Source organism: Strix aluco, chromosome 19, assembly GCF_031877795.1.
Source record: "Strix aluco isolate bStrAlu1 chromosome 19, bStrAlu1.hap1, whole genome shotgun sequence".
Classification (NCBI taxonomy): Eukaryota; Metazoa; Chordata; class Aves; order Strigiformes; family Strigidae; genus Strix; species Strix aluco.
In genome coordinates, this window is record NC_133949.1 from 3,694,595 (window position 1) to 3,943,374 (window position 248,780).

General features: G+C 56.7%; 14 protein-coding genes across 24 annotated transcripts; 4 read left to right on the plus strand and 10 right to left on the minus strand.

Moving 5' to 3' along the window:
* Positions 1–2,300: 2,300 nt before the first annotated feature.
* Positions 2,301–3,795, plus strand: LOC141932312 (T-cell activation Rho GTPase-activating protein-like). Its single transcript, XM_074845710.1, has 5 exons — positions 2,301–2,740; positions 2,825–2,934; positions 3,090–3,285; positions 3,509–3,626; positions 3,791–3,795. The coding sequence occupies exons 1-5, from the start codon at positions 2,699–2,701 to the stop codon at positions 3,793–3,795; spliced, it is 471 nt and encodes a 156-aa protein (XP_074701811.1). The 5' UTR covers positions 2,301–2,698.
* A 3,637-nt stretch (positions 3,796–7,432) lies between these two features.
* On the minus strand, positions 7,433–11,491 carry LOC141932150 (acrosin-like). Its single transcript, XM_074845289.1, has 5 exons — positions 11,287–11,491; positions 10,773–10,973; positions 10,171–10,436; positions 9,762–9,907; positions 7,433–9,281 (listed from the first exon to the last, which is right to left on the minus strand). The coding sequence occupies exons 1-5, from the start codon at positions 11,370–11,372 to the stop codon at positions 8,865–8,867; spliced, it is 1,116 nt and encodes a 371-aa protein (XP_074701390.1). The 5' UTR covers positions 11,373–11,491; the 3' UTR covers positions 7,433–8,864.
* An 11,846-nt stretch (positions 11,492–23,337) lies between these two features.
* LOC141931958 (fibrinogen-like protein 1-like protein) lies at positions 23,338–42,392 on the minus strand. Its single transcript, XM_074844787.1, has 3 exons — positions 42,261–42,392; positions 25,077–25,181; positions 23,338–24,123 (listed from the first exon to the last, which is right to left on the minus strand). Exons 1-3 carry the CDS (start codon positions 42,358–42,360, stop codon positions 23,489–23,491), a joined length of 840 nt encoding a protein of 279 aa, XP_074700888.1. The 5' UTR covers positions 42,361–42,392; the 3' UTR covers positions 23,338–23,488.
* LOC141932140 (fibrinogen-like protein 1-like protein) lies at positions 31,947–38,351 on the plus strand. The gene is made up of 4 exons (XM_074845266.1): positions 31,947–32,121; positions 32,274–32,447; positions 34,516–34,578; positions 35,676–38,351. Exons 1-4 carry the CDS (start codon positions 31,947–31,949, stop codon positions 36,302–36,304), a joined length of 1,041 nt encoding a protein of 346 aa, XP_074701367.1. The 3' UTR covers positions 36,305–38,351.
* Positions 42,264–45,136, minus strand: DNAJC30 (DnaJ heat shock protein family (Hsp40) member C30). Its single transcript, XM_074845719.1, has one exon. The coding sequence runs from the start codon at positions 45,134–45,136 to the stop codon at positions 44,450–44,452; it is 687 nt and encodes a 228-aa protein (XP_074701820.1). The 3' UTR covers positions 42,264–44,449.
* BUD23 (BUD23 rRNA methyltransferase and ribosome maturation factor) lies at positions 45,115–51,008 on the plus strand. The gene is made up of 12 exons (XM_074844915.1): positions 45,115–45,182; positions 45,266–45,303; positions 45,822–45,917; positions 46,094–46,176; positions 46,270–46,366; positions 47,133–47,229; positions 47,673–47,723; positions 48,305–48,390; positions 48,585–48,630; positions 49,103–49,164; positions 50,148–50,237; positions 50,380–51,008. Exons 1-12 carry the CDS (start codon positions 45,135–45,137, stop codon positions 50,432–50,434), a joined length of 849 nt encoding a protein of 282 aa, XP_074701016.1. The 5' UTR covers positions 45,115–45,134; the 3' UTR covers positions 50,435–51,008.
* Positions 50,960–144,043, minus strand: STX1A (syntaxin 1A). 3 transcript variants are annotated; one of them, XM_074844912.1, is made up of 10 exons: positions 143,973–144,043; positions 126,689–126,766; positions 125,384–125,483; positions 81,390–81,464; positions 78,008–78,081; positions 64,647–64,755; positions 56,699–56,772; positions 56,259–56,396; positions 54,445–54,555; positions 50,960–53,792 (listed from the first exon to the last, which is right to left on the minus strand). In XM_074844912.1, exons 1-10 carry the CDS (start codon positions 144,000–144,002, stop codon positions 53,715–53,717), a joined length of 867 nt encoding a protein of 288 aa, XP_074701013.1. In that variant the 5' UTR covers positions 144,003–144,043; the 3' UTR covers positions 50,960–53,714. The 3 variants fall into 3 exon arrangements, with proteins under 3 accessions (XP_074701013.1, XP_074701015.1, XP_074701014.1); XM_074844914.1 differs by lacking the exons at positions 56,259–56,396; positions 56,699–56,772; positions 64,647–64,755; ... (3 more) ...; positions 126,689–126,766; positions 143,973–144,043 and adding an exon at positions 55,797–56,249 and having other exon boundaries at positions 54,445–54,632; XM_074844913.1 differs by lacking the exons at positions 56,259–56,396; positions 56,699–56,772; positions 64,647–64,755; ... (3 more) ...; positions 126,689–126,766; positions 143,973–144,043 and adding an exon at positions 55,704–56,249 and having other exon boundaries at positions 54,445–54,632.
* Positions 144,044–150,270: 6,227 nt separating this feature from the next.
* On the minus strand, positions 150,271–163,640 carry MKS1 (MKS transition zone complex subunit 1). 6 transcript variants are annotated; one of them, XR_012625720.1, is made up of 18 exons: positions 163,567–163,640; positions 163,272–163,491; positions 162,539–162,694; positions 162,015–162,112; positions 161,676–161,804; positions 161,267–161,371; positions 160,729–160,837; positions 159,785–159,841; positions 158,861–158,903; positions 158,274–158,336; positions 157,419–157,489; positions 156,551–156,620; positions 155,363–155,470; positions 154,664–154,797; positions 153,854–153,936; positions 153,674–153,771; positions 152,443–152,725; positions 150,271–151,012 (listed from the first exon to the last, which is right to left on the minus strand). XR_012625720.1 is itself a non-coding variant. In XM_074844788.1 (17 exons), exons 1-17 carry the CDS (start codon positions 163,638–163,640, stop codon positions 152,619–152,621), a joined length of 1,725 nt encoding a protein of 574 aa, XP_074700889.1. In that variant the 3' UTR covers positions 151,539–152,618. The 6 variants fall into 6 exon arrangements, 3 of the variants coding, with proteins under 3 accessions (XP_074700889.1, XP_074700890.1, XP_074700891.1); XR_012625722.1 differs by lacking the exon at positions 150,271–151,012 and adding an exon at positions 154,374–154,462 and having other exon boundaries at positions 152,620–152,725; XM_074844788.1 differs by lacking the exon at positions 150,271–151,012 and having other exon boundaries at positions 151,539–152,725.
* A 1,335-nt stretch (positions 163,641–164,975) lies between these two features.
* LOC141932318 (schlafen family member 13-like) lies at positions 164,976–175,142 on the minus strand. The gene is given in 15 exon segments (XM_074845721.1): positions 164,976–167,406; positions 167,495–167,501; positions 167,666–167,851; positions 168,887–169,103; positions 169,106–169,628; positions 169,932–170,007; positions 170,817–171,108; positions 171,419–171,450; positions 171,561–171,688; positions 172,102–172,289; positions 173,136–173,232; positions 174,123–174,280; positions 174,283–174,490; positions 174,567–174,947; positions 174,949–175,142. Coding segments are annotated over 15 exon segments (2,946 nt in total). The 5' UTR covers positions 175,036–175,142; the 3' UTR covers positions 164,976–167,040.
* Positions 175,143–175,711: 569 nt separating this feature from the next.
* BCL7B (BAF chromatin remodeling complex subunit BCL7B) lies at positions 175,712–179,952 on the minus strand. Of its 2 annotated transcripts, none has more exons than XM_074845189.1 (6): positions 179,788–179,952; positions 179,343–179,418; positions 178,670–178,766; positions 177,405–177,575; positions 177,106–177,185; positions 175,712–176,726 (listed from the first exon to the last, which is right to left on the minus strand). In XM_074845189.1, exons 1-6 carry the CDS (start codon positions 179,877–179,879, stop codon positions 176,634–176,636), a joined length of 609 nt encoding a protein of 202 aa, XP_074701290.1. In that variant the 5' UTR covers positions 179,880–179,952; the 3' UTR covers positions 175,712–176,633. The 2 variants fall into 2 exon arrangements, with proteins under 2 accessions (XP_074701290.1, XP_074701289.1); XM_074845188.1 differs by having other exon boundaries at positions 177,405–177,590.
* Positions 179,953–180,535: 583 nt separating this feature from the next.
* On the minus strand, positions 180,536–185,232 carry TBL2 (transducin beta like 2). Its single transcript, XM_074845166.1, has 7 exons — positions 185,059–185,232; positions 184,853–184,980; positions 184,584–184,768; positions 183,696–183,847; positions 182,431–182,557; positions 181,477–181,629; positions 180,536–181,112 (listed from the first exon to the last, which is right to left on the minus strand). Exons 1-7 carry the CDS (start codon positions 185,183–185,185, stop codon positions 180,656–180,658), a joined length of 1,329 nt encoding a protein of 442 aa, XP_074701267.1. The 5' UTR covers positions 185,186–185,232; the 3' UTR covers positions 180,536–180,655.
* Positions 185,233–185,822: 590 nt separating this feature from the next.
* Positions 185,823–207,679, minus strand: MLXIPL (MLX interacting protein like). Of its 3 annotated transcripts, none has more exons than XM_074845187.1 (17): positions 207,211–207,679; positions 199,124–199,230; positions 198,890–198,972; positions 198,593–198,682; positions 197,789–197,833; positions 197,286–197,484; positions 196,483–196,560; positions 191,974–192,146; positions 191,298–191,895; positions 190,601–190,674; positions 189,959–190,133; positions 189,162–189,274; positions 188,856–188,975; positions 188,454–188,581; positions 188,005–188,128; positions 186,730–186,859; positions 185,823–186,237 (listed from the first exon to the last, which is right to left on the minus strand). In XM_074845187.1, exons 1-17 carry the CDS (start codon positions 207,504–207,506, stop codon positions 186,116–186,118), a joined length of 2,655 nt encoding a protein of 884 aa, XP_074701288.1. In that variant the 5' UTR covers positions 207,507–207,679; the 3' UTR covers positions 185,823–186,115. The 3 variants fall into 3 exon arrangements, with proteins under 3 accessions (XP_074701288.1, XP_074701287.1, XP_074701286.1); XM_074845186.1 differs by having other exon boundaries at positions 189,959–190,136; XM_074845185.1 differs by having other exon boundaries at positions 191,298–192,146.
* Positions 207,680–225,315: 17,636 nt separating this feature from the next.
* On the plus strand, positions 225,316–226,636 carry LOC141932321 (fibrinogen-like protein 1-like protein). The gene is made up of 3 exons (XM_074845727.1): positions 225,316–225,343; positions 225,565–225,660; positions 226,002–226,636. Exons 1-3 carry the CDS (start codon positions 225,316–225,318, stop codon positions 226,634–226,636), a joined length of 759 nt encoding a protein of 252 aa, XP_074701828.1.
* A 3,008-nt stretch (positions 226,637–229,644) lies between these two features.
* On the minus strand, positions 229,645–230,924 carry LOC141932322 (fibrinogen-like protein 1-like protein). The gene is made up of 3 exons (XM_074845728.1): positions 230,870–230,924; positions 230,425–230,733; positions 229,645–230,273 (listed from the first exon to the last, which is right to left on the minus strand). The coding sequence occupies exons 1-3, from the start codon at positions 230,922–230,924 to the stop codon at positions 229,645–229,647; spliced, it is 993 nt and encodes a 330-aa protein (XP_074701829.1).
* Between the last annotated feature and the right edge of the window lie 17,856 nt (positions 230,925–248,780).

Genomic DNA, 248,780 nt, shown 5'->3' on the forward strand with positions numbered 1-248,780 from the left:
TCTCTGAACCCCTGAAGATGCCTCCCCAGCACCAAAAACGCAAGAGGGCTGACGGGAGCAGCAGCAGCTGTGGCAGGTCAGTCGAACCCATGGAGGTTGACCTGCCACAGTGGGGCCATGAGCCCATGGAGGTGGATCCACCTTGAGAGGTGGAGGAGGAGCCCATGGAGGTGGATCCTCCTGGTGATATGGAGGAGCCCATGGAGGTGGATCCACCTCAAGAAGAGGAGGAGCCGATGGAGGTGGATCCATCTCCTGTGGGGCTGATGGGGCTCTGCAGCACCATGGCCGGGTGCCCAAAGCGCCGCAGAGCCCCAGGGGGCTCTCAGACGGCCTCCCAGTAGCCCCCTCCCAACAAGCGGCGCTAGCCCCGAGGGGACCAGCCACTCCGACACCCAGTAAGCTCATCATGTCAAGCCACAGATGAGCCCAGCTTTCCCACCCCCACCCCCTCCCCTCATGACAGGGGCCATCTCCTCTGCCCTGAGGCCAAAGAGGTGAGGAGAGGGGCTGCCATTTTCTGTCTGGCAGTGCCATAGCACCGGGAGGAGTCCCCTGGAGCCTGCTGAAGCTTGCCAAGGACCAAAGGAGTGCCAGAGACCCCTGAGGACCACTGAGGACTGCCAGGGCCCACTGAGGACCACCGAGGACCACCGAAGACTGATGGAGAACCCCAAGGACCACTGAGGATGCCAAGGAACACTGAGGACCGCCGGAGACCCCTGAGGACTACTGAGTACCACTGGAGGCTGTTGGACTCCCCTGGAGGCCATCGAGGTAACTGGGGCCTAGAGGTGGCAGTTTTTCAGTCTGAGGATGAGGAAGCCCGTGGGGGGTGGCTGTCCTCACCCAGCTCTCACTTCAGCTCCCCAGCGGGCGCGTGAAGGGGAAGCCAGACCCACCCTGGCAGTGCGCAGAGAAGAGCAGCCGAGCACCAAAGGCGGCAGATGCCTGTGCTGGTTCTGGCTGGGACAGAGTTAGTTTTCTTCCTAGGAGCTGGTCCAGTGCTGTATTTTGAATTTAGTACGAGAATGATGCTGATAACATGCTGATGCTGTAGTTGGTGCTAAGTAGTGCTCGTCCTAAGTCAAGGATTTTTCATTTTCCCAGGCTCTACCCGTGAGCACAAGAAGCCGGGAGGGTGCAGGGCTGCTGGGAGAGCTGACCCCAGCTGATCACGGGGACACTCCGTACAGTACAAGGTCATGCTCGGCACAGGAATCTGGGGGATGGAGAAGGAACAGTGAGGACGGTCGCAGTGGTGACAGCACCATGGTTGCCCAGCTTTCTCTGCCAAGGCAGCTTGGGGCTCACCCAGCTCTCTCCCTGTCCCTTCCCAGTGCACAGGACACCTGAAGGAGTCAAGAAACCCTGAGTGACCCTCGTCCCGTCACTGCAACTCCCGGAGAAGGAGCTGAGCTGCCGCCATGCCGTGAGTGTTTCTGTGACCCGGGTGCTGTCCCCAGCACTGCTCCTCCAGCCCAGCAGCACAGGCATCGCTGCTCACCTTCTGCCACTGCTTCTCTCTTGCCCAGTGGAGGCCGTTCAGCACCAGCAGCCTGGAGAGGCTGGTGGAGGGCAAGGCAGAGGGGAGAACGGCTGCCTTTGCCCTCGGGCTGTGCCAGGGTGCAGGGATGGGCGTGCAATGGGGTGAGCTTGTGCGGGAGGGAGGGAGGGAGAGAGGGAGACAGGGTCCCTTGGTGCAATCTGGGGAGTGAGGAGCGTTGAGGAGCCACCAGGAATGTTGGCATATCCTCGCTGGCACTGGGAGGAAACCTGCCGCACAGGGCAGAAAGCCTGGGAGGGCAGAGGGTCCCCACTCCACCACGCTCAGGCTGCTGGTGCCGGGTTCTTGCAGGCTGATCTCAAGCAAGGGCCTCCGATGGTCCCATCGAGCAGCGAAGGGGGACTTTGCCGCTCACCAGGTGAGTTTGGGAAAGAAAGGCCCCTCCTGCAAGCAGCTGAACTGTACTCACCTGTCCCTTGAGCGTCCCCGTGCAGGTTGGGCAGCCCAAGGGAGGATGTCAGCCGGAGGAGGAAGCACAGCGCTGGGCAGTGGCCAATGGACGTGGTTCTGCGGGGACACGCAGCCTCTGCTGCTGCCCACAGCCTGGAGGAGGACAGGGCCAGGGCTGGGCCAGGCTGTCCCGGGGACACGCCGGCTCTCAGGAGCCCCCGAGCCGGAGCTGTTGAGCCGGAGCTGCGGTTCCAGCTGCCGGCCCCTGCCCGTCCTGCCGCACTGCTCAGCACCACGCTGCAGGCAGGGCAGGGCAGGGCAGAGCAGGGCAGGCTCTGGGAGCGCTGGCCTGGCGGCATCCACTGACGGGCTCTTGCTCTCTTTTCCTTTGCAGCAGGAGGGATCAGCAGCAGCAGCAGCAGGAGGAGGCAGGCGGGCTCTGGCTGCAGCAGGGCGCTCTTTGGGCAGCCCCTGGCAGCCCTCTGCGGGGAGGATGGCTCCGGAGATGGGGCACTGGGCTCTTCACCCCCAGCACAGAGCCAGCTCTGGGGCAGTGCTCTGGCCACCGCTGCTGGAAGGCGCCTCCTCGGCCATGCAACTGTCCTCCTGCCTCTCCCGCAGGAGCTGCTGGCTGTGCTACAGCAGGAAGGGCCATCAACGGAGGGGATATTCCGCAGAGCCGCCAGCGGGACAGCACTTTGGGAGCTGCGGGAGGCCCTGGACTGCGGCGCAGACGTCGACATGGGAAGCCAGCCTGTGCTGCTTCTGGCTGCCATCCTGAAGGTGAGCGCTTCTGCCCTGCGGCTGGAGGAGCTCCTGGCTGGCCTCGAGTGTGCAAAGGCTCACCTGGAGCCCTGGGCCTTGCAGGACTTCCTCCGGAGCATCCCCTGCAAGCTCCTCGTGTCCGACCTCTACGAGGGCTGTATGGCAGCGATGCAGAAGGCCAGCATGGAGGAGAGGATCTCAGAGCTGAGAGCGTAAGTGTGGGCATCAGCCTGTCTGTTGAGCAGGAGCCCTGACCGCTGGCCCAGAGCACCTGGAAAGCTGCGCTGGCTTCCACCGGCGTCGGGCAAGTCTGGGGGATGCTGTGGGCAACATCTGCTTTATTAGCACCGTGTTCCTGTTCCCCCAGGGTGGCCGAGAAGTTGCCTGTGGCCAACCTCCTCCTCCTGAAGCGGCTGCTGTCCCTCCTCCGGCACATCGGCCACCACGCAGCCACCAGCAGGATGGGCTGCAGCAACCTGGCCGTCTGCATTGGGCCGAACCTGCTGAGCCCAGCCCACGCGGACCTGCTCCCGCTGGAGGCCATGCTGGAGGTGACCCACAAGGTACGCGTCCCGAACCACTGGGGCAGCCTTCCCGCCCACCAGCACTTGGCTGCGCAGAGGGCTCTGCAGGCCTCCTCCTGCCAGCAAATGCTGTCGGGGTGGCTGCCTGGAGGAGCAGCCCCACAGCCACAGCCTCTGGGCAGGAGCAGGGGGCAGGGGTGGGAAAGGCTGCTTGGTCCCTTGTCAGGCAGCGGGGTCGAGACCAACGGTTTGATGTGTGCAGGTGAATGTGCTGGTGGAGTTTCTGATGGAGAACTGCAGGGAGCTCTTTGAGGAGGAAGCGGACAGCCTTTCCAGCCCAGCAGACAAGGAGCTGCCAGCCTCCCTGGAGAGATTCAGAGGTGAGAGGGGGGACAGAGGGTTGGCACCGGCTGGGGCTTGGGACACCAGAAACCTCCGTGTTGCTTCTGACAGGGCTGGGCATCGAGTGTTGTCCTCTCAGCGCCACTTGTCCTGTGGCCTCTCTTTGGCCACTGCTCTCCAAACATGAAGTTTTCCTCTGCAGGATGAGCTCAAACCTGCAGACAGGGCATTGGAGGGCTGACCACAGAAGTGTAGGACTTTGGGTGGGTGTTGCTTTAGCTCTGTTTGCTTCCAAGAAGTCACCACGTTGCACATGCTTTTGCTTTCTAGACCTGAGTTTGGAAGAGAAAAGTGTCCCTGCAAGCAGAGAAGACACAGAGCACCAGGAAAAAGCCTTTCTGGATGCATCCCCCTCTCCACTGGATGTCCTCAGACAAGCTGGGGGAGACACGGAGCTGCAGTCTGAAATGGGAGAGGTACGTCAGCTCCCCAAACACGGTGACAGCGTGTCTGGTGTAGGAGGGGAGTTTCCGATGAGGCCAAGTCGCTGCTGTGCCTCTGCCTGGCAGTAGAGCTGGTGTGGGTTTGGGTTATTCCTCCACCCCTTGGGATGATACATAGCAAGGGAAATCAGCAAGGTTGTGTCTCAAATGCACTCGGCAGGTGTTTGATCAGCCAAAGGTCCACAAAAAGACTGGGGGGAGCAGCTGTCAACTTCAGAGAGGCTTTGCTCAGGCCTTACTTCATCAGAGCTTCCTCAGGTCTATTTGGGGGTCAGCAGGGGGACTGTGTGAACTGTGGCTGATGCAAACCAGCCCAAGACATCTCCTCTGGAGAGCTCAGGTACCAATTTAGCAAACAGTTGCTTACCACCCCAGGTCACCCCTTGCCACATGCCAGCTGTGACATTTCTGGTTTAGGCACCGCCAGCTTTGCCTCCAGCCACCCCCCGAGAGCACAGCAGAGTCCCTGGGGCGCCCTGAACAACTGGCCAGGCTTTCAGAGGAAAGAAGGTAAAATGAGCTCGCTTTGGTTAAAATCAGAACTGACTCCAGTGGGTCATGGCTTTCCCTATCTAATCCCACTGTGGGATGGAAAGGTTTGCAGGCTCTGCCCAGGACAAGGAGAAGAAGAGAAGCCAGAATGGAAGAGAGGCCTGGGGAGAGGAGAGCGAAAGCTGCACGGAAAAGAAGAGGAGGAAGAGAGAAGGTGGTTCTGGGGGCGGACCAGCGCAAAGACGCCGGCAGGTGCAGCAGGTCGGGCAGCCCAGGTGCGTGCCGGGCTCTCTGCCCATCTTTCACACCTCTCCACACTCCTCTCCATCAGCCCAATGCGCTGGCGAGGGACAGCAAGGGACGGTGCTGTGCGGGATCTGGAAATAACTCCCTGGCAGGGCCCAGGGGCTCCCGGCCGAGCCCTGCGACGTGGCACAGGGGCACTGCGCGTCTCTGTGCGCGTTCGGGGCTCAAAGGGCATTGCCCGGGGGATGAGGCGCCAGAGCCACCCCATAGCTCTGGCGAATGGGAACGATTACATCTTCCATCTGCACAAGTGCCAGTGCCAGCCAGGCCCCCACATGGGCAAGTACCATGGAGACAGGTGGCCCACTGTGTCACATCACTGTGCAGTGGGCTGTGACGTCAGCGAGTGATGGAATGTGACCTCACGTCCCTCTCTGCAGGCTCTGCCTGCGCCTGGCCCAGTCTGGCTCCTGCCTGGACTCCTGCCAAGCGTGTCTGCGAGGTCTGGAGGGTCGAGCGAGGCTGCTCCGGGTGCTGGGTGGTGCTTTGGAGGCTGCCGTTGGCAGCTCTCAGTGCCCGTCCCCGAGCCATCCCTTGTGTTTCCCCGGCCCTGCCTGGGTCAGGCAGGCGGGCACCGACGGGTGTGCTTGCGGCAGCGGAGGTGAGCTGTGCGGGGAAGCGTCCCCCCGGGGCGGGCTAAGGGGCTCGGGGAGCCGGAGGGTGTCCTTCGCCGGGGACCTGGTCATTTCTTCCTCCCCTCCCCTCGCTGGGACAGCAAGTGACCGGGGCCTTTCTTCATTTTGCAGTGTGTGACGCCAGCAAGGGGGAGCAGCTCCTCATCCTCAGCTCTCCCCAGCGTGCCACAACAAGCCAACATGGCTGCAGGGAGTGAGTGGAGCTGCCCCATCTGCAGCGAGACCCAAGATGGCGCCGCTTATGTGACCCCCTGTCTGCACCAGTTCTGCCTGGGCTGCATTGTGCGGTGGGCCGAGAGGAAAGCGTCGTGCCCCCTTTGCAGGCAGACTGTCCAGTCCATCATCTACTCTGTGCGGTCAGAGGAAGATTTTCTGGAGATGACTTCCCAGCGGCGCCCCTCCCGTCCATCAGTTGCTGGCCACCAGGATGAGCAGCGGGCTGCGGAGCCAGTGCCCGTGGGTGGCTTTCTGCCCTGTGTCTGGGCGGGCCTTTTCCGGGACTGCATGGAGATCCTGGAGCCCCTGATGCCCTGGCTGAGGCAGCAGCTCCTGGAGATGTACAGGGGGGACTGGTGGGCGGTGGATGTGGCACAGGCCACCATCATCGCACATCTGTGCCACTATGGGCCGGATGAGGAGGCCTTGGTGCGGGAGCTGCAGCCCTTCCTGCAGCACCGGACGGTGACGTTTGTGCGCCGGCTGGTCGCCTTTGTCGCAGAGCGCTGCAGGGAGCACTTCATGCAGCTGATGGAGCTCCTGGACCCCCAGGCTGCCGAGGAGCAGGAGCACAGCCCCGCGGCCACCCCTGGCCCCGCCGTCGCCCTGGGGGACACTCCTGCCCCCGACCCCAGAGCACAGGAGGAGCCCCATGAGGAGCTGGGGCAGGCGGTGGCAGGTCCCTCCGCTGCTGTCCAGGGCAGGGACTGCTCACCCGGGGGCCCCCGGCGCCGCCCCAAGAGGAGGGCCAGCTGCTCCCAGGACCCTTCAGCCCACAAGAGGCCACGCCGCCGGCAACGCTAGGGTGGCCAGAAGCTGGCGAAACCAGGGCCGGGCCAGCAGCTGGGGTGCGTGCCAGCCCCCAAGGGGACTGGGAGGCGCTTGTTAGAGCCTCATCATGAAAGAAGGAAAATAAAACGATGAAAACTGCATGAGAAGTCTCAGTCTCTCCTTACACGCAGGGCGGCTGGCATTGCTGTTGTCGCCACCCGTGATGCTTTCTCCTCCTCCTCCTGGTGCTGTGCTCACCTTCCCCCTCATGAGTCTGCTGCAACTTCCACAGTGTCTACCACAGCTTGTCCTGAAGCCCTGATTCATCAGTCAGAGAGTTATTTCTCAGAGGTTCTTCAAGAGATTAGACTGGTTTAACTATTGCCATCTCAAGTCTTACTTCCAACAGGTCTCAGGTTATTATCAAATCAGTGAATTCCAGGCAAACAGAATTTTCCATTTCTCTGCCATTTAAATTTAACTTAAAAAAAAAAACCAACAAATAGATGTGCTAGCCCATTTCCTGCTCTCTGTGCCTACAGCAGTCTCCATGTCTGTGGCTGTACATGGATCTCATGGATGTTGACGCTCTCGGTGTTCCGTGTGTGAGTGGACACTGCTCCAAGAGAGTCCTCTGCCTCTGCCTTGCCTTCGTTTGCTGTATTCCACCCGGACTAGGAAATGAACAGGCCCAGTCTGCAGAACAGTTGATCCAGCTTCCCACAAAGAGGTAGGGAGCAGCTGCCCAGGCAGGGCTCGCTAGCAAATGTTTGGAGTCTGGAGTACTTCAGCTGTGGCTTCTGTGGGAACAGGCAGATCATCTGGAGAGCAGGAAATGGGCTAGTACATCTGTTGGGCTACTTGTGAGGTTCGGGTCAATATAAGTAGTTGCAGAGGTATGTTGTTTTTTTTTTTCTTGGGGTGTGGGAACAGTTTCCATATGTTACAGAAACCCAGTGCACCTTGCTTAGAGTGACAGTCTGTCGGGTGAAGAGGAGCTGCCCTGAAGAGAAGCCCCCGTCTGCCTCAGCCCTGCACCCTGGGACTGTTCTTCCCTCTGCTCTGGATCTCGGGGGCTACTCAGAGCTGCCCTTGGCAGAGTGAATCTTCTCAGGCCCCGAGAGCTCTGGGGATGTCGTTACTGCAGGTTTCTTCAAGGCAAAGCTGGCCAGGAGAGAGAAGCCCTGTTTGGACCTGCAGGGCAGGGTTCTGCCAAGATGCTATAATGGTACCTACTGAGGAAACAGTCACTAAATAGCTTTTTGTATAAAGCTTTGAGCTCGCATCCTGCTGCCCTTCTGTCAGCAGGCAGCCCAGTTACTGTCCAGTGCCAGCCCAGCTGCCAGCCCTCGCCATCGCCTTCACAGCCAGCGCTGCCTCTGCCCATCGTGATCTCTGCTGCAGAGTTTCTCTGGGTTTCCTTCCCCGTTCTGTCAGGGAGCAGCCAGGGCACCGCTGAGCACGGGGGATTTCTCCTTTCAGTCCCACTAGAGCTGAATCTGGGGGACTCACCCCCAGGAGGATTCTCCTGTCACAGCCTCATGGATGTGGCTGCTGCTGTCCCCATGTGTGTGTTCCAAAGACTGATGCTGCATCCCAAAGGGCAGATACACAAACACACACACAGACTCACACGCTTGATGTGAAGGGCAGAACAGACTGACACAGACAGGCCAAGGCCTTTACCAGCACCCCTGGGTTCGTAACCAGCCCGTGCATAGCCAGGAGCACAGGCCGGTCCTTCTCTGCCTTTCCCGATGGGCAGGAGTGGGTGTTTACTAGTGAAACACAAACACCCTTCGCTCCCTGGATTCACCAGCACAGCACATGCAGAGATTGCTCAGCTGACAGCAGGGACAGCAAGTGCCCGGGATATCGGTGGTGGGATGTCCAGCTCCTCACCCCAGCATCGGGGCACAGCTTGGCTCTGTCCAGAGCCGTGTCTGCCGGGTCACGAGAGTCCAGTTTCAAGTTCACTGGTGCACTGTACACACGCACACCGGGGTCCCACCAGCAGCCGCCCTGAGACACTCTGTGTTCCAGCTGCTGTCCCCAAGACCTCTGGCCCCCTGTGACCAGGGGTCCCTTCTCCCACTGCACCCTCCCCCTCCCCTCCAACCAGGCTCGGGGTCACCCCTCGGAGTGACTCTTTCCCTTTGTGCCCAACTTGGCTGCCTGCAGCCTCATTTTGCAGGGGCCGGGCATGGAATCCTTGCCTTGCCCGGGAGACAGAATAGAACAGAAGCACGGTGAGCTGTGAAACTTGGGAACTTTATTCAATGACAAACTCTTTTTGCAGTCAGAGGGTGTGGGCAGGACCGAGCAGGCCTTTGACCCTGAGGGTGCCATTGGCTCAGCAGGCAGAGCCCCTGCAGGAGACGGTCATGGTGCACTGCAGCCTGCACTGGACCCTGTCCATCCTGCTGCTCAGGCCATCCCTCAGGTTCTGCAGGAGCTCCTGCAACCAAGTAAAGAGTTCCACCATCTTCTGGAGTAGAAGGCGGCAGGAGCTGAACCGGCCTGGTTCTGTTGATGTTGGCCTTGGCGTCTGAAGGGGGGTTGAGGGGAAGGCTGGCCGTGGCGTTGGAGCAGCCGTTCCTGCTGGGCTCAGCCCCATCTGTAGCAGGATCCAGCTGTAAAAGTGCTGAGTGGAGGTGTAGATTCCGGGCCGTTTTGCTCTCGCACAGCCTGTCCCCCAGCTGGTCACCCCAACAAGCCAGAAATACTCAGCACTGTTGTCTTTGCAGATAAGAGGACCACCGCTGTCACCCTGCAGTGGAGGAATGAGGGTCACGGTGGTGTCAGGTGGCCACTGTCCCTGCCCCTGGGCTGGCTGCTTCTCTCTGCCAGCACCCCCCAGAGCTGTATCCGCGGCACAGAGGGTCTGCTCAGGTGCTGGGGCCGACAGGACCTTGTCTGGGAGGGGGTGGTGGGCCCGTGGGGTAGGGCTCGCGCTCATCTCTGCACAGCGATGCTGGCTGGGTGCAAGAGGGATGTTCCAGGGCTGGGAGCTGGACCTTGGGGCTGCCAGGAGCGCTGGATGGGCTTTCTGGACAGAGTCCCAGGCCTCTGGGGCAAGTGAGGCCCTGGGGAAGGAGCTGCAGCTGGGGAAGGGGAGGGGAGCCCTGCCAGCGGTGGGGACCCAGCGGTGGGAAGGTGACTGGCCAGGCAAGGCCCACGCTGGCTGTGTCTGTGCGGCTGTGCCGGGGCTGCCTGTGCCGCTGGGCGCTGCCTTGTCGCAGGCTCCTACCTGGCAGGTGTCGATGCCGCCCTGCGGGTAGCCAGCGCACAGGTTGTGGGGGTGGACGGCCCCTCGGTACCACCCTCTGCTGTTGCAGACATTGAGGTCGATGAGGTGGACCTTGGCCTCCTGCAGAACATCTGTTGGTCCTGCGGCTGCAAGCACAGAAAGGAATTAACGCCCGGCAGGTCGTTGCCAGGTCTCCTGCCCTGTCTGGGTGAGCCCCTTCCCTGGGGCTTGGCTTTGTACCGGCGTTGCCCTTCTGTCTTGCCGTGGGCCCTGGGCCAGGCCCATCTCTCCATGGGCACACGTCCCCACAGCTGGGCTCTGACTCTTGCCTCTGCTGTCAGGAAGCCCAGCCCGCCTCCCCCGTGTGCCGAGCTCACACTCGGGACGCGAGCGCTCTTTGGGAACTCACCTCTCGCCGTTCTGTACCCCCAGCCACTGACGTAGCAGGTCGTCAGCTCTGAAACTTTGAGCGAGGTGTCGGGCACGCAGGCAAGCTGTATGGAGTTGCTGCACTGGACAGGCCGGTCCAACTCCAGCAGCGCAATGTCATTCCTCTGCGAGATGTTGCTATAATCTTCGTGAACCAGCAGCTGCTTAACAGTGCGCACTTGGGCCTCCGGGCCCGGCTGAGTCAAGCGGGTGGTCCCGACCACCACGCGCCACATGGTGATGTGCCTGGAAGGCAGATGGGGAGAGGGCTCAGAGGGAGTGGAGCCATGTGCTGCAACAGCCCAGCAGTTCCCTGCTCTCTGCTTCACACGGGGGAGAGGAAAGCAGCGCTACAGAGGCTGCGACTGCCCCTGCATGCCTTGGGCTCCAAGCGTGTCGAGCTGGAGGCTGCTAGGAAGCCGTGGCAGGAGCCCAGCCCTCTCCTGAGCAGCCTCTCAGCCGCGCTCTGCAGTGCCCAGGCACTGGACATACCGCAAGGAAAGGGGCTGGGAGTAGCTCTTGGTGCTGTGGACGGGGCACCCGCAAGTGCAAGGGGATATCCCTGTTCCTGGCCCTCCTTACCTGGCCTTGGTGAAGCAGTGGGCTGCTGTGAGGACCCACTGTGGGCTGATGAGCGACCCTCCGCACACATGCCTCGTGCCTCTTCTCCAGGGTTTCTGGATGCTCACGATCCAGGGCCAGGCCCCTGGCTGGGCATCTGTGCCCCCCACCACGCGCGAGGTGCCGTCATCAGCAGCCATGGGTCGGAGCCCGCAGGTCCCTCTGCAACCAGAAACTTGTCACTGTCCTTCTCGACGGCTCGCTGCTGTCCTGGCTGAAGGACAGCCCTCTGCCCTCCCCACGGGGCGCTGCATGGACAGCGAGGCCAGGGAGCCCCGTGGGGCAGGCGGGCGGGCGCCCCCGCTTCTGCTGTAGCCCCGCAGGCGAGTTGTGCCAGCAGCCCGGGTGCTGCATGGTGCCGAGGCTCCTGCGTGGGGCTGGGGAAGCCGTGGTGTGGCCACGGGGGACCAGCGGGCACCCTCCAGGGAACCCCATCAGGGTGCCCAAGCTCCCTCCCAGAGCCTCGGCCACTTACCCACAGCTGTCCCAGATGCCGTGCGCAGGCCAGCACAGGGCCAGCACGACGAGGAGACGCAGCAGATACATCGCTGCCAGCGGCATGTGCCAGCTGCCAGAACCGAGGGCTTGTCACCACCAGTGCTGCAGCCGACGCAGTGCCCGCAGGGCTCGCGGTGCCCGTGGTGCCCTTGGCAACGATGCTGATGTCACAGCGTTGCTGGTTCCGGGGGCTGGGCACGGTGGTCTCTAGGGGCGGGGGGGGACAACACGGGGGTTTCCAAGCAGGAGGGGAGGCAGAAGCTGGGATCGGACACCCCCGACAGACCCCGCTGAATGCTCTGCTTGCGGGATGGGGTGTGCAGGCCCTGTGGCAGGCAGCAGCGCCCAGCCCCCAGCACTGCCTGCCAACGGCCAGCAGGAAGAACCCAGCGTGGCACCACAGCCTCTTGGGGGAGTTCACTGCCCCCCTGCTCTCCGCAGCCCTCTGCCACCAGGTCCTTCCCAAAACTCGTACACCGGAGAACAGAACTGCTACAGGCAGCAGCACCCGTGTGGGTGTGGCAGAGCCCATCTGGTTCCAGCCGCGCAGGCACGCAGGGATGTGCAGCCACCTCAGCCCAGCAGAGCCGAGCAGTGTCACCCTTCCCGCACACAGCATGGGGCAGCACAGAGGCAGCACCGGCCGCGTCAGCCCCAGCAACACCCTCTGGCAGGCACCATGTCCTCGCTCTCTAGGAGTTGTCTGGCTGATCGGGGCCAACACGGACAAGGGCGGTTGTGGCCCCTGGTGTGCGTGGCCAAGGACAGGCAGCTGTAAGCTCCAGGCAGAGAAGGCTGCTCCTGCTCTCAGCTCCACGTGCCATTCTCCAAAGTGTTGGGAAATGCTGCAGCAGCCTCAGCTCCTCGGTCTGTCTCCTACAGCCGTCGGCGGAGCCGTGCTCACATGCGGGGTGCAGGGCAGTCCCGGCAGAGAAGCAGGAGGCAGCCGCCTCCCCTGCATTTGCTGAGCAGGGCCGGTCCCTGGAGGGGCGAGAGCAGTGGCCTGAAGAACGGCAGCCTCAAAGCTCATGAAAGGCGCGGGAGCTCCCTGCTGTCATCCTGGCTTGTGTGGACAGACGTCAGGCACACAGCTGAGGGCCCAGCCTGGGCCCGAGGTTGCCAGGGCAGGCTCTCTCTGAAAGCAGAATAGCTGCTCTCAAGGCCCCTGAGGCTGCCGAGGCACCAGTGGTGCCTGTAGCTGGTGCCTGCCAGCAGTTGGTGCTCATTGCTGTAAGGCGCCTCAGACAAGAATGCACCCAAAGACATAATTTTTGCAGCTGTGATGGTACATCCTGGGGAGGGCAGAGAAACCAACAGACACCACCTGTGGCAGTCAAAGATAAGAAAGCTGAGAAACTTTAGAGACAGAGCAATGAGCCAAGACAAGGCCATATATGAAAAAAACCTCAGAGTTCATGGAAAGGACACTAAGACACCTCTTCAGCAACCACTAGAGACCACCACAGACCACCGAAAGCCCTGTGGAAGCCCCTCAGAAACCCTTCCCCAGATTTTAGTACGCTTGCACAATGTATTAACGTAGGCATTAGAACCCCTGGAAATAGGTGTGTACTTTTTGGGAATTACATAAATATTCATTTCTTTTATTGTATATAATAAGTGTGCGTTTGTCTTTCGACATGCACATCAGGTGGAAGGATCCCCACTGCCTCCAGCGCTGCAGTAAAGAATGCCTACCTTCTAAAAACTTCAAACTAAGCATTAGAGGGTTCTTTTGAAACCGAATTTACAGTAACACCACGGCTGGGCCCCAGAGAAACAGGACTCGAGGCCACCTTCACTTAACCTGAAGAGAAACACACACAAATTACATGTCTTTGTTAAAGAGCCTACAGTGGTGCCAGTGCTCAGTGCTTGGATGTTGCCAAGGATCTGGGCTCCTTTTCATTTTTCCCCACAACTTGATGTCCAGAGGTGATTTCCTCCAGAAGGGACACAAGGTTATGTCCCTGATGTCCAATACATTATTTCCCCATTCAAAGAAAGAGGAGGTGCCCATTTCCCATCACTACTAATCCAGATTGTGTCCCAAGGATGAAATTGTTTGAGTGTCACAATTCAAGTCCTCCCAGGTTTTGTTATTTGCCACAGGTGACCACATACCATTGAGGCGAGTAGTATAATTCCAACACATACACCCCAATCATAAAGCTTGAGCACCCAGCATTATTCTCTGTAGTTTGGTATCCACACTGCTACAGCTGTAAAATTTGTGCAATTCCGATGTTTGCCTTTCAATTTTTCCACAGTTCAAGAATAATTTAAGGCAGGGTATTTGAAACCTGCAGCAGCAGGCCGGAGTGGTTACTACCAGATTTACTCATTTGAGATCTTCTAGCTGTTTGACATTACAGAGGATTTTGCTTTAGCAGCCTGATACAGCAGTACACGGAAGTTACAACACAAGCGCTGTGTAGCGACTGCAATGTCCAGGCGAATCCCAGCACAACCCAGTACTGCTGCTCGCCCACCACTCCAGTTGTGAAGAAGGTACTGGGGAAGCCCTTGGCACTGTGCAAGCTGCCTAGTTGGCAGAGGAGAAAGCGCAGAGGTCTGAGCACTACTTAGAATAATTCCTCTTTCAAGGAAAATACTGATTCAGCTTTCTGCAAAGACGCACGTGCTCTCTCATGGCATGTAATGCCCAGAGAACAGCGTCTCCTACTCAGGAGGGGGGACTAGGGGGACTTGGGGAGCACTACGTGGCCTGTCAGGGCCCCATCCTTGAGGCTGTGAAACATTCGCATCTTACCAGCTTTGGGCTCTGAAATGGAGGACAAAGTGACAGTTTCCCTCGGGCAGAGCCTGAGAAGAGAGCTCCTGACTGAGAAGAGAGCTCCTGACTGAGAAGAGAGCTCCTGGCTGAGAAGAGAGCTCCTGCCATGGTTCCTCACACACACCCCGCAGGCACAAATTGCATCAAGTTTGGCTGCCACAATGCCCCATCGGGGCTTGTACCTCCAAACACCCGTCTGCTACACTGGAGCAACTGTCAGTGTCAGACGGACACAACCCTCTTGTTAGTTCAGCTATTGCGTACAGAAGGTGGCCGCACTCAGAATAACCACGGCTGGTGGCTGCAGGGCTGTGCCAAGGAGATCCAGGACAAGCAGGTTTTGGTGTTCCTGCAGCCTGTCTGCTCCAGAGGGTGCCAAGCCCCAGCAAACGGGGACAGTGGGCCCCGAGGCCAGGATTTTGTCAGTATTTGGTACAGAGAAGAAGGACAGCCTCCCCCAGCGCTCATCCACCAGGAGTGAGGAGGGCACAGGGTGAATCTGCCCCGCTCCGTCACACTCTCTGCAGCCAGGAGCCCGGGGTGCAGCCCTGGACGCAGCTTCAGCGACCCACTGTTGTGGCGCTGAGCAGCACCGCGACGGGCCGCGCGCGGCATCACACCACCTCGTAAAGCCCAAGCCCGTTGCACAGGCATTTGGGGGGAGATGGACTGAAACAGTCAGTGTCAAGGGTCAGGGCGGAATCCCCAGCCTCACCGGGTTTGGCACCTTCTGGGAATTGCCCTGCTGCTTTGGGTGAGGATCGCTGGTTTCCAGGCAAAACGCCATGCTGTGCAGGAGGACTCCCGACTCAGCAGGGCTGGAGGGGACAGTGCTAACATGCTTGGGCTTCTGGTTTTTTAAGTGTTTTAGATGGAGGTGGTGTTTGAACATAACACAACACAAGTTTGGAGCCCTTTCATTTAGCTGAGCAGTGCATACTTTTCTTGAAATATTTTAATGCTGACTCTTTAGTGTAGTGGCTGGGATTTCTGTTCCGTTACTGGAAACATTAGAAATAAACATTAAACATCACAAAATGCAGGAAATTACACTTGGTGTTTCATAATTGGCTCAGGAACTCTCTTGTTAATGTTCACTCTTCGTTTTTGTTGGGATGGACCAGCCTGTTGAAACCACAACAAAACAAAACAAACCACACCAGCGACCCAAGAGGCTGCAGGGCCAAGATGTGAGGCACCTCGACGCAGTGACCAAATAAAACCCCGGAATCCCCAGCTCTGCCCAGCATTCTGTAGCCAACAGGTCACACACAGATATTTTGCTCTTCTTGCTTCTCTGGTTTGTAGTTTTTTTGCTGTGATCCCATCTCGGGGCTGTTCTCAGCAGAGGGCAGCTTTGTCAAACCCACATGCGAACCATCAGGCAAAGTGTATTTTGTGTTTTCCTGGCTGCTGGTCCGTGACCCGCGTGGGTGATGTCCCACGGAAAGGCAGGAATTACCTGTGGGGCCACTGCTGATGCTGATACGGCCGGTCCCCGGGCAGGTCCAGGTTTGTGAGGGGAATTATTACTGTAGGAAAATAAAGCAGTTGTTCCAGGAAAATAGAGTTTGAATTTTAGATGTGGCTTTTTGGGAAAGGAAAAAAACAGAAAACCATTTTCAAAGATATTCTAGTCCTTCGTGTTGGTGATCTCCACTTTTTGTACAAATGGAGAGGGTTCGTAGTTACATACAAGTGTTTGGTGCTGAGCTCGCACCAGCAGTCACACATCCACGAGACACGCTTCTCCCTCCTGAACATCCTCTTAAAGCTCGCAGGCAGACCTCCCCATGTTTCTGTGCTGGATCACATGTCTGAGGATAGTTATTTTATGGTATAATAACATTTCTCATTTGCATTTTCACATTAAATTGCCATTTAGCATCATTTTTCAGACATCAGGACAAGCTTTTCTCCATTTTTCAGTCTTAGCTGTAATTGTTGAACTGTTCTGCCTATTTGTTTTGAATGCATAGTAAAAATACAGGGCAGATGCTTAATAGGCATAAATTGTCCTTTGAAATCAGTGGATTTACAGCAAATTACACCAGGTTAGGATCAAAATATTTAACTGAATTAAACCAACTTGTCTGTTAAACTAAGCAAGTGAAGGGACTATCTGCCATGAAATATTCAGCAGCAATTCTCATAGTCAAACCACACACTGCTTATCTTGGCAAAAACACCTCTGAGATTCTCAGTAAAAGCAGTTTTCTTTCATCTTTATCAAGATCTGTTTGCATTTCACCTTATTCACATAAATGATTTCTAAATCTGTCTTAAAACCAGACTGTCCTGCCATGACAAAGCCAGCAAACAGGACCAGACTGAAGGGTGAACCATGTCACTGGTTTGCAGCACAGGGGCTTGGCACCAGCTTTTCCTGACACAGAAGTTCCTCATAGATGCTCGTGTTGACAAAAGGTCAGGAGAACTTCTGGAAAAACTTAAAGGAAGAGATGGGAGGAGAGGCACACAAAGCTATGATTTTCATTAATGCCTGTAATTTTGAGGGGTATTACTGTCACCAAAATCGAGGATGAACCTCTTAACCCCAATGCAGCATTAAGAGCGGGCATTTCTGTATTTGGCTCCGGGTGCACGGGGGATCATTCCTCCTAACATGCACACATCAAAACAAAACTTCACCCTTTATATACCTTAAAGACATGAATATTCATACATTTTTTGAGAAGTCTCCACCTTTCCACCTATCTACTACGTTTACAGATGGAAGCCGGGTGTGGTGGCTGCTGGAATGAAGAGATGCCTGGTCATTCAGGGATAGGACCAGGAAAGCCAGGGCTGTCTGGAGGTGAATCTGGCAAGGGATGGGAGGGGGACAAAGGGAGATTCCTACAAGTACATGAACAAAAAGAACACCAGGGAAAGTGTGGGTCTGCTGCTGAACACCCCTTCAGGGCCCTGGTGACACAGGACATGGAAAAGGCCACAGTGCTCAGCGAGCTCTTCACATCTGTCTTCACTGGGAAGATCAACCTTCAGGAACCCCCAGCCCAAGAGATCAGGGGGAGACGGTCAGGTCGGGGGGTACTGAAGCAAACTGGACATGCAGAGGTTCATGGGCCCCGATGGAACAGATGTGCAGGTGCTGGGGGAGCTGGCCGGTGTCATCGCAAGGCCACTCAATAATCCCTGGTTGATCCTGGCAACTGGGAAAAGTGCCTCAAGGATGGAGGGAAGTAACTGTCACTCCTGTCTTCAAGAGCCAGATGGAGGACCCAGGGAACCACAGACTGGCCAACCACACCTCAATCCCAGGGATGGTGATGGAGCAGCCGGTCCTTGAAACCATTTCCAGGCACATGAACAACAGGCAGGTGATCTGAAGTAGTTAGTGCGGATTTACAAAGGGGAAATAGTGTTTAAGTAACTCAATAGCCTTCTCCAGTGAGGGACAGGGGGAGAGCCATGGATATTGTCCACTGCTATTTTGTTAAGTTTTTGACACTCTTCCAAAGCATCCTCACAGACAAAATGGCAAAATACAGGTTCTATAACTGAATAGGGAGGTGGACTGAAACCAGCTGGGCGGATGGGCCCATAGAGCGCTGACCAGTGACACAAAGTCCAGCTGGACACCAGTGACCAGTGGTGCACTCCGTGAGTCAATCCTGGGGTCACCCAGCTGCACGGTGGGCCTATGAAAATGGCCAAGGACAGCCCAGGGTGGGCAACACGGTGGCCATCAGCCAGCGGTGCCTGGTCATGGCGGGGAATGGCAACAGCATCCGGGGCTGTGTTCGAAGGGGTGTTATCAGCAGGTTGAGCAGGTGACCCTCTACCTTTATTCAGCACAAGTGAGGCCACTTCTGGAGTCCAGTTCTGGGTTCTTCAGGGTGAGAGAGATATGGATGTGCTCAACTGTGTCCATCAAAGGGCCAGGAAGGTGATGGAGGGAATAGAGCATCTCTCCTGCAAGGAGAGGCCGGGAGAGCTGGGACTGCTCAGCCTAGAGAAGGCTCAGGGGGATCCCATCGATGTGTGTCAATACCTGAAGGGGCAGAATGAAGAAGTGGGAGCCAGGCTCTTCCCAGTGGTGCCCCATGCCTGGACAAGAGGCAACGGGCACAAATCGACACACAAGGAAACACTTTTTCACCGTTAGGGTGACCAAACACTGGCACAGGCTCCCCAGGGAGGGAGTCTCCATCCTTGCAGATATTCCAAACCCAACAGGACACTTTCCTGAGCAGTCGGCTGCAGCTGACCTTTCCTGAGGAGGGAATTGGGCCAGGTGATCTTGAGAGGTCCTTTCACATCTTGCCACCACATTCCAGTGGGGTGGCGAGAGAAGCTGTCACATTGTCACCTGCCTCTGCAAATCCATTTCCCCAGAGCCAGAAAACCTCTTACCTCAATGCCAGCAAAGGGCCCAGCCAGACCACACTTATCAAGGCACCACATCACACCCCCCCATCCTCACCCTCCTGGGTGGACGCACCCCCCAAAACAATCATCTCCTTCAATCAAGGGCCTCCCGTGTGTTTGTGGCCTCTGAAATTGCCCAGAGCACCCAGACCCTTCCCCAGCCCTCGCCAAACGTCATCACTGTCACAGATGGGAGAAGAACACACGGTGGGGCTGTAGCCCGAGAGACCTCAGCAGATGTAGGACACGGGAATGCGCTGCAGTGAAAATGGAGGGCTCTGGGTGGCACCAGAAGGCAAAAGGAGGAGCTGAGGTGTACGGCAGGGAAACCAGAGGCATCCAAACGTGCACTCCTGGGTGCACCAAAAGGTAAATGCTTCACTCTTAGAGGTTGGGATGGCCAAATAGAAGCTTCGGCATTGCACCTGAAGGCAAAAGAAGGCCCCTGGGGAGCATTGGGGGGCCCATCAGAACCATTCATGCAGTTCTGGGTGCATTCAGATCCCCTCCATGACCCTCCACGACCCTCCACGTGTTCTCTGTTGCCCCCGATGCCACTGTGGTCCCTTCCATTCCTCTGTGTGTGTGTTCAGGCTCCCCTCATTCCTCTCTGTGGAGCCTCAAGTCACCCCCTGTTAGCTTCTGGGTTCTTGTAGCTCCTCTCTGCTCCCCTGACTGTGCCCTAGAGCCCTGCATTCCCACCCAAGAATGCTCAGATCTCCTCCACTCCCCTCTGTGCATCCCTCAGTCCCTACCAACCTTTCTGGGTGCCTTACATCCAAGCCATGCCCCTTCCACATGCTTTCAAACTCCTTTTGTTCCCTTCTGGGTGCCTCTAGATCCCCCTGGACTCATTCTGTTCACTCCCAAGTGCTCTCAGATGTTCTCCATTCCTATCCAGCTGCTTCTATGTCCTCTCTGTTCCTCTCACTGTGCTCTCTTGGGCCCCTCTGCTGTCCTTGCACAAGCAGATCCCTGCCTTCCCCTCCTGATATGCTCAAGTGTCCTCCCTCCATCTCCCTCTGCATGCACCCAGATCTCCTCTGCCCCCCTCCTCCAGTACTCAGATCTCCTCTGTTCCTCTCAGTGTCTGCTTAGTTCCAACTCCTCCCCTCTGTGCATGCTCACATACCTCTTTTCCACAAGTGCCTGTGGATTCCCACTGTACCCTTCATCAACATTCAGACCCCACCCGTCCCATCTGGTGCTGCTCTTTTCCTGCAAGTTCCCCTGTCAGATCCCCTCCATCCTCTCTGCATCCTCCATTCCCCTCCATTCTCCCCAACACATACCCAGATCCCTCCATTCCCTCTCTGTGCACAAGGCCAGACCCTCTGCTCTCCCCTTGGCGCATGCTCAGACCCCTCTGTTCCCCTCTGTGCCTGCTCAGATCCCTGTTGCTGCCCGATTCCACTCCGTTCCTGGGTAGACTCTCGCTTTCCCCTGTGCCATCCACCCTGCATGGCCAGTCTCTCAAAGGCCATGCCCCGGAGCCCACAACTGCCCTACAGAAACCTTTCAGCAGGCCTGTTCAGCTGCCTCCTTGCAATCTGGAGGATATAAGCTCAAAAGAAATATCAGGTACTTTCAGCGTCTCCTTGCCTGGGATTCAATAACCACCTCTGTCTCCTGCCCCAGGCTGGCCCAAGGACTGCAGTGAGGTCCCTGCTGGCAGCCCCAGCGGCATCTACGTCATCCAGCCCACAGGACTCCACCCCATCGTGGTGTCCTGCGAAATGAATGTGACAGACGGGGGCTGGACGGTCATCCAGAGGAACCAGCAGAGCACGGAGATCACCTGGGCCGAGTCCTGGAGCACCTACAAGTACGGCTTTGGGAACGTGCACAGCGACTACTGGCTGGGCACCGAGTACATCCACCGGATCTCCCAGCAGAAGGTCTATCAGGTCAGGTTTGTCATCTGGGATGCCACAAACAACATCAAGTTTGCAGACTACAACCTCTTCAGTGTGGAAGATGAGTCCCACGGCTACCGGCTGAGGCTGGGAGCATACTCGGGGACAGCAGGGGATGCCATGACCTCAGACAATCCTGGGAATGTGCACAACAACAAAGTTCTCTGCAAAGGATCTGGATCAGGACACTTCGAGCGGGAACTGTGCCTCCAGCTCTGGGGGCGGGTGGTGGTACTCGGCGTGTTATTCTGTACAGCTGAACGTCAAGGGGGCCATAGCGTGGGGCAGCCTCTGCAACGGGAACTGCAAAGCTTCTGCCGTCCTCATCAAACCAGCCCCATACCATTAGGGACCTTTCCCCCTCCTGCCCAAGCTGGTCACCTGCCCAGACCAGTGCCCTGCTGGGCTGTTTTGCTGGGGGGAAACTAGGGGTGAATCGCATTGGTCCTGCATATCAAGAGCCTTTTCTTTTCCTATTCTCTTGAAAAGTAGCAAAGCTCCCTGCTTTGCCTCTGGCCTTTCACCTCTGGTAGGTTTTTAGGGACCATTATTAGAACAAGTCTCCCTAAACACTGCAGTTTCCAAGCTTGTTCCTTCTGGGGAGAAAACTGTGATCAAAAACCTGAAACCCTCCTGATCCAGCAAGGCCTTGTTCTCTCTTTGTTTTGCAGGTATAGATGATTTCAGCAGAAAAATATCAGTCATCACTAGTTAACCTGATCCAAGCTGCTCTGGGCCCAGGCAGGCCACGTGCACACCATATGCCTGCTGGAGTCCATGTTCGTCCTGCAGAATAAAATTGCTTTCAGAACCTGCACGAACATGCACAAATGTTCTTCATTTGTTTAGGAACTTCTCTCAACTGCTGCCAGTTTCTTGCCAGGAGCAGACCTGAGGCTCCTGGTGCAGTAAGAAAAGACTTTCAAGGGAAAAATTTTTCATAAGGCTCAAACAAGGAATTAAAGACAAAACTTTCATTTCAATAAGAGAGTTGGGTTTCAAGGTGGGGACCTTCCAAAAAGGCAATGGTGTACCTCATCGCCAAGAGTGAGCACTGTGGGTCAGACAGAAGTTTCAGCTCAGTTCAGCCCTACCAGCCATGACCCGAGCTGACCCAGGGCGGCAAGCCAGGCCAGCGTCATCCTGCCTTGTTAAACTGCGAATGCAGGCCCAGGCCTTGGGAGCGTGGACAGGGGAGAAGTGGACAGCACCACTGCTGGGCCACACAGCACCAGCTGATCGGGGTATCTGGATCAGGCCCAGGAGCTGAGACAGCCTCACATGGCTGGATCCCAGGATTCCAGAGGCCTGGGGCCACATGGGCTTGCTCCAGCATGGCGACATCTCTCTGTGCTGGACACGGTGCCGGTGACGTGCTCCCCAGCGCTGGGCAGGGATGTCTGGCCGGTGCAGCCCAGGGCACAGCTCTCTCCCCACGCCGTCGGGTGTGTTCCCAGCTCCTGGGTGAGTTGTGGTCTGCCAGGAGCCCCAGGCCCTTTCCTGCCTTGCCACTCCCCTCGCTTAGGTTGCACACCCAGACCTGGGTGCAAGTGAGTTTTTAAGCCCGCAGACAAACCTCAATCCAGAGATGCTGCTCTCAGGTCAGCTCAGACTGGGAGGCCGTTCTCAAGCAGCAGCACCCTCCTGCCTTCCTCTGCTCACAGGTCAGGGCTGCTGGCCTGCAGGTGCCTGGGCACCGAGGCTGCCTGCCTGGCCTCCTGGGGAGCAGGGCACTGCCAGGGCTCTGCAGGGCACCCGGGGCCTCAGCCCCAGGCTGTTTGGGACCGACAGCCACAAGCCTTCCCTGAGCTCAGCGTTTCTTTCAAAGATAGAAGAGAGGAGCAGCGGCTTCTTTCAAGCCCTCAGTTCTGCCTTCCCCCACCATCGCAAGGCAGATCCTGGGCCACATTCCCACTCCACAGCAGAGTGCTGTGGGAGAGAGGTGCCCACACCTCGCGTGTCCTCAGGGACCCCCTGCCCCGCCGTGCTCCAGGTCGTGGTGGCTTCATCCCTCTCCCAGCACAGAGCAATCACGCAGCCCTGGGCAAGAGCAAACTAGGAGCGAGGGCTGTGCAGGATGCTGGCCCTGTTGGCTAATCATAGCCTTGCAGCAACCATTCAGTGCTCAGCGGATGGAACAAGCCACTGGAAGCCTTGCTGCATCCAGAGACCTGCGAACCAGCCACAGACAGTTAGGAGTGACCACTGTACTCAGTTGTGCACAGCAACTGGGAGAAGAGCTCATGTTACCAGCTGATGCTGGGAACAGGCAGCAGCAGGGACAGTCGATGTCAGGCTTTCACTGTAGAACACTGAAATATTACAGAAAAAAAAAATAAGCATGAACCACCTGCGTGCCACACCAGTTCTGCACCAGATCAGCCTGGGAGCAGAATCAGCTCTACAGCAGACCTGGCCCAGCACTGCCTGAGCAAATCATCCCAAAATCAGCAGTGTCCGGGGGGGTGAGCTCTGCATGTCCCAGGAGATCCCGTGTCCCTTGGCAGGGGCATCTCCCCACCTGGGAGAGGACCTGCCTCTACACTGACTTTCCCCAGCATCCTCCACCACCTCAGGACCTCGACTGCTCCCACGTGTGTGTGCAGTGTTGCGGCAGAAGGTAGACACAAGGCAGCAAAGTCTGGCTCCAGGGTTTATTGCGGCTGATTTCTCCCACCATGGGTAGCAGAGCTGTGGGGCGTTTGGGGCCCAGGGAGGGAGCAGGGCCTGAGCAAAGCAGGGATACACCGATTGCACAGGGAAGGGAACTTGCACTGCCTCCCCCTCCCCAGGGCAGGAGTGGGTCCACCCACCCCAAACTAGTGCCCGCGTCCCAGTGCCGGCCAGCACCGCGGCACTGGGTGAAGCTGCCCACGTGCCCGGGGCTCCAGGCAATTGCTCCTGAGCCCCAGAGCTGCTGTGTTTCCGCTGGTGATGCTGCGGGATCTGCAGGCAACTCAGGACGTGCCCCAGGGTTGGCACAGGGCTGTTGGCAGGCACGGGAACGGGGCACTGAGCTGGGGAGGGTGGCACTTCCCCAAACCCCCAGGAGGCTGGGCGCTGTGGCACGGTCAGCACACGTCTGTGGGTTTGACCAGGATGAGGGAGGATGCGCAGTCGCCGTTATCACAGAATCCCGGCCAGAGGATGTGTTTTTTGGCATTGAGCAGGACGTTCTGACACCTGTCGTACCACCAGCCCCCGTAGCTGTTGGCACAGTTCCCGCTGTACTGGTCCTGGTCTCTGTCAGTTGTGCTGAACTTCATGTTGTCATGAATGCCCCCCTTCTTGGGGTGATAGCTGGTCAGATAGTCATCCCCATCACCAGAAAACCGGCCCAGCCTCAGCGGGTACCCACTGGCCTCGCTCTCCACCCTGAAGATGTCGTACTCGGCGTAATGGGTGACGTTGGCTTTATTCCGTACGATGAAGCGGACCTTGTAGGTGCCCTGCTGTGTCAGCAGGTGCAGGTACTCAGTGCCCAGCCAGTGATCGCCCTGCACGTTCCCGAAGCCGTACTTGTAGGTGGTCCAGGACTGCTTCCACATGAGCTCGGTGTCGTGAGAGTTTCTCTGGACAACAGTCCAGCCCTTGCCTTCGGTGTCCATGTCACACCACACCACGCGCGGGGGTGATGCTGCCGGCTGGATGACGTACACCCCGCTGGGGCTGTTCTTGTGGAGGTGGCTGCAGTCTGCAGGGAACCCTGTGACAAAAAGGACAAAAAGGGCTGGTTTTATCTGTGGTTGGCTCCACAGTGCAGAGTGGCTTTTCCAGTGGCTCATCCACAGGACAGCCGAAGGTCTCTAAGAGAGCGGCCCTGGACAGGGCCCGAGAATCTATTTCTCATTACTTGCATTTTGCTTTGGAGCCTTCTAATGCATCCGGCCAAGAAAAGGGGAAAAAAGTCTCCCAGATGCCAGTGATGCCCTCCAAGTACGTCTGGCCCTCACACAAGGCCCTTGATATATTGATCTGCAGCTCTTGCAATGATTGGAAGTGTCCAGAATGCTCCCCTGGATGAGGATGTGTAATGAAAATTCAGGCTTTCCCTGGGGGTCGTGGCATTGCAAGAGAATGCTCAGTTCTACCTCAATCTCACAGGGGTCTCTCCCCACAGCTTGTCGCAGTTTATCTGTTAGCAGGACTGACCTGTCATGACTTACTTACCAAACTAATTTGCTGTCTAATTTGTCTTTCTTGTTTTGTGCCTGATGAGGAACAATTTCCTGTGGGTAATTCTAATTCAGCCCATGAAATTGTTTTTCTCAGGCATACAGGTCTTGCAGGGAGTGTAACCTCCCTTGCAGGTAGGAATGGAATACTCCTAATCCAACAAGAGCTAAAAAAGAAATAAAATTGCTGGGAGGATCTTTCCTAGAACTGAGGTGTAAAAAGCCACAAGTACTGCAGAGCAATCCCGCCAAATGATGGTGCTTGGGCAGAAACCCCTCGGTTTCAGCATGGAGCCACCAAGGGGGTGAGGGTGGCTTGACTGGTGTCAGGCTGCTTATTGTACAGGTGATGGCCCAGGGCTTGGAGGGGTTCCTGTGCCGTGCACCAGCCAGGTGCACACCTGGGAGCTGGTGCTGAGTGGGGGAGACGTGTTCCTGCTCCCGCACCCAGTGCCCAGCCAGTGCCCCCGTCCTCCGCACTCACCACTCCGGGAGCCAGCGGTGGGTGCTGCTGGACCAGCACTCACGCAGAGGAGAAGCATCGCCACCACGGCGGGCAGGAGGACGAGGTGTGTCCCAGCCTGGAGCCCTGGGGAGAAAAGTGCCCATTGCCATCAGGATCCGGGGGCAGCCCCCTGGCCCCCAGGGAGCTCAGGCCAGGGAACACAGAGCCGCAGGGTGCAGGCAGGAGCAGGGGGCTCCCGGGGCGATGGGAGCTGCAGCTTCACTGCAGGCTCTGCCCCCGCAGGGCTGAAACTGGGTGAGAAATGGCTTTTGCCACCCTCCTGATCAGCCCCTTCCCTGCACCAGGCAGCAATCTGCCTGCAGATCTGTCCTCAGAACCTACAGCCCAAGAGTAGCTATGAGAGATAGCTAAGTAGTAGTAAGTAAGCTACTCAAGAGTAGCTAAGAGTAGATGCAGTGAGATCTGGGGAGATCAGTTTGCCAGGAGGAGGGATCGCAAGAAACATTTCTTTTTGAAGTGATCGTGCCTACGCTTTTTATATGAGCCAGCCCAATGACAGTTGGTGGGACACCAGACCCAAAGCGTGGGCCCTACCCCCACAGGCGCAGGCTCCCGAGTAGGCAGGAGGATTCCTCCTGCGGCTGCACCATGACACCAGCCTGAGCCTTCTGTGCTGCCCACCAGCACGGCCCCCACGCTGCACTGCCTCTGTTATGGGGGAGATGCCATCACCCCTGGGCAAGGATGGACCCCTGTGCAGCCACATGCCACATGCACAGGTCGGGAAGGGAAAGGACCGAGCTGGAATCCAGGTCACCACATTAACGTGCCTTCGGGACGTGGGAACACGGGCACAGGCAGCCCAGGAAAGCCTGGGCTGGCACCCAGCGTGTGTGTCACTGGGTGCCTGGGTCTTGCATCCCCTCTGCTGCCAGGGAGCCTGGCAGCATCCATCACCCAGGCAGGGTCATGACCACTGTCCTGCTACTCACCCCGTGCCTCTGATACACCCCCCCAGTCAGGCCTTGTTTGAGCTCAGCACCACCCATGGGACGGTAACTCACCCATCACAACAGCACAGCTGCGCAGGGAGCAGGAACCCACTGGTGCACCCTCCCACGCCGAGCTTTCTGCAGTGGCTTTATAGGCACTGCACACACCCACTTATGCTCACGCTCGCTCTTTGGAGAGGCACAAGGAGGCACTTGCGGTTTGTGACTGGGGCAGTTTTCAGATCCCACGAGAGCACGACTAAACCCCCTGAGGGGAGAGGGGTGTGCCCTTCCAGCCAGGGAAGTACCAAATAATCCCCTCCGCGATGAGGGATTTCAATTATTGACTCTCCCAGCCACACAAACACTACATGTGGATTGCCCACTTGTGGCAAATCTGGAAAGTCGTGATCAAGCTGAAGTGGAGACACTCAGCTCCTTAAGGACATACACACAGAAACTAGCAGAGGAGGGGAGATTAGGTCTCCTTTGTGCCCAGTCCCAAAGGTGACCTGGGAAATACAAGGACAGGTCCTCAAGAGCTGGGCCTGCTCCCTAACTCTCCACTGGCAGGTTTCAGGGTCAGCAACTTCTATCACTGGGTTGGAACCAGTGTCCAGCACCAGAAGTGACCGTATGCACCATGTCCCCTGCACCCCACACACTGGCCCTGCACAGAGGGCTGTGGGGAGCACAGAGGTGCCTGTGGGTCAGTCCCTTTGCCACTCTCCTCCCCGGTCCCTGTCTCTGACCTGCTGAGCACCCTGCACATCCCCCCAGCCCCAGAAACGGCAACCAGGGGTTGCTCCCTCTCACAGGAGCAGAATGGTCTCAGGAACATTTGTGAGGTCTTTGCTTCACGCCAGATGGCTCCGCCGCTTTCTCAAGCCAATTTTAAGAGGAGAAAGATGTGGCCCTTCTACTTTCTTGTCCTGTGTTTGTTTCGGTAGCCTGCTGACCAGGTGTCTCCTTCACGGCACAGCTTCAAACCCGGGCTCTCAGCAAGCCAGTGTCCAGCTGAGGCTCCCACCAAACATTCTGTGCCGCAGGAGTCCACATCAAGCAGCGCAGCGTGCAGGTCTGGGTGGACAGTGGCGTCCAGACCCCTCCAAGGTCAGGGATCACTGGATCGACTTCTGTCTGAACCCTTCGATCTCAGCCCTGTCTGCTGGGTGAGAGGGTGGGACCCTGGTCTGCAGCCTCATTTAGTTTGGGAGAGTCACAGAAGCAGCACTGCCAGGTCTGCAGACAGAGAAGGGCCTGAGCTGCCTGGGAAGAAGGACCCTCGGCAGAGAGGCCATGTCCCCTTCCTGAGGGGGTAGGGGGGTGGGTGACTTAGGGGCTGTAGCACCTGTGGTGTGCGGGGCTGCTGCTGGCGGGCCACCAGATGCAGCAGGAACACAGACTCCATAGGTCAGGGAGAGCAAGTTCTCCCCTGCCCCTGTGCGCGTGGGGCTCCACCGGGCTGCTCCAAATAGACACAAAGAACATTTCCTTCACAGAAACGGCGTGTCCATGGGACAGCCCACCCACAGTCCAGCAGAGACCCCAGGTTTGACTTCAGCTCAAGCATTCTACTGGATGATGCACTCAAAGTTATAAAACAAAGGTTTTCTAAATCACGCTGACATGGGACCTCTTCCTAAGAAGACAGCTGCAAGAGAAGCTGTGAGCAGATGCAGGTGGGAAGCAGAGCTGAGGATAACAACCAGCGGCTGCACTCTGAAGGCAGCGTGGGGACACCATGTAGGGCTTGAGGAGGGGGAGCACAGGCATGAGCTAGCATTCTGGGAGCAGCAAAGGCTCCCCATGGAGAAGCCAGGAGTGGGACCTGCACAGGCTTTGCCCATGTTGGCTCTGAGCACAGTGGGCAGAGTCAAGCATTGGCCACAGCTCCAGCCCAGCCAAGCCATCAGCTGGGTCCAAGATGCTGGACAAAAGGGCACAGTGCAAATGGCAGAGCTGGAAATGAGCAGCTCCCACACGGACCTGAGTGGTCCCTCCAGGAAACAACCTATTTACAACGTGGGTCTAGGGTCCACCCAGAAAACGAGGCCAGAGAGGGGACTGGCAGCCAGTACTCACAGAGTGCAGCTCAGGTTTGGGCTGAGGGCCCAGGGCTGAGCTGAGACAGGCCTTGGGCTCAGGCAAGGGTCTCAGGCAGGACAGGGCACCAGCCATGAAGGCCAGCTGGTGCCCTCAGGGCTGTGACACCAGCAGTTAATCCTGAGAGAGCAAGTCAGAGAGGCCCAGCTGGCTGTGCAGGTCTCTCAGGATTTTGTCAAGGCTCTTTGGGCTGACAAAGGGGCTTCTCAAGGCATGTTCTGCTGCGGGCAGCTCTGCATCTTGCACCATGACTGTGTTCCTGCAGAAACACATAGCACAAGAGCTGGGGAGGGGGCTCTTCAAAGAACCGGAGGAGCATGGGGTGACCTCCAAATGGCACTGGGCTACTGCCGAGGCCAAAGCAGGGACAACTCAGAATGAGTTGCTAAGAGTCATGTCTGGGTCAGCTGTGAGTATGTCAAGGAACAGAGGTCCCACAACTTCTCTTTATTTTCTTTTCAGTCTTTGAACACCCTCAGGCTGAAATTGTTTTTATCTAATTCTCATTTCTCTCCCTTCCCTTATGTCCGTTGTCTCTCATCCTACCCCTGTGCACCTCCAAGGAGAGACATAGAATTGGGGTGATAGAATAATTTATGTCGGGAGGGACACCTGGTGACATCTAGTCCAATCCCTGCTCAAACAGAGCTAAAAAACCAGGTCCTTGTCCAGTCAAGTCTTGAACACCTCCAAGGACAGAAATCCCACAGCCTCCCCTTGAGCACCTGTTCCAGTATTTGACCAACCTCGTGTTATAAAAAGTCCCTATTTCTAACTGAAATATCCATGTTCCACCTTCGGTCCATTGTTTCTCATCCCACCACCATGCAGCTCCTTGGACTGTCTGGCTCCATGTCCTTCTGTATCCTCCCATAGAGCAGCTGTAGGCAGCGATGAGACCTCCCCATTGCCTGCTCTTCTCCAGGGGAAGCAAGCCCCATTCTCTCAGACTCTCCTGACACGTCCTGAGCTCCAGGTCCTGGCAGAACTTACTCCCATCTGTCAATACATTTCTTGTAATGGGAGGTCCAAAACTCAAAAAATTAGGAGTCTGACTCCATTCACTGTCCACCCTCCCACCAGGTAGGTGAAGGCAGAAACCAGGTCCCATCTCAGCCCTTCTTTCTGCGGGCTGAGCAGACCCATCTCGCAGAGCAGACCCATCTTCTCGTCCTGCTCACACAGGCCATGTGCTCCTGCACATGGCTGCCAGACTCCTGGAGTTCCAGTCACCGTTGTCATGGAGGAAGCCCCCACAGGCCACAGCACTCCAGCTGTCACCTCACATGTGGATGTGAATGATCTCTTCCCTCACCCTTCTGGTGTCATTTTTCCAGATGAAGACCAGGATGCAGCAATAAACAGATCTGTGCCACGACTGCGGCTCTTTCAATATCAAACACGTACTGGGCAGGTGCTGGGTTGGAGGACATGCTGGGGTTTCAGAGAAGTCTCCTCTATGGCCTCCCCTGCCTGCTTTGTGCATCTTGACCCAAACACCGGCCACAGCCCCCTGGAAAAGCTGGCCAAGGACTGGAAGCTGTGGGCCAAGCTCTGCTGTGGGTTGCTGCCTGCCTCTGCCTGCATCTGCCGCTGAGCAGAGCGTCAGCACAGCAGGGCATGAACAGGAGCCCCAGGGCCAGGTGGCCACGCTGCCATCAAACAGCCCATGAGCAAAGCCCAGCCTGCTCCTCCGCAGGCTCTGGCCAGCACAAGGTGAATGCTGGGGTACCAGAGTCCTCATAACCAAGAGTACGGTGGGTATCAACCCCCAGGGAAAGGTGGGTCTGTCATTTTCTGCAAGCAATCCACGGTGTAAGCACTCCTAGTAGCAGAGTGGAGCTTGAAGTGAGACCGTTTGACGTCAGTGTCATGTCAGAACTCCCAGAGCTCCCTCATGAGCACTGCAAAGGGCCGCAGTGCCAGGGGCAACCGCAGCACACGTTGTGCAAGAGGCAGCGTGGTGGCGGCTCCTGGAGTGGCACTGGCACAGTGTTCAGGGCACAGTTCGCCAGGAACACTAGAGCAGCTCTTCCCTGAAGGGTCTGCTGGGGTCCCCATGGCTGCTGGGCTTGGTGCCCACTCTGGAGAGCAATTGACAGCCGACGTTTGATCGCCATCCAGGAGGGGAATGTCAGCTGGGTGTTTACTTACACGTTTAAATGTTCAGGAGTGCCCAGAGGATGCTGTTCCCTGGGGAAACCCTGCTGGGGCAGGAGGGCAGGCACTGTAAATCACGGTTGGTTTAAGGCAATCGCTTATGGGCACCAAATTATTTGCTTTTCCTCTGAAGAGACTCTTCACCTTTGTGAGACACAGCCTTCATTGTCCAAGGGCATATCACTTCATGAGGAAGAGCAAATAAGCCGTAAACCACTGGTCCTGCTGCCAACCAGAGGACGAGTGCCTCAGTTGGGGTCTCGTGCCTCCACCCCCGACCTGATGAGCCCTATAAATTCCCGGCCAGACACCCCCCTGTCAGGCCAGAGCCGCTCGGCTTCCGCTGCGCAGGGTCCCCGCAGAGACAGCAATGGGTGAGTGGGGGGGGGGGAGGGACAGCAGCACTGCTGGTGACTGCAGGACATGGGGCATCCCGGTGCTTTGTCTTGGGCAGGGCTCCCTTCTCCCCACACCCTGGTCCTCCCAGCGCCAAGCCCCTTCCCTGGGCTGGGCTCTGCCCTGGGCTGGCACCTGGGGCAGGAGGCTGCCTGTTCTGTCATTTCCAGGCTGTGTCAGTGCAGCCCTGCAGTGCCAGACACCCCGTTTTACAAACCTTCTGTTTACCAAACGTCCTTTGTGATTTTCAGTTCTACAAGGAAAGTAGAGAATAGAACAGAGAGTAGAAGCCTAGAACAGAAAAAGTATTTTTAAGATATTCTTGCCTAAGGAGCAATATTGAACAGGTATTAAAGTCTGGAAGTTAGATGCTCAAAAGCACACTCTGCCCCCCAAGGAACACCCGGGAGAGGCAGATCCTCTCCCTGCACCTCCTTCCCCCCCAGACCTTCCCCGACCGTCCACGTGCACGGGGGAATGGGCCAGCAGTGGAGGGAGCACTGCTGCTCTGGCGGCCTAAAGAGGAGACATCTTTAGACATGCCTCAAAACAGAAGTGTACCGAGGCACTCAATGTTATGTAGGAGCTGAGAAGAAATCAGTTGGACTGGAGGGTGTTTAAAAGCCCTTTGCTGTAAAACTGACACAAGGGACTGGGAGAGCTCTGAGCCCTCAGAACAGGGTGCTTGTCTCTGCAGTGGCCGCAGTCACACACAGCGGTGCCGGGTGGCATCCCTCATCATCTTCCTTCTCTGTGGGCCCAGGGAATGGTGCCAAACCCAGGTGTCCCAGGGCAGGGCTGTAAGTTTGGCTCTGCCCCTTTTCAAACAGGGGAGGGATCACACCGGTCATCTGCCAGGGTGAGCTATCGTGTGAACAGATCCCCACAAGCAGGTGTCTCTGCAATGTCCTGCTCTCTAGGAATCATGATGAGCTTTCTATTAATTTATTTAGATTTCTTATTGCAAAAAGTGTGCTGGTTTTCCTGGCTACTCTGAGCAAGAACAAGCTGGAGCAGCTGGCTACATATGGAAATTCTGAAGTGGCCATACAACCATAAAAAGGATATAATTTGCACCAGCCAGGCAGTATTTCCTGGGAGTTCATGCTGCCCCTCCCAGTGACGCTGCCTTCAGGCTGAGCAGAGGAACGTGCACGGCCCTGCCTGGGGCTTGCTCCCCCCCAGACATCGGGGCTCCCAGTGCCCACAAACCCCTTCCCGGCACAGGGGAGCGATGGGAGCGGGGAGGGAGGGGGTTCCTCCTTCCAGGCCCACTCTGCTCATGATCTCCAGTCCCCAGAGCCAGGTTTTACAAGGATTCCTGGTTACAGTCACTCTGCATTTGGACAACGTTTCGCACTTCTCCTGTCTCAAAGACCAGGGGGTGCCACCACTAATGACGCCCACCAGTGAGTCTGTGACAGCTCATCCAAATGAGTGGATTGGGCTCATAGCTCCAAGAGGGAGCTCTACATGGAAAGGGTTTTATTTCCCTATTTCACTCTGCAAGTAAAGGAGTCCAAAGGGATTTGTGGCTCTCTAATGGAAGAGTTATGATCCTTCTTCTTTATCCAATCTCTTCTCATTTCAGCTACCCAGTGCCTTCGCCTCCTGCTTTTCACCTGCCTGCTGGCCCTGGCAGCATCTCTTCCTGCCTTGGACATAACAAACTTGCATCTCCTCAATGGCACACTGGATGGAGTCATGAATGTTCCCCCCGAGTCCTCCCAGCTCGGTAAGTTCACCACTACAACAAGAGGAAACAAGGTCAGGATCAGTCAGGCCCCGCGCAGAGCCCCTCGCCATCCCAGCTGCACCCCCGTAACACAGAAGGACTAAACACATCTCTGAGCAGGCAATGCCAGTGCAGGGTCAGCTCTCTCACTGAATCACCTCAGTGTCCTCCTCTCCTTGCTGCCTGTCTCTCTTCCCATCTGGCATTAATTTCTTCTGTCCATAAGCAAGTCTCATAGTCCAAAGCCCAGAGTCCACAGGATCCCAGGAGAAGGGACGGGCTCAGTCTCACTGGCAGCAATGCCAAGCCAGGGATGCTGCGGGCCCTGGGCTCCTCCTCAGAGAAGCGGTGTTAAAGAGGTTGAGACAAATGATCACGGTGTGTTTTGAGGAGACAGAGAACAGCAGTCACCTCTGGAAATCACCAGGTCAGTGGGGAACTGAATTCAAGAGAGAAATGAGTACAAAGAGGAAGTGAATGAAGTCAGTACAAAGAGTACGCAGTGGCACTGGCACAGAGCAGTCAGTCAGATGCTGGCATGGAGTAACCTACAAATGTCAGGGTGTATTGGAGCAGCGAGGAACCCTCCAGGAAACCTCCTGGAACAAAACTGGGGGCTGCGGGTGGGACATGGCACGACAGAAAGGGCTGCTTCACCCCTAAGGGAGGAGGAGGAGGAGGACCTCTTGGCAGAAGAGCTCAAGGTCCAAGTGTTTAGTGCTGGTTTCACATCAGCCTTCACCGCAGAGGTCTGCTGCCAGGAAACTGCCAGCATAGAGCACCCACAACTGGGACAAGAGCCTGGGCTCACCAAGAACCCCAGCTCCGAGTAGAGAGAGAGGGGTTGCGCTCTGGGCTTCACACTCATCCCACCCAAACCTCTGGTCGGGTGCTCTGAAAACAAGAGCAGCATGGATGCAGGGCTGGGAGGTGGGGAGGCATGCCAGAGAGGACAGGCTCCAAAGTCTTCGAAAGTCTTCACTTTGCAGAGTGCTTCCAAAGGGGTGGGAAGTGAAGGCAGAAGGAGCAGGGGCAGACCACAGCTTACAAAATAAACATGAGTGAACACCTTCATATGGCTGTAGTAAAAGTAAACACCATGGTAGGAAAATCCTTCAGACCACGTTATGTGAGTGTTTCCCTCTCCACATGGGCTCAGGCCAACCACCATGTTCACTGCTAGGTTTTGAGACACATTTGGAGAGAGGCAGAAGGAAAGGGGTCAAGAACCTGGGAGGCAGACTGTGTCAGGGAAGGCTGAAAAACCAAATGGTTTAGCCCCAAAATCAGAAGACCACGGAGGAGGAAGGGATGGCAATATTACAGTCTGTCTGCAGGAAGAAGCGTACTCTGTGTGTGGTAGGAGAAGGTGTGGGCTTGTACACAGTGCAAGAGGCTTAAGGAAAACACCTCGCAAGGGAGGGGATGGGAAAGCACCAGCTGAGAGTGAAAGCGGGGAGAGATATTTAGGGGTGCTGGAGAGCAGCAGCAGCTTCTGTTTCAGAGGAGGGACAGGAATGGCTTTTGTGATTCCACAAGCCTGAGATTCATTCTCTGTTTTACAGCCACCAGTGGATACGCAGGAGATGCCCTTGCAAAAGAATTGCATTAACTCACTCTAAGCCATCCTCTCTTCCAGCAACATCCCCCAAATTCCCTCCTGACCCAGCCGGGCAGAGCCCCTCTCCCGACTCCTGATGCCTACACCAGCTTTCCTGTGTCTGCTCCTGTTTCTTCCCTCTCTAACGCCTCCTCTTCCCAAGTCCCTTCCTCACTGCTTCCCCTGCACTTTTAACAATCATCGTTCTGGGGTTGCCACTGCCATTCAGGGTCTCCCACACACACTCTGCCCAAATTCCCCTCACCAGGGAAGCATCCGCCCCATCTTAGCACTGTCTAGATTCCCCAGAACTACCAACTGGCTGATACCTGCAACGGGAAAGTCCCTCTGGAATTAGGAGCAACACCAGAAAACCAGGAATCTGGAGAAGATGATGCTCTCCCAGCGGGCATTTGCAGTGTCTACCCTCAACACTCACTCCCATCTCCTCTGTTCTTGTTAATGCAGATAATGGCAGCACACACGTTCGACAGGTCAGAGATGTTGCCCCCCACCCACTGGTGGGCCACGGTAAGTCCGTTCTCGGGGAACACCTCTGCTCACGGGGTCTCACCCTTGCTGGGCTTGTGAAGAGCTCCCAGCCGCCTTAGCCCATGTCCTGCACATGCTCTGCCTCCTCCCAGGAAAAACATCGACAGGCTGCGGAGGTGCCACAGCCCGTAACCTCGGGGGGACCCTGTTACCAGCCGTGTCCTGGGCCTGGCAGTTGATGAGGATCTTTATGAGGATCTCTAGTGTGGGGAAATTCCACCCAAAGATCCAAACTGGAAAGGGATGATTCATTCTTGGCCCCTGGGAAGTGGCGACTGGTTATCTTCCTGTTGTCACAGCACAGTTGACAAGAAGACTGGGTAAGAGAGGGACTGACTGCGTTACTGTGCTGACAGAGTCAGCATTAGCCCACAGGACCACAAGACAGGTCCCATCGCAGTGGGAATAACCAGTGACAGAGGTGCTAGGAGAGGAGCAAGTCCCTTTCCAGGAGCATGTAGCTCCAGCTGTTTGTCATGTAAGGTGCTGACACTCTGGAGCATGGAAGGGCCATAATCAAACAAGTCAGGAAGTCTCTAAAGCACTACATGGATAAACCCAGAGAAAGCCGATGGATTTGTCCTATTGTGATCACGAGGGCTGATGTAATTATTAGCAATATGGATGACTTGATCACTGTCTCTCCAGTTTCTGGGATTACTCTAAAGTTCTAAAGCCCACGTGCTGTGACAGCAAAGGGCTTTGTAACCCAGATTTGCATTGGTCTGTGTGGTGGTACATCGCCTGCATACTACAGGCAAGCCACCACAGCACGGCAAGACCGAACCCAGCCTGGGCTGGGGTGCGTCGTGTGCTGGGTGAAGGCAATGTCGGGCTCAGTCTCACCAGGCCGACACACTTTGACAGTGTCCTGATCAGTTTGAATCCTGTCTTGGAAAGATATGAGGCCCAACTCTCTTGCTGCATTTCCAGATTTTAATTTCTTCCTGTGAGCACATGACAGGAATACAGCCTAAGAATGTGTGTGCCAAAGGATATAGGCTCAAAAGAAATATCAGGTACTTTCAGCATCTCCTTGCCTGGGATTTAATAACCATCTCTGTCTCCTGACCCAGGCTGGCCCAAGGACTGCAGCGAGATCCCCACCAGTAGCCGCAGCGGCGTCTACATCATCCAGCCCAAAGGGCTCCACCCCATCGTGGTGTCCTGTGAAATGAACGTGACCAACGGGGGCTGGACGGTCATCCAGAGGAACCAGAGAGACACAGCAGTCACCTGGGCCGAGTCCTGGAGCACCTACAAGTACGGCTTTGGGAGTGTGCACAGCGAGTACTGGCTGGGCACCGAGTACATCCACCAGATCTCCCAGCAGAAGGTCTATCAGGTCAGGTTCGTCATCCAGGACTCCACAGGCAAGATCAATTTCTCAGACTACAACCTCTTCAGTGTGGAAGATGAGTCCCACGGCTACCGGCTGAGGCTGGGCGCGTACTCGGGGACGGCGGGGGATGCCATGACCTCAGACAACCCCACCACCATGCACGACAACATGAAGTTCTCCACAAAGGATCGGGATCAGGACACTTACAGTAAGAACTGTGCCTACAGCTACGAGGGCGGGTGGTGGTACTCAGCATGTTATTCTGTACGACTGAATTTCAAGGGTGGCATGACCTGGGGCAGCCTCTGCAAAGGGAACTGCAAATCCTCCCTTATCCTCATCAAACCAGCCCCGTACTGTTAGTGCCCCTTCACCCTCCTGTCCACACCGGACGCTCTGTGAAGGCTCTGCATGGCCAAAGAACCCGAGCCTTTCTGGAGCAGAAAGAGGGGCCCAGTGGTTGCAGTGAAATGCCACTTTCCGATTCCACTCTCTGAGTGCAGGCTCCCCCCTGCTCAGCTCTTTTCCCCTGTGCTTGCCAGTGATTCCTTGTTATCATGTTCATAATCGAGAATTAAAAAATTGCTTGTGAAATTTGTGGGTTACACATGTACCTTCCCTGCGGGAGGAAGACACTCAGCCCTGAGGGGAGTTTTCATCAGTTTCTCAGGTGCCTCCAGAGCTCACTCACAGCAAGCAGAAAAGCTACATGCCACAAATTTCCATATTCTCTCTGCCTCTCTGCAGTGCCTGGTAAAGCATCCCAATAAATTTGCTTCCCTGAGCTCATTTTCCATTAATGAACATCTATTTTGTACCTCTGAGGTGCTCCTGCACAGACCCAGGAAATCCCATGCTGGGTGGTGGGACTGGACTCCTGGGGCTTATGGGGGGAAAAGCCTTGAGCGGTTCTCACAGGAATGGATGCACGAAAATCCAGCCTAGTTACACTGAGAGAAAGGGCCTGTGACCTGCACGGGGAGGGTTCAGAAGAGGCCTGCCACATGGGAGAACTCTTCCCACATCCTCTCTCCGTTCACAGTCCAGGGTGGCAGCGTCCTGGCGTCATGGTCCTGCTGGTGCTGCGCTTTGTGCCCTGCCTGTCTGCGGTCATGCTTTGATCCTGCAGAAATCTGATTTCAAGGTCATTGGCAGCTCTGTCTGCTGTAAGCGAGAGGCACTGAGCTTACATGGAAGCAGAAGAGAAATAGGTCAGGTGTTAGGAAGCTCTCGAGTTAGGAAACACTGATGGGGAAGAGCTCGTTACAGGTATGGGCTCACCGTGCCCCCATTTCCAAGCCCAGCTGAGATGGGCCTTTGCCAGGGAAAGCGCAGGCAGGACCAACACTCTGCGGCTGTAGGACAAGGCCCTGCAGCTCCTCCGCCCCGCGGCACCCGGGCACTGCCAGACCAGGCTGCGTGAGAGCGCTCCCACCGCCACAGCCCGTGCCTGCCCTTCTCCGGGGCAGCGCAGCTCCAGCAGCAAGATCCAGCTCCAGGACTGATGGCTGAGGGACAGCCCAGCCCACTACTCCGCTGCAGAGCCCAGTGCAGAGTCCGGTGCCCGCCGGCAGCCACCCAGAAAGGTTCAAGAAATTACAAAACACGGAAAGAAATGAGCAGCGGAGGATCCCCGAGCCAGAAAGTGCCTCGCACCGCTCCAGAAATCTGCCCTCGGCACTGTGGAGCGTGGGGGTCCGGGGGCTCAGGGCTGTCGCTCCCGGGAGCGGCTCTCGGCTGCGACATCCTGGGAGCCTCCAGCACCAGGCGTGAGTCCCCCAGAGCAGAGCACTGAGCATGGGGGGACCCCGAGTGCAGCCCATCCCTGCCCCGCAGCATGGGGAGGGGACACCAGGCAGCGCCATGGTGGGCACGGCGTGGGCTGGCAGAGGGTCTCCCGGCCCAGGGGCAGGGGACGGTGCCAGCGGGTGGGGGTGGCTGTCAGGAAGGTGCCTCCCCCTGCTCCGGTGCCCCCAGAGCGGGTTTGGCTTCACAAGTCCGCAGGTCAGTGACATCAGGCAGCACTGGGCAGGCTGTGAGGTGGCATTGTTGCTGCCCCGGGGCCTGTGGGGTCCCCAAGCGACCAACAGAACTGAGAGGTAGGGGTGGCCGGAGAGCACCCCAAAATATCTTCAGGGCACACCAGGGCCGGCCCAGCGCTGGGGGTCCCTGTGCTGCTGTCTGGTCCCTCCACCATGGGATGTCCCAGTGTACAGAGGGGTCCTCACCTCCCCCACCACAGCACCAGCCCCCCATGGCCCCATGCTCCCAGTGACCCATCCAAACACGTCCAAGCCCTGCTGAGCTCTTGGCCACCCAACAGCGGTGACCACCAGCCCCTGGCAGCCCCAGCAGGTTCCCTGCACCATGGAAATGTCCTGGCCAGGACAGGGCCATCCCCACTCCGGTGGCAACGTGTGGCTCACCCTCCAGCTGCGGTTTTCCATGAAGGTTTTCCATAGTGCTCCCTGAGAGTGACCCCCACCTCCCACAGGGCCCTAGCTGGCAGCTTTTCCTTAGTTCTCCAGCACATCTTTCACTGGGAGACCCAGCGGTAGCGGGGTGGGGGTGTCCCTGCTCCTGCAGGACACCCCAGCCAGGGAGCAGGGGGCGGCAGGGGTGGTCACAGTCCCGTGGGGCTGCAGTGCCCGGCGGGTGCATGCAGGGGCTGGGGGTGCTGGCTGGGGCTGGGGTGGGTGGGTGCTGTTTCCAGGCAGTGGGTCCTGCACTTGGGGAGCTGCCAGGGGGTCTCTGCACCCACAGCAAGAGGAACTTGGCGGGGGGCAGGGCCTGGCAGTACTGGGTACCACGGGCTTCACAAATAAAGGCTCTTGTGTGGCTCCTTGGCTCTGGCCATGAACAGAGGGGTGGGGCAGGCAGGGTGGTTGTGGGGCAGTACTAGCCAGGCTTGGGGGTCACTGGCAGTCAAGGGCAGATCCTCCAGCCTGGGGAGCCCCCAAGCACTACACTGGCACATGGCCGAGCCCATCAGCACCCCAGGGAAGGCGAGAGCCCCCACCAGAGCCCAGTGAGACTGCACTTCCCCCGAGGCAGGCGTGGGACCAGCTCAGCAGCTGGGCCCTGCTGAGACACCTCATGTGGGCAGGCAGCCCCCCACGGAGGGGTGAACCCCGCAGCTGGCTGGGCTTGAGCTGTTCCCAGCGGCCTGGGTGCAGCCCTGCTGCATTCTTCACACCCATTCCCCCCCCCACCCGCTCGCACCAGCCGCCACTGGAGAGGCAGCAGAGGCCTGAGCTCACCCTGGTTCATCCCAGGCCCCCCCCCCCTGTTGCTTTCCTTGGTTTCACGCAATGGAGCGTGGGACAGCGCTGGGGTGAGGGGAGCCCCGACTCCCCCAGCTGCAGCCCCTGGGGCTGCCACCACCCCGCCTCCGCCAAGGGCCTTTGGTCACTGGGGAGCTGCTGCACCCTGCGCAGAACAAAGCACTCTCTCCTCTCTAAACTGATCTTGGTTTTAAGAGCCTTTACTTCAGGTAACACCCCAGCCCAGGCAGCACCCCAAAGCCCTGCCAGGAGCCAGGCTCATTCCCAGAGAGCAGCCTGGCTCCTCGGGTGCCGGGGGGAACACGGAGTCCCTGTGCCTGCCCCGCCAGCAGCCCAGCACAGCCAGCTGTGGGGAACTGAAGGGGTTAATGCCTCAAAGTCATGACAAGGAAAGCCTCAAGGACAAATTGTGGCCTTTGTGGTTGGTCTAAGGAATGAATTATCTGCCAGGAAAGCACAGGGTGTAGGGAAGGGTGCAGGGCTCTGCTCCCTCACAGCTGTACAGCTACATTCCCCAGACAAGCCTCGAAGTGGGGAGATGCAGACTGAGTAAAACCACATGTTCAGGTTAAGGCCTACACCTTAATTTATGACTCTAGCCTTGAAGAAGAGCTAAAAGATTGATAAGAGAGATAAACAACCAACACCAGATGGAGCTATAATCGCCCAAGGAACAAAAACTAAGGTAAAGGGTTGGGGGGCTGACCAACTCAACTGGACAAAAGGGTTAATGCACCCCATCCCCCCACGCACACAGAACCCCTGCTCCACCTTTCCCACATCTCTCATGGAAATGAGTTTGTGGAATACCTGCCTCTCTTTGTCTAACATGCTAATCAGCTGATAAGATGAACTTAAAAGACAACAGAAAACGTTGCTGTGTGTGCACCCACCACCCAAGATTACTGGACCTGAGACAACGCTGGATCCAGGGGTGATGTCCAGAATTCTTTGACTCTTTCTCTCCTTCTTTTTCTTTTCTTTCCTTTCTTTTCTCTCTTATAGAGACCACATTGCTTATTATTCTTTTCTAAGTTTAAGTTGTTTTCTACCCCAAGTAAAACATTTTAACAGGTCATTTGGTGTCGTTTCACTTTAATTTAACCCAAGGGGATCACAGAACCGTTATGACTCCCCAGACTAGTCCGGGTCATGACACCAGCCTGTGCCTATGGGGACACCGGCCCTAGCCTGGCTGGGGTGTGCCAGGGGAAGGGGGTCTGCACTGAGCCTGCCGGCCTCGGGACCGGGGCTGTTGGCTTCATCCAGGCTTGTCTCAGCTGCCAAGCAGCCGTCAGCGTGTTGCTGTAGTTTCGCTGCCCTTTCACAGTGGCGCGGGGTGGGTGACGTCCGTTGTTGGTAATCCAAGAGTGGGACCTAATGGGGAGTTACAGAGGGTGACCTGGGGTGAAGGCGCAGGGTGGAGCAGCGCCAGCCTGGAGGGGTGGGCAATAGCTGGGGGCCCACCAGCAGCACAACCCCAGGCAGCTCCTTTTGGTGACACAAGTCACCTAAGAGGTGCCCAAAAGTGGTGCCCGGGGCTGGAGAGCCCCAGCAGCCAGCACGCAGGCGGCACGTCCCTCACGGTGAGGGCAGCCACAGCGTGGAGCCATGAAATGGGGCTGAGTCCCACTGGTCCCAGCACACTTGAGAGTGAGAGGATGAAATCCCCGCCACGAACACCACTCGGCAAAGGCCTCAGGATGCCGACAGCCCCCAGTGCCCCTCCCCAGCTGGAACTGCTCCCCTGACACGCTGCGGGCTCAGCCGGGGCAGCTGCGTCCCAGCTCTGACTGCGCGTCCGGCTGAGATCTGCTCTGCAGGAACCGCACACACCCGTGGAAGGAGGCGACGACTCAGCAGACCCCTGCTGCAGCCCCCACCCCACAGAAACCACCCCCTGCGGCTCAGTGCCCCCAGGAACCCCAGGGTCCCCGCGGGGTGAAGGCAGCCAAGGCCCCGGCCATTGCAACACCTCACCCTTGGCGCAGGGCTTGGGGCCAGCTGCTGGGGAAGGGGCTGGAGCCGTGCACAAGCCTGTGCCCCCCCTCAGCAAGTGGGGGGACAGCAAACCCCCCACAGCTCTCACTGCTCTGCCCAGCACTGCCCCCCCACTAGGACAGCTCGGGAGCACTGGATGTCACCCCCCCACGCAGGGGTGTGGCAGAGGCAGAACATGGGGTTCACACCCTGTGCTGCAAGCCTCGCGCACCCCCTCGGCCCCACTTGTGCCCCCTTTCCTCTCCTTTTCTGCTTGACCTCCCGATCCTGGCAGGCTCGCACCACTCGCCCGAGCCCTGCCCTCACACCTCCGCCGCCATGGCCAGGCCCTGCGGGGCTCCCCCGAGCAGTCGGTACCACGGGCACCCCACCACGACTGCACGCACCCACTGAAGGGAAACCACAGGAAATTCCAGTGCTCCCGGCACCTCTCCATAGGGGAAACAGCGAGGGAAAGACAAGAATGCAACAGCGGTATTGCTGCAGGAAGACGAGGGGTGAAGTCTGGCGCACGGGGAGCTGGCGGGCAGGTCCGTGCAACCGGAGGAGCTCTGGCCACCCACGCCCCGGCTCCTGAGATCCCCCCTGGAGCAGAGGAGCTTTCAGGCCCGACCAGGGCAAAGGGGACACTGGAGAGAAGCACACACCATACCACCCCAAAAGGGACAGCCCAGATGCCCCAAAGCGTCCCCCCACACCCTGTGTGCCACACTTCCCCTCCTCTGACCAAACCCAGCAGCTCAACTGAGCACTGAGAGCTCGTCAGAAGCGCGCAGCAACCCCCACGTGCCAGAGGGTCCCCAGCAGGCAGGAGGGAGGCCCAGGGAGCCCGCCCTGCCCGCTCCCCACCAACAGCAGGCAGCATCCCCACCCTGTCCAGCGCGACCTCGGGGAACAGCACCCCCCTTCCCGTCCCTTTCTCAGCCTGCTGCAGTCACCAGGCAAAAGTTCATCCCCTGCCCCCCGCTTTCGAGCCAGGACCAGGAATATTTACCACCCGAGCCCCCCAAAAGAAAGAAGTGCCCTTCTGTCACCCATCTGTTGCTGGGTATCTTTAATGGTCGAGATCCATTCTGGAGATCTGAGGAGGAACCAGTAACATGAACCGCTCGAACCACCCACGCAAAGGCACATGGATTAGCGGGGTTTTGGCGCCCGGGTCCTGCACCCCCCGGTTTCAGACAGAAGCGAGCAGGAGGCAGCACTGCAGCTTGCTGGGGCAGCTCCCCCGTCCCAGTGCGGGGGCAGAGTGATGCAGGCGCCCGTTCCTCCTGCTCCGCTGTCCTGCCTGCCTGCAGGGACAGCCCACAGCCTCAGGCTCCGGCACCGCACAGATTTAAGAAAGATCAAACCTGGCGTTTGTCAGCGCTGCCTTAAAACACTGCGAAGTGCCACACCAGGGACTCGAGGGGTGCTCCCCAGTACCCCCTGCTCCCCATGGACAGCCCCAGCTCTTCCAGGCATGTTTCCTGCCAGGCGCTGCCACTGAACCTGCCTCTGGTCTTCAAGTGAGTTGGTTTGCAGCATGAAAACACACCAGGACGTGACACAGAGCCACAGATCCAGAGACTTGCACTTGGTAACCAGTGCCCTGGGACACCAGGCTCCTGCTCGACACAGGTCGACACTTCCGGCACGATAATCCCGCTCGAAGGGGCAGACTGACTGACAACCAGTGGGGTCGCGGAAAGATCTGCAGGCTGAATTTGCTCCAGACAGTGTGACGCTTTCCAGAGAAGGCAGGGAGCCCTCCCATACGGCAGACGTCCTGTGCCAGTGGGCATTACACCCCGCCAGGCTGCTGCCTCAGGCTCAGGTTGGGATCACATAACCCCACAGCAGGAAAGCTCCAGGTATTGGCTTCTAACATTTTTGTGGTGAGAGGAAACAGAACACGGGGTCACTGGAGCAAGAGGCGAAGGCTCAGCTCCTGCACAGACCACTGCGCCAGGCCCTGCCGACCCAGCGCGAAGCAACACAGGCAAGGTCCCTGGCACAGCCCGAGTTCAGGAAACTTCGCTCACCCCACACGGCACCGGTGAATCCTTCACCCAGGGCAAGAGAGGAGCTCCGAGAGACACAATCTTTGGCTCTTAGAACACTTCAGTACTTCAGTGGGTAAATACTCTGATGTGCAAATGATGCTCAGATGATCAAATGATCAATTTGATCATCAAATGATGCTGGTGTAAAACACCAGGGATGCCCCTGAGCACCTGGCAGCGTGTCGCTGCCGACCCACACAGGCCGTGCGGAAGGGGCTGTGCGATGCTCCAGGCAGCCCCAGGCTGGACAGGCCGTTCTCAACACAGACATGTCTCTGGCAGCACCTCCCAGAGACATCACGTGCCGACCAGGATGTGGGCTGCCACAGGCCTGGGCTTTGTCCTTCCAGGCTGCTGAAGCCAAACCTTCCACACCCAGCACGCAGCGAGCTGAGACTGGAACTAGGACAGACCAGGGCAGTGACACAGCTTGGGGACCAACACTCCTAAAACTCCCCAAAGCTGCAGTGACAACAGGTGTGACAGCACAGGGGTGGCAGGGCTTGGATGAACAGAAACATGGCCCCGGTGAGAGCAGCCCCGCACACACCACTGGCAGCCATTTAACCTGCACTGTGGCTCAGAGCGGGCACGTGGCTCCACTGAGGTCACACAATGGCGCCAGAGTACAGCCTGCGCAGCCCGGGAGCCCTGTCCGGCTGTCTGGCACCATGTCCACATGTCACATCACCAAGGGGACACTGCAGCCAGGGGGGCCCCCACACCCCATCTGCAGGGTCCCGGAGACAGCAGGGTCACATTGCTGCCCGCAGAGCTGAGCGCAGCGTGGCATCCAGCGGTTACACACTGTCTGTCTGTCTGCCAGTCACATCGCAGCCACGTGCTGTGCCCGACAGCCGCACTCCAGGGCTGAAGGTCACAGCTGCGGAGGGCCCAGGCCCCACGCACAGTGCCTGCAGGTCATGTGCCATGTCTGAAGGTCACACAACGTGTCTGAGGGTCACGCACCATGTCTGAGGATCACGGCCACGGAAGGTCTCAGTCCTAGGAGCTGGCCCCACGCGCTGTGTCTGAAGGTCACACACCATGTCTGAGGGTCACGAACCGTGCTGGGCCTTCTGAGGGGACGCCCCAGCAGTCACCGGTCCCAGCAGTGAGGGTCTGTCCCGCTGCGGTTGTGGAGTCTGCCGGGAGCCCCGGGGCTGCCCAGTCCCGTGTCACTTGAGGCCGTGGAGGAGCGCGAAGCCGAGGAGTAAGAAGAGCCCAATCGCGAGGTTGGAGAGGGTCCGGGAGAACCCGTGGGCTGCCGCCTCCTCCCGCCGCAGGCGCAGCTGCTCCCGCCGCGCCCGCAGCAGCTGCTCCCGCTCCAACTGCTCCCCGTAGTGCGCCCGGTAGAAGGCGTCGAAGTCGAAGAGCGGCGGGCCGGGGCCAGGCCCGGTGCGGACGACAGGGCGGGCCGGGGGCCGCGGCGGGGCGGCGGCGGCAGCGGCGGGTGGGCGCCCCGGGGGGCGGGGGGCGCCGAGGAGGCCGCGGTCGTACTGGCGGCGGAGCGCGGCACTGCCCAGCACCCGGTAGGCCTCGCTGACGGCGGCGAAGCGGGCGGCGGCGGCGGCGCTGCCGGCGTTGCGGTCGGGGTGGTAGCGGAAGGACTGCTCGTAGTACGCCGTCTTGATCTGCGCCGCCGTGGCCGTGGCCGGCACCCCCAGCACCTCGTACAGGTCGCGGCGCGCCCGCGCAGCCCCGCCGCCGCCGCCGCCCGCCCGCCGCCGCGGGGGGCCGGGCAGGAGGCGCCGCAGGCGGCCCAGCGCCGCCCGCTCCATCACGCCGCGGCACCGCCACCGCCCGCCGCCATCTTGAGCGCGCCGGGGCGCTGCGGCGCGGGGCAGTGACGTCACTGGTGGCATGGCGGGCAGCGGGCGCCGGCCCGAGCACCGGGGGCCGCCCGAGCTGGTGCGCGGCGGGGAGGGGGAGCGGGGCCCTGCCGGGGGTCCCGGCCCTTCCTCCCCCTCACCGCCCCGCCGCTCTCGTTGCAGTTCTACGATGAGGCCGAGGCGCGGAAGTACACGCAGAAGTGCGGCGGCGCGATCGCTCCGGGACTGCGGGACGCGCGGGCGGGGGCGCGGGGGCGGCGAGGGGGGTCCCGTCACGGGGCGGATGCCGGGGGGGGTCCCATCGGGGGGGGGTAACCCCGGCATGTGGCGGCGCGAGGGCTTAGATCTTGCCATGGGGGGGGGCCGGTGGGGGGGGTTGGCTCCTCCCGTGGGGCGAGGGGGGGTCCCATCGGGGGGGGGGTATATCCCTCCGTGAGGCGGTGGGGGGGGTTGCCGTGGGGGAGGGGGGTTATATCCCGTCGTGGGGCGGCGCGGGGGGCCCTATCGGAGGGGGGGGTTGATCCCGCCGTGGGGTGGTGGCGAGGGGGTCCCATGGCGGGTGGTAATCCCGCATTTGACGAGGGGGGACACACTTAGGTCCCTCCGTGGGGCAGTGGGGGGGTCCCACCGTGGGGGGGAGGAGTTGATCCCACTGTGGGGCGGAGGGGGGGTCCCGCGGAGCTGTTTGCTGTAGCCCGGGCCGGGCCGTGCCTCGCAGCTCCCGCGTGGTGGGGGTCCAGTCGCAGATGTCGGAGCGGGCCGTGGAGCTGCTGGGGCTGCCCGGGGACCAGCCGTGCCTCCTCCTGGACGTGGGGTGAGTGGGGGCCCAGCCCCGAGTGGGGCCCGCGGGGTGTCCGGGCTCCAGCCGGCTGTGCCTGTGGGCAAGGGGCGTCCAACCCCCAACACCGGCCACAGGACGGGCCCCGGAGCCCGCCTGGCGTCACCCCAGAGCCAGCCCCCGATCCCCACACCCCCGCTTCCTCCCTGCAGCTGCGGCTCCGGGCTGAGCGGGGATCACATCTCGGGCGAGGGCCACTGCTGGATCGGCGTGGACATCAGCCCCGCCATGCTGGGTGAGCCGGCCCTGCCCCACCACCCTCCCCACGCCCCGGCGCTGGGCCCCGGCACGGGGAGTGGGTGCCTGAGCTCTGCCCCACTCCCTGCAGATGTGGCGCTGGAGAGGGAGGTGGAGGGAGACCTTCTCCTCGCAGACATGGGTCACGGTGTTCCCTTCAGGCCCGGCATGTTTGACGGCTGTATCAGGTGGGTGTGCGTGCCCCAGTGAGCTCCCTTGCTGCTCCACACGCCTGCACCACCTGCACACCACATGTGCTCTGCCTGTGCACATCTCAGCCAAGCACAACCGTCCCTGACAGCTGCTCTCATGGCTCCACGCAGCCTGACCCTGCTGAGATCCTGCGTGCTAGAACCAGCTTCCAACAGCTGTTGCCCAGGGGACACTTGTCTTTTTTTGTGCTGGCGAGCTAGGAAGTTTATTGAATTAAATAAGATAAAATTCAGGATATTGTCAGGAGGGTTGAGACCAGCTCTGAGGAGGAAACCAGAAAATCTGTACCATTGCTGAGCTGCAGGATCAGTCCCTGGATCAAAGGTTGGATGGTTGGTGTGGGGATGAAGGGCAGAAACACTCTGCTTAGAGGCATCTCGGGAAGGTGCTGGGAAGAAGCAGGGACTGTCCGTTGCTGATGTGAACGCTCGTGGGCAAAACCTGTGCGGCCATGCAAGGGCCACAGCTGAGCACTTGAATTATTGGAGTGCCTGGCCCAAAGGGGAGCTTGGTGATTCTCTTGTGCTTGAACAACTGCTGCGCCTTGTTGGGTTTTGCACAGTGAGTCTCCACGGGGGTTGGTGTGACTGCAGAACAGAATGCAAAGCTACGCAGAGAAAATGGAACTGTCTTCCTGAAGCCTGGCACGTGCCTGGTGCTGGAAGGCAGCTCAAAGGGAGGTGACAGGCTCTCGGAAGAGTCAATGGCTCAGTGTCCTGGGGGTCTTGTTTTCTTTCTCAGTATTTCCGCAGTGCAGTGGCTTTGTAACGCTGATAAGAAATCACACAGCCCTCCAAAACGCCTTTATCGATTCTTCTCAACTCTTTATACTGCCTTGGTAAGTGTCATGCTCTCCCAGGCAGGCCCCTGCCTCTGTACATCCTTGCCAGTGCATGTCAGCGAGACATTTTCAGTCAGGTATCTTATGCAAACGCTTGCTCTGAAACTCTCTGTAGTCAGTGTGAGGTTAATGGTTGGACAAGATGATCTTCAAGGTCTTTTCCAACCGAGATGATTCTGTGAAACAGAGGACTGGCAGGAGCTCCCATTTCCCATCTCTGTGCCTGCCTGCACGGTGCCTCGTGCCTCTCTGACAGCCACTGTACCTGCCCGCACAGAGCTGGGGGGGCCGGCTCTGCCGTTGGCTGCTCCCCCGGAGGGGGCTCCCCCAGAGGGGGCTCCGGGAGGCTCTGGGGAGGTGGGTGCTGCTGTCCGGGCTGGGAGTTGGGGTCTGGAGGGATTCCCTGACCTGAGACACATTTGTGACTTTGTTTCCTGTAGGCCCGAGGGTCCCGAGCCGTCCTGCAGCTGTACCCCGAGAACTCAGAACAGGTACAGGACACGGGGCAGCGGGGGGAGGTAGAGGCAGAGCCAGGCAGGGAAGCCGTGTGCTGTCTGGGGCCCTGAACGCCTCATGTTTCTACATGTTGGGTCTGTGTCTCTGTGCTTCCCGCCACCTGTAAAGCTTGTCAAGAGACCAAAAAAACCTGTAGGGAGAGCGGCCCATGTGGCTTCACAGATTGTCTTGGGCTGAGCCTTAGGATCAAAGAAACGGGTGGGACGGGATGTGAATCTGCTGTCCTGGATTTTCTGCTTTGTAACGGGCCTGGCCTGCAGGCACCAGTGTGGGGCTGTAACTCCCCAGGGCTGGAATGTCCAGCCCAGTACCCCCCGCTGAGAGACTCTGCTGTGCCAGTTAACCCGTGTGAGACTGAGGAGCAGGGAGGACCCAGTAAAGCAGCAGACTGGTGTTGGGGTGGTGCCACAGAACCCGGAGCTTGGTACAGGCTTTAACAGGAGGAGGCACAACCCGTTTTGGGCACGCACCTGTAGCTATGGTTGAGCCCAGAGGTCTCCTGGGCACTGCTGGGGTGTGACTGCTAAATAACTTGGGCACATGCTGCTTTTTCCAGCTGGAGCTCATCACTGCCCAAGCCATGAGAGCTGGCTTCACCGGGGGAATGGTGGTAGACTACCCCAACAGCGCCAAAGCTAAGAAGTGAGTCCTGTGCCTTTGTGTGTTTGGGCTGGGGCCTGGGTTTAGCAGTGGTTTGTTTTTCCCAGGCTGTTCTCTCTCCTGTGGTACAGCCCTGGACAGAGGTTACAGCTTAGACCTGACTATTGTGCCTTGCTTGGGCATTGGGAATCACATGCTGAATCCCAGCTTCATGCTCCTTGTTCTTGTTCTTTCAGGTTCTTCCTTTGTCTCTTTGTGGGGACATCTGGCACGTTACCGAAGGTGAGAGGGGTTCTGCGGGGCGGCAGAGCTGCCTCCCTGCTGCTGGGAGCTGGAGGGGAGCTGGGGAGGGTGAGGGCAGGAGCCAGGCAGCCATGCACCTGCGGATAGGAGTTCAGTTGTACATTCGCTGTCAGCCTCACTGACCCCCACTCCCTGAGATCGTTTTATTTGCCACAACTTCTGGAAAATGAATAGAGAATCATTCAGGTTGGAAAAGACCCTTTGGATCATCGAGTCCAACCCTCAGCCCGACTCTACAAAGTTCTCCCCTACCCCACATCCCCCAACATCTCATCTAAATGACCCTTAAACACACCCAGGGATGGTGACTCCACCCCCTCCCTGGAAATGAGTTTGTTCCTGCTCCAGTCCTTCCCCTCACAGAGCCCTGGGATCCCCTTTGTTTAGACAGCGTGGCTGTTAGCTCTGTCTGCGCCAGAGGAGAGTGAAACTTCCCAGTTTTGCTTTTCAGGGCCTTGGTACTGAGTGTGCTGAGGGAGAAGAGATGCGCCAGGCAAAGTTCACCAACGAGAGGTACTGTGTAGGGGTGAAGCTGCAGGTTCTCTCCGGACAAGGAGCACGGGGGACAGGGGCTGGGATTTGCTGGCTGAGGGCCAAAGCGCTGCCGTGTGAGAAGCAACTGAAGGGAAGGGATCACGGGGGTGATCCTTGGCCGCCCAGGTGGGCACCACTTTATCCCACCGAACAGCCCCCGACAGAAGGAACAGAACGGAACGGGGGGGGTTGGAGAGCTTTGTGCGGGGCCGCTGCTGCTAAGCGTTGGGCTGGAGGAGTGCTGGCTGTCGGCACTCCAGCTCAGCACTGCGGCACAGGCCAGTGGTGATGGGAGGGGGGGTTATGGTGGTGGCACAGAGCATGACTTTTTTTGTTGGGGAGGCAGGCTGCTGTGCCTGAGGCCTGGTGTTCCCTTTCTCCTGCTGTTGGATTCTTTGCTTAGCTGGGGCCTGGTGGGGCTTCTCTGCTGGCCAGGTCTCCTCCCTCAGTGGTGGTGCAGGGAGGAGCCCCTCCTGCAGCCAGTGGGAGAGACAGACAACAAAAACCAGAGGAAACTTGTCGTGGCTGCCAGGAGCTTGTGGCTGCCATGTTTTCCTGCCTCTTACACTGCTGTTCTCTGCTTACACAGCCCTGGTCTGGGAGGGCAGTAGCAGAACTGGCAGCTTGTTCAGGAGCCAGAGGCTTCGTCTGCGTTGTTTGGAGCAGAACAGATGGGGGGGCATGATGGTTGTGCTTGAGTCTGTGTTCCCCTGGGACCCCAGGGCCCGGCCGCTGCTGTGTCCGAGGTGGCACAGCGGAGCGCTGGCCCATGGAGCGTGGGTGTCCCTCAGCTCAGAGGGAGTTGGGCTGTGGGGCCACCTGCCCTGCCGCTGCCTGGTCCCCCATCATCCTGGGGCGGTGGGGAACCACTGGTTTTGGGGGGCTAAGGGCACGCCCAGGTCTGGGGGGCAATCCTCCCTGCGCCTCAGTTCCCCTCCAGCTGCTGTCCTCTTTCTTTGTAGGACACGGTTCAGGAACATCAAGGGCAAGTCTGTGAAGAAGAGCCGGGACTGGATCCTTGAGAAGAAGGAGCGCAGGCGACGGCAGGGCAAGTGAGTGCAGCTGGGTCCTGCCCCAGGGAGCTGACACTGCTGCTCTGGCCTGTTGCCACCCCTGCCAACCCCCAACCCGCCTCCCCTCCCGCCCCAGCGCGGCTGTGGGGTGTGCTCAGCTGCTCTCTGCTTTTCTCCCCAGGGAGGTGCGGGCGGACACGAAATACACAGGTCGAAAGCGTCGCCCTCGCTTCTGAATTGCTCTGGACGCTGCTGGCACCGGAGGAGGCGGCGTGTGGGTCCCACTGGGCAGCCTCCTCTGGGGGCACCCACGGGTGTGCCAGACCCAGGACCTGCTGGGTCACTGCGGCTCCCCGAGGTGTGACCTGGCTCAGGGGGCACCCAGCAGCCAACTGCAAAGCTTCAGCCCTGCTCTCCTGGGGCAGAGAGGGCGGCAGGCAGTGCTGGGGCCGCCCGGTGCCCGCTGTACCCTCCCTTCTCTCCCTGAGTGCGCCGGGAGCCCTCGAGCTCCCGCTGAGCCCCAGCGCTCTGTCCGGCCTCACTGAACACTCACCGAGGCAGAAGTGTCACCCGTCTCCTGTGTGGGAACACAGCGCCGCGCTCCCGCAGCTGCCGGGCAGCGTGAGGCCGCCTGTCCCCCCGCAAGAGCTCTTCTTCCCGGCAGGAGCGTCACCCCTGTGGCAATCGCTCCTCCGGGCGCTTCGCCTCGGCCCTCGCCCCCATCGCCGCCCTCCCCCTGAAACAGAGGCGCCAGCCAGAGCTTTACAGTTACAAATGTTTATTCTACATAAAAATTCCACAAAATGGGAAGCTGTGTTGCACCCAAAGCTCTGGGAGAAGGAAGGGAGGCTAGCGGGGAGGGGCGGGTGAAGGAGGGGAGGCGACGTACAGTGTCATCCAGGCGGTGAGACAGAGCAAGCCAGGGTCGAGATCACATAGAAAACAAGGACACTTAGCTCACAGTACAGCAACGGTACAACTCCACGGGGGGCTCGGGAAGCCTTCAAGTACATTAATTACGAAAAAAACCAATCCCCAGTTCGAGTGCAAGCTGTGCGTGCCCCACGCTGCTCAGTGAATACTGCGTGGCCACGCTCCCCCTGTGGGGAGGGCAGAGGGGCCGTGGCCTGGGGGACGAGTAGCCTGGGGCTGGGGACTGGAAAGAAAATGTGAAACGTCCCCCCAAGCACAACTTCGGTGTCGGTGATCGGGTCTGTGCATGCGACGGCGGGTGGGTGAAGAGGATCAGAACGGGGCTTCCCGTTGACGGGGCAATTATTGCACCAGAACCCCTCCTCGGGCGAGGATGGTGGGAGCCTGCCTGTGGGCAGCCCACTCCTGCCCCCCTCGGCCCGCAGCAGGCCCCTTGGCTCCTGCTGCTGGGGGGCTGCTGGCAGGGTGGCAAGTGCCAGAGCCCCCCCCGGGCTGTTCCTGGCTCCTGCCTTGGCAGGGGGGCCCAGCCCTGCTGTGCTGGGAGCCTGGGCTGCAAGAGCCGCTGCTCAGGGAGAAAAGTGACCTTGTGCTCGCGGGGGGCAAGGGCCCGGGGGGGGGGCTTTGCCCGCCAGGAAGCAGCCCTGCAACAGCGTTATTGCTTCCCGGAGGAGGGGCCCCAGCGCACAGACCCTGTTGGCACCGGGGCAGGAGCAGCAGTGTCCCTGGCCCCTGTAGCCAGACAAGGCCCAGAGGGGGGTCCCAGCCAGCTGCCCCTGCTCGCGGGGGCCCCGGTGCCCCCCAGCCCTCTGCGCACGGTGCTTGGCTCACGTCGGTTGTTGGGGGGCTGCGAGAGGAGGGGGCTCTACTCTGGACGGTCCCACTGGGGGCTTGGGCCAGGCAGGGGCTGGGCTGGACACGCTTCCCCGGGGGTCGCGCCATGGGATCCCGGTACCGGGGGCAGGGGAAGAGCCGCGGCTGGGGGTGGCGGGCAGGGCTGCGCCGGGGAAGACAGTGCTGGGCCGGGGTCTGGCATCCCACCGTGGGGGGAGCAGCCCTGCCCGCTGCCCAGCCAGAGCAGGACCACTGGACCACCAGCCACCAAGGGCCCCTCTTCTGCCCCTGGCCTCTGGGCCTGGACCCAGCCCCTGTCCTGGCTGCGAGCGTGGCCCCAGGCTCCTGCCCTGCGCTGGGCCCCCCCGAGGGGCTTTGGCTGGAGCCCTGGACTCCGGAGGAACGCGAGCGCAGAGCCCTGCCCTGGCCCCAGGAGAAGGAACTGTGGCAACGCCGGGTCCCTCTTTGCCGCCAGCAGGCTCAGGCCACTCTACAGCGGCTGCGTCCCTGTGGTGGGCACGGTGGAGGGCCTGGGGCACCTGGGGGTCCCGCAGCTCCCCACCCAGCATGGGTGCCACAGCCATGGCCCGCGGGCTGGGCAGGCAGGAGGACAGGGCTGGGAGAAGGTGGCAGGGGCAGGCAGATGCCCAGATGTGGCAGAGATGGAAGGGGCCATCGGGCATCACCCTGCTCAGGAGCGGGAGGGATGGAGGAGGAGGAGGAGGAGGAAGGCTGCTGCTCCTCGCTTGCTGGGGCATGGATGCAACAAGGGCCTCTCCCAAGACCGTGACAGGAGGCTGCGGGCGTCAGAGCCGCCCCAAACCCTGACAGCCCGGGCCTGGGGGCAGTGGGAGCCGGGACCACCATGCACCAGGGCTGAGAATGGAGCAATGAGGCTTTGGTGCAGGGCGAGCGGCCAGGAGAAGGTGCTGGCCTGAACGTCCCTGCGCCCTCCCGCCCTGCCAGGCCAGCACCGGGGCGCAGCACAGGTCCCCACACGCCTGTCCCTGTCCCCAAGCAGCTGTGACGGCCCCAAGCAGCAGCTCCCCACCTCCCGCCAGCGGCAGCAGAGGCACATCCAGCCCCGCACCCGCAGACGGGGTGCCCTGCCCGGGAGGGGCTCCCCCACCACCGGCAGCGCGGCTGGACGGAGTGCTGCGGCCGAGCCCGGCCAGAGGATGGGCAGGGACGGGCAGGGACAGGCAGGGCAGGGCCCAGCAGAGCACACCCGGGGAAGGACCCGTGAGAGGAGCAGCCCAAGGAAAGGTGTTCACAAGTGCAGACATGGCCGACAGACACGAGAGCTCTGGCTGGAGGCGACGGGGAGGCTGGGGGAAGTTGACTGGGCACCGCGCTCCCGAGGGCGCCCAACACCCTTCGTCAGTCCCCCCTCATCCTCGGCTGTCCCTGACCCAGACTGCCCAGCACAGGCGGAGCAGCAGCGCCCAAGGGCACCTCTGTCCCTGCCTCGTCCCAGCCAGCCACGCAGGCTGGGGCAGTGATGAGACCTCGGGTTCCCCTCCCCCAGGGTCCCCCTGCACCCATCACTGTCCCCTGCACCCCGCCTGCGCCCCGGGGCTGGCGCTCCCTCCACACAGACGCACCGCACACACAGCGTCACAAACAACCATGCATTAGAAACTGAAATGCTGCTGGGAGGCTCCAGGGCTGCGCGGTTCGCTCCGGCACGGCTGCGGCCCCACGGCACGCGTGGCTCCGTCCATCACACACAAACAGTCCCGTGGGGTGAGTCTAGCCGAAAATGCCGCCGAAGGTGGAGGCAATGACGATACCCAGGATCACGCAGCAGATTATGATCATGATCTTCTTCTGCTCGGGTGTCCCAGCGCCGGCAGGGAGAGAGGGGAGAGGGCACCGTCAGTGCTGGGCGGGCGGGCCCCCAGCGCTGGGGGCTGCAGGCTGCCCCCTTCCTGTTTGCTCATGGGGCGAGGGGAGCTCCGGCAGCCCTGGGGCAGGGATGGGCACCCCAGCTCCCTCCTCAGCCCTGGGCTGGCAGAGCAGAGCCGGTGGCCTCCAGGGCCCCGAGCTGCCACGCTGATACGGGGCCAGGCATAGAGTGGGCCAGGCAGTTGGCACAACACTCAGGGCCAGAGCAGGACCGTGCCTTCCCTCTACTGCTTTTTGGCACAGGACACGGCTCTCGCACCAGGCCTGGCCCACGGGAGCCCCCCCGTCCCTTTTCCTCCCTCCAAGGAGCACCCCTGCCCCACGACTTGTCATCAGCCCTGACGCAGCCTGTTCCAGGGGCTCTGCCTCAGCTGGTGCCACCAGTGAGACCCGCACTGTGCCCAGTGCTGGGGGTGAAGCCATGCCTGGGCACCCGTGAGGCTGCGCCGTGCTGCCCACTCCTCTGCGCAGGCACTGGGGCAGGCAGCGGGGCAGGCAGGGGTGCCAGCCAGGGGACAGAGGAGCCAGCAGTGTAGGCAGGGGAGGATGATCGCCAGCCCGTGCTGTGACTCACCCGTCTGGCTTTGCTCTGGTACTTCACTGCTTTTTTGGTGTCAGACACAGCCCGTTCCACGTAGTCCACGGAGTGCTCCACGTTGTACTCAATGCGGTCGATCATCTCGCCCTGCAGAGTGGGGGCAGAGCCCATGCGCCCGCGCAGGCGTGAGCTCCTTCCTGCCCTGCTGCTGCCCGCCGGCAGCCCTGCACGGGAGAGAGGTGCTGTCAGCTGCCCGGGGGCAGCGGGTGCCCCGGGGGGGCTCGGGAGCACCAGCTCTGTCCCAAGGGGATGGGACCTCTCTGCGCACCCCATTAGGGAGGGAAGCAAGTGTGAGGGTCAGGGGGGTTTCCCAGCCCAGCTTTGGCCTGGTAGCCACCCCGTCTGGTATCTGAGGTGACATCAAGGCAACAACAGGATTGACACCAGCACCATGCTGCTGAAACCAGGGGCATGGCGGGGGAGCAAGGAACGCACCAGCAGCGCCGCAGGGGATGCTCGCAGACCGCACGCATGCAGGGATGATCGCTCTGATCTGCTCAAACGCCCTGCGAGGGCCAAGGGCCCTGGGGCAGGACTGGAGAGGCCTGGCTGCAGGGCCCCGTCCTCCCCCCTGGCTGCGGGGCTGGGCTGCGGGGGTGGGCTCCTGCAGACGGGGGGACACAGCCTGGGGCGAGCTCCCCCAGCCCATCCACCTCCTTTGTCCCCGGCCTGGCTGCAGCGGGACGCAGCCAGACCCTGCAGCAGCTGCAGACACAGTCTGAGAGTTCATGAGGGTTGGCAGGGGAGAGCAGCTCCAAGGCCAGTGCCCTCCTGCGTGGCATGGAGGGAAGCGGGGCTGGGGAGCCAGAGGCCAGAGCCAGCAGCTCTGCAACGCTCGTTTCTCAGCTTGACGCGGGGGAGCACAGGGAGGACCAGCCTCGCAATCCCAGGGGTCTCTGGCATTACGCACACTCCCCACTCCGAGCACTGACCCCCCCCCAGGCACCCCCCTGCCCCTGTCCCATGCCCGTGACATGCCAGCCTGGCTGCCTGGCCCAAAGCTGCAGCCCCTCCTTCCCACCTGTGCCACGCCTGGGGCAGAGCAGGCAGCTGCCAGCGCTGCCGCCAGCCCCGCACCTCTCTGCTCCTCTGAACCTCCCATCCCTCAGCACAACGCAGGGCGCTGGCACTGTCCAGCCCTCAGAGCGGGGCAGGGCGCCACGGACCCACATCTGTCCCCCGAGGCAGAGAGGACGGGGCACCCACACCACCACGCCACGGCCACCCTCGCCCACCTGCCCCGGGCAGGCCCCAGCGCCATGCGAGAGCCTCAGACATGCAGGGCAGGGCCATGCAGAGCAGAGCATGCAGCACCAGCGGGGCTTTACCTGCCACCGATGTCTCCTCAGGCCGCGGCAGCATGGCGGGCAAGAAGGGGGGTGAGCAGAGGCACCGTGGCACGGGCCTGGCTGAAGGGCCAGGCACCACGGGCTGGCGGCATGGCCAGGGCCAGACTGGCAGGACCACCGAGGCTGGCGACACCCCGAGCTCAGCCAGCAGGGCCTGCTGCTCCGCGGGAGATGGAGGATTCTCCGCCGGCGGGGCAGCCGCCCGCTGCCCTCCCAGAGCCCATGGCCGCACCGCCCTCCCCGGGAATGCAGCAACCCCCGGCTCTGGGGCGCAGGGCAGGTGTCTCCGGCCCCGGGGAGCCCAGCTCAGCCCAGTGGCAGTGGTGTTGGTCCCAGATGCAGTTTCTCCCCTCAACACCCCCCAAGGCAGGGACTGCTGGCAGCCCCATTGCCCCCAGCCTCCCCGGGCAAGCCGGCCAGCAGGCCCCATGGCCGCCCTACCTGGCTCTCCACCAGCATGGCCATGTCCATGAACATGTCGTGCAGCTCCCGGATGCTGTTCTCCAGTTTGATGATCTCGCTGTGCCGTGTCTCGATCTCATTCAGTGCTTGCTTGGTGATGTTTGAATCCATAATGATCTGCAAGAAGACAGGGCCGCTGAGCACCATGCTCAGCCCCACAGATGCTGGGATTAGGGGCACCAAGAGAGGGAAGCACAGGGGCCCCTGAACCCCTCCAGCTGCCCTGGAAAGGCCGTTTGGAGCAAACCCCCAGCCAGGACACGGCCCCTGATCAGGCCAGACCTGAGCACCCAGATCCCGTGTCCTGCGTGGGCCGTGATCATCACTGCAGGGCCAGGGCCTCTGCGGCAGCACGTCCACCCACTAACCCACCCCAGGGTGAGGGGGCTGGCTCGGCTCTCCCCTGTGCCAGTGCTTACCCCGGAGGAGAAGATGGCTGGGTTGCCGCTCTCCAGCATGTCCTCCAGCTCCTCGCTGGTGGTGGTCCTGCCAGCTGCAAGGGACACAGGATGGGTCAGCCACGAGCCCCGTCCCAGCCCCGGTCCCGCAGCCCTGCTGCAGGGCTCTGCTGGCTCCACGGCACCTCCTGAGAGGGGAGCAGGGCAGAGCTTCCAGCCCTGAGAGCTCATCGGGCAGTTCGAGGGGCTGCCACCCCGCAGCCCGGCTCTGTGCCAGCCCTGCGACCCCTCTTTTTGAGGGCATCAAGCTGCCAGCTTGGCCCAGCTCACCCAGAAGAGTCCGTCTGTTCCTTCTGGTCAAGATGCCCATTCCTGCAGGGCAGGGAGTGGGGCCAAAGGACCAGCAGCCACCAGCAGCCTGCTGGCGGACTGTGAGGGAGGAGGGATGGAGAGCAGCAAGTCAAGAGCAGGGATGCTCTTGGCGAACCCCATGCTGGGCCAGTTCGAGGACACTGGCTCAGCGGGGCTCGCTGGCCTGGCAGGCACTGCTGCAGCCACTGCTCTGCCTGCGTTCTAGCCCTGCAGCTGCCTAACAGAACCCAGGCTCTGTCCTTCCCCCCGACACAGCCCTCCTAGGGGCCGGGGTGGTGTCTCTGGCCCCACAGCTCCTCTGGGAACCACTCACCCATCACGCACGGCCGCTCTGTCCTCCCCACAGACACAGCCCGCACTGCTACCCACGGGCGGGTATTCCTCACTCTGTGGGGTGCACTGATCCTCCACCACTCACTGCAGCCTCTTCTGCAGCCAACAGCCAGCCAGGACTCTGAAATTCCAGTGCTGGGCAGAGACAAGGGTGCAGGGGGAGCGGAGAGGGGAGGGGGTGCAGGTCACTGTGGGTGTGCATGCTGGCTTACTGAACTTTCTGCCCACACTGACAATGGAAAAGTACAACCAGCACTCCGGTCAGAAGATTAACGATGTCTGAAAACAAGAAATAGTTACAAGAAGGCCAGAAGAAAAGAATGTGCTCGTTAAGAAAGAAACTTCTAAAGAAGGGACCTTTTGGAATTGCAAAAGCAGGAACTTATCTACTGGCTGTGTGCGGGTAGCAATGTTTGTGGAAAGTACCGAGGGGAGCTACTTTTAGAATGCACAACAATATATCAGGGCTTGCTGCTATTCTTAGAAGGCACAACAGTATATAAGGGCTTGCTTGCTACTAAAGCTTTGAGCTTGACTTCCAATCATATTGATTGTCTGTGGTCTTGTCTCCTGTGGCCTGCATGGGATTTCATCCCCACAGGTCACCGCTGCAAAGAGGGCAGGAGATGCCCCAGTGCCACCCCACGCAGGAGCGAACGGGGGCAGACGGGTGGGAGCAGCTGATGAAGCAACTTCACCAAACCCAACAAAGCCAAAGCCAGCAGAAGGGCAGGCAGGGCAGGGCTGGGCTCTGGTGCGGTGCCCCCTGCAACGCGGGCTCTGCCAGGGGCACAGAAAGGGACAGTAACATCATCCAGGATGTGTCCATGGCACCACGGAATGGGGGAATGGAGGGGGCAGCCCACAGGGCAGTGCTCCCTGCTCCCAGCACTGCCCCACCAGGGAGATGCCCAAAGCCTTGAACCTGGTCCAGACCTTCACCACAAATGAGTCAGTCACCACGGGGGTCTGTGCCCACCCAGCCATGCCCGGACACCACCCCACAGGCACAGTGCCTCCCACAAGGGCACCACCACACTGCGTTACACATCTCCTTCTGTGCCAGGTCCTGCTCCTGGGTCAGGGCAACCCCCAGAACCAGCACAGACTGGGGGAGGGAGGGAGGGAGGGAGGGAGGGAGGGAGGGAGGGAGAGCAGCCCCTCAGAGAAGGACCGGGGGATGCTGGGGGGTGACAAATGGGACATGAGCCGGCAATGTGCGCTCGCAGCCCAGAAAGCCAAGCGTCTCCTGGGCTGCGTCCCCAGCAGCGTGGCCAGCAGGCCGACGGAGGGGATGCTCCCCCTCTGCCCCGCTCTCCTCAGAGCCCTGGAGCACTGCGGCCAGCTCGGGGGTCCCCAGCACAGGGCAACGGTTCTAAACTGACCGAGGGTGGGGTTAGGCTGGACATAAGGAAGAAATGTTGTACACTGAGGGTGGGGAGACACTGGCACAGGTTGCCCAGAGAAGCTGTGGCTGTCCCCTCCCTCGAAGGGTTCAAGGCCACGTTGGATGGGGCTTTGGGCAACCTGGGCTAGTGGAAGGTGTCCCTGTCTGGTTCAGGGGGGTGGGATCGAATGGTCATTGAAGGTTCCTTCCTACCCAAACTACTCTGTGAGTCCATGGTCTTATGACATGACTACAACAACGATCCCAAATCCCAGGAGCAGAGCTGGACAGAAGCTATCCGGAACACAGAGCTGAGCCCACCCTGGGAGTGAGGCCAGAGTCAGGGCTGAAGACAGGTACCTCTGCAGCACAGCTCAGATACAGGCTGGGGCCCAGGCCCGATTGTGCGCAGCTCCTGGACCCACAGGCAGAGGCGGAGGTCCCGTGTGAGGCTGGTTGAGACGCACTGAGAAGCTGCTGCTTTGCAGCCAGAGAACAACCTGACCCGTCTGTGCCCAGCATGAGCTCACAGCTGCAGGCAGGGGCCGAGCTCTGCCGTCTGTGTGCGCACGCGTCTAAGGCGCTGCGTAACGCCAACATCCCCTTGGGCTGATCCCTCTGCCCACCTTCCTCGGCTCCGGGCAGGGTCCAGAGCCCACTTCCAGCCACCATTACATGTTTTGGGGTGACAGTATCACTCCCACCGAGGGCAACCCACCACACCCACTTGGCAGCTCTCCCTGCCTGCTGGCTCCTTGCTCTCAGCTGAAGCTGCCTTGGTTCCAGGAAGAGAGAACAGGGGCTCAGACAGCAAAGTTTACAAACCCTCCGTGCTCAACGCCGAGCCCTCACCAGCACAGTGACATGGAGGAGCGTGCCAGGCGTGGTGCAGCAAGGGCTACCTGCTCTGCCCAATTCAAGCCCTAGAGACAGCCCCAAGGTCAGCTCCAGGAGATGCCACGTCTCTTGCAGGCAAAGGTGGGATAGGATGCAGGCTGCATGTCCTCATCCTGGCTCTCAGCACCTCCTTGCTGCCCTGTTCCCCCGTTACAGAGCATTGGGCTGGTGAAAGCTGTGGAGAGGCGAAGGACAAGAGCAAAGACATCATATGGATGAAGAACCAGCAGCCAGCGCAGGCTTGGCCAAACGCCACAGCTGGTCAGGAAGAGCTTGCTTTAACACTGCGCCAAAGCACGAGGCCCGGAGGCTGCATCTCGCCCACGGCGCCCAGCACAACGCTTGCCAAAGTCATATAACCAACCTGCAGGACCCCAGAGGACTTCCCAGGGAGTCTACCGCCTTCTGGCTAGGCTTCCTTGGTTGGAAAGGCTGTCGTTAGCTCCTCAACGGCAATAAAATCAGATGAAAGTGTGCTAGATCCTTGGGTGATCTGCTGCCCACAGCACCACAGAGCTACCGCAGAGCTACCGCAGAGCTACCGCAGAGCCGCAAATGGGAATGAAAGGGCTGAGTCAATACAAGGTGCCCATGAAGGGAGAGGAGCCTGGGGGAAAACCCCCGCCCTGAAAATTGGAAAAACACTGGAAAATCATGAGAATTGGACCTCTGCCTCCCCAACGAGCTCCAGAGTACATCTGCCTCTTACTTGGCATCGCCAGAAATTAAAGTTTCCTGGAGAGCAGAAGCTCTGCCAGTGAGCAAAGCAGCACTGAGCATTGCTGGGAGCTGCAGCACAGAGGGAGAAGCAAACTCAGCCCTGAGCTGCTAAGGAGAGAACAGCGGGGGACGATGCAGAGGTCATGGTGCAGCACGGCCATCAGAAGCTCTGGGACAGGCAGAGCCACAACGCCACCGAGGAGACTTTCTACCTGAAGGCCAGTGCACAGCCCAGCTGCATGGAGCAACGGTCCCCACCGACCAGCCCCAGGGCTGGGGAGCAGCTCCATCGGGACGTGCGGGACCCCGGGGAAGCTCCCAGGGAGGCCCCTGGTGCTACAGCTCACACCCATCGCCCAGCTGATGCTGAACACCAGTTTGCCCAGTTCTGTGTGCCAGATGCTCTGTAGATAGGGAGGACTTCAGGCACCTCAGGGCTGCAGAATCCAAACGTGCCACGGCTGAGTTAACGGTAACGTCTGAGCCGTGCTCCTCCAGCTCGCAGCGTCCCCCCTCCCACGGCAGGGCCACACGAGCCCCCACAGCACCAGCTACAGCTCAGGCTGGAGACACCGAGGACAAGGCACCTTCCCAAGGCTGGGATCCTTCCCTGCCTTTCCAGCTCCCACTAGACACAAATCCACACAACTCGCGGGGAGATCGGTGACGCCGATGCATCCACCTGTGTGCGCAGGGGTAACGGGTCCGAGTGACCCGACACCCCTGGCCATCCCCCACCTCAGGCAGGTCCGGCACTGCCTGCGCTGCTGTTGGGACGAGCAGACTTCAGCTCGAAAAGCCTGCCCAGCATGCCACAAACTGCCACCCACCTCCCTGTTCCTCAGGACCCTTCTGCTCAGCTGGGGGCGGCTGCAGGGGCCAACTCCCAGCGCTGGGCAGGCATTTTCACCCAGTGAGACATTTTTAGCTCAGATAAATCCTGTGGTTATTCCTGAGATGAAAGTGTCACAGGAATCCTCAATAAGCCCATCTCAGCACCAGGGGCTCTGGGACCACCTGGGGCTGTCCAGAGGAGCCGCTGGGGCCGGAGCAGCCCCCAGACCCTCCTGGCTCAAGGGCAGCTTGGGATGCATCCACAGCTTCCTTTCTGTAAATCAATTAACCCAGTCTCGCGCAGTGGGGCAGCGGCTAATTAATTCTCGCGGTGTCTCTGGAGATGGCGGATGCTTTATTTTTGGCTCCTCGGTCTCACACATAACAAAACTGTTCTTAAAAACAAGCAGCATCTGTGCAGCACCTCCACGGCTTCAAAGCTGCACACCCACCACAGAAAGCTCCTCCAAGCTTCAAATCCAGTTTTTTGGGAGCAAAGCCTAATTAGATTTAAGATATCATTTCTCCTAATGGACAAAATGGAGAGGAGAAGGAGCAACGCCTCCCAGCACAGGCAGGGCAGAGCCCCGTGCCAGGGGAGCACAGCTCCCAGCAGCAGGGAGGGGACACAGCTGGGGGGGAGCAGGGTCCAGCCAGAGGACAGACACCCAGAATCTGCCCTGCTGCCACCAACCCCGGGACAGCCCAGGACACAGCACATCCTGCCACCCCTCCATGGCATCTGCGATCTGGGGCTGCATTTGGGGGAAGAGTGAGTGAGTGGGAGAGGGCAGAGGGCACCGACTGAGGAGAGGAGGGGAGAGGAGAGGAGAGGAGAGGAGAGGAGAGGAGAGGAGAGGAGAGGAGAGGAGAGGAGAGGAGAGGAGAGGAGAGGAGAGGAGAGGAGAGGAGAGGAGAGGAGAGGAGAGGAGAGGAGAGGAGAGGAGAGGAGAGGAGAGGAGAGGAGAGGAGAGGAGAGGAGAGGAGAGGAGAGGAGAGGAGAGAGGAGAGGAGAGGAGAGAGGAGAGAGGAGAGAGGAGAGAGGAGAGAGGAGAGAGGAGAGAGGAGAGAGGAGAGAGGAGAGAGGAGAGAGGAGAGAGGAGAGAGGAGGAGAGGAGGAGAGGAGGAGAGGAGGAGAGGAGAGGAGGAGAGGTGCTTTGTCACATCAGAGGCTCCCAGGACAGGCAGGGGTGACGAGGGTCACTGAGGCACAACCGCTGGCACACGCAGACATGGCAGTGCCTACACAGGGAGAAGGGGCAGATCCTGAGCGGGCTGGGCAGTGACTCTGCATCACCATTTCTTCTGCGACTGTCCTAGTTCCAGGGCAAGAAGCACACACAGTTAGGACAGAGAAGCCCACCGGATGCTAGGGAGCCTCCCCAGGGCAGCTGAGAAGCCCCTGCTCTGACACCTTCAGAACCCAAGTGATTGACAGGCTTTGCCATCAGAGCTCCCAGCACTTTCTATCTTTGGATTCATCAGCTGAAAACAAAGCGTGGGGGATTCTGTGGAGCTTTGTGCAGCCACCACCTCCCAGCTGAGCTCCATTCAGAAGAGCCTGCTGGAGAGCACCAGGAGCAGCAGGGCCTGGGGGTGCTGGCTGGGGCACCTCACGAAGCAGAGAGCCCTCTGCCCAGGAAGCACTCCCGGTAAAACCTCAGTAAGCTTGTGGCTTTTGGTGAGCCTTTTTGCCAGAAGAGATCTTCCACTGTCCTGACAGAGAAACCCTGTTTTGCACAGGATTATGCAGAGGACTGTGTTCCTTCCCAGCACAGACCCCGTCCTGCCTCTGCAGCCGCTTCACCCCTCCATGCCGACGGGAAGGCGGGTCCCTCACCATCACCAGCCAAGACTGCTCCTCTGCCCCAGCCCCCACAGGGAGTCCTGGGCAGCCTTCTCCTTGCACCCCATCAAAGCGCTGTCACACCCTGACAGCCCGCAGGATGGACAGAGCAAAGACAAGCTCAATTTAACGTACGTCCATAATTTAAGCAGAGCGGCAGAGCCCTTCCAAAATCCGGCAGTAGAAAAACAAGAGAAAAGTTTCTTTCAGGTCTGCAGACAATTAAGGACCTGGCTAAGTCCCTTCAAATCTTCTCCTCTCTTGGAAGGGGGGCACAGGGATACCTTAAATTCCTCTTTACCCTACAAACCACCCTAGTGTCTGGGCATCACCTACAGAATGACGCTGGCTGACGAATGAGTCAGTCAGCCGAAGCAGTGACACACCCGTCCTGCTTTACATTAAATGTCAAGCTCTTGTTGAGCCTCATGTCAGTCAACCTTCCCATTCCTCCAGTGTGAAATATTTCTATTATTATTATACATCATAAAGACTAATCTTAACAGAGGAGAGGCTTGCACAGCCAAGCGTCCTTCTAGCCCTCCACAGAAACCACCACACCCCAGTAGCACCCAGATTCCCAGGCATCTGCAGCTCGAAGAACATTCCCCCAGGTGACCGCAAGGACACCAGCCTGCCTCGGACCTCCTACCTTACTGTTCACACTCAGTTGTGAAAGGGAAGAAAAACCCATTTGTTTGCGGGACAAAAACCCTGACTAGGCTTACGACTCTTTCATTTTGAGCACAAAAACCCATGACGCCTCTCTAACAATGAGATGATTTGCAAAAATCTCTTTTAATCTCCGCACGCCCTGGCTTCTCCCTTGCTTGCTTATTCCCCTAATTACGGTGGTGACATGGTTCTTCTCTGCTGGGAGAAGACCACATTTCTCCAAAACTAATCCAGTATCACCAACTGCCCAGAATAACCACCAGGAGAGCGGGTTTTGTGGACAGGCAGGACCAGACTTCTCCCAAGCAACAGGCTCTGAATGACGCAGAGAGATCTTAGTGCCACGGCAGTGATGGCCTCAGAGGTGTCACCCGGGACCTGCCTTCGGTCAGAAGAGCCACCGGGGTCCTGGGAGATGCCAGGGGCAGGGACGGAGGCTCATGCTCCTCCCGCAGCGAGGGGAACTGCCGGGAGCAGCGAGTGCCCCCACCTCAAGAACTGACTTCTATGGTCTTATATTTAGTTCGGTTCACCCGTGGTGAAAAGCACCCGGAGGAAAGGCAAGGCAACACACGTGAGTCAGGAATTCCCACTAGCTCCTTTGAATTCAGATTTCAAACAAGGAAGAAATTTCTCCCCCAGTGCTGTCCACACTCTCTACGCAGCATTTAATAAAATCTGAGGGGAGTTTTTGTGCTTTGCCAGACACAGTTTGACTCTGAAATGCAAGGCACCACCACGTGCGCATCCCCCGGCAGGAGCGGTGTCCCGGCAGCCCCCACGCACCCCTGGGCTCACAGGGAGAGCTCAGCGCTGCTGCAGGAGCCGCTGATCTGGCGAGTACTGGTGCAGGATGTGGCCCCCTGGCACGCACAGCCCGGCTGCGGCCCCCCGGGTTTACTCACTGATCTCCAGCTGCCTCTGGATCCTGCCCTTGCAGCGCTCCCGGTAGTCGGTCTGCGTCGCGTTGTACTCGGACATCACCTCCACGAACTTGCGGGACAGCGTTGAGTGCTGCGGAGGGGAGAGGAAGAGAGAGCCAGAGTAAGGGTCCTGCGGGAGGGAGAGACCTGCTGCCCTGAGCTGGGGGAGGGCTCAGCCCCGAGCACCCCGACACCTCTATGTGCTGGGGCTGAGTGTGGCGGGGTTTGGTAGCAGGGGAGGGGGCTACAGCGGTGGCCCCTGTGAGAAGCTTCTTGAAGCTCCCCCGGCTCCAAGTCAGACCCGCCTCTGGCCAAGGCCGAGACAATCAGCGACAGTGGCTGCGCCTCTGTGATAACGTAGTTAGGAAGGGGAAGCTGAGAGGGAGTTGGGACTGGTGAGGAGGAGTTATGAGGAGTTCACCTCTGTGAACACCGAGGTCAGTGGAAGGAAGGAGGAGGAAGGGGGGGAGGTGCTGGTGCAGAGGCCCCCCTGACACCCATGGGGGTCACCAGAGGAGCAGAGATCCACCTGCAGCCTGGGAGGACCCCCAGGTCTCTCTGGGAAGGAGAAGCCCCCGCTGTTGTAGTTTGGCACTGGGAGGACTGGAACACATGGGGGTGACCCACGCCAGAGCACCTCGGGAAGAATGTAACCCGTGGGGAGGAGTCACGGTGAGAGAGTTCGTGGAGGACTGTCTCCAGTGAGAGGGACACCACGAGCACGGGAAGAATGCAGCAGAGTGCTTCCCCCTCTGCAGGAGAAGCTGCGGACTGACTGCACCCCCCATCCCCTGCCCCTGCACCTCTGGGAGAGGAGGTGGAGATATCGGAACGAAGCTGAGCTGGAAGAAGTGGGGGGTAGGGGGAAGGTGTTTTTAAGATGTGGTAACGCTTCTCACTGCCCCATTCTGTCTGTTAAGTGGTGGTGGTGTTAGTGTTTGAATTAAAGTGCTGTTCTTCTTTCTTCCCCTAATGAGCCTGTCTTCAGCCCATGACCATAATGGGTGAGCCACCCCTCTCTGTCCTTATCTCAGTTTCTGAGCCTTTTGCTTCATTTTCTCCCTCCCAGCCCTGGGCGGGGAGGGATGCGTGAACGGCTGTGTGGGGTTCAGTTGCTCTCTGGGCTCAAACCACGACACTCTAGCAGCCCAAAAAGCATTTCTAGCCCAAAAGCTGCTCTGAGGAGTGAGATGAAGCACAAGGGGTTGCAGGTGGCAGCAGGTGGACCAGACACACCCCTCACCCAAGCCCAGTGCAGGCACAGCCTTCAGCCCCCAAAGGACACCCCAGGATGGTGGCAGACGCCCGCGTCATGGCTGGCAGCACCCTCCTTGCACCACACCATAGCTTGTGCCCAAGCAGCCTGGAGCCGAGGCCAAAACGTGCCCCGGGTCGAGCCCTCTCTGCCTCCACAACGCTGCCGGGATGTGCCAGACCCAGCACAGGCACAGGATGGACCCGCAGCGGTCACTCTGTGGTCCTGGCACTGGGCAGGGTGAGCCCAGGGGGACCCCAAGCCCGGCTGGCAGGGTGAGCCTGGGGGCTGAGGCGCACAGCATGGGCCAGGGGGACAGGGCATGTGCGGGGGAATTGTCCTCGCTCTGAAAGCACGGGTCCCACTTTTGCTCCCCTCAGTGGAGGGCTCCCCAGAGCACCAGCCCCACAGGGATGTGGGGGACAACTGCCTGCCCCAAACTGAGCGGCTGCCTGCAGAGCTGCCAGCCCAGGGCGATGGTGGGGTAGGGCTGTCAGTCTCCACATGCAGAGCACGCTCACCTCACCAGGCTGCTTTCCATCCTCCAGGAAATGCGCCAGAAAATCCTGAAATTCCACCTGACCAGGGTCCTGCTGAACACGCTGACCCCCGCAGTGCTGGCTCTGCTCCTGGGGCAGAAGCTCACCCCTGCATGAGCACCCACCCTGGGCCCTGACTTGCTGTCTGACCCAGCTGCCAGGCTGAGCACAGCAAACAGCCCTGAAGCTGTTCCAGGAAGGTCAGGACAGAGCATCATGTGCATCGTTCATCCAAACACTTATCTCTCTCCAATGAGCCCTTTCCCCAGCATGCCAGAAACTGAGTTTCACAGAATCATGGACTCACAGAACAGTTTAGGTTAGAAGGGACCTTCAAATAGGATCCGTTCCAACCCCCTGCCACAGGCAGGGACACCTCCCACTAGCCCAGGTTGCCCAAAGCCCCATCCAACGTGGCCTTGAACCCTTCCAGGGAAGGGGCAGCCACAGCTTCTGTGGGCAACCTGTGCCAGTGTCTCCCCACCCTCAGTGTACAACATTTCTTCCTTATGTCCAGCCTAACCCCACCCTCGGTCAGTTTAGAACCGTTGCCTTGTGCTGGGGACCCCCGAGCTGGCCGCAGTGCTCCAGGGCTCTGAGGAGAGCGGGGCAGAGGGGGAGCATCCCCTCCGTCGGCCTGCTGGCCACGCTGCTGGGGACGCAGCCCAGGAGACGCTTGGCTTTCTGGGCTGCGAGCGCACATTGCCGGCTCATGTCCCATCTGTCACCCCCCAGGATCCCTCAATCTTCCACAGGGCTGAAGGCATCCCTTTCCAGAGAAGAAAAATCTGGTGCACGAGTCTCAAGCAAAACCAAATCCAATACCATGTCGAGGAAGAAACGCTCGTGCACTTCTTCCCGAACCAACAGCACGTGACTGATGGGACCAGCCACGTCTCACACACCCTGTCAGGGCACCCAGCATCACTCCTGCACGCACCACCCACCCACCCACAAGCTGGGCCCAGATGATGGTACTGCTGCAGGGGGAAGAAGGTTGTGGCACCCCAACCTCAGCCCATGGACTGCTCTGGCAGTCCAGCAGGGAGAGATGGAGAAATGGTGAAAGGTGAAAGGAGAGGAGGCGACGGAAAAGGGATAGGAAAAGGGACAGCGAGCGTGTCCAGAGAAGGGCAACGGAGCTGGTGCAGGGTCTGGAGCACAGGTCTGATGGGGAGCGGCTGAGGGAACTGGGGGGGTTTAGTCTGGAGAAGAGGAGGCTGAGGGGAGACCTCATGGCCCTCTCCAACTCCCTGAAAGGAGGGTGCAGAGAGGGGGGATGAGTCTCTTGAGCCAAGGAACCAGCGCCAGGACAAGAGGGAATGGCCTCAAGCTGCGCCAGGGCAGGGTCAGACTGGCTCTTAGGAAGGATTTCTTTGCAGAAGGGGTTGTTGGGCGTTGGAATGGGCTGCCCAGGGCAGGGGGGGAGTCCCCATCCCTGGAGGGGTTGAAGAGTCGGGTTGACCCAGCGCTGAGGGATCTGGTGGAGTTGGGAACGGTCAGGGTGAGGTTCATGGTGGGGCTGGAGGAGCTTCAAGGGCTTTTCCAACTGAGATGATTCTGGGATTCTGTGATTCTGTAAAAGAGGATACTCAGAACAAACCAAAAAGAAGATACTGAGAGATTGACACAATGAAGAAACTCCCAATGAGTGTTCCCTCTGGGACTTTGAGGGCTACCAGCAAGGCGTGAGCTCACCCTCACGGGAGTTACGGCTCACAGGGAGTTGAACCAAAGGGCTGTACCCAGCCCCGATGAGCTGAACCAGCTCTCAAAGCCTCTACACAGGGGGGGACTGGTGCAACGCAGCATCTCCGCAGGTGCCCCTGGCACTCAGACAGTCCTACGGGGTGGTGGTACAGCCAGAGCAGCCCCAGCCAACACACCCCCACCTCCAGGAGATGGCACTGGAGACATCTTGAAGATACACTTGTGTTTGCTACGCAGTTATTCTCAGCAAGCAGCAGCTCAGTATTTATGGCAGAGCCCCAGACTCCGCTCATCTCGTCCCACCTCTGCTGCCAAACCTCACGTGAAAACCCGCCGGCAGCTTCACCTGCCGCAGGCAGCCGCTGCTCAAGAGGTGCCTGGCCCAGAGCAAGGGCAGAGCAGCTCCCGAGCATCATGGCTGAAACCTGGCAAAGACACAATGTGCCATCCAAGCAACTCTTCTCCTGCCTCTTCAAAATTGTTTTCCTAAAATCCAGTTCATTCTCATTCAGCTGAAAAGTATCAACATATGTTGGTCTGCAGCCAAATATAGCCTGGGTGTTGAACGACACCCCTCTCTGATAATCAGCATACCACTCCGTACCTCTTTTACTTAAGAAGTTACTTAACTTAGTGTTTATTTTGTCAGATTGTTATTTTATGTTCCCACAGGCATCCCACATGTCTACAAAATGCATTTGATTTTTGAAGGAACACAGAGTTTCATGCAAAATGGGCTGGAAAAAGCATTTTAAATGGCTTTCAGTCATTAAATAAAACTACCTGAATACCCAGGGTAAATAAAAAGTATATCAAAATGTACCTTGCATTTGAAAGCAAATTATTAAACAGAAAGTATTAACTAAAGTTAGGAAATGGGGTTGCTTCACCTGGGGCCAGCAACTCTTCTCCCCAGACGTGGGGAAAGCAGCCCCGTTTGCTGAACGCCAAGCTGGATTTCCAAGGAGCTGGTACAGCTCTGGGTATGCACAGGGCACTTTGAAACCCCGGGAAGCACACACTGAAACCTGGGACCTTGGCCTTCGGGGTTTCTAATGAAGGGAAAGACACTTCTGAAGTGCTCATCCCGTGGGGGAGCCCAGGCGGTGCCAGCCTCCCTCTTGAGCCCATCTCGGGGGGAGCAGAGATCCCACCCCTGAGCTCCCACTGCTGGGTTTGTTTCAGGGTTTGAACATTTCCACCGCACTGGTAGATGAACCAAGCCCAAAGGCAACTAGAGCGAAAGCTGTTCTGAGTAACAGGGACGGAAAGTACTGACATTTGGAAGAATGTAAATAGCAGCTTCTGCTCTGTTATGAACTCAAAATTTGATACTTAAAGAAACATGGAAAATACTGCTGAGACATCTGGGAACCGGAATCACTGGCAACGATTTTGGGCTGGGGATGCCCTTGGGAGCTTCGACTCCAAAGCCCCTGTACCCTTCTGCTGCTGGTGAGCCGGCTGAGGCAGGGTGATTTATTCTAACTGCTGCTGGGAAGCGGGGACAAACAGAGTGGTTTTAATGTAATGGATTTAGAACATGAAAACAGCTTTTCCTCAGTGCAGAAGCAGCCGAGGAGCGAGGCTGCCCCTGGGACCAGTTTGCCATGGGCTCACGGAGCTTGGGACAGCCACGGAGGGACAGACTCGTGCTCCTGTGGAAGAGGCCAGCGCCATCGGCCGCCCCAGGAGCACGGCCGGAGGAGCAGCCCTGCCCGATGCGCTGGGGCACGTGCTCACACGAGCCCTCCTGCCTTGCTGGCGCCAACACAGGCGGCCAGCTGGCCCACATAAGACAAAGCCATTCCTATGAGAGCTCCAGGTCTGATGAGGCTCTTCTGGCTGGAGATGACAACAGCAAAGCCAGAATAACAGTCCATAATCTTAACGCTCAGTTACCCCTAATTTACAACATGTTAACTAGCCAGGCAATCGGCTCCTCATTCCTCCTTCTACTCAGTGATTTGCTCACAGCAAAGTCCATGCAAACTAGTGAAGCCCCTGTTGCAGAAATACCTACGCAAGGACCACGCTTAAAGTACCCGGCATATCTAAATCAGCTCTCCAGTTCAACCCACCCCAAATCCCACACGCAAATGTAGGAAGGAGGTGGGAGAGGGGATGGGCTCAGGGGGAACACAGACACATTGCCCAGGCACCCCGGGAAGAGCTGGGAGAGGCAGAGCTCAGCCTGAGTGGTGTGCGGGGTGTGCAGGGCAGCAGGATGGGCTGCCCCAACTACCAGAGAGCTTAAGGAAGGCTGAGGAAGCTGTGGTGCCACTGCTCAGTGGGCAGGGGCTCTAGTGACCAAGGACACGGCAAAGGCTAAGGTTTCCATTTCTTCTCTTGTCTTGGTGACCACTGGTAAGGTCTGTCCTTGGCCGCCCGGTGCCCTCAGAGCAGAGACCAGTGGCACAGAACACTCCATGGGAGGGACATGGGCTTTGGGCATGCTGAAGTCAACTGGAAATACCCAAGTCCATGGGACTGGGCAGGATGCATCCGAGCCTGTTGCTGGAGGTGGCCAATGCAAAGGGCCTCTCCATCAGCTTCCAAAGACAGCGGTGATGGTGGGTGGTTCCAGAAGACGGGCAAAAAACAGCAAACGCGAGACATCTTCTGGGAGGAGGATCTGGGGAACCCCTCAGCCCTCCCTCAGTCACTGGGAAGGTCATTGAGTAAATCCTTCCAGAAGGACAAGAAGGCAACTGGAAACAGCCAGCGTAGATCTACTGGTGCCAAATCGTGCTGTGCCATCCTAACAGCCTTCTCTGATGAGATGACCAGCCGTGCAGGTAAGGAGAGCAGGGAATGGTGATACCCTGCGTTTAAAGCCTTTGACACAGACTCCCACAGTATTCTTATAGCTATTTTGATTGGACACAGGTTGGATAAGGTTGGTGGAAAATTGTCTGGACTGCCAGGTTGGGATCAGCGATACAAAGTCCAACTGGTGGCCAGTTCCTAATGGTAACCCCTCAGTGAATGATGCTGGGTCTGAAAATACCATTAAACATCTTCATCAGTAACCTGGGATGGCGGAGTGGAATGAGCTTTCTGTGGGTTTGCAGAAGACACCAAACTGGGGAGCACTCGAAGACAGGCTGGCGTTCAGAGGGACCTCAACAGCCTGGAGAAAGGGGCTGACAGGAACCCCGTGAAGCTCAGAGGCAAACGCAGCGTCTGGTGTTGGGTGTGTGTTGCAGGATGGGCTGGGGGCCACCTCCCAGCATCCTCACGGGCACCAGGCTCCCCAGGAGTCAGCAGCAAAGGTAAAACTCAATCGTGGGCTGGGTGAGCAGGAGGACAGCCAGTGGGGTGAGGACAGGGATCGTTCACTTCCACCTCGTGCTTGGAGCACTGCGTTCTGCCTGGGGCTCCCGAAAACACCATGTGTGGGAGTGAAGCTAGATGAGGCCACCAAGGGGGTCTGGGCTGGAGCACAGGACAGATGAGGATGGGCAGGGTTTGGCCAGCTGAAGGTGACAAAGCTTAGGGGACCCCACTGCTGCCTGCAACAACCCAGCAGGGTAATGGAGAGAAGCTGAGGCCAGACCTCCTGGGTGCACAGGGGCAGGACAAGAGGTGACACACCAAGCTTGGACACAGGGAATTCCAGTTAAATATTAAGGGGGAAAAAGTCATCATAAGGGTGGTCAAACACGGGACCAGGGCCCAGAGGACCCATGGACCGATGCTCATGGCATCTCCATCCTTCCTCATACTGAGAACACACAAGGCCACGAGCACCCTGATGCAGCTAGCACTGCTCTGCGGCAGGGGCTGGCATCTCCTGTGCTCCCCTCTCACCCGTCTGCTGTGATCCCACGACAGGGAACAAACCCGGGTGCCAAATTTCTAGTTGGGCCACTGCTTGTCCCTGGATGGCTGGGAGTCCAAGGAGGACACCCGTGCCACAAGCACAGCCCATGCCAGCTGCAGTAGCTCTATTTCAATGTGGTGCCCCTGCCAAGGATCTGTTCCAAGGCACCAAACATTCAAAACCACACCAGCAGTGCACTGGGCACCGGGGCAAAACCAATGCAGGCCTGGGCCACAGACTTCTTCACACTAATGGTAGGTGCCAGACAGAAAACTACCTTAAGCTCACCCACCCTGTTCCCCAGGTGACAGCTACAACAGTCTCATCGGTACAGCTCAGCCGTCAGCCACACGCAGCCCAGCAGCACTGCCTGGCAGCCCTGCCAGAGCTGTCAGCTCCTCTTACCCGCTGCGCACAGTGACAGGCAATGCCGGCAGCACAACCCAGGGACAGCAGCGCCCTGCACCCAGCTCACCGCCACCCTGCACACGCGAGCTGGGCACAGGGTCCAGCATGGGAACCCAGAGCTGGAGACCAGTCTGGTCAGAAGCCGAAGCCCCGAAGCGGAGCAGCGTGCTACATGGCCCACCTCAGCCTCCCGATGCAGGGGCTCCAAGCTGCAGCCCCAGGGAGTTCCCCTCCCCGATTACCTGCAGAGCCTAGAGAAATGCTAAGAAGTGTCCAAATTACAGAAAATCTCCCACTTCCTTGACTGAGTGGTCCATGGCTGAGAGAGTTGGAGTTGTGCAGCCTGGAGAAGAGACAGCTCTGGGGAGACATGACAGCGGCTGCTCAGCATATAAAAGTGGCTTATAAGAAGAATACGACTTGACCAAGGCCTACAGTGACAGGAAAAGAGGCGATAGTTTTAAACTGAAAGAGAGTAGGTTCAGGTTGAACATCACAGGGAAGAAATATTTTATGATGAGGGTGGTGAGACAGTGGCACAGGTTGCCCGGAGAAGCTGTGGCTGCCCCCTCCCTGGAAGGGTTCAAGGCCACGTTGGACGGGGCTTTGGGCAACTTGGGCTAGTGGGAGGTGTCCCTGCCCATGGCAGGGGAGCTGGACTGGATGATCTCTGAAGGTCCCTTCCAACCCAAACCATTCCACTGCTCTATGGTGGATCAGAGCCCTGAATCCTGCTCTCCCATGTGCCAGGATGATGTCTGAACCCCAGCGCTTCAACAGGGAACAAATCTAAACCCCACTCAAATTCACAGCCCTGGGCTACACAGCACCAATTTGCGGCCACCTCTAGTTTCCCTGGACACTGCAGAAGTAATGCCTTTGCCTGGGAAACATGAGCACAGCCGACACCAGGGACAGCCTCCCTCGACTGCCAGCTCCCTGCTCTCCCCTTCCCTTCCACGGCCGCCCAGCACCTGCCTTGGGGATGGGGGGTGGCTCCCGAGGGCACAGCGCAGAGCAGCGCAGGGCAGGGAGCCCACCGGGGTTCCACAGCACTGCTGTCAGCACACAGCAGGGCCTCTGGAGTGGCAAAGGACGAGGCTTTTTCTGGGAAGAGTTCTGCTGACTCCCCGGGACTGCCCAGCTAGAGCAGAGCTCTGCCCATGCCAGGGTCCCTCCAGCAGGGACAGCAGAGCCGGCCTTGGGGGGCCTTGCTGCTGCCCTGCTCTGCTGCGTGCTGTTGCACCATCCTCTGCTTCAGCTTCGCTATGCCCCAGCAACTCTCCTTCCCACCTGCTCTAGAGACAAGACTTTCTCTCGCTCCAGTTCTGCAGAGGACTGTTCCCGCTGGCTCAGGCTCAGCCACAACAGCCCCTCGCCGCTCTGCAGGGCCGCAGGACGCTGGGCTCCGGGCTGGCAGCTGCCTCTGCGGAGGTGATCAGTTAACGTCACCGCTGTATTGATCTGGCGCTGGCTGCAGCACGGGAGAGCACACTATGCCACTGGTTTCCCAGACTGAAAAGGAGATAAACTATAAATGCCAAAACTCCTCTGGCTTCACTGCAGAGTGCTTAGAGAAAGTAGGATTTTAACTGAGCTGTATTTATGCATAAGCCCCCTGTGAGAGCGGCAGGTCCATGCCTGGATCCTCACCCCCAGGTGCTGAAGAGCAACGCTGGCAGCTCTCGTCGCCTTTATCAGTTTAATGGTTTGCTAAAACACAATCTTCACTGCTGAACAAGGCCTTGCTTCTCTGCTCTGAGACACCTCATTTCATCCACACCCTCCAGTGTGACCAGCAAGGACACGGCACTGCAGCTCGCCCTGCAGCAGTGCAGAGATGGATTCCACTGCTGGAGCAATGACCACACCTTGCTGGGTGCTCTCTCACCAATGGATCGCCACAAGATTGGCCAACCCACAGTAAAAACTACACAGCAACCCTGCATAGTGGAGCAGAAGGCAAAGCTTCGGCCCAGAGAAGGCTGATGTTAAGAGGCTGCGATGATGAGACACCTGTGACAGGCTCATAGCCCTGCACCAGCCATGCAGCCATCCCGCAGGACCCAGTGGGCGTGACCTCAGCACAGCCACCAGTGTGACCCCCGCCAGGGAAACGTCTCCAGCCTGGCTGAGCTCTCACCACACAAGGCCATGGCCGAGCTGGGACACACAAAGCTGCTCAAAGAATAGGCATGAACCAAAGAAGCTCATCACCAGAGTGCTGCAGCCGAGCCAGTAACGCTCAGCGTGAGGCTGCACTGAACAGGAAGGTGACTTATTCAATAAAAATCAATTTTAAATAAAGCTGGTTTCACTCCCTCCTGGATTCACTCATTTTCTTGTGTCCCAGACTCACATGTGCCACAAGACGTAGGGCCAGCAGTGCTTGTGTGTGACACATCCCACAGGTCCCCCTCATCTCCTGGGCCCTTTGTCACAGAGGGGTTTAGGATGCTCTTTCTATGCTCACCAGGAGCTGCCAGCAGCACTCACCTTCCAGCCCACTGACCTGTCCTGCCGCAGGGTCATTAGGCAGCTCAGCTGATTCACAATTATGGAATGATTTAAACTGCATGGGACCTTCAGAGGTCCTCTTGCCTCCTGTCCTGGAGTAAGCTGCCCAGTGCTTTTCCACCCTAAGCCTCTCAGAAGTTGCATTTATCCATGCTGGCATCTTGATGCCGTCAACCCATGCCAGTCTTGTATCCCTTCTTCTGCCATTCCCTCTGCTGCTTCCATGCGTACACTTCCCTTAGATTCATCTGACTCTCTCTTACCTCTCCTTACAGGAGACACACGGGACGGGATGCTGCCTGCTCATGAGCAGTGCTCCCCACACTCACCGCTTCTGCAGGACCGAGTGAGAGGACAAAGAAATGCTTGTGCCATTTCCCCAAGGCATAAACATTTCAACAAGACCTCTGCAGCAAGGACCAAGCAAATGAACACTGCAGAGCACAGAGGAGAGTCCAGAAAACCACAAACCATGTGTGGGAATTTGGAGACGAGGGGACCTGTGAGCTGAGCAGGCACCCGGGGTCACCTGAGAGTGATCCCCGCTCCCAGCAAGACCCCACCACAGCCTGACACACGGTGGTTTGCAGGAGAGAAGTGACTCTTTCAGCCAATACATGAGCTTTAGAGTCCAGGTAGTTGTGGAGGGGGCTAAAGCCAGACCCCGTGGCAGAGTGCAGCAGCACCCAGGAGTCGGCCATGGCTTGGGCACACAACTGTCCGTGGACCCTTGTACACCAGGGACAGGCTCACGTGCCCTCAGCGTGGGGTCTGCTGGAGCATCACCTGGTGCCCCCAAGGCAGCAGCACCCACCCCCATGTCACACCCCACGCTGGAGGCGGCTCCATGGGCCACCTCCCCACCGCCGCCACGGCCTGGGGCCACACCACAAAGCCGAGGCCCAGCAGACACAACGCCTCTTTAGAAAGGCCTTGGAGGGGGCTGCTCCATCGAGGGTGACACGCAAATGACGGGGAAGGTCTCGTCAAACAGCTCATGCAATCAAGCCTCTGACTTCCCTTCTGGCAAGTGGAGGATCTGAAGCTGTAAAACATGTTCTTTCTCCATCACTTCCCCATGAGAACTAACTCACATTTTCAGCCCCTTACTGAGTAGCATGGCCAAGTTTACCCCCTCTAAATGAAATACTTGTTTGCTGTGTAACACTTTTTCTGGAGATGAGTGATCTTCCCTGTCTAGAGCCACTTCATCAAGCTAAACTAGTTCAGCTTTAGCTCAGGCCATAGCTGACAATGGACAGACTGAGCAAAACAGTGCCACAGTCACAAAACACAAGATGCCAACCCAGCACAAATTCACCCTTTTGGATCCACTTTCCTCTAAAACTTGGAGTTAAGGACATGTTTGTGGGTGCAGTATCAGGTGTCGCCCACCCTCTGCGCACAGTGCGAGAAGAGTATGGCAGCTCCAGCCAGCACCAAGTCCTGCACATGTCCAAGACAACCGCATAGCTCTGACTTTGGAAAATCAGCAAAAGCACATTACTTAGGAATTCAAGCCCTGGTCTCAAAAGCAGCTGGAGACCACAGGTAACCTTGTCCCATGAGACCTCAGACCATCAGCAGTCAAATGCTTCTGGGTTAACCTAAAACCTGTGAAGATTCCCAGGCTGTATGAGGGGTGTACGAGGCTCAGTCATCTCCCCCGTCCTCAGCTCCCCTCAACATCCTTTCCCCCGGCACTCTGCACTGCCTTCCTGGGTCATGCCTGCTTCCCCAAGGAAGTTTTCTTTTGGCACTTTCTGCCAAGTTGTTGGCCTTGTCACAACCTCATTGACCACATTCTCTCTGTTGGTGTTCTCAAAGTCTTCCCACTAGCACCCACCACGGACGTCAGAGACCTGTCTGTGACCTGTCCTCCCTTTCCAGCTGCCGCAGGCTGGGACCCGAGCAGTGCCCAGCAGGGATGTCTGCAGCAATCAGACCTTCCCGCTGCAATCAGCTGTTCCTCAGAGAGAAAAGCCTCTCTACAAGACACTCCCAACACTTTTCCCATCAAATATTTCTAAGCTACTTCTTGACTTTGGGGGGATGGGAGGGGAGTTACTCAGAACTGTAGGGTAATTCAGGATGGAAAGGACTCCAGGAGGTCATGCAGCAGGTCTGGCTCAAGGCAGGGTCGGTGACCTCCAGTTTACAGCATGTGCTGTTGGATCCACGGACAAGCCCCATGTCCCCCAACCCACCTCTTGTAGAGCCAACACGCTCCACCCCACCTCGGCTGCAGACAGAAGCAGGAGCAGCACGACCCTTATCACAGCTGAGCCTAACGCAGCCTTGGGACCACCCAGGTAGAGGAGAGGGAGACACACCCCATCTCTGCCTCTACTCCTGGATAACCCTGCTAAGAAGCCCATCAAAAGAAGGTGCTAGGTATTGGTGGTTTCATGGGAACAAGAGGAAGAGTTGTGTCAGCCCTTCACAAGTTTAACGTTTCCTGGTCTGTGAAGCCGTATCAATGCCTGGTGGAGGGGCAACCACAGCCCCAACAGGGAGGAACATTTCCCGAAGGCTGCAGGCCTACACAGTGCTCTCTGAAATAACACCTGTCTTCTTCGATTAAGTGAAATGTGCGGTGAGTTGCGCAGCTGCATCAGTTAAGCCTTGTTCTCATTTATGAGCTGCTAAAGCATCCTTCCAGGCACTGCAGAAACACAGAGACTTCAGGTTTCTGAAGACACTGCAGGCAAACATTCTCCGCCCAAAGCTGGCACTTCAGAGGGTATTTTTGCTCCAGTCAGGATCACCTTTAGTGATGCCTGACATGGATGTACAGAAAACGACCGCCCTGTTCGTCCACGCAGACGCCCAGACCGGCACACGAGGACGAGGCCGACGCGCGCTGCCCTCCCCTCCGCAGCTCCCTCGGCTTCTACTGAGGTCACGGGTCCGTCACGCTGGCCCTTTTGCTGATCTCTTCAGAAATGTGGTGCATTCCTCTGCCCAGTATTTGCACACCAGAACTTGACTGCTCGAAGCCAAGCACAGCCCTCTCCTCCCATCACCCCCGGAACCCCTCCAGCCGCCTCCCGCCCTCCCCTTCCCAGCGCCACAGGCGGAGACTCACCTGAGTTTTCCTTATCCGCAGGTCAGCAGATGACCTGTTCAGTCCTTCCTCTTGCTCAATACTCTGCTCAATACCTGGTCAGGGTAGAAGGACACAGATTATTTAGAGAAGGAAAAAGGATTGTTTGACAAAGAGATGGTAAAAGACTGAAGCCTGTGAATCGAAGAGCATCTGGCACTGAGCAGTCCCCAGCTCCTGACTAGCCAGCAATTTAGCCTGGGCTGGCAGCAAAGCCCTGTTTCATTCCTGCAGAGCACTCAGTGCCTGGCCACCGGCCGAGACTTGGTGCTGTCGAGGGCAGCACCCGTCACCCCCAAGCTGGTAAGCGAGGATTTCAGTACAAAACTGATGCAGTGTTCAGGTCTGATCTCTGCGCTTTCCGATATTCAAACAAAATGGAGTGCTGCTCTCCCCTGCTTGGCAGGAGGAGGAAACCCAGAGTTAAAATGTCTCTGCAAAATACCAAAGCTCAAGACTCCTCCAGGGACCCTAAAAATAGTAGGTCTGCCAGCTGCCCGGCCTTGCACAGGGAGGACCCACCAGGCTGGCGAGAGCATGCTTCATCTTGCCGAACCACAGCAAAGCAGAGATTTGCTCTTTTAATTATGCCCAGTAGCGCGACTAAGTGAGATAAATTCCTCACTTGCCCAAAGACCATAAACCACAGCATGGGGGAGGGCTGCCCTGCTCAGCGTCCCACTGAGGTTTGGGCAGGGAGAGGGCATGGCGTTGCAGGGCAGGAGGTCTGGCACAGAGCAAGGCAGTGCAAATCTGCTCCTCAAAGCCAGCTCAGGACACGCTAGTTCAAAAACTTAAATTCAGGGACTTGTAAAGCCTGGAAGAAAGCTCCCATCGGCAGGCTGGCCCAGTGTGCTGTGACACCCATCTCCACGTGGACCAGGTGTGAGCTGGTGGCACCCCTCCAGTTTGGCTGAGGACCCCATCCCACACCCTCCACGCTGGAGCAGGCCCACGAGCCCAGCACGGGCAGGCTCCCCCTGCAGCAGGGGCTCCCCACTCCCTGGCGCTGCCCGGTGGCTCCCCATCCCCGCCCAGCGTGGCAGGGCAGAGCACAGGCCACCAGCACCACCGCGCTGGTCAGCCCGGGCACCCCCCTGTCCCACCCCGCGGAGAGCAGCAGTGCTGCAAGGAGGGCTGCAGGGCTGGGAGCCCTTCGCAGTGCTCGGAGGGGGCCCACAGCAGAGTGCTCTGGGGGAGCGCTGGGGGGCACCAGCACAAATTCTGCACTCCCGCCTATTCCCCCCAGAAACCAGCGTCTGGACCTAGAGCCCATCTGACAGGTCAGTCCCACACAGTCAGACAGCCACAGCCCTTCTCCTGTGCACCCCCCTGCCTGCGAACGCTCTGCCTGCTGCCTGCCCGACACATTTCAGCAGCCATTGGTCGTCCCGCACACTTGTCATAAGCTGTTCCCTGTTCCCAAGGAACAGTATTGGCAAACATTGTGCATTTACCATAATTAATAAAATCACATTTTCCCAAGAAGCTGGTAATTAGAATTAGCCACTGCATGAGCAATGTCTGTCCTAAAGAAGTCAATTCGTTGTCAGCAGATGGTGTTTTTGATCAGTGCTATCTGTTTTCTTTCATGGATCATGCTGGCCATGAGGCGATCTGGGACTAAGCACAAGGACTAATCATCTGTTGCTCCAGGTAAATGCAATACCAGTGAGTCTTTTCTGGAACAAGGAAACAGGAATTGGAAAATGTCCTGCAACCCTTCAGGCTCTCAAAGCCCCTTAAAAAACACAGAACAAAACACCTATGCAGAAAGATTTTTGTTCTGCACAGGCTAAACCCACCTGGACACCAGGGATCCATCCCAGTATGGCTGGGGGGGCTCTGGCCCGCGGGGAGGGATCCCCTGGTCTGTGGAACAGGCAAGCTGGCCCCCAGCTCTTCTCCCTGCATCCAGCTGAGATCACGTGCCAGGGGACAGAGGGCAGCAAGGGGACGGGGGTACACGTCTCCTTCTGGCATACACATGGGACATGGCCACGCCAGTGGTGACAAACACCTCCAGCCATACCAAAGTCCCCCAGGATTGTTGAGCTCCCACAGAACCCTGGGATAAGGGAGAACACTGCTGTTGTGGGGGTAACACCAGCTCCTCTCCACCCTTTCAGGCACAGCCAGGCCTTCTGCAACAATCTCAACCAAACCCCAGGCTGATGTCCAAGACCACAGCAGGCAACTCTGAGGTGACCTGCCTCCCACCTCAAGATGCTGCTGTCCTCACTGACCCCTGAATCACCTGGGGTCCCATCTTGGGCTTTTGGGCTCATCCAAGCACTCCAGCACAACCCCAGCCATCAGCAGGCTGACAGTCGTGTTGTTCTCACTCTCCAGTGGTGGAACTGACTCTTCCAGTGCTGGAAATGGTGGTCACGCTGGCCACGCTCTGTCCTGCGCTGCCCAAGGCAGAGGCATGCCACGACAACGGGGTGTGCCACGAGACAGGATGACCTTCCCCAATGGCCCCTTTCTTCCCCCCCACCCGCAGCGTGGGGGCAGTGGGCAGCACAAGCCCCGGTGCCAGCACACTGCCGGGAGCGGGCAGCACCACCCAGCCTGGCCGGAGCCACATGGGCAAGAGAGACCAGGGCTCTCCAGGGGGACCCCTTGGTGCTGCACCTGCCTAGGCTGCCCGTGCCAACCGGGCTTGCCCAGGAAAACCCAGCTCTGGAAGGCTCACAAGTCCCACCACAGCACCTCTTTAACTACTCAGCCCTGGCACCCCAACCTTTGGCCATGCTGCGGGTTTGCTCAGAGCCGGGGCTCGCCAGGGGAGCCCAAAGCCTGCGAGGGCTGGTGGCGTGGGACTTGCTCACAGCCCACGCAGTGCACGCGGCCCCGCTCCCTCACCTCCGTCCTGGGAACGGGGCACAAGGAGGCAAAGTCACAAAAGGCAAATAAAAGCAGCTAGAGGATGCTCAGGGGAGGGAAGGCGATGCCCATCCCCAGGTGATCCCTGCAAAGCAACAGCAGATGCCACTTCTGGCTGTCCCCTCCCTCAGCTCCACGACCCCTCCCTGTGCCAGCTCGGGCTGCCAGAGGACACAGATGGGGCCGGGCCGGGTGCCTGTGACATGCCCTTTCCCACCTAGAGCAAACCACCCCAGAACTGTCCGGACCTGAGCCAAACGCCAGCTGCTGCCAGCACAGGGTTGAGATGCTGGCCAGGGCCCCACAGCATTTCTGGTCACTGGGGATGAGTGGGAAGTGCTGAGCGTGGGGGCATGGGGCAGGACCCGGCTGCACCCCCAGCCCAGGGTGGGAGCCACGGTACCCGCTGTCTGGGGATTCAGGGCAGAAGCGCAGCGGGCAGAGCTCCACAGCAGCCTCACAGGCAAACACTCACTCTTTAGCTTGGAGCGCACTTTGTTCGCCGTCTTCTTTATGTCAGCCATCAGCTCTTCCAGCTCCTCCTTCGTTTCTGGGTAGAAAGAAAAGAGCAAACATGGATGCATCAGAGAGACACTGCTAACGTCTGCTGCCCAGCCCCACAGCATGTGGAGAGCGGAGCTGCGAGCACCCCCCGCTCCAGGGGGGAGCACCTGCACCCCCAGCACCCCGCTGGACAGTCCTCAGAGTCCTGAGCCTGGATGTAACCCTGCTGCTGGTCGCGCAAGCAGGGAGCTGGGGAGCTTTTCTGTGGGACCCCCTGCCTGCACAGCCCGAACCTGCCCCTACCCAGCGCTCTGCAGAAAGCAGGAGGGAAGGGATACACAGTCCACTGGATCCTGTGGTTAAGAGAAAACCACTGCTGGACACCAAAATCCTTCTGCTCTCTAAGGGCTGATCTCCCCGAGCCCCTGCCACACCGGCCAGCCCTGCCCAGGGCGTTATGGAAGGTCACGTCTTCCACTGGCACCCCCTCATTAACAGTCAGTGTGTGTGTTCACTCCCCAGCCTGAATTTGCTGCTTTTGGTAGAAAGCAGGGGCTGAAGTGGCCAGAAACCCACCCCCAGTCCCACAGCCCACAGCTCCGGAGTGACTGCGCAGCCCGGCAGTGGTGGGAGGGCGTAGAGCAGCCCTCGTGTTCCAACAGGCAGGGGCACGGGAGTTCCAAATAAAAGCAAGTACAATCAAGTCCCTTCCTCCCTGTCCCCACGGGCACCCCACGTGTGCCTGTGTGACCTGTGCATGGCTCGCACCAGGAGAAGAACCTGGCTGACACACAGCTCCCGTCGGTGAAGCTCAGCATCTCCCCAGGGCCGCCTCTCCAAGACTGCGAGGGCTTTCACAGGAGCCTCTCGGCCTGCCAGGACTATTGACTCGAGAGAGGAGGAGACTACAGCACATTCCACACTAGAGAGAAGTAAATCGGCTGGGGAAAGTCCAGGCCCTGCCTGACCGATGGGCTCTGGCCCAGGGCGATCTGCCCTTGATCCCAGCACAAAGCCAGGACCTGGCTCTGAGCTCACCACCACCGACAGCGCAACCACTGCACCATCTCCAGGCACTCGGGTCTTGTAGGACTGGTCTCTGCATTGCACCAGCATCTCCCAGCCACAAGCCGTGCTTGGCAAACCTGCATCGGAGCAGAGCTCCTTGAGCAGCCCTGCGGAGGAGGACTGGGGGATGCTGGTGGGTGACAAATGGGACATGAGCCGGCAATGTGCGCTCGCAGCCCAGAAAGCCAAGCGTCTCCTGGGCTGCGTCCCCAGCAGCGTGGCCAGCAGGCCGACGGAGGGGATGCTCCCCCTCTGCCCCGCTCTCCTCAGAGCCCTGGAGCACTGCGGCCAGCTCGGGGGTCCCCAGCACAAGGCAACGGTTCTAAACTGACCGAGGGTGGGGTTAGGCTGGACATAAGGAAGAAATGTTGTACACTGAGGGTGGGGAGACACTGGCACAGGTTGCCCACAGAAGCTGTGGCTGCCCCCTCCCTCGAAGGGTTCAAGGCCACGTTGGACGGGGCTTTGGGCAACCTGGGCTAGTGGGAGGTGTCCCTGCCTGTGGCAGGGGTTTGGAACGGATCCTATTTGAAGGTGCCTTCCAACCCAAACCATTCTGTGAGTCTGTGATCTCAAGCAGGTTCCTCTCCCAGAAACCAGTGTCCTCACAGGAGCTGAGACTGCAGGCGTGCCCCGTGCCACCCTGAGCTTCAGAAACTGCTGAACCCCACTGAGCTCAGCAGGAGGGCTAGAGTGGGGGGCAGAGCACCCGTGCCCAGCACAGAGGTACCCAGCTGTGCTCCGCCTGTGCAGCCCTTCAAGCTGCACACCTGCAAAAAGGCTGGCTGGTACGAAACACCCCGTGCTCACCCGTGGGCTTGTGGCAGCCCGGCTGGCCGGCCATGGACTTACCTGTGCCCCGACCGTGGGATCAGCCAACCCCAAAACCCAGCAGTGAGACCAGCACACTGCAGTATCTCAAGATCCAGATACTAAAGACAGTACGAACCACCTGCCTTTCAAATATGATTTCTTGGAAATGCTGCCACCCTAATGCTCCCTCTTGATTTTGATGAGATCAAGACTTACTTAATTAAATAAAACTTTGTTTAATAGACTCTAGGCACATTAACTGAGTCATTTCAATGGCTGCGGTAGCTGTGATGCTGTATGCTCCCAGCTGCCAGTCACAGGCATAATTAGGAAATCATGATGATGGGAATGTGCTGGGGGAAGGTCACATCCTATTGACAGTTGTACACGTTTGACTCAGAGCTGAGAACTTCAGCACTATTGGGAAAAGGGGAAAATGAACACGTCTGAGAATACCTTCACCTCAGGCTCCAGGTAGTTCTGAGCAAGCTGACACAGCGGCCTCACCAGGGGAAGGGGTACAGTTATGTATTTGCTAGAGAACAAGCACAAATGCTGGGAAAGGAAGAGGACATTTTAAGATTGAGTTCTCATTCAAGTGACTATTTATTTTTTCCCTATTCTTGAAAGAACTTGTATTTAATGAAGAAACAAACCAGTCTGGGCTGAGTAACAACCTGCACCCAGGCAGGCTGGGGCCAGCTGATGGAGAAGCAAAGAACCAGGAGTGTGGGGAGACAGCAGGCTGCCACGAGCACGGGGACAGGCTGGGAGCTGGGCTTCTTCGACTGGGAAGGGGAAAGCGAAGGGGGTTCCTACTGCTGCCTACAGCTACCCAGCAGGAGGGTGGAGAGGAGCTGGAGCCAGACCTGCTGGTCCTTGGAGGGGACCTTCAGCTTCCTGTTGAAGCTTGGAGTGCACAGGGACAGGACCAGCAGTGATGGACCAAGCTGGGACAAGCAAAATTCAAATTAGAAAACAAAATGTCATTATGAAGGCAGCCAAACACTGGACTTGGGGACGCTGTGAGATGTCCATCCTTACGGATATTCAGCACGTGGCTGGGTGAACACCTGAGCTAATGGACCTGCTGGAGGGTACTTGGACCAGGGACCTCGAAGGCCCCTTCCCACTCATCTCCACCTTCGATCTGACAAAACAATTTCACATAACTTTCTGCCATGTACTTCCCCTTCTCCCTGCAAATCTGGGCTGAGGGATATGCTGCAGTGATGTTATCACTGAGGACACACACGGCAAGCGGTGAGCACGGGTGAGCATCCCCCTGAGCTGGCTGCTCAGGAAGGGGACAGGACTACACGGATGGATGGAGGGACACGGCACACGGGCAGCCGGGCTGCCTTCCCTCAAAGTATTTCCAACTGAGCAGCAGGGAGAAAACACTCCTTCTGGCTGGCTTTGAGTCACAGGACGTGTGAGGATTACTTGGAGACCTGGCAGGCACAGGCTTCCCAGACAATTATTTTCACATCCATGGTGTCTATTTAAGTGACTCACTCAAATCTATTTATCCGTTCACGGTGAGTAATATTCAGCAACAGGAAGCTGAAGTACCACAACACCGCCACCGCTACGGCCGGCGTCACCCCGGCGAGCAGAGCAGTGCTGAGGGGCAAGGCACGGTGTTTGAGAGGCCAGGCCAGGCTCCCCCCATCCCGCAGCTGGCCCCAAGGGCAGCAGGGATGTCCCCATGGCCACCAGTCCCGTGGGGCTCTGTCCCCAGTCCCCACTGGGAGGGGAGAGGAGGCTTTGGCCTTGGGACGAGCCTTGTGCCCCTGAGAAGCCCCAGGGCCTGCTGTGACCTGCCCCTGGAGGGGACCCCAGGCAGCACCGGGGAGGCAGGGATGCAGGCAGGGATGCAGGCAGGGGTGCAGGCAGGGGTGCAGGCAGCAGCACGGGTAACCTGTGAGAGACAGACGAAAAGTTTTAAGGCAAGAAAGGTTTATTTTTAAACATTTCCTTGGAGGAATTGTGGTCAGGATCTTCTTTAATTGTTTATTGAAAGAGGTAACTCTTTGCCAAAAAGATCCTTCTTCCCAGCTCTGTCAGGTACCTCAGTTAGGACTTAGTTTGAAATTGTACTCGTCTTGATTACGTTGTTTGGTTGTTGTCAGTAAAGAACTGCAGGGCACAAAGAGGTGAAGGTGAAGGGAGCTCCCTCTGCCAGCAAATGGGGCACCTGCCCCGCAGAGGGCAAACGCCCAGCCCAGGCTGGTAACACCACTCAGCTCCAGCACAGCCTCAGCTCCTTGGGAAAGAGGAAAAATCAACTCCCTCGTGCTCCCCCTCCCCGCAGCCCTCCGAGTTCCCAAAAACATCCCCCATGCAACAGGGAAGGGGACACACACGAGGAACTGGCGCCCAGAGCTGCCACGTGGGATGCTCCTCAGGGCTGGGGGGACCCGCGGGCAGCCCAACGCTCGGCATTGCTGTTCCCCAGTACCAGGAAAGGAGGAGGGAAAAAGCCTCCGGACGGCCCAGGGCGAGCAGGGGGGCGGCGGCAGCAGCAGGCACCAGACCCCCACCCTTCCCAGGTAACTGCAGGCGACTGACACGCGCCCGCCGCAGCACCACGGTGACTGCACACACGGGTCGATTCTCAGCTGTCAAAGCTCCCTCACTCACTTATTATTTGGATTAATAGATCACCTCTTTGTGCCCTGCAGTTCTTTACTGACAACAACCAAACAACATAATCAAGACGAGTACAATTTCAAACTAAGTCCTAACTGAGGTACCTGACAGAGCTGGGAAGAAGGACCTTTCTGGCAAAGAGTTACCTCTTTCAATAAACAATTAAAGAAGATCCTGACCACAATTCCTCCAAGGAAATTTTTAAAAATAAACCTTTCTTGCCTTAGAACTTTTCTTCTGTCTCTCACAGGTTACCGGTGATGTGCCTGTTTATCTTGGCACTTACATTTACAAAATGTAGGGTATTTTTTAAAGGCAAATTCCAAGAGGAAGCACAGACCTGGCAGCCCCATGAACTATCTGGTCTCTGAGAGCAAACCGTAAGAAATCCTTCCTAGGGATCTACGGAGTTGGTGGAAACATTTTCCATAGTGTTTCATGGCCTTATAGTAATAAAAATGAAACTTATTTCAAAAAACACCAGGGAGGAGGTTAGCTCGAAAGGCTGTTCCAGCCCCAAGCTGGGAACTACTGGCCAGTCAGCCCCACCTCCACACCCAGTAAGATCATGGAGCAGATCCTCCTGGAAGACACGTCAAGACACATGGATGACGGGGGTGATGAGGGACAGCCAACGCGGCTTTACCAAGGGCAAATCGTGCCTGACTAAGCTGGTGGTCTTGAACGCGGGAGTGACTGCATCAGTGGACAAGGGAAGAGCTAAGGATGTCATCTGTCTGAGCTGCTGAAAGGCCTTTCATATGGTCCCCCACTACTTACTGCCTCTTACTTGGGAGAGACACAGACTTGATGGACAGACTATAGATGGACAAGGAATTGGCTGGATGACCATATCTGAACTGCTGCAGCCAACGGCCCAATGTGCAAGTGGAAACCAGTAACAAGTGGTGTCTCTCAAGGGTCCATACTGGGCCCAACACTATTTCATATCTTCATCAACGACACAGGCAGTGGGATCGAGAGCACCCTGTGTTGGGTCTGGGTTTGAGTGGCGGGGTTTTGGTAGCAGGGGAGGGGGTTACAGTGGTGGCTCCTGTGAGAAGCTTCTCGAAGCTCCCCCGGCTCCAAGTCGGACCCTCTGGCCAAGGCCAGGCCAGTTAGTGATGGTGGCTGCACCTCTGCGATAACGTATTTAAAAAAGGGAACCTGGGAGAGGGTTGGGACTGATGAGGACGATGTATGAGAAGGACACTTGTGTGAACAGACGACCTGTGGTCAGAGGAAGAAAGGAGGAGGAGGAGGGGGAAGTGCGCCAGTGCAGACTCCCCTCAGCCTGTGGGGAGAGGGCGGGCTGTGCCCTGCGCCCATGGAGGGCACGGGGGGAGCAGATGCCACCTGCAGCCTGTGGAGGACCCCACGGCGGAGCAGGGGCTGTGCCTGCAGAAGGCCGGGACTCTGTGGGAAGCCTGTGCTGGAGCAGTCTCTTGCTGGGGGGGCTGCACCCCGCAGCGGGGACCCACGCTGAAGCAGTTCTGGAAGAGCTGCAGCCCCTGGGAAGGACCCACGTGGGAGAGTTCGTGGAGGACTGTCTCTCATGAGAGGGACCCCACGCTGGAGCAGGGGAAGAGTGTGAGGAGTCCTCCCCCTGAGGAGGAAGGAGCAGCAGAAACAAGGGGTGATGAACTGACCACAAGCCCCATTCCCTGTCCCCCCATGCTGCTCAGGGGGAGGAGGGAGAGAAATCAGGAGCAATGCTGAGCCCGGGAAGAAGGGAGGGGTGGGGGGAAGGAGTCTTTATGATGTGGTTTTATTTCTCACCGTCCTACTCTGTTTGATTGGTAAATTAGTGGTGGTGGCGGCCAAATTAAATTGATGGGTTTTTTCTTCCCCAATTGAGTCTGTCTTTTACCTGTGACCATAATGGGTGAGTCACCCCTCTCTGCCCTTATCTCGATCCCTGAGCCTTTTGCTTTATTTTCTCCTTCCCATTCCTGAGAGGGAAGGGATGAGTGAGTGGCTGCCCAGTGCTCAGTTTCCCTCTGGGCTTAAATCAGGACACATTCTCAGCAAGTTTGCAGGTGACACCGAGCTGGGCGGTGCAGTCCATAGACTGGAGGGAAGGGATGGCATCCAGACGGGGGGAGGGAGGGAAGGAGGGAGGGAGGGAGAACAGCTCTGCAGAGAAGGACTTTCCAGCTGAAGCCCCATTTGCCAAAAGAGATTGGGGCATCAGTGATCTCCATGCAGTCCTTCAGTTCCCAAAGGCTGATGTTCCTTCTTGGAAATGGAGCTCAGAGTCTTACACTGCAACTTACTTACTCAAGCTAAGTAAAACAAGAAGAAAAAAAAAAAGACACCTGGTTTGCAAGAGACTGACTCAACCCTTTCCTAATTTTTTAGAGTTTTTTCAACTCTGACCAATACAACCATTTGCAGCAGGTATGACAGAATGGGGGGGTATGCAGAGGGGTGGGCAGGAGAGAGCGGCGTGACCACTGCCCCGAGCAGAGCTGGGATTGTCCCTTCCACACAGAAGCAACACAAGGAGCCCCAGGTGATGCCAAGAGGCAGAACGGGACCCAGCGATGCCGTCCATCTGCCTTCACCAGGAGTGAGGGCACAGGAGACGTCCCTACCATCATGAGGGGCTGGCAGCCCTGGGATTTTCAACTTCCAGTGCACCAGGAGGGACAAATCCTGCTTGAGATGCAGCAAGGAGAGATGCTGCTGGGATTCAACGTCAGTGCAAAATGTCACAAGACTTTTACACAGGAGCAGAACAGAGTCTCAAAAGCTCTTATGGATCCTCTGGCACTAAAGGTGCTCCCCAAAATGCCTCATGTGTGCCCTCCGGCTGTGTTTGGAGGTGATCTGCAACAGACTAAAATTGTAGCTTTTGACTTTTTAAGTCACTGAAAAAGGAAGCAGGAAAGATGTTTAACTGATGTTTCTATTACATATTTTTAGATAATTAAAAGTGGGTTACCAGTAGCATCAGTGGGACTGCGCTTATAAAATACTCTTTTCTATTAGTGGTGATGGATCATGTTTCACACATCCTGGAACCCCAGCACGCTCCTCGTAGGCTGCCGGTCCAGCCAAAGGCGCTGAGCCCTGGCCACCAAGCAGCGCAGAGTCCGAGTCCACTGGGAGTTTGGCACCAGCAGCTGGGCTTGCAGGGACGGAGCAGCCATGGGCAGCCTTGCACCCACGGGCCCAGCACGCAGAGCCCTTCGCAGCCCGTCGCTGAGCTACCCACCGGGTTGTTCTAATCCCACAGCCGTCCCCTGACTGCTCCTGCCGCTCCGGGCTGCTGTCAGAGCTGGAAAACCCCCCCGGGAGGCAAATCTCAGGATAAAGGGAGAGCTGTGCTGTGCATTAACTGCTTCTGCAGCCACGCTTGTTGGTTGCTATAATCCAGCAGCACAAACGATGGGTTCAAAGCTCACAACAAAGCATTTTGGTTTGGTGATGAACATGTGCAAAATGTGGAGGAGACAGAGACGGTGCAGCGCACTGCCTCGTTCTGGTTTCTCTTTTTTCAAAGAAAGTGTTGGGATTTCATTTTTTTCCAATTACTCACACTAAAACAACAGTTTGCAGATGGTGATGAAGAGCTAGGGATGAAGGGGAGCCACGTGAATGCTCTAACCCTGCCTGGACATTTGCGTGAACTCGGATTCAAATCATGCAGCGACATGACTCCCAAGATCTGCTGCCCACCCTGCCTGCAGCGGGCGCACGGCGCTGCCTGCCAGCACGGCCACGGAAGGAACAGTTTGCATTCAGCAGTAAACCCAGTGGGACCCACAGCTTGCCTCCAGCACCCCCACCCTGCCACATCCCATGCTGGTGCTTCAGCTACAGCTCCATCGGGGCTGCTGTTCGGAAAGTGGGAAGTATCAACAGCTCAAAAGAGGAGCCATTGGAGGAGCTGGGACTGTTCAGTGTGAGGAGGAGAAGGCTGAGGGGAGACCTCATCACTCTCTACAGCTCCCTGAAAGGACATTGTAGAGAGGTTGGTGCTGGTCTCTTCTCACAGGGAATTAGTGACAGAACAAGAGGGAACGGCTTTAAACTGCCACAGGGGAGGTTCAGACTGGACATGAGGAAAAAATGTTTCACAGCAAGAGTGGTCAGAGAGTGGAATAGGCTGCCCAGGGAGGGGGTGGAGTCACCATCCCTGGGTGTGTTTAAGGGTCGTTTGGATGAGCTGTGGGGGGATGTGGGGTAGGGGAGAACTTTGTAGAGTCGGGCTGAGGGTTGGACTCGATGATCCCGAGGGGCTTTTCCAACCTGAATGATTCTGTGATTCTGTGAATTTAGGAGAACTTTTAAACAATTTTTCAGCAACGTACCCTGAGCTACAATGCCAGCTGAAGAGCACAGTTCTGTTCGCACACCAGCGAGGTCCTGCTACAGTGCAGCTCAAAGGCACGCACATGGGTTTTGCACAGGACGGGTCCAGCAGACACTGCGCAGCCCAGGGCAGGCGGCTGCACCCGGTGGCCCTGGGGACTCACCCTGGCCCGCGACAGAGCCGCTGCCATGAGGGACACCCAACTGAGACAGCAAAATTTATGTGAATGAATGACTTTGGATGGCCGCTCCCACCAGCTGCAAATGTGCCCATTTGCCAAGATCTCCATCCCTGGCTGTTTCACAGCATCACCCGCGAGGTTTCAGGGTGCCCAGCTCTCCAGAAGCAATTAAACCACTCCTTCCCTTTCCACAGCCTCCCCCATTTTCTTGCCAGCGCCCTGTCCTCCCCGTGGCTCTCCTCCGAGCTTCTCAGTGCACCCCCCATCAGCTCCCTGGTGGCACTAAACACCACCAGGAGCCGCGCGGTGTGAGCACCCTGTCCCTTCACCGCGCCAGCGCCCTCGTCCCTTGGCTGCCCGCTCCCATCCCCTCGGGGCCACACGTGAACCCCGGGGGGTTCCAGGACGCAGTGCCAGGGCCCACGGGGAGCAAAGCTAACCCAGTCCTCCCGTGGGCACCCGGCAGGCAGAGCTACCAAGCAAAGATGGTCAGATCTATTTTTACAACACTGAAGCACATTAATTGTCTTACCCTCCTTTAATTCTCTCAGTTGAATTCCACTTCAAATACTCCATTATTTTGCCCAGAAGCAAGGTCAGGTTAATCAGTCAATAATTACAAGCTCATTCCCTCTCTCTTTCTTCAAAAAATCAACACTGTGCTACCTCCCGAGCTCCTGATGCCCATCAGACCTGCGGAAACTTATTGGAAATCAACACTAATGGCAGAGGCACCATCTTATTCAGCTCTTGGAAAACCTCCCGGTCGATAATTTCAGGTAGACTGGATCCAGCAGTGTCTATTTTTGGTACTGACTGTTTAGCAACAACCTGAACTACTGTTGGAACGTAAGAATTTAATCATCATAAGATACATTACGTGTTTTCTCAAACACTCAAGCGTTTTCCATACGCTTCTGTCCTTTCTGCATTGTGCTCCCATTTTCCTTTATTAATGCACCAAAACGGCTGAGAGGTTCCTGCTCTTCTTTAAGCACATCACAAAAACTTCAGACCATCCTTCAGGCTGCTGCTTGCTGGCCTCCTGCAACTCCCAGCTCCAGTTTCTGTGCCACTGGGAGAGGGTGGGAAAATATTCTCTTCCTCCCCACCACATATGGGAAAATGGAAACAAATGTAAATCAATGGCAAGTAAACCTCCGTCAGTAGGTGTTACAGAAAAGTGGTAAGAAACGCAAAAGGATGCAGTGACAATCCAGTGCTTTGAATTCATTCTGTGTGTACGTGATATAAAGGAGCAGCCCATGATCATCTGTATCAAAGCTTCTCACTTCCCATCTTGCCCTCGGTTCCCCTTTATCTGCTGAGACAAAACAAGGATCGAGGCTCTTGGGCACACGTATGCCACGTTCGCCTGATGGGAAGATTTGCTTCTCATTTCTACCAACCTCAAGGTCGTGCTGCTGACACCCAGCCCAGCCCGGCACCAAGACCTGAACACAAGCAGTGCTGCTGCACAGGGGGTCCTGCCCTGCGACAGGGATGTTGCACACTCCAGCACCACGAATCTTTCTTCTAGGTCAGAGTAACACAAACGAGGCTGAATTTGGGGTCACAAATGAGCAACTGTAATTCTCTGGTTTATTACTTGGTCTTGTAACAGAGATGTCTGGGGCAATTAAATAATTCTTTTTGTCCCATGCTTTAATCATAGGATCACAGACTCACAGAGTGGTTTGGGTTGGAAGGGACTTTAAAGATCATCTAGTTCCAGCCCTGCTGCCACGGGCAGGGACACCTTCCACTAGCCCAGGTTGCCCAAAGCCCCGTCCAACGTGGCCTTGAACCCTTCGAGGGAGGGGGCAGCCACAGCTTCTCTGGGCAACCTGTGCCAGTGTCTCCCCATCCTCAGTGTACAACATTTCCTCCTTATGTCCAGCCTAACCCCACCCTCGGTCAGTTTAGAACCGTTGCCCCTTGTCCTGTCACTGCAGGCCCTGGTCAAAAGTCTCTCTCCCTCTCTCCTATAAGCCCCCTTTAAGTACTGAGTGGCCACAGTCAGGTCTCCCCGGAGCCATCCCTTCTCCAGGCTGCACAACCCCAATGCTCTCAGCCTTTCTCCATAGCAGAGCTCTTCCAGCCCTCGGACCATTTTGGTGGCCGCCTCTGGACCAGGTTCCTGCCTGCCCTGTGCTGGAGACCCCCGAGCTGGCCGCAGTGCTCCAGGGCTCTGAGGAGAGCGGGGCAGAGGGGGAGCATCCCCTCCGTCGGCCTGCTGGCCACGCTGCTGGGGACGCAGCCCAGGAGACGCTTGGCTTTCTGGGCTGCGAGCGCACATTGCCGGCTCATGTCCCATCTGTCACCCACCAGCATCCCCCAGTCCTTCTCTGAGGGGCTGCTCTCCCTCCTCCCTCCCTCCCTCCCTCCCCCAGTCTGTGCTGGTACAGGGGGTTGCCCTGACCCATGTGCAGGTCCTTGCACTTGGCCTGGTTGAACTCCATGAGGTTCACATGCCTTCATAACTTTATTCGTAGTACTCTGGCTGTATACTAAAGCACTCTCACCCATCCTTCCCTTTTTACCCTCACCTCCTTCAGGAGGTCAGCCCTGAGCCACCCTCAGGCACGCTGCCTCCTGCAATGAGCAGTGACCCAGCCATGCCCCCACCACCCCAGCACTCCAGCCCACGCTGCTTTCTCCCCTGGCCAGGAACAGCACTCGTTCAGCTGATCCTTTTCTAGAAGGCTAAATGCAACGCCAGCTGAATCAGACTGAGTTAAAAAAATGTTTTGGACCTCTCCAAATCCCGGAGCCTAGAGCAGGAGACAGAGCTCTGGAGGGCCACCGGTCACCCCAGGCCCCGTCAGACGCCACTCTGCAGGATGGCATCACCACACATGCCAAAGCCTACATCAGGACCTACCCCGGACATGTGCCCTGGGCTGTCTGGTGCACCAGTCCCCTTGGGCAGGGGCAGGCACACCCCTGCTGGGAGCAGAGGGCTCCCACGGGGAAGGTCCTGCAGGTCCACCAGCGCAGCCTGCTTCGGCATGACCCACCATGGGCCCAGCAGTTATTTGACCCAGGACACACCACGGCTCTTCCCAAAAGCCATGTTGAAATTATTTGGGATGAGAGAGCAAATCCAAGCTAAAGAGTGCACCAGTGAGGGGCCCTGGACTGAAGGGCAGTGGAGAAGCAGGGCCTGATCAAGGGAGTGGGTCCACAGGAGGAGGGAAGTCCTTCACCCCATGCACAAGGTGATGCAGATGACATACATGACCCCATTTGGACAAAGAGAAACAGGGCTTCATGCAGAAAGGCAGCCAGCCAGGGAATTGAGGAAGGGTTATTTTTAGAGTTGCACATTTCCATGATAAAGAAAACTTTTTCCAGCACTGGTGGAAAAAAATGACCTGAGGTCCCACCACCTGGAGCTTCAGCTGCGAGAGAGACTCTTCAAGATGCTGTTATTCGGTACCCAAAGCAGCATGTACGAAATAAAGCCCCAGAAAGCACCCACTGAAGAGTTCAGACACCTCTGCTGCCCACCCAGCATTTTCTTGTTAAAAAAAATGGCCTGATTTATATTTTTAAACATGGCCTGAAGTGCAGAGGACTCTGTGTTCACTAAACTCCTGCTTGGGTGTTGGCTAACACACTGGGAGAGCACCATTAGGTCCAAGTGAGGCCAACACATAGGCAGGACACGGTGGGCAGAAAGGGCTAAAGGTCGTTCTGCAGCCGCCACTGTCTCCTGCAGCCATCACCCTTGCATGTTGGTTGTCTGGTGGCTTCTTCAGAACCCATGGAAATGGTGTAGACCAAACTTCCAAGCTGGAAGGTTTAACCATGTCAGTTTACCCAAAATGTTTTTTAAGTGTCTCCAACATCAGACGGACTGCTGAGGCTTTCCCGCTTCCCGGTGTGATACAGGGGACACCCACACCATGACGGGGGAGAAGGATGAGCATGCTCACCCTCTGCTAGGTAACTGTTCTCCTCATAGATGCATGAGTTACAAGTTGCAAGTTATGAGCTGCGAATTATGAATTTGGGAACTTTTGAGTTAGAAACCTCATGAATTAAGTGACAGGTTAGTGAATTCACGTCTTACACTAGTCTGTGCAAAGGGTATTGAGCCTTTGCTTGTCTTGTTTGGTTTTTTTTCTAATGAGCTCATAAAATAAAGTTTAATTTAGAGAGTATGGTGTCCTGCAAATTTGAGAGGTCCAAATGGACCATGACAACCTGCGTTGCTTGTGGCCCATTCCCGGGCAGGCTGGCTGGCTGTTCTGCAGCTGTGGGTCCCAGGGCCCCTCATCTGTGACTCTCCCCATTCCCCCCACCCTTGGCCCTGAGCAGGGCAGCGGCCACCTGACAGCTCCCAGCCTCAGTGGGAGCTCCACAAGAAGATATGGTAGGGCAACACCCCATCCAGATCAACCAGCCACAGCAACCTGCAGCTCTGCCGGGTGTCAGAGCAGATGGCTTTGGGCACAGGGAGGCCAGAAAGGTCCCTAAGAGCCACCCACTGCATGGCAGTCTGCAGCACCTCTGTAAACAGCAACCCATGAGCAACCACTGCAATGCATTTAATCAAAAAAGAGAAATGGGCTTTGGTCATCAGGAAGCTTTTGCAGCAGCCCAGGTCACAGGGTGTCGCTAAAGAGGCATTAGGAAAGGGATGGGAGATGTCAAACATGGGAAAAAATCCACCTCACAGGGCTGGGCACTTGCTCAATATCTTTTTCATAGAATCATGGACTCATGGAGTGGTTTGGGTTGGAAGGGACCTTAAGGATCATCTAGTCCTCACCTCCCTGCCCCAGGCAGGGACACCTCCCACTAGCCCAGGTTGCCCAAAGCCCTGTCCAACGTGGCCTTGAACCCTTCGAGGGAGGGGGCAGCCACAGCTTCTGTGGGCAACCTGTGCCAGTGTCTCCCCACCCTCAGTGTACAACATTTCTTCCTTATGTCCAGCCTAACCTTTGTGCTGGGCCAACTGGCAGGGACGGTGCTGGCACAGGCTGCAGAGCCCCCGCCGCTGCCCGCTCTGCCAAGCCCCCACTGAAGACCCTCCAGGGCAAAGGCAGCTTTCCCTGACCTGAGGAACTGCCCTCATTCACTAAGGCTGGGGTCACCCAGGCCCCCAGGGCCACGCCGGGGCAAGCAGGTGACCACAGCAGCAAGGCAAGGTTTGGTGCATTCATCTTCTGCACCCACGTCTCCAAATACAAAAGCAAGCCAGCGCTGTGCCTTCACGTGAGACGCACGTGCTGGGGCTGAGCCCTCTTCCAGGGTCCCCATTACAAGGCTGCCTCGTTCTTTGGTTTGTTAATTTACAGAAATCAGAAACAAATTGTTCCTGATCAGGAGCTTCCCCCCTGATCCAGCTCAGGCACACGGAAATGCACCCGCTGGGGCTGGAGACCTCCCTCCCCACACAGGGTCCAGCCCTCCCGGCCGCGTCCCCCGCTCGCCCCAGCATCTCCCCACCACCGGCCCCTGCGCCTCTCCGGGCGCTGTCACTGTTGAGCTCCTCCCGGCCTCCCCGCAGCCCCCCAGCCCCGCTGCCTGAGCCGGGCAGGACCCCGGCAGCCGCGGGCAGTGCTGGCAGCGGGGCGCGGTGGCAGCCAGCGCCGACGTGCTCCCCGGCACGCTCGCTTCAGCCTCCAACTCCTCCCCAGCACGGCATCAGCCGCCTGCATCACCAGCGTGTCACCAGCCACCCCTTCCACGGCGCCCATTGATCCATCCCAGGGGGAATCTCCCCTCCGACAGAGGAGGGATCAGGGAATCACAAAAGCAAGGGACCACCGAGACCAGCTCGCTTGCTCCCTGCTTCACCGCTCCGAACTTCCTGCACCGTCCTTGCTCAGGGCCACTCAGAGAAGGGCAGGTTGCCTCTGACTACTCTAAATAAAAACAGAAACTGGGAATGGTGGTAGGAAAGCAGAAAACCAACTTGTTAACAAGAAAGATGGAACAACACAGCTTGAACAAACAGAAAATAATGGAGACCCTAACAATTACTGGAAAACAATGCAAGGATGCGTTTGGGCTGTACAGAAAGGAAAGGGAAAATAGGATGGATGCAGGTCTGGGACTGCACAGACCAACTGCCAAGTACTCACTCACCCTCCTCAGCTCTTGCATAGGAAATATTTTTGTGTACTGCCTCATGGTGGCCCCCACGCTTCCTCCTCGGCACCAACTCACCCGTTCCCTCCTGGCCCTGCATCTCAGCAGCCTCCAAAGTCCTCCTCCCCGCTGCTACATTGGACTCATCTTGCTCCTGCCATCCATCTCCCTTAATTACGGCTTCCCCAGCCTGTTCCCTCTCCACACGCTGGAATTCACCCTCCCCTGCCACTTCACTCTCCAGATTCTTTCCTCTGCCAGGATTTGCCTTCCCCATTCGCAGTGCTGCTCACTCGTAGCTCATTCCCTTGCACACAGCGGGCTCTGCCCTGCCAGATCTCACACACTGCCCCAAGCATCTGCTGTTGGCAGCTGGCTGGCCAGTCACTGCTACCTGCCTAATCGTTTGCATACTTTAAAAATCTCTTTAAAATTTAACTACTGTGCAAGCAAAGCCATCTGCAGGCACCATAGCCCCCGCTGTGCCTCCCCGCTGCCACACGGCTGGGCAACCCCACGCGTTGGGCAGAGGAGGGTCCTCATGCAAGAGCACGGCCCAAAGCTCACCCTCCCTCCGCGGGACCTCAGCACCCCAGCATGGCCACGGGAGCCCTTCTCCTCCCCTATCTTTAGGGAGCAGGTTTTGTATTCCCCGGGGGGAATCCTTGGGGAAATCTCATACTGGGGTGTCTTCTAAACGTCTGTGGCCATGCCCAGGGCATCCTGGCTCATGAGACGTGGCTGTGTCCCCCACCCTGCACACTCAGTCATGGTGCATCCTGGTCCTCAACAAACCCTCACAGACGGAGGCTCTTCCCCATCAGCTGCCTTCTTTCAAGTTATCCTTCCCCACATTTCTAGCCCCTCGATCCAAACCCACAGCACTCACACGCAGGCACGGGGCTGCTCCACACACAAAACACACAGCCACTGCCCACACTTCACACCGAGATGTGCGTGCAGCTCTACAACAGCTCTCGGAGGGACGGCAACCATTTCCTTCAAGACCACAAAGCCCAACTCTACCTCTCAGCAAACAACAGTTTAACACACACAGGTGACGCTCAGCAAAGAAGCAGAAACCTCCGGCTGTTGCAGATGTGACCCCGCAGTGGGGCGGATCCAACGCAGCTCAGAGCAACACTCGGTTCAGGGTAGGTGAAGGTTTTAATCAAAGCAAAATGTGCAAGGAAGGAAAAGCAGCAAGGAGAGCACCTCTTTGGTTTTCCTGCAGTGTGTAGCAGCCAGGGGCTAGGCAGAGGCGTGCAGGCTGGACACAGGGACCAGATGATTAAAGATTCAGAGACAGATTGGGGAAAAATGATGAATGAGGCGGGGGTCACTCCTGGGTCAAGTTCAATTCAGTACTTTCATTAAGAGCTTGCAGGCTGGAGGAAAATCCACTCACCGGCTCGCAGAGGAGGCACAGAAGAGCTGTGCTTGCTTCAACTATGTGATTCAAAGACACACTCGATTAATGAAAAAAACAGGGTAAAAATCAATTACAGGGATACTGAAAAAGGACAAATCTCAGCTGGTTCCCATGGAGAGCAATAATCTAATGGCCAAATACAACTCCAGGACCTCATATCCACTGGTACAGTGGAAGAAGATTACATGAGAACCAGCAAGGAAGGCAGCAGCCAACGGCAGGATGATACATGAGGGGATCAGAGTAATTTTTTTCTTGGGAAACAGCAAATCTGAGCAGGACTCAGGTAGACAACTACCCCGCCGAGCTCAGCGTGGCACTGTGCTGAGGATGGGCGGTGCAGAGCGAAGGGGGCTATGATCCCACCTCTAAACACAACATTGACCTTGTGTCCCAACAGCGCTTCCACATTTCCTGGATGAGGATGTACCAGAAGAAAATCAAGTGCAACAGAGGCTAGAAAGTAGGATTTCACCCAAGGGAGGTCGGGAGATGCCGCCTGATCGCTGCGTGCGGGTGGTGGCCCATGGAAAAGCTTCCCCCACACACAGCAGTCTAAATGCTACCTAATCTCAGCAAAAGATCTAGTTAACCCAATTTTCTAGAAGTAGTTGGTGTCCACTAATGCTCGTCTTGCAGTCTGTGGATAGTTAATCCCCTGTTCCATCCTCTCCTTCTGGGGTGAAGGGATGATCAGGATTTCCCACAGCAGCCTCAGCCAGGCCACAGGCCGGCCAGCCTGGTGCTGGGACAGGGACTGCACTCAAATGCTCTGTTGCAGAAGATGCAACACCTGTGTGCAGTGGTCAGGGAGGGACAGGTTCTTCTTTTTTCCATCTCAGTAACTAAAAATGGTCTCCAAACTTCTCCTGAAGCCCAGACACTAGCCACCACTGGACATGGTCCACTTGATAATGAAGACCTGTGTCCTCACGAAGTCTCCTCTGATCCAAAGCTCACATGCTCTGGATGCAACCAAGCACCAAATCTGCACTTGGGTTGTCAGGTACCTCCACCGACTGGGCCCCCATCTCCTTCATGGAGGACACATCACCTGACCAACTCCTTTGGCATGGGAAAGTTTCAGTCTTTCCTGCTTTTGACCTACTACAGTCTCCAGAGGTGGAGCAGAGGTCCATGCCAATATCAACCAGCCGGTGGCTCTGTAAGGAGAGGGCTTTTACTGTGATGGTGACTGACCACAGGTCACCCAGAGACACTGTGGAGTCTCCATCCTTGGAGATATTCAAATACCATCTGGAGATGATCATGGGCAACCCGCTCTAGGTGACTTTGACCTGGTTGTTGGACCAGGTGACCTCCAGAGGTCCCTTCCCACCTCAAACATCTGTGATTCCTTGAAAATAAGGAGCTGCAGTGCCCTGTGATGGATCAGACCAGACAAGAGAAGCTGCCGTGCTGTGTGTTTCACAGAATCTGTGAAAAGCAGCCATGTCCCAGGACATTGCACGGCTGCAGAATATCACCTGCTCCCATGCAGCACCACTGCTGGGCTGGGGGGTAAGGGGCACAGCCTGCACCTTGCTGGACACGTGGAAGGGGAACTTCCTCATCCAGAGACTAGCTGAAGCAGGTGGGAGGAGACCCAGTAAAGCAAGGAGATGGCATTAACAGTAGAAATTGTTCAAGAATGAGAGAAAATGCCTTACAGGAGATTCCAGAGTCCAAGAGAAGTGTTTGTTACAGTCTGCTATCACCTTACAAGGAGGACATGCTGAAAACTGAAGAGCTGGTTCATCTTCACCATGACCTTGATCTTCTGGACCACCTCCTTTGTCAAACTCATTACCAAGTTCAGTGGAGGAAGAACCAGAACAAACACCATGACTCAGGGCATGTGGGTGCCCAGGCAGCACTGCAGTCCTGCCCGACCCCGCAGCGTTTGGTTAGAAAGCCCCATCAAACCCCCATCCAAGGCTGACCAAACCAACCGGCTGCCTTTTTCTCTGCAGGCCATATCTGGCTGTGTCCTGCAACACACAATGCTCTTCATCTCCTTCCCTGGACAGCCCACGCACCACAGGAGCGAGGGATAACTCGGAATATACAGCAGCTCAGTGAGGAGACAACATCCAAGGGCTGGAGCAGCGCTGCTGATCCCACAGCGCTCTGTGGCCAGACAGCTCCAGAAGTGTGAACCTCGGTGATGTTTTTTGGCAAAAAAATTCCAGCAGTTTCACACTCAAAACACCATCTAGAACAGTAACAGTTAAGGTTGGCACTGCCTTTCGGTATCGATTACACATGCAAACGCTGGCAACTAGCAGTTCCCCTTCTGGCACAGCCAGCATCTCATCTGGGACAAGCCCATTTCCTCTTATCATCAATTATTACAGAGTAGGAGCTTGAAAAATTTTAAGGCCTCATTCTAAAGCTCTTCCTAGTTGTTCCAGCATCTCCCTCCTACCAAGGCAAGGTGGGACCTTCCATCCCCAAACTGTGGAAGATGTTGTGCAGCAGATGAAGGCCCCAACCCCCCAAGATGGGCGCTCCAGCACCCCGACGGCATGGAGAGACGGGGGCCGGGACCCCTCCCCACCACTAATGCTTTCCCCGAACAGACACAGGTGTGAGGCTGGGCGCAGGAGACGGCTCACAGGGCAGCCCTGCCTCTGCCAGCAAGGGTGGGCAGCTCTGCAGCGGCTTTTACCCAGCCTCTCCTGCTCCAAGCCCTGCTCATCCCCGCCGGCAGCGGAGGGCAATCGCCCGACCGAGCACGCAGCAGCGGTCTGTCAGCTCTGGGACCGGGCTTTGCCTGCTCGCTCTTGACATTTCAGTACCTTCTGCAGGAGCTATTTTTGTCCACCTGCCGTGCGGTCTCTGCCGAGGGCAGGGCTCCTACACGGGCAGCGAGGGGAAGGGGGAGGCGAGGGCGGGTGCAGGAGTTGAACCCCCCGGATGGACGCTGGTGGCAGCAGCGGAGGACGCAGGGGAGCACCAGTGCTCATCCCACGGCTGCACCAGCCGCTCGAGATGAGGGCAGGTTCGCTTCCAGACTGCCCCAGGCTGGGGGTTTGGGAACCCCCACGGGGCTGTCCTGAAGGAGGACATGGAAACCAACCCCAGAATCACAGAATCATCTAGGTTGGAAGGGACCTTGAAGATCATCTAGTCCAACTGTTAACCCAGCACTGACAGATCCCAACTGCACCAGATCCCTCAGCGCTGGGTCAACCCGACTCTTCAACCCCTCCAGGGATGGGGACTCCCCCCCTGCCCTGGGCAGCCCATTCCAACGCCCAACAGCCCCTTCTGCAAAGAAATCCTTCCTAAGAGCCAGTCTGACCCTGCCCTGGCGCAGCTTGAGGCCATTCCCTCTTGTCCTGGTGCTGGTTCCTTGGTTCAAGAGACTCATCCCCCCTCTCTGCACCCTCCTTTCAGGGAGTTGGAGAGGGCGATGAGGTCTCCCCTCAGCCTCCTCTTCTCCAGACTAAACCCCCCCAGTTCCCTCAGCCGCTCCCCATCAGACCTGTGCTCCAGACCCTGCACCAGCTCCGTTGCCCTTCTCTGGACACACTCGAGTCATTCAATGGCCTTTTTGGAGTGAGGGGCCCAAAACTGAACCCACTCATCGAGGTGCAGCCTCACCAGTGCCGAGCCCAGGGACAAGATCACTTCCCTGTCCCTACTGGCCATGCTATTGCTGATACAACCCCACCAACACCCTCCCTACCGCTGCCAGCAGCAGCACCCACACATCCCTGTGCCCGAGCAGGAGCAGCTCGGCAGGGAGCCACGGAGCCTGCACCGCACGTACCACGGCTCGTACCTTTGGAGCATCAGGTTAGAGAGCAGATCGCTGCTGCACCACCAGGAACCGAGCCCAGAGGCAACAGCTCAGGGTGGGCAGCGAGCACCCAGCACCCGGCTGGCACGCTCTACCCCTTCTGGGCATGTTTTTGCCTGTATGCAAAGCGGAATGGGTTTTGTGTTTGCATTCATTCAGCAATGCTAATTATGACCCCCAGGCACATGTAATGAAGAAGAGGTTTCCAAGCCCCAGGTCCCACCAAGCCAGAATTGCTGCCTAAAACCCCAGGTCCCGCCTCAGACAAACTTGGACAGTTGAGAAGTTAGTGCCTTCATGCAACTTAATTTGGTCTCTTACTGAATTCAAAGTTGGGAAATAGGAAGAGGTTACTGCCTGAATACCAACCCCGAGAGCCAAGCACCATGGTCCTCATGCTAGAATGGAGCAAGACGGGCTCATGCCTCAGCACCAGCACTCCCCACTGCTGGGGCACCAAAGCAGCCATTTGCAAGGGGGGGTCACAAAAACCTGTTTCCATCACAAGAATCTGGATTTTTCACATAACAAATTACTTCAATCACAAAAATACGGATTTCTTCCTGTGGGTCACAAGCAGTGAGCTGATGGGATGCCATTCCCAGCCGCTCTACCCCTATCAGTCACCACCTTCCCACCAGCAGTGTGCTCAGACAAGGGCAGAGGCTGGTCCCAACGGGAAGCCTTTCAGCAGCGAAGTTTACTAGTTTCTCCACTTCAGGCTGCTGAAAAAAAGCAGCTCAGAGATTCTCTAGTGAGAGAGCAGGAGCTCCTCAGGGTTTGGATGCTGTGAGCAACACCCTGCTCAGAGCTGGTACAGAGATGGGCCCACGGTGGAAATGGAGCTATGACAGCATACACTAACGACTCCTTTCAGACAGCATTTTTTCACGTAAAACTGAACAACAGGACCAATAAAAAAGAATACGATTGAGGGTTTAGATACTGCTTCATTCTATTTGCAATTAAGAGCAAAAATTACGCATCCTTCCACAGCTAAATCTTGAAAGCAGCTTCAGTTGACGTGGCTCCACCACCACAGAAGTGGAACTGTTAAGCAGGATCTTCTTAAAACTCAGAGGAAAATAAGGTGGGTGATGTTCTGCTTACATTCTTCAAACCGCTTTCCCACGAGGCTGCTTTCCTGTAGCACCATAAGCTATTAAAAGCCCTTGAAGTACTCTGAAGGCACAGAATTATCTTCCAGATTGGGAGCTCCAGATTCCTTTTGGTCATGGTGCCATTACCCACTCTAAGCACCGTCTCTGCAAGAACCCAAATGGATGCCAAGAATAAGGCACTTCTTATAGCTGTAGCATTTTTTAGAGACATTAACATGCCTTGCATAAAAGTGTCCTAATTTCTGACTTGGGCTGAACACGCATGAGTCATTCAGCTGCATTCTTCTAGAAGCCTACACCTGTACAGAAAAATCCCAACTTCTCTCTCACATACCCGACCTGTGCAGCAAAAGGGGCATTATAAAGGCATACGGACATGCTAGTTTTTTCTTCATGATTCAAAACCTATAAGCTTTCAATGGAAAAAATGTTACTGCAGACATCGTTTCCAAACATGCAAAGGAGTGCAGAGAGCACTCCTCAGCTTAGGACGCCGCACGCACAGTGTCATCTTCCACCATCACCACGGGCGGGTGCTTTTACAGGTGACCTTGTGCTCAGGGGGACCTTGGCCCCAAAAACCTCAGAATCAGCATGAGGTTTGAATTGTCTTTCATCAAAACACAGTAGGTGGGGTGACAAGAAGCGACGCAGAGACTCCAGTGCTCCTTCCAAGATGTGCTCCACCACACGATGACAGGGCTTTCCAGCCTGCATGCGGAGAGCAGATTTAGCGTCTGGCTCTCTCCGCCGTTTCTCCCATAGAATGAAGCTGCTTTTCAAGTCTCAACATTGTCACCTCTTCTCAAAACCTTTTCACTATGCTAAAAAAAAAAAAAAAAACAAGAAAGGAAAGGACCGGTGGAGGTCGCACCAGCTACAGTTTCTCACCAGCAGCGTTGGCCCACTAACAGAACTTCGTAACTTCAGCCTTGTTTTTTCAATGAAAAAGCTTCAAAGAGAAGATCTGCCTGTCTGGGAACAGTGGGCCCCTGCAGCTGGGAAGGGCAAGGCAGCATCACAGGTTGTTCCAACAAGCCAAAGGCAAAGCTACCATAGAATAAACCTTCCAGAGAGTTTGCCCCTGCTCTGCTTTTGACCCAGAAACTTTTTAGAAGAAACTTGTGGTTTTCTATACACTAATTAATTGAAGTAACCACAGAAACAAACTGTGCTGTCTTCTCACCTTTGCTTCTTTGCTCTAGACAAACACTAGTGCACATGGAGCTGCCCCAACTGCTCTCAGGGCTCCAGAGACTCCTCGAGGGGTCAGCTCCTTCTCGAACCCAGGTGCTCTTTATCTGAGGTTGAGGACCTCTTTCTGCTGAGCCTTTTTATGATTACATCTTTTAAGGCAGCACTTAAGAGATTAAGGACCAATAATTGTTTGAAGTGGAAATTAAGATCTGAAGATAAAAACAGTGAACTTGAAACCCTTCAACACAACCTGTCCAGCTGTAATAGCCCAACTGTTTATTATAATTTTTGAAATATTAATGCAACTCTAAAGCTTTGCACGTTGCAGTAAAAAGCCAAGCAATATCCAAAGCATCAGCCACAGGCACGGGATGAGTGAAGGTTTCACGTCATGGCGCTAGAGAAAGGCTGGAACTGACACAGGCTCAAGTCTGCATGTGGACACGTCAGGATTTGATTATTTTCTGCTGAAACTTTCCCCAGGAGCTGTTCCCTTCGTGGCTGTGGTTAGACAGACAGAGGAAGAAGTTTCAACACTTGTACCCACCACTTTTGACCAGATCCAGGAGGGAAAGGCCTCCAGCAGGCTCAGACTGGGGCCAAGGAGGTGACAGCTACGAGAACGCCAACAAAGAAGCCTTTGGGCTGTAGCAAATGGCACACATGCCCTCCCACGCACACATGCACACTCTGCTTTGGAGGTGGTTTCCATCAAAACAGACTAAAAGAACACCAAGGGCGTTTAAACGAAGCTCTCTGACCTGACCCGTCCCAGTCGGGGTCAGTAAACAGGCAGGGTGCCCACGGGGTGGGCGCTCTGTGTGGGGACGGTGGCACGTTTTGCCAAGCATGCCAGTAACCCCCCCAAAACTCTGCTGCGTGGAATCCACCATGGGACAACCTTCCAGCGCTGGGTGGCGGGGAGGAGGGACAGGACAGCAGCCAGGTCTGGGCAGCAGCTGCTATAGGAACTTATCCGGGCGATGCATCTCCTGACGGCCTCCAGCTCTGGCTGCGGGGCACACGGAGAAAACAGGAAGGCTCTAAGGATGACTGGGCACATACAAAGCCCTCCACAAGCAGGCTACATGTGCACCTGCCCAAAAGAGGGAACACCCATATTTTAGCACAGGGACGTACGGTGCTTTTCTCTCAGGCAGAGACTGAATCGGGTACAGAGATACCTTGCTATAAAGAAAAAGTGGAATAACTGGAATTCTCACTCACCCTGCGCTCCTCCTTGCAGCTTTCAACCTTAACCAGGATAAAAGGTTTCACTTTGTCCTGGATAAAGGTTTCACCTCATCCTTGATGAGTCTTCTCATCCTTACTGACAAACACGGCTGGACTCAGTACCCAGGGTACCGAGCAACCCCTCAGCCAGCACTAACGGGAGCTCAAAACACAAGAGCAGAGATGCTTCCCCTGGGTGAAAGCCCTTTCCAACACGAGGTGCAATGTCTCAGTGCTGTTTTGTACCTCACTTCTGTGCTGCACAACTTCTCTTGCTGATGACCAAGTCGTACAACCATCAGCACCACAGACGTCTCACTCCCATTTCCACAGCCTGCCCCCGGGCACTGCCACCAGCACCCAACAGCACCCAGGTCTGGTCTCCTCTGTTCCTCAGTGCCACACTTGTAAAAGGGACAGGAGCTGTGCTTCCTTTCCTACACAGAGTTAGTTTAGGTTTACAGATCAAAATGCTACTACCTAAGTGCCACTACCAGCCATGACAACCTCTGGCAGTTAATCTGAGCAACGAATGATGGCTTGCTCTTCTTATTAAAAGTGCACAGAGAAGCAGCTCGCAAGGGGCTGGAGGCTAGTAATAAATAATATCTGCACAAGGCAGTCTTCAGCTGTGTGCACATCAGTATTTACAGATCAGAAGCCAAGTTCTGGCCTGTTGGATTCTACACCAGTTGATTAATTATTTACCTCAAAGCCGATTAATCATCCATTAACTCTTTGTGATCTCTTCTACCACTAGCGCACATGAAGTGACTCAATAAATGCTTCTAACATCTACAGCTTCATACGATTAAGAAGAAAAATCTTTCATGGGAGAGCCCCAGGCCAGAAATCAGAGGAGGCCACATCCCAGCTGCATTTTATCTTCCTTCCCTGACAATTATCTGGCCTTGCCTGATCCTCCATTATCCACCACGTGGTGCTCACAACAGAATGCTGCTCCAGACAGCACGCTTCTTACTTGCAACCAAAGCAGCTCTTTTATTTGCATTTTTGCTAATAATCTGATAACTTGATTAGGAAAATACAGTTCTGCTCCACCTCTGTGGGGCCTGGAAACTCATTAACAGTGCTAGGAGATTGAAAGAAGCTTAAACCTATTAGGCAGGCTCTGTTGGCATTAAAAGCAAGCTCAAGATCTATGCTGCCTATCCTCAGAAAGCATTTCTTTCCAGCAGACCCACAGAAACTGAGGCAGGGTTGGCAGGCAGGTCTCCAGGGCCATGGCAGGAGAAACGCCACTGCGAGGGAAGCATGAGGGCCACGCACAAGCCGTGTTCTTCTCCGAGAGCCTTCAAACCTAGTGCTGCCCGGCCGGAGCCTCCATCGCCATGCTGTCCGGAACAGCAATAGTTTTTCACATTTCCCCAACCAAATGCAAACAAAAGGCCTCCCAAACCCCAAAGGTCTCAGGTTTAGAGTGTTCCTGCTGCGATGCTGTTGCTCGTCACCACTTTGCTTCCCATGTGAAGTATCTGCATCAGCATCTGCCAGTAATGCACAGGCTCCCCACTGCTATTTGACTCCATTGATACTCGGGGTTTCTTTTGTCAGAGGAATTTTCCTTCTTGATTAATTTGAGGCTATAACTCAACAGATTTCCTGGATGGTAGAAAATGCCATAAGATGAAAAGTCTCCAATCACCAGTAACCCTGCACCAAGATCCTTCATCCTCCCGCCCCGCTGATGCTCTCGTTCTGCACAAGACTCCAGACACCCTTGTATCCCGCTCCCACGCCCAGGGTCTTTCCCACCCACCATTCACCTCAATCCGCTCATTAAACTGGGTCCTCAGACTGGGATTTTTAAGGGCATTTGGTGCCCTGCATGTGGCTGACAAGTCCCTGATTTGAGGTCCTTGCCTGCTTGCACTGTGGTGTAGTCACATGGGGCTCAGTCCCAGTCCCCCCAGTAACGTCACCTGCCTGTCCAGAGCCCAAACACTCATTTCAGGGTCCTCTGAGCAGCAGGAGGCAGGAGCTGGTCATCTGTTCATCTCCAGCTCTGCAGGCTCAGTGCTGGGCGTCCAATGTCCTAACACTGGGATCATAAGAAATAGATCCAAAAGAGACAGAGATGTCACCTGGCCGTCACCCCTCCACCACAGCAGTCCCACCACATGCCCGGCGGTTCTGCAGCTGCTCAAAGAGAAGCCTCCAAGCCAAGCCCCACGCAGGGCGACACCCAGGACACACACAACAGCCTTCCCGACATGGGCACAGCCATGGATCACCCACCAGTTTCCATCCCAAACACGGCTGCTGTCACCCCTGCTCTCTGGAGCACTTCCACCCAGCACCCTTCTCGTGGGGGCACAACCGGCATCGGCAACGAGATCTCACAATGTGCCCAGAGTCCTCATCAAATCACAGGCACCACGAGCCTGCTCAGGAAGCGGGGCATGAAGCCAAGACCTTCAGCACCCCCCAGACTCCGATGGGTACCCCTGTGAGAACCACGATTCCAACAGGCACGGGCTCACAGGGGATGACTTCAACACCAAACTGAAGCTTCCCTTGGTCACACACGTCTGGTTGCCACTCACTGGATCCCATCATCGGAAGTGTTCAAGGCCAGGCTGGACAGGGCTTTGAGCACCCTCACCCTGTGGCCAGGGGGTTGGACTGGGTGATCTCTGAAGGTCCTTTCCAACCCAAACCATGCTGTGAGTCCACGATTCTGTGGGGAAAGCCAAGCCACTACAGCCTCACCAGGTGGCAACTGTGCAGGCCAAGGGAGGACCTGCACCTACCATGGAGGTGACCACTGAGCTCCACCGCACCCTGGGCAGAGCCAAGGGCAAAAGCACCCAGGTACTGGCTCGAGGGGCAGAGGATGCTTCACCCAAAGCAACAAGACGGCTCCCATCTGCCCCTCGAGCACCGGGCTAACATCCTGGCTATGACACTGAGCTCACAGCATGGCATCACCTCCCCTCCCCACTCCCTCCCCTGCGTCCCACAGCCAGGAACTGCTCTTCTCCCCTTCTGCAGGGAGGACCCAGCTCATCCCCCCACCCGCTGCTCCACAGGCACCAGCTCCCTCCTCCCTGCAGGTGGCTCAGCTGAGCTGTACCCAGGGCAGCTCAGGGCCAACGGCTCTCAGCTTGCAGCATTCCGTGTGGAAGCTGGCTGTTTCATACCAGATATCGGAAGGGCTTACATCGACAAAACAGCTGCTTTTTCAACCATGTGGTTGAGCCCAGCTCTGTCTTCATCACACCCTCCCACCTGGTGTTTGTCCTGGTCACCACCATCAGCCCAGCAGCTCAGCCACTTTGCGATCCACCTCACTGCCCACGTTGTCAGAGGGGACCTCACGGGAGACACTGTCAAAAGTCCTGCTAAAGCCACGACAAACCACACCCAGTGCTCTCCTCGCACCTGCTGAGCCAGACGTCGCAGAAACTATCAGGTTGGTCAAGCACTATCTTCCCTTCGTAAACCTGTGCTCCAGATCACCTTGTCCTTCATGCGCCTGGAAATAGTTTCCAGGACTAGTTGCTCCTTCCCAGGTGCCACAGGGAGGTTGACTGGCACGGAGCTCCCCTGATCCTCCTCCTGAAGACAGGAGGGACACTTGCTTTCCTTCAGTCCTCAGGCAACTCCCTGATCACCATCAGCTTTCAATGATAATTACGAGTGGCCTTGCAATGACACCAGCCCTCCCCACCAGGCACCCCAGATCTGTGTACACCATGCTGAAATGTTCCCAAACCTGATCGTCTCCTACTGAGGGTCAGTCCTCGCTGTTCCAGACTTTCAAAGTGGTCTCAGGGGCCCTTCCTGACCTCCTGCAGTTTCGTTTAAAGCCCTCCAACAGGACTGAGTTCCTGCCCTGCCGACCTCCCCAAATGAGCAAGTACTTCTCATCAAAATCTTTTTTAAACACGAGCTAATGCCTTTACCATACCCAACGCCTCTTCCACTGCTCTTTCCATCACCAGAGCCAGACAGAATCATTACTGTCCAGCTGCTGGGAAGACACTTGGCAGCTTGTCGCTGCCCTGGTGCAGGCACCTACCCAGCATACATGACTTGTTTTCAGAAATATTTTCACTTGGCAAACAATAAATACAAGTCCCCTGTGTCAGTGACCACCGGCAGATACTTGCCCCCAGCTCCATCAGAGCATCCCCCCCTCAGGGGACAAGAACATATATTTTGAGGTCCACTTGATTAGTATAAGGTTTTTGCCCAAAAAATTAAAAAAGCAGGGAGGAAGAAAGGCAACTTTCCAAAATACAGCTCAGAAACCACCCGTGGCCCAGGCAGCAGTCACCCTTCTGCCAAGGGGCTGGCACTGTCCTAACACCCACCCACGCAGGACATCGACACCTCCCATGTCACCACGGGACGCGGCAGCCCACGGTCCAAGACATCACAAACTCAAATGCAGCCTTCACCTGAAAACCACTTTTAAGACCAGATGTCGGCAGGGGAATACGCAGAGGCAGCACAAGGGCAGCAGTGAACCTGGAGAGAACCTCAGCTCATGCAGCTCCACGGCTCTGGCAATAACCCCTGATGCTCCGCGGCACGGATGACTCCCAGAGGTGGGGAAAGCACAGGGCAGAGAGGGGAAAGCCTGGCCTTCCAGAAGTCATCAAGAACAACTCACTGGGAAAACAAACCAGTTCCAGGAGAGGGTTACTCATCCCCGTGGCCACCAGAAGCAATGTTGGACACCAAGCTCTGGTGCCTGTTGGCACAGAAGAGCCAAGAGGGAAGGACCTGCCAGCTGAGACCTGGACCAAAGCCCTCACCAGCACGGAAAAAATAGATAAAACTGAATGAAGGCCCCTAAAAAAAGAAAACCCTCCCAGAGGAAAGGGCCATGCAAGGCTTCTCTTATCTCTGCTTGCCAGGGATGACCAGCCAGCCACTGACCATCACTGTGCAGGCATTGCTAGTGGGGTGACAGATTGACAACTGATTTTTTTGTCCCTATCAGCCAGATCTGCAAGTGTCACTCAGGCTCCTGAGTCTGGAATATCAACCCAAACCCCATTTCTAATCTCGCAGTCACAAGCCAGGATTTATGGTAACGCCTCCCCAGCCCACGTGTCCTCATGCCACCATCTCCAGAGGAGACTGGTCCAAACATGGCACACCACTGCCAACAGGAAAGGAACCGGAGTGTCGTAACGACGTAAGTCCCTGACAGGACAGCCCAGCAATCTACTGATTGCATTAATTGCATCAATAAGCCACATTACGCAGAAAGTCTCAGGTGTGAGAAAAATTATCCAGCGGCACCACATCCCATGAAACCATCCCCAGCCACAGGGCAGGAATCAGCCCTTGGCGGTCACCGAAGGAGCAGCGGGGGTCCAGGGCGCAGACAGGACGGGGGTGCCTGCTCCCGTCTTCATCCCGCCCCGGGTACACAAAGCTGCAGGGTGTCTGCAGTGCGCACCAGCGAGCACCCACTTATTACAGGCAGCAGATCCAAGCCCTGATAATTAAGCAGCGAACTACACAGCCTGCAAGGCTAGGTCAGGAGAAACACCACTGGGGGCTGGTGCTTTCGGGGAGGATTTCGGGAGTGGGGGGGCAGCCACGCAGAAGACCCGATGCGTGCACAGCCCCTGCAGAGCCCAGAGCACACAGGGATGCAGGACCCAGCCACGCAGATGGTGGGTTTGCACCAGGACTTTATCTGCTGAGGATGATTTTTGGTTAAATCTTTGGCTGGACAACTGGGAGGCACCTGGCTGTCCCACGGGCGGGGGGAATGGCTCCTCTCCCGCACAGCTTCGCTGCAGATGTTCCACCTCTCAGCTTCCTGGAAGCTGGCTGCGTGCACCCCACTGGACTGTGAGCAGTTGCGTGGCCCCAGCACCATCCCTCTCCTCCCCGCACGGCGGGCAAGCCGGCGCTTGGTCACGCTGCTCCAGAAAACACACAAGCCCTTGCAGCCACCACTGCTAGCGAACAGGGGCTCGGCCATGACCTTGCAAGTTCAAAACCAGAAACAAGAGAGACACTGGAGTAAGCAAGATGGTTTCCAGCACAACTGGTGAATCACAGCTGAAATGAGCTGGCACTGAAGCAGAGCTCTCGCCAGAGGGAAAGCCAGGGGAACTTGGAGAAAATAGAAATAGAAAGATACGGGTTTGATGGATGGAGTATGGATGGATAGGGAATTGGCTGGATGGCCACATCCAAAGAGTTGCAGTCAACGGCTCAATGTCCAAGTGGAAACCTGTAACGAATGGTGTCCATGCTGGGACAAATACTACTTCATAGCTGCATCAACAACACAGGGACTGGGGCTGAGCACGCCCTCAGCAAGTTTGCAGGTGACACTGAGCTGAGCTGTGTCGATATGCTGGAGGGAAGGGATGGCAACCGGAGGGAGGGAGGGAGGGAGGAAGGGAGGGAGGGAGGGAGAGCAGCCCCTCAGAGAAGACTGGGGGATGCTGGTGGGTGACAAATGGGACATGAGCCGGCAATGTGCGCTCGCAGCCCAGAAAGCCAAGCATCTCCTGGGCTGCGTCCCCAGCAGCGTGGCCAGCAGGCCGACGGAGGGGATGCTCCCCCTCTGCCCCGCTCTCCTCAGAGCCCTGGAGCACTGCGGCCAGCTCGGGGGTCCCCAGCACAAGGCAACGGTTCTAAACTGACCGAGGGTGGGGTTAGGCTGGACATAAGGAAGAAATGTTGTACACTGAGGGTGGGGAGACACTGGCACAGGTTGCCCACAGAAGCTGTGGCTGCCCCCTCCCTCGAAGGGTTCAAGGCCACGTTGGACGGGGCTTTGGGCAACCTGGGCTAGTGGAAGGTGTCCCTGACTGTGGCAGGGGGTTGGAACTGGATGATCTTTAAAGTCCCTTCCAACCCAAACCATTCTGTGAGTCCATGATCCTATGAACTTTTACACCCAGGAGTACAGGGGTGCCAGTCTTGGCAGGGGTGCCCTCTGTGAGAAGGCACCAGGATCTGTCCCCTTGCTGGGAACAGGCAGCGCCAGCCGGCTCTGAGACAGACCCACTGCTGGCCAAAGCTGAGCCCATCAGTGACGGTGCCTCTGTGATGAAGTATTTAAGAAATGGTAAAACACACCGTGCAACAGCAGCTGGGAGAGGAGTGAGAAAATGTGAGAGAAACAACTCTGCAGACACCAAGGTCAGTGAAGAAGGAGGGGGAGGAGGTGCTCCAGGCACTGGAGCAGACACTCCTCTGCAGCCCCTGGAGAAGACTGTGATGATGCAGGCTGTCCCTGCGATGTAGCGGGTGGATGTGCCCCGAGGGAAGCTGTGACCCCGCGGAGAGCCGGCGCTGGAGCAGGCTTTGTCCCATCTGCAGACTGAAGCTGTAACTGTGGCCCTGACACCGATAGCCATCGCCCACCCACAAGCTAGCCAGCGCCTTGCCATCCCCAGACTTGCAAAGCAACCATAGTCTCTCCTATTCACCCCAAATTCCCTGAGAAAACAGCCTCAGCAGGACCTGGGATGAGCTGGAGAGTTCACCTCCATGGTGGGGGAAGATGCCAGGGGACATACTGACCCGGGCTTTGGAACACAAATGAAGCCAACCCCTCCATGCCAGGCCCGTAAGGCTTCCTCCCACTCCTGCCCCTCCTGCTCAGTTCCTAAAGCTGGGCAGAAGGGAGGTGGACACCAGATGCCTGGTATGGGCAACCTGGGGAGACGGCAAAGGCGCCTGACAAGGGGAAACAAAACTAAACCCCAAGTCCTAATCAAGCTTTTCACGGTTCCTGGCCACAAACCACGCCCAGCCTGGGAAATCAGAGGTCACCGTCAGACCCAGAAACGTCCCACGGATACCCGGGCTGCGTGCAGGTGGCAGGGCTGGTGAGCGCCAGTGCGGGTGCCCAGGCACACCCACGGGAGAGCTGGCAACACCCGCGCACAGCCCGGCCCAGGCGGGAGCAGGGCTGGGGAGCAGCAGCTCCCCGGGGCACGAGGAACATTCCGGATCCACCTGCGGGTGCTCCTGCCAGCACCTCCGACCCCCTGGTCAAACACCGGGGCACCTCTGGCACAGGGCAGGCGGCGGGGCTCTGCCTGCGCGGGCTGGAGCAGGCAGCTGCCGGAGCCGGGACCGCTCCAAAGTGGCACTTGCCAGGAGGCAGACCCCTGCCAGCCAGCTCTCTGCAGGGCCCCCAGTTAACGGCACATAGGCAGCAATACTCTCTGAGGCAATTAATCATCCTCCTGGGCTGCAGGGAAACCGTTATTCCCAACTACCCCCCCGCAGCTGCTGAGGCACCCACACACCAGCGCGGGAGGCTCAGCCCGGCAGCGCCCGGGAGCGGGCAGGCAGCACCCCCGGGATCAGCGAGCGGGTGCAGCAGGAGGGTGGCAGGCAGGGACCTGAGAGGGAGGGGGCTGGCGCGACGTGTCGGCAGAGTGGGCAGCAGGTCCATGCTGAGGGTGGGCGGTGTCGCCAGGCAATAAAATACAGGGATTTGGAGGGGGGAGCTCATGGGGAAATAGGAGATATTTTCTGTGTGAATATTTTCTCCTAAAATAAGCGCTGAAAAGATTTGGAATGACATTTAAACACTTGATTACTGCAGCAATTCGATCAAAAATACAGCAGCACTGTGTTAACTACCTTTTAAAAAAGGAACAGGATTATATGCCAAACCTTTCCCTAAGAATAATTTTTTTTTTCCTTACCACACTGCAATATTAGGCCACGCTTCTGTATGCTATTTTTGAGCACTGGGTAAAATATTGGTTTGGGTCTCTAAGCCAAGAGTGGAATTCCTCTCTATTTTCAGTATTCTCCTTCCTCTCCCGTTTCTGAAGCACAGTGGTTTCTGCCCCTCTGGGTGCGGATCCCTGTGCTGCACAGCTCTGCTGCCGTGCAAGGGGCCAGCACAGCCGGGCCTGACCAGCCGACGGTCCTGCTCGCGGTGTCTTTACTTCTTTACTCAGAAGTAAAAAGGTCATAGGTCTCTCCTGAACACTTCCAGCAGCACTGTCGGTGTTGCCTGAACTCTGAGCCACCCCAGTTTCGCCCCTGAAGGAGCGCAGCAAGCTCGGCAGCCAGCACCCAGGGCAGAGGGGCCGCGCAGGGCGCTGGGCAGCTCGGCAGGTGCTGCCCACACCGGCAGCACGCGCCCAGCAGCCGGCTCCTGCCATTTCCTGGCCTGACCCACTCGGACACCGGTTGCTGCTTCCTGAACTGGTTTCCTGAGGAGCTCTGCTCTCCGCTGTATCAGGGATGGGACAGGCACCCTTCCCAGCGGTGAGCCACCCACCCTGACACAAACCCGCTCCCCAGCCGGGCGCTGCCCAGCAGCGTCGGGGCTTTGCTCCCGGCAGGAGGGTCTCAGCTGGTCCGATCGCCGTCCAACCTGCTCTCCCCGCTCGCCCACCCAGCACCTCGGCTGTCACCTCTGGTCGCTCTCCCCGTTTCTCCCCAACACCTCTATCAGTCGACGCACGCTGCTCTCAAACCGTGGACAGCCAGACCGGCTGCAGCGCTTGTGCCCATTCTCTCCGGAGGGACTCCGCATTTCCAACCTGGACACGACACGACCCACCGGGTAAGAGGAGCCACTTCTACCAGACGCAGCCCTGTCTAGCACAGCCTCCCACGTTGCAGCCATGGTCTCAGTTCCTCGGCACATGAGCACCCACCAAATGGCACCCGCACACCCATGCCAGGGACCTGTCCCACCTTCTCCTCCAGCCCCAGCCCACGTGCGCTCCTCACTGTGCTCCTGTCTCTCCACGCTGTAAAAGCTCTCGGGGTCCTTCAGCACTCGCATTTCCTGCTCCATCTGCCTGCTTCCTCCCACCACTTGCCAAAAATCTCCATTCCAGTCGACTGTTTCTCCGCCCCCTCCTTCCACATGAAACACAACCACACACACCACCCCGCTGCACGTGGGTAAAGGTTACCCAGACACACGCACAACCGCTATTTCCCCAGCTGCCCAAAACCCCATGGGCTTTTACCAGTAATTCCTCCTCAAGCTGTTTCCAGCAGTTTCCAATTCACCACCCCTGCCTTCTCCGCCTCTCAATAAATTAGCAATAGCTTTGTAAAGCCAGTTCTTGGAACCCTCCTGCAGCAGGAACCCTTTGCTGCAACAGTGCTCGCAGCATGATCCCCAGGTGCGGACGATGCTGGGGACCCAGGAGATCACAGGACCTCTGGACACCCTCCTGCTCCTCCTGCCTGCACCCCTGCCCTTCTCCACTGGCCAGACCCAGGCTGCCCCCGCTCTCAGCACGCCTAGAAAGCACAAAGCCTTCCCTGCGCCGCAGCGGGCAGCAGCACCCAAGTAATCCTGGGAAAGCACAATAACAGGATTTACGGCTTGCTCATCTCAGCCCTCCTAAACTCATTTTCTGCAAATAACAGATTATCCCCCAGTGTCAACACTGAGACAATGGGGATTTACTGAGAGAAAGCTGAAATCCAGCTGCACCGTGTACATGGCTGGGTTTGGATGAGGTCTGCTGGAGAGCATCCTACTCCACGCCAGGGTCCCTGCCCCTCTCTGGCCCATGCAGCAGCACCCCAGCACCCATGGTGCGCCCGCCCTGAGGAGAGGGCCCACCGCTGTGCGCCGAGCTGCACGGCCGGGCGGCACGGCCGCTCAGACAGCGGGGACGTGGCCCCAGGGACCGTCAGTGCTGGAAAAGCCACGTGTACGCAGGCGTGCAGGGCAGGGCTTGCCGCACAGATGCCAGGCTGCAACCCCCTGGTCTTGCCATTTCTTTTTCCCAGCACTTCCTGCAGCAGCCCCATGTTTCTGCTCTCACCCTTTGGCCTGCAAGCCCCCCTTGCCTGCCTGCCCCGCCAACGCCAAGCCTGAGAGCTGAAAGCATTAGGAATCACAGTAATTTTCATGCCATGTGCAGCACAGAAGGGGATGGGGAGGGGATCCTGGTGCTGTAAGCAGATGAGAGAAGCTCAACCACAGGCTGAAGTCAAAAGCAAGCAACACCCAGGAGCGGTGCCACTGCAACACATGTCCCCAGGCCACCCAGCATCCCACCTGCCGGGGCCAGCACCACACCCCAGCTCACTGCCCACCGGCACAGGGCTCCTGGAAGCTGCAGAGGGGCCTCTGGCTCCTCTCCTCCCCTGGCATCCAGGGCCCAGCCAGCACCAACCGCTACGAATCCAGCAGGGAGAGGCAGCGAGAGCCGAGGATAGCCCGCGTGCCTCAGGCAGCCACCCAACCCACTGCCCCCATCGTGTGCTAGAAGAGCCCCAGCCTGGCCAGCCTGCTGGGCAAGACGGGCTAAATTCTTCTAGCCAGCACTGCACAGCGCACAGCTGCCACACCCCCATTCATTTTTGCTCCTTTTCCTTCTTCTTCCCTCTTTCCAACCTCCCTGTGCCAAACAACTCAGGCTGCGGGAGAGGGCAGGCAACCTCCCCATGCAGCTGGGACCACCAGCGTGGCCACCAGCGTGGCCCTGGCCGGGCTCGGCTCACCCACCCACCCGGACCGCAGCCATGGCCCCAGGACCAGCCACGGCTGGTAAGCGCAAGGGGAGCTGGCACAGGGTGGGGAGCGGGGCCAAATCTGCACACAGACAGGAGGAGTCGGTGGGGAAATACATGAGGGTGCAACCCACAGCAGGGCTCGGGGCAGGTCTCCTCTCAGCTGTTCACCTCCTGCCAGTCACTACATCCCAAACCACCCGGGATGCACCAAGAACAGGGGCTGTGGCACCGTCCCGGGCTACGCTGCTGCAAGACACACAAAGACAGGGAGCCACGGGGGCTCTCCTGCACCACGACAGGAGCAGCAATACCCCTGGCAGCAAGGACGGGCTTCTGCTCCGAAAGTCACCTCCTCATGGCCCATTGCACGATGGGGTCTGGGGTGCGCAGCCCAAAGGAGATAAAGCTTTTCAGCAGAAGCTGCACCTTGTGGCAGCGGTAACACATCTTCCAGGAGTGCAACTAAGCATTTGGTCTAAATTAAGCCCAAAATAATTACAGAGCAGCTGATTCTTATTCTTTTTTTTTTTTGTTGCCATGAATCAGACTACAGTTAATTGATATTTACTCTGCATTCGTCGGCGTCGCAATCACCCAGCGCTGTTCAGGATGACAGAGCAGACAACGGGTGCTGGCGATCACGGAGCTTGGGCGTGCTGGGGGGTGCGCAGCCACTGCACGCTAGAAGGGGATCTCACCTGGACTAACACGTGGCACGTCAAGGGGACACAGAAGAAAAAGCCACATGGGCACAAGGGAGAGAGGACAGAGATGTCCCAGGCACCCTCGCCGCGGCGTTGGGGTGATGCACAGGAACTCCACGTGTCCTGCTGCCGTGTGCAGCACCCGAGGGCTGGCAGCGGGTGCCACCGTGCCGGGCGTGACATGGCACGGGAGCCTCACACGGGTCCATGCTGAGCAGCGGCAGTGGCAAGGGAAGGTGAGGACCAGCATGGACATCCCTGCACCCACAGCATGAGCATCCCTGTGCCCACGTTCACCCCTGCTGCACCTGCTCCCCACGACACCCACCGAATCAGTGCCGGGAGGTGCTGGGCTGGTTTAGCACTGACGGGAGGTGTTTTGCCTGCTTGTTCCCCAGCTCCAGCGGGGATCCCCCAGAGACACCAGGGAGGGCTGGACTGTCCACTCCCTAGACAGCCATCTCCACAACCCGAGGTACAGCCCAGACTCCTGCTCACACACAGAGGAGCCACCCCTCACTCTGCCCATCCTCAAACGCTCATCGCCTGTGGGTGCCCAGGCCCAGCACCCGCCAGCCAAGCACGGGAAGCTCTGGCCCATCCCACACAGACAGACCCCAACTTCCACAGGGGTAGCAACATGACAAGGTAAGATCAGGGCAACCCACTGTGAAAAGCTCAAGAAAAGCTGACCAGCAGCCAGGGTCCCCCAAAAATCCTGGAGATCTCACACTGGGGGGTACCCCAGCCCTTGAAAACTAGAGCTGGGGCAGGTGACAGGCACAGGGAAGGCAGGGACCGCACAAAGCCCTGGCAAAATGACTGAGCTGCTGAGTAGACCCGATAGGATGAAACCTGAAGGGCAAACAGCTATTTAAGCTAAATATATTTGTTCTTGGGATGACATTGGTATGTAAATCGATCATAAACCGACTCAGGCAGGAAATGAGAAGATGGCTCGGCTCCTGACCACTGGAAGTTAAGTCCTAGAGTGGCCCTTCAACAAGAATTACCAGGAGAAGAAACAAAACTCATTCAGGATGGGGTTGAAGAAATGCGTGAAAGGGTGATCAAAAGCATCTCTGTGTGACACAGAGATAGGGTGCAGCCACCCAAGGCAGCCCCTGAGCACACTATGGCACTGTCATAACGACCACTGGCATCGTTAGCATAGCTCTCCTTGGGATGTCCAAGCCAAGCGAGATGTTGGAGCCGCTCTGCAGGAGCTCCTGGACCTCCTCGGTGGACAGAGGGACTCCTGTCCCTGTACTGAGCACCCCTTCCCCATCTCACACAAGCTTTGCTACATGAGGTAGCGCTGGCAGAGCCATGGGGCCGTCCATCCCCTGCTACGGCTGCAGCCAGCACAGGGTGCAAAGACAGCCTGAGAACACCTTCCCCTGAGGGACCTGCCCAGAGGAGGAAGAGGAGCAGGACACAGGGTGGCAGGATGCTGAGGGCCAGGGCAGCAGACAGCACCTCTTCCCCGCCGCCCCAGCGAGCACTGCACCCCCCCACGCACCCACTGCCAGCACAACAAAGCAAACCTTCCCACAACGCAGCTTCTCTCTGCGGCGTCAGCTCACCCGCCTCGAAGGCGAGGCAGGAGGAGGCAGACAGGCAGCAGCCCAGTGCTCCCAGGGCTGGAGGCAGCAGAGGCAGTTACAGGCAGGAAGACGGGGCTCCCCACGCCCTCTCCCAAGACAAGCAGACCCCAGCGAAGCGCGTGCTGCCTGCCACGCTGTGCCCTTCCAACCCCACCAAGGCTGAAGAACCACCTCTGCTGGTGGGGACCCTGCCCTCCCCCAGCTGCATCGGCATCCTCCCCATCCCCTCCCCGCTCTGGGAGGTGCAGGGAGCAACCAGATGCTGCCCAACCTCCCTGGGCCACCCATGAGGTTCTGTCCATCAAATCCACTCCACACCTTGAGGTCCAACCAGGCCAAGTGCAAGGTCCTGCACATGGGTCAGGGCAACCCCAGTACCAACACAGACTTTGGGGGGGGGAGGGAGGGAGGGAGGGAGGGAGAGCAGCCCCTCAGAGAAGGACCGGGCGATGCTGGTGGGTGACAAATGGGACATGAGCCGGCAATGTGCACTCGCAGCCCAGAAAGCCAAGCGTCTCCTGGGCTGCGTCCCCAGCAGCGTGGCCAGCAGGCCGACGGAGGGGATGCTCCCCCTCTGCCCCGCTCTCCTCAGAGCCCTGGAGCACTGCGGCCAGCTCGGGGGTCCCCAGCACAAGGCAACGGTTCTAAACTGACCGAGGGTGGGGTTAGGCTGGACATAAGGAAGAAATGTTGTACACTGAGGGTGGGGAGACACTGGCACAGGTTGCCCACAGAAGCTGTGGCTGCCCCCTCCCTCGAAGGGTTCAAGGCCACGTTGGACGGGGCTTTGGGCAACCTGGGCTAGTGGGAGGTGTCCCTGCCTGCAGCAGAGGTCCCTTCCAACCCAAACCACTCTCTGAGTCTACCCTGCTGGAGGCTGAGGAGCTGGAGCTGCCTTTGCCATGCCCCTGTATGGCACCAAGGACGAACCCTGCAGCCCTGCCTGCACCAAACACCTCACCTGGCCAGACCTCAGCAGGGCAGCGGCGGCACCGATGAGGCTGCAGATGGGGGGTGAGAGCAGCACACTGAATGGGGGGATAACGCTGCTTTGCTTTCTGTGCCCAGGACATGCCTGGCCACCCTTCGCCAGGTCCCTTGCTCCACTGGGGCCACGCTTGCTTCACCACAGCCCCAGCTCCTCTCGCCTCTGTCTTCAAGGTCTGCTGAAGTCTGGGCTGGCTCTGATTTCCCATCCCAAGAAAGCCAGGAGAAGCAGCACAGAGGGTAGAGGAGCAGAGGCCAGGAGAACAAAGCCAGGCTTCTCACCCCATTTGTCTGCTCACTGCACTCCTCCCCAAGAAGCACCACACAAGCCTGAGCCTGAAGCCTCCAACACAGCATGACTGCAACTCTTGGTCTTCAAGGAAACCTCCTCTCTGCCCTAGTGGGACCAGGCACCAGGGGGAATGTACCCCCAGAAAAACCACCGCACAGTGGGGAACAGAGCTCATAGTGCCCAAGGAGTGCAGCTCCAGCAAGAACCAGCTGCAGCCTCCCTTCCTCCCAGCAGTGCCCGAGCAGAAAAGCAGGCTTCCAGCTGTGACACCTACCAAGAGGACCTGCTGAGAAGCAAGGTTAGGCTTACACGGGAGCACAGAGCCTGCTCAGAGGCATCTGGCCAGAGCCTAGGCACCAAGACAACTCCAAATTGCCTTTTTGGCACCAGCCAGCGTTGCCTCAAATGCATTAGACAGAGGTGAACAGCTACGATTTGTCTCCTTGACCACCTAGAACATCTCTCTGCCAGGAGACGGGCTGCTAGGAAGGAGGGAGGCTGCTCTCTAAATAAGTCAAATCTTCTCCAGCAGACAGAGCGCCTGAACAAAGTCACCCAGGACATGCACCCCAGTGTCCGAAGCCACCACCTTGAGCCTGCACAGCTTAAATTATGAAACTGGAGGTCAAGTGTCCACGCAACTGAACTTCCCCTTCCACCCTGGTGCAGAGCTGTCATGGTCCTGCTTCCAGGTCTGAAATATTTATTGGGTCTTCCAAGGGCTGTGGAGATGGACTGAGGTGACAGGCTGAAAGACGTGATTTCAGATTTGAAGATTTACGTTCCCTGAGGCAATTCATTCAGTGAACAGCATCCATTACGTAACGCAGCGACGAGGAGCCGCAGAGCGCGGCCGTGGGGAGGGAGGCAGTGCATGGAGAAGACTAATGGCAGAAAGCCCTTCCCAGCTGCTCCAAAAAAACAACCAAACCATCATTTCATCCCTCTCAGGCTGGCGACTTGACACTCAAAGCCACTCCTCTGGGAAGCAGCCTGGCCCAAGGACGAACAGCCTGCTTCAAGCACCAGGAGCAACAACAGACGCAGCAGCTCACCGGGAAGGATTTTAGGAACAGGTTTACCAGGAGCTGTGACTGAAATCAGGAGTAGCAGCAGCAGTGGCTCCGACCTGAGGAGAAATACAGCCCCTCGGCCGCTCTGAGCCCACCCAAGCCCCAACATGACACTGCCCACCCTGCAGCATGGGGCCGCTCAGTGGGGAGACCCTCCCTGTCCCCCCACAACCGAGCGCGAGCCTGCCAGAGCTGCAAGGTGCAGGCAGGCAGACGAGGTGCTGCCACCTCGCTGGCACGATGGCAAAGCCAGCCAGCTGCCCACCCACCGGGCACCAAAATAAGCCCAGGCAGCAGCAGCAACACGATCCGAGAACAGTCTGTGCAGCCAGAAGAAGGATCAGTGGGAAGGGAGGGATGAGCCCTTCTGTGCGACACAGACCCAGCCCCACGCCGAGTGGGTGGGTAAATCCAGGTCTCACAAGCACCTGGACCTCACCTGCTTCTGCAACAGCAGAGCACACGCAGGAGAGCGTGAAGGGCTCGCGTCCACCTAAGCACACCACCACTTCAGAAACAGGTTCCAGCAGGACTGTACCCGTGGAGTCTCTCTCCTCTATCAGAGATCCCGAAAAAGCAGCACGTAATTCAGCCAGCAGACACCGTACATCCCTCCACCCCTCCCTCCACCCAGCGCTCCAACGGCAACCCCAACCACTATTCCTGTTTCCCAAATTACCAGCCCAGCTCTGCCCTGATCTTCTGGAGCCCCACTCTAAGGTCCAGCCTTCAGGTGGGACTTAAGGAGTTTGTATCTCTTGACAGAGGAGCTGCACCACGCTCCCAGCCGAGCCGTGCCACGCACAGCACATTTGCCTCCGGACAAAATGAGGAGCCTGCGGCTTTCCTCTGACACCCGGCAGATGACTTCCCATCACCTTGCACTGGAGGGTTCCCACGATGCTGAAGTGCTTAGAGATAACTAAGAAATAACTGCGGTAATGTTCCAGAGAGGACAAGCAGCACCCAAACGCCCAAGTTTGGCCCCTGCACAGAGCAACGTCTTGCCTCGCTTGCCACAACAGGTGTCACTTACTATTCCTATGGGAGAAGGGAAATGCCAGTGAGCACACATCAAGACCTTTCACCACCTACATTTTAGTGCGCTTTGGCTGCATCCCTCCCCTGTACCTCATGGAAGCCATGCTTTTTAATTTCCAAATTAATCTCAATAAATTCACCTCATTGGATTACAACAAGCCTTTGCATTAATTACCAGGTTCTCCACGGGCTCAGGAGCACGGGGAGGGGGGAGGGTGCTGCCAGCACCCACCATTCCCCACCACACTGCCTGCACCGCCATGGGCCTGCTCTGCCTCCACCCCACCGAGGCACAGGACTGAGCTCCAGCTAACGCGGAGGTTAACCCTGTCTTTGGCTGAACTTCTGCCACGCTTACACGCCTCACTGAGGTTGAAGGAGCAGACAGACACGGAGCAATGCTGCTGGGAAAAGCAAAAGCTATGAGCAGTACATCAGCAGTTAGCACAGAATGGTTTGGGGTGGAAGGGACCTTTAAAGACCATCTAGTCCAACCCTGAGTTATCCCAACAGCTGACCCACAGTGCTGTCAGGCAGCACATGGCCTGAGCTTACAAGGCCACATGAGTTTAATGCCTCTCTAGATCATCTACTCAGACCCCTGCAGCTATGTCCAAGGTTGTCTCCTGTCCTGAGGACACTGAGGACCATTTCCAACATCTCACCCCCAGCAACACAGAGAGATGATGGCACACGGGTGCTGCCCTGGGAACATGGCTCAGGTGACACCAGAGCCCCGTCTGGACACAGGGAAGAAATGTTGTACACTGAGGGTGGGGAGACACTGGCACAGGTTGCCCACAGAAGCTGTGGCTGCCCCCTCCCTCGAAGGGTTCAAGGCCACGTTGGACGGGGCTTTGGGCAACCTGGGCTAGTGGGAGGTGTCCCTGCCCAGGGCAGGGGGGCTGGACTCAGTGATCTTTGAAGGTCCCTCCAACCCAAACCACTCTGTGAGTCTGAGAGTCCATGTACCATTGAGCACCCGATCAGCCCCACTGCACTTCCTGGCCACACCACAATAGTACAAACCACTAATTTCTAAACAAGCTGTGGGCTCTTCTTTCGCTGCCCAAGCAGTTTTGGACATTATAATCTGAATTTTCTACAATACCAAGGGTAGGTAACACTGTAAAACGAAACCAGAAGCACTCCCAATGTCCTGGATGCTTCTGGAAGTCACATCAATGTCACCGTATCTTGTTCACTGCAGATCTCAGACTTTTAAATAGATTATTATGCTTTTAGGCCACAGGTGCCCTTTGCAGCCTGCGCTTGGCTCAGCCCCGAGCAGACACCGTGCAGATGAGCTGTATGAGCCCAGCAGCCAGAAGCAAAGCAATGACAGCTCTTCCCCAACAACACCCAAACAGAAACACTGCAAAATCTTACAGTGCAAGTGCAGACCAAAAGAGCCTGGAGGATGATTGAGCAACCGTTTGAGACACGTAAATTCCCTTGAGAAAATCCCTTGCTTCCAGGCTTGGCCAAGTCAATTTTAGCTGATGAGCAGCTGCCAGGAGAGGGGAGCATGAGACAATTTAGGAAGGGCCAGGTTCTTCCAAACAATTGGCAATATCTACTGATTTGACATCAGGCTGGACACAAGATGTGTGTACAATCTCCTGGGACCTCTAGAAACAATTCACAGAATTGCACTGGGCAAATGAAGAGAAGTGGATGGGAGAAGGGTGGATGGCAAGACAGAGACCTGGTCTCACCTTCCAGCTCCCTAATCACACCTTTGCGCCAGGGCCACTGCAGCCTGGAGGGCACGAGCTGTGTTCAGCAGTCGCCCACTGGCCCATGAAAGCAACAGCTTTGCTGACAACAAGGGCTACAGAACCATCCTGCACGGTCGGCCCTGCAGCAACCATCCACCCTGCGACCACCAGCACCATGAGGGAGGTGGGTGAAGGAGAGCCCAGAGGGGCTCACGGCAAGGCTGAAGGACAGGCTTGGGGCAGCAGAGACATTCAAACCATGTCCCCCAGCGGGTGAGCCTGTCCAGGGTCCAGCCCCGGACCCCTGGTCTAGCCCCACTGGTAAAAAGCCCCGCTCAGCTGTGCTCACCCCTGCTCTCCCTTGCACACCTCGGTCCCACCTGCTCCACAACGACGGGTGTGCAGACACCAGAGCCCAGCTGACCCCAGCAGCCCCAGGTGCTCTGCCAGCGCCAGCTCCTCTGGCTCCCCCGGGAGATGCACTGCTTGCACCTGGGCACAGGGGAACTCATCACCCACAGCTCCAACTCTGACAGGCCCCACAGACTCCCAAGTGTTGCCACCTCTCAGGCGCTGCGATCCTTAACTTCTGTTCTTGGCAACAAACCTCTTCTCAGGAACACAAGACCAGGGAAGAAACAGCAATGCATCAGCAAGGTCTGGAAGGGACAGACTTTGGCCAGACAGCAACAAAATGTCCTTCAGGACAGAGAGGGCAGGGGCACAAGTGCACACCGTCGGCTCAGAAAAGAGCTGCACCATTTCTGGGCCAAGCAGGCAATGCTCAGCCTGTTCTGCAAGTGCTGCCTCATCCACGTACCCTCCCCAGGCAGCCTGGGGCAAGACAATGGCCAAGCAGCACAAAAACAGCCATTTGCTCTTTTCAGCCTCGAGGTTGCCCCATCCTTCAGGAATTCCCCTCCAGCAGCACCTCTCAAGGTCAGAACGCCATCAGTCATCCCTCCACCTCCTTCCCACACAGGTCCCAGCCCTCCCTCACCCAGGCGGCTTGTGACTTTCCAGCCATGGCCACCTGAAGACAAGAGGACTTCTGCCTGACTCCGTCCACCCCACAAGTGGCCCAGCCCAGCAGAGCCACGCGCCCACGGGGATGCAAGCCGATCAGGGCTCACTCACTCTCGTCGGGGTTGGGCGAAGCAAGAATGGCACTGTGCTTCCTCTTCACTTCCTCCACATTCTCTGAAATTTTATCGATGAATCCTCGAATTTCTTCCACCTGTGAAGATGGACAACAAGACAGTCTCTTGTGAGATACCTGGACTTTTGGAAAGGGGAGGGATTAATAAGTCCTATTCCAAAGCAACCATGACACGTCTGAACCACAGCAAACATCCTGCTGGACCAGATTTTCCATCTGGATCCTCAAACTGTATGACCACTGTGAAATCAGACCTTCCACATCACAGCAGCCAGCTTTGCAGTCACAGCAATGTAACACAGACTCTACATCCTGTATCCTTCGTGATGCACTGAGAAACATTTGGGGTTTATTTAAATTAGCATCACATCTACGAGTCCCAGGCTCTGCACCTCCAGCATGGAGAACATTGCTGAGGCTGCACAAGCCAGGCTCAGTCCCAGCTCAGTCCCCCACGGCTCTGTGCTCCAGGGGCTGAGAAGCCCAGTTTGACCCTCACCCCACAGACCAGGGAGGCCACACTTGCCAGCAGATCCATGCTGGCCCCTTCCCCACCCTTCCATACTACAGGGAGACACGCCGGCATCGTCCAGAGGGGGAACCTCTGCTTGTGCCCTCTGCCTGCAGGGCTGCCACCCTCTAGCTCTGTCTTCTCATTTGACTCACACCACCACTTTGATCATCTCCCTCCATCTGCACATCAGATTATTTTCATTCCCCGCTCCATTGCCTGCACAGATACATTTTGACACCCCCTACACACATGCCATGCTAAGGGTGTGCTAAAAATCCGCGTGCAGATCTTACAGCCACCCACATGCCAGAAGACAACCTCTTGTTTGGTAACGAGAGGCACAGAATTAAATCAAAGCCGTGCAGAGACTGCTGCTCCGCAGAGGTGCTTCTGGGAGAGGTCTGAGAGCCGGCACGCTTCAGCAGCAGGCAGGGGGCAGGCAGGCTGCGAGGCTCACCTGGCCCCGCTGCCCCACTGGTTTCTGGAGGAGGAGGTGGCACAGCAAAGCATCCATAAGGCCAGGTAAGTCCACGACAGCCCCAGGTCTGCGTGGAGGCCTGGTTCCTGCTGATCAGTGCTCTGAGCACAATCCCCAAGGACCTCGACCATCAGCCCAGCAGCGTCAGCCAGGGCAGGACCCCCATCCCCACCCCAACCGCGGCTCCACGCCTGCGGCAGCAGCCCACGCCACAGCCCCGCAGCCTGCCCCTGCGCTAACAGAAAGGTCTGAACTGGCTTTAAAACTGCACCGGAGAAACAAACCACTCACCTGCTCAAAGAACTCGTCCATGAAGCGGTCCCGGTCTACACTGACGGTGACTTCATCATCGTCGTCACTGTCCTTCGCCTGCAACGACATGGAGAAAGGCATCTGCAAGTGCTTCCTGCAAAGTCTGCGGTTCCACTCAGGAGCTCCTCAGGGGCATCTTTCCCTTCTTCTTTGCTCACTTGCTCCCAGGAGCTGGGGCAAACGCCAGCCAGAGCGTGGGACACCCCGGACACTGCCGCACTACGGGCACCCAGAGAGCAGAGAACAGCCAGCTCCAGCAATAACAGCACGATGCAAAACACCACCGCAGCCAGCTGCCACACCGCCTGGCCTCCCGTGGCAAGGCAGAACAAGACCCACGACACCTGTGCATGTACAGAGAACTGGGGCGGAGGGACGTTATGAGCCGTCCTCAGCTACGTGTGAGCACAACGGCTCCGCAAACAGCAGCGATGGGGAACACGAGGGATGCTGTGGTGGGAAAATACAAGGGGTGCTACGGAGTGCAGATAAGGTGGGAGAGAACAGAAAATACAACAGAAGCCACAGCAGGCAAACGAGGGGCTGTCCTCGTCTGCAGAAGCGTGTGTGTCATTGTCACCAGAGATGAAAACACCTCCTATCCCAGCGAGGCAGAGGACGCAAGCTTGCAGGGGAAAGAAAAATTACAGTCCTCTGTATAAGGAGACATTTAAAAGATTATTATCCAAAGCAGATACATGATGGAGGGAAATGAAAAATTAATGGGGTGGAAAAGTTTCTTCTTACTCCATCTTCACTAGAGAGGAGCCAGTGGAATGGAGAAGATTTAAGAGAGACAACTGTCTTTGCTCATCTTATGATTGCCCCCATTTTGCAGACGGTTACATGTCACCCCGTGGCCTCTTCACACTTTGTGGAGAGCTAGCCAATATGGTCTTCAGAGAGATGCCTCTTTCCTTGAAATAAGTCAGATTAAATACCTATCCTTCCCTCTAAAATTGCCTTTTCAACCCAGGGTGACTGGTTTGGGTGGAGTCACCCAGAGGAGGCCTCAGCTTTCAGCCTTGCCCCAGCCCGTGGCACCCTTTGCTTTGGTGGCCGTTTCATGACACGCTTATCCAAAGACTGGAGAGCTACTGCGATTCAGGTGAAAGTCTCACACTGACAAGGAAAAGCAGGTGCGTGGCTGCCCTCACCCCACCACTCTGTGGGCACAGAAAAGAAACATCCCCTGAAGCCAGGAATTCAGACTTTGTCCATCTTGGCCACATCCCGGCCCCCACGCCAGGGCTGAGCAGGCTGGGACACGGCAGAGGCCTCCAGCCCGAAAACTGGTCGGTGCATTTGGATTTTGATGGAGCTGGGCAAGATCAACCTGAGGATGAGCACCTAGAGCCTTCTCCTGCTTTGACTTCAATCCCTCCCCCCCGTTGCTAAACACACACCATCATGCTGGGATACAGAGCGGGAGCGGGGCGATGGCCCTGCCTGCACGGGCATGCCGGTACCTGGCTGGCCTTGCAGAGAGCTCTGCACACCCCCCGCAGACGACAATGCCCTTGGCATCAGGACCCAGCTCTTCCCTGAAGTTTTCTGCTTTCAAAATTCAGCAGTTTGCTCTTGCACCAGGTCCACACCAGCCTCTCCCACTCCCTGCCAGTGATCACAGCCCAGCACCGAGAGCCAGAGCACGACTCAGGCTTAGCACAGAGCTGGATGCGCTGCCACGTCCAACACCACGTCCAGCACCACCCACAGAGCCCCGGGGCCAGGGGCAGGATTTGGCCAGGGGCTCTGTTACACCCCTCCTGAACCCCGATGCCACCAGACAGCCAGGCTGGAGGGACCCACACCCTCTCCTCCCCCCCAGTCCCTGCCATCACTGCTCCAGCCTCGCTCAAACCTGTCACAGCAAACTATCAAGTCCCAGCTCCGCTGCCGACCGCATCATCCATTCAGCCCCCGAGCGAGCCCCACTGCACCGGCACAGCCGCCACGGGCCGTAAGCAAAGGTCCATCTGGGGTCTACAAACAGACCCAGACCAACGCCAACACCCGCTCCACCGCTCCCAGAGCAGCACAGGCACCTCCCCAGCAACCCACAGCACGTGAGCAGGAGCGCTCACCATCGAGGCGGTTAAAAAGTGTCATCTCCTAAAGCTAGGAAGGATGTCTGTATGGATGGATGCTTGCTATGGGGATCCACGTTGCATTTCACCAGAAATCCCGCTTGGTTTGTGCCATGCTTGATTTGAAGCATCAACTGCCTTCGATTAAGACGGGTGGTACCCAGAGTCATCAGAGGGGCAGGTACAACACCTTTAACTCCTGCAGGGACTGAGGGATTTTCTGCCAGCACACACAAACACGCACGGTTTCTGCCTGCCTTGTGCCAGCGTTATCCCGAACAGCACGAGTGGTCACAAACTCCCACCTACACCCGCCCCCCGAGGATCTCAGAAATACATCATGCCAACAGATCCTGGGGACACACGCTGCGAGTGACAGAAGATGCACCCGCCAACGCAAACGCTGCCCCGGACACACGTGCCCCCGGGTCACGGCACCCTCCTCCCCACCACCCTGCCCAGCCTCTCCGTGTCAGCGCCAAGAAGGGCCCCGCCAGCCCCCACAGCCGCGGGGGATTTCAGCCCTGGCGTGTGCTCTGCGTGAGCTCAGCGCAACCATCCGGCTGCAGCGCGGTGGGCTGCTCGTTGGGGGGATTTCTCAGAGGAAACGGGGCTGTTATTCCAGCTGACCCCCTGCACCAGCTGTACCACTCCTCTTCTGTGCTCCTTCCAGCCCCGTACCTCGAAGCCTGTCCTTGGGCAGCAGCCCACCATCGACCCATCCCAGCACCCGCCACAGCCAGCCTGGCTCATCCCTGCCCCTCAGGGCCCCCAGCCCAGCACATCGTCCTGCCCAGGGGTTCACCCCACAGCACAGGGGCTGTGTGGGGCTGAGGGCCAGCACCGCAGCCCAGGCTGGGGGCAGACAGCCCACGGGGCTCTGCCTGCACAGCAGCTCTGCCTGGGGACACGTGTCCTGCCTGCAGCCCCGTGCCACCCTGCCACACACCCAACAGGATGGCCAGCTACAGGAAGGGGTCAAAAACAAGGGTGCTGAGAGCAGCCCCTCAGAGAAGGACTGGGGGATGCTGGTGGGTGACAGATGGGACATGAGCCGGCAATGTGCGCTCGCAGCCCAGAAAGCCAAGCGTCTCCTGGGCTGCGTCCCCAGCAGCGTGGCCAGCAGGCCGACGGAGGGGATGCTCCCCCTCTGCCCCGCTCTCCTCAGAGCCCTGGAGCACTGCGGCCAGCTCGGGGGTCCCCAGCACAAGGCAACGGTTCTAAACTGACCGAGGGTGGGGTTAGGCTGGACATAAGGAAGAAATGTTGTACACTGAGGGTGGGGAGACACTGGCACAGGTTGCCCACAGAAGCTGTGGCTGCCCCCTCCCTCGAAGGGTTCAAGGCCACGTTGGACGGGGCTTTGGGCAACCTGGGCTAGTGGGAGGTGTCCCTGCCCAGGGCAGGGGGGCTGGACTGGATGATCTTTGAAGCTCCTTTCCAACTCTGATCCTATGAAAGCCCTCTCCCAGGGCAAGCAGGATGGGAAGCACCAGCAAGCCTCTGCAGCCCTGCACAGGAAAACGCACCTCCATCACAACTTCCCCCAAGCCTATCCAGCTTTTCTTGCCTTCATTCTGGCAGGATCTTAATTTGCAGGAATTTTAGCCCCCCTCTTGAAGCTGGCGAGGAAAGCATTCCCCATTATTAAACACAGGCTTTTACCATGACCACGCAGGCCAGAGAGTACTGGCAGCAGAGGAAAGGCATGCTGCCAGTGAAGATGCCCATCTCCTTCCCCTCCCTTTCACCTCCGAAACGGTCCTGGTTCCTTGCACTGCTTAGTCCCATCCCTGCTGCCCACTGGACCCTGCCATTTACTAGAGCCAGAAATCCCAGAGGAAGGCAACCCACCGCCCAGGGAGAGGGTTTCTGCCAAAGCCACACACAGCCTTGTCGGAGGCATTTCTATTTTTCGAGGCAGCTCGCCCCCCGGGCACAGCAGAGCGCTGATGCACGGGCAGGGCGATGGTTATTTAGGGCAGGCACTGAACGCAGCGCTGCCCGGCTGTGCGTGGGGAGAGCGGCACAAAAGCCCAGCCGGGAGCCCTGTGAAGAGGAAATTACAAGGATGGAGCCTGCTGATCGGGAGGGCACGTGCCACTCCGGGCTGGAGGAGGGCACCATCTGTCAAACCCACGTCACTGGAGATACCCTCAGTGCCGTACCACCTCGACACACGGTGCTGGGCTGATCGTCTGGTCCCGCTGCCCCCAGCCCCGTACCCCGCACCGGGCAGGCAGCACCGGTGTGAGCTGCGGGGCTACCCAGGACTCGATGCCACCGGGCAGGCACAGCTCCCAGGGATAGATATTAGGAAGGATTTCTTTGCAGAAGGGGTTGTTGGGCGTTGGAATGGGCTGCCCAGGGCAGGGGGGGAGTCACCATCCCTGGAGGGGTTGAAGAGTCGGGTTGACCCAGCACTGAGGGATCTGGTGGAGTTGGGAACGGTCAGGGTGAGGTTCATGGTGGGGCTGGAGGAGCTTCAAGGGCTTTTCCAACACAGATGGTTCTGGGATTCTGATTCTGTGATGCAGGGTGCTGAAGGATCATCTGCTGCCAGCTTCTCCCTCAGTCCTGGGGCTCGGCCCAGGCACATTGTTGACCCTCACGGGCACTCACCCCAGGCTTGAAGTGTTTTTTCATACACTGCTGCCAAAGTAGAAACAAAACCAAAACACCTTTCCTAAGGAAACCTGAAGTCTCCACCCAGTCGACAGTGTTTTGGCTTCCTGCATCCCAGCTGTGAGCACCCCAGGTTTTCAAAGGCACACAGAAAGCTCCAACCTAGGTCAACGCTACCCGCTGGTGCTGCTCAACACAAGCAGCAAACAATTCACAGCCTTCGAAATCTCAGGCTTGCTTGCCAGTGACAGGCGAGGAGCATCCACTCCCAATGCCACGCAAGCACACCGGGCACACCATCCTCCCGGTGCTTCCCAGCTGCCGAAACAGCCGCCACCCATCCCTGCATCCGCCAGGTGTGCCTGACGCGTGGTAACCTCAGGCAGCAAAGGTGCCCAAGACTCCTTACGGGGACGGAGGAAACAGAGCGGCAGCAAAGTGCCTTAGGTGAGACTGGCTCTAAAACCAGCTTACAGCAGGCGACAAGCCCAAGTTAATTAACACAACCAGCCAGCAAGCAGCTCCACCGCCCCGCAGCCTTGGGGGGTTACTGGTGTTGCCCACTTCACAGGTACCGCGGCAGTGCGGATCGCTGCCTGCCTCCCTGGCGTGGGGAGCGGGTGCTCTGCCGCCGGCACGGCTGGAGCAGAAGAGCAGGAGGGCCCTCATCAACCTCCCTCAACACCCAGCCCTGCTTCGGGCACTTTCAGGCAGCACTGGGGACCCGGGGTCTCCTTCACAGGATCTTTTCTTTCTCCAGCCCGCTGGAGGCCCAGCAGAGTGCCGGCAGCAGGGGTGGCACCACTGCCTCCCTGCTGCCTCTGGTGCTGCTGAGCATGCGGAGAGGGATGGGAGGGCAGGTCAGCCAGAGCTCCTCCAGCGTCTTTCAGGCCTCGCAGGGTTAAACATGCCCCTCCACAAGGGCCAAAACCCCAAGAGGAGGCAGAGCTGAGCTGCAATAACCTCCCTGGCGAAGCAGAGCAGTGCTTGGAAAGATGGTCCAGAGGCCGGGAGCATCCCAGCGCTGTGGTTTTGCAACAAGCACACAGCTAATAAATTCATTATCGAGCAGATGACATCCCTCTGGTTCGAAAAAGCCCTGTTCCCTCCACAGGCGCTTTCTGGAAGATGGCAGAGGAGCACAAACCAACCTTGACTTGAAGCCTGCTCTCCTCCGAAAAGCAAGAGGCAGCAGGCAGGGCGAGCTGTGGCAGGGCATAATGAGGTCTCGATTATCTATCTCAGCGGTGGCTACGCGCAGGCTTTAGCTCCTGCCCTCTTCTGTTAGCGTTGCAGATTTATTTGACCATGTCCAGATGCATCTGTGGAGCCGGTACAAGCAGCAGAGCTGCACCAGGGCAGAGGAGCAATGGGCTTGGCCGGCGCTGGGCACCTCTCTGCATCCCAGGAGATCGTGCTGCCCCCGGCTCGTCCCCCTGCCAAGCCCTGCCAGCGGCACCCACAACCACAAAACCGACCCCTTCCTAGAGGACACCCGTGCACCCCAACAGGCAGCAGGCAGGCAGCCCCAGCTCTGCCTCCAGCCGCGGGGCTGCAGGGGCCAACGCCACACGCTGCCTCCCATCCCCACCAGGCATAAGGCAAGCTTCACAAAAGCACAACAAAAGGAAAAAGCCGCAACAGCTGCCACTCTCCTTTCAGGGACCAGTAAGTCAAGCAAAAAAATGGCCTCATCCCTAAGAGATGCAGGATGCTGCTCGCCGGCTTCGCTTTCAGGCTGAATCTGGGGTTTTTTTATTTACTGGACACCTCCACACTGATCTGCCCAGCCTGAGAAATTTCAGCCACCTAGGCTTGACTTTGCAAAGCGACCGCCCTTTCTGTATAAAACCAAAGCACCCTGGAGGATGCACAACAGAAGGCTGCTCAGTGGGGGGATGCTCTCTGAGCAGCAGAGGGTCGTGGCTGGGACCGTGTCCCTGCACAGAGCGGCACACGGGGGTCCAACACGGGTCATTTATTCCCCGCACCCCACGGCCAGGAGCCCAGGGCATCGCTGTCGTCCCGCGGCAGCTCGCTCGGCACAGCCCTGGCGTGCAGCTGCGCACGTTGCCGAGGAGAAGCACGAGGTCAGAATAACTCGGCAGCAAGCTGCACCAAGAGCTCTTCTCAGCCATCTTAAAAAGCCTACAGGACACATATTAAAGCATACGGATGCCCAGATCCCTGGAAACATCCCAGCCCAGCTCTGCAATGCTCAGCAGAAGAGCAGCTCACGGCAGCAATGCTGCTGAAGCTTCACATGAACAAGACCCACAGCACCCACGCGTGTCCCACCCGCCAAACTACCGCCACCCTCGTATCCTGGGAGGCTGCGCTGACCCTTCACACCTCAGGGTTCGCTTTAGCAGCCAAACCAACTCTCTCCTCAGGAGTCCAGAGGCAGAAGTCCTGCTCCAGAGGGTTTTCAGGGAGGTGGTGTCAAGGCTGAGGACCAGGACAGCCGGAGGGTCTGCTCCCAAGAGAGAGCCCTGGAGAGCTGAACCACCTGAGAGCATGGTTTAATTTACCTACAGTCTCAGCATTAGCATTTTTTGCAGACTACATATATAGTACAGCTATGCAGCATAATAAACTGGGTGTTTTATAGCACGCAGGCCTCAGCTCAGCTATGTCTAATTCCAGTATTCACCAAAACCAGCCCATACTTCCCACTAACAACTTTTTGACGGATAAAAGTTCAAGGTACAAATGACTTTAGCATTCAGCAACATCTGCATGAGTCAGTAGGAGTTTCCAATTTCCAACACTAGCAGTGCAAGGGAGAACAAGATTTCCAAGAGTTTTGTCCTTAGGTGTTGGCTTTCCTTGCTGCAGAATTACGTTACCGGCCTTTGGCACGAAGCCCAACCGCTTTATGAGAGACGTGGTCAACTCTTAAACTCAGTTTTAGAAGCAGGCATGTAAAATTCCACTTAACTATTAAGAACAAGCGTCAGGGGTGACAGAGGTGCCAACAGTGCTGCAGGGGGCAAGGCACTGAGCTCCCCAACCTCTCCTGTAGCTCTAGAACATGGACAGCATTGTGATCTACCGGAAAGGCATCGATATTCTACAGTCAATATATTACAAATTTGCAATCATGGCTAAAGAAAAATTTGGGCAAAAAACAGCAGACAGACTTAATTCATCTGAAATTCATTTCTTAACATCCTTCTAATGGTGGCACCATCCTTGTTATGGCTTCTGTGCAGCCCAGAGCTTTACACTGGCAGTAGGAGCACCTGCAGCCACAGCACTCGTCTCTCCTCTCCACCCCGTAGCATATTCACCAGGGTCAGCACTGGGAGAGGTTTGTGCCAGGATCGCCACGTGCTTTGGTATCTACCAAGTGCTCCACGATGGACACCAAGCCCTGGTGATACCCACCAGCGACCATGAGGTCTGTACTGGGAAGCTGCCGGAGAAAAGAGGAAAGCCTCAGGCAGAGGAGGTGATGCCAGCGGCACCACAGCTCCCACGGCCCGTGTCACCAGGAGAGGATCAACATGTGAAAATCAAGGCGGTCCACAAAAGTTATTCTTTAAATCAGACTGCATTGCCTACAGACACTCATGGAATGTGTTGGTTTGGAAGGGACCACCTTCAAAGATCCTCCAGTCCTACCCCCCCACCATGGGCAGGGATGTCTTGCACTAGACCAGGTTGCTCAAGTGGTCAAGAATGCTCAAACACGGGAATGACATTTCTTTGGTGCTCTTGCCTACACCATATAAAGGAACCTCAGCACCATCCAGGTGAGACACCAACCCTCCCAGAAAGCAAATGTCTTCTAGAAAACCAAACAGTCGTTTCATACACCACAAACCCTAAGTCTGACAGGACTTGATGGAAGATCTGAAAGCAATGGCAGATAAAATGGAAGACTTAATACTAGAAAATCCCCAGTGGACATCACAGCAGAAGCACTGCGTGACAGCAAGTGGCCACGGCTGGCACTGAGCTTCTGAAAACTCACAGGACATCGTGAGCAGATTACATTTTTAATTATTTTTCAGTGAGCTCCCATGAAAAGAAACCCAGGTCTGTAAGTATCCACTACTGCACTATTAACGGAAAGCTCAGTCCCATCTCGCAGCAGATTTTGACGCTACGCAGCCCAGGTTTGTCCCCTGCGCCTGGCGGTGAACGCTAGAGGAGCAGGCAGCAGGGAGGAGGGACCTTCTCCAGAGGAAGGAAAACAAATGAATGCAAATAATTTTGGGCAGGAGATTTGGAATTTTTCAATCCAGTCAGGACCATCTAGTGAAGATGACTCCACCCATGGCAATGGGGTTGGACTAGATGATCTCTGAAGGTCGTTTCCAGCGCAAACCATTCACCTATTTGATGACTGTGGTCCTGCAATGGCTGTCCAACGGCAGCAGGGACAAAAAACTTCTCTACAACAGGTCTCGACACGGTTGTGAAATGGGCCGAGGAGGTTGTGTGCCACAGCAAGGTGTCGAACACAGCTCTGGCTCAACGGGACCTGGAGAACCTCTCCCCATTGGCACCCCTGGGGAAGCTTTCCCTTAGCCTGACCTCTCCACACCTGCTACAGCACAAGGATTTCCCATTCTCCTCTGGATGTCCCCAAAGGCAGTTTTTGGCCAGCAGTCAGCAGATGTCCTGGGCTCCACTTACTACTTCCAAAGCTCCTGCAAAAGGTGATGGAGGAAGAGACCCTCCTGCCAGAGAAGAGTGGCTGTACAGGGGCATCTCCTGCACCTCCACTGGAAATACTCAGAGTACCACACCGAAGAAGGCTTCAGGACATCTCTCATGTGGGACCTGAGCAGTTAGGACCTGCTTGTGTTCAAGGCAGGTTAAAGAAAAGCAAATAAAACATCTATTTACAAAACTCAAACTAGACAACACAGATAGGTAGCTCAAGAAAAGGTGAGCAGCAAAAGTAAACTGGATTCACGGCGGGTCCCTTATCCCAGCCCACGTTCAAGGATGCCTGGTTAAGCCAGTCACCCGGAGCTGCCTGCACAGGACCAGCATCATCCTGCAGATTTGAGGTACTGAAGAAACTTTCTTCCTGATGTGACCTGTCGGCTTTCAGACACAGTAGTGTGGAGCAGGTACCGGAGAAGGGCAGTAGAGAAGGGCAGTAGAGAAGGGCAGTAGAGAAGGGCAGTAGAGAAGGGCCATGTCTATGGCCTTCTGCAGGAATGGCAGCAGGGTGCCTCTGGGTTCACACATCACCCCCCAAACAGCGCCGCACCCCACGCCAGCATCACATAAAGACACACGAGCTGCGTCCCCAGCAGCGTGGCCAGCAGGCCGACGGAGGGGATGCTCCCCCTCTGCCCTGCTCTCCTCAGAGCCCTGGAGCACTGCGGCCAGCTCGGGGGTCCCCAGCACAAGGCAACGGTTCTAAACTGACCGAGGGTGGGGTTAGGCTGGACATAAGGAAGAAATGTTGTACACTGAGGGTGGGGAGACACTGGCACAGGTTGCCCACAGAAGCTGTGGCTGCCCCCTCCCTCGAAGGGTTCAAGGCCACGTTGGACGGGGCTTTGGGCAACCTGGGCTAGTGGAAGGTGTCCCTGCCCAGGGCAGGGGGGTGGAACGAGACAATCTTTAAGGTCCCTTCCAACCCAAACCGTTCTGTGAGCCCATGACACACCACATGCCCCAGCCCGTCCTCTGCTCACAGCCATCAGTTTGCTCCCCTGTTTGGGGGGCGAGGCAGCGCCCACATTTCAGACACCAGCCCTGCTGCTGGCTGCCAAGGGCAGAGATGCAGGCAGCCCGTGGCACATCACCCCTGCCCTCTCCCCCTGCCTTCCAGCTCAGCAAAACTTTCTACTCCTTGTGCTTCCAGAGTTGCCTCATTTTATATTTTTTCTAAGATGGTCCTGCTGGCTTTATGCCTGGTCTGGTCCTGACACAGCATCACTGTTTCTGTTGCCCACACCCTTCCTCTCTGCTCGCCTTCCCCTCCCCATGCATCTCCTCCAAGGATAATCCTGCAGACGCCGCGGTCCAAGGACATTCAGCCGTCCTCTGCCGCGGGTTTGCTCAGGTCACCCTCCAGCCGCCTGGAGCCAGGATATTTCTGCACACTCCGTCTTCCCGGGTCTTCCACTTGGGCTCACTCTCCTCCTTTTTGCTAATATACGTAATTTTCTGGAAGTAGCAATTTATCACAGTACTTAGCTTAATGAGCCTTACTGTACATGTTCTGCCTGTAGTGATAATTTTGCATATTTCCTGAGAAATCTTGTTAACGGGGAGATACACAGCAAAACAAACATTTGTATAGCTTCCGAGCAGCTCGCACAAAGACACTTGCAATTAAAACAACAGGAACTAGTCTAAACCCCTTTGGCTCAAGCCCTTTTAGACATCCAGCCCGCAGCCAACGTACGTGGCTTGTGAACGCAACATCTCATGACTGTTCGGCACCAGGTTTCGGGAGGCAGAGAGTGTTCCTGCCCTCAGGGTGACTTAGTGGGACCAAGCCCCCACCACGCCAGACCCTGAGTGCCCCAGCAGACACCAAGGGACCCCGGGGCTCAGCGTCCCCCTCCAAGGCCAGTGGCCCCCCAAACCCCCATCCATCGCCCCGCTCCCCCCGGGGTGGGGACAGGGAACACCATCCAGAGCTGACCTGGAGGCTGGGCTTTGCACGCTGCTGTGTTTAAAGCACATCAAAGGCTCTTCCCAATTTTAAGTTTTCTTCAGCTCGCCCGGTGCGGGTGCGTGCCCACCGCTGCTAACGGCCCCCCCGCAGCACAGGGATGCCCAGGCCCCCACGACCGCTGGGGAGCAGAAGAACCTCTCGGACAGAGAGCGTGCAAGGCCAGCGCTGCGGGCGCACGCTACATCACCTCTGCCCGGCTGAGCGGCCCCGCAGATCCCTGGAGCGAGGGCTGCCCCATGTCTCACCCCCTCCCGCTCCCCAGGACCCCGAGGGAGCAGGCGAAGCATCTTCCCCCCCCGGAGACGCATCCTCGCGGCGGGGAGATGGTTGGGCCAGGCGTGGTCCAAGGGCAGCCGTGGTGCACAGCCTTCCCCAGCAGCTCTGCTCCTTCCAGCACCCAGAAAAATCAGCTTTTCGGCATCGCTACCCACCCCACTGACCGCAGCCGGAGCAGGCGGCTGTGCGGGCTGGGGAGCCACCAGCTGTCACCCACCACGTGACAGCCCCCAGTCCCCGACCAACGAGGGAAGAAGCGAAGCTGAATTATTTATATGACCCTTTTGGTTGAACAGAAGAGCTCAGAAGCACACCAGGCAACCAAGAGGGTTAAAAAAGGAATGAAAGGCAGCATTTAAATAAGCAAATATATCTATTTCCGGGGCCCACAGGGACTTCTGCATTGGGGGATGGCTCCGGAAAAGCCCCACTGCCCAGACGAGACCTGACTCCTGCTGCAAACAGCAACTTTGGTCGACTTCACATTTGTGCCCCCAAGAGACAAATCATCAGTGGGAGCAGCACAGAATTATTAATGAGAAGGGATGGAGCAAGGTCTGGCTGCAAGTCCTGGGGGGCCACACTGCAGACTTCAGCTGCCACAGGAGGGAAGAGGGTGGATCCGGGGAGCAGGACCTGGAGCCGACCTCGCTTTCTCTCTCCTTTTATTTTTAACACGCACCTCCCCGCAACTCCCACGGGCAGGAGGCAGCATCGAAACAGGGACGCGGCTGGCAGGCAGGCAGGCAGGCAGGAGCAGGGGGTTTCAGTCGGCTGGGGAGGACAGTGGCACGGCACAAACTCACAGATATTGCCAGAAAAAGGGACTTGAAAACAGCTGCTGGAGGAGTGAGGGCGCAGGAGGAAAAGGCAAAACCATTCTGACCATTTCTGCAAGCTGGAGACGTGCAAAAGCAGGTCTGGTTTGGCACCTGTGCCTCTCCCGTTGGCGTGGGTTGGGCAACAGCTCCTTACTCAAAAAACAAGGTATGATGAGAAAGAAAAGCTAGACATGAAATAAAGGGCGACTCTTCAAACCCCGGAGGCATTATTCCCAATTAACACTGATTTGAGCAAGGCAAGCCTTCAGACCCAGCGGGAAGGTCACCAGAAATGTGACCATCACCTCGTACACTCGCTTTGTTGCCAGCAACCATTGAGGCTTCGGTCCTGCAAACACCTCTGTGGCCACCCAGTCTTAGACGAACTGGTCCCACCACACAAGGTCTGTGCTGGGGGCAAACGGGGACCTCCAGCTCCGAACTGTCCTTCCCCTCCTGTCACCACTCTGGAGAAGACCCTTCTCATGCTGGGGGAGCTTCTGCCAGCACTGCAGCCTGCCAGGCCTGGACCCCATCCCGCACGCACGGAGGCCTTGCCAAACCTCTCCCCACAGCGCCCGAACCCACCATTTGGGCAGTGTCCACCCCAGCATCTCAAGGAACGCTTCCATCACGTAACTGCAAGATAAAGCATCAGGCAAGCACTGTCTGTAGGGAATGGGGAGAGGATCTGTCAACCAACAAATGGTCTTTCCCAGCCCAATTAGAACCCAGCGACTGCTACAGTCACCAAAAATCGATTACTATTGGAAATTCTGCTAATTGGCTGTATGAAATTTTGACAGCAGAGTCTCATCCTCCTGAAATCACCCAGCCACATGTTTCTTAATGGCTGGTAACGCCAAGTGCATGGAGTGACAGCAATCCTGACTGAACCATCTGGGTGCACCCAGCCACCGACCCCCGGCACCCCTCCAGCTGCTGGGTCCCCTCAAAACCCCTTCTCCCAGCCCGGGCAGGCATCTCACAGCAGCCCACAGCGCCCTGGCATGGTCTCACTGCTTCAGCAACAGGGAGCAACTGCAGGGAATTGAGCTGTGCTGGAAACAGGGCACCCCGGGACCAGGGACCAGGAACTGCCACATGCCACTTCCATGCCACTGCTCGACATCTGCAGTGACACAGAGAGTGGGATCAAGCGCACCCTCGGCAACTTCACCGGTGACACTGAGCTGAGCGGTGCAGCCATACGCTGGAGGGAAGGGGTGGCATCCAGAGGGACCTGAACAGGCTGGAGGAGGGGGACATGTGAACCTCATGGAGTTCAACCAGGCCAAGTGCAAGGTCCTGCACAGGGGGTGGGCAACCCCAGAACCAGCACAGACTGGGGGAGGGAGGGAGGGAGGGAGGGAGGGAGGGAGGGAGAGCAGCCCCTCAGAGAAGGACCGGGGGATGCTGGGGGGTGACAAATGGGACATGAGCCAGCAATGTGCGCTCGCAGCCCAGAAAGCCAAGCGTCTCCTGGGCTGCGTCCCCAGCAGCGTGGCCAGCAGGCCGACGGAGGGGATGCTCCCCCTCTGCCCCGCTCTCCTCAGAGCCCTGGAGCACTGCGGCCAGCTCGGGGGTCCCCAGCACAAGGCAACGGTTCTAAACTGACCAAGGGTGGGGTTAGGCTGGACATAAGGAAGAAATGTTGTACACTGAGGGTGGGGAGACACTGGCACAGGTTGCCCACAGAAGCTGTGGCTGCCCCCTCCCTCGAAGGGTTCAAGGCCACGTTGGACGGGGCTTTGGGCAACCTGGGCTAGTGGGAGGTGTCCCTGCCTGTGGCAGCAGGGCTGGAACTAGATGGGCTTTGAATGTCCCTTCCAACCCAAACCACTTTGTGATCCTACAACCCTTGCACAAGTCCCTCACCTCTTCCCGCTCTCTCTCAAAATATCATTCATAATTATTTTACCATTTGGACCTGTCTCACACTCTGGAAATCCTGACATCTCACCCAAACTGAGCTGTCCCCTTCCAGACAGGATGGAGTAGCATGGGACCCTCACAGTCCTGCACACACACATCACCTTGCCCCGGCCCCGTGGCACCCAGGGCCAGGACAGCTGAGCTCCACATGTCAAGCGGAGCCTCAGGCTCGTCCTCCACCTGCAGGAGCTGACGGCTTTTTATAACGCAGCACCCTCAGCACCAGCTCTCCTCAAGCTTTGGAGGACACAACACAGCAGAGCCTAAATAAAGACATTTTAGTAAGTGCCTGGAGCACAGGGAGAAGCAGCTCAGACACGGTCCCAAAAGCAAAATAAATTATTTTTCAGATCATTTTTGTCCCATCCCTGCTCTGTCCCCAACGCTGCAGAGGGACAACGGCAGCAGGAGGGGCAGCTTTTGGGGGTTTTGGGGAAGGGGACCGGCTCCAGCCCAGCTCCAGATGTGCAGGAAACACCATCCAGGCTAGAGCCGCAGCACCTACCCACGAGCAGCTGAGAGCAAAGCTCTGCTGGGCTCCTTCCAGGCATCCTTCACGGCCAGCCCTCGGCTGCTCTTCCTCCACCACAAGAGGACATTTTTCAGCTGTAAGCTAAATTTCCTGTCCTTGGTTCAGAGGAGGCCTGGGGGCACCCCCACCCCCAGGGCACTCAATAAGCTCAGGTGAGTTTGAACACAACTGGAGCACCAAGGTTCAGAAAAGACACAGGATTAGATTTTGAATTTCAAGTACCATTTTAAAAAGCCCATTAAGGCGTGAAGCTCTTGTTCTGCACAGCAGTGTAAGCCCTGCAGCCCCTCCTCAGCTCCAGTACCACCAGCTCTTTTTTTTTAATTCTTCTTTTTTATCATCCCTGGCAGAATTTAGACACTGTATTAAAATGGGAAAAAATCTGGCCCAGGCTATTAACGAGGCTGGCTACTCTCAGCACAGAAAAAACAAGCCCAACCATTCCCTATCCTCATCCACTGCAGCATCTCGCCCCTCCCAGATGACCGCCACCACCACGGCTGTAAATCCCCGTTTCCCGGGGGTGCTGCCCTGCTCCCCCCAGCCCTGCCAGCCCCTGCCCCAGCGCGGGCACCCACTCTGCTCCGCTCCGGCTATCCCAACGCTCCCCCCCAGCCCCGGGGGAGCAGGGACCCCCAGGGAGAGCTGCACCATGCTGAATAGGGACCAGCAGCACAGCGAAAATGCATTTGATTTTTCTCAAGACATATTGAAAGGAACAGAGAGATTTTAAAATACTCTACGGCATCACTTCTCAGCCAGCACAGGCTGCCAAGAGGACATTCACAGGCTGGTTTTTACTATTATTATTAAAAAGCCTATTTTCCAATCCTATTTCACAGCCTGCGCTGTTGGTGGAGAAAAGAGCCCCCTGTTTGGGTGCTTTCCAGGCACTCCGGCTGAGGGGGGGCGGTTGTTCTTTATAGAGCCCCCACCCCCCCAGCACCGACAGCCACCCCCGCGGCCCCTCGCTGGCGTCACCCCAGCTCCGTCCAGACCGAGCCAGGCCCCCGGGTGGGGGGTCTGTGGGGTCCCACCAGCCCGACATCGACAGTCGCCCCCGTTACCCGTCGCTCCACGGCGGGGTCGCCCCCTCCCCTCCCGTAGGTCACCCACCCGGGGTGCAGCACGGACCAGACCCCCGCTCGTCCCCCGCTCCACGCACCCCCCACTCGCCTCCCGGGCAGCTCGGCAGACCCCACCGTGAAGTCATTACCAAAAAACCCCCCAAAACCCCAAGAAAAAGCAGCAAAGCAAGCGCTGGTGTGCCGGCAGGAGGGGGGATGCCGGAGCAGCGCCCGGGGGTTTCAGGCTGTCGCCCCCCGGGACCCCCCGCGGCTCCCGCACGCCGCAGCGCCCGGCCCGTGGGCGGCAGCACCCCCCGCCCCACGGCAGAGGGGGGGCCCGGGGCACGCGGGGGCGCTGCCGCCGCAGCCCCCGGCAGGCAGGGGCGCAGGCAGGGGCGCAGGCAGGGGCGCAGGCAGCGGGGGGCAGCGGGGGGCAGCCTGCTCGCCTCCACCCACACCGCCGTGACCCGCGGGGGTCTCCGAGTGCCCCACCGGCGGGACAAGGTGCCCCGCTCACCGCTCACCACCCCCCACCCGTCACCCCCGCCACCGCGGCGGGAGCCCCGGGTCACGGCACCGCGCGCCAAGCGGCCCCGGGCAGCGGCGGCGGAGCTGCCGGGCCCGGGGGGCACCCGCGGGCACCGGGCGGCGGCGGGGGGCACCGGGGGACGCCCCCGCGGCGGGGCAGCACCGGAGGGGCGGCGCGGCCCCGGGCTCTTCCCCGGCAGGTGACATCAGCAGAGCCCGGAGGATGAAAAAGCAAAATGGGCGCAGCGCGGGCCGTTCCCGGTGCGCCCCGGCCCGGCCCTGCGGCCCGCAGAGCATCCCCCGCCGGGCGCTGCCCTCCCTCCGCCGGCTCAAAACAAACATTTGCATTTATTTTTTTTTTTCCGGCTGCGATCGCTTTCAGCCGGCTCTTCCCCCCCCCGGCAGTCGGTCACTCGGTGCCGGGGGAGGTGGGGTCCCCCGGGGCACCGCCCGCCCAGCGCCGGGGGGAACCGGAGCGGCCCGCGGGAAGGGGAGGCGCGACCCGGGGGACCCCGCTCCCGCCCCGAACACCCCGCGAAGACCGCGGGGCTCGGCCCCGTCCCCCCGGCCCCCGACCAGCCTCCCCCGGCGCCGCCGCTCGGGGCACGGCGGTCCCCGGTCCGGGCATGGCGGGGGGGGGGGGGGGGGGGGGCGAGGCGGTGCCGGGCGGTCCCCGGTGACGGGCAAAGGCGCTGCCCGCCCCCCCCCCGCGGCCGGCGCCCCCCACTCACGGCGCGCAGCTCCCCGGTCCGGTCCTTCATCCTGCCCGGCCGCCGCCGCCGCCGCCGCCGCTGGGTCCGGCCGCCGCGGGGGAGGGGCGGGCGCGGCACATGCGCGCGGGGCGGAGCCGGGCGGAGCGGGAGCGGCGGGGGGGGGGGCGGGGGGGTCCGGGCCGAGGGGCGCGACGGGGCAGGGCACTGCAGGGGGGGGCACCGGGGGACACCACACCGTGGGGTCACAGCCGCGGGGGGGTCAAAGTGGGGGGAGTCCCCGGGGGGGGCACAGTGCTGGGAATAACGTCAGGGGAGATCCCGGCTGAGGCTGACACTCGGGGCTCGGCTGGGGCCTCTCCCCTGGGGGGGTCACACCTGCGGGACATCGCATGGGGGGGGCACACGGCTGCGGGGTCACCCCTGGGGGTCCCGGCGGCAGCACCGCGGGGATCCGGCAGGCAGCGGCGGGAGGGGCTCGCACTGACCCCCAGCCCGGGGACAGGCCGGGGGGGGGGGGAGGGGGTGGTGTCCACCAACCCCGTGCTGGCAGGGAGCAGCGAGGGGCCAACGAGGCTCAAACCGGCGGGACGAGGCCCCACGCGAGGCCCGCGCCCCCCACCCGCGCCGCCGGTGCCCCCCCCCGCGCTGGGGCGCGGCGCCCCTTGCCGTGTCCCCGGCACCCGCCGGAGCGGAGCGGGGGGGGGGCACCTTTCCCGCTCCTCCGGGACACCCCCCCCGGGGACAACCCCCCGCGTTACCGCCAGGGTCGCCCTGTGGCTCCGGGGAGCCCCGCGTGTTCCCGTACTTTCCCGTGCTGGTTCTTCCCCGAACCACCCAGATCCGTCCCTTTCCCCACTTTCGCTTCCTTTCTTAAACATCCCATAATAAGTGCTGTGCAATCCCCTGCATCCCAAACGCGCCCCGTGCCCCCGGGCAGAAATCCTTCACTGCAGGGCCCAGGGGCCGGAGGGGCCGGACGGGGGATCCCCTCCTCTGAGCCCCTGATCTGGGCTCCCACCCACCCTCGTGCCTCCGTGGGGCTCCCATGGGCTGGTGGCTCCTGCGAGGGACCCGGAGGGGTGTTATTGGGGGTCCCCCCCCACCATCTCCCCGTGCTCCTTTGCAGGTGGGCGGAGGAGCTTCACTGCACATCCCACCGGCGGGGAGAGTTCCCGGCACCGGGAACGGGGCTTCATTTACTGACGTGACTAGAGCAGAGAGACGGGGCCCCCTCTGCCGTCACCCCCACGAGCCCTCCATTGGAGGCTGGTAGCCCACCTTCTCCCTGCTCTCTCTTCTCCTCCGTCCCCTCCTCCTGCGGAGTCTGGGCAGGCACGTGGAGGAGGTGTCCCTAACCCTAACCCGAGCCCACACCAGCACCCTCCTGCCCAGAAGGATCGGCTGCAGTGGGCGCAGACCAGCTGAAACCAGGCCTAGAGCCAGCACCTCAGTGCTCAGCCCCAGCACCTTCCCCAGCCACCCCGGGGATCCCCACGGACGGCGCTTGGCACAGCGCACGCTGCCAGGCCCCTGCCACAGGCTGCTGGTGGTTTCTCACATCACTCCAAGCCCGACGCCTCCAGGAGCAACCTCCTCCCCTCCCCTGGCAGCTCTGCTCATCTGCCTCATGCAGACATGGGCCCGGGTCACATGGAGACAGGACCTTCAGTGCCTTCTGTGGAGAGCTGGGGTCATCCGGGTCGAGGCTTGCTGCAGGGGAAGGGACCAGCTTTCTTCCCCAGGGATTTGAAGCTCCCATCACATACGCATTGGCTGAAAAAACAGCTCCTCACACATGAAGCAGCAGAACAGGCGTCTGGGTCTGTCTTTGGGCCACCACCATCCAGGTGTCACCTGGATGGTGGTGGCCCACGTGGGGGCACAGAAGACCTTGTTGCTGCAAATCACTCTAACGCCGAGGATGGTCTTACCCACAAAGGGACTTACAAAGCTGCCCGAGGACAGCCAGGAAAAGCCCGTGCCTGGTGTCCTCCCGCATCGCGGCAGCCCAGCTTTCCAGTGCCCACCGTGAGGCTTCACCTCTTTGCCTCCTGCCGAGGGAAGAGGCCTCTCCTTGGACAGCTGCACGTGCCCCGCGCTCCCTGTGCCCACCCCTGCCCAGGGCCGGTGAGGAGGATGAAGCCTTCCAGCCCCAGCTCCCCACCCTTGCCTCTCGACAGGGCCAGGACACCGTGCTCGGGCTGTCCCAGCCGAGACTGTGGGTGGCTCTGACCATGCCTTTGGCTGCGGTCGCACTGGAGGGCCCTCTCCCCTGCTAGAGCTGCACAGCTCATCCCGCCTGTCCCCTCACGGCCCCGCCGTGGCCCTGTGGCTCGGCTCCCGCTGCTCAGCACACGCCAGGCAGATCCCCAGCGCTCGGGCTGCCAGAGCCGGGACCCCGCCAGCAAGACAAGCCAGCACCTTCCTCCAGCCAGACACCGACAGGACCACCCCGCCCCCATCTGCAGCGCCCTTCTTAGCTAGATTCCATCAAGAGGCTCCCAAAGAAACATTTTTCTCCTCTCCTAAGCTCCAGAGTACCACGGAAGCCAGCATTCCCTCTTTGCAAACGTCCCTGCCTTCCCTACACAACAGCCTTTCCCATTTCCAGCCCCAACAGCTTCTCACCTCCCGTGAGGGCTGCAGGTCCCCTCTCCTTTCCAGCCAGCCCCCGTCCACGCACCCTCCCTCCAGTGCTGGGTGCCACCACCCATCCCATACAGGGCACTAGGGAGGGCGGCAGGAGCCGAGACAACGGGCAAAGCAGCCTCCGACCCCCAAACCTGAGACATGGCTACGGGAAGACCGGCCCCCCAAGAGCCCTGGAGATGCTGGGACTAGGTGGAGGAGGCTCAGACAGCTCTTCATTCATGCTGCAAGCACCAGGGACTGCAAAAAAAAAGAAGTCAGAGACACACTTCACTTTAACAGCCCCATGTCTGCAGAGCTGGATGTATTTACGAGCTTTCAGGTGAGTCAGGCAGCTGACAGCAACTGAAAATGCAGCACAGAAACCCGAGGAGTCACACGCTCCACTTACACACGAAAAATTACAAAGGTATTGTGAGCTGAGGCTGCAGACGGATGGCTGGTGAAGTCGGTGGCTGATCTAAGATCCATCCTGCTGTTCCTGAGGACCTGCCGCCACTGGGGGAGACTGGACCATGACTGCCGATGGAAGGAAGAGCTCAGACGTGCGCAAGGGGGTGCAGAATTAATCCTCACCAGAAAGGCAGAGAAAAGCCAGCCCTTGGCCCTGCGTGAGGCTGACAGTGCGGACACGACCAAAATCCGGAGCTCAGCCAGGCTCCACGTGACACAGGAGTGGGGGCTGCAAGACTTGCAGCTTGGCTGCGGCTCAGAAACCACCTGAGGCTGCTCACTCATTTTGCAGCCACTGCTGCCACTTCAGGGACGCTGTTTTCCATTTGGAGCACGGGACAGAGCTCCTGGAGCAGCTGCCAGAAGTAATACGTCGAGGAATAGACTGGAAAGCTGTTGGGGAGGGCAAAGACTGGAGGTGCTGAGCACAGCAGTACCCAGGGAGTCTTGCTCGGTGCCAAGAACACAGGCCAAGTCTTGTGGCATGAGAGAGACAGGATCTCCGAGGCAAGGCAGGGATGAGCTAATTAAGATGGGCTGCTCCACCCACCTCCCTGCATGGGGAGCTCCCCCCAGCACCCCGCTGCCAACGGGGAGATGCCGGGGAGGGGACAGACACGTGCGACCGGAGTCACAAGTGGATCCAGCTGACGAGCCGGAGGTTCCCTCTCCCTGTGCTACGGGAGCAGAGATGATGCCAACGGCGTTCACTCCAAATGCTTGTCTCCATGCCAACAGTCATTAAAAAGTTGCTTTTGAAAAGCTGATCTGGTCTCCAATCGCCTGTGCCCAAGCGACAGGAGGATGCGTTGCCATTGCTCTCCCGAGGACAGGACTCCGCACTGCCCGGGGGGCAGGAGTCCAGCCGAGCCCGCAGGAGCGGGTGATGTCAGCGAACAGATGACGTCAGGAGGGAAGGGAAACTGCCATGACTTGGCAGAGATTGAGGCAGGGCACCCAGGAAGGCATCCGGCTCTTCTGGAGCAAGGCAAGAGCTGTGCCCTGTGCGCGAGGGGCCTCTCCCAGGCGGCGGTTTTGGCCAGCCCGGGCTGATGGAGCACGCTGCACCCACAGCACCCAGCTGTCTGCACACCCCGCGCTGTCTCCGGGCGTCTCTGCTCAGCCCGGGGTGCCTGGGGGGGGCAGGAGCCCCGGAAGGGTAGGGATGGCCCAGGCTGGTGTGGTGGTGGCACTGCTCAGATCTGTTCTCCAGGGTGAGGGGCTGCGGGGAGCAGAGCGGCTGGTGTGCTAGTGAGGGGCAAGGGGCAGGGCTGGGTGCAGGAAGGAAGCGGGGCCAAAACCACCCCCAGGATCAAACCACAGAAAGCAATAAACACACAGATCTATATGCGTACAGAGGTCTGTGCGCGACATGCCCACAAAGAAGAAAAAGTCAAAATGTGACAGGAGAGGGGAAAAGAATGGAGAAGGAGAGGTGACCGAGGGGGGAGGGAGGGAATCCAGCCCTGGCAAGCACAACTGCGGTGGAAAACGTTGGGCACTGCAAGCAAAGCGTTGAGAAGCAAACTGGTGTTTCCAGCAGCAGCTTGAAAAGCCATTCCCTAGGGTCGACAGCTCGTCTGATCTCTCAGACTCCCGCCGCCATCTCCAGAGCATCCCAGCGCCCACGAGGACACCGGCAGCAGAGGACAAGGTATCACAGGCACTGCCAGTGTGGGGTGATGGCCTGGTTTCGGCTGGGATAGAGCTAATTTTCCTTCTTGTTAGCTAGAGTAATGCTGTGTTTTGGATTCAGTATGGGATTTGCTACGAGAAGAATGTTAATACACTGATGTTGTTAATTGTCACTAAGAAGCTGAGGCCTTTTCACCTTCCCCCATCCTGCCAGCGTGCAGGTGCACAACGAAGCTGGGAGGGAGCACAGCCAGAGCACCAGACCCAAACTGGCCAAGGGAATATTCCGTACATACATCATACACCGTCGTGCTCAGTGGAGGGTTGGCTGGGAAGTTCCAGCTCTTCCAGGATTGTGGTTTCAGGATTTTCCCTCCTCTGGGATCGCTAGCCAGGAACGGGGTGGGCACCGGTCAGCGGGTGGTGAGCAATCACATTGCACAGCACTCAGTTGTGTATTTTATTATCACTATTATTATTAGCATTATTATTTCAATTTTTATTTCAATTATTACAGCTTTTATCTCAACTTACAAGTCTCCCTACCTCTACCCCTCCAAATCTCTCCCCCACCCACTGCGAGGGGGAGGGCGAGCGAGCGGCTGTGATGTGCTGCTGGCTGGGTTTCAACCACGACAGACGGGAACCCCCCAGAGAAACAATAACCGCCTGGGAGGAATCACACGCTCCCTCCTCCTCATGCCTCCAACAGCAGCCTGACAACAGGCTTTGCTCAGCTCGTGCACAAGCTGCCACCGTCAGTTGCTCTGTACAAGAAAATTTGCTACAGCAAAAAAAAAACCCCAAACCCCTGGAAGGGATGACCTGTAGTCTCCATCTTCATGTCAAGAATAGGTTGAACAAACATCTCTTGGCTTTGATAAAGTCAGGGAGATGTTGACTGAACGAAGCAGTGGACTAGATCTTGACATCCAGCTTGAACTTTCTGGCTTTCTAAAGCCACATTAAGCCACAGGAAATCCACCTTTTCCACCCGCCCAAAGGGCCAATCCTCTCATCACACACCTCCAAGACAAGTTTCTTTCACACTTTGCAGAAATCCTCCCAACTGTTTTGAAAGTCAGATTATTTTTTTTTAAATATAAGAATTTGTGAATAAATCATAGAGAAGTCTGATCCTATCAGTCCTTTCTGAATTTTTGTGTTACTCTAGAAAAGTATCTTGACAGATGAGAAATGGAAGTACCTCCAGTCTACACGGCACTAGGATTCGCTTTAAAAACCTGCTCGAACCAAAGCAATGAGAGTAATCCAAGCAAACCAAAACAATCATTTCAGTGCAGGAAAAGGGGCACATGGTCACTTATTTTTTGACTGATCCAATGAAGTGTGATTTAGCTCGGGTCAGCTGTACTCTGCCTTGCATTCAAATACTGACATTAGCTTTAGAGAACGCAGGCTGCCCCTTGAGAAGACAATGAGCAAAATAAAAAGGCAGCTGAGGGTGAAAGGCAAAGCAGCCCACTCCTTCACTTCACTGCCAGGAGAGGGTCTGCAGGGAGCTTTCCTCTGATACTCCAACCCAGCGGCCAAAATTAAAATAGACTGAGCCAACAAGGAGCCTCCGGTAGTTGTATTAAACATCATTAAAATGACCACTCAAGCCCCGCAGTGCAGACAGAATACACCTCTCCCTCCGCACGCACCACGGCAGCGGCCAAATCTCCGCAGGACAGGGGCCGGCTGCGGCTCTGCTCCCCCAGCACCCGCAGCCCCACATCCTGCCCAGACGCAGCTCCCGGCGCGGCCGCTGGCTGCCGGGACGGAGGCGCGAAGCCGGGCAGCAGGGCCCACGCTCGCAGCCCAGCGCCGTGACCCCAGCTCAGCACCGGCGCTGGGCCGGGACCAACCCAAAGAGGCATTTGAGGTTTGCTGGCAAGGCTCTAGTTCAAAGTTATCACAGCCCAAATCTTCCTCGGCTGAGAGCAAAACCCGTTCCTGGGGTGTTCCTGGGGTCTGACTTCTTCGCTGTTCCCCCCAACCCCGTCAGTGACTCATCTCTAGTTTTTTTTTCCTGTTACATTCACACTGGAATTTCTAACCGCTGTTGATTTGCATCACACAAGCCCTGCCAACTGCCCACAGCCCCTTCGGCCACCAAGCCAACATTTCTGCAATTACCCTTTGCTTGCATAGTTTATTTAATGAGGCGCCCAGAAGGCCCCTGGGGACTTTCAGCGGGCTCCTGCCCCCACGCAGACCACATCCCCGGGAAGGTCGCAGGATTCAGCCTCAGACAGATGCCGGTTCAGCTGGAAGTTCTGCTGGCACTCCAAAAACCACCGCAGCTCCTGTCTGCCCTGAAGGAAGAAGCAGAGAAAGCTCAAGAGAAACCAGCTACGTTGCTGCAGCTGATGTAGCCAGAGCTGGGGGGCTGCTGGCCACGCACCAGGGACAGCACAGACCCCCCAGTCTCACTGCGAGGCCACTCTGGGCCCCCCAAGTCTGCAGCACTGTGCCCGCTGCGGGCTCCTCCTGCCCTCCAGCCCCCCCTCTCTGCCCCATCTTCCCTCCAGGCCCCCCCAGCCTGCCAGGCCCCCCCATCCAATTAACCAGCGCCCTCCCGGCCCAGGCTCTTGTGCACCCACAACTGCCCCTTCCTCTCCCTTCTCCGGTCACGTTTCCCCTCCGATACAAGCTCCTGCACAGCTCCAGGGGGACCCCTGCCCTCCCCTTCTGCCCGTCCCCCCTTTCATCTGCGTGGAGCTGGGGGAGGCAGGACCCCCACCCTGGCTGGCTGGGCTCCTTGGCAAGCTCAGGGCACAAGCCTTGCACCCAGGGCCAGTTTTGATTAAAAGATCAGTGACGTTTTCATACATGTACATGTATATGGAAATTTGCTAGTTTAATTTATAAAAGGGCATATTCAAAGAACATTTGCTGAAGGCTTTCTCCAAAACAGCTTTTACGAGCACCCTTTTGTTCTGTCAGGCCAAGGAGGCTGCAAGTCCGAAGGTGAAAAGCTAACAGTGTTTTACTTTGGAAGAATTGTTTCTTTCCTTATAATAACTTCTTATTTTTAAATTTCGCTCTCGTCTGCTGCAATCAGAGATGAAACAATGAACAAACAAACATCTTGAAGAGCTCAAAGTTCAGCTGCTGTGCAAATGTTATAATCTGCTCTCGCTGTCTGCAAACCATCCAGCCCCAGCCAGAGCTCTGCTATGAACTAAGGGGAACGAACCGGTGTTTTCTCTTGTGTTCTTGAACAAAGAATCCTCCTGCTCATCACTGCAGAGCCAGGAATGTTACGGGCACACACAGTGGAATACAGAATGTAACCCTTTCTTCCAGTTCTCATTCTGGCAAACACCATTCCTTTGCTTTGATTTCATGTATTACATGTGGCAGAGCTCTCTCTCTAGGAATGAATCAGTCTTAAGACACAGGTGAACAGATTCACTTAACTATTGACTGACCTTTAGCTACAAACACTAACAATTATCAGAACTTCTCGAGAAGTTATCTACGCTTTTCATTAAATCTCAAACAGCATTCATGCCTTGACCTTCATCACCCTCTTCTTTAACAAGAAAACTAAGTTTACCAAGTCACGTAGACTTGAAATTTTTTCTAATCTTTTACTATTCGATTCCTGAAAAGGTGTTAAAGGGTTCACAAGGCCCATGTCAGTATTTCAGGCTGCTCAGCAGAAATGTGAACAATTGGCTGTATTGTTAGGGCCTGGAAACAAAATGCCTTGAAAAAGTGGGGCTCCTTCCACAGCTACCTGTGGAAATGCAAAGATTCTGGGTCTGGATGTGTTACAGACTCCTTCCCCCATCCTGGGAAAACATCAAAGGAAGGGCTTCAAAGTCTCCCAGGCACCAGCCCCGCGTCCTGCTGAACCAAGGGACGTTGTGTGGAGAGAAGATGCCGAGCGCTCCCAGCAGCGGAGGCGGGGGGTCACGGTTCCTGCGGCGGGTGCACCGAGGAGGCAGAGGTGCTGATGAGGTCTTGAGGAAGGCTCTGACGTGCTTCCTGCATGCGGCGCCGTGCCCTCTGGAAAGCCTCTGCAACACAGCAGGTGACAGCAAGGCAGAACACATCAGCCAGCCTCCAGCAAGGGGAGGGACGAGTCACAGAATCACAGAATCGTCTGGGTTGGAAAAGCCCTTGAGGCTCCTCCAGTCCCACCATGAACCTCACCCTGACCGTTCCCAACTCCACCAGATCCCTCAGCGCTGGGTCAACCCGACTCTTCAACCCCTCCAGGGATGGGGACTCCCCCCCTGCCCTGGGCAGCCCATTCCAACGCCCAACAACCCCTTCTGCAAAGAAATCCTTCCTAAGAGCCAGTCTGACCCTGCCCTGGCGCAGCTTGAGGCCATTACCACTTGTCCTGGTGCTGGTTCCTTGGCTCAAGAGACTCATCCCCCCTCTCTGCACCCTCCTTTCAGGGAGTTGTAGAGGGCCATGAGGTCTCCCCTCAGCCTCCTCTTCTCCAGACTAAACCCCCCCAGTTCCCTCAGCCGCTCCCCATCAGACCTGTGCTCCAGACCCTGCACCAGCTTCATTGCCCAAGTCTGCCCAGAGAACATCACCTCTCCCAGAGCAGGAGTCTCACTTCCTATTACTAAATTCCACCAACAAAGCACCTGGGCCATGCTGCTCTCTCTTCTCTTCTTTCCAGCACTGTCTTTGCTCTGTGCGTAACGGGACCAGCGACAGAGCCTGTGCATCAGCACCACAAGCTGTGCTCAGTGCCAGGCCAGACTGGGTAGCCCAGCCTAGGCTTCACCCTCACAGAGCAGTCACCCCTCCTGCCTGCTCAGAGCTGATGCTGAAGTTTCCAGCTCAGATCACAACATTTAACCTCTGCAATGGACTCAGAGAGCTCATAGAGGTGGCCGTTATCCCCACAGTAATGGATTTCTCCTGAACTATCCTGCCCATTCTGTAAAAAAGGGGGCAAAAGTGAGCCAAAGGCTCGCCAGGGAGAATGACACTGAAAGCCCTACCCAGAACACCGTAGACAGAGCTCTGCTGACTGAAGCCTCCAAGCCGGTCCAGCACACTCTGCATGCGCTGCCGCAGCGCGCTGGTTTCCAGGAAGGCTCTGCACAGAAGTACAGGAGGAGGTCAGGGCTGCCAGAACACAGCCCACGAGACGGAGCTGGTACTCACGCTGCTGCACGCACTTAGACTGCTGCAGGCAGTAGAGCCGGAACGTGACGCTCCCGGTTGTCTCTGTGCGAAAACCGAAGCGGCTCAGACGCTCTCCCTGCGAAGATGGCACAAGTCAGAGCAACTGCAGGCTGCGACCTGCTGCAGCAGGCTGACCCCGGTGAAAACAAGCGCCGCACTCCTGCAGACACAGGCTCTCCCTGCCCCGCTGCACACAGACAGCGAGGTCAGAACGAGGGGCAGGCAGCTCCCGGCTGCACCGAGGGCAGGACCTGAACACTGGCACGCTGATAGTGCAGCGCTGGAGGAAGGCTTCAAAAACTGCATCAGGGCTCGTTCCCACACAAAGCTGCTGCTAAGATCAACTGGCTCACTACACCAGCAAGCACCTCTGTAGCTTTCGTAAGAACAGGAAATTTCTGCCTGCCTCACACCCATCAGCTTCATGCTTCGGGAAAGTGTTCCAGGTGCAGTACAGCCCAGATTCCTTACGAAAACACAGGGAGAAGTCTACAGCCAGTAACAAATGCTGACCTGACAGCCACTTTCGGGACCGGACCAGCACAGGCAGGGGTAAGGCAAGGCTTTGGTCCATGCTCCCCACTTCTCCAAGCTGCAGGCACCTTAGAAGGCACAGAGCTCTGCCTCAGCATTCACCCATTCCTCTGTTTGTGAGCACAAGTCTCACAGAGGACACATGTCTTTAGTCAGAGGGACAGGACCAGCAGCTCATCTTTGTTCAAATCTGGTCCAGGCTGTCCACAGACACCTGAAGCTCGGAGCATAATCTCCCGGCAAGAGCAATGTCCTGCAGCTGAGCCCACCTTGAAGGTCGACGGTATCCTGGCGTAGGTTATGTCCTCCAGCTCAGGAGATCCACCAATGAAAAATCTCCTCAGCTCAGCGACCGTCCCCAGCTCCACGGGACGCCAGGTAGGGGTGGTGAGCATGTGGAGACCTGACCCGGGACAACAGGACAGCTTAGCACCTACAACCAACAATCTACTTGGGGTCACAGAGGACAGCGTGGCAGATGGGTCCCTGCTGACCCCAACCACAGGAGGCTGGAAATGGAAACGCTGCACGATCTCTCTGTAACACCTTCCCAACAAGTTGGCCCCGTACAGCCACAGAGCCAGTGTCCAAAGCACCCCAGAGCCCACGAGGAGCACCTCCTCCCTACACCTGGGTCTCAGAACCATCGGGACCCTCCAGTGCCACGTGGGACAGAGAGGGCTGCTGCCATAGTGAGGATGGATGTGCAGCATCACCCCACAGCTTTATCACACAAGATTTTGTGACAGAACCACCAAAGGAGCAAGGACAGCAACACATGATGTGTCTCAGCAGCAAGGCAGGATGGTGCAGGATGCATCAAATCCTCCTTTGCTGCCCCAGACAGCTGACTATCCCCTTCAGTATGCAAAGGCAAAGCCTCCCCAGGACCAGCTGGACCCAATCCCAGGAGAGCCACTCAAATTATTGTCCCAGACAATTAACACAGTGCCCCAAGTATGTTTTACCTGGAGATGCTGGCAGCACCAAAGAACCATACCCTTCAACGCGATACCTCTGCCAGAAATCCAGGGACAGGACCTCAAAGTAGAGAACAGGCCACTGAGGGAGACTGTCTGCAAGGAAGGGGAGCAGATCACAGCTTTGTGAGGGAGACTATCACAGAGAAAAAAAACAGCTAAATGCCCAACTCCACTACTAGGAAGCCCTTTCTGTATTTCTTCTACAATGACTAATCTAGAGGTATGGGTGACTGTTTTCCCCTGTAAAAGCTGAAACTTCAGATTTGAAGATGACAACGGAATTATTGATAAGACATTAAAAATCTGGGAAAATAATTTGTTTTGAGGGCAAGTTCAAACTGGTTCCTCAAGTATCTTTGAGCAGACAAGACAAACTTTTGTGAATGATCTGATGCCAAACAGGGGAACCTTTCTATCTCTGACCTTTCCCACCATTATTGGGGGATTATTAACTTGGATTCTCCTACACATCTCCAAGGATTTATTTTTTCCACACTGAAACAAACTCATCATGTTTATTCTAGGCTGAAAATTCATTAGCGTTGGTTGAATACTGAAATCCAAAGCGTACGCTGGATTCAAGTGGCAAGGAATGCCACAAAGCTGCCCCCAGCAATTGCAATCCAAAGAGCAACGGGGTCGGTGAGGAAGCAGCAGTAGCGTAGGGAAGCAGCAGGAATAAGCAGCAGAGAAGCCCAGCTTAAAATAGAGCAGAAAGTTTCAAAGTGACACAAACTATACAATTATACAGGTCACTGAGTGTGTCTACAGACGTAAGACCCAGCACAGTTTTAGTTGTGTGCACAGAAAAGCTGCCCGTTTCCTCTGGTGCAGAGTCCCAGGCGTGGGCACAGACCAACACGCCAGGCATTCCGAGACAGACACGCTAAGATCCAAGGAGTTTTGCAACTGGACGAAGCTGACCACAGCCCAGCAGCAGGGCAACACCAACGAATCCATACGAGTGCTGATGTCCTGCTGGGCAGGGTGAGCACAGCGTGTGTCCAGAGGCTGTGTGGTGACAGTGTGAACATTTGCTGAATGAGCAACACTTCCCTCTGTTTAAATCTGTCCTTTCACCTTGGTGAGGGGCCGACAACATGCCAGACAGCATCACACAATCTGCAATCAGAGGATTTCAGTTTCACATTTCAGAGCAACAAGGAAACACACCTTCTGATTCATCTCCTTGGGTGAAAAACATATCCAAAGTGAAGGGGTAGCAGAAGTGTGCCACCTTATCCTAGAAAAGAAAAGGGTAGAGATCAAATTCCCAGACAAAAGAATCCATCACTCGCATCGCAGCGGGCACAGAGAGCAGGGAGAGGAGAACTAATGTGGAAAAGAGGTAATGATGCCCAAACAAGATCAATCACAACTAACAAACACCCGACTGCATGGCAGATCTGCGGTCCCAAGCGCCACACTGATGGAACAGGCCATTAAAAATAATGAAAAATGGGAAAAAGTAACACACCTCAAGTGTCAATCCAGGCAGTTGCATAACTACCACACCACTGCAACCTCTACAGGGGCCAAGCAAAATACCTCAAACAGTAGTATTACTGAAATGTTGTATAATGATTTTTGTAATATGCAAACTAACTCACATACAAGACATTAAAAAGTTGATAAAATTCAGTTTTTGTAAGAGAGGAGCTGGAGACAGCAATGGAACCAACTTCCCAGATAGGAGGAGGGGTTCATTTTGAGAAATCAATTTAGAGACTGTGCATTCCTGCCCCAGGCAAGCCAGAACAATGCTTCATTAACTCTGAGCATTTGAGAACACAAAAATCAAAGCTTCAAAGGCTATCAATCGGCCAGAAGGAAGAAAAAAGTGAGGTTCCAGAAACTGCTTTGAAGCAGTTTTATTTGGGACACGGCGTCACCCTGAAAAATGGCAACTAGCACGAGGAGAATCCCAAACATGCTCTGCCCTTGAGAGGAGCTTTGCTGAATGTATCTGTAGCTTGTCACACAGGTTCCACGTCAGAGAATGCCCGTTCAAACTGCTCTGCAGGTCTGGAAGGGTCCTTACCCAGCCCACGGTCTTGGTGGCACAGGTCTGCGTCACTCCTGATAGCTGCTGGAACACGGGGCTCGACCACTCTGGGAGAAGAGGAGAATGTGAGCATGCTGGTGAGAGGGAGGGCTTACAAACCAGAGCAGCTTCGAGGAGAACAGCAGTCCTGGGTGACTGGGATAACAGGTGACATCACCCACACTCAAATCCCCTTGGTGTGTCCCACCCCACCTTGTTCCAGGCAATAGCTGCTCCCCAGAACACCCCGAACTGTCGATGAAAAGCACCAACTCCATCGTGAGAAAAGCAGAGCCTTATCTAAATGTACTGAGTAGCAAAAGTGATACCTCTTCAGCCAGACATCAAGGTATGAGCAGAGAGGGGAGGCAAAGCTGTAGCTTCAGGGGAATTAAACAAGCAGCAGGATGTGCATGTTAGTGCTGGGAACCTTATTTATCAGTCCAAATGTAACACATTACTGCCAGCACAAAACAGGAGAACATGATGGTAAGCACTGAAATCGGACAAGGGCACTGCTGAGAGGGAGGAGACAGGAAGGCTGTTCTCTGCAGTGCAGGGAATGAACTTTGGGTAGGCTGCTGCACCCCACCGCCGCTGGCTGAGAAGCCATCGGGTATCTGTGTCCCAGCCTGATTTGTCGGATTCGAGAGGGGAAGATGCTACTTTCTCCCAGACATGAGTTTAGTTCAAACAACTGAGTTCTGCAACTTTAGCTCTGAAGACCCCTGACTAGATCCCAGCCCCGACATTAACTTTTACTGACTTTCAGCAGAGCTGCTCTGACAGACCAGCCAAAGCGTGCTTCATTCCTTAAACTGCTGTGATATGGCTGGAAACCTGAATACTTACGGCTGGGCAGCTCCACGAAGAAATGAACGTAGAGGTTGTCATACTCATAGCCCTGAGCTGAAACTGAGAAGAGAGAATGAACTCCAGCTGCTCGCTTCCACACAAACTCCTCCAGTACTCACTGCAGACTTTTGGGAGAGCCAGCACCAATAACCTCAGGGACAACCAGTTCCTGCTGGAAGTCGGGAAAAGCCAGGGTCTCCAAAGTAACAGGATATGACCCTCAGAGAAGATTCCTTCTCTAGACTGGCCCTGTCCCCACAGCACTAACCAGACTGGGGAAGTCACACATTTAATTGTTTTCTTTGCTATAATCTCTATTAACTTCCCAATCTGCTCTTCTTTTTTCAGATCTGTATGTCTTCCTAGAACAGCTGCAGTATTTGTAACCCCCGATCTGTAAATCCCACTCAAGGGGTTAGTCCGCAAAAACAGGGGAGGAGAAGGAGGAAGTAAAGGATTCTAGGGAGAGAACCACCGCCTCTGGACTGGCCTGTGATCCAGGAATCCTTGGACCCCTCATAGCCTCAGCCACCCCAGCAGACCCAGATTTGTCCCTGCAGTTACTCTTTATAACAAGGACTCACCTATTTCTCCGTTCACAAAAAGCCGCAGCGTTCCAGGAAGAGTCTGTAGGAACAAGCAGATAAACAAGATAAAGAGCTCAATGACCACTGGTGGAACCTCATACAATCCCCTCCCAACAGGGTCTCACACGAGTATTTCATGAATGATTCACTCTGCTGGCCAGGGAGAAGTCACAACTTCTTGTATCACTTTCCAGAAGTGAACAGTCCCTCTGGAGAGAGGCTCTCAAGAGAGACCAAATTCCTAGACTGCAGGAGTTTACTATTCTATAAACCAGTCTCTTACAGACTCCAAGACGGATATAAAATGTAGGGAGAAGTCACTTGCAGAAATCACAGTCCTGTTTCTCCTGTACTGTTCCTGCCCTTGCCCAAGGTAGGGGGCACGGGGGCAAGCACAGGATGAGCTGAGACACTCTGCTGAAGTACAGAAAGCACAACTTTCACACTTTGGCAAACGAGATTTGAGAAAAAAAGATTGCAGTCTGGGTAATTCAGTGAGAAGGGAAACTGTGCATGAGTTTGGGGGTGGGAGGGGCCGTTTACTTGAACAATTGACACATAGATGTGTTTGACATTCAAGAAGTTAACAGCAACCACTATCCCAAAAGATATAAACCCTCCTTTCTTCTTAAAGTGTTATAGCCAAAGGCCTCAGACAATGCACGTGAGACTGCAGCGCTCAGCACCCTCTGCGGCTGGTCCCACAGATGCAGGATGGATCTCTACAGGCCCCATATCCACTGCAACCGGTCCCTTTTGACCCAATTTTCTGTTGGAAGCCACAAGGTAAAAGCTGCCAACGCATCCCCAGAATGAAACAGTCTTTGGAAACTGAGGTGCAAACAGCAGCCACGCTAACCAGGCCAACAGTCTCCACAGGCCGCGGGGCTCCGGGTCCCTGCCGAGTGCCACAGTACTCACCATTTCAAATTCTGAGCCTACGAGACCGCTGAGGTATTCCTTGTGCCGAGCATACAGCTGGGAACACAGAACAAGTGGATGAGTCTTTCTGATTATTTATGGTTTTACTTACTGCAAAAATTGTAATGGATATAACTGAAAATCAGTTTAAATTGTTGACAGGCTTAGCACACAGGGGTTTTTTAATTGTTATAGCAGCTACAGGGAATATAAGAATCCAATACAACAAAAGTGCCTAACTGCTAACACTGCATGGAACTTCTGCTTCAGAGAAGACCTCAAAGGCCAATCTAAGGGAAAAAGAAGCTCCGAAGAATCAGCATATCTTAAATGACACGTTAAAAACACAGACATAAACTATTCCAATGCAATCAACAGAGGGGAGATCAGCGTAGAGAAATCATTTCCTTACTGACCACAAAACCAGTAAGGAAACGTACAAATGAAAAACAAAAACATTAAGTACCTTTATAAACTGCCACAGCTAAAAAGGCCATTCAGAAAGATCAAGACATAAAATGAGATCCAAACATCCTGGGTCATTACGGGTAGCAAGAAATCATTCCATAAGTATACAGGCAGCAAGAGGAAGACCAAGGGAAAGGTTTGCCTGCTGCTCAGAAGGGAAGGAAAGCCACTGGCAGGTGACACTAGAAAGGCACGAATTTAGGTGGTTTCTTGTATCAGTTCTCACTACGTGGACCGCTGCAGTCAGAGGCCAGCACAGCTAACACTGGACAGGCCTCTGCCTAGAGCGAGGAATGAAGCTGTCAGGGCGTATTTGTTGGGGTTCTCAAATTGCTGGGCGTGACAAGACACTGCCAGTGACACTCATGTTGTCAGCTTTAGGGGTCTACAGCACTACCAGTTACATCTACACGAGGGTCTGAGCTCCCTCTGTCAGATCAGAACTAGTCAATACGACCAGTGAGGCCAGTCCTTACGTCTGTGAACACACGCTGCTCGCGTTCCTCCTCCTCTGGCTGCACCGGGACAGACACATTCTCAATGGTGTATTTCCACACCTCTCGCTTCTCTCCATCCTGCTCGATCCTGCAGAGCCCCAGAACACATGGGCAAAACTCCCCCATTACGTGGAGAAGAGGCAGAGGCAGCAACAGCATCAGCTGTGCCACCCTGACAGAGGAGTCCCCCCCCGCCAGGCCTGTGCGGTGACACAAGGGCACTACAGCCCCTCCTCGCTCCCAAGCGTCTGCTGGCACCAGCCCCTCAAAAAGGGAGACTTGTGTCCAGCATACGTGTGACCCGTATCCCTCGGCACCGGCACCAAAGCCCCACACATCACACACGCGGTGATGCCAAGCACAAGTACACGATAATCTTGTCTTAGAAATCTCCGGAATAAAACTAAAAAAAAATCCCTCAATTTAAGCGCTGATCCATGGCCTGAGGGGTGACCAGGAAACAGCCGTTTCAGCCCTGTGTCGGTCCCACGAGAGGTGCCAGCCCTGTCCCACTCACCGGTAGGCTCCTTTGGCGCCCGTGAAGTCAGGCTTCACCGTGATCACCCCATTGCCGTCCACCTTGACTGTGCAAAGAACATGTTCGTACTCCCTGTGACCCAGCCTAATGGAAGACATCAAGAAACAGAGTTTAACTAGAGAACATGGACACTCTCCTGCTCTGGAACACATGGGGGTACAGAAGGGAACACACACCCCCATGCCTTCCTAAATTAGTTTGAGAAGCCTTTTGGAGGGACACACTCAGTTACCTCCCAATTGAGAAGAGAGGCAGAAAAAAATAGCAGCCCAAGTTACTGAGCTCTTGGAATTCTCTCCCCTTAACTAATGAAAGAAACAAGATTTGCGTAAGGAGGGAAGATGGGTTTCCTTTGGGGAAATCAGAATCACTTCAGGATTTTACTTACTTCCCATAAGGTCCCAAGTCCCCCATGATGTACATGGTCTGGACAGGAGTGTTAATCACATGACTGTTCTTTTTAAATTCTTCTGAGGGTTCCCAGGTGATGATTTTCGACTTCAGAGAGCTTGCTTCTCTGTCAACAACAGAACAGCACAAGCCACAGCTCACATCAGCAGCCCGGTACAGGCAGCACCGAACCCCCCACAACGAGAAGTTGAACTGCCGGATTCCAAGTGTGACACAGCTCAAGCCACCAACTTCCACAGACCAGGCTGCTCTGCAGTTGGGGCACCAGCCCCAGGAAACCTGCAGGAGCAAGCTCCGAGCCCCAGTTTGCACTCACGCTGGCCTACGGTCTTGTCTCCTCCTCCTCACGTTGGCCATCCTCTCTGCCAGATATGACGGCACCTCATGGTCTGAGTCAGTTACTTTCTGGCAGTGCTGGAAAAGAGAAACAGACCGAACAGCTTCATTCTAGCCAGACATCTTTCCCAAACACAGCTCCTCTCTTGGAGGAGAGAACAGGTATGTACACCCCCACATGCAAGGACAAACTGCTAAAAGGCTGTAGGTTTCGTTGCTGTTCTTGTGGCAAAGCGCAGCTAAACTCCACCCAGAAGCTACCTACAGAGCAATGCTGCAAAGCCAGGTCCCTCCGAGCTGCCCCCGACCATCGTTCCGCGGCAGGGAGATCTCATCCCGTGTGGGGCACCAGGTGAAGCTGCTCTGCAGACGCAGTACGTTCTGCACACAGGAGACCTGGCTCGCTTCTGCACGGCCAGGAACCGACACACGTTCCCTCTGCGACAGGCCTGGTGGTTCTGACAGGCGCTGCCCTACACATCGGGCGTAACTAAGAGCTGGTACCTCCTCTAGGTTGGTGAATCGGTCGTGATCGGTGTAGGTGAAGATGCGATTGTTCTTCCGACCTCCAGTCTTCTCCAGTTTCAGGATCTCCTCACGGTACTGCCGGTCCAGGGGGGTCTGGCAGGCTGATGCATTTTGGTACAGATCCACCTCAAACTGCGAGCACCACAGGAGAAGCACAAAAGCTGCCTTTCACCGTGTCGGAGCCACAGACACTTTTCGGCTGAGATTTCCAAAGCCCCCACAGAGAGAGACACGAGCCTTTGGGAACCCCAGCAACCGGCCCCAGCTCCAGAGCAGCTCTGCCGCCACGCAGGCGGGCGGCGCCCGACAGCACCCACCGACGGGTGATGCCTGACAGCACCCACCGACGGGTGGCACCCGACAGCACCCACCGACGGGCAGTGACCGACAGCACCCACCGACGGGTGATGCCTGACAGCACCCACCGACGGGCGGCACCCAACAGCACCCACCGACGGGTGATGCCTGACAGCACCCACCGACGGGCGGCACCCGACAGCACCCACCGATGGGCCGTGCCCGACAGCACCCACCGACGGGCCGTGCCCGACAGCACCCACCGACGGGCGCCCTCCTGGACGGGCTCGGGCCCAGCAGCTCACCCCGAAGCAGGAGACCCCGGCAGGGGGCCGCGGGGCGGCACAACGCGGAGAAACCCCCCCAGCCCCCTCCCGGCCCGCCCGGGCCCCCCCCGTCGCCGCACACGCACCTGGCTGAAGAGCTTCTCCTGCCACCCCACCTCGGCCTCCTCCTCCTCCTCCTCCTCCTCCTCCTTCTCCTCCGGGGGCCGCCGGGCCCCTGCGGCAGACGGCGCGGGCCCCTCCGGTGTCACCGCCCGGCCGGCCAGGCCCGGGAGCTCGGGGCCGGCGAGCGGCAGCGGGACCTGCGGCAGGAAGGGCCCGGCCGCCGCGACCCGCCGGATGCGAACGCTGCGGGGACAGACGGAGCGTCACGGCGAGCCGGGCAGCGGGGCGGGCCCGGGGCGGGCGGCGGCGGGCGCTCACCGGAGGCGCAGGTTGCGCACGGGGTCGCGGGAGCGGTACACGGCGCCGCCCGCGCTGCACAGCGGCTCCGCCATGGCCGCCCCTCACCATGGAGCCGGGCACAGCGCGCCCTGGCGGCCGGGGGGCGCCCCCTGGCGGCCGGGGGGTGGCCGCGCCCCGCTCCCGGCCGGGGCGGCGGCCGCGGGTCACGGCGGGCCCTCGGCTGGGCCGGGGGGGCCCTTTGCAGCGCGGGGTCCCGCCGCCTCCAGGCCAGGGGGGGTCTCTCCCGTCGCTCCGTGTGAGGGTGCCCACGGCCCCCGGGGATGGGGGGGGTGTTCTCCCACGTCCCTCCATACGAGGGTCCCCCTGCGGGGGAGGGTCCCCACGGCCTCTGTGTGAGGGGGGTCCATCACACCCCCCCCGCGGGAGGCACCCCAGAGCAAAGCCCCCCCATCCCAGCAGCCCGGTGGCGATGCTGTGGGGAGGGGACACGCGGCGGTGCCCCCCCAACACCCCCCCCACGGGGCTCTGGGCCAAAAGCTGTGAGGAGCCGCCCGTGAGCGGCCCTTTCCCTGGTTCACTGCCTCCCCCTCTCCGACCCTGACCCGACATCTGGCTGTTGGGCTGCCAGCGACAGAACATCTTCATGGCCACCCTCACGCCAGGAGCGGTGACGAGCCTGTCCCTTCGCGGGCACCCAGGGGTGCAGCCCCGTTCCCAGCACCGCACTTCAGTGGCCATTCTGCTGCCAGTCTCCCAGTGCCACCAGTTCCGCTGCATCCCCCGGCCCTTCCCCGCTGTGCCTCCTGGGTGAGGAGTCTTGTGAAAACCTTTTGGAGATCCACATACAGGGTATGATGCAACCTCTTTGCTCGAAGAGGTGTCCCTGGGAACCTGTATTCTTCCTCCCTGCGCACCATCTCCTCAGCCAGCACCTTGGCTTCTCCGGGCCCTTCCCTGGAGCCAGCCCCGAGGCGGCTCCATCCCTCCCAGCAACCTGGTCACCCCCTGCCCCTCTTTGGAGTCGCTGCCCACGAGGTGGGTGCACCCGATGGCTCTGCAGCCCTGCCCTGCCAGCTGGGACACCCCTCCGAAGGGTCCCCCTGCACGGGGTGCTCCCCTCCTGCACCACTCCGGGGATGCTGGGCTGGGAACTCCTTCCCCACCGCTACTCTGGGGATGTTTTGGTCAAGACAAGTTTAAACACCGCGGGAGGGCACAGTCACTCAGTGCGCGGCAGCGCTGACGCGGTACGTGTCACATTGAACTGCCAACGGCCTCCAGTACAACACCTGGTAGGATTTATATCTTTCTCCTCCTCAGACCATTAGCTGTGGTGGAAATTCCTTGGCAGTCCCCGCAGGTATTGCAAAGCCCTCGCATTTTCAGGTCTGGAACGCTGGCTGCCACAAATACTAGAGATCCCGAAATCAGAGAAAGCCATTTATTACAGAAAAGCAGAAAGATGGTACAATTGTACAAGAGTCACAGTGAATTATATTTTTTTTTCCAGGCAATTATGACGTTATCATGTCACTATTCATTCAGCTTTTTAAAATCTAATACCGGAGTAAGCAAGAATAGGAACTACGTTACTAGACAAACATTGGCAAAGCCCTGGCAACAGTTGGCATCTGAGACAGAAAGAAAAGATGTAACTATGTGGTAGATTCTCAACAGGTTTTTGCACAATCAGAGTTTGAAGCGCCGTACTGCTTATGTCAGATTTGACATGACAGTAAGAATCAGGCCACCAGCATACGCACTATATTGCAACAGCTTGTTGACTTCAATACGTCAATAGTCCCAGTTAGAATGAGGGAATCTCGGTGACCCGCTGCAGTTTCTAAACGGCTTGAGTGGGTACAAATGTGAGCAGCTACCAAAAGAGAGAAGCACAAGGGAGAAGCATCAAGTGAGGGGCTGGAGAAATGGGCTGCCAGGAATGTCACAAAGTTCAACAAGGAAAATTGCAAAGTGGTGCCACTGGGGAGGAACAACCCCAGGCACCAGTACATGCAGGGGTCCGACAGACTGGGGAGCAGCTCTGCAGAGAAGGTGCTGAGGATCCTGGTGGACACCAAGTTGAACTTGAGCTAGCAAAGCGCCCTTGCAGCAAACAAGACTAGTGATGTCCTGGGCTGCGTTAGGAGGAGTGCTGACAGCAGGTCGAGGGAGGTGATCACTCTCCTCAGCTCTGGTGAGGTCACACCCGGAGTGCTGTGTCTAGTTCTGGGCTCCCCAGCGCAAGAGAGACACGGACGTACTAGAGAGAGCACAACAGAGGGCCATGAAGATGATGAAGGGAGTGGAGCATCTGTCCTAGGAGGAAGGGCTGAGACTGCTGGGAGAAGAGAAGGCTCAGGGGGATCTCATCAGTGTCCCTTCACCTGCAGGGAAGGCGTTGAGAGGACAGAGCCAGGCTCTTCCCAGTGGTCCCCAGTGACAGGACCAGAGGCTATGGGCACAAACTGAAACATGGGAGGTTCACTCTGAGCACCAGGAAGTGGTTTTTTATTGTGAGGGTGACGGAGCGCTGGCACAGGTTGCCCAGGGAGGTTGTAGAGATATTCAAAAGCCATCTGGCCATGGCCCTGGGCAGCCTGGGTGTGCCTGCTTGAGCAGGGGGTTGGAGGAGATGATCTCCAAAGGTCCCTCCAACCTCAACCGTTCTGTGATCCTCCGCTGCCTCCTTCTCCAGGAAGCACATTCCTGCCACCCCTCGTGCCAGCACTAGCACCTGGGCAGCTGCCTGACAAGCTGGAGCTTACCTAAGCTAAAGACTTATTTGCCAGAAAACCCCCCAAGTTCCCAACTCACTACACTGTCGCACACCTGAGGCTGCTTATGAGAAGTTTGGGACTGTGCTGCTGGGGACAGAACTGCCTCCGCGGGCAGAAACCTGCATTTAAGAAGATTCAATGTGACCACAAAACCACAGCCCCGTTCCCAGCAGAGGTGAAGACAGTCACTACCGCTCCCAAAAGCAAGATGTGGCTCTACCTTTTTGGATGAGAAAAAAGACGATTTGGCTGAAAATTCACAAAAATCTCCCCACCACTGAAAAAAAGCAGAGTTTTGACCGTTTGCACCAGCACCAGCAGGGACATAAACAAGGATGGTCCCTGTTGTATTTCCAACCAGTGGTTCCACTCGGGTAGTGCTGAAACAACTCAGAACATGCAATCAGCTGAAAGGGCAGGGGAACTGAAAGTACAAGTCTCCAAACTGTTCTATGATTTATCTAAGTAGTTTGTAATTGTTGACTTCCTTCTGCAGTTGCTATTTTCAGCAACTTGTTCTCTCCAGGTGGTGATGTCCTCTAATTAAAATAATTTTATGACATCCTACAGGCCTACACATGATGAAATATATATATGAAACTGCCTTTTTTTTTTTGCATAGACTACAGAAAGGGTGTAAAAAAAAAATCTTACAGCTGCCCTATAATATCACTGAACAAAAACTGAGCGAAGCATTCTAGTGTCCCTAGCCCTAGGTAAGAGTAAACTGTCCTTTAAAGACTTGCCTCTTTAGAACGCCTTTTCTGTGTGGGACAGCAAATGGGGTTTGGTGTTGGCTCTGGATGCCACACAGAGCAAAAGACAGAAATACCTCCTTTTCTGCAGGGACAAGGTGGATGCCAAACGCAGTCCTCCTGTCTAGGCCTGAGAAGGGTTGGATGCTGTCAAGAACAATGTCGTTGTCTAAAACACTCTCTGCTAGCCCCAAGAACAACGTCACCCTACATTTGCTTATTTGTGTTTTTAGCTCAGACTTCAATATCTGAACACCCGGGCTGCACACCGTGTCCTGCACAGGATTGCAACATCTTTGATGGGACAGCCTTGCTGGATGTCGCTGTTGCACTCACTGGTCACGTACTCTGCCATTTCCAATGTCCCCATATTTTATTTTATTATGTAGTCGCCTGACAAAGAACAGGCACATTCAGCCTGTTTAAACAACTCTTCCAGCACCCCATAGGGTGCATCTGTGTTCGGTGCTTGGAGGACAACCTCCATTAGATGAAACATGACATGGTGTGTTTGCTTGGCATTACAGACCACTTTGGTCAACCATTCCTGAGGATATAGTTCAGAAAACTTAAGACCACAACCATGTGGGTGAGTGGACTGGAAGAAATCCAGGAAGACCCAGAAAATGCCACTTTCTGCCTCGACTAGCTCCTGGGCATGTAGGCACCTGAGGAAAATTCTGAGCTTCATCAACCACAATGTGTTTCACTTCTGGGAAGTTCCCATTTAAGGAGGCAACACATGTCACAGACTGGCAGATCTTATTTCTAAAAAAAGCCAAACCAACCCCCCCCCAGAACGTATGTAAATACAAAGAAGATGTGACCAGACAAATCCATATTGACTGTCTCCATTTCTCAGCGGGTTCTTGCTTGGAGAGCTGTTGCTGCTTACTGTCTAAAAATTCAAAACTTCCTACCTCAGCTGCAGCTTGCTGTATCGTTTTCCCGATGAAAACATTTATTCCAAGGGATTGGCTCTGCACAGGCACTGCCGCAGAGGCTGCACACCCCCACAACAGGCCTTGGATCTAGCTTAGGAGAGGCTCAGGCTCACCCTTCCTGCATGGGGATGCGGTGGCGAGGCTCCCCAGGGGTCCCTCTGCCCTGCTCTCCCTGGCCCAGGGCAGGCCGTGTGGTGCTTGAGCTCCGGCGGGAAGGACACGGGATGAGCGGGGACGGGCAGCACTCCTGCCAGGCCAGCTGCCCGCTGCGGCCAGGACCTGCTGCCTGGGCACCGCCGTGCCCGAGCCAGGCTGCGAGGCCCCGGTGCAAGGTGCCTCGTCCCGTGCGGTGGCCCTGCTGCCCACCTGCTTTAACGCTGACACAAGTGAAAGCACAGCGGGAACAGGACTGGGGAACTGCTCTGCCTGAAATCCTCCACTAAACCGGCGTCGGTTTCTGTTCTCTTTGTCTAGATGGCCCAGGTCCAAGGTCCCACTTCCAGCACAGCTGCACGAGAGGCAGGCTCAGCACAGGCAGTGTTGAGGCAGCAACAGAGAAAGGCAGGTGGGTAGTTTTGGTGTCAACACCAGCCGTAACCGACTGCTAAACTGAGGCCATCATCTTTTGAAGGTCTAACACAATCCAGCAATCACTGAAGGTGGGATTCTCACTACAGTCAGTGAAGGCTGGATCTGGGCCAGAGCTCAGCTCAGTAACACCTTTCTTGAGATGATTATTGTGTGTTTGTGTCAGCCAAAGCTATGTATTTGGGAAACAGATGTAAAATCAGCAGGGCTTGTTCTCTATGTACAAAGGATGGAATGAAAGAAAAAAGAGGAAATACACATTACTGCTTACCCCACAAATTTCTGCAAGGGTTGATTTTCACCAGTGTAGAGTATTCCTTCTGCAGAACAGGGAAAAACATTTCTTATTCTCTCAATGATCTTCAAAGCCACAATTGTTTTCCCTGTTCCAGGAAGACCAAGGACAAACTGCTCCTTGAGTTTGTGCAGGTTCTAGGAGAGCAGCTCGTACTGTTTGAGAGTGGGAAGGCTGAAAATCTCACAGCCACGCGGTCACTTAAGTAGGACCTAAAGTGCAGCACAACAGTCACAAGGGCACGCAGGAACACGGGGATGTCCCCGGAGGCGAGGATGTAATTCTCTGGGTCCAAGCTGGTGTAATCACATGGGCTTTCTTGTTGGGGAACATCATTCTCTGCAACTTCCATCTGGTTCTTTGGGTCATTCAGGTGCAGTATTTGGGGAATCACAGACATTTTTGAAGCATATGCCCCATCACTGACTAGTTTCTGCTTTAATGCATAAGCAGTTTCTCTCGAGTTTTCAGACTCAGCAGAAGAGGTGTCCCTGACTACAGTGTACAATACTGGATACACATGTTCAGCTACTAAGAGAACATCACACACAACATCCTGGGGTTTTGGCAATCCAGTGTCAACAACCCAACTCCTTGAAAATACCAGTATCCCCTTGTTAAGTGGATGGATTTGGTTTTTTGTTAAATCCTCTAATCCAGGATAGTCTGAGAACAGGTCAGTGCAGATGGTTTCTGGCTTCCATCTGATTAGAACCCACTAGAAAAAAGAAATACAAAATTAGAAAAACAAAATACAGTAAATAATTTACTCAGCACACCATTTACTGGGAGAATACATTATACCATGAGGTCATCGAAGCAAATGATTTAGTGTGAGTAAAAAATTCAGCATTCCCATGATACCTGGTGGTAAATCTGTGAGGATTTTTAATATGAATAAAAGAGATAAAAACTCCATGCTTCAGGCATGCCTGACTTCTAAATGGAATAAGAAGAAGTCTCTTTGGAGGGATCTGCCTCCTTTCTATGTGTCTTCTCATTATTTAGGTATTCCTCTGACAGGTATGTTGCTGGCACAGTGAGAGACCGGTGGTTGAACCAGATGGAGCCGCTTGCGGCGTCTCCTACACTCCTGACTGGCAAAACACCGTGTGTATAGCAAGGGAAAAGGCACCTAGGAGCATCACCAGTCCCCCGGTGTATAGATACACATTCCTACTACATACAGGGGAACACATGAAGGTGCCTCTCAGCCCAACGCTGAACTTGGTGCTCCTCCAAAATAACAAGTAACAGTAATTTTAAAAAATATTAACAGGAATCATCTCTTAAATTTACAGGTTAGAATTACAGCTATCCACATTCATAACACCCAAACAACCCTCAGATGCAAGCACACATTTTCACTGACTGTGTCACAGCCTTCCATTTACAAAACACATTCTCCTCAAGAAACAGCAATTGCGTATCCTGCACCAAAACACTACTGACTGATCAGTAAATCGATCATCTGAGAGTAATCCTGAAAACATGTGAAAAGATAGCAAAATTACAAAAATAATTAGAAAAAATAGCAATTAATACATAGATCTATAGGTCAGAATTTGGAAAAAATAATCCACAGACTATGTTTAATGAGAAAATATCCCTTTGCTACTGATTGGTGGGGTCCTGATACTGCACAGGACCTGAAATTCCGTGTCTCTCCCACATGTCAGAGCTTGACCTAAAGCCACAGCCCTGCTCTGCAGGAACATTATAGGATTTACATTGCCCTTGGCTACTTGAATTCCCTTCTCTTTCAGGGCTCGGTATGTGGGAGTCTCTGTTGCTCAGCAACCACCGATGCTTTTATAGCTGAAGTGTTTCTGAAATAATAAAGTCACCTAAAAAATAAAACCAAGGCAAGGTTCTCCACCCCTGCATGGTAAGGGCTGAGCTTTACTTTCCCTTGTCTGTCCCAGCCCGAAGTTCCACCGCGGCAGGGAGCAGGGTGGCAGAATTAACTTGCTGGGTGAGATAATGTCTCAGACAATCAGACATCCGACACCCAAACACTTGGTGCTTAGCCCCGCAGTACAGCACCGCCAGCACCAAGCCAGGGGGAGTGCACTGAGTTTCCAAGGCCTCTGTCCAGAGGCTTGTCTGGTTGCTTTGTTTGAATTTTTGTTGACCTGTTTGGAGCTTTGTTTTTACCTGGTTTGCCTGTAATAGCATTTTATCTAATAACCAGGTGGCTGTGGATAACAACCATCAGTTTATACAGGCAGTAGCAACAAGCAGGTCTTCTGCAGAGGATGAGATCTTGCTGCCTATAACATGATGATGCAGAGCGCAGAAATACAGTTCTGGTAGGACAGCAGAGTCGTGAGATGTGGGACACGGGACATGGGGCTGAGCTCAGGTGTGGCATGGTGAGAGAGAGCACAGGAGATGCCCTGGGCAGAAACAGCTCTCAGACAGTCAGATAAAGACATGCAGCCCCAGAGCTGAACAAAACTGGTTTTGAGGGTAACGGAGAACAAGTATCTAACTTGTGAAACGTGCCATGTTTGCTGAACTCCAGCGGAGCAGCGAACCTGCAGACCAGGGAAGAAAGAACAAGGTGTAAAAGTGCATTAGCAAACCTACAGCAAGTGACCCCCAGCAGATCCTGGAGTAGGAAAGAGAAACCAGCAGCAGCAACTACGTCCTCCCGATGAAAGAACCCGGGACGCTGCCGACTCGCCCTAACAACCCCTGGCAGATGGAGCCATCACCAGCAGGACCTGAGTGGTGCTGGAAGGCCGAGTGTAACGCCAGGAACAGGGGTGGGTACTAGGAAATGTTCAGGTAACTATTATTATTATTATTATTAGCGGTAGTGGTAGTATTACCTTTTTCACAGTGGTGCTCATTTACCATCTTTTTCTTTCTTTATCTAATAATAATGCTTTGATTAGACTACTCAGATTTCAGTAATGCTAGAATAAATTATTCTCTCTCCCTTTTTTTGTCCATAAGAAGATTTCTGAGCATAACAGGGGGCAGAGAGTGCTCAAACCCCTGGGACACTAGGTATGTTCTCAGCAATCATGTGCATTAGGGATCATACTTAGTGGCAAAAATGGGAGAAGAGATCAAAACACCTGAAAAATCAAAGAAATCAACATTCTTGGAGCAGTTTCATCTTTGAAATACCCTAACAGTTGTCTGCCTAGGATCTTATATTGGTATCATGTTTATCTTCCTAGGAGTTCTGTCAAATACAGTCTTAAATTCAAAAAAATATCCAGAATAAGTGGCTTACCTGGGTAGAGGCCTTTTTGGAGTTCAGACACACACTGGAGACCTGCTTTTGAATAAATTGGCTTGGTAAGAGGAGGACCATTTGCCAAGCTGAGCTCATTCTCAAATTCATCAGCCAGATCTGAAAGACCTTGGGGGAAGAAAAAAGTATGTTATATCCATCAAAATCCTTCCATATGAACTTTCAAAACCCAGCACTAAAGAGTAACTAAAATGACTAATTTTAAACCTCCCTTCGCAATCCTACTCAAGAAAACGCTGCCTACATAGTTAAGAATGACAGTGTTGTGTCAAACCAACAGGATTTTGATTTGCTGTAGAAGAGACGACCCACAGCACGGATGGCTTTACAGTTCGAAGGCAAGATCTAGACCCCACGCGAGACGAGTCTGTGGAGCCCCCAGCCCCCACGCCTGACCCACCAGTTCAGCACCCCAGCACCCCGCAGGAACCGCCTGTGTGTACCAGGGCGCTGAGGCTCATCTCCAGAGCCCTTGCTCCCATCGACATCACCCTCTCTGTCTGTTCTGCGGCTGTGTGCTTTGAAGAGACCAGACATCCCAGCTCTGGGTGCAGAGCAGGGCCACAGGAGAGGTTCACAAAGGCCACGGCCGCCCGGCACACCGGGCCTCTGCTGGGACAGGAGGTCCCCTTCGGCTGGGACACTCCTCGCTCGTGCGGTCACTGCCGTGGGCACACACCCCAGGGAAGACTGTGTCACAGTGAACCTGTAGGAGAGGAGGGTTAGTTTCATCTTAAGACTGAAAAATTCTTATTCAAATCCGTGGTTGGAATAAACTCTCTGGGATCTGCCATGCAGGTCTTGTAGCGGCACGACGGAACAAAACACAGGACATAGCTATTGAAGGGGAAGGATCTCACAATAAAGCAGGACAACACACCTTAAAACAGGCAAAGCTTTGCAACCCTGCTCCTTCAAAACAGCCTTTAACAACCACGTGGACATCTGAAATACCTGTGAGCCTCGGAAAGGGGGAGTGGTTTGCAACCTGCTGCATACTGAGCATTGCTTGCTGAGCCGCAGACTTGGAAGGACTCTTCTCAACCTCCAGCTAATCTCTGAAGAGATGACTGACCAGGTTTTAGCAGCTATCCCAGTGTTGCTGACCTCATTACAGATGTTATTAGTACTTGATAAGGGGAAGGAGAAGAAAAGTCGCAGGTCAGTGTGACACCACCGTTACAGCTAAAATGATTATTTTACGTTAGTGCTGGCACACAATTTGTGACAAGATGCTGGATCTACACAGATCAAATCAGGGCAAGGATATTAATCCTCGCTAGTGCATCAAGCACAGGGGATTTCACTCCGTGGAGATCAGCACCAGTAAGGCCTTTTTTGTTTTTCAAAATAAACCCCTTTCAGGCACCTAAAGGGGCCAGATTTCCACCAGGACATCACTCCCTCCTAAGCATCTTAACAAAGTCTGCTTCAAAAGTTTTCTGCAAGTCTCAGTAATGGAAGCTCCTGGGCAATTTTGAATCTTTCCACTTCATTTAGGGGCATATGGGATCCCTAGCGAGGCTTATTCCAGTTGGGAGTGCTTCAAAAAGTCCTGCTGAAGCAGTTCAGAGTGATGCTTCTCAGAATGGTTTGCTGTCAGAGGCCAGTTACCGTACTGTCACCCCCAGTGCCTGAGACTGTGCCACGGGCCGAAGGCCCTTTGAGGTTTGGTGAGAACACAGAACAAAAGCAGTTGTTCTTTCCTCCTGCAAGTTTATAAACCATGGCAGAAATGGAGCTGGCACTACTGTAAACGCAGATTTTCCCTGGGTCTGCAGCTGTCATGAGCTCTATCCATTTCCCATCTTTTGATCCTGTCACTCATCACCACCAGGATTCAGGGTTACCATGGAAAACAGCACAGCAAGGCGGTTCGACTCACACCGGACCTACGCAGCCCTGCAAGCGTTCTGCTTCGTCATAAATGCTCAGGATTTAAGACTTAAACTGCACGCCAGCCTGAGAGCCGCAGAAGTGATGGACAAGCACTGAGCCCATGGTATCAGCTACTGTTTTTTCTAAAGCTTCTTTCTCCACTTTATTATGGCTTCCAATGACTTTACTGCTGTCATCCACTCCAAAAAATAACCATCCTGAGTGTTTGCAAAGGCAGAGACATCATTTGGGAGGGTTTTTCTAATGTACTCCAATATATCCTCTGTAAAGTTCTTAAATTCAGTATGTGTTGTCTCTGTGGAATCCAGGACCTCCCCACCCACCAGTTTGTCTCTCTTTGACAAACCTGGCAGTGACAATCTTGGACGTTGCGCTCCTCGGTGTTCAGAGGGGCCTCCTCTACTCTCCCATCAAAATCCAGCAGAGCTTTCTTAGCGCTTGGCCCACTCCCACCACAGAGCTTGGCACAGCTGCACTCTCTCCTCAGAAATCCAGCAGCATCGCTTGAAGTCCCGGGGACGACTGAAGTGAAGGGCCAACAGGACAAACCAGCGCTCGAGCTACGGATACGCGGCTTTGTGGCTGCACTTTTCCGCTCTGGATCTCCACAGCTCCATGTCTTAACCCAAAGCAGCAAGGGACTACGCTGCTGCATCCATGCGAAGTGTTCACCAGCCTCAGGGCAGCCCCTGTACCCCCGAGGCTCTGCTCTACGTCCAGACCAACGCCGCGCTCCTGAAAGCCATAGTCCTTGTCTTGGCTCTCCATCCTCACTCCTCCTCCTCCTGAACTCAGCAGCGCACACGCTGCTACACAAAGGTCCTTTCGTTGCCTTTTCTGATTGCAGGTCTTCTTTCTGGATCTCTCCTCCTAAAACTATTTCCTCAATATCTACCACCACATCAGGATAGTTCGTTTTCAAATTAATCAGCAGCTGCTCTTCTTGTCTGGCCATCCTGATCCTGAAATGATAAATGATTAAAACCACTTCACGGTTAGGTATGGCAGCGTGACAAAGGAAACCATCCGCCTTTGGCTCAGGCTTACACGCTAGATTTAATAAACTGGGAAATAAAAACCATTACCTGCAATACAGAGGTAACCAAAGGCCGGCTATTGCCAAGACACCGACGGCCGTCACGCGAATGAAGCCGATGGGCGCTGCAGTTCTCCTGGAGCTACGGACCGGCTGGACCCCCCCCGGGCAGCCCCGCCCCCGCCGGGCCCGGCCCGGGGGCGCCGCCGCCGCCCGCTGAACAGCCCGGTCCGGCCCCGGGCCCAGCCCCCGGGCGGGCGGGGACCGTCTGCCCGGCCCCTCCCGGGCAGGGCCCCGGCGGGCAGCCGGCGGCGGGGCTGTCCCAGGCGCCCCCAGCCTCGCCGCCGGCATCGGGAGCGGCACCGCCCTGCGCTGCCGCCGGCTCGGTCCGGGGCCGGGCCCGGCTCCCCCCGCCCGCCCCCGGACAGCGCTGGGCACCGGCCGCGGGCACCGGGCCGGGGGGGGGTGTGAAAGGGGCGGCCGCGGGCACCGGCCCGGCGTGGGGAGCTCGGGCGGCGACCGGTCCCGGCGCTTCCCCCCCCGCCCCCGCGCTACGACCTTCCCACCGGCGGCCCCGCCCCGCAGACACCGGGCGCTGTATGTCAAATACTTTAATTTTAAAAATATTCTATTCAGTGCTAAAATAACTTTCCACTTCCACGCGCGGCCGCGCCTTCGGCTTCGCCAGGCTCGATCACAGACTCGGCGGGACATGCAGTGGCGGCGGGGGGGAAGGGGCGGGGCGGCGGGGGCTGGGGGCAGAGCCCCGGGGCGGGGGTGTCCTGGGGCGGGAGGGGGGGGGGGTGGGGCTGGCGCCCTGCCGTATCCTTCCCCGTCTCGGCGACGGGGGGTACCGAGGCCGGGCAGGGCTCCGGCGGCCCCGGGAGGGGGGTCGGGGCAACCCCGAGGGGAACGGGGCTCCGCCGCCGGCCCCCACCCTCCCCGGGAGCGCCCCAGCCTCTCCCAACACTAATGGCTTCAACGAGCAGCTTATTGCACGGCGTCCCAGCGGGCCCCCGCCGCGGCACGGCAGGACTCGGCCCCGCGCCCCCCACCTCCCGCCGACAGAGCGGGGACATCGCTCGGTGCGGGCGGGAGGCGGCTCTCCCGCTCCCGGGGAGGGCGGGCAGGGGAGCCAGGAGCAGGCAAACAGAGTCTGCCAGCACCCCGGGAGCAGGGAGCCCCCCGGGCAACCCCCGCTGTGCACGCACACCACCCACCGGAGACCCCCCCGCTACAGGACAGGTCAGCAGGGAGAGGGGGAGCCAATAAATAGAGGCAAATTTGCGGGAACTGGTGGCAGCCCCCCGGCCCGGGGGAGCGCAGGCTGCCCGCGCCGGGGCTGGCGGGAGGCTCCTGCCCACCGGAGCAGGGCAGGGCAGGGCAGGGCAGGGCAGGCTGGATGGCGAGCGGCCCGGGGGAGGGGGCAGGCCGGAGGGAAGCACCCCGTCCCCCCCGGGGAGGGCGGGCGGCTCTGCGAGGGGCTGGCGAAGGCGCTCTCCCCGGGGACGCGCAGGCTAGCTCTCCGAGGCCGTGTGGCACACAGAGTTCTGATCGGCACAAAATCTCTTCAGAGGCGGCGCGCTGGAGTCCTCCTCCTCTTCAGTTACCTGCAAGAGCCAGAGGCAGAGGTCACGGGAGCGCAGCATGGCCACCGAGCCACGCAGACCACGGCCAGGCTGCGGGGACAGCCCGGGCTGTCACCTCTGGGGAAGCCCCAGGGCTCCAGGAACCCGCTTTGGCCCGACTCAGCTGGAATTGCTGATTTACTCCACCTCCACATCCTTTCTTCACACTTTAACACCCAAACTGAACCAGGGGACAGCTCGGGAAAGCCGGGAGGTTTGAGGAGCTCCTGGGGGGCACTTCGGGACTGCAGAGCAAGTCCATCCAGTGAGATGTTTCTGCTACACGGGGCAGCGACAAGGGTGAAAGGGCCAAGCTGGGTCTGTGCACATTTAGACGTGGTTTCAATCCCCCTTCCCTTACCTGAGTCTCAAGGGGGACTGGCTCTTCCTTTGTGAGAGTGGGAGGCTCGTCTGCAACTTCCGAGGAAGGCAGGGAGGGCTCTGGGGAGAACAGAAGGGTTAATGAAACTGCTGACCCGGGAGCACTGCAGGACCCAGCTCAGTGCTGAGCCAGAGGAGGCCTCCAGCGGAAGACACAAGTCTCTGCTGCCACATCCACTTCCAGCAGCACCTCAGTCACCCACTGGACAAGCAACGCCTCCAGCAGGGCCTTCCCCAGGCCCAACCATCCCCCTCCTCCCTTCCCAGCCCAGCACCCACCTTCCAGTGTCTCCTGCCCCAGGGTGGGTGGCTGCGAGTCGTCCGTGCGGAAGTCGGACGTGTGGGCAGGACTCATGGACTCGCTCTGCTGGGGACTGGGGCTGGAGTTGGGGCTACTGTCCACCTTGAGCTGGTAGACGTCCGACAGGGAGCTCTGGTTGCTGTTCTCATCTGCAGAAACAGCACCTAGTGAAGAAGAGCACCTTGACCCAGGGGCACAGGCAGCCGAGGGCGGCACCGAGAGCCAGGGCCTTAGGGAGAAGGAAGAGCGGAGTCAGAGGCAGCGAGAGCACGGGGGCTCGCTGTCACCATCAGCACACAGGCTGCTCAGCACAGGGCGCCCCGCCGGGGCACGGCTGGCGTCACACACACAACTGGCCTGCGGGAGAGGGGCTGCTTCTGCCCGGGGACTGACTCGGGCAGACAGAGAGCAACGCTGGGCTATTCAGAAGGAACGAGCGGAAGGCACAGGGGTGATACAAAGTGCTGCGCTGCCAAATCTCCTGTCTGCAGCTTGCAAGAGCCCCAGGCACTCGAGGGCAGGTGCCCTGCCTGTGTACCGGGGTTCTGTACCTCTTCTGTTTGCAAGGCAGCAATCTAACGCCAGGAACAACACTCAGCACTTGCCTCTGGATGGGCAGGCAATCCTGGCACGTATCTTTTCCAGGTAAGGCAGTCCCAAACTGCAGACCTACAACGCTAACCTCACCACACCTACTGGAAGCGCCAACACATTCCCCGATTTTCCTTGGCCACACCGGGAGCCAAGTGGAGAGGCTGGGCACAGGCACATGCTCTGCTCCGCAGTGAGTCCATGTGCCGCCTGAGCCTTGCTCGGCTCCACCACAGAGCCTGTCCTGCTCCCAGCTGGCTGCAGTGCGCCAGGATCACGACCAAGGTCAAGGAGATGCTCTGCCCTTTCATCCTAAGGTCCAGACAAGTCACTGCTGGAAGCAGTGGGCTCAGCTGGGGGCAGCTACTGGCCTCTCCCCAGTAGGGACTGCAAAGTGGGAACAGGAACCTCCACTCCTCCAGCTCCCTATGAAGCTTTCTACCAGAAGATCCCAGAAACAGTCTATTAAGATTCCTTCTGACAGCAAAAATGAAGTTTCAGAAGGGACAGTCCAGAAGTGAATCAGCATGACCCTGCACTGAAGACGTGCTGCTCTTCCCAATACGCGCAGCATACAGAAGCCAGCAAAATCCCAGCTTCTGTAAGGCCTCAGAGTCTTTCCCCAACTTGAAGGTGGCTCAGCCAGACTCACCTTGGAACTCCAGGAGGAGAGAGGAGTTGGCAGAGGTGTCAGCTGGGAAGCCATTGGGTTCTCGGGCAGTGCTGCTACTTGATTTGGATTTCTCTTTCTTGAGGAGAGAAAGAAAAGCAGAAACATAAGGTTAGAGGAGCCCACTGCTGGCAAGAGGACACAGGGGTGCACAAACTCTCCAGAGAAGCTACTCCCCCTTCTCTCTCCCAGCAGCCCAGAGGGCTCATGTATGCCTCTTGCCTTTCCTTTCCGGGCACTTTCCTAACTGAGAGGCAAAGACTTCAGCTGTGAAGGGCTCAGAATCAGGAGTAAAAGGAGCTGACACCTATCTAGGAGTACCACCAAATAAAAACGAGTCCTCCGGGGATTAAGGCAAAAGAGATGAGAAGCAGCGCGGGGGGATCACCCAGGAGCGCGTGAGCTCAGGTGCAAGGGAGAAAACCAGCCCAGCTCCCTCAGCACGGCCGCAGGCCGCGGGGCCATGGCGGGTGGAGGTGGGCGGGAGGCAGACGCTGCAGTCCGGGCTCCGGGGCGCGCGGGCCGGCGCTGAGGCCCCGGCCCCGCCGGAAAGGCCCGGGAAAGCGGCAGCCCAGAGCCGCCCGAGGCCACGCCGGGGAGCCCCGGGCTGACGACAGCGCGGAGCGGGGAAGGGCCCAGCCCGCGCGGTACCCACCTCCTTGCTGTCCGCCACCGGCACCCACTTGAATATCCGCAGGGACGTGTCCCCCACCGTCACCCACTTCTTCTCCCTGCGCGGATACAGCCGTTAACGGCCCCGACCCCCGGGGTACCACGGCAACAAGCCCCGCCCGCCCGCCCGGCTCCGATTGGCCCAGGGGAACGCCAATCCAGAGCACTGCCGCACCCCGCCCTCTCATCCCCCCGCACCTCGCTGTGATTGGTCGTGCGGACCGCCGATCACCGGCGCTTCCGGTCCCCCCCAGACCCCCGAGCAGACGGTGCAAGTTAATTGGCTGCTGCCTCGCTATCCCCGCCCACTACCCCACGCAGCACGCCGATTGGATAGTCGCCACCGGAGCACCTCCACCGGCACCCGTGTGGTGCGGTGATTGGCTGCAGGCCGGGAAGGCCCCACCCCCCGCGGCCCCGCCTCTCACCATCTGCGGACGCGCTCGATGGCCGCCATCACTTTTTTGATGTCATCCTTGGCGCGGCTGCGGGTCTCGGCGCGCACCGAGCGGCCCGACATGGCGCCCGCAGCCCCGGCAGCCCCGGCTCCGCAGCACCCGCCGCCTCTCTCCGCGCATGCGCGCGCCCCGCCCTGACCCCGCCCTGCGCGTGCTGCGTCACCGCGCTCGCCACGCCCGGAAACAGAGAGCGGGGGGGTGCGGGGAAGCGCGGCCGCGCCCAGTGCGCCTGCGCGGCTCCCTGCCCCCCGCGTCGCCATCTTGCGTCAGGGCAGGGCCCGCCCGGCGCTGGGCAGGGCCCGAGGGGGTCAGTCCCCGCACAGCGCCCGGGGAGGGGGGGTCAGTCGCCGCACAGCGCCCGGGGAGGGCCCGGGTCCGCGGGGCAGCGCCTCAGCTCCCCGAGCCGCGGGGAGGGGCCCTGCCTGCGCGCCGGCAGCGTTAGCGCACTGTTTAGGATCAAAGATTGAGTTTGGGCAGCTCCTCTGAAAAAAAAAAAACAACAAAAAAACCCCACAAATAAACCCTTTTCTAAGCCCAGAAAACCTCACTAGCCCTGTCCAAGCAACCACTACCCTGGGACATCGATGAGACAGCAGGTGGGGACAAACCCTGAGTGCGTCACCCAGGACCTCGCGGATCGCCCCCCCCTCCCCAGGCGGCCGCGCCATCCAGCTCCCCATCGCTGTGGTCACAAAGCACGGGAAGAAGGCCCCGGACACACAGTCTGCGCGCTCTTTTATTACAAATTGTTGTGTTATTAAAAAACAAAAACCCCCACAGGCAGAACACGTCCTCCTCTGACTGTGGGTAGCTGTGACGTGCCACCGTGGGGTGAGGATTAGTGCTTCTTGCCATAGATTGCGGCCAGCGCCTTGCGGGCGCTGGAGATCTGCTGCTCCAGCCTCTCCCGGGTGGCTTTGTTCCCAGTTTTTTTCAGCATGGTCTCCATCTCCTCCACCACAGCCCGGTGACCGGCGGTGTTGTGGAAGACGCGGATGGCCCGGTCCCCACACGACACCAGGTAGCGGCTGTTGGTGTCAAAAGCCAAGTCTGTTATGCACTGTCCGTGCACAGCGAGAAAGCGCTCCTCCTCCTCGCCTCTCCTCGTGTTGTACACAACAATGTCTGTGCCGCTAGAGAGAGCGATGACGCGAGCATCGGGGGACAGAGCGATGCGACAAGGCTCTGTCACCTCACACTTCCCCGTCAGGAGGAGGTACGGATCCTGTTGTTTCTTATATTCCACATCTGTGTCCCAGAATTTCCACGTCCCGTCCTTCGAAACAGTCACCATCCTGCAGCCAGGAGACAGAGCACAGGTGAGCGTAAGGAAATCGGGCAGCACCTCTTCCCCTGCCACGGCTGCGAACCAGGAATCCTTTGGGAAGTGTGAATCTGTACACAGAGACAGCCCTTGTCCTCTCCAGCGCACAGACAGTCACTCCCAGGAGGAAAATCCATGGGGAATATGCATGTGGTACGAACCAGTCAGGGTTTTGCTGCCCTGGGCTCCCGGGAAAAAGCACAGGGCAGCTTCCCTGACACTGCGTAGGGGGCAGCCCCCTCGCAGGCTGCCGGCGTAGGCTGGCAAGGGTGAGCTGATGTGCCCGAGGGTGAGGCAGAGCGTACTGCTCCAGGCAGCAGAGAACACACACTTACCTCCTCGAGTCATTAGAGAAGGAGAAGGAATATATGCCAGCGGTGTGGCCTTTCAACTCAAAAGCCCTGGCCACCTCCCGGAAGTCTCCGTTCTTGCCAAAACACACCTCCCACACCTTCACATCGGGGGTAAAGCCACAGGATGCCACAAACCTGGGTGAACGAACAAGCAGAGACACAGGCTATCTGTCACAGAGCACCTGCTCCAGCCGGGCCGCGGGGCCAGCCCTGCAGAGCTCTGCTCCACCTCCTGCACCAGGCAGGGGCCGGGGCAGCCCTCCTGCGCGGGCTCTGTGAAGGCAAACCTATCCAGACTCCTACGTTCAAATCTTTAGTCAGCTGAAAACAGTTCTCACTTTTCACTGAAACCAGGCTGCTAAAGGGAGCACTAAGGAAGGCCACCAGAGACCAGAACAACTTAGGAATGAGAAACGCTTTGGCCAAAGTAAAAAAGCTAAATGCTTTTGTTCCCCAAACTCACTGAGCTTGGGGCACGGCAAATCTTCCTGCAGCAACAAGTTAGAGCTAGGGCAGCAAACAAGATTTTCCTGATAAACAAATCTCGCAGTAAAAAAAGATTTTAAATTTTACAATTAACCTTTAAAAGGTTACAAACAAGTTAGAAAAGCTGTTTGCTTTGCATACACCATTTGCATTGGTCCCACGGCCACTATCTGAGGCCAAGCCTGTTCTCCTCAGCTCCTCAGAGGATGGTTAACAGGAACAGCAGTGCCAAGGCACCGAGTGTCTGAGACCACACAGGCGAGAGTCAGCGCTCCTGGAGGAGCTGCTCTCGGGGGCTGGAATCCTTTTTTAAAATGCGGAACCCTCAGAAAATTGCGTTAAAACAACAGCTAACTGCTGATGGTCTGAACTGACGACACCCTCTGGGAAGGAACAGGGTTCCTGTTCACTCCCGCAGCCCCCCACTCTGCAGCAGGAGCAGCCCCTCACCTCCCACACGGCGACACTGTGGCGTAGGCATTGTTCATCTGGTTAGTGTTAATGCTGGCCAGGACCTCACCCTTCGGGCTCCATATCAGGATAGTAGTGTCACTGGAAGCTGTCATGATAAACTTTCCTGGGGAAAAAAGGCAAAGATCAGGAGAGCACCCAAGCCTAATGCTGCCACAGACTTATCAAGGGCCTAGGACAGTCCCTGAGCAGGACAACCTCCCCCGGCACCTGGACAAGCAAGAAAACCAAAAGCAGCATCAAAATTCAAGGAGTGTCAATCTCCCAAGACAGGGCGAAGAGCAATATCAGAAAACTTGGCTCCTGGTTCTGCTTTAGTGCACCCTTGCCCTCAGGAGCCATCAACTGGCAGTGGGCACTCAGAGACCACATGTGCTTCTCGCCCCAGCACCCCCCAGATCCCACTGTCAGAGCCCAGCCCTAAGCTGGTGCCACAGGAGTAAAGCAGCAGACTATACCCCAGATGGTTAAAACACAACTTGAGGCAGCTTTCAAGTCATGGATTGCAGGCAGGCAGCCGACTACAAGTCACACCACTATTACCCATGACTGGTTGGGTCAGCATTTTGGACTCCTGCTTGTTTCCACTTGCAATGCTTTCTGCTTTTCCATCTCAGCCCGGACAGGGAGTTGCCTGTTTACCTTTCAGCTACTTGTTGCAGGTTTAAGTTTTCACTGTCACAGCCGAACAAAGGTCTCAGTTAACATTCTCTCTGCTCTCCTATTACAGAGGTGAATTCACATCCACCCACTTCCAGCTGCCTGCTGTCACATACCTGGAGCATTAATCGACCAAGCCCTCACCACTAACACATACCCCCTGCCCCACCCTCTGTTCTAGAAGATCCCACAAGTCCAAGGTAGACCAAATGAACTCACTAGAGAGATTTTTGACTGGTTAAAGAGAGACTGGTGAGCCAGAGAACTGCGATCCTCTCAATATCGAGACCAGACCTCTTTGCAACAGCATCCCTGCAAATGCAAATTAAGAGACTGTGCATATCGGGGAGCCAGTTCTGTGCTTACAGGAATATAACCTGTCTGAAAATGACATCTTTCAGTTCCCTCAGTAGTAAACAAAGGCTAAAAAGCAACACCTAAGAGACTACAGAGTCAAGTACTGGTGCAGAAATGGGCCTTGAGAATGCCAAAAACTCCAACACTTTTCAACCCAGCAGCTCTTGCTTTACAAGAAAATCAAAACCGATCTCGAGCCTCAACAAGCAAGCAGCTCATTTCCATACCTGTCTCCGCAATTCCTATGTTAATGACAGGAGCCTTGTGCTTCTTTGGGAAGTCCCCAGAAGTTGCAGTGAAGGTGAAGCTGCCATCATCCTTCTTAGTCATTTTATAGACACGAATAGTCTCGCCATTCGCCAGCCAAACAATGAATGCCCTGCACAAGGACAGACAGTCTGAACTGTTAAGGAAGGGGCTACCGCAGCCCAGCCTAGCTGCAACAGGTATGCTAAGAGGTGATTGAGCAGCACTTGGGGAAAGGGATACACCGGCAGATCAAAAGCTGTGTGCTTTACAAGGGCAGCAGGTTCCCTGTCTTAGCTCAACTGCAACACTGAATGGAAAAGAACAGAATTTATTACTCCATGTCTGGACACGAGATCTGTTCCTCTCTCTAAAAGAGGCTACTTTACAAAGTGCCAAGGCATGCTTTTCCACCAACCCTCCCGGCCAGCAAGAGGTCCCCCCCCAGTCCCCCGGAGAGGCTCGGAGCTCAACCCAGCTGCAGGGCCTGGCTGACAAAGGCCTTAACAAGCACCTTCCATGGGTGCAGCAAGCTGGGTGCTGGGATATCTGCCCTGAGAACCACATGAAAATGCCAGCTGCTTTCATGAGAGGCCACGAATCAGTGGCACCGCTAAGCCCCTGTGAGGGATGTCACCTGCACCCAGCCCGGGGGACATCTCCCTGGTCCCCCCCAGCTGTGTGACCAGCTGCTCTGCCCACAGGACGTCCCTGTGAGGGATGTCACCTCCACCCAGCCCGGGGGACACCTCCCTGGTCCCCCCCAGCTGTGTGACCAGCCACTCTGCCCATAGGATGTCCCGCTGCCGACACGCCCCGAGGGATCCCCGGGCTGGGGACGGGTGAAGCACGGGGAGGTGCGGCCCTACCGCGAGTCGGGGCTGAGGCGGACGAGCTCGGCGTGGTCCAGCCCCACGTTGGCGCGCAGGCAGCGGTGCTCGCGGGCCGTGAAGTCCCGGGTGCTCCACAGCCGGACCGTGCGGTCATCAGCGCAGGTCGCCAGGTACTTCCCGCTGCTGCTGAAGTCCAGGCAGGAGACGGAGCCGCTGTGGCCCTACGGAGAGAGCGCAGTCACAGCGGGGGGCCCGGCGAGGCGGGAGGCGCCGAGCCCGGGGAGGCACCGGGGCGCACACGGTACCTTGAGGGCGGCGACCAGCAGCCGGTGCGCGAAGCTGTGCTGCTGCGGTTTGTCCCTCCGGGCCCGCGCCGGCAGCTTCGCCTTCCTGTGCTCCTCCGGCCTGGCGGCGGCGCCGCTCACCCCGGGGCCTGCGGGGAGCGGAGGGTCGGGTCAGCGCCGCCCGGCCCGGCCAGCCCCGCTCCCGCCGCCATACCCGCGGTACTCACCGGCCGGCGGCGCGTCGGGCAGCGCCCGCGGGGCGGGGCGGCGCAGCACGGCCGCCAGCAGCAGCAGGATGAGGAGGAAGGCGAGAGCACCCGGCAGCATTGACCCGCCGAGCGCCGCCGCCTCCATCTTCCCGCCGCCACCTCAGCGGGGCGGCCCCAGCCGCGCCTCCCCCCCCCGCGGCCGGACCCAGCGCGCGTGCGCAGAGGGGCGGCGTGTGCGGGGAGCGCGGCCCCCCCGGCTGTGCGCGTGCGCCAGGGCTCGCGCGGCTCCCCCTGGCGGCGAGGGGTGGTACTGCCCCGCTGCGGGCCTGCCCCCCCGCCCCCGCCCCTGCCCACCCTGCCCCGCCCCCTGCCCGCCCCTGCCCGCCCCCCGCCCCCGCCCCTGCCCACCCTGCCCCGCCCCCTGCCCGCCCCTGCCCGCCCCCTGCCCCCGCCCCTGCCCGCCCCCTGCCCGCGCCCGCCCCCACCCTGCCCGGCCCCTGCCCGCCCCTGCCTGCCTCCTGCCCGCCCCTGCCCGCCCCCTGCCCCCACCTGCCCGCCCCTGCCCGCCCCCTATCTCCACCCTGCCCGCCCCCTGCCCGCCCCTGCCCCCACTCCCCTGCCTTCACCCTGCCCCCACCCTCACCCTGCCCTCATTCTCCTGCCCCCACCGTGCCCCCGCCCTGCCCGCCGCTCCCCTCACCCAGTAGCTCCTGCCCGGCCCAGCCCCGCTTCCCTCGGCCCCGTCTCGGAGCGGACCCGGGGCAGGAAGAACCAGGCAGGTGCGGGCAGACCCAGTCCTTTATCCGGCAGCACGGCCGGGCCCCACCGTCCAGCAGCTGCCCGTGCCGAGGCCTCCTGGCCGAGGGCCGACAGGTCCCGGGCTGCGCTAGCCACTCTGGGGGGTGGCAGGCCCCGGGGTGCCGGGCCAGGGGGCTGGCGGTGGCCCCCGCCCCCGAGGCAGTGCCCGTGCGAGAGGGGGCACCGGCCCCGCCGCGGGCTCCTCGCGGGCGTTGGCGGACGCGCCTCGGGCAGCACCCAGAGTCCTGCAAGGCTGGGAGAGCCCCTCGGGGGGCAGCTAGGGGGAGCTGCCACCGCGGCCCATCCCCGCCACTGCCCGTGTCGCCTGCTCGGGGACGCAGGCCGGGTCGCTCAGGATGGAGGTGGAAATGCTCAGCTGCCGGAGGGAGCTCAGGACGGCTGCAGGGAGATGGGGGACATGTCAGGTGCCCCCCGTGCCTTGAGGTGACCCATCCCGGGAGAGACAGCGCTTCCCATCCCGGCTCCAGCCCCTGGAACCGTGTGACAGCTCCTGGGCACGGCCCCCAGCCGAAAAGGCGAAGGGAAACCCCCCCGTGGGGCTTGGGAGGGCTGAGCCCTGCCAGCCAGGACATGGAGCTCTCGGAACGCGGGGCTCTCAGACACGGGGCGCTCAGACACGGGGCTCCCAGACACGGGGCTCTCAGGACAGGGCAGCAGCAGCCAGCTCAGCTGGAGCGCGGGTGTCAAAGGAGCTCGGAAAAGCACCAAGCACGAAGCCCAGGACGTCCCGCGGGTGCTTCCCTCCCATGCGGTAGAAGTGGTGCAGCACCAGCCCCGCCACCCCCCAGGGTGTCCCTGTCCTTCTCCCTTCTGCTTTTCCAGCAGGCCCAGCTTCTCCAGGGTGCTGTGCGCAGGCACAGGGCCACCTACTTGGCCGAAGCGCTGGCAGGGAGCAGTGCTGGTCCAGCCAGGCAAGGGATGTCTGGGTGAGGCTCTCCATGCTGGCTGTGGAGACCATGCCACTGAAAGACTCGAAGAGGGGCCGGATGATGATACTGAACTGATGGGAGCAGAGGAGTTAAGGACCAGCCTTGCCAAGACCATGGTCTCCCACCTGCCAGGTGTGGGCAGCACCCTTCTACAGGCAGCAGGACAAACCTCCCTGCCCGGCTATGGAGCGGCTCTGCTGGGTGCCTTCCTCAGCACAGCACCATGCTGGGCACCAGCCCGTACTGCCAGGGTGATGGGGACCTGAGTGTCACCCAGGACAGGCAGTGGGAGAGCTGTGTAACCCCCGTCACAACTGGGGCTGCTGGAAATGGTTGATTAGACACAAGACAACTCTTCCAGAGCAGATCAAGGAGCCAGCTAACGCCTCTGAAGTGCTCAGGAACAAGGCACCACCAGTGTGTGTCCAGTGTGCTCCCCTGGTGCTCCCAGCCTGCAGAGACTACTGCTGGGGACTGGTGAGTCTGTGCATGTACTAATCCACAGCAGGTATCTCCACCACGAGCAAGTCCTGCAGCCTGCGTCACCTTTAGGATACCCAGTGTCCTGTGGAAGGAGCTCCACAGTGCTCACCAACTCTGCATCAGGAGCCACTTCTGCCTTGCCCGGACTGCCCGCACTGGAGCAGACTGTGGGCAGTCTTGGGATTTTGTAGACTTCACAGTATCTGCAGGCTTAATGGTCCCTGCATGGCTAATCCCTGCTCACAGAGAAGCAGGTCCAGCTCTTTGGCCCCCCGTTCCCTAGCCCTTGGTCCCCTCCATCCTTTCCACTGTGTGGAGCCCAGACTTGTGTCCCAGGCATGGGCACACCTGGGTTTCCAGGGTGTGCCACAGGACCACCAAGACCAAACCATCATGTCCCCAGCTTTGTGTCTGGACCTTTCCTAATCCCTAGTTGATGGCTGCTGCCTCTGAGAGCCAGTTCCCATGTCACCATGCATAAGCTTAACTTCGTCGTGACTTTCCTTCTCCCCAAGCACCGACCATTTACTCCTACTCCATTTGCTCTCTTGTAACAGAACCTTCCTCCTAACCACCGTATCTCGGCATGTTCCCACCACGTGCCTTTGGCTCGGAAACATCTCACCGTGGTCCCCAGAGCCTCCCACAGATCCAGGAGCAGTGGGTGAACCAGAGGACCTGGTGTTTGGTGGAGAGGTCAGAGCAAGCAGCAGGCACTGGCCCCAAAGGATACGATCCAGAACTTCCAGTTCTGCAGCGTGGAGGAGCGGACGTACTCGTCGAACATGCTGCGCATCTGGTCAAAGCGCTGGCGCGTGATGGGCACCCCTGTGGCTGGCAGCTGCTCCTGGCACAGGCTGTGGGGCACAGGCAGTGCTGTGGGATCGGGACACTGGGAGCCATGGGGGCTCTGGCAGGACCTCAGCTCTCAGCAGGGGTGGGCAGGCAGCGTCCCCCTCCCTGGCAGCTGTGGCGCATGGTCCCATGCTCTGGTCCCACACAGCGCTGCCTCTGGAGCATCATCCCTCCCCCAAACAGGGTTTGAGGAGGGACAGAGTCAAATGCAGGTCCTGGGAGGTGCTCAGGAGACCTGCTGTGTCCTGCCGCTGCTGCTTGCCCTGCGGGGCTACCCCGATGCAGGCAGTGGCTCCCTCCCGCCTCCCCCAGCCATGCCCCCCTTACTTGATGGAGCCATTGAGCTCCTCGATCTGCTCCCGCAGGCGCTGCGCCTCATCCTGCAGGGCCGCCCGCTCCTGCTGCAGCTTGCAGATGTACTCGGCTGTCTTTTGCAAGGTGGTGGCCTTGCTGACCTGCAGGGCCGCAGGGTGAGACAGCGAAGGGAGCGCCTGGGGTGGGCAGGGCAGGTGCCAGGTGCCCTGCTCCCTGCTGCCGAGCCTTGGCAGCTTCTGCCACAGGCTCCAGAGCCCAGACCACCCTGGCACCGCGCGGGTCTCCACGTGCCAGCATGGATCTGCAGCCTCCTGCCCCCCAGGCTGGGCAGACCAGGGGCGCAGTGTCCCCAGGTGACACGCCGTGTCCCTGCGTGCCCAGGGCTGGCCTGTCCGCACAGCCCTGGGCGCTCACCTTGATGCTGGGCTGGGCGCTCAGCGTGCTCACCAGGCTGTGCAGCGTGTCGAAGCCCAGCTTGATGTTGAAGCGTCTCTTCTGCTCAGCGGAGATGTGCGTGATGCGGCGGCTCTCCATCTGCGGGTAAGTGCCATCAGGCACCTCCTGGCAGCGGAGACAGCCCTGGGCCACCAGCCCCATCGGGGACGGGCTTGCCCAAAGCTTGCAGTGACGGGGAGGGGGAAGTTTGGGGGGCAGCAGGAAAGGGGGAGGCATATGGAGATGGTGCCCCCATAGCGAAAGCAGCACTTGCTCCTGCTGTACCTTGCTGGACTCAGGCCTGCCCCGACGGGACAGGGGGTGGTGCAGGGAGATGCCAGCACCCAGCCCTACAGTGGGTCCTGGGGAAGCCTGGCTGGGCTTGGGCCAGTCGCTGCCTGAAAAAGGAAAGGTGATGTTCTGGGGAGAGGGGCAGCAGCGGCCCCTCACGATGGGCTGACACCAGGGTCCCACGCTGGGATGGGCAGAGAGGAGCAGCCTGCAGCACTACCTCGGCCCCAGGGCAGCCACCCCGCTCAGCTGACGGGAATGCTCTGGGCAATGCTCTGGTCCAGACTGACCACACCTTATTGCTTGGTCTTATCCCAGATCCCACTCATTTTACAACTGCTCAGCAATGGGAACATCTGGGAGGTGACATTTTAAATTCCCAACATTTCTTGGGGTGTAAATTGCCAGGAGAGAATCCCGAGGGCAGCAAGGCTGCAGTCTTCAGCACCAAACTGAAACTGGGAACAACATCGGAGCCTGGCCTCCAGCCGCCGCTCTGGTTTCTGTGGGTGAAAGCAGGGTGCTTCCTGCTCAGAAACCAAGCTCTGGGTTTTCAAAACCACAGTCCGACATTTTGCTCTTTTTGTCTTTTCCTGTTTCTGCTTTTGCCCCCATAGAAGGAGGCAGGTGAAGGGGCTGTGCCCTCCCCCACAGAAAGAAATCACCCATGCTTAGGGTAAATGTAAATAGCTGGGATTGAAGCTGGAATGAAACATCCCCACAGTGTTTGGTCCCAGCTCCCTGCAGGAAACGCGGTGTCCTGTGGAGCTCCTTGGGGTGCCCAGACTCACCACAAGCCGACGTGGGGGACAGCCGCTCCGCCTTGGGGACGAGCAGTGAGCCTGGCTGGGTGCCTGCCAGTGGCACCGGCACCGCTTGGGAAGGGCTGGAGCCAGGAGACAGTCCTGAGCTCAGCTGGGCCATTCTGGGGAGGAACGTGGCAGGGACTTCGGGGACAGCACTCTGCTGCTGGGAGAAGGCAGAGGAAAGTGGGAGGTGGGGGGGCCAGCACCCCACGCACATTGGGGACCAGACCTTCCCCTTTGGTTGGCTGGTACCTGGACTCTGACAGCCAAACACCCATGAGGGGACTGGGAAGGGGAACATGCAGCCCTGTCCCCCCATGGGCAGGGGCAGCCCCAGCCCCATCGCCCCAGGGCAGTAGCGCCAGGAAAGGGGCCCTGCAAGCTGGGTGTTTCCCACCTCTGCCCTGTTTCTTTTATGGGAGAAAACACTCAGGTGACTCCTGGCTCCCTGGCAACCTGGCCACATGCCCCCTCCTTCGCCCTGTGCCTGCCCAGCCCTATGTTGCAAAGGGTGACCCCATAGAGCCTCATCTCCCCTGCCCTCCCCCACCTGCCCCAGCAACGAGGAGAGGGCAATTTCTGACCCGGGGGAGCAATTCCCAGCCTGGGGGGTGGGCGAGTGCTTACCGGGGAGACAGGGGATGCGGGCATGAGTCCTGCACCCATCAGGTGTGGGACATCCAGGGCCGGCTCCTGCTTGGCTGCAAGAGGGCAGGCAGCAGAAGGGCACTGCTGTGTGAGGGTGCTGGGGCTCGGGTGACCTTTCCTGCCCCATAGGACAACCAGCCCCCAGCACCGGTGTGGCTGCATCCCCTTCCCTGCCTGTCTGCCCCAGGGAAGGGTGATGCAGCCCCTGGAGAGAGGTGCCTTTGCTCTCCACAGCGATGATGTTCTTGGGAGCCTTGGTGCAGGCAGGGACCCCCAGCACCTCCCCAGGAAAACACAGGGCTCAGCCTCTGTGGGGTCTGTCCCATCGCACGCACAGGCAGTGGGTCGGTCAGGACACGGGTGACCCCTCAGCCCACCCATGCCAACAGGGCCACAGACACCAGGCTGGGGACACGGGGACTTTGAAGCGGTGCCCGTGACCAAGCCCTGGGCTGGGCCCCGTCTCCCTCCCAGGGCTGCTGGAGCCAGGGGGGCTCCCCCGGGCACAGCTTCATCCCTGGGTGCCCCACAGTGGGGACAGCCACACACCCTGCCCAAGCACCCCCAGCATTCCAAACCCGGGGAGAAAGCAAGGTGCCCCCTCAGACCTCCCCCATAGCATCCCCCTGCCACCGGCTCACCCCTGCGTCCCCCTGCAGCCCCCCGGCCCCGTTACCTGCGGTCAGCAACTGGCTCAGGCAGGGGCTGGGCACAGCCAGGTGGGGCGGCGCAGGGGGTCCTGACAGCCTCTTCGCCTTGGTGCTGCCAGACTTCGCCTTCGGCCGCCCACTCCCACCCTGGGGCAGCCCCTTGCGGGGGGCAAACCTGGGGTTGCCCAGCAGGGCAGGGGGCAGGAGCTGGGGGGCAGCCGGGCCGGGGTACCCCGGGGGCACCATGTCTGGGGCGTAGCCCGGCCCCGGTGCGTGGGGGGCGAAGCAGGGTGCCAAAAGCGGGGAGGTGGAGTGGGTGAGAAGTGGGGGGCCGGGTGAGCTGGTGTAGGAGAACTTGGAGCGGGGGGCCGAGGCGAGGGAGAATGGGGGGTCCGGGCCCAGCAGTGGCACCCCGGGGGACTGGCTGGCAGGGGAAAAGTGGGGTCCGGGTGGCTCCAGGCTGAGGCACTTGCCGGGGAGGCCATACTGCAGCAGGGGCTTGTGTCGAAGCTGGGGGCTGAGGCCACCAGGAGCTGCAGCAGGGACCTCGGGGGGCATGGGGGCCGGGGGAAGCTCAGGGCCCAGGAAGGCGCCGTGGAGGCCGAGCTGGGAGGCACCGCCAGGCTGCAGGAGACACGGGAGGGTCATGGGGGGTTGCTGGGGTACCGGCAGCTGTGGGCCGCAGGCCAGGATCCTGCTCACCTGGAGGAGGGTGCTGGGCGCGAGCGGGGCCTCGGGGCTTACAGGCAGCCCCCGAGCACCCATCAGGGTCCCCTCACCACCGAACAGGGGCTCGGCCATGGGCACAAAGCAGGGTGGCTCCTGGTAGCCCAGTTGTGTCTGCGATGGTGGTGGCCGGTGGCTGGTGAAGATATCTGCAGGGTCAAGTGGAGACAGAGCGATGGGCATGAGGGGACCTTCCAAGAGAGGGGTGACAGTCTCCGGGGCATGCCGGGTGGAGCTGTACCCCATTACCAGCACTGCTGGGGACTTGCCAGTCCCACCTTCACCTTGCGGGACCGGGGCAGTGCTCAGCTGCGCCAGCGGATTTGGCACTCGGGTTGTGAAACGCTGGAGTATGGAGGGAAGAGGCAGCCCACGCGCCTGGGGTCAGCCTTGCCACACGCATGGGGACAGGAAAACCCGCCCGGGGTGCCACCCAAGGGTGGGGACCCTGTCTCTGTCCCTGACACCCAGCTGGGTGCTGCATGCGCCCGCGCCAGGGCAGCTCCCAGGCAGGTGTGTGGCTCCTCCTGAACCAGCCCCAGGCTGGAGCAGGGACCACAACACCCAGGCTGTGGGACAGTCGCAGCGGGGGGGGCTTGGAGGAGTGGGTCACAGCATCCCCAAGCTGTGGGGGATGGTTCCCTGGAGTTGTGGAGGGTGCTCGCCTCCTCACCCTGGTGCAGCCGTGCGTGCAGCCTGCGGCTAACCACATCCCATGGCCTTCCCGAAGCCAAGCCCTGTGACCTTGCCGCGACTCCCTCTCCCTTCCTCTCCCCTTCCCACAACCCTGCTCCTTCCGCAGGCCCAGACGCCACGGCGCGAAGGGCTGGCCTGACGCTTTGGGCAGCTGCCTCTCTGCTGAAATGAGCTCCCTGGGCGCATCAGCCCCATGCATGTCTCAGCTCGGTGCTGGCACTGCCGCTGCCTGTGCCAGCGCTGGCTTGGACATCACCACTGGGAAGGTTTTCCCTGAAGAGGATGACTGTGGGGTGGGGACGGGGCTGCTGGATGCTGTTCTGTAGGATGGAGCAGGAGCGCTGGCTGGGTTTGCAGACAGCTGCCCTGCAGCCCCCGGCACAGGCTCTGTGCCCAAGCAGCCACGCTCCCAAGCCCTTGGCTAGCACGAGCGTTGCTGCCTCCAGCCCCGTGCTGCCACTGGCAGAGCCTGGCCAAACCCACGTACTGGCTCTGCCTACCCAGCGTGGGCAGCTGTGCCCCCGACACCGGCAGGGCTGTGAGGACTCTGCTTTCCCTCCAGGCTGTGGCACAGGCTCAAGCACCTGGGGTGCCCTGGCTGGGACCCGCAAAGGCCTGAGACCCTTTGAGTCTGCACCAGAGGAGCAAGCGTGCCAGCAGAGCGCGATGCCATGGGGCTGAGCGTGGTGACAATTCTGGCAGTGCCCTGTGCTGTTAGCGAGGGGAACACTGGTATGAGACGGGGCAGTGCCACCACTGCGCTGCCCCACTGAGCCCTTGGCCTGCTCCTTCCCCCCGCGAAGGACACGGTGAATGCCCGGGAGCGCAGCAGAGCCACCCCTGCCCCTTCCACAGGCCGGCACTCAGTGCGGGCCGCGGTGCTGCCAGGCAGGGTCTCAGCTCCCCAGGGCGCAGAACCCAGCTCCACGCTGCCCCCAGCTCCCCACTGTGCCCACACCAGGCTGTCCCCTGCAACTGGCGCTGAAGCTCTGTGGATATTTATAGGCATTTCTGGTGCCCAGCTCTGCAGATTCGATTCCTCTTGTGCCTCTCACTGTGCTGCAGGGATGGACAGTGGCTGGCAGCCCCTGGGAGCCCTGTTCTCCCTTTCTCAGGCCCCTTCCCCACCCCCCAGCTCTTGCCCACGCTCCTCTCCGCTGTCACATCACCCTGACCTGCTCCCAGGCAGCGCAGCGTGGCCAGGGCATGTCGCTGCTCACGGGAGAAGAGCCCATGTGGTCAGCACACCACAACTTTGGCATCCTGTTCAAACCTGGGGCTGCTCTCCAGCAGGACTGGGGCTACAGAGCCTGTTCCCAAACCAAGGACCCTCCAGCACTGGCCCCAGGCTCTGGGAGAGCCCTGCAGCATGGCGGGGCAATGCCACCCCACGGGACGGCCAGCCCAGCCCCCGGTGCCCCGCTGCCCAGCACGGGTCCTACCTGGAGCGTGGTGCCAGCAGGGCACGGGGCTGGGCTGCTCCCTCGGCTCTGCCATCGGGACTTCTCCATCCACCCCACACCGTGCTCCAGCACCCACTGCGGAGATGAGGTGCTTCCTCATTTCCAGATTGGTTTGCATGTGCTGACTGACAGGCTCTGAGCTCTGCCACAGCCACCAGACGCGCTGACAGCCCTGTGACCCTGTGGGAGCCCTGCACCCACCGTCGCGGTGCCCACCCCACACGCTTGCACTGCCGTGCTCTGCACAAGGCTGCTGGGGGATCCCCACTCCCAAGCCACGAAGAGCCATTGATTGCCCTGCTAGAAAAGTGGCCTTGGGGACATAATTGGATTGGTTGGCACCTGCGGCTCTGGCACCCAGCACCCCGCACCCAGCATTCACCCCCCGTCTCCTCTCCTCGGTCCTCCCCATGTCACACACCCCGGTGCTGTCCATCGCACGGTGTGCGCACACCTCTCTGCTCCTACACCTCCACCCCGCACACCCTCGCTGCCAGCGCACACCTGTGTCCCGCCAGCATGCGCATCGCTCACACGCAGCACTCGGCTGTCGTGGGACTGTAACCTCTCATCATCGAGGTGAGCTGCTCTGCCCAAGATCTCTGGAAATGCCAGGTCTGGGACAAAACTCCCACCCGTGAGTCTCTGAGCACCCCGCAGGGTGCTGCCCTGCCCCAGGGCACACAAGCCTCTCTCCAGCCTGTGCCTGGGCAGACAAGCCCCACCAGTGTGCTGTCCCTCACCCCAGCTGGACTCGGGACCCTCCCCAGCCTCAGCACTTCCCGCTGGGCATGTGCAGAACAGGAGGGGATGATTTTCTGCAATGGAGTGTCTTGCAGTAAGGCCCATCCCATTCCCAGGCAGCACCCTGGAGCAAAATGCAGGCCTTTTCCCCAGGAAAATAAAGGCGACTTGGCTGCTCATAGAAATATATTGGTTCAGATGGGCACCAGCGTGCCCCTCGCTATCTCCTGCTGAGCACGAGGCCATGCCACCCCGGCAACACGAACGGCCGCTGGGCCCACAAAGAGAGGTGCTGGGGTTGCTGCTGTGACAGTGGTGCGGCGAGAGGCTGCTTGAAAGGGGTTGGTGCAGCTTTCCAGCACCGTGCAGGACCTCTCAGGGGAAGGGGCACTTGTCAGGTGTCAGTTTGACCCATTTGGAGCTGTCCCAGCAACTGATGGGGACAGGAGGCAAAGGGCCAGCAGTGGGGACAGACCCCCTTCCCAGCACGGCTCATCCTGATGGGAACACTGGAAGGAATGAGCTGAGGAGGACTGGCAAGAGCCTTCCCACCCCATCCCTACCCGGGGCATCCCACCGCCTGCCCTGGCACATCACAGCGCCCCAGCGTCCTCCCTGCCAGCATCTGGTCTTGCATCACCCTACAGCCATATGGTGCAAGCACCCTCATTTCCTCCCGCTGAAGGAAATGGAGACCAGTCCTAGAGCTTGCTGGGTGCCCACAGATGCACAAAGGGGTCTAGAGATGCTGGCGCTTCCCAAGGCCACCAGCTACGTGGGAGGGCTGCAAGCCACCAGCCCACACCAGCTCCCACCCTGCCAAGTGTGCCCAGGCCACCAGCTCTGGCACATCCGAGGGCAGAGCTGGTCCCTGGAGCAGTGTGCACCAGCGGTGCCTTGCCCTGGCGTATGGGGATGCTGCACTGCATGGCTGGGACCAGGACATGTCCTGGCTGACTCCACGGGGCTCACGGACACTCCTGGCTCAGAGCCTGCATGGCAGTGCTGGTGGCAGCCCCAGGGGAGGAGGCTGCCATTGCCTGCGTCCCCCTTGGCAGCCCCTTGCCCCATCTGGCCACCAGTGCCAGGTTTGTCTCTGGGCCAGCCTGGCAGGGACAGTGGGACATAGCACAGCCCAGCACAGGCTCCCAGCTCTGAACCAGCCCCCCCAGCTGCTCAGCCTGGGGATGGCTGGGGAGTGGGGTGAGAAGGGGGACACAGCAGCCCAGAACCTCTAGAGGTTTCCTCTTTCTTGTGGGGGACAATTTTCCTTCCTCTGTCTGCAGGTAAAATCAGGTGGTTTGGCACTTCTAGAAAAACCCTTTGTTTCTAGAAATCCCCTCCTGGCCAGGCCCTTCCTGACCTGCCGTGGCTCTGCCCCAGGTGCAGGCAGGAATGCCAAGCCCCTGCTCCGCAGCCCATGCATGCTGCTTTTCCCATGCCAGTGGGTGTTTAGTGCTTTCTGGCTGCCCCAGCAGCTCCTGCCTGGCCAACCCTCCGACCCCCTGATTTTGGGCTGCCATGGGGTGCAGAGCACGCTGGGCTGTGTGGGATGTGGTACCACATCCAGGCTGGCTCTTACCTGAGATCTCCATATCATCCAGGCTGGGCTGCAGGGATGCCAAGTCCGGCTGTATCATGTCAGCATTCCCAACATACGCTGGAAGAGGGCAGAGCTGTGACATCGGGGCCCAGCCACTGCACCCCCAAGACTCCCCTTCAGGGCTCCTCCCACCACTGCCCTCATACCTGCCTGGCTGCCACCCCTCTGTGGCTCCAGAGTCATCCTGTGTCGCTGCACCTTGCCCTCCAGCCGTACATGGGCAGGGAGGTGGGTGCCCACCCTGTGGAGACCCAGGGCCATCCTGTCCCCACTGCCCTACCCACCAGCACTGCTGGGACCTCATCCAGTGCCCAAGAACCCCAGGGAAAGGCTGATCCTTGGCAGAGGACCTGCCTAGTGCTGCAGGAGCTCCAGGGACGTGGCCGGTCAGGGACGACAAGCAGTGGTCATGGAAGGCAGGACCTACCCACTGCTCACCCAGGGCTGGCAGCCCTGTGCTGGGGTCTGGTACAAGGTCCTTCACGGGACTAGTGCTCCCTGGGCAGCTCAGCCCATTCCACCTTGGACAGCCCAGGCTGAGCCATAGGGACCCGGCCTAGGAGGGGATGCTCCTTGCCTGCCCAAACGAAGAGTGTTGAGCAGGGTGGGAGCATCCCCTCCTTCTGCCCCGGCAGGAGGGATGCAGGGGATCGTGTCTGCCCAAAGGACACAGGCGGCAGCTCCCAGGGGCTAAGCCAAGAGGCAGCAAGGTGCTATGATGTGTGTTGCCCACCTGGACCTCCTCTTCCACATCCTGCTAGAGCATGGTCTGGGCCACCTACCATCCTCGGGAAGTGCCTGGTGGGTGCTGGGCATCTGTGTCATGGTGAAGAGGGTGTCAGAGATGTCTGAGAGGAAGGTATCCAAGTCGAAGTGCTGCCTACCCCCTGGCTCCTCTTCCTCATCCCCAAGCAGCATGGGCACCACGTTGCAGAACAGCTGGTTGCACCATTTCTCCGTTGGCCTCCACACATCCTCATCCTGCATGAGATGGAGCAAAGGAGCCACGTGGGCACCTCTGATGGGGAGGGTCCATGCCTGGCTCCCCAGCCGCTCTCCCTGGCAGCTCCCATGCTCCTTGCAGCTTTTATCACACCAAAGCTTCACACCTGGCATGTTGGTGCTTTCAGAGGGTGAATCTGGCATCCCAAGCACTTGGCATCTCATCCCATTGGGCTCGTCACTCCCTGGGGCTTTCATCTGCTCTTCTCCCAAACTGCCCAGTGCAGGGGTCTGCATTGTACCACCCTTTTCCACCCTCCCCACCCTTCCCCAACAGACTCACCCGCTTTGGACTGGAGAGGTCTCCCTCCCGGGTGGACTTTCGGAGCTGGAAGGAGAAGACAGGCTGTGTCACCCCCCAGCTAGGGTGGGCACAGTGCGGGGCAGAGCCAGGGGCAGGGCAGAGGAGGGCAGCACTCAGGAGGGGGGTTCCTGTGGGGCTCAGTGGGACCACCACAAGTTCACACCTGCCTTTACAGGGTCTGGGCTGAGCAGCCACCGCTGTGGTGGGACCGGCACTGTGTGGTGGTGCGAGGCTGCCAGCACCCTGCCTGCCTGCGGCACTCCCAGCCTTTGCTGGTCCCAAGCAAGTGGCTGGCTAGACGGCTGGACCACGCTCCACCCCATGCGGCAAGCGGCCAAGGTTGTGGTGCCAGCATGCCCAAGAGCAGGCACCCAGAGTGATGCAGAGCCACCCGGCCTGCCTGACAGCACGTGGTGCTGGGCTGAGACGTGGCCAGAAGATCCCAGCCCAGCCAGAGCTGTGGATGAGCTGGGGCCCTCCTTGACCCACCCCAGCATGTGTGCTGTGGGTGTGCTGCAAACTCAGCCCTAGATCAGGCACCAGGCAAGGCCACAGTCAGCCCAGGTTGGGCTGCTGGAGCACACTGCAGCACTGCAGGCAGCTGGGGATGGGGTCCCCGCTGAGCTCCCCCGCACTGTCACCATGGGGGCAGCCAGTATCCCTCGATGCTGTCAGGAGCCTGCCCAGTCCCAGTCATCCATGGCTCCACGTTAGCATGACGATGTCCTGTCCCACCGCTGGCACCGTCACAGGATGGGGAGCAGCATGGGCAGAACCACTCACCCGCTTCTTGTAGTAGATCCTCCACTTGTGGTACTCCCTCATCACCACCTCGATGCGGCGTTTCCAGTAGTTTCCCTCCAGCACAACAGCCTGGGGGAGCAGCACAGGGGGTCATGGCTGAGCCCCCCAGCCCCAGCACCCTGCAGCCAGGGCTGGTTTCCTTGTGCCACATTAGAAACACCTTTCCCAGCAACTCTATGAAACACAACGAGCTCTGCCCCCTGCATCTCCCCAGCTCCCACCTGTGCCACCCAGACCTGCTCCTGGCCCACAGACCTGCAAGGGATCATGTCCTACCTCTGGTTTTCGGTGCTCATCAGCCTCTGACCCCTCCAGCGGGGTGATGAAGCCGCACACAGGGTTCTTCCTCCGCTCCACAGCTGCACAGGGGAAAACACAGCTGGCTTTACCCATGGCTCCATCCCTGGGCAAGGGAGGGTGCTCGTGCATCTGTACATCACTGCCCCAGTGCCAGCCCCATCCCACCTGGCATCGCCCAGCACATGGAGCAGGGTCTGGCCCCATACTTACACTGGATGTACCACGCTCTCCAGATAGCATTGTTGAGACGAATTTTATCCCGACAAAGCAGCCGCAGCCCCTTGAAATTCTTCCACTTTGGAGACACCAGCTTCCCACTAAAACACCAAGCAAAGGAGAGGCTGAAGAGAACCATCCCAGAGCCCTCTCAGTCTGGGGTCTCCCGAGGGGGCCGTGCCTCGAGAGATGCCCGGGGCCACCAGCCTGGTGGCAAGTCTGGAACAGGCACAGCCATGTGGCTCCTTGGCAGGCTGCTTGCCAGGCACCTATAGGAGCACCCACGGGAGCACCCTGAGCTCCTGTTCACCCTGAGAGCAGCACAGACTGAAACCGTGAGCCTCACAGACCCACTCCAGGCTTCTTGAGCCCCTGAGATTAAGGCACAACACATGGACCCCGCTGGCCCAAGCAGGACAGCTGCATCCTGGCCCCAGGGGACGGGAAGGGAAGTCTCCCGCCCAGGCGAGACGCCGAGGGACATGTGTTGCTGTGGCTCTTGCCTCATCGCAGCATTTGGGCAGCTATTTCTGACCCTCCTTTTAATGCCAGGCAAGGCTTGGCAATGCTACCTTCAGCTGGGGGCAGGCACAGGCAGCGGGGCAGGCAGGGGCAGCCATCTGTGTGGGTCTGGGAAGGGCAGGCAGCAAGCTGCAGGATGTTAAGGACATTAAGGGACACTTGCCTGTGCCCCAAGACCGGCAGAGGGGAGGACCAGCTCTGGCCTGGGCTCTTCTCCACACCCATCCCTGCAAACCCCCACCCCTCGCCCCAGTCCCCAGCCCAGGCTGGGCTCCCTCCTTCCCATTTCCCAGCTCCCAGAGGCAGCCGTGCTTGTTCTGCAGCTCGTAGTGGTGGTGGTGATGTCCCTAACGGGGCCTGCAGTGTGGGCAGCCTCATCTCACTAATTGCCTTGTTTCCTTCCAGCTGAGGGTCCCACCGCCCCAGGAGCTCTGCGGGTAAGGCTGAGGTCCCTCTGCCTTACCTTGGGGTCCTTTTCACCCCTCCCTGTGAGCTCAGAAGCTGCCCCAGCTCTCCCTCCCACCAGGGCATGGCCTCAGGGCACAGAGGGGCCCTTTGAGAGCAGGCTGGAGGCTGAACGGCATCCTCCCTGGGAAGCCCACATCCCTCCCCAGCCAAGAGTTTGTCCCCTGAAGATCTCAGTGCTGCTTTGGGTCCCACTTATCCTCAGCACATGCAGGGAGGAGGAAAGGTAGAGGCTGGGCTGGGTGTGGGGGTGCTGTATCCCCCCATTGCCAGCATCTCCTTGGGTGCACCCCAAGGTGCCATCGGGTCATGTCCCTGGGGAGCTGCTGGGGATGAGAGCAGTGCCCTGCTAATGCTCTAAGAAGCCACACACTTGTTCACTCAAGCTTGTGAAACCCTCGAGCACCCTTGAACAAAGAGTCTGGCTGATTCTGCATTCACCTGCCTTGAATCCTGCCTCCTGCTGCACAGCACGGCACGAGGGGCTTCCCCCTCCGTGGCTGTACAGGCTGGGCTCGGGGCTCGGCTGGGAGCTCCGTGCAGCCCAGGGGCAGGTGGTTTGTTGCAGACAGGGTGCTGACCTCGACGTTAGAGCCAGGCAGCCTGAACAGGCAGCAGCGCAGGCAGGGAGAGCCCTGTGCTGGCCCTGCACCCCTTTGCGGCCAGGGGGAGAGTGCTGGGAGAGCACTGCTGTCCCATCTCCCTGTGAAGGGTTGGGGACCCCCCTGGCTCCAGAGCCTGCTGCAGGGACCTGCCCGGGAGCGGATGCTCCCACCCACAGGGGTAGATGGGGATGGTCTCCCCAGGGACATCTAGCCTGACCCATGGCCCCAGGGGCTGGGCAAGGACCCATGTCCCCATGGCTCCAGCCTGCAGAGAGTTAAGGACTTGACTACGCACTGACCACTCTGCTATCACCAGGATTTTGAACTTTCTCCAGCGGCACAAGGCAAACAGTGTGGGGGTGCCAAGCAGAGGAGCCAATGGAAGGGACGGGTTTCCCGGGAGCGTGGCCAGATCCTGCCGGTCAAGGCTACCTTGGGGTGCTGCCCACCCTGACAGCCAGCTCCAGGGAGCAGCCCGAGCCTGCAGACTGCAGCCCCACAGCTGCAGATGGCACCTGGGCCACGCGTGAGGCTGGGGGGGCTGCGACCACAGAGCTGCCGTGGGTCCTGGAGGCAGAGGAGAGATGCCTTTGGGCTTTGCCACTAACTGCCTTTTTTCCCCATTAATGATCTTTTCAGTTTTGGGGCTTATCAGGCTGATTTTTGCCCCCTAGTTTGCCTTGAAAATGGCCCCACCCCTCCCTGAAGTTATCTCCCCAAGGAGATGGATGGAAAACCCATGCTGAGCCACAAGAAAGGTTTGGGATGCCCCAGACAGGCTGGGGGTCCTGCTGCCCCATGCTGCCAGAGGAATGGGGACACAGATCCCACCACTGGCTTTGTGGGACAGGGTGAGATGGAAGCAGGGCTCAGACTGGGACCAAACCCAGCTTGTGTCAGCACCGACTCTGTTTTGTCCATGATTTGCTTGCTTGTTTGCTCCATGATTCATTTAGCCCATCCAGAAGTTTTAAGTGTTGTAACCCCTGTTTTCATGGCAAAATGAGCCTTTTTCTCTCCATCAACAGCAAGAGGAGGGGGAGGAATGATCTGGCAAGATGCAGGGATGCACGAAGAGAAGTTGGTGGCAGCAGGAGCGGAGCAGCTAAGCTGAGGGTCCCCTGCAGGTACAATCCAGCTTGGCCTTCCCAAGTGCAGCAGGAGCAGGATCCCCCCGCGGGGGCTGTTCAAGCCCCCTTGCTCCCTGCGCTGCCAGGATGGCCCCAGGCTGGCTGGAAGAGGACAGCCTTTCCTGGAAGTCCTAAAAGCTCATGTTCGATTTCTCACAAATTTTGCTACCAAAGTCAAGTTTTTTCTGGAATTTTTATGTTTTAAGATCCAGAGTCTGACAAAGAAAGTTAAAAATCTAACCACAAGTTTCCTGAAAAGTGTCTCCAAGCAAAAAATGACTGTGTTCAAATCTGACTTCAAATCTCTACTGTCTAAATGAGTTTTTTTCTTTACCACGTTGGGCTGATGAAAAGGTTGCTGTGCCAGCTCAGCTGCTTGTCCTGCTGCCTCCGGAGGGAGTGAGCTCTGTCCCGGCAGGCGCGGGTGCCTCCGGGGTAATTCAAGGGCAGTGTTGTCACAAAGGTGTTAATAGACTGTGCTGGGGATCAGCTAGGGACCTGCTCTGTGTGTTTACTCCGAGATAGGGGTGCCTCTGCCCTTACAGCTCCGTCTCTCGGGCACTCATTTTTCTCTGTGCAAAGTGAGCATGAAGTGCCCCAGATGAGAAGGGAGGTAATCTAAATCCTCCTGCAAATAATTGTCTGGGAAGCTGGATAGCCAAGCTAGGTACATCTCCACAACCAGTTATTTTGGTGATCTCTGGAGGTATGACCTCACCATGCATCAGTGTGGGAACAGGCTTGGACACCAGCCCAGCTGCTCTGCACACTGCTTGGATAGGATCAGCCCCAAATCCTTGGAAAATGACAGAGAAAAGGCTTGTAGGTCCCTGCCACTAATGGCAGCACAACCACACTGCAGCATGGATCACAAGCCTTTCCCCCTTGCCAGACCCACTATTGCCCATCATGCAGATAATTCGTAGCAGAAGCTGCCCAACCCACCGCAAAGCCCCAGAGGGCTCTGAGAAGCCAGGGCTGCCATCAGCACCGAGCTCTGCTTCCCTCACCTCCCGCTCCCTTCCAGCCAGGGCACAGGCAGCGCCCAGACGGTCTTAGGTCTGGATGAGACCGAGGCCTCGTCAAATGATGGACCCAGCAATCGCAGGATGTGGCCACATCGGTGTGAGCCACTTCCAGCCCGTCCGAGCTAGTGCACGGGTCTGTGGGTGAATGCGGATGAACCGCAGTGAGCTGAGGTGATGAGAGATTTGCCAGGAGGGCGAAGGAAGTGTGGGCTAATCCTGAGAGAAGGAAAGGGGGAAAGGTCAGCTCGGTGTGTGCATAATGGGGGTCTCTGCCTGGGTTCGTTCTGCCCCTGTGCGTGAGTGTTTAAGGCACTGTGAATTAGAGAATCAATTAGAGAGAATGGCAAAGCTACAGCAGCAATTCCACTTCTTCTAGGAAAGCCTCAGGGCGTGCTATCAGCTTGCCAGGAGGATGAATTAGTAGGGAATAGGCATGCAAGGGCATAACCGAAGTCTGCCTTGCTTTCAGTCACAAAAGGGGCAGAGTTAATACTCCACGTCACTTACCAGTCTGATGTCCCTACCTACTAAATCTTCCCTCTCGGTATTTGCAGGGGAGAAGAGGAGATTACATCACACTCTGGGAACAGCTACAGGAGGGTTCTTCTGAAGCACAAGATAGATGTGTGCAAGATAAGACCACAAGTGGCTTCAGTTCCCACCTACACTCAGTTTTTCCCCCTTCAGGTGGACAGTTCCCCAGGTCAGTGACCCAGCGATTCCCTGCCGTGGGTGACAGGAAGGTGTGCGAGCCCAGGAGACCCGCTCTGCAAGGCAGGACGCTGGGGAGTCGCGCTGCGGTGATGGGGAGAAAGAGCTTGTGCAGCTGGGAGATCGTGCTAAGGCCAAAGCGTGAACGGTTCCTGAAGGAGCTCAGCTCCACGTGCTCAGCTTTTTGGGGGAACGTGGTGGGGCCAAGTGTTCTGCAGGGAGGTCCACCCACAGGAGAAACAACAGTCTAAGGAAGGGATTAAAGAAATTCAGCATGTTGCAGGAGAAGAAGGAGCAGAAGAGAATCATTAAGTCTTTGGCAGGAGGGCTGCTGAAAGTGTCCTGAGAAATGGGTACAAAGGGCCTGGGAACTGCTTCATCCCAGCCCCCAGCCCCAGGAGGAAGACCCTGGCCTGGGGGAGTTGCATTTCTCTGAGGGATTTGAAGAAACAAGTTACTGCTAGAAGTAAGCCTTGATGTGGAGAGAGTGTTTCTTTCCCAGTGAGGGGGTGATGCACGATCCAGCCCATGGTGGGATAATACATCAGATCCTTGGGGCGATTGCTCAAGCTGAGACAGGACTGCCATAAATGTCTGTGAAGTGCCATGGAGGGATGCTGGAGAGGGGAGGACTTACAGCTACCCAAATGACTGTTCAGCTACAGGCATTGAAAAATTACATTGTTTAGAGAGAGCTTAGTGTAACGGTGTGAGCCCAGACAGCAAGGGATGGGTGGCTGCAACGGTCACAGCTCAGGCAGCAGGTCAGGAGAAGTGATAGTTCCCCTCTGCTCAGCACTGCTAAGGCCAGGTCTGGATATTGTGTCCAGATTGGTTGCTCCAATAAAAGAGGGAGGTTTACAAACTGGAGTGATCTTGGAGGAGGATGTTAAGATGGTTGGGGACTAATGTACATGAGAGAAGAGGAGGGCGAGTGATGGGTTTGTTCATCCTGAAGAAAAGAAGGTGAAGAAAAGATCTACTTACTGCCTTCAGCTACCCAAAGGATGTTATAGAGGAGATGGGGCCAGACACTTCTCAGAGATGCACTGAGAAAGGACAAGAGGGAACAGACGCAAGTTGGAACAAGGGAAACTCCACTGTGAGGGTGGTGCAGCCCTGGGACAGGGTGGACAGGTGGTGGGCTCACCGTCCCTGGTCTTCATCCATCAGAGTGATGGCCCTGAGCAACCTGATCGGGCTTTGGAGTCAGCCCTGCCCTGCTCAGGGGTTGGACTATGAACGAGGTGCCTCCCAACTGATACCTTTCTGTGGTTTCTGCTTTGTTAGGGAGTTAGTCCTACAACATAACTGGATGCACTCCCGAAGACCGAAGGATATCTGGCTGCCCACTCCAACTGAGGCTGCGCCGTACCAACACCACTTCTGAGGAACCTGACTGGGCGGGAAGGTGTGAAATGGCAGATGATGCAGAGAGTATCAAATCAGATAAGACTAAAAGTAAGAGGTGTGCCAAGTATCCTTAAACTCCATTTTCCACCTCTGATACCTTCCTCCAACTACTGCTTGCAGGCCTGTCAAAAATGTATTAACAAAGCTGCCATGGGTTTCCAAAGGGAGAAAAGAAGTGCCTGAACAGAAGCTAGCCAGCAGAGTGGTCAGCTCTAGAGCCAGACTCCAATCCCACCTGTGAGGAAGCACATCCAGCACTGCATTACAGGTCCAGGTTTACCTGAACCTGATCTCTGGTCAGTGCTTGTCATCCTGGTTTTAGGTTACAAGCTGCAGAGCATGACAGCTGAGAGGTAGAGGGGGAGAGCATCTAAGGATGGAAGGAACTCCAAGAGAGAAGAACCAAGCATGAAATTTGGATACCATCCAATGTCAACATTTCCCTGGTTGGGTCCCATGGCCTGCAGCTACCCTGGTTCCACAGCAGACCAAGAACTGCTCCCACAGCAGACCAAAAACTACTCCCATGGGTGCTCAGCAAGACCTAGTCTTGCATCAAGGCAACCAGGAGACATCCGAGGTGGCCATCAGTGGTGGCACTAATGCTTTGTGGATCCTCTTCATGAGGGCTACTCTCCAACTACAGTTACAGTTTGCCATGGTGTTGGGCTTGGGGCTGGTGCGTGCATTGTCATGCTCAGAGTCCAAGGGGTAGAGAGACCTGGAGTGATGGAGCCCTGTCTGCAGCGTAATGGCCAGCCCTGGCTGGCATAGAGCTGTGGTGGTCCACTCCACCTGCCCAAGCACTTGCACCCTGCCCCCTTCCTCTCTGCCTGGGGTGCACCAGAGCTCAGGGGCACATGGAGGCTGTGGTGCATCTCAGGAGTCAAGACCCTGGGCACCCTGGGGTGGAGCAGTGTCTGCTCCTCCAGCCCCAATCTGCAAGGATCAGAATACAGCAAGTGTGGGGCTGGGAGAGCAGAAGAGAGTGAGGCCACCAGTGCCTCAGTGTCCCCTGTGTGTGGCACTCAGTGTTGACTTGCCTGAGCAGGAAGCATGACCCTCAGCTGGGTCACCCAGTGTGCTCCTGCAGAGCGCCCGCTTCACCAGCACCTCAGAAGAGAGCTGTGCCAAACGAGCTGTGAGCAGACCACGCAGTCTGGGATGTGGCGATGGGCCAAATGTACACAGCCGTGTGGCAACTGGTACCCTTGGAGTGCGGTCCCAGTACCCGGCGTCAGCAGAGCTGCTCTGGCAGCGACCACACATTCCATCGTGTTGCGCACTCAAGGCATACCTGAGAGATCAGCAACTGAATGAGACCCTGCATGGAACAAGGCAACGAGCAACTCTTCAAGGCTGTTTTGCTGAGGTTTTGTTTTCATGTGGCATCAGTAGGACAATGTCATTCTAGGTTTTCACCTTGGGAAAGCTATGCAAGCAGCTTTGCACTGATGCCAGTAGAGCAAGTCACCCTGATGCTATGTGTGAGAGAACTCAAAACCTTGGGACCTTGGCAAAAGACAGGAGCTGCCTCCAAGAATGTGGCACTAAGAGACACGGTGCAGGCTCTCCTGTTGTCACCGAGGAGCCGTGGGATGAGGAGGTCCCTAGCATCCTGGGCTTGGGTGATTCGTGTGGTTGGGGGAACGATGCAGTCACCCATCTGATTTTGCAGGAGAGAAGGGAAGTTTGCAGGAGAGAAGGGAAGTTTTCAGGAGGCCCTGGACAAAGCCCTCTGCAGCCATCCAGCCCCGGTGCTGCTGCATGTCCTGGAATAACCTTGGGACATGCGGGCAGAGTCAAGGACGGGAAGGCAGGACCCCTGCTCTAGATTTCCAACTGAGTGCTGGCTGCCCACAGGGTTATTGCTGCTCTGCGGTGTGCAGGGTCTGGCCAGGAGGGTGCACAGCTGGGTGCAGTGACTCCAGATGTCATGGGAAGGTGGAAGAGGGTTAAGCTACACATGAAGAGAGGAGGAATTTCTCATCTGGCTCCGTGGCCAACAAACCAGCATCAGCTCTTTCTCCCTGAAACCTCCCAGGGTGGCAGTTTTTGAGCATATTGTGCAACACAGCCCAATGGAGAAGAGGAGGATGTCAGCTGGCAACAAGTTCCTGAATGAGCTGTAGGGCTCAGAGAGCCTCAGGCCTTCAAAGAGCTGGGGGTGGGGTGTGAGATGCCAGCGAGAGGCCTCTGGAACTCACCTGTACTCCAGGCTCATGCACTCGAAGAGCCGGGTGAGGGTCGGGTCAATGCTCCGGGGATCAGCCGGTTCGGGCTCGGTGCGGTGGTGGCGCCGACGGGGTAACGAGTCGCTGTGCGGGGACGACACCATGAAGTGGCCGCTGTGGATGACCTGGGAGGGGTTCTGAGCCCCGGCACCAGGTCCTGTGCCACCCACAGCAGCGTCCTCAGAGTCCGAGTCGGAGTCAGAGACGGGGCACGGCCCAACCGGAGGCTCCGGGAAGGGTCCCAGGAGTCCCACTTGAGCTCCTGCCATCGCTCGACGCCCGCGGGGGTCCCCGTGTCAGCCTGCCCCAGCGCTGTTGATCCGCGTCCTGGTTGTGCCCTATGGGTGCTGCGTCGGCACCGAGCACATGCTGTTGGGCTCCCCAGCCCCGGACACCCACACCACACCTCTTCCTCGGTGCCGCTCGCCCCACCCCGAACCACGCTGTCTCTCCACGCTCCCAGGTTCAGCTTTCGGTTTGCGGGGGCAGCTCGCCGTTAGCCCTATTTATAGTCGTGGCGGCTGATCCCGCCCATGGCCCATCGTCAGCCAGGCCGCGGCACCCTGCCACCGGCCACCGGCCACCGGCCACGAGAGCTTCAGCTCCCTGCTGCTGTCCTGCTCTTGCAACTTGCCTGACAGCCCTGGCTTTTATTTCCCTGCAAACCCGGGGAGGAGCGGCTGCGGGTCCCCTGTCCCCCCCTCGCCAGCGGCCACGGGTTCGCTGGCAGTCGGCTCTGTTTACCCAGGGTTAATCGCTGCTCCCGGCGTGCTGGTGGGGAGAGGAGCGGGCGGTATTTACCTAGTGCCTCTGCCCTAATGTATCTCCCTGCACTTCCAAGGGAACAAATACAGATTAGGGGACACAAACAGGTAAAATTATAGCAACGGGCACCCAGCTCAGCACAGAGCACGTCGAGTCACTGAGCCGTGTGCCAAGCTGAGAAACAGCCCAGGCAAAAGCCTGCTCCGAGGTGTGACCCAGCAGGAGAGGGGCTGCAAATGCCGAATGCAATAGAGGACAACGATGAGCTCAGGTACGGTGGGATTTACACACCCTGTAGTCATGCAGTCCTTAAGATGGATTACCTTCACCAGACAAGGCTTGATGTGCCAGCCCCCTCCCCCGCTCAGTGCCAGCTGATCTTTGATAAATAATGAGAGGTTATGCCAGGGTTTAGCATGTGCCATACCAGCCAGACCCGTGTTATGAGCATCTCCTCACTGACCAGACCCGCAGTGGGACAAACTGGATATAATTTCAGGCTTAAATCACTTTTTTTCACTCCAGTTTCTGGCAACTTCTTCCCCAGCTCCACAACCTGGCACAAGCACACATGCCTGCAGAGCACCCAAGCGCAGCTTTTAGCCACCTATGATGAAAACATGGGATAAACGACGGCACAAAGCGAACGTAGATGGCCGCAGGCATCTGAACTTTAATCCAGCTTGCAGGTGGAGCAGAGCACCCTCTGTACCAACGGGTGGGTCCTGCTGGTGCTCCGGAGGGGTGAGTAGCTGTCCAGGGTATTTTCAGAGCTGGAAGAAGAATAAACACAAGTAGCTGTTTTGGATAGTTTTCACACTGGTTGGTGCAAACCTCACTTAGGAACCATTTCTTTGTTTTCCAGTCAGCTTTGCATTGCTCTGTAGCTCTCTTTTCCCCCTCTGTGATTCATTACAATCATGTCACAGAATCACAGAATCATTCAGGTTGGAAAAGCCCCTCGGGATCATCGAGTCCAACCCTCAGCCCGACTCTACAAAGTTTTCCCCTACACCACATCCCCCAACATCTCATCTAAATGACCCTTAAACACACCCAGGGATGGTGACTCCACCCCCTCCCTGGGCAGCCTATTCCACTCTCTGACCACTCTGTCTGGGAAACATTTTTTTCCTCATGTCCAGTCTGAACCTCCCCTGTTGCAGTTTAAAGCCGTTCCCTCTTGTTCTGTCACTAATTCCCTGTGAGAAGAGACCAGCACCAACCTCTCTACAATGTCCTTCCAGGGAGCTGTAGAGAGTGATGAGGTCTCCCCTCAGCCTTCTCCTCCTCACACTGAACAGTCCCAGCTCCTTCAATCTCTCCTCACAGGATTTATTCTCCAGGCCCTTCCCCAGCCTCGTTGCCCTCCTCTGCCCTCGCTCCAGCCCCTCGAGATCTCTCTCGTATTGAGGTGCCCAAAACTGGACACAACACTGCAGGTGTGGCCTCACCAGTGCAGAGCACAGGGGGATGACAAATGTGATCCTGTCCCAAGCTGCCTGTCAAGATGCTGAAGAGAGAAGTAATTTTAAAAGTACTGTCTGCAGATGTTTTATATCAATAATGGGCATGTGAGTGTCCTGGGAAACTAAGAATTAGGCAGGCCACAAGAGAAACAAAGATATCAGAGACACACAGGCTTTCTGGGAGCACTCCTCTGTGCAGGGCCATGCTGCACAAAAGGGACTTTCCAGGTTTTTGCCCAGGATCATTTGTCATCTGTTTATCAGCTGCAGGGAGACTTTGGTCCTCTGGGATGACGTAGTCTGAGGGAAGCAGCAAAATACATCAGTGAGGCTTTTAGGGACATTATAACTCCCTCATCCCTGGTCCAGCAGCTCTTGTGCTGCAGAGGAGGGAAATCTCATGGGCAAAGGTACCCAGACTGGGGAAGGGGGTGACGGATCCTGCAGAGGAACCTTCCCCAGAAGACAGTGGACCAGAGCAGAGGTCCCGCTCAGGAACGGGCAGGCTGCAGTGCTGAGAGATTTTGTAACTGGCTGTTTGGATCCTAAGATGTGTGATGCCAGGTACAGCCATATGGATGCAACACAGTCTCGGAGAGAGTGTGGCAAGGGAGTTGTGGTCCTGAGTGCAACACAGGATGGATGACCCAAAGGTGTCCCAAAACATGCACTGTCACATGGGAGGTTAGAGATCACAGTGTCCAGAGCAATTCTCCAAAATTACCCCAACACCATGCGCAGAGGCAGGGAGAAACAGCCTCTGTGTCTGGGAGGAGAACAGTGTTGGGACAGAGATGTCAGATTTATTAGTAGTGAAGAACCTGGGAGTTGATGGGACCTGCACAAGCTCGGAGATCTCCGCTTGACCCAGACAGAGCGGGACGCTGGTGTGTGCAGTCACAACCGTGATGGATGGGGATGGGTTGGACTCAAACCTGAGGGGTGTTCAGCAGATGCAGAGGAGCACACAGCTCCCAGATTAGTCCCTCAAGATGAGGATCCTTTGAAGTCCTAAAAATTCAAACTCCTAAAAAAAAAAGGACTATGACCAAAATTGCTAGCATTGCTACCAGGAATAAGGTAGGGAGAAGAAATGTATTGTGAAAACTTTATTATCAACCAAACAGCAAAGTTGGTGGCCTGAATATGTCACGTTCAGAGAGACCAGAGAAACCGTATGGGTAGAAACGGTGGGAAACATCCACAGAGAGCTTGTTACAAAGAGGTTAAAATGAGCATGCAAAAGGGTAAAATGTAGAGAGGGCATTTACAGACACTGTGGTGAAGGTTTGTAATAAATATAATCAACTTAACCACAGCCAGGTACTGAGAAGTTCAAAAGAGCCAGCAGGGCCACAAACAGAGGAGAGGAGACTATTGGATGCTATTCAGAAGGTGGAAATCGCCTTCAAAGAACAAGAAAAATAGAAAGCATTATGAATTTCAGCAGGTGGAATATAAAACCACAAAAGGCAGGACAAAAATAGTTTTACTGAGCAATTTGAGAAAGACAAAAACTAATATTAAAACCTGGTTCACGGCTATCAGAAGTGGAAAGTCTGCCAGAGCACCCGCAGTCTCTGCAGAAGGTGCACCAGGGGTGCCGAGGGCTCATGAATTCCCCCCGTGCTGGTGGTGGGGAGCCTGGCCGTGCCGAGGCTGCCGTGCCACAGGAGCAGCGGTGCAGAGGCTTTACACCTCCCAGCCCTGGTGCGGTTGGTGGCAGGAATTAAGATTGAGAAAGCGCAAAGAAATTGTGAAACTCATCTATCATGAATAGTTCCAGACCTCCAGGAGCAGAGACCGTTGCCTGGGAGCCCTCGCCAAACTCCACCAGGACATTTCTGATCTGCCGACAGTGGGCTGTGACCTGTCACTGCCCTACCAAGGGAATGGAGGTGGCACAGAGAGTGTCTGTTTTTGAAAGGCTTGGTTGCTCATCTAAGGGTCTCCAGAGAAAGAAGTCTCATTTCTGCACCTAGTGAAGTGGTAGAAAATGTTATAAACATGGAATTAATGGGAACTCATGGATAAATACAATAACTTGAGGAAGAGTCAATATAGCTTTTCAGAGGAAAGTTGTGGCTCAGAAATCTGCTCCAGTTGTTGGAAGGAGAGGTGGAGTATATGGACAACAGTGATCAGATCAACACACTGTAATCCAAAAGCTTTTAAAAAGATTTATCACAGAGTTTTCAAAGACAGTGAGCCACAACAGATCAATAGCTTGCAAAGCTGGGAAGCAGAGATAAGACTAATTGGTCAATTTTCTCAGTGCAGAGAGATTGCCTATTGGATGCTACATGTGTCTGCACTGGCGCTGGATTTTTCATCATATTCATAAGTGATGTTGAAAAGGCAGTAAATAGCATGGTGACAACATTTGCTGCTGGAGAAAACATTTCAGAACAGTCATATCTAAACGTGACTGGAGAAAGCTGCAGGAGGATTTCAGGTTACAGAGTGAGTGGGTGATAAAACGGCAAATGAAGTTCACTGTTGATAAGGATGAAGTGAAGTACATCCCTGACAGTGGGGGACTCTAAATTAGTTCTTACTGTTCAAGTGGCCAGTCTGAGGGCCACTGTAGGCAATTCCCTGAAAACATCAGCTAAAGGTTCAGGAGAAATTAAAAAACAAAAAGGCTTTAGAAATGACAAGGAAAGGAATGAGCTTTCAACAGAAAACATCACTTGTACAAACCAGAGGGTGCCACAGCCATGGGCAGTTTTGGTGCCTGGCTCAGAAAAGATGTAGAAGAGCTGGAAAAGGTCACAGAGATGAGGAAACCGGGTGATCAGAGGTGGGAATGGCATCCCTGCAAGACCAGGCTGAAGAGATCAGGACTGCCCATGTCAGGAAGGAGCTGAGTGAGGGAATGGTTATTCAGCACTTTTCACAACACAAGACCTGGGGGCACCTGGCAAAGGAATGGCTGGTCAGGTCATCTCAGGATGTTGTGAAACCAGAAGTCTGGACACAACAAGGAGTTAGATAAACTGATGGAGGACTGGAGCTATGAAAAGTGACAGTTCACGTACTCTGTGTGTACAAAGAAAGCTCACTCGTGGGAAACCCCCACTCCCCAAATGGCTCAGAACCAGATACAGCATGCTTGTTGCTGCCTGTTTCTTAGGATTTTCTGCAATCAAGAAAATGTCAACAGCTGTCCCAGAAGCCATTATTGTCCAGAGCTCAATTAATGGAAGAGGTTGAAGTGGGAGGTACTGGTGCAGTTTTCCCACCTAGACTGCAACCTGTTGGCTCAGTGCTGTGTTACAGGGGTCGGATTTAAGGCTTTAATCTTATAACACACTCCAAAGTCACTGAAGGGTCTAGGTGCCAAGGCAAGCTCTCCTTTGGTGTGGCCAAGTGCCAGGCACATGAGACGGTCACCTCACATGATCTTTGCACATCACCAGAAAGGGCTTCGGGGACAGCTTGGGAAACACGTGGCTATAGGGTCCGGATAAAGCACAGCATTCCTGCTAGAAACATGGAGCTTGTAATTACAAGCAGTGGAAGTGAAATACAGCCTTAATGAGAACTTGCAGGCAAAGGAGAACAGCTTTGTCAGGATTACTGGTGGCTTTTGCTCTTAAAATGTGAAGATGTGTGACTCACCACAGGGATCTGGCCCTGTTTCTGTCTCCAACTGCTGCTGGAAGCGCTCTCTCTTCTGCAAGCAAGGCCAGCTGGGGAGGACTGTCACTTGTCACAGCCTGTGACAGTCCCAATCGTGGTGGTGCTGCCATATCATGCCTACAGTGTGTCACTTCTCTGCTTCCTCTGCCTGTAAGATGGGGCCAGACTTTGCTTGCTTTGAGTGTGTGGGTGCCCATGGAGCTGGATGTATTGATCTGGGCAGGATTTGACCAGGTTGCTGTGAAATGAAGGAGAGAGACAACCCCCAAAAGGCAAATTTAGGAACTGGAAACAACCTCTCTGTTCCCCAGCAGGCAGACAGGCACAAAGAAAACCGAGCAGCCACTTTAACCATGGCAGGAGGCTGAGTATTCCCACCAGCCCATGACAAGGAGACCCTGGGGATGCAGTCCCTGTGTGTAAGAGCTCTGTGGCAGATGCAGGCGGCTGCATGGCATGAGACATCTGAATCACACCGTGCTGTGCCTCCCTCTGCTCAGCCGGGTGCCAAGAGCTGGTCTTTGTACAGACATCGCCTGATGTGGCCTTGGGAGGAACCAGGGCTGGGGGTGCGCTCGCAGGGAGGGGACGTGCCAAGTGCAAGAGGGTCAGATCACAAGGCAACCGCTAAGGGAAAGTGGCAAAAGCTTTTTGGGGAAGGTAGACTATCAGTTTCTTCTCCAAAAGAGATGGTGGCATCCCAAATAATTAAATCCTTTGGAAAAGGTTGGGAAACCCTAGTTCAAAGAGAGCTGATTGTATTCCCTCTGCCTGGAAAGACATTTTCTGCTCTATATCCATGCAAGGAGATTCTTGGTGCTTTCTTCCTCAGATGGCCTTGCTCACACTCTCCCGTGTGTCCAACTTCTGCTGACAGGCTCTCAACACTCCTTGCAGCAGTAGGACAGAGCAACCAACATGCAAGAGAAAATTGCAGCCTGCAGCTGGACTTCTTAGACAATATTTCTGGGCTCTCCTTGCCTGCAACTCTTCCTTCATGCTGGAAGTTGCCTGGCAAACCCTGGGGTGAGAGCACCCTCTGGGGACCAGGAGCAATTTGAGCATTTCTCAAATCACAGAATCATCAAGGTTAGAAAGGACCTTGAAGCTCCTCCAGTCCAACCATGAACCTCACCCTGACCGTTCCCAACTCCACCAGATCCCTCAGCGCTGGGTCAACCCGACTCTTCAACCCCTGCAGAGATGGGGACTCCCCCCCTGCCCTGGGCAGCCCATTCCAACGCCCAACAACCCCTTCTGCAAAGAAATCCTTCCTAAGAGCCAGTCTGACCCTGCCCTGGCGCAGCTTGAGGCCATTCCCTCTTGTCCTGGCGCTGGTTCCTTGGCTCAGGAGACTCCTCCCCCCTCTCTGCACCCTCCTTTCAGGGAGTTGTAGAGGGCCATGAGGTCTCCCCTCAGCCTCCTCTTCTCCAGACTAAACCCCCCCAGTTCCCTCAGCCGCTCCCCATCAGACCTGTGCTCCAGACCCTGCACCAGCTCCGTTGCCCTTCTCTGGACACGCTCGAGTCATTCAATGGCCTTTTTGGAGTGAGGGGCCCAAATCACTGCTTTTCACATTGCCTTTGCATTTCAAGTGCATTTCATGATGGTGGCTGGTGCTAGCCTGCTTGCCCAGAAACCCAGGACCCTGCTGGAGAGGGCAATCTTGCCATCATGTCTCTGTCATACAGGACAAGCCAGCTGGGCCTCTCCAGAGAGCAGAAGAGACTTTAGGGCACACAGCAGCCCTAGAGTTTGTAGAAAAATTAAGGTATTTCTTGGCAAAAGTCACACTGTTTAGAGGTAACAAGAGGATACGGCACAAAAGTAGACTAAGCGAGGATGGGATACCCTGTCCGTATCCTTCCCGCTGTGGAAGGGGACTGTGCTGACGGGACACAGTGCAGGGGGGTGCTGCTGCCTCTCACCACCCCAGCGGTGTACGGTGGGCACCCAGCCATCGAGACCTGGGGGCAGGGCGTTAGCAGAGGGTCACGTTAATCACAGCGTCACCAAACCTCTCTTAAGGCAAGAGAGTGAGCCAAAAAAAGATTTCTAAATGCAACAAGAAATTCCCAAGTTTGACAGCTGAGAACATTTTATTTAAGTTATGATCTCCTACACTGAGTATAGTCTTCGTTCTGAGCTGGCAGCTGCCTCCTCTTGCCTGTCACATGCACCTCATGACTCACTGCAAAAGAGGCTTGAACAGGAGGTGGTAGGAGGCAGGGAGAGAAATACCACTTTAAAAGGCAGACACGCAGACCCAGTAAAACCATAGTGTGAAAAAATCCCACACAAGCATAATAAGATAATAAAAGATTTGTTTTCACCGATTTTTATTTGCTAGCCTTTCTCCATCTATGAGGAAGACAGCTCTCATCACATGAGCCAAAGACACTCGAAAATTCACGTGCTGTTGTGGGCATTTTTAACACATTAATAGCACAGTGGCTGGAAGCTGGGCTGGACAGCATCTGCTGGCGTGACATGCTTCGTCCCTCAGAGATGGAGCATATCAAACCTTTCAAGAAAAATGTAAAGCCATGATTTTTGTGGGAAATGTTGTTTTGCACTGGTGGGTTGGCAGTCAGTAACGGAATTGGTGTGTCCATAGGCCTGACCCTGGCAGAGATGATAGATCCTGCTGGAAGACTTCGGCATTTTCTGAGCTGTAATGTTGAGTCCTGACACAAATCAATGCAAATGTTGGTCTGTTCACTTATGTGATGACACCTCGTGCCAGAGCTCTTCTGAGCCCTTCCTGTGCTCCCCCACTTTGCTCAGCTCTGAGTCCCTCCTTCACAAATGACACCTTTCATGCACACTCTTAAAATCCCTAACGACATAAAATACCTCACATATATCATCTTGGGACGTTTTAGTTATACATGAACTGTGCTAAGCCTGCAGCCTTTCTTTGTTAAGACTGACTGTGTTAAGCCTGCTGCCTTTTGTGTCCTTCAGCTCTTGGAAAGACCAGGCAGTGCTTTGGGTGTGCTGTTAGAAGGTCCAGGCACAGGAACGAGGGGTTATGCAGATGGTTTTGAGGGCAGGCTGCTTCCCTTGCTCACGTTGGGCTTGAGGGCTTCCAGGTCGCATCCTCCTACCAGGGGAACATTAGGGCACCGATGGACTCATCCTGCTTCCCCTCTCTGCAGGTGGTGACTGGAAGGCACCCTGTGGTAAGCGGTGGGGTGGAGCCGTGTCTGCCTGCGAACCACCACACTGGCTGATACGGCAGCAAAATCCCCCGCCCGTGAGGAGCGGTCCTGCAGGGGCCAGAGGGATGGACTGAAGGAGTCAGGTCTTTCCACATGGAAGTTTTATGGCACTTTGAAATCTCTTCCCAGTCTCAACATAGCGAAGGCAGGATGGTGCCTTCCCTCCCTGCTGTCATCTCTTGGAAGTCGTCGTGGCCCTGGCTCAGGAGATGGCCTCCCCACGGCGCTGAGGGAAGCGAGCTCCACGGACTGCAGAACCTAAAACTCACGGTCGCTGAGAGAAGTGAAAACGTTTTGACATTTCCTATGATTACACAAAACTACTGTGTGCAAAGGCAGAAGTCTGCATGCGGTATTTCAAGTTTTATTTATGCAGTGCTTTCGTCCTGCAGTCCCAAATGCCTGTCCCACAGGAAATCTGAGCTTCAGTGGTGGAAACCTCGTAACACGTTGTCGTGGTTTAACCCCAGGCAGCAACCAAGCACCACGCAGGCACTTGCTCACCCCTCCCCGCCGCAGTGGAACGGGGAGGAAAATCAGAAAAAAAAAAATTAAAACTTGCGGGTTGAGATAAGAACAGTTAAATAACTAAACTAAAACAACCTCAACTAAAATATAATAATAACTGTAATTGTCATGAAAGTTAATACAGCAAAAAGAGAGAGAAATAAAACCCAAGAAAAGCCAAGTGATGCACAGTGCAATTGCTCCCCACCCGCTGACCGATGCCCGAGCAGCGACTGGCCCCTCCCAGCCAACTCCTCCCAGTTTATACACTGAGCATGATGTTCTGCGGCATGGAGTAGCCCTTTGGCTAGCTCGGGTCAGCTCTCCCAGCCATGCTCCCTCCCAGCTTCTTGTGCACCTCCTCCCTGGCGGAACATTGGAAACTGAAAAATCCCTAACTGAGGTTAAGCACTACAACGACAACTAAAACATCAGTGTGTTATCAACGTCATTCTCACACTAAATCCAAAACACAGCGCTGCATCAGCTCCTGGGGAGAAAGTTAACCCTATCCCAGCCAAAACCAGGACACATCAACCTCTGTGAGCACTTTAAAGATTTGAAATAGATTTTTACAACTGAGACAGTTTTTTGAATACAGATTTATTTGAATATTTATCAACTATTAAGCCTGAAATGTAGACGGTAGAGTGGGAATTTGACTGTGCACGTTAATATCTTGAGCAAGATCTTCAGCAAGTTAAAATTACGTCATTTGCCTGAAGTTAAGGACATAAATTAACTTACAAAGCCATATAGGTCCACTGGACTGGCTGTTTCACATTTTATATGAACCACACTCCAGAAACTCCAGATTTTGCAAGAGACTGTTCTGATTATTGACATAATTAAAATGCTCTGACTCTGAACAAAAGGATAAAGGCACAGTTGAGGAGTAGAGGGAATCTACAGGAGGGAGAAGAAGGGGAAAATGCCTTATTTTCTTCAGTAGCTATGATATGACCAACCTCAGCAGAGACCCCCTAGCACACTAGGTTTGGTCTAGCGTTTTTCCTTTTTTGATCTCTTTGCAGAGCCAGAACTAGCCTCAGGTTGGACAGAAAAGAAACAAAAATGCAACTAGCAGTAGGGAGCTGGTTTGATGAGGACGGCAGAAGCTTTGCAGTTCCCGTTGCAGAGGCTGCCCCACGCTATGGCCCCCTTGACGTTCAGCCGTACAGAGTAACACGCCGAGTACCACCACCCGCCCCCATAGCTGGAGGCACAGTTCCCACTGTAAGTGTCCTGATCCAGATCCTTTGCAGAGAACTTCATGTTGTCATGCACAGTGGAAGCACTGTTTGAGGTCATGGCATCCCCTGCTAACCCCGAGTATGTTCCCAGCCTCAGCCGGTAGCCCTGGGACTCATCTTCCACACTGAAGAGGTTGTAGTCTGCAAACTTGATGTTGTTTGTGGCATCCCAGATGACAAACCTGACCTGATAGACCTTCTGCTGGGAGATCCGGTGGATGTACTCGGTGCCCAGCCAGTAGTCGCTGTGCACGTTCCCAAAGCCGTACTTGTAGGTGCTCCAGGACTCAGCCCAGGTGATCTCCGTGCTCTGCTGGTTCCTCTGGATGACCGTCCAGCCCCCGTCTGTCACATTCATTTCGCAGGACACCACGATGGGGTGGAGTCCTGTGGGCTGGATGACGTAGATGCCACTGGAGCTGCCAGCAGGGACCTCGCTGCAGTCCTTGGGCCAGTCTGTGTCAGGAGAGAACATGGAGGACCAACAGGCACAGCAGCACCCCAGTCTGCTTGTCTGGCCCTGTGAGAGGGATTTCTAGAAAATGGGCTTATGTGGGATTTTGCCAGTGTAATAAGAAGTCTACCACTGTGTATCTTACTATAAGTGTAAAAGCAGAAAATTAAGGGTAATACAGGGATTAAGAGAATATGCATATATTTTGAAGGTATAAGCATAGAATTTACTTCTCCTCCTGGCTCAGGCTTTCCCAATGTTCAGATGTTCTCCTCCCTCATAATGATACAGGGGTCCAAGCTTGGCTTGGTGAGGGCTCTTACTACATAGTTATGCAGAAGCTTAAACGAGGAAGTGAGCTGTTCCTGCAGCCCTGGCACCCACTGCATCCCCGGGGCTGGGAAGGAGAAAACCTCATTCCCTTGGCACTGGACGCCCATGGCCAGCTGTGAAACCCCAGCAAGCATTGCTTGGGAGGCACATCCTCTGCTTGCCCTGTGCAGAGCTTCACAGCAGAGGAGAGGACTTGTGGCATGTAAGTAATGGTTGCAGTCCTTTGGAACCTTGTAAGGCATGGTTCAGCGTGAGCTTATCACTACTAATGGGCGATGTCTGAGTGGCCTTGGCATGCGCTGTGGAGAGGCACATCAAGTCTTGCCTCCAGGCCCTGAGCAGGGTTATCCCCAGGCTTGTTGCCCACCCACCGCTGTTGAGCCCTTGTTGCCTACACCTGTCCTTGTTCCCTGCGGGGTGCTGGGGGCACTTACTGCGGTGTTCTGTCTGCTGAGGGCCACTGGCTCTGCTCAGCCGCACAATCTCTTCACCTTCACCTGCATTGGGAAAAACAGAAAGAGCGAGATGAGCAGCCCTGTGCCACAGCACAAAGGTAACTCCAGCCTCCACAGGCTATTATTTACAGCACTGAGTTTTTTGTAGGGCACTTCAACAATGCCACTGGGCTAATTTTTCTTCCAGTATGGTAGTTTTTGGTTGTAAACTCTTTAAAGGGGTAAGATACTAGGAAGGGTAACGCTGCAGTCATTGATGCCTGTTTAGTCCACTCGGCATCATGGCGTTGCAGAGTGGCATGGAGCAGACTGCGTACCCAAATAGTAGTGATGAGTACAGGGAGATACTGCTAGAGAAGAAGGATCGAGAAGGAAACAGATTGTGTGTGGTTTCAGACCAAGATTAAACTGTTCAGTGATGTTGCTCTAAGCCTGCATTGCTTTTCAGTGATGGCTGAAGGTATTTCTGTGTCCATTCAGTTCATAAAAAGCTTCAGAAACCATCAGAGAGAAAAGGAGCTCAAAGCATACAAGATAGTGATGTTCTCTTTAAAGAGAAATCACAGCACCCATCTTCCTAAGATAGCATTCCCTGAGAGCCTCCAGAGGTGTGCCCTCTATCAGTGGCGTGACAAGTCTTTTGTATCATTTAGCCACGTGCAAGCTTCAGAAAGCATTTTGGTTGGTCACTTATACAAAATTTCTCTGAAGTTTCAGGGCTACAGATGGACTATAGATAGCAAGAGAAAAGGTCTTCCCTTGAGTAGCTACAGATCTCTAGGAAAAGCTGCTACATACAGTCTTGTCAATAACTCAGAAGGTCCAACTACCAAATCTTATGATGTTTGGTTAAGATCTGAAATTGGAGGAAAGTTTGATCACGTTCCTTTTATTTCTGAGTGTGACTGCCCTCCCCTGAGATTATTTTCCACATCTTCTCTGTGCAGAGAGGAGAGAGCTCCTGAGGTTTGGATGAACAGACTTTAGGGATGTAAGAGAGAAAACACATACCAGGATGGGACTTATCTGAATGGAGATTAGCAATTTCATCTAAATTTGCGTGCAATCTTTCCAAGTTTTCAATGTCCAGAGCAAGAAGAGGGGCTAGCAGGGCCAGCACGGAGGCGAAGAACAGAAGACTGGAGTGATGAGCAGCTGGAGAAAGAAGACACAAGGTGAATCTGGAAATGCAAACCCTCTGAAAGAGAACTGGCTAACTAAATTCAGCAGAAATTAAAACAAACTTACAGAACAAACAAATCCACAACATTAATTATGCTTTTGCTTTATTGAGCAGCAGAAGTATAAAGACCAAGTTCCAAAAATAGGCGTTCTGCAAAGGCATACCTCCCCAGAGAGAAATAATTTCTTTGACTACAGCCTACAGGTCTAAATTTGCAGCTTCCAGGATTGTTGTCATCCTCTTCGGCTGGGCTAAAGCAATGTTCTTTGGGACCCAGAATCAAGATGTTAAGCCAGTATCAGTGTGTGTGTCTGGAGTACTGCAGGATGGCATGCTGATTTGTAGGTACTGCTGTTACCTGAAGATAGTCAGGAGATACTACAGCAGTGATAAACAAGATGGAGGGACCTGAGATCTTGCAAAGAAAGGAGCTGTTGTGGCCACAATGCTGATGGTACCCTGGGAGTCCAAGAACTGCCGCCTCCCACCAGGGCATCATGCAGGGACTGGAATCTCCCCACTGCAGGAACCGCCTGAAGGAGAGCGTCCTGCAGGGAGCCACAGCACTGATCCAGCAGCAGACCCTGCTACGTGTCACAGCGGGGCTTCTGCAGGGACATGCCGAGGGACGGTGCATCCCAGCTGACGTCTGGGCCAGGACATTCTATGCTTTAAGGGGTGGTTTCTGCCAGCGTCTGAAAACCTGAGCAATTTGACTCATTTGGACCAAAACAGATCAGGACATTCCCCAACAGTTTGTTCATGGCCAGCTCCATAGATTTGTGTCTACAGCTTGCCCACCCACCTTCAGTACCCTGAAGGACTTACGGGGATGATGGGTGATTAACGCATTAATTAACTTCCTTTCAAATTTTTTTTTTTGGGGTGCTTTAGGCTCAGTATGTTTTGGGCACAATATGAGTTAAATAAATGTTGTCTTTACAACATCACCCGGAACAGGACAGTTTTACCTGTGGTCAGGAATGGAGGAGAGAGAGTGAGGAGCAGGAGGGTCACAGAGCCCTGGGCGGGTACAGCAGCGATAGGCTCATCCCACCGTCCCGAGTCAGTGGGAAAAGCAGAGCTGCAGTGTGGGCGGCAGAAGCCCAGAGGCAGGCAGAGGAGGGGGATGCCCAGCCACACGCAGAGGTGCCGTCCCATCCCATCCCATCCCATCCCATCCCATCCCACACCACTCACCCATGTCGTCTCTGCGGGGACCCTGCGGAGCAGGAAGCGGCAGGTTTGGCCTGGTGGCAGCGTGACCAACCCTGCTGTTATATAGGGCTCAACAGTTGGGGTGGGGTTGCCTGACCCAAACGTTCACCCTTGTTGTCATCAGGGCTAGAAATTTATGGTTTGTTTGTCCTCATCCATAAGTGCCTCTGCTCACACACCAGCTGTTGAGCTTCTGTGATAAGAGGTCCCAAACGAACCTCAGCAAACAGCACCTGATGTTCACACAGAATTCCACCAAACTGACAAATGCTCCTGATAAGGATTTTTCTTGAGGTTGTTATTACTTACGGGGTTTGATGCCAAACCCTGTGGGGACATCCTGTGACCTGCGCTGTGCTGGAGATTTCTGTTAGACACCCTTTAGTGTCTGCCCACCCTAGCACAGCGCATCGCCCGAGAGGGAGCCATGCTCTCTGACACTGCAACCCTGTTTCCCACACACACCAGGGCAGCAAAGCGGCCTCGTCCCCAGCCCTGACCCCCCCACGGCAATGCAACTGCTTGGCTGGGTGCCAGTCCTTGGTGCCAGCCCTCCAACAGTGCACCCATCCCACGGGGCAGCCACACGTGTGGGGGTGCCACTGTCCAGTGCCAGTGCGGGGCAGGTGCCAGAGACCTCCTACGGGCTCCTGTGCTGGTGTTGAAGCCAAGGGGCTGCTGGAGGGTTTAGTTTTGTCTTCACAGCTCTGGGTAGCCTGGGGCACGGCTCTCACAGTAGAGCTGGTTGCAGACTCAATTAATGAGGTGGCTGTGGATTAAGTGGAATAAATGCTTAACAGACATTGAGTGGCTCAGTCTGAAGCCAGCCTCGCAAATGGCACAGGAATGGGAGGGGAGTTGTGAGAAGGGTAGTGGCATAGCCCAGCAATGCTGGCTGATAGCTCAGTGACACCGATGTGGGACCACGGTGATGTATTTATTGATGGTTTGACACCAGCGAGTGCTGAGCCGCTGGACTGTGGCCTGAGCTGGCCCTGGGATGCTCTGTGGCACCACTGGGGACCCTCACAGGCTCTGCTGCCACAAGGCTGGTGCTGGCTGCCTTCATCCCCAGGTCCTTCCTCCCCAGGTGGCATTGCCACCTCTGCTGTCCTCCAGGAGACCAGCAGGTGGTGGTGAAGGTCCCAGCACCAGCACACCCTGCCACCATGCCAGCGCCTTGCTGTGCCCTGCCCAGGCCCTGCTCTGGGTGACTCCAAGACTAAACGACTTTCAGTACAGCAAGGAGGATGTTTTTCACCAAGGGACATGTCTTCCCTAGCCCTACACTAGCCCCTTGTAAAATTACCGGCTCCAAAATTACACATATATTCACAGAAAAAAAGATTCTTGCCAACTCTACACTGCCGTAATATCTGTCGTGCTGTTGGACGCAATGAAAAACTTAGACCTGATCCAAGACTGCTCCTCAGCAGTTTCCTTTTAATGAAGCACCTTTCTTCTCACAAGAGCTTCCCAAAGTCCTTTGATAGATAACCTGGGGCTGTAACATCCGTCTTTGATACATTTCTGCCAGCAAAATCTCAAAAAGATGAAAAGGGTCTTCCCAGCTGTTTCAGCCAGCCCCCCCGTGACACGCAGGAGCAGGGCTGGCTCCCCACACCCACCAAGTGCCAGCACCAAAGCTGAGGTGCCAAGCTGTGCCTGACATCCCAGTCTGTCACTGCGTGTGAGAACTGGGGTGGCCCTGCCTGCTGTTACCCTACGGTGCCTCCTGACACCCTCACTCGACAGCCATAAACGAGCTCCCGGCAGCAGGGACCCCACGGTGACCCCTCCCTGCACTGCTGGCCCTTGGAGGAGCAGCGGTGGGGCACGGGCGGCCTCAGAGCACGAGCCCAGCCGAGGCATGCAGAGGTGGCAAGTGGAGCTGAATTACAGAGCGAGGGAGAAGAGGCAGAGGAGGGGATTGAGCCTGCTGAGCAGGTGGGGACAGGTGTCTGCCCCCTCGTTCCTCCCCTGCCCTCACTCCCCTGGTGGGACCCGCTGCCAATGGAAGCATCACCTTCTAGAAGACAGAGAGTACTGCAGCCAGACAAAGACCCACCGCTAGTGACACGCAGGAGCACGGAGCAGCCCCACGGGACTGCGCAGCATGGGCCCGGCAGAGTGAGCCAGCGGGTGAGGAGCTGCCGACGCCTCCCAAGGCACTGTATGGAAAGAGGGATTGAAAGAAGAGTGGGACAAGGAGGGGACTCCAACCCAGTCCTGAGGGTTTGCTGAAACACCCTGCAGTAACGCACGAACCAAGTTCAACCTCCCCTGACAGATGTGGTCCCAACAGCTGTAGCTGCTGCTTGATGAGTTGGCCGTGAGTGTATTGAAGATGCTGTCCCAGACAGCACCCGGCCTGGACCAGGCTGCCGGGGCGGTGACCACCCCACATGCAGGAGGTCAGCAGAGCCTTCCTGAGCCTGTTTCTTCTCACTAAGACATGAGGACTAAGGAAGGGAACTGTAGACACCTCCCCCAGCCTATTTTTACTCAGAGCTGCCACAAGTATCCAGCAGTCAGGGATGGCCCCTGGGAAAAGCTGCTGCCTTCAGCCCTCAGCCTCTACTGATCGAGGGCAAAAAAGGCATCAGTGTTTGCAGCCCAGCCCTGGGGCTGATTTCTTGGCAGCTCTCTGGGAAGGAGGCCAAGACAGACCTCTGGCCATCGAAGAAGTGTCATGACATGCTGGGAGCTGGCAACTGTTGACAAACCATTGCCCATAGGTTTTACCCTCTTTGATCTCCGGATGATAAAATCTCCCCTGCGCCCTTCCTCTTCACACTCCTTCCCTTCTGTTTGCCTTTCCACTATCCTTTAACTCCTTTATTGCTCTGCAGCAGTTGGTAGATCCCCGGAAAGATTTAACTCCTGGACAGGTCCAGTATATTGCAGTTGATAAACGCCCCACAGCTGGGAGGTTTGGAGTACTTTATTTTTTTCTCAGGAAAATAAACCTTAGGGCTTCTTTGTGTAATCTTGAGCAAAGAGAAGCCACCAGATGGGCACACAGTGATTAACGTTGTCCATGCAAACAGGGGAGCTGAGCTCCACACACGGAGGAGGTGTATTTAGGGAGAGGCCCAGGTATAAAGGGAGAGAGGCCAGCATGGAGTTGAGAGCAGCAGGACTGACTGCTTAGGCTCCCGGCGTCTGCTCAGCAGCACCAGAGATGGGTGAGTTCTCCTCTTCCTCATGGCTCCTTTTCTGCAGCACTCGCAGCTCCAGGGGATGCAAGTAGAAACCCAAGCAAAGTGACAGCAGTGGGGGACCACAGGAGTGGGAGCTGATGGGAGTGTCCAGTGTCCATCCCACACCTCCCCTTTCTACCCAGCTGTTTCCTTCTAGTTTGCTGCTGCTGCTGCCGTTAGGTTGTTTCCTGCATCCCCATGAACTGCACACTCTGCACCTGGAGCACCAGGTTTTATACACCAAACTCAGCTGCAGTGCCTTGAACTATTTGCTCTGAATGCCCTTAACACAGATTTACTTCTTTCCTATAAAAATATCCTTTGCCTCTAGACCTGTAGAGAAAAAGCTAATCCACATTTAGGAGAAACATGAGAAAATGTGACTGCAGGTTTCTGTGTGGGGCAGGGAAGGGGCTGATCAGGAGGGTGGCAAAAGCCATTTCTCACCCAGTTTCAGCCCTGCGGGGGCAGAGCCTGCAGTGAAGCTGCAGCTCCCATCGCCCCGGGAGCCCCCTGCTCCTGCCTGCACCCTGCGGCTCTGTGTTCCCTGGCCCGAGCTCCCTGGGGGCCAGGGGGCTGCCCCCGGATCCTGATGGCAATGGGCACTTTTCTCCCCAGGGCTCCAGGCTGGGACACACCTCATCCTCCTGCCCGCCGTGGTGACGATGCTTCTCCTCTGCGTGAGCCCAGCGCGTGGGAGCAGCTTCCAGAGCGGTGAGTAGGGAGCCGGGGCACAGCGGAGGAGCCACCAGGTTTGGTTCAGCCATGCTGCCCATCGCTGAGCACAGGCGGGCTCTGAGGTGCTGGGTGCAAGTGTCCCCATGTCTGGGGCCACAGAGACACTGCAGGTCTCTGCATTCAAACCTAAACTGCAAAGCAGGGCAGTTCTTGCCTCTCAGCACCAGCAGAGAAGAGGTGTTCCCAGCAAGTTCCACTGGCTGTGGAGCACCCAGTGAGATCCAGCATCAGCAGCGACAGGACAGCTGCCCCACAACAACCGGCCAGCACATTCTCCAGTACACGTCCCTCATATCTTGCTTGATCTGCTGTCACAGGGTTCCCCGCAGACTGCAGCCATCTCACCAGCAGCAGCCCCAGCGGGGTGTACGTCATCCAGCCGGCAGCATCACCCCCGCGCGTGGTGTGGTGTGACATGGACACTGAAGGCAAGGGCTGGACTGTTGTCCAGAGAAACACTTACACCACTGAAATCACATGGAAGGAGTCCTGGACCACCTACAAGTACGGCTTCGGGAACGTGCAGGGCGATCACTGGCTGGGCACCGAGTACCTGCACCTGCTGACACAGCAGGGCACCTACAAGGTCCGCTTCGTCGTGCACAGTAATGCCAACGTCACCCATTACGCCGAGTACGACATCTTCAGCGTGGAGAGCGAGGCCAGTGGGTACCCGCTGAGGCTGGGCCGGTTCCGGGGCGGCGGGGAGGACTATCTGACCAGCTATCACAGCGGGTACGGGGGCATCCACGACAACATGAAGTTCAGCACGACTGACAGGGACCAGGACCAGCACAGCGGGAACTGTGCCAACAGCTACGGGGGCTGGTGGTACGACAAGTGCCAGAACGTCCTGCTCAATGGCAAGAAGTACATCTTCTGGCCAGGAATCTGCTCAAGTGGCAACTGCGCATCCTCCCTCATCCTGGTCAAACCCACAGACGTGTGCTGACCGTGCCACAGCGCCCAGCCTCCTGGGGGTTTGGGGAAGTGCCACCCTCCCCAGCTCAGTGCCCCGTTCCCGTGCCTGCCAACAGCCCTGTGCCAACCCTGGGGCACGTCCTGAGTTGCCTGCAGATCCCGCAGCATCACCAGCGGAAACACAGCAGCTCTGGGGCTCAGGAGCAATTGCCCGGAGCCCCGGGCACGCGGGCAGCTTCACCCAGTGCCGCGGTGCTGGCCGGCACTGGGACGCGGGCACTACTTTGGGGTGGGTGGACCCACTCCTGCCCTGGGGAGGGGGAGGCAGTGCAAGTTCCCTTCCCTGTGCAATCGGTGTATCCCTGCTTTGCTCAGGCCCTGCTCCCTCCCTGGGCCCCAAACGCCCCACAGCTCTGCTACCCATGGTGGGAGAAATCAGCCGCAATAAACCCTGGAGCCAGACTTTGCTGCCTTGTGTCTACCTTCCGCCACAACACTGCACACACACGTGGGAGCAGTCAAGGTCCTGAGGTGGTGGAGGATGGTGGGGGGCACCATGTTCATGGGGGAGGATCCCACTTGCTGCATCTGCTGTCTGAGACTCACCCTCTCCTTGCTCCACTCCATGCCATGGCTGGGGGAGCTGGAGTCCCAGCCCCATCCTGCATCAAGGGCTGGGGCGGTCAGGATGACCCTGAGGGGCATCAAGTCACCAGTAGCGGGGTTCATGCCATGGGGGATCCATCCCTGGTGTGGTCCCTGGGTCCCTTGGCAGCCCAGGGCTGGGTGCTGGGGGGTGATGCTTCAAAGCCTCAGAGGGGTGGGGAGCCCTGGGATAAGCAGGGGTCGTGGGGCAGCCCCATGGGGCTCAGCCTGGGCTCCCTGCAACAGAGGGCTGGGGGGCTGCAGGGCTCCTGGGGGCAGTAGAACACTGCATCACGGCCAGTGCTTTCCCACCCTGGAGCAGGTGATGTTGGGTGGCCGGGCCGTGGCTGGCCATGGGCAGCCCATGCCTGCGTTTTGGCCAGAGGCCAGGGAGCACAAAAGGCTTGGGGACAGCAGCTCCTCCGCAGTGACCCGGACCCACCCTGCGGCGATGGTACAATTGTGCTGCGGTGGGACTGTGCCGGGATGGGCACGTGGGAGTGCTGGGCAGTGGCGGGAGCGCTGGGTGATGCCCCGCGCAGGTGCCCAGCCTTGGCCTGGGGGTGCCCAGCAGGCACCAGACAGCCCCTCTCCTCTCAGGGCTGGCAGTGCCGTGCAAAGCACCTGAAGCTGTCTGTCCTTCCCCAAAGCCTCTCCAGCATCAAAAACTTGCAGTTTATTTAAATGTAGCTGTGTTTGATTAAAATTAATTCCCTATTTGATATTTTCCTTGCAATCCCATAGATTTTTTCATAAGAAACCTGGCACTGCCCTAGCACGGCTGCTCACGCCACACCGGCCTGTGCAAACACGCTGGCGATAAGGAGCAGGTATTTGCAGGTTGTAGGTGTTTAGACACAGGACTTCACCTGAGGTTTTAACCTGAGAGCCAGCTGGGTGAAAACACCTCTCCAGACATAGGTGTCAAGGCCACATCTTCAACAAGTGGGGTTAATTCAGATTTACTAGGAAATAAGGAATATTTATCCTTCCCCCACTCCAGCTGATGAGGGGGTGACAGAAACGCTGAAGAGAAAGGGACTGATTATTTATACAGCTAAGAATAAAGACTTTTTCCTGTGATACTGTTGTGGTTTGAGCCCAGAGGAAAAATGAGCACTGGGCAGCCACTCACTGACCCCTTCTCGCTCAGGAATGGGAAGGAGAAAATAAAGTAAAAGGCTCAGAGATCGAGATAAGGACAGAGAGGGGTGACTCACCCATTATGGTCACAGGCAAAAGACAGATTTGTTAGGGGACAGAAAAGAACATCAATTTAATTTAAACACTAACAACAACAACACTTAACAGAGTAGGACAGTGAGAAGTGTTATCACATCTTAAAAACACCTTCCCCCCACCCCTCCCTTTTTCCTGACCTCAGTTTTGCTCCTGATTTCTCTATCTCCTTCCCCTGTGGCAGCACAGGGGGCAGGGGATGGGGGGTGCCATCAGTCCCACTGCTCCTTCCTCCTCAGGGGGAGGACTCCTCACACTCTTCCCCTGCTCCAGCGTGGGCTCCCTCTCATGAGAGACGGTCCTCCACGAACTCTCCCACGTGGGTCCTTCCCAGAGGCTGCAGCTCTTCCAGAACTGCTTCAGCGTGGGTCCCTGCTGCGGGGTGCAGCCCCCCCAGCAAGAGACTGCTCCAGCACAGGCTTCCCACAGAGTCCCGGCCTTCTGCAGGCACAGCACCTGCTCCGCCGTGGGGTCCTCCACAGGCTGCAGGTGGCATCTGCTCCCCCCGTGCCCTCCATGGGCGCAGGGCACAGCCCGCCCTCTCCCCACGGGCTGAGGGGAGTCTGCACTGGCGCACTTCCCCCTCCTCCTCCTCCTTTCTTCCTCTGACCACAGGTCGTCTGTTCACACAAGTGTCCTTCTCATACATCCTCCTCATCAGTCCCAACCCTCTCCCAGGTTCCCTTTTTTAAATACGTTATCGCAGAGGTGCAGCCACCATCACTAATTGGCCTGGCCTTGGCCAGAGGGTCCGACTTGGAGCCAGGGGAGCTTCGAGAAGCTTCTCACAGGAGCCACCACTGTAACCCCCTCCCCTGCTACCAAAACGTCCACCACATACACACAAACCCAAAACAGATGCTCATCCAGGCATTATGTTTCTAAAGCACATTTTATTCTCCAGAGTAGGTATGTTTCAGAAGTAGAGGGTCTGCAGTGTGTTAGTCTGATTATAATGCAATTAAAATAAAAACAGCTCAAAGGGGAAGAAGCCAGCAAAGGAAGCAGAGGAGCTCTGCAAAAGAGGTGAAAGAAAAATCTCTTGGCAGCCCAGGGTGTGCCCCGCTGCCACCCGCTCTGCTCCCCCCAGCAAAGAGGGGTCCAGCGGGTCACTGCTCTGACCACATCCCGGTGCAGACAGGCAGCAATGAAGCCCTAGCAGTAGGTAATGGGTTTGATGAGGATGGCAGAAGCTTTGCAGTTCCCGTTGCAGAGGCTGCCCCACGTTATGGCCCCCTTGACGTTCAGCCGTACAGAATAACATGCCGAGTACCACCACCCGCCCCCAGAGCTGGAGGCACAGTTCCCGCTCGAAGTGTCCTGATCCAGATCCTTTGCAGAGAACTTCATGTTGTCGTGTATGACACTGGGACTCTTTGAGGCCATAGCATCCTCCGCTGTCCCCGAGTATGCTCCCAGCCTCAGCCGGTAGCCCTGGGACTCATCTTCCACATTGAAGAGGTTGTAGTCTGCAAACTTGGTGTTATTTGAGGCATCCCAGATGACAAACCTGACCTGATAGACCTTCTGCTGGGAGATCCGGTGGATGTACTCGGTGCCCAGCCAGTAGTCGCTGTGCACGTTCCCAAAGCCGTACTTGTAGGTGCTCCAGGACTCGGCCCAGGTGATCTCCGTGCTCTGCTGGTTCCTCTGGATGACCGTCCAGCCCCCGTCTGTCACATTCATTTCGCAGGACACCACGATGGGGTGGAGTCCTGTGGGCTGGATGACGTAGATGCCGCTGGGGCTGCCAGCAGGGACCTCGCTGCAGTCCTTGGGCCAGCCTGGGGCAGGAGAGAGGGTGATTAAACAAGACCCTGTGCAAAAAGACTGAGGCACAGCCCATAGTCCTCCTGTGGTTGGTTCTGCAAGACCAAGAATTTAATGAGACCTGGATTGCCTGAGGAGCACAGACTGTGCAAACAGCATCCTCACCTGAGCAGACAACACCCGCGTCCTCGCTGTGCCTGCAGTTGTGCACTCCCCAATCTGACAGTGAGCACTCAGTGAGGAGCTCCTCCTGGCCATTGCAGTTAACGTCGTCCAGCCAGATAGTCCCAGAGCCACTCCCAAAATAAGCACTGCCTGGGGCTGATACTGCCTCTCCGCAGCCGAGCTGCCTACACACCACGGAAGCATCTCTCATGTCCCAGCTGTCATCACACACCGTTCCCCACTCATTGCGGTACCAAACCTCCACGCGTCCAGAGCACCGGTTGGAGCCGTTCACCAGCCGGAGCTGACCTGGAACATGGAAAACAACAGCAGAGAGGGGATTTGGAAACAGGGGGGGCAACACCAAAGAAGCCTGGAGCCCAGATCAGGAGGTACTTTCTGGCTCAAGAAGTGAGGTCCAGGCAGTAAGATGTAGGGTCTTTACACCTCTGATCATGCTTCTGGCTGGGGAAGGAGCCTTTGCCTTCTGAAGTTTCCATTTCCAACTATTTTTGGTGTGTTGTGGCCTCAGAGACTGAGCATGGGTTTGCCACGTGTTCCCTCAGACAAGTGGACATCAGCCATCCTCTCCCACCACTGCAGGAGCTGTGTTTCACCCTCCTGGGACTGTGAGTACCCCGGGAGCAAGGCTGAGGGTGACACGGGGGATGGTGCAGTACAAAGTACCCTCAGACAAGGGTATTTCATAGAAGACCACTTTTCAAGTTCTTAGCCATGGGACAAGTGAAATATCTGCGGATGCTCATGACAGGAGAACCCTTCCTTTCTCCTGCATCTTTCCCACTGACTGCTCCTACCATCCTCCTGCAGGACAGGGGATGCATGAGGAGGGACAGCCTTGGCTTCAGGAGGGGATCAGGGCAAACCCTCCAGGCTCCACCACACCTACACATGAGCAGAAAGGCCTGTGACTACAAGGTACCATGTCTGTACCCACCAGATGTTTGAGGAAGGGCAGGTGACTCATGCTGTGGCACATGTCTCTCTTGAGGGATGCTGGGGCTCTGCTGACAGCTCGGGAGGAGCACTGGGTTGAAAGATGCCCTCCCTGACAGCCTGATCTGTGGTGGCCCTAGTGTTCTGCTGGCACAGATGGAGACCTTCCATGCACCTACCATTCACTAAGGTGTTCAGAGCAGACACGGTGTTATTCAAGACAGGTTGATTGAAGAGGGACAGGCTTTGGATGTTCCTGGTGAGATGTGGGGCAGGCAGGGCCAACACACAGGCAAGGAACAGGAGGGGAGTGCACTGGACAGCTGGAGGAGGAAGGGACAAGATGAGAGTCAAACAGAGCATCCCACTGTCAGAGTAAAACATGGAATGGGGAACGAGATGCAGTGAGGTGAAACAGCTGCAAGTCACCCCAAACCTGCAAGGACAGCAGGGGGTTGTCTTTCTGACATGAACCTTGGAGCCAGACTCCTTCTTGTCCCCAAGCTTCAGGCCAGAGCCCAAAGTACCCAGGAAATTTGGGGGGCAAAATCAAGCAATCACAAGAGAGTCCTTTGCAGATCAGAAGAAACTTGACCAAAGTGTTTATCTTTAAGCACAAACGTTAACAGAAACCTTGCAGAATATTTTCTGCCCCTCCAGCTCACTAAACAGCTAGCTGGTATTTCTTCAGACTTTTCACTATACTCTGGAAAATCCACATAAAACACCCAAGTTGTACTCAATAATGTTATTCAACTTAACTGTAATAACAGTTATCCCAAAATTAAAATCTGAACATTCATGTAAAGATGGCATCACAGCTGCACCTCTGGGGGTTACAGCAGTGTTAGATTGCAAAACATCTGGAAAGGGATGACTTCCAGCTGTGCCTCTATTTTGGACACCCCATAATGATGGACCCTTGAGAGCAATTGGAAACCTACACTTTTCATACACCTGTAAATTAAATCTTACATTTTTAACACATTTACACTTAGATTTATGACTCTGCTGGGCTATAACTAAAGCGCAGTGACTATCTGCTAGACATGAACCCATCCTTTACCCTGAACCTCTCCCTGCTCTGCTGGGGCAGAGGAGTGCTCCGAGGAGATGAGTTCTGCAACGATTTTCTTTGTTCAACACCTTCTCTGCCCCCACTGACCCATTTGCATGGGGAAAGGCCACTCTGACTTTCCCTCTGTAGGTTTTGCCCTCCTGCTCTTGAGCACAGCCTATATTTCAGCAGCCTGGATAAACCCTGTTTGCAGAGACATGCCCTCACTTTGCCTGGATCCTGAGCTTTGCTGAAGCTCTTCCCAAAGCTCTCTCAGCAATGCGAGGTGTCCCTCTAGCCAGAGCGGCGCGGGGACCGGCTCTGCAGGATGGCTGGCAGGTCTGCGCCCCTCCAGTATAACCCAGAGCTGGTCTGGCCCTCCTCTGCTCCCCGCTCTCTGGACAGGGCAGCACGCAGGTTCCCTCTTCTCCCACCTGACCTATCCTGAGCTCTCCTCTGCCTTGACACTGCCTGGGAAGCTGCTGGGCTGGGCTGAGGGCAGACCCAGGGACTTGTCTGTCCCTCTCAAACCTTCTCCCTTGCCCTGGGAGAAGCAGCACGGATCTTGAGTCTGGCTTGTTTTGTGCTCTGTGTCATCTCCTGCCTCTGTGGTGAGTCCTCCATCCATGGGAGCAAATAGATGCTTCTGCCAGGGTGGAGGCTCTCAACACCCCCCCTCCACCAGCACTGCTTCTGGGGGTCCATGAGTCAGGGAACCCACCCTGCCCTGCTCCCCGACGCTCACACTCACCCATACCGACTCCACGGGGACAGTTGCAAGTCCAGAAAGTTACTGTAGATATGCTTTGAATCACAAGATTTATAGCTGTGTCGTGTCAGGGGAGGAGTGGGGCTGACACAGCTGCTTCTAGTCCCATCCCATTCTTGTCTTGGGGTGTGTTAACAAGCTGCTGGCAATAGGGCTGTAACCCCCTCCCCTAACCAGGGATGTTCATCTGCTCTGATAAGAGCCCTTATCAGAACCTGAGCAAATACAGCCCAGGAGCGCCAAAGGCATCCGCGCACTTCCATGTGTCAGGCAGGGCTTTTCCTGGATATGTCATCGACGGGTGTTTGGAGACATTTGCTGAGCTCCCTCCTGCCACCTCCGCAGGGCACAGCCGTGGAGATGCAGTCCTGCTCATCACACAGCTGAGCAGGGTCTGGGGTCCCTCCTGCCGGATCCGTGCCAAGGTGGACAGGAGCTGGGTGCAGCAAACCAGCCCCATGGAAGACCCCAGGGATGTCCCTGCCTTCTCCTGGAGCAGACACACTGCGCGGATCAATAGCGGTCGTAGGCGTGAAGCAGATGGTGGCAACATCCAGCCTGTCATGTTCGGGGCTGATGTCAGGAACAGACCTAAAGGGACTGGACCAGTTCAAATGTGAGACTATTTCTGTCTGAGTCTCAGATGAAGGCAGGTATCACTCTAGGGAGCATCTGCTGCTGGGAAAATCTCCTGCCTCTTCCAGCTGAGTGCAGACATTGTGTGGATCACAGCATGTCCCCTGCACAGGGCAGACACGTGCCATCAGCCATCACTGCGCGAAGCTCCAGCTATCTGCAGTACAACCTCTGGTGACGAATGACATCTTTCACCCAAGAGAGCTTTGAGTTATGATTCCAAAAAAATACTGAAAAAAGCATTTTCCAGACATTTGAAAAATGACTGAATAATATCAGCAGCTGCAAAAATCTCATCCACTGAGAGAACGAGAGTTTCAGGACAGAAGGGGCTTTCCCCAGCAAGGCTGAGATGACTGTGAAGGTGAAACACAAGTTGTGTTGCTTGCACGGAGTAGTCCAGGTTACCCCAAGATACTTCCAGAGTTACTCTTGGGCACTAACTTGCAGCTCAGCCATTGGAACAGAGAAAACAGGGAGGTAGACAGGATTTCCAAAACGGTTAATAAGTGAATCGAGAAAGTATGAGATTTTTTTTCCCCAATGTACTCTGCTTGTTACATGATGTTTCAAAAACATTTTCTCTCATAACTCATTTATACAGAGCTGTGATGCTTGCACCTTTACCTTGGGAGGGATGGGATGTTATCCCATTCCCAGCATTTCTGTTTCATGACACATCCGTGTAAATGCCACAAGTCAGCCAGAACTGCAGCCACTGGGATGGCCACAAAGCCATGCTGAGCTCAGAGGAGTCCTGTCCGAGAAGTCAGGAGTTTCTCCGGTGAAGTGGGGTACCACCAAGCAGACAATGCTCTTTCAGAGCTCTGAACAGACACCGTGGACCTGGCACCATCGATCGCTACCGGGGTGGACCCGCACCTGCAGACCTCCCCACACCTCCTGACAGCAGAGCCCACCCAGATGAGGCTGAAGTGGTTTCATGGCAGTGTGGAGCTGCCCTAATGCTGATAAAAAGCACCTCCCCAGCAGCCGCAGCCTCCCGGCCCTCCTGGGGCACAGGCCTGGAGCAGGGGCAGCCTCGGGCAGCGCGCAGGCAAAAGGCAGCTCCCACCACTGCAGGGACACCCTCGTGTCGGCATGGGCTCATTGAACAGCCCCTGCATCCTACTAGCAAGCTGTTCTCCATGGGGTTTACGGACATTTGTTGCTAAGCAGATATTTCTACTTCCCCCTCCTTGACTTTTTCCTTATTGGCCTCTGGAGCATCTGCAAGATGGGCAATGTTTGTCTCCCAGCTGTGAGGTGTGAGTACTGTTCCCTTTTCCCAGAAGAAATCTCAAAGCACATACTGAGGAAAGAAAACACTACTATCTAGGCTGTCATGTACCTGTGCACACACATAAAATTTTACTGCAATGAACGTGTCACTTTCGGTGCCTGTTCCCAGCATTATAAAATGGGATTAAGTTTGTGTAAAGCAAATATTAATGTCTCAGGAAGACTGAACTCAAAGATCTAATATGTGGATGAGGGAAAGGTTGTGGATGTTGTTTGCCTGGGCTTTAGTAAAGCCTTTGACATCATTTCCCACAGCATTTCCTGCAGAAGCTGGCTGCTCATGGCTTGGATGGGCCTACTCTTTGTAGGGTAAAAAACTGGCTGGATGGCCGGGCCCAAAGAGTTGTGAATGGAGTTACACCCAGTTGGCGACTGGTCACAAGTGATGTTCCCCAGGGCTCAGTACTGGGGCCACTTCTGTTTAGTATCTTTATCAAGGATCTGGACAAGGGGATCAAGTGCACCCTCAGTAAGTTTGCAGACAACACCAAGTTGGGTGGGAGTGTTGATCTGCTCAAGGGTAGGGAGGCTCTGCAGAGGGATCTAGACAGGCTGGAGCGATGGGCTGAGGCGACTGTATGAGCTTCAACAGCTCAGGCTGTTGTGACCCAGGTCCTGCGCTTGGATCACAACAACCCCATGTAACACTAGACTTGGGGCAGAGTGGCTGGAAAGCTGCCCATTGGAAAAGGACCTGGGGGTGTTGACTGACAGCTGGCTGAACACGAGCCAGCAGTGTGCCCAGGTGGCCAAGAAAGCCAATGGCATCCTGGCTTGTATCAGAAATGGTGTGGCCAGCAGGACTAGGGAAGTGATTGTGGCACTCGTGAGGCCACACCTCAAATACTGTGTTCAGTTTTGGGCCTCTCACTACAAGAAAGACATTGAGGTGCTGGAGCGTGTCCAGAGAAGGGCAACGGAGCTGGTGCAGGGTCTGGAGCACAGGTCTGATGGGGAGCGGCTGAGGGAACTGGGGGGGGTTAGTCTGGAGAAGAGGAGGCTGAGGGGAGACCTCATGGCCCTCTGCAACTCCCTGAAAGGAGCTTGTAGCGAGGTGGGTGTTGCTCTCTTTTCCCATGTAAGAAGCAATAGGATAAGACGAAATGGCCTCATGTTGCACCAGGTGAGGTTTAGATTGGATATTAGGAAAAATTTCTTCACCAAAAGGGTTGTCAATCACTGGAACAGGCTGCTCAGGGAAGTGGTGGAGTCACCATCCCCGGAGGGGCTTAAAAGACGTGTAGATGTGGCACTTAGGGTCATGGTTTAGTGGTGGACTGGACAGTGTTAGGTTTATGGTTGATCTCAACGATCTTAAAGGTCCTTTCCAACCTGAATAATCCTATGATTCTATGATACTGTATCATCCAAGTATGGGCAAGAAATTCTTGTAATAGCTGATAAACTCTATCTCCATGTTCACCAGGAGAAAGGGGCGTTGGGTTTCCACTTCACTGATGGAGGAACCTCCTCCTCCTCTTTAGTTCAGTGGCTTCAATGCCTGCAAGTGAAGATACCAAAAAGCACTCTTTATGAACACTCTACTGCTTGCTGAACCCTGGTTCAGAAGCCAGGGCCTTCCTGCTGTACTTGCTTTTGGTTTTGCACAAGCGTGATGAACTTCCCTCTGACCATCATCCTTTCCTTTTGCTGCCTGGCCAGTTTGCTCTGCCCCTGCTGCTGTCTGTGCCTGTGCAGGAGCTCCAGCTCACTCATTCTTTCCTCTGACATTGCTGGGGAATTTGAGGCTCTTCCAGGATTTTGAGCAGCAAAAGGGTGGCCCCTGCTTCTTGGGGATAACACAGCGGCTGATCCACTTCCATTTGCTTCCATCCAGGCCTGTTATAAAGATTTTGCTTCCCCTTCCCATGCAAGACCAAGCCAGTGGCTGACCGTGTCCCCCTTCTCACCCTGTTGTTGGGACCCACGCAGGCACTGCTTAGCCCTGAAGAGTTCACCCGAGCAGGGACCATCCCCACATCAGTGTAAGTAAGACTGTCAAGGTGACAGACTGCTGATGTGGGGCAGAGTGAGCAGGAGGAGGCTGACGCTCTCCTGCATCCCTCCAGAGCAGCCTGGGGTAACACTTGGTGCTGAGCAGAGCAAGTCAGTAACAACCACCTGCCCCGGGAAACTGCCTCCTGACCCCAAATCTGCATGCAGAGGGGATGGAGTAAGTGAAAAGGATCTTCCTGACCCCTGGCAGTGACAGTTGGTGCTCTGAAATGTGCTGTTCCTTAAAACCCGCCATGTACAAAGAAAGATGGTCAGCAAGGGCTGGGACACTTCCAGCCTTTCTTTTCCAGCCTGCATGGACTTTCTGCTTCCATACAGAAATCCCAGAGTTGTATCTGGCCATTAAACCAGGAGGCCACTGGTCTCTTCCCCTACTAAAAATCCAAGGTCACCACTAGAGCCTCTGCACTGTCCCATGCAGTTATGGTTTAAGCCTCATCGTGTGAACAAGGCCCCTGCAGCACATCCCACCCCTCCAGGCTGTGACCGTGGTGCTCTGCAGGTGATCAGGAGATGCCACCCGGAGCCACGCTGGCACCCACGTGGCAGAAAACCCGACCCTGCAGTCCCAGTGGCGGCTGGGGACAGGAATGGGCAGAGAGACCTTGTGTGAGGTGCTCCTGGTCTGAACCATGAGACAGAAACGTCTCACAGCTGTCAGCAGGCAGAGCCTGTCTGTGGCCAGGGGACCTTCAGGGCTGGTGGCTCATTCCCCTGGGAACACAACGGATGCCACCTTTCCCATCAGGTAGCTCCTCTCTCCTCTTCAGAGCATGTCTTTTGCTCCTCTGTGAGCCCAAAGGACAACACAGCAGGTACAATATAACCACATGTCCCCTACCTGCAACGTCCAGATTTCCTCCTAAAAATCCTCTCAAGGCACAATGTGCCCAGCAGCTGGCACAGGAGTGAAAAGGAAAACAGGTACACATAAGCACTGGAGCAGTGTGTAAATCTGTCATTGAGAAAGAAATTGCTTTAAAAGGAGGGATTTAATGGCTAGGAAATATGGACCAAGAAATATAATCCTCCGAGTGGCTTCACAGCCGTGCAGCAATGCCATCTGCTGCCTCCAGCCGACGCTGAGCTGAAACCGGGGAGCCCACCCTTGCAAACAGCCACGGCGGGCTCAGGGACGGGGGCATGCTGCTCTTCCTTTTTTCCATCTTCCAAAACCTGGACTTGCCACAGATGAACTGATTAGCAAGGCAAGAATGAGATTAAGTGCTTTTGTGGTGGTACCTCTGTGCTATTCACTTAAACCACTGTGAAAATTTAACACTCCATCTTCCCTGATGGGGAAGGAGAGTCCCTGGCCTGCCGTGTGGACTCTGCGTCCATGAAATGTCAGCCCGGGGAACGGCTGGGATTGTCAGGAGCCACCTTGCAGGTAGGGCAGGTCGTTGCTGATCTCATCACCACTTTCTGCACTGCAAGTACTGGAAGACCTCAGAGAAAAGGGGCTGGAGGAGTTCGCAGGGTGTAGACACAGGTATCATGGGCAGCCTTTAGCAGAGCCAGGTTTGAACATGGCTGGTGAAAGGTAGTGTTGGACCGGACTGAGTGTGACAAGAGCTGTTCAAGGGGAATTCTTCTGGAGTTAGAATTAAAAATGTTAGTCAAATCCTCTGATTATATCCCTTTTTCTCCCTATTCATATCCATATATGATAATTGTGCCAAGCTTTGGTGCTTCCCCAGTGTCCTCAACACCTGCACGGGGGAGAAGCCGTGCCCTTGGCCAGATTCGTGACCATCGCCCCTCGGCACAGCACGGACAAGGTCACTGCAGGGAGACAGGTTCATGGGGACAAAACACAAGGACATTTGAGTTTGCCAGTGTTGTCGGTAAAATCCAGCTCTCCAGACAAATCCTTCGTATTCCAAACCCAAGGATGGAAGAAATAAGATGATACAGATGTCTTCATATCATGCCAGAGCCATCCTCCGAAGAGGCACTTCTAACACTCTTTTACTTTCAAGCCAGTGAATTTTCATATGCACTCATGGTCTGTGCAGCCCCACAGCGACATGGATGCCAGGTTTTATCAGTTCAGCTGAACATCATTTGCTTAATAGCGCTACAACACTCGATTACAGCATTCTCTTCCCTCTGCCCATAGATGGGAAATATTTTGAGGTAGAAGCTACTTGTCTCATGAGATACCTTCCTAGATGTTAGGCAAAGTGACTTTTCTTTCTACCCTGTCCTAATAATTTGGCTACAGTAGAGCTCAGCCAGGCCCCAGCTGCAGCAATTCCTGCCCTGCCCTGGTTCCCACATTTCAGGAGCCTGCAGTCCCCTCCAGGCTGGCCCTTGCCATGGGATGGTTTCAGCAGTGCCGTGTTCCAGCCCCAGTGGCAAGAGGTGGTGGGTGGCCTGGGAGAGGCTCTGGCTCCTGGGGGACCTGAAGCAATTCCTCAGCAGGGGCACAGACACCAATGCAGGAGGAGGCACTGTGTCCATTAGCTGTGGTCACCAAGCTTCCCTGAAAAGGGAGAACTGATTAAACAGCAGCTTGGCATTGTCTCCTCTTGGCCAATGCTGAGTGCTACAGTGAGAGCTGTGTGCCTTGGCTCTGGGATGGGGGTCTCCTGGCTCCTCTCAGTACCCCGGTCACGGAAACAGTGCATATGGAGGAGCTTCCCCACCCACTCCCCAGTCTATTAAAAATCCTTCTTTTAGGCCAGAGCAAGTTGCTATCAAGTAGGGATCAGCAAAGAGGGGGGAGAGGACCCCTTCTCAAAGAGACCCTTGGGTGCCAAAGGAAAGGTGCTGTGGTCAGGTGCAAAGGCCGCCTCCAGGTGCAGAGGTGGCCACAGCTCCCTTCTTCTTGTCCACATGGATACAAAAGAGGCCCCAGCACCTGCAGGATGCCCCACAGCTACAGCTGACCCCAAGGCAGGATTTTCCCTTGGCAACACTCAGCTGTGAGCAGATGTTTCCTGGTCAGGAATTCAGCAGGGTTGGGGTTGAGCTGCTGTGTGGGGTTTGGTCACTGCAAGCTTCTGTGGTGTGTCTGCCTGTGCTGTGGTGCCAGCCTTGAGCCCTCGGCTCAGGAGCTACTGAAATCTGGTAACGGGGATGGCATTACTGGCTCCGACGATAGTGAAATGGTGACTGAAAATATAGAAGTATGTATATTTGTGTCTGGGGTGGCCATCTACTGCAGTGTCCCTCAGATAAGCACCTGAGGACTGGCACTTTGGCAGGAGGGACAGTGCTGCCCCCAGCACATGCCTGTTCAGAGGGAAGGTTGCCAGCAGCCCATCCTGTTTGGGCAAGACCATCAGCCCAAAAACGTGTTCCAGGCTCGCAGGTATGGAGTAAAGCTGGAGCCTTTTGGTCCAATCAATGGTTGGACTAGATGATCTTCAAGGTCTCTTCCAACCTAGATGATTCTGTGATTCTGTAATTCAACAGCTTGCTGACATTGAAAAAAATCTAGAGTCCGGCTGGATTAACTGCAGAAAAGGAGGGACAACACTGGCACACCTGGAGGATACCTTGTCACCAGCAGCAAAGAGAAAGGACATCTGTAGGTGTCCCCATGAGATCTGCACCCACCACATGTGCTATGAGCCAGGAGCTGGGCAGCGCTCACTGCCACACTGGAAGAAGGTCAGTGATGCTGGTGCTGTTTGGGGACATCCCCTGGCAGCCCTGTGTGACCCATGGCACGTGACGGGGTCAGGCTTTTCCCACAGTTGGACCCCTGTGAACTCATCAGGTGCTGCTCTGCCCACCCCACCAGGATCCTGCCTGCCTGGCAGGGACACAGACGTCACCTCACCACCAGGCAGGTGGCCGTCTCCATTAGAGGTGACTGACTGAAGTCAGTCAGGGAAAATTGACAGAAAGTTTAACACTCTCCTTGGAACGTATCAAAGCAGTGTCAGTCATTTAATAGGATAAGTAACGTAAGCTGCGTTGCACAAAGAGGAGCACTAATGGGATATTGCTTTATGCAGGAGACAGTTTGATGTATCTGGGCCACTGCTAACTAAATCTCCCCTGAAGTCCCCTCTTTGTGGCTCTTCTAGCTCCAGGATTAATCAGCTCTCTCCTTTTTATCTGAGAGACATGAGGCCATGGGCTGTCTGCAGCTCTGAATGCGAAGCACCACGGGAGCCCACGTTACCCCCCGGGGAGCATCGGTGGAGACAGCGCAGTGGCAGCCTTGGCCACCCGCCCAGGGGCTGTGTCCTGCTCTCAGGTCATACTTTATTTATGGTGGCTCCTGCCTGCATGATGCCCAGGGAGCTGGCACTGAGCCTGACATTGTGTGGTCCAACAGGCACTGGGGTACAGGCCAAGCCCTGATTTTGGTTCCTGACATCCACCTGGGTTGAGGGGAGAAGCATGTCATGCTCCACAAGGCCAAAGTGGCATTTAGGATCATAACTCAGGCTTGTTCTGACTTTGGAGCAGAGTTGACTTCTGTTAGTCCATGAATTGTCCCCAAAACCAAAAGTCTTCCTTGCAGAGAGTCACAGGGCAGGAGAAAAGAGGAGAAAAAAGAGACTCACAGAGAAGAGTTGAAATGCCCTTCTGAAGGAAACCCACAGCAACCTCAGCTGCCTGTGCCTTGGGGGATAACAGGCCAAGTGGCCCCAGAAGGACCCCAATGTCCTCTGATTTTGTGTAGCCGAAGCATGAACCAGAGGAAGACGCCCCGTTTTACACCAGTGCACAGTTAAGCAAAGCCCTGCACGGAGGCAAGGAAAGGACTTTCCAACAGCAGAGCCAACGGGTCCTTGCACTCCCCCTTACTCCTGTGCATGCATCTCGTTCCATCAAACCCCTGTTTCAGCAAGGTGCAATGTCCATTTGCAAGACCACGACTCACAGCCCCGCTGCGCTTTCTGCTGCAGCCTGCAGTTTCTGTGCAAGCACGGAGGGCTCCAGCTGGGAGGTGCTCACCGGCTCCGAGCTGGGCGAGGGTCCTCGGGCCAAGCTGCAGTCACCCAGAGAAGTGGTGACAGCAGAGTGTGCACCAGCCGTGCTGCCACAGGGCCGTGGTGCTGCCGCCAGCCTGGAGGAGCAGGATGGGGCAACTGGGGGGCCTGAATAGTCATGGGAGGGATGGGGAAGCTGACTGAAGAACATCGTTGCTCAAGGTGTGGGAACACAAGAGGAAATAGCTTTCAAGCGCAGATCCCAAGAACAGCCAACAGATCAGCGGGACGCTGTGCCCAGGGAGCCTCTATAACTAAAGGTCGATCAAGGGAGGGAGTCAGTGACCCAAAGGGCTTTGCAAACCAGCAGGTCAAACGTCTTCAAGTCAAAGCGTCTGTTTGGAAGCTGCCAGGAACATCACCGGTGTGGCATCTCCCCAGGTGTCCTCAGGCCAGGCAAGCCAGGGCGCAAGCCGCTGCTCTGCACTGCCCGGCCGTGAGCCGGACCAGCAGCACGGCCAGCCCGGCGAGACCCATGGGTCAGCTCTCCCACCAGTCGCCAGCTCCTCGCTCCTCTGGGTCACCAGCTCCTCGCTCCTCTGGGTCACCAGCTCCTCAGACTCACTCTCCAAACATGCACGTACCAGACTTATAAATCTGCTTTTGTCTCTGAAGAGGGAAAATCTGAGAACATCCCTAGAGATGCAGCTTTATCTCCTCCCCATATTCAACTCATTTTCTCAGATAAATCCCCTTAGTTCCACCAGGGTTTAACAGGAGTGGAGGGCTGTTTCAAAGGAGTCCAAACACTTCTATTTCCTATATGTACATCTTTCAACTTTAAAACAGCCTTTTTAAGTGCCAGTGCTTCTTAAACAGCCTTCAGCCTGAGACGGGCATCAAAGGAAGAACTGGCCAGTCAGAAGAGCAGGCTGCCTTCTCATCCTAAGTTTGCAAAAGAATCACGAGATAACAAATTAATTCCCCAATTAACGTGAATATTTCATGCTGAAAGGGTTTTCTACAGCATCCAGTCTGAGGGTTTTGGGTGTGTATTTGTACATGGATTTATTTCCCTGTTCATACTGAGATGGCGTCTGGCAGCTGTGATGTAAAGGCACTGGTCTTCTACATTCAAAGAAATGTTTGAAAAAAAGCTCTTGGGGTTGCAAAAGTTTGCAAAAGAAGAACAACAAAGTTTTCCATCCTTAAGTAGAAAAGTGACCCAGAAATAACTGACAACTTCAGTGCAGTATTATATAACCATAAACATTTGCAAAGTTTAAAGAATAAAGACTACAAAGCATCTACTAAAGAACAGAATTTCAATAGGGGGATTTTTAGAATCGCTTATGTGATTTTGAAGAGAAAAGGGATGAAGAGGCTTCATTTCCCAAAGGAGTTTATGGCTCTGCAACATGACTGCAGCATCATTTTTTGGAGTGCTGAGCAGAGCATTGTGACAGCACTTTCCACTACAAAGTTCTGTTTCCACCCTAAAAATAATCCCGAGAAGTTTGCTTTCTTGCTCTGAAGGTCAGACCTTCTCTAGCTGGCTTCTTGTGACAGGGATCTTCTCATATGAGAAGATGCTCTTTTTGGTTGACCCTCTTTGGGCCCAGCTGTCTCCAGATTTAGAAGCTCTATTTGCAGTGTATCTGCAATCTGAAATCTCTTTGCAGGTGCTGTGCAGCACCACATCACTAACACCAACACTGATGACCATCTTTCTTGGAGAACAATAAAGGGAAGAAGAATTTTGAAGCTGCAGCCCAGGACAGACACCGGGGAGGTGAGGCACATCAGCCTGTGCCTATGGAGGTGGCATTGACTGAGGCATTTGTTGTCTGTCCCTTGTTGAGAGAGAACTGAGATGTGTTCAGTGACGGATTTCCTTGAAGGGTTCAACGTTCTGCCTAGCAAACAGATCACCTGCCATCATCCCAAGTGTAAAAGGCATTTTAAGTGCCTCCTGACCTGTAATGGCAAAGAAAAGTTTGCAGTAACCCAGAATTAGCTCCCAAGTTGTTGCAGGTTATCTCTGTGAAGGGCTGTGCATCCAGCATGGCTCAGCACCCTTCCAGCCACTGTGTCCCTTGCTCAGTTCTGCTGTTCCTCCTTTGAGCAGAAAACTGCCCCACTGAGAATGTCACCCCCCACAGACCAAAGGACAAAAAAGGTGAATGAGGTGGGATGGGAGGTGGAGAGAGGGCTGGAAAGAGGATGGAGAGCCCCAGGCAGGGCAAGGGTAGTTTGGGGATGGCAGTGGAGGAGAGGGAGGATGGGGACCGAGGGGAAGGATGACAGCAGCTGAGGGCTGTAATCAAGGGAGCGGGGGAACCGATGGGGCTCCTGGTAGGGGCAAGGGTTGGCAGTAATGACAGTTCCCATCACACACTCCCTGATTGAATGCTAAAGGCACCAGCCATGGCTCCATTTGGGAAGAGGCAGCCAACGGTCAGGCTCCATTACAGTGGGCTGAGTCCTCTCAAGGATGCTTTCATCTGGCTGTGATCAAAGCCTTCAAACCCAGGAGCTGAAGCCATATGGACCTCACATCTCCAGGTCATCTCTGGTGACAACACTTTGACAGTGACACCATCCCATTGCTAAGGTTTGCACCATTAAGACGTACCCAGGAACACCTGACTGCTGAGCACAGGCTGTCCGCACTGCTGATGGCTCACCACCCCAGTTCTGCTATCTCACAGAGTAGGACAGACCATCAGTCCCTGCAAACGTAGCCTTCTCCTTCTGCAACAGAGCCAAACATTCAGCCTATGACTTGGGTTTCCCTGCAAGCCTCAAACGGCTCTTCAGGAAATCTCTGGTGCTGCCTGGGGACCGGTTACACACATTGTCCAAATGCAGGACTGCCATCTCCTGGGCAGCTGGGAAACTGGGTGTGCAACAGCCCCAGAAAATCATTCTGGAACAACTCAGAGGCCACATGGCTGAGAAGCTGCTGTGATGGCAGGTACTGCCCATGAAGAGAAACCCAACCTTTGGATATGTTGTGGTGTAGGCCCAGAGGTCAACTGAGCCCCACGCAGCCATTCACTCATCCCTTCCCCCCAGAGCTGGGAAGGAAAAAATGAAGAAAAAGGCTCAGAAACTGAGATAAGGACAGGGAGGGGTGGCTCACCCATTATGGTCATGGGCTGAAGACAGGCTCATTAGGGGAAGAAAGAAGAACAGCACTTTAATTCAAACACTAACACCACCACCACTTAACAGACAGAATGGGGCAGTGAGAAGCATTTCCACATCTTAAAAACACCTTCCCCCTACCCCCCCCTTCTTCCAGCTCAGCTTCGTTCCGATATCTCCACCTCCTCTCCCAGAGGTGCAGGGGCAGGGGATGGGGGGTGCAGTCAGTCCGCAGCTTCTCCTGCAGAGGGGGAAGCACTCTGCTGCATTCTTCCCCCTTCTCCACCTGGTTCCCCTCTCACGGCAGACAGTCCTCCATGAACTTTCTCCAGCATGAGTCCTGCCCACAGCCCACAGCCATTCCCACGCTGCTCTGGCGTGGGTCACCCCCGTGTGTTCCAGTCCTCCCAGTGCCAAACTACAACAGCGGGGGCTTCTCCTTCCCAGAGAGACCCGGGGGTCCTCCCCAGGCTGCAGGTGGATCTCTGCTCCTCTGGTGACCCCCATGGGTGTCAGGGGGGCCTCTGCACCAGCACCTCCCCCCCTTCCTCCCCCTTCCTTCCACTGACCTCGGTGTTCACAGAGGTGAACTCCTCATAACTCCTCCTCACCAGTCCCAACTCCCTCTCAGCTTCCCCTTCCTAACTACGTTATCACAGAGGCGCAGCCACTGTCGCTGATTGTCTTGGCCTTGGCCAGAGGCGGGTCTGACTTGGAGCCGGGGGAGCTTCAAGAAGCTTCTCACAGGGGCCACCGCTGTAGCCCCCTCCCCTGCTACCAAACCCCGCCACACTCAGCCCCAGCACAGGGTACTTCAAAAGCAGCTGCAGTACCAGCTCGTGGGTCAGTTAACAGTTCTGTGGCCAGTGTGTGTTTAACCCACGCACTAAGCAGAGCGCAATTCCCACCACTGAGTAATGCATTTTTGCTCTAATGCAGAACTTAGCAGGACATCGTGTACTGGAGAGCCAGCTGGGTCTGAACACCCTTCACCATCTCATGGCACCTTTGGTGCAGTTTCTTTTACACCCTTTCCCAGCCTGAAAAATGAATGGGTGAAGCCAGACCTTCACCAGATGGTCCTGCACTGATGCCAGAGGGTCGCCATGCCCCAGAGCCCAACAGTTTGCCATGGAGGAACACACACATGGCCCCCCACTGGATGCAGAGGGGACACCCTCCCCTCTGTCTCCATGGGTCCTGCCTCCCTCAGTCCCCCTGCCCTGCCTCCAGCTCTCCTGGGGCTACTCCCTGCCCAAGCACTGGCCTCATGCCGCTGGCCCCCGGCCTGCAGGCAGTCACTCCCCAGGGCTGGACACCTCATGCGACCCCACAGTGTCTGAGCCTGCAGTGGGGCCCTGCTCACTCACATCTGCCTTTTGGCCAAACATCCTCCCCAAACTGTGCTGCTCCCCAGGTCTGTACCTGTCCCCCCAAATCTTTTAATTACACTCTTTTAATTACACTCCAGTTTTCCCTCTCCTCCTCACATTCCCCTGCAGCCCCGAGAGGCAGGCATAAGCTATGGGGAATTTCAGCCCAAGCAGTTTAAGGTCTGACAAAATGATATGTTATGAAGCCAAGCTGTATGCGAAGCACCATGCAATCCTTTTTCACCGGCCGTGAGCTCCCTGTGCTTTGAAAATAACTCCTGTAGTGCTTTACAGAAGTAATAGGAATCTTCAACAGCCGTTAAACTCACCATAGATTTATGGCATTAAATCTCCGTTCTGGTAGCAGCAGTAAATAAAAACAAGTGTGTCCATAATAAAGCTTTAGATAACTCAGCATTAATTTTATTGTCTATATATGTGTGTGGAAATTAGGGGAAGACATTTACCTGGAATAGAAAAACTATGGAGGCATTGGCAGTGCTCCCAGAGACTCATTTAGGACAGGCAGGTGCTCCCCACCATCCCTGTTTGCTTGGCGAGGTAGGATGACAGCAGGACACCGGGCAGCCTGGCGCGTCCTGCCCCTGCCCACACACCAGGCAGGACAGGCAGGGGCGTTTTTGGCAGCATCATGGCAGGATACAGGAATTGCCTGAGAAATGAAGGTCAAGGAGAGGCATTTGTTGGGATACAGCCAAGCAGAGGATGCACCACAGGAGCAGACAAGGAGGCTCTCATTGAGTGGACAAACTTGGAAGTGACGGGGCTGAGACTAAGCCAAGCACAGCAGGACACCGATGTGCCTTTTCATGTAGGAAGGACAAGCCCAAATTTAGTTCAAATGTAGAAGCCAGGTTAAAGATACCGAGTGCAGCAATGCAGTGGAAAGAGAGAGAGAGACTGTGTCCAGCAACCCCATACAGACTGTCAGAGAAGCCAGTTAAATACCCACTCTGTAACTGCACTTCTCCTATTAGGTGACCCTGTGAGGTCATTTCTTGCTGCACAACATGACACTTGCACAGGAAAATAACATGAGATGAGCTTTGTGCTCCTCAGCACCCATGGCCGGGTGAGGTCCGGCAGTCACCATGCGCCTCAGCTCTCTCCAGCACCTTGGAAGAAGCATCCAGCGTGCAGCTGACTTTTGTTATCAGGAAAATATCTTCTCTAAGCATCCCTTTGGATCCATACCTCGCATCACGCGGAGAGAGAGGGATGCATTTGTAGCTGCCCCCATTGGTAGGCACTCTTGCTCTGTTAATTAACTCTATCCTTATGTTACAGGTATTACCATTACCTCCTGCCTGTTAAACAATCATTAAATTGCTGTGGAAAACACAGTTGATTTCTGTATGCCAACAAACACTATGCTCTGGGCGTTAACTGATGTGTTACAGGGATACTCAAAGCACAAACCTCTCTGTTTCCAAGATTAAAAGCACCTCAAACAAATAAATGCCTGTAGTGCTAGGGCCGGAATCATAGGCCCTGAAACAAAGTGGACCTCTAGATGAACCTCACAACCAAAGGTTATCCATTATTAGTATCTGCTAATTAGTAAAATCTGTATTACCATTAGCGTTTATTATTAGTATCTGATCCTTAACGAAACATGTATGCTCACTGGTGACAGATGCAGCTTAGGCAAAATATAATCAGTAGTGAGGATGAAATGATGAGGGAACATATCCAACTGTCCTTGCTCAGCCTCGTTCAAGGCTGACAACCCGTGTTTGGCCTTCTTAGAAACTCCCTTGGTTCTCCCCCGAGCCCTGGCCAGGCTCTGGGTGGAATCCAACAGGAGGATGAAACCAGATGTTTCTGCTCAAAGAAAAGTGCAAGTCTTTCCGACTTGCTGATTTTTGGTCCCTAAGGCTGGACCCGCTCACAGTGACTCTGGGTGCCTCAGCTACGGGTGGACGCCCCGCGTAGGATTTCCCACTCCCCGGGACAGGCTCAACAAACCCTCACTGCACCCGGGGCTGCCCAGCGCCTGCGGGGCTGGATGGTGGGAACGGGTGTGAGTGGGGATGGATCTGCCTTAACCACTGTTCTCCCCATCGTGTAGCAATGATTAGGTGCATTACCTTGTTTATTCTTATTTTCTATAATTAACTGTATGTAGTAATAATTAAGTGTACTATTCTGTATTTTCCTTATTGTTTATTTTCTAT

Coding starts and splice junctions, on each gene's coding strand:
- LOC141932312 (XM_074845710.1), top strand. CDS start 2,699: ATGGGAAGCCAGCCTGTGCTGCTTCTGGCTGCCATCCTGAAG. Junction 2,935..3,089: donor AGGATCTCAGAGCTGAGAGC/GTAAGTGTGGGC, acceptor CTGTTCCCCCAG/GGTGGCCGAGAAGTTGCCTG. Junction 3,286..3,508: donor TGCTGGAGGTGACCCACAAG/GTACGCGTCCCG, acceptor TGATGTGTGCAG/GTGAATGTGCTGGTGGAGTT.
- LOC141932150 (XM_074845289.1), bottom strand. CDS start 11,372: ATGCCGCTGGCAGCGATGTATCTGCTGCGTCTCCTCGTCGTGCTGGCC. Junction 10,974..11,286: donor GGCATCTGGGACAGCTGTGG/GTAAGTGGCCGA, acceptor TTCTGGTTGCAG/AGGGACCTGCGGGCTCCGAC. Junction 10,437..10,772: donor CACTGCTTCACCAAGGCCAG/GTAAGGAGGGCC, acceptor TCTGCCTTCCAG/GCACATCACCATGTGGCGCG.
- LOC141932140 (XM_074845266.1), top strand. CDS start 31,947: ATGGGAGCGGGGAGGGAGGGGGTTCCTCCTTCCAGGCCCACTCTGCTC. Junction 32,448..34,515: donor CCCCGAGTCCTCCCAGCTCG/GTAAGTTCACCA, acceptor TTGTTAATGCAG/ATAATGGCAGCACACACGTT. Junction 34,579..35,675: donor CCACCCACTGGTGGGCCACG/GTAAGTCCGTTC, acceptor CTCCTGACCCAG/GCTGGCCCAAGGACTGCAGC.
- LOC141931958 (XM_074844787.1), bottom strand. CDS start 42,360: ATGTGCCTTTGCGTGGGTGGTTCGAGCGGTTCATGTTACTGGTTCCTC. Junction 25,182..42,260: donor AGATACCCAGCAACAGATGG/GTGACAGAAGGG, acceptor TTTTCTCCCCAG/GGCTCCAGGCTGGGACACAC. Junction 24,124..25,076: donor CACCGCTGGCTCCCGGAGTG/GTGAGTGCGGAG, acceptor TTTTTGTCACAG/GGTTCCCTGCAGACTGCAGC.
- BUD23 (XM_074844915.1), top strand. CDS start 45,135: ATGGCGGGCAGCGGGCGCCGGCCCGAGCACCGGGGGCCGCCCGAGCTG. Junction 46,367..47,132: donor ATGTTTGACGGCTGTATCAG/GTGGGTGTGCGT, acceptor TTTCTTTCTCAG/TATTTCCGCAGTGCAGTGGC. Junction 50,238..50,379: donor CGCAGGCGACGGCAGGGCAA/GTGAGTGCAGCT, acceptor TTTTCTCCCCAG/GGAGGTGCGGGCGGACACGA.
- DNAJC30 (XM_074845719.1), bottom strand. CDS start 45,136: ATGCCACCAGTGACGTCACTGCCCCGCGCCGCAGCGCCCCGGCGCGCT.
- STX1A (XM_074844912.1), bottom strand. CDS start 144,002: ATGAAGGACCGGACCGGGGAGCTGCGCGCC. Junction 126,767..143,972: donor GGACCGGGGAGCTGCGCGCC/GTGAGTGGGGGG, acceptor ATGTCGTTGCAG/GCGAAGGACAGTGACGACGA. Junction 54,556..56,258: donor CCATGCTGGTGGAGAGCCAG/GTAGGGCGGCCA, acceptor CCCACTCTGCAG/GGCGAGATGATCGACCGCAT.
- MKS1 (XM_074844788.1), bottom strand. CDS start 163,640: ATGGCGGAGCCGCTGTGCAGCGCGGGCGGCGCCGTGTACCGCTCCCGC. Junction 155,471..156,550: donor CCAAGGAGATGAATCAGAAG/GTGTGTTTCCTT, acceptor CCTTCCTTGCAG/ACAGTCTCCCTCAGTGGCCT. Junction 152,726..153,673: donor CTCTGTCTACGGTGTTCTGG/GTAGGGCTTTCA, acceptor GCTGTGTTGCAG/AGGCTTTCCAGAGGGCACGG.
- BCL7B (XM_074845188.1), bottom strand. CDS start 179,879: ATGTCGGGCCGCTCGGTGCGCGCCGAGACCCGCAGCCGCGCCAAGGAT. Junction 177,591..178,669: donor TCTCCTCCTGGAGTTCCAAG/GTGAGTCTGGCT, acceptor CTTCTTCACTAG/GTGCTGTTTCTGCAGATGAG. Junction 177,186..177,404: donor GGGGCAGGAGACACTGGAAG/GTGGGTGCTGGG, acceptor TGTTCTCCCCAG/AGCCCTCCCTGCCTTCCTCG.
- TBL2 (XM_074845166.1), bottom strand. CDS start 185,185: ATGGAGGCGGCGGCGCTCGGCGGGTCAATGCTGCCGGGTGCTCTCGCC. Junction 184,981..185,058: donor GCCCGACGCGCCGCCGGCCG/GTGAGTACCGCG, acceptor CGCTCCCCGCAG/GCCCCGGGGTGAGCGGCGCC. Junction 184,769..184,852: donor TGCTGGTCGCCGCCCTCAAG/GTACCGTGTGCG, acceptor CTCTCTCCGTAG/GGCCACAGCGGCTCCGTCTC.
- MLXIPL (XM_074845185.1), bottom strand. CDS start 207,506: ATGGCAGGAGCTCAAGTGGGACTCCTGGGACCCTTCCCGGAGCCTCCG. Junction 196,561..197,285: donor CCAGGCACTTCCCGAGGATG/GTAGGTGGCCCA, acceptor GCCCTCTTCCAG/CGTATGTTGGGAATGCTGAC. Junction 190,134..190,600: donor CCGCATCCCCTGTCTCCCCG/GTAAGCACTCGC, acceptor TTCTCCCAGCAG/CAGAGTGCTGTCCCCGAAGT.
- LOC141932321 (XM_074845727.1), top strand. CDS start 225,316: ATGAGAAAATGTGACTGCAGGTTTCTGT. Junction 225,344..225,564: donor ATGTGACTGCAGGTTTCTGT/GTGGGGCAGGGA, acceptor TTTTCTCCCCAG/GGCTCCAGGCTGGGACACAC. Junction 225,661..226,001: donor TGGGAGCAGCTTCCAGAGCG/GTGAGTAGGGAG, acceptor CTGCTGTCACAG/GGTTCCCCGCAGACTGCAGC.
- LOC141932322 (XM_074845728.1), bottom strand. CDS start 230,924: ATGGAAACTTCAGAAGGCAAAGGCTCCTTCCCCAGCCAGAAGCATGAT. Junction 230,734..230,869: donor CCAGAAGCATGATCAGAGGT/GTAAAGACCCTA, acceptor TCCATGTTCCAG/GTCAGCTCCGGCTGGTGAAC. Junction 230,274..230,424: donor CGCGGGTGTTGTCTGCTCAG/GTGAGGATGCTG, acceptor CTCCTGCCCCAG/GCTGGCCCAAGGACTGCAGC.